Source organism: Dendrobates tinctorius, unplaced genomic scaffold (genome assembly GCF_039654945.1).
Source record: "Dendrobates tinctorius isolate UK_male_01 unplaced genomic scaffold, ASM3965494v1 ptg000103l, whole genome shotgun sequence".
In the NCBI taxonomy this organism is placed as follows: domain Eukaryota; kingdom Metazoa; phylum Chordata; class Amphibia; order Anura; family Dendrobatidae; genus Dendrobates; species Dendrobates tinctorius.
Window position 1 is genome coordinate 39104860 of NW_027361771.1, and position 283574 is coordinate 39388433.

The window sequence follows — 283574 nt, forward strand, 5'->3', positions numbered from 1 at the left end:
TAAAAAGTCTTAAAAATGTAAAAATTATCAAAAACCAGACAAGAAAAAGAAAAGAATAGCACAGTTACTGCAGCGACCAGTCCTTACGATGCTGTCCAGGAATTGTCTTTGTGCTTGTACCTGGAGTTTGGTTGGTGGGAACCGCCTTAACCCACTTTGTGTGTCGTCCCTGGGTGTGGCTACAGGGTGCTCTGTAGATGGGCCTGTTTTTCGGCCACACCGGCGGCTTATTTCAAAGGCCTTTTTGGAGTAACTATTTACAAATACAGTTCTGACCACACATAGTCCTGTGGCCCAATTGTCCTTTAACTGGTTATTATGAATACTTTAAAAAAAAGTTCTTACAGTAAGTCTCTGTAGGCTCTCATGCTTAACGGTTACTAGTAGAGTTGAGCGAAACGGGTCGAACAATTTCAAAAGTCGCCGACTTTTGGCAAAGTCGGGTTTCATGAAAAGAAACCCGACCCTAGGATGAGGTCAGCCATGAGGTCGGCGACTTACGCGCCAAAGTCGCATTTCAAAAGTTTGTTTAGCGCTCTTTTTTAGCCAATCAGGATCCAAGGACACTGTGGGCAACGTGATGACATAGGCAGGGGTCGCCACCATCTTTCAGAAGGGCATGCAAGTGATTGGCTTGCTTTGGTGGGTGTCACAGGGGTTATAAAAGGGCGTGCACGCCGACCGCCATATTACTTCTGCCGATCTTAGCATAGGGAAAGGTTGCTGATTCTGTAGGGAGAGCGTTAGGCAGGGAAGAAGAAAAAAAAACTGCTTCTGCTGCTAGAGATTTTGCCTGTGCAACACACCAGTCACTGTGTGTGCAGTGCAAGGGGAGGCTATATTGTGGTGGATCAGCGGTGTTGGTTGTTAGGCTGCCTTCTAAGGCTTCCTGACAGCTGCATTGCTGTTTCCCCACTGCTCTGCAAACTGCTTTTTTAAAAGCAATCCCAATTTTTTTTTTTGTCCTGCTAAGGTACTGAGCGTGCATTTATTCACACCATACAACGGTGTATGCTCCTCACACAGTACCGTGTAACGGCTGTTATCACAGCCACAGTGAAGCTATCTGTGTGTCACTGTGGAGGGCTTGTTCCGTTCTTACAGACCTACACTCTAGGGAGATTCCTATTCTGCCCAATTCTACAATTCACTTTTTTCACACCTGTGCCATCGAGCCTGTGACATAGCGCTCTGATATTCAGTGGGCCTCACACAATCCAAAAGTGTCCAGTGTCCACAAGTGTCTACAGAAATTCAAAATCTCCCTTATCCTGTAGTCACATTTTTCACACCTGCTGCATCGAGCCTGTGACATAGCGCTCTGATATTCATTGGGCCTCACACAATCCAAAAGTGTCCAGTGTCCACAAGTGTCTGCAGAAATTCAAAATCTCCCTTATCCTGTAGTCACTTTTTTCACACCTGTGCCATCGAGCCTGTGACATAGCGCTGTGATATTCAGTGGGCCTCACACAATCCAAGTGTCCAGTGTCCACAAGTGTCTGCAGAAATTCAAAATCTCCCTTATCCTGTAGTCACTTTTTTCACACCTGTGCCATCGAGCCTGTGACATAGCGCTGTGATATTCAGTGGGCCTCACACAATCCAAGTGTCCAGTGTCCACAAGTGTCTGCAGAAATTCAAAATCTCCCTTATCCTGTAGTCACTTTTTTCACACCTGTGCCATCGAGCCTGTGACATAGCACTGTGATATTCAGTGGGCCTCACACAATCCAAGTGTCCAGTGTCCACAAGTGTCTGCAGAAATTCAAAATCTCACAGAAATTCAAAATCTCCCTTATCCTGTAGTCACTTTTTTCACACCTGTGCCATCGAGCCTGTGACATAGTGCTGTGATATTCAGTGGGCCTCACACAATCCAAGTGTCCAGTGTCCACAAGTGTCTGCAGAAATTCAAAATCTCCCTTATCCTGTAGTCACTTTTTTCACACCTGTGCCATCGAGCCTGTGACATAGCGCTGTGATATTCAGTGGGCCTCACACAATCCAAGAGTCCAGTGTCCACAAGTTTCTGCAGAAATTCAAAATCTCCCTTATCCTGTAGTCACTTTTTTCACACCTGTGCCATCGAGCCTGTGACATAGCGCTGTGATATTCAGTGGGCCTCACACAATCCAAGTGTCCAGTGTCCACAAGTGTCTGCAGAAATTCAAAATCTCACAGAAATTCAAAATCTCCCTTATCCTGTAGTCACTTTTTTCACACCTGTGCCATCGAGCCTGTGACATAGCGCTGTGATATTCAGTGGGCCTCACACAATCCAAGTGTCCAGTGTCCACAAGTGTCTGCAGAAATTCAAAATCTCCCTTATCCTGTAGTCACTTTTTTCACACCTGCTGCATCGAGCCTGTGACATAGCGCTGTGATATTCAGTGGGCCTCACACAATCCAAGTGTCCAGTGTCCACATGTGTCTGCAGAAAATTTAAATCTCCCTTATCCTGTAGTCACTTTTTTCACACCTGTGCCATCGAGCCTGTGACATAGCGCTGTGATATTCAGTGGGCCTCACACAATCCAAGTGTCCAGTGTCCACAAGTGTCTGCAGAAAATCTAAATCTCCCTTATCCTGTAGTCACTTTTTTCACACCTGTGCCATCGAGCCTGTGACATAGCGCTGTGATATTCAGTGGGCCTCACACAATCCAAGTGTCCAGTGTCCACAAGTGTCTGCAGAAATTCAAAATCTCACAGAAATTCAAAATCTCCCTTATCCTGTAGTCACTTTTTTCACACCTGTGCCATCGAGCCTGTGACATAGCGCTCTGATATTCAGTGGGCCTCACACAATTCAAAAGTGTCCAGTGTCCACTAGTGTGTGCAGAAAATCTAAATCTCCCCTGTCCTATAGACACCTTGTACCTTGTTTTACATTACTATATAGTTTGTTGGATTTTGTCTACATTTCTACCAAAAATGAGGAAGGCTGGTGGAAGAGGCCGTGGAATTGGGCGGGGGTTGGCAGCTGGTAATGATGGTGTTGGTGGTGGATCTGATGGTAGTGGCAAAAGCAAAATAGGACCGAATGCAGGAGGTGTTGAGCCTGCGTCATCGTCTGGCTCCATAAGGCTTCGAAGGCTTAGTTTTCTAGGAGTTGGCAAACCGCTTTTAACGCCAGAGCATCAGGAAAAAGTTTTTTCTTACATTGCTGACTCAGCCTCCAGCTCTATCGCCTCCTCTTCTGAAGTTGTAAAAAGTAAAAGCACTGAGTCGTCATTGGAGGCTCATGTTCATGAACCACACCTTTCCTTGTGTCCTTCACCACAACCAAGATTGAAGGATGACGCAGGCCATACTACTGATTACTCCATGGAGCTGTTTTCACATACCATGCCTGGATTATCAAGTGAAATGGTGAATTACCCAGGCCAAGATGAATCTGACATGGAGTGCACTGATGCACAGCCGCTGATAGATGATTCTGCTGGTACATTCACTCAGAGCACTACATTGTCCTCGCAGTGTACAGAGCCAGATTCTGACCCTGATGAGACTCAGGTGCCCCTTCCCGCACACTATACCACCATACACGGTGACACAGAGGAAGGTGCACATGACATTGAAGAGGAGGTGATGGATTACCCAGTTGTTGACCCAGATTGGCATCCATTGGGGGAAGAGGGTGTTGCTTCCAATAGCTCAGATGAGGAGCATCCACAGCAGACATCAACATCGCAACAGCTGTTATCTGGCAGGCCCGGAGCACTCCAAAGACAGGTTCCAAAAATCAAAAGAGTTGCTGGACAGCTTGTCCAGAGGGTCAAAACATCACAGCGTGCTAGGCCGCAAAATGTCTGCCAATTTAGGAAGAGTGCAGTGTGGCACTTTTTTGAACAAAATCCTCATGATCAGGCCAAGGTTATCTGTAAGAAGTGCGCAAAGACCTTTAGCCGAGGGAAAAATCTGAAAAATTTGAATACCAGTTGCATGCTTAGACATTTAACCAGCATGCACTTGCAAGCGTGGACACAACACCAAACCTCAAGTGCCACATGTGCAACTGATCACAAAGAAGGTAGTCAGCAACGCTACATTGTTTCCCCCACTGTAAGCCCACCAGTTAGCACAGCAGCAAATGTTGAGGTGTCATTGCAAGGCCACAGCAGTCAGGGAATCCCACTGTTATATCAACGAAATACTGAATCTAGGCCATCAGAAAGAACACCAACTCCATCACCATCATCAACCCTCTCTCAGTCCGCCCTGTCCACCGCTACTTCTACCATATGCAGCTCTCAAGTCCAGCTCACCCTCCCAGACACTATGAGTAGGTCAAGAAAGTACTCAGTCTCTCATCCGCGTACACTGGGTTTGAACGGCCACATTGCCAAATTAATCTCGTTTGAGATGATGCCCTATCGGTTGGTGGAAAGCGCCACTTTCCGCGAACTCATGGCCTATGCAGTACCACGCTGTGACCTACCCAGTTGCCACTTCTTCTCTCGCAAAGCCATCCCAGCCCTCCACCATCATGTGAAAGACCGCATTGTCCATGCACTCAAGCAGTCAGTGAGTGGAAAGGTGCACCTCACAACTGATGCATGGTCCAGTCGGCATGGCCAGGGCCGTTACGTGTCCATCACTGCGCACTGGGTTAATGTGGTGGATGCAGGGTCCACAGGGGACAGCGGTGGTGGGGCAGTGCTGCCTAGCCCATGGCATAGGAAACAGTTGGCTGTAGGCGTTCCACCCTCCTCCTCCTCCAGAAGCGAAAGCTCGTCCACAGAGCGCAGTCGTACGAGCACTCCATCTGCAGCTGCCACTGTTGCACACGAGGTGTCCCCCTATCGTGCAGCTAGTGGAAAGCATCAGCAGGCTGTGTTGCAGATGATGTGTTTGGGTGACAGACACACCGCCGAGGTGCTGGCCGAGTACTTGAAGCGACAAACTGAGTCATGGCTGGGCAGTGTACATCTTGAGGCAGGCATGGTAGTTAGTGATAACGGCCGTAATTTTGTGGCAGCCATAGCCCTTTCAAAACTCAGCCACATACCTTGCTTGGCTCACACCTTGAACCTGGTGGTGCAGTGCTTCCTCAAAAATTATCCGGAGTTAACAGCCCTGCTCCATAAGGTGCGAAGACTGTGCGCGCACATCCGCCGGTCGCCTGTACACTCCGTTCGTATGCAGAAGCTGCAGCGATTGCTCCACCTTCCCAACCACCGCCTCATTATCGACATTGCAACAAGGTGGAACTCCACCCTGCACATGGTGGAGCGGCTGTGCGAGCAGAGGCAGGCCATAATACATTTGTGGGAGGATACACGGCCAGGCACTTTGAGAGCAGACATGGATTTGACAGGTGTGCAGTGGTCGAAGCTGAAAGACCTCTGTAAAGTCCTTCAGTGTTTTGAGGAATGCACATGGCTGGTAAGCGCAGACGACGCCATCCTAAGCATGAGCATCCCACTTATGCGTCTGCTCATGCAAACTTTGACGCACCTTAAGGAGCAGGCGTCTGCAGCCAATGTTGACGAGGAGGAAGAGGTAGAGGGAATCCTTGATGACATTCAGCCATTGTCTGCTCAGGGACCTCTCCTGGACGAGTTGGAGGAAGAAGAGGAGGAGGAGGATGATGATGGGGATGATTACTTAGGGGAGGAGGATGCATCTCGTGGGGCAAGTGAAAATGTTGGCGTGGCAAGGTCTGGTACAGGGTTTGTGCGTGACTGGAGGGATGTGGATTTGCCAGAAAGTGCTTCTCCAACCAGCACTCGCAGTGCATCATTGACACCGGGAACATTGGCCCACATGTCAGATTATGCCTTGCGGATCCTAAAAAGGGACCCCCGCATTGCCAAAATGATGAACGATGATGACTACTGGTTGGCCAGCATCCTGGATCCACGCTATAAAGGCAAATTACAAAACATCATGCCACAGGAGAACCTTGACCTAATATTGGCTAATAAACAAGCAACTCTGGTAAATCGGTTGCTTGAGGCATTTCCAGAACACAGCAGCGGTGATGGTTCTCACACGAGCCGTACGGGCCGGGGGCAGCTTGGCAGAGGTGTTCATGGTGCACACAGCAGAAGTGGCGTTGGAGACAGGGGTTTCATGACAGTGTTGTGGACTGATTTTTCAAGTACCGCTCACACAACTGGTAATACAGCATCAATGGAAAGTGACAGGAGACAGCAGTTGTCAACTAAGGTTACAAACTACTTTTCCTCCCATATCGATGTTCTCCCACACAGGTCATTCCCCTTTGACTATTGGGCTGCTAAACTGGACACCTGGCCTGAATTGGCACAATATGCCTTACAGGAGCTCGCTTGCCCAGCTGCAAGTGTGCTATCAGAAAGAGTCTTCAGTGCAGCTGGATCAATCCTGACTAGTGTTGAGCATTCCGATACCGCAAGTATCGGGTATCGGCCGATACTTGCTGTATCGGAATTCCGATACCGACTTCCGATATTTTTTCAATATCGGAATTCGGCATCGGAACCGGAAGTTCAAAGTTGATTGACAGACTGACGTCATCATGATGCGCGGTGTGTGCGCATCATGATGCGCCGTCATTTCGGGCCTTCCGGGGGTCTCTGCCGGCCTGCCGGGGGGCTGTGCCGGCCTGCCGGGGGGCTGTGTGGACTGCCCGGGGTCTGTACCGGCCTGCCGGGGGGCTGTGCCGGCCTGCCGGTGGTCTGTGCACCCTGTGGGGGTCTGTACCGGCCTGCCGGGGGGCTGTGCCGGCCTGCCGGTGGTCTGTGCACCCTGTGGGGGTCTGTACCGGCCTGCCGGGGGGCTGTGCCGGCCTGCCGGGGGGCTGTGCTGATGTCCGGGGGTCTGTGCAAGCATCGTCCGATGGGACTACAAGTCCCATCGGGCGATGCCTGCTACCATGACAGTGATTGACACATTAGCCAATGATGGGACAGTAGTAGTCCCATCATCCGGCTAATGTGTTAAATGTTAAAAAAAAAAAAAAAAAAAATACTACATGCATACTACATACATACTACATGCTACATACATGCTACATATATACTACATACATACTACATACATGCTACATACATACTGCATGCTACATACATACTACATACATACTACATACATACTACATGCATGCTACATACATACTACATGCATGCTACATACATACTACATGCATGCTACATGCATGCTACATACATACTACATGCATGCTACATACATACTACATGCTACATACATACCACATACATACTACATACATACTACATACTACATGCATGCTACATACATACTACATGCTACATACATACCACATACATACTACATACATGCTACATACTACATACATACTACATGCATGCTACATACATACTACATACATACTACATGCATGCTACATACATACTACATGCATGCTACATACATACTACATGCTACATACATACCACATACATACTACATACATACTACATATATACTACATGCATGCTACATACATACTACATGCTACATACATACCACATACATACTACATACATGCTACATACATACTACATATATACTACATGCATGCTACATACATACTACATATATACTACATGCATGCTACATACATACTGCATGCTACATACTGTACATACTACATACATACTACATGCTACATACATACCACATATATACTACATACATACAATACATTCATACAATACATACATAGACATACAGTACATATAACATAGAGTAACATACTTACCAATACTTGTCACATTGTTCCCCGAAGCCATTGTCTTTTCCGGAATAAATATTAACATAACAAACCACAAAAATACTCACCCACGATCCGAAGCAGTCCACGAGTGTGTCCCACGACGATCTTGGGTAGAGAACGGCAGCATCAGATGATGCTGCCGTTCTCTACGGGCTGCAGGAATCCAATGACGGAAGGTAGGTATCCTTCCGCACTGTATTCCTCCGCCACTTAAAAAAAAAAAAGTCCCTAGTCTCACTTTATGCCATTGCTGCGTGGGAAATTCCCACACAGCAATGGCATAAAGTGAGACTAGGGACTTTTTTTTTTTTTAAGTGGCGGAGGAATACAGTGCGGAAGGATACCTACCTTCCGTCATTGGATTCCTGCAGCCCGTAGAGAACGGCAGCATCAGCTGATGCTGCCGTTCTCTACCCAAGATCGTCGTGGGACACACTCGTGGACTGCTTCGGATCGTGGGTGAGTATTTTTGTGGTTTGTTATGTTAATATTTATTCCAGAAAAGACAATGGCTTCGGGGAACAATGTGACAAGTATTGGTAAGTATGTTACTCTATGTTATATGTACTGTATGTCTATGTATGTATTGTATGAATGTATTGTATGTATGTAGTATATATGTGGTATGTATGTAGCATGTAGTATGTATGTAGTATGTATGTAGCATGCAGTATGTATGTAGCATGCATGTAGTATATATGTAGTATGTATGTAGCATGTAGTATGTATGTAGCATGTAGTATGTATGTAGCATGCATGTAGTATATATGTAGCATGTATGTAGCATGTAGTATGTATGTAGCATGCATGTAGTATATATGTAGCATGTATGTAGCATGTAGTATGTATGTAGCATGCATGTAGTATATATGTAGTATGTAGCATGTAGTATGTATGTAGCATGCATGTAGTATATATGTAGTATGTAGCATGTAGTATGTATGTAGCATGCATGTAGTATGTATGTAGCATGCATGTAGTATGTATGTGGTATGTATGTAGCATGTAGTATGTATGTAGCATGCATGTAGTATATATGTGTTATGTATGTAGCATGTAGCATGCATGTAGCATGCATGTAGTATGTAGTATGAATGTAGCATGTATGTAGTATGCATGTTGTATGTATGTAGCATGTAATTTATTTTTTTTTTTTTTTACATTTAACACATTAGCCGGATGATGGGACTACTACTGTCCCATCATTGGCTAATGTGTCAATCACTGTCATGGTAGCAGGCATCGCCCGATGGGACTTGTAGTCCCATCGGACGATGCCTGCACAGACCCTCGAAGCCTGCACAGCCCCCCGGCAGGCCGGCACAGCCCCCCGGCAGGCCGGCACAGCCCCCCGGAGCCTGCACAGACCACCGGCAGGCCGGCACAGCCCCCCGGCAGGCCGGCACAGCCCCCCAGAGCCTGCACAGCCCCCCGGCAGGCCGGCACAGCCCCCCGGCAGGCCGGCACAGCCCACCGGAGCCTGCACAGCCCCCCGGCAGGCCGGCACAGCCCCCCGGCAGGCCGGCACAGACCACCGGAGCCTGCACAGACCCCCTGGCAGGCCGGCACAGCCCCCCGAAAGGCTCGTACAGACCCCAGAGAGGCTGTACAAGGGCAGGAAAGGGTTTTTCTTATTCCGATACCGGAAGTCCCATAGACTTGAATGGGACTTCCGGTATCGGAATCGGCGATACCGATACTTTTTTTAAAGATCGGCCGATACCATCTGATACGATACTTTGAAGTATCGGACGGTATCGCTCAACTCTAATCCTGACAGAAAAAAGGACCCGTCTGTCAACCCAAAATGTGGATGATCTAACCTTCATTAAAATGAACCATGCATGGGTTTCCAAGGATTTTGTCCCACCTTCCCCTGATGACACATAGGGTGACAGAAAAATGGCTTGCTTTGGTCCACCTCTTCCTGGGACTTGACCTATTTCGCCTTTTGCATCAGCTGAATGTCTAACATCAGCATATGCCACTTTCTAAAACTCCCTAACTATGCTGCCTCCCCCCCCATGGCCGGGGTCACCACCTAGCGCACGACACCGTGCGAGTGCCGTTGCCCTGGATAGGTGGGTAGGCCGACTCTTGGGCGCGGGCACTGGCACAGGGTCCCTCATAGTGCAATCAAGTGTCCTGTGCTGTGTAGTCTGGGCCGTCAAATCCATACTGTGCCTGACACCGTCTGAGCCTGCCTCCTGGTGTATTGACATATATTTTGAATGTGTACGCTATCCATACATGTTATCCGGGGATACGGTACCCTTTCTCACCTTTGTGCAATCACGTGCAATCCATACTGGGCCTAACACCGTCTGAGCCTGCCTCCTGATGTATAGACATATATTTTGAATGTGTACGCTATCCATACATGTTATCCGGGGATACGGTACCCTTTCTCACCTTTGTGCAATCACGTGCAATCCATACTGGGCCTAACACCGTCTGAGCCTGCCTCCTGATGTATAGACATATATTTTGAATGTGTACGCTATCTATACATGTTATCCGGGGATACGGTACCCTTTCTCACCTTTGTGCAATCACTTGCAAGCCATACTGTGCCTGACACCATCTGAGCCTGCCTCCTAATGTATAGACATATATTTTGAATGTGTACGCTATCCATACATGTTATCCGGGGATACGGTACCCTTTCTCACCTTTGTGCAATCACGTGCAATCCATACTGGGCCTAACACCGTCTGAGCCTGCCTCCTGATGTATAGACATATCTTTTGAATGTGTACGCTATCCATACATGTTATCCGGGGATACGGTACCCTTTCTCACCTTTGTGCAATCACTTGCAAGCCATACTGGGCCTTACACCGTCTGAGCCTGCCTCCTGATGTAGAGACATATCTTTTGAATGTGTACGCTATCCATACATGTTATCCGGGGATACGGTACCCTTTCTCACCTTTGTGCAATCACTTGCAAGCCATACTGGGCCTTACACCGTCTGAGCCTGCCTCCTGATGTATAGACATATCTTTTGAATGTGTACGCTATCCATACATGTTATCCGGGGATACGGTACCCTTTCTCACCTTTGTGCAATCACTTGCAAGCCATACTGTGCCTGACACCATCTGAGCCTGCCTCCTGATGTATAGACATATCTTTTGAATGTGTACGCTAACCATACATGTTATCCGGGGATATGGTACCCTTTCTCACCTTTGTGCAATCACTTGCAAGCCATACTGGGCCTAACACCGTCTGAGCCTGCCTCCTGATGTATAGACATATATTTTGAATGTGTACGCTATCCATACATGTTATCCGGGGATACGGTACCCTTTCTCACCTTTGTGCAATCACGTGCAAGCCATACTGGGCCTAACACCGTCTGAGCCTTCCTCCTGATGTATAGACATATATTTTGAATGTGTACGTGTCACGGGGGCTTAGTTCAACTAAGGCTGAAATACCCGGGGCCCCTGTGGTGTCCCTTTTACTAGGGGAAACCCTGTCTGACCCTCAACCCAGGGTTTTTGCTGAAGGTGCAAATGCCTGAGCCTCCGACCTTTCCTTATCTCCTGCTCAGCCCTGCACTTAACCCTCCACCCTCCACCCAGTGAGGAGTCACACCACCAAAGCTCCCACACAAATAATGACAGACAGGGAGAACTTAAACTGCACTGCGCCGCACACACACAGGAATAAACAGTAATGTGAACAGGGAACAAGTAAACACAAATATGGGAAGGAGAAAGGATAACGACGGATCATACGACACCAGATATGAATCTCTCTCTCTTGAACACCTCCACTCCAGACCGGAACCACTTGGTATGAAACACAAGCTATAATCGGCGACGCCCATATGCCAGTATGACTATTTAAAGACCGTGGGCGTGACTAACCTTCCAACCTGGTCTCCAGCAGGATTAACCCCCGAGAGCCTGAAGATTAAACCGGCGCCACTGAGGCTATAGTGGCTGGAGGTGGAACTACCTCTGCCTGCCGGATGCTGTGGTGTGAACAGCGTCCGACATGACAGTACCCCGTCTTCTACGAGGGACCCCAGGGCCCTCAAGACTCATAGGACCCGGCTTGTCCGGATGACGACGGTGAAAAGAACTGACCAGCCGATCCGCATGTATGTCTGAGGCTGGAACCCAAGACCTCTCCTCTGGACCATACCCCCGCCAGTGCACCAAATACTGAAGAGTACGGCGTACTACTCGAGAGTCCACTACCTTGGCGACCTCGAACTCTAACTCGCCATCCACCATGACTGGAGGTGGCATCGGCGTCGTGTCCACCAAGCCTACCACCTTTTTCAATAAAGCCCTGTGAAAAACGTTATGTATTCTGTACACCGCAGGAAGTTCCAACCGATAAGCCACTGGGTTAATGATGGCAGAAATCCTAAAAGGCCCAATAAACCTTGGACCCAGTTTTAAAGATGGGATTTTGAGTTTTATGTTCTTCGTAGCTAACCACACCCATTCACCCACACACAGGTCCGGACCTGGCACGCGTCTACTAGCAGCCACCCGTTTGTACCTGGCACTCATGCTCAACAAACGCTGTTTCACCCGCCTCCAGACTGATGACAATTGGGCTCCTAGCTGATCCTCCTCCGGGACACCCCCGGAGTCACCCTGACGTAAGGTACAAAACTGAGGATGTTGACCGTACACACAAAAGAATGGAGACTCTCCTGATGACTCTTGGCGGTGATTATTTAATGCGAATTCGGCCAGAGGAAGGAAAGTAGACCACTCCTCCTGGTTGTCGGACACAAAGCATCGTAAATACTGTTCTAGATTTTGGTTCATGCGCTCAGTTTGTCCATTAGACTGTGGATGAAACGCCGATGAATGTGACAACTTGATCCCCAACCTAGAGCAAAAAGCTTTCCAAAACCTCGCCACAAATTGCGTACCCCTATCAGATACTATGTCAGACGGTACTCCGTGGAGTCTGACCACCTCCTTCACAAATACCTGAGCCAACGTCTTAGCATTGGGCAAAGAGGACAACGCCACAAAATGCGCCATCTTTGAAAAACGGTCAACCACCACCAGGATGACCGTGTTCCCTGCCGAGGCTGGCAAGTCAGTGATAAAATCCATGGAGATTTCTGTCCATGGCCTATTGGGTACCCCCAGAGGCTGTAGCGTGCCAGCAGGACGGGTTCGGGGTGACTTAGCCCTAGCGCACGTGATGCAAGCTGCCACGTACGAGACCACGTCCTGCCGGATTTTGGGCCACCAGAAACGACGCGATACCAGCTCTAAGGTGCCCTTCACCCCTGGGTGACCAGCCAGTACCGAATCGTGGTGTTCCTTCAACACCTTAGGCCGAAGATGCAGGGGTACAAATGATTTGTTGGCGGGAAGTCCTGGTGGTACCTCCTCTTGGGCCTCGGCAATCTCCGCCTCTACCTCAGTCGTGAGAGCCGAGACCACTACCCCTTTCTGGAGGATGGGTACCGGCTCTTCCCGAGGTTCTCCCCCCAGAAAACACCTAGACAAAGCATCCGCCTTGGTGTTTTTAGCCCCGGGACGGTACGTCACAAGAAAATTGAAACGAGTAAAAAACAATGCCCAGCGAGCCTGCCTAGGAGACAGACGCTTGGCCGACTCCAGGTAGAGCAGATTCTTATGGTCGGTGATAACTGTGACCTGGTGAGCCGCCCCCTCCAAGAAGTGTCGCCATTCCTCAAAAGCCAGTTTGATGGCCAACAACTCCCTGTTGCCGATATCATAATTCCGTTCGGCCGGCGACAGCTTCTTGGAGAAGTAGGCGCATGGATGCATCTCGCTCAAGGACGAGCCTTGAGACAGTACTGCCCCCACTCCCACCTCCGACGCATCAACCTCTACCACAAAAGGTTTAGACACGTCTGGTTGCACCAGAATGGGGGCTGAAGCAAAACTATTCTTCAGACGCTCAAATGCACGTATAGCTACCTCAGGCCAGTTCGCCAGATCGGCACCCTTCTTTGTCATGTCCATGAGCGGTTTGGCGACAGTCGAAAAGTGTTTTATAAAATTCCTATAATAATTCGCAAACCCAAGGAACCGCTGGAGTGCTTTCAGACTCTCCGGCCTCTACCATTGCAACACCGCTTGCACCTTAGCGGTGTCCATTTTAAAACCGGCTGCGGACACAATATATCCCAAAAAGGGCAATTCCTGGACAAAAAATAAACATTTTTCCAGCTTAGCATAGAGCTGGTTCTCCCGGAGCAACTGTAACACCTGCCTAACATGCTCCAAATGAGTGTCCCGATCGCTAGAATAAATGAGGATATCATCCAGGTATACAATCACAAATCTCCCCAGGACATGAGCAAATACATCATTAATAAAATGTTGGAAAACGGCAGGCGCGGTGGTCAACCCAAACGGCATAACCAGACTCTCAAAATGACCCTCAGGAGTGTTAAACGCCGTCTTCCACTCATCCCCCTGACGGACCCTTATGAGGTTATACGCCCCCCTGAGGTCCAGCTTGGAAAACCTTTTCGCCCCCGCTACCTGGTTGAACAAATCCGGGATCAACGGCATTGGGTAGGGATCATGGATAGTAATCTGGTTTAACTCTCGGAAATCCAGACACGGGCGTAACCCCCCATCTTTCTTCTTAATGAAGAAAAACCCCGCGGCTACAGGCGAGGACGAAGGCCGGATGTGACCTTTGCTCAGACTCTCCGCGATGTAGTCTTTCAGAGCTTGTCTCTCAGGACCAGAAATATTAAACATCCTGGCCTTAGGTAATTTGGCCCCGGGTTTTAACCTAATAGCACAGTCATAGGCTCTATGTGGAGGCAGTTCTGAGCAACCCTTCTCAGAGAAAACATCCGCGAAATCCTGCAAAGCCTCCGGCAGGCTGGGCGTCACGGCGGACACACATGTGGCCAAGCAATTGTCTTGGCAGAAACCACTCCATTGTACTATGTCCTGAGTTTTCCAATCAATTACCGGGTTGTGCCTGGACAGCCATGGAAAACCCAGGACCATTTGAGCTGGGAGATTACGGAGGACCCTACATGTAACCGACTCAGAATGTAGGACCCCAATGTGGAGTTTCACCTCTGCCACAAACTCAGTAATCTCCCCTTGAGGGAGGGGAACAGCATTAATGGTCACCACCTGTATGGGGTGAGGAAGTTTTTCGATCTTAAACCCGGCGGTGTGTGCAAACTCCTCATCTATGAGATTGGTGGCGGAACCGCTATCCACAAACACTGATATAGGTAGCTCTCTGCCGGCGATAATAACCTTGGCAGGGAGCATACATTGAGATACCATCATGGAGGATATGCATACGCTCAGTTGGGTCTCCTCCATACCCTCTGAGCTTAACAGTTTTCCGCCGGTGTGACCCTCTTAGGTAGTACCGGGCAAACGTTAACATAATGACCTCCTTTACCACAGTAGAAACATGCACCAGGGGCTTCCGGAATCCCGGAGCGCGAGGCTGAACCTGTGCCACGCCAGCAATCTGCATAGGTTCAGGGGACTCATCTACTTCAACCACACCTGCACCTCTGTTTTCCCCCAGAGGTAGCGTCTCCTGTGCCCCCTGATGAAAACGGCGATCAATACGTATCACCAAACTCATGGAAGACTCCAATGATGCCGGAGTCTCATACATCAGGAGGGCTTGTTTCACCCTCCCTGATACCCCATGAATAAACTGGCTCCGCAGTGCTGGGTCATTCCACTGTGTGTCTACAGCCCAGCGGCGAAATTCCGAACAATAGTCTTCTGCCAAGCGCTCCCCCTGGCGGAGGGCGCGGATTTTAGATTCCGCTAGAGCCAGTCGGTCAGGGTCATCGTAAATGAGCCCGAGGGCAGAAAAAACATTATCGACCGAATGAAATGTAGCAGAGTCAGCTGGTAAGGAAAATGCCCATGCTTGGGGGTCACCACTCAGTAATGACAACACCAGCCCTACTCGCTGGGCCTCATTACCTGAGGATATTGGCCGCATGCGGAAGTATAATTTGCAGGCCTCCCGAAATACGACAAATTTGCTGCGATCGCCTGAAAATCGTTCTGGCAGCGGAAACTTCGGCTCTGCACCGATACCTGCAGATGCCGTTTGCACCTTTGCTACTACCAGGCCCTGCTGCTGAACTGCCCCTTTCAACTCAGAGACCTGTATGGACAGCGCCGCCAACTGGCGGGTTATGGAATCTAATGGATCCATGGACTCCTGAAAAAATGTGGGCCGATTATAATGTCACGGGGGCTTAGTTCAACTAAGGCTGAAATACCCGGGGAGCCTGTGGTGTCCCTTTTACTAGGGGAAACCCTGTCTGACCCTCAACCCAGGGTTTTTGCTGAAGGTGCAAATGCCTGAGCCTCCGACCTTTCCTTATCTCCTGCTCAGCCCTGCACTTAACCCTCCACCCTCCACCCAGTGAGGAGTCACACCACCAAAGCTCCCAACAAATAATGACAGACAGGGAGAACTTAAACTGCACTGCGCCGCACACACACAGGAATAAACAGTAATGTGAACAGGGAACAAGTAAACACAAATATGGGAAGGAGAAAGGATAACGACGGATCATACGACACCAGATATGAATCTCTCTCTCTTGAACACCTCCACTCCAGACCGGAACCACTTGGTATGAAACACAAGCTATAATCGGCGACGCCCATATGCCAGTATGACTATTTAAAGACCGTGGGCGTGACTAACCTTCCAACCTGGTCTCCAGCAGGATTAACCCCCGAGAGCCTGAAGATTAAACCGGCGCCACTGAGGCTATAGTGGCTGGAGGTGGAACTACCTCTGCCTGCCGGATGCTGTGGTGTGAACAGCGTCCGACATGACAGTACGCTATCCATACATGTTATCCGGGGATACGGTACCCTTTCTCACCTTTGTGCAATCACGTGTAACCCATACTGGGCGTGAGAACGGCTGGCGAGCTGTTAAGCAAGCTACAGCACCTGTGGTTTGCACACGTAAGTTTTTCATTTTTTTCAGGAATGACGGTTAGGCCTAATTCTGGAACTGCGGTTGACCTGCACTTACTGGGAAATCATCGTTCGCGAGTAATAATTGTAATCAGTGATCCCCATCACTAACGTTGTTCAGCGGGTTATCTGCACCTGTAAGCGACAAACGCTGGCCTTTTCAGTGTAGCGCACATGCAGCCACGGACATGTAAGGGCATGACACACCAGTTATTGGCCAATCTCATGTGCCAGAGCCTCACGTGTCCCTCTGGTAAGCCGGACTCGGACCGAGGGGCATGACGGAGTCTCGTTCGTTAACGGAATTAAGCTTGCAATGTGTGCATCTGTTCTGTAGCTGGCATGGTTGAGGTTGCCCGTGTTGAGTCAAATTACGCCGTAGGCTCCACTCCTGGTGGTGCCCTTCTGGACATTCCTTTAAGGTTCAGCTTTGCAACCATACTGCCCACGTAAAACAAACACTTTGACTTCATGAACGCTGTTTGGAGGGTCATGACTCGTGGGAATAACGCCGCCCAATCAGTCAACCTGCTAGAGAGATCCTTCGTTGCTCCCAAGCATGACATCACACTCCCTAGGAGGAAGGTAATGCCACTGTGGCGACCGTACTCCTGGGGGCGACACAAATGCACTGATGCCCAGCCACTGCTCGATGAATCTGCTGGTACATTGACCCAGACCACTACATTCCCCTCGCACGCTACCCGGCCTGAATCTGACCCTGATGAAACTCAGGTTACCCTTCCCATATACAGTTCCATCTTACACTGTGACAAAGAGGAAGCTGCAGATGAAAGTGCAGGTTCGGCCCACCCGCCATCAGACACAACACCGTACTATCAGGGGCCCTGTGCCAGTGCCGTCGCCAACGAGTGGGCCCCCCCTGCTTGCTCAGGATCACAGCACTTGCAAGGTTGAAATACTGTGCAGTGAGATGGAAGATGGGGACGACGAGGAGTCCAGACTAGTACAGGGATTCCCTAGCGAGGAGACTTATTTCATTGTTTTCAATGTTGGGACAGCAATTTTTGGGGAGCACTATACTCTGGAGAATGATAGATGGGGCCCACCATACACTGGAACATTCCAAAGGTGGACATCAGACACTGGAGCAGCATTTACAGGGCCCATTATACACTAGAGCATTAGAAATGGGGCCCATTATGTTTGGAGCATTATTTGGGCCCATAAGACAGTGGAGCTTCATCCATGAGGACCAACATATACTGTAGCATTATGTGGAGCTCATCATATACTGTTTCAAACATTATATGGGACCAATGATTCTGTATGGAGAAATAGATGGGCCTCGTCATGAGATGTAAAAAGTGAAGTATTTTTCATTGTACTATACCGCTATTTCTCTGCCGTATCGGAGCATGATGAGTTGTGGTATTATGTGTTAAAGGGGCGCTCTTTCGCCCAGGGCACATGAAAACCTGGAGCCAGCCCTACCCCCCCACAACTTTAGCCAAATAACCCCCATTTTTCAGTGCGTAACTTGTATTATGAAGTTAATTAAGGTTGACCAGCTTAAGTAAGAGGAATTTATGCTTTTGGCATTCAAATGAGCACTGTAGTTGTGTTTCCTGTCCTCCTCTCACTGCCGACTTTTATTCCCCATTGACTTACATTGGGTTTCGTGTTTTGGGACGACCCCGACTTTTCCCTATAATCGGCCGATCTTGCTCAGTCGGGTTTCACGAAACGAAACTCGACCATAAAAAACCAAAAGTCGCTCAACTCTAGCGATAACCAGCGGGGGAGCCGGTCGTAGGTAAGTATCAGACATAGCGATATCGCTAGCAATATCGCTATAACGTCACTAGTTATAGCGATATTGCTAGCGATATCTCTTAGTGGGACAGGCCCTTAACTCAACAAAATTAGATTGTGTTTACTGCTTGCCATGTTGGCTATTCCCTCAGTCACAGTCGGAAGCACTTGAATACAGAAATCGTGTATTACCTTTTTTTTCCCACGGTCATAAGTTCATTAACAGATCAGCCGGGGACTCCCCGCAGCCTCAGTGATGTCAGCAGGAGTCACCGGCTGATCTGTGAATGAACTAATGACCATGGGAAAAAAGTCAGAAACTTTCCCATGGTGATTAGATCATCTACAGGCAGCCATTGAGGCTGCGCAGAGCTGAATCAATTCATTTTGTAGTAGACTACAGTGAGGCTGATCGCATTAGCACCGGTCCTCATTGTAAACTATTTAACCCCTTCTGATGGATTGCACCCATAGACTTGCATTGGCGCACTACGGTTGTAATACGCTGACAATCGCAGCATGCTGCAATTGGCACGGACCGTAGAAAATACGCGAGAAAAATACGGCTGATGGGAGCTACCCCATAGAGAATCAGGGGAAGAGTCTTGAGGAGATCATTTGCATATTCCCAGTGCCTTCTGGGATAAGTGAAGAGTCTCCGCGAGCTCAACGATCACTGGGTTTTGGCCGTTGCAGCTGAAAAGAGGAAATCGGAAAAACCGCGCGAATTTTGGCTCATCTTTCATCGTTTTTAAGAAATCTCAAGATGGAAGAGGCCAGGAGCCATTTGGTGAGCTGCATTTCTTGCTACATGTTCACAGACTTACCCGTGGAAAAGCCAAACTTCACATGCCACAAATGCAAGCTTGTGACCCTGTTGGAGGAAAAGTTGCAAAATCTCGAAGAGAGGTTAGCTACATTGATGATCATTAAGGAAGGTGAAGAGTTCTTGGACAGAGCAGAATTATCTCTTCATGTTACAGAAAGAGAAGAAATTCGAAGTGCACCTGAAGAAACAGAGGAATGGAGACATGTGACACAGAGAAGCAGGAGGATCAGCAGGCAGTCAGCACCCATACTACTCAGAAACCAGTACCAGGCTCTCACGCAGGAAAACGATGAAGATATACATCAGGATAAGACTTTGCCAACAAACAGCAACCTTGTACGCCTTCAGAGTCCTCCTGGATGGAGAAAGAAAAATGTTGTGAAGAAGAAACGGAGAGTGGTGGTCATGGGGGATTCCCTGTTGAGAGGAACAGAGGCCGCTATCTGCAGACCGGATATAACTTCAAGAGAAATGTGCTGTCTTCCAGGTGCAAAAATTAAAGATGTGTCTGACAGGATATCAGGACTCTTCAGACCTACAGATGACTACCCATTCCTGCTACTACATGTGGGGACAAATGACACCGCAAGAAACGACCTGGAAACCATCTGCAGAGACTTTGAAGACTTAGGCAAGAAAGTGAAAGAACTGGGAGCGCAGGTGGTCTTCTCTTCCATCCTCCCAGTGGATGGCCATGGAACAAGGCGGTGGAATAAGATTCTGCAGGTGAACAACTGGCTACGTCGATGGTGCCGTCAGCAACGATTTGGATTTCTGGATCACGGAGTGAACTACTTATACGATGGACTACTTGCTAGAGATGGGGTGCACCTTACGAAGACTGGAAAGCAGGTATTTGGAAGTCGCCTTGCTACACTTGTAAGGAGAGCTTTAAACTAGAACAACGTGGGAAGGGAAGCAAAACACCAGAAAAAGCCATACACCTGACAAATGCTATTGAGAACTTTGCTATTAGAAGTGGAAAGGAAGAACAAAGACGAAAGAATCTAATTAATAAAAATATTGGAGAAAGAGAAACCAATCACAAACTAAAATGTTTCTATACTAATGCACAAAGCATGGGCAACAAACAAGGAGAATTGGAACTACTAACACAGGAAAAGAAATATGATGTCATTGGAATCACTGAGACTTGGTGGGACAATACACATGATTGGAATACAAGACTAGAAGGATACAACTTATTTGCAAGAAACAGACTTGGTAAACGAGGAGGGGGTGTCGCATTGTATGTTAGAAACGCGTATATCTGCACAGAGATTGAAGCTTCAGAGACTGGGAGTTCTGTGGAAACTGTTTGGGTAAGAATACAAGGACAGAACAATGGAAAGGACACCATTGTAGGCATTTACTACAGGCCGCCTGTGCAAGCTGAAGATATGGATGAACTCTTTATGCATCAAATGGCCAAGTTCTCCAAAAAATATGACATAGTTGTCATGGGAGATTTCAACTATCCAGACATTTGTTGGGAATCTCTCTCAGGCAAAACTAACAGGTCAAGGAAATTCTTATCCTCTCTTGCTGACAACTTTATCTTCCAAAAGGTAAGGGAGAAAACAAGGGGAACTGCTACCTTGGATCTAATTCTTATAAACAGGGAGGAAATGGTTGAGGAGGTAAAAGTGGCTGGGACCCTAGGAGGTAGCGACCATGCTATTTTAGAATTTTGGATAACTAGAGGCGGAAGACCTGTGAAGACTCAGACGTCAAGGTTAGATTTCAGAAAGGCAGATTTTAAGGGATTCAGAAAGAGAATTGGAGGGATCCAATGGCTGGATATCCTTAAAGACAAAAATGTCCAGGAAGGATGGGAAATCTTGAAAAATGAAATTCTCAAAGCACAGTTGTTAACAATTCCGAAAAGAGGGAAGAATATGAAGCATTTAAGGAAACCAGGATGGATGAACACAGAACTTAAGCACATGCTAAAAAGGAAGAAAAAAATGTTTATAAAATGGAAAGAGGGAGGCATATCTAAAGAAGAATATAATGCTGTCTGCAGAACCTGCAGGGCACAAATCAGATTAGCTAAAGCTGAAAATGAATTGAGGCTTGCAAGAGATGTCAAAAGCAATAATAAAGGATTTTGGGGATATGTCAAAAGTAAAAGAAAAGTCAAAGATGCTATAGGATTTTTACAGGATGAAAATGATGAAATGGTAAGACAGGATGTTGAGAAGGCTGAACTTTTAAATTCCTATTTTGCATCTGTTTTCTCTCAGAAAGGAAATGTAACATCAACTGTTATTCACTGTCCTATTAAGGGAATAGAAGAATCCAGGATATCTATAAACAGAAAGATAGTGAGGAAACACTTAGCTAACCTAAATGAATTCAAGTCTCCAGGTCCAGATGAATTGCACCCCAGAGTACTGAAGGAGATAGCAGAAGAAATTTTTGAACCCCTCTCCATAATCTTTGAAAATTCTTGGAGAACAGGAGAAGTCCCAGAAGACTGGAGAAGAGCAAATGTTGTTCCTATCTTCAAAAAGGGGAAGAAGGTGGACCCAGGCAACTATAGGCCGGTGAGTCTGACTTCTATACCAGGAAAGATCTTTGAACAAATTATTAAACAACATGTATGTCAATACCTGGATAAGAATGAAGTGATTAAACAGAGTCAGCATGGGTTTGTAACTAATAAGTCATGTCAGACTAATTTAATTTCCTTCTATGACGGTATTACTGATTGGGTGGATCAAGGAAATGCTGTAGATATAGTATATCTTGACTTCAGCAAAGCATTTGACAAAGTCTCTCATACAATCCTTATTGAAAAAATGACTAAGTATGGAATGGACAAGGCAACTGTTAGATGGATTCATAACTGGCTTAGTGATCGGACCCAAAGAGTGGTCGTAAATGGCTGCACATCCAGTTGGAAGAATGTCTCAAGTGGGGTACCACAGGGCTCTGTCCTAGGCCCTGTATTGTTCAACATCTTTATCAACAATTTAGATGAAGGAATTGAGGGTAAACTGATTAAATTTGCTGATGACACAAAGCTAGGAGGGATAGCTAATACTAGAGAAGAGAGAGAGAGGATTCAAAAAGATTTAAATAAACTGGAGAAGTGGGCAGCAACTAACAGAATGGTTTTTAACAGGGAGAAATGCAAAGTACTACATCTGGGCAATAAAAATGAAAAAAGCATATATAGAATGGGAGGAATAGGGCTAAGTGACAGCACATGTGAAAAAGACTTGGGTATACTAATAGATCACAGACTGAATATGAGTCAACAGTGTGATGCAGCAGCAAAAAAGGCAAATGCAATTCTAGGATGTATTAACAGAAGCATACAGTCTAGATCACGTGATATCATTATTTCCCTCTACTCCTCTTTGGTCAGACCTCATCTGGAATATTGTGTCCAGTTTTGGGCACCACATTTTAAAAAAGACATCAACAAACTGGAGCAAGTTCAGAAAAGAGCGACCAGAATGGTGACCGGTCTGCAAACCCTGTCTTATGAGGAAAGGTTGCAGGATTTGGGAATGTTTAGTTTGCAAAAGAGAAGACTGAGAGGAGACTTAATAGCTGTCTACAAATATCTAAAGGGCTGTCACATTGTAGAAGGATCAACTTTATTCTCATTTGCACAAGGAAAGACTAGAAGCAATGGGATGAAACTGAATGGGAGGAGACACAGATTAGATATTAGAAAAAACTTTTTGACAGTTAGAGTGATCAATGAGTGGAACAGGCTGCCACGAGAAGTGGTGAGTTCTCCTTCAATGGAAGTCTTCAAACAGAGGCTGGACAGACATCTGACTGGGATGATTTAGCGAATCCTGCTTTGAGCAGGGGGTTGGACCAGATGGCCCAGGAGGTCCCTTCCAACTCTACGATTCTATGATTCTATGATTCGTCCGTGGGCAATGCGTTTTTTTATCGCCTCTCACTCATCCGTATTCCTCTTTAGTGTGACACCGGTCTAACACTTGCAACACGTAATCTTGCATTTCGTGGATCTATTGAAAAGTTAGAATATAATGTAGTAACAAAGGAAACTTTCTCTCGATAGTTGAGCTTTTGTCAAAATATGACCCAGTACTACAAGAATTGCTTCAGCGTCCGCAAGGGACTGTGAAATACCTCAGTCCTAAAATTCAGAATGAGCTTATTAATCTATTAGCCTTACAAATCAAAGATGAAATTGTAGTTGAGCTTCAAAATTCCTTGTCGATGGGTAATAAAAAATGAATTTCACCAGAACAGAGTAAGGAAAGTGAAGAAACACTTTGATGAGTTGTGTGAAGACGAGAGATTAGCAGACCCAAAAACTTGTTTCTGAGTTACTGCGTTCTATCCAATGGTAGACACACTTTGGACTCAACTTTGAAGGGATGAAAGCTGTTCTTGACTCTTATGAAGTAATACAACCTGATTTTTTGGCCAGTGCAAGTGAAAGAGATATTCACAAAAAAGCTGTTGATTTTGTTAACCAGTTTGCAGATGATGTAACTCCAGCCTTTCCTTCACAGTTATGTTCCGTAAAAAATTTGTTTCAAAAGCAACTGGAAAGAATGAAAAGTGTTAAGGAATTTGCTGATTTCCTAATAGTCGAGCATTCTTCACTTTCATCAAGCTATCCAGACGTTTGCACAGCGAGCATCATGTATTTGACTGTTCCTGTGACTGTGTCTGAGGCTGAACGATCCTTCTCTAAGCTTAAACTCATAAAACTCACTTGAGAAGTACTATGGCTCAAGAAAGACTCAGCCACTTAGCTTTACTTTCACTTGAGAATGATCGAGCTCAACAGATCAACTTTGACAAAGTAATTGATGAATTCGCTTCTCTGAAAGTTAGGAAACAAATGTTTAAGTAGCTGTTTAAAACTGAACAAATTGGTAATGTTTAAGTAATGTTATGTTTAAGTGAACGAAGTTTAAATATATACTGTTTAAAACTACTTAATATTTAATAAACATATACAGTTATTTGAAAATTGTGCAATATTTGGAATTATTCACCTTATTAATTTTCCAAACATATTCACTGAATATTTAACTTCTAAAACTTGCATCATAAACAAAATCTATTAATGGTCTTGGGGAACGTGGTGAAGCCTGTGTGTTGTATGCAACAATGCGTAGCAAGCTTCACCACGTCCCGCACAACCTCTAGTAATTGAAATGTTGAGGGGCCCCACTATGAAGTTTTGCCCCGGGGCCCCGAAGTTTATAGTTACGGCACTGGGTCTCTGCCAGTCTCAGCACTGGGCTGCAGTGGTCTTGTGGCTCTGGGGGTCTATGCCAGTCTCAGCACTGGGCTGCAGTGATCTTGTGGCTCCAGGGGTCTCTGCCAGTCTCAGCACTGGACTGCAGTGGTCTTGTGGCTCCAAGGGTCTCTGCCAGTCTCAGCACTGGGCTGCAGGGGTCTTGTTGTGGCTCCGGGGGTCTCTGCCAGTCTCAGCACTGGGCTGCAGTGGCCTTGTGGCTCCGGGGGTCTCTGCCAGTCTCAGCACTGGGCTGCAGTGGTCTTGTGGCTCCGGAGGTCTCTGCCAGTCTCAGCACTGGGCTGCAGTGATCTTGTGGCTCCGGGGGTCTCTGCCAGTCTCAGCACTGGGCTGCAGTGATCTTGTGGCTCCAAGGGTCTCTGCCAGTCTCAGCACTGGGCTGCAGGGGTCTTGTTGTGGCTCCGGGGGTCTCTGCCAGTCTCAGCACTGGGCTGCAGTGGCCTTGTGGCTCCGGGGGTCTCTGCCAGTCTCAGCACTGAGCTGCAGGGGTCTTGTGGCTCCGGGGGTCTCTGCCAGTCTCAGCACTGGGCTGCAGTGATCTTGTGGCTCCGGGGGTCTCTGCCAGTCTCAGCACTGGGCTGCAGTGTTCTTGTGGCTCTGGGGGTCTATGCCAGTCTCAGCACTGGGCTGCAGTGATCTTGTGGCTCCGGGGGTCTCTGCCAGTCTCAGCACTGGGCTGCAGTGGTCTTGTGGCTCTGGGGGTCTCTGCCAGTCTCAGCACTGGGCTGCAGGGGTCTTGTTGTGGCTCCGGGGGTCTCTGCCAGTCTCAGCACTGGGCTGCAGTGGCCTTGTGGCTCCGGGGGTCTCTGCCAGTCTCAGCACTGGGCTGCAGGGGTCTTGTGGCTGCACCTTATAGTAGCTGCAAAGTGAATAGTAATAACCATCAGGGACCCCGAACCATCGGCCACGGAGCCAGAGGGGATTTAGCAGAGTAGTTTGGGGTACATGTAGGACTTTTTTTTAATCGCTTTTTACTCTGCCGTTTGTGAGGTAGGATATAGAAAAAGATGACAATTCTGCTAATGTTTTCTGTTATTTGACTGTATGGCCCCCTTCACACCACTGTGTATCATGTTTTTCACGTGTACCCTAGTTAACCTTTGATGCTGCCATCACGTGCATGTTTTTCCAGCAGCAGAGAACACAATGGCCAGTACAAGTCTATGGATCTGTGTGTCGTCCGTGTGCCGTCCATGTGCCATCTGTGTGCGATATCGGTGTAACACGTAGATGTATTATATGGACATGTGAAGGGGGCTTAACAGTGTTGTTGGTGGAATATTTCAGGTTTGGGGGCCCCACTTTTAATTTTGCCATGGGCAGTTGTCTAAAACTGGTTCTGCCTAGAAGATGACAGCCAGGCAGAGTGACCAGGTACAAAAAAAGACTGTGTACAGCACAGAAGGAATCCTGCACCAGGGCCTGCCCCATAAAGAGCACAAGCCGCAGAGCAGGACAAGAGGACAGCATCCTCAGAGGCCATAGTAGCATGAACTGGAGGCCGGAGTCCATCACCTGTGACTGCAAGTATTCAGAGACTGATTGATTATTGCTATTGGGGCCTGTTGCTCCTATTCAGAACCCATCCAATTTAAGAGACTTAAACCTTCCATTTGCTATTTTCCTTATTGCCTATGTTTACTGCAATTTTCCTGATCACAACAAAGTAAAGCGTTGTTGAAATATAATCCAGCCTCAGCACCATTGTTGCCTATCCACCTGCATCTCCCAAAAGCATTTAGCCCACAAACCTGATTTAAGCAATAGTTCATTTTCTGACAACCGCTTCTTTAAAGTCACATTTACATTCTGGCCAAATACAGAAACTTTCTGCTTCCTTGTACCAGGAACCAGCTCACTTTCAAGCTTCAACTCTCGACTTTCTTGCATCCAGTGTGTCAAAATTTCCAATCATCTTTCCAGTGATCCTTCATGGAGTTTGTAGTGGATTTCCTCCAGGTAGTCTGATTTCTTCCCAAACTACAAAGACATACTGATGATATTTATGAAAGCGCCGCAGAATTTAACGGCACTGCAACTGTGTTTTTAGGAAAGATGCAAACAGCCTCTTTTGAGAGAAAGAGGACAGAAACTATGGTGCCACTTAGTGCTGAGCCAAACCATGTCTCCTGCTTTGCACTGATGAGGGGCAAACACCCTGAAACACGTGTTCAAATGTAGTACCTGGTTTGGCTCTTATTCGAAGGCTTCATTCACACGTCAGTTTTTTGTGTATGAGTGCTATCTGTAATTTAACAGATAGCACTTGTACTTATAATAGTGAATTGGGCTGTTCACATTTCCATGATTTTTCCCAGACCGAGGGGTCCGTGCAACATCGTGTATGTCTGTTATTGATCTGAGTGTTGGAACAAAGTCAGCAATTCAAGTTATGTGTCTGTGAAAAAAATTCGACAGCACTCGATGTCCTCTACTGTAAGGTGGAGAAACCTCTTTTTTCACACAAGAGAAAAACTGACAAAAAAGCGACCAAATTCTGATGAAACTCCACACTCTGGCGAAAGTATGAGGAAACTGTTATGACACTCAGATGAAAAACGCAGTCTGTTTTTGTCTTGTACATAAAAAAGCGATGTCTGAACAAGCCCTAAGTCAAGTGACAAGGCCCTTTAAAGGTTTGATATTGACTTTAAGAATTGCTACCCCCAATAGGTGGCACTAGAGTCCCTGTCCTTTCTCTCTCTGAGGAGGATATTTGCATATTTAAGTTCCCGGAGCATCATTGCATGGCCTCCAAGTCTTCATAAGTTAGCTTGGCACTCTCCACAAAGAGAAAAGTTATCCATGGGTGCACCCACCGTGGGGCAGGCCCTCTAGAAGCAGGGGCACACAATTAAAAAAACACCTCCTGGCCGCTGTAGTGGAGAGCGAGTTTACTTTTCCCGTCTGCACGCCCTCCCAGAGTGACACACTGCAGCCCCCCCCCCGGGCCCTCACTGCTAATAAATCCATTATCCCAGCAATGACGCTGGGCCGCTCTATGCGCACAGGACCTGTGATGAGGTCACAGGAGGGGAGGAGTCAGGGGTTACATGATCAGGGGCGTCGATGTATGCAGGACTCTGCCATGCTGTTTGTCATAGTGCTGGATGAGAGGAAGTTTATGTGTGGGGTAAGGAGGGGTTTACAGGATGGATGAGCAGAGCTGTATGTGTACGAGGTGTACGGAGCGGAGCCGTGTGTGTACAAGGTGTGCAGAGCAGAGCTGTGTGTGTACGAGGTGTGCAGAGCAGAGCTGTGTGTGAACGAGGTGTGCAGAGCAGAGCTGTGTGTGCGAGGTGTGCAGAGCAGAGCTGTGTGTGTATGAGGTGTAAGGAGGGGAGCCATTTGTGTACGAGGTGTAAGGAGAGGAGCCGTGTGTGTACGAGGTGTAAGGAGCGGAGCCGTGTGTATACGAGGTGTACGGAGCGGAGCCATGTGTGTACGAGGTGTACAGAGCGGAGCCATGTGTGTACGAGGTATATGGAACGAAGCCGTGTGTGAACGAGGTGTATGGAGCAGAGCCGAATGTGTACAAGGTTTACGGAGTGTAGCCATGTGTGTACGAGGTTTACAGAGCGGAGCCACGTGTGTACGAGGTGTACGGAGGGGAGTCGCGTGTGTACAAGGTGTACAAAAAAGAGACCTGTGTGTACGAGGTGTACGGAGCAGAGCCGTGTGTGTACGAGGTGTAAGGAGCGGAGCCGTGTGTGTACAAGGTGTAAGGAGCCGTGTGTGTACGGAGCGGAGCTGCGTGTATACAGGGTGTACGAAAAAGAGCCCTGTGTGTACGAAGTGTACGGAGCAGAGCCGTGTGTTTATGAGGTATACGGAGCGGAGCCGCGTGTGAACAAGGTGTATGGAGCAGAGCCGCGTGTGAACGAGGTGTATGGAGCAGAGCCACATGTGTACAAGGTTTACAGAGTGGAGCCATGTGTGTGTATGAGGTATACGGAGCGTGGCCGCATGTGAACGAGGTGTATGGAGCAGAGCCACATGTGTACAAGATTTACGGAGTAGAGCCATGTGTGTGTATGAGGTTTACGGAGCGTGGCCACGTGTGAACGAGGTGTATGGAGCAGAGCCACATTTGTACAAGGTTTACGGAGTGGAGCCATGTGTGTGTACAAGGTGTGCGGAGCAGCGTGTGATCGAGATTTATGGAGCAGAGCCGCATGTGTACGAGGGTTACAGAGTGGAGCCATGTTTGTACAAGGTGTACGGAGCATGGCCGCGTGTGAACGAGGTGTATGGAGCAGAGCCGCATTTGTACGAGGTTTACGGAGTGGAGCCATGTGTGTGTACGAGGTTTACGGAACGGAGCCACGTGTGTACGAAGTGTACGAAAAAGAGCCCTGTGTGTACGAGGTGTACGGAGCGGAGCAGTGTGTGTGCAAGGTGTACGGAGCCGTGTGTGTGTACGGAGCGGAGCTGCGTGTATACAGGGTGTACGAAAAAGAGCCCTGTGTGTACAAAGTGTACGGAGCAGAGCCGTGTGTGTATGAGGTATACGGAGCGGAGCCACGTGTGAACAAGGTGTATGGAGCAGATCTGCGTGTGAACAAGGTGTATGGAGCAGAGCCGCATGTGTAGAAGGTTTACAGAGTGGAGCTGTGTGTGTATGAGGTATGCGGAGCGTGGCCGCATGTGAGCGAGGTGTATGGAGCAGAGCCACATGTGTACAAGGCTTACGGAGTAGAGCCATGTGTGTGTATGAGGTTTACGGAGCGTGGCCGCGTATGAACAAGGTGTAGGGAGCAGAGCCACATTTGTACAAGGTTTACGGAGTGGAGCCATGTGTGTGTACAAGGTGTGCGGAGCGGAGCAGCGTGTGAACGAGATGTATGGAGCAGAGCCACATGTGTATGAGGTTTACAGAGTGGAGCCTTGTGTGTACAAGGTGTACGGAGCGTGGCTGCGTGTGAACGAGGTGTATGGAGCAGAGCCGCATTTCTACGAAGTTTACGGAGTGGAGCCATGTGTGTACGGAGTAGAGCCGTGTGTGTGCGATGTGTACAGATTGGAGCCATGTGTGTACGAGGCATATAAAGTGGAACCGTGTGTGCATGGGGTGTGCGGAGCCGTACGTGTACAAGGTGTATGGTGGGGGACAGTCCCGATTTTGAGAGTCGTCCCAGCCGGTAACTTACTTTTCCCACGGACGCAGGAGTACACGGAGGAGCCCCGAGGAGCATTTTAAAACTCGCACGGGACATTCCACCGGAAGTGACGTGCTGAAAGCTGACCGGAAATGAGGTAATTTCTGGAGGAAATTGTGACGGAACCATGGAGGCACTTCAGGGAATGCTTCAGATCCATCACCGTGTCCTCTCTGACAGCGAGGACAGCAGGATCGCCTTGGAATCGGGGATTCCGGCCATGTGAGCGGATCATGATATGTTCTGCATCGGGAGGCTCAGGTGGTCACTATAATGGGAGCCAGCCTGCTATAGTATCTTTATAGAATCTTTCTTTCTCTCTCTGTTTCTTTCTCTCTCTGTTCTTTCCCTTTCTAATCTTTCTTTCTCTCTCTCTGTTTCTTTGTCTCTCTCTGTTCTTTCTTTCCCTCTCTAATCTTTCTTTCTCTGCTTCTTTCTTTCTCGATCTCTGTTCTTTCTTCCTTTCTCTGTTCTTCCTTTCTTTCCCCTCTTTCTTTCTCTCTGTTTTCTTTCTTTCATTGTTCTTTCTTTCTTTCTCTCTCTCTGTTCTTTCTTTCATTCTTTCCCCTTTTTCTGTCTCTCTTTTTTCTTTTTCTATGCTCTTTCTTTCTCTCTCTGTTCTTTCATTCTTTCTTTCATTCATTCTTTCCCCTCTTTCTTTCTTTCTTTCTTTCTCTCTCTGTTCTTTCTTCTTTCTCTGTTCTTTCTTTCACTTTCTCTGTTCTTTCTTTCTCTCTGTTCTTTCTTTCTTTCTCTCTCTGTTCTGTCTTCCTTTCTTTCCCCTCTTTCTCTCTCTCTGTTCTTTCTCTCTCTGTGTGTTCTTTCTTTCCCCTCTTTCTTTCTCTCTCTGTTCTTTCATTCTTTCTTTCATTCATTCTTTCCCCTCTTTCTTTCTCTCTCTCTGTTCTTTCTTCTTTCACTGTTCTTTCTTTCACTCTCTCTGTTCTTTCTTTCTCTCTGTTCTTTCTTCCTTTCTTTCCCCTCTTTCTATCTCTCTCTGTTCTTTCTCTCTCTGTTCTTTCTTTCTCTCTGTGTTCTTTCTCTCTCTCCCTGTTCTTTCTTTCCCCTCTTTCTTTCTTTCATTATTTCCCCTCTTTCTTTCTCTCTCTGTCTCTTCTTTCTTCTTTCTCTCTCTGTTCTTTCTTTCTCTCTCTGCTCTTTCATTCTTTTTCTCTCTCTCCCTGTTCTTTCTTTCCCCTCTTTCTTTCTCTCTCTCTGTTCTTAAATTCCCCTCTTTCTTTCTTTCTCTCTATGTTTTTTCTGTCCTCTCTTTCTTTCTCTCTGTTCTTTCTTTCTTTCTCTCTCTGTTCTTTCTTCCTTTCTTCCCCTTTTTCTTTCTATCTGTTCTTTCTCTCTCTGTTCTTTCTTTCCTTCTTTTTCTCTCTCTCTGTTCTTTCTTTCTTTCCCTTCTTTCTCTCTCTCTGTTTTTCCCACACTATAGTAGCAGTTTCTTCCATCTTTTCCTGCTGGGTAGGAAAGGGTGTTGGGAGGTGAGTGGAGAAGGCAGGAAAAGGGGAGGAGCTAACAGAGCAGGGAAAGAACAGAGCAGAGAAAGTGAGTCAGAAGTGAGGAGTAAGTGAAAGTAAACAGACGTGCTGTGATGCAGCTCCCTGTCAGAAGGGGCTGCAGACAGTACAGTTCAGTGAGTGGAAGGAAAGAGGGCAGATGTGTGGTGAAGCAGCTCCCTGTCAGGAGGAGCTGCAGAAGGAGAGACAGAAGGAAGCTCCCGGGAGGACAGAAGGGGTCCTAGATGCACGGCACAGCGACCATACTGGCCGTGGGGCTCGTTCCACACCAACTAGCGTTGAGTGGAGGGACCAGGTTGCAGTGGGATACCGGCCCCCTAGCCTAGTTGAGAGATCATCAGACTCACCTAGCAAGCTGGAGGCAGGGGCACCTGTAGGTGTCTCGGCACAAACCACAGTTATGTTTGCCAAAAAGGCAGCCATATAGGAGCAAGGGAACGCAGAGAGGACATTACCCAGCAGGGCCCGTGGCTGCTGGCTTGGGATACTGACTGTGAGGTGTTGGGCAGGAGAGGCGGTCAGCCGACACAGTGAGACAGCCAAGAATTGCATATACTGAAGGGAGTCCTGGGAAGGTGAATCCTGATCTACCTGGGAGTTTGCTGGACCCCTCACCTGGAGGACATGGCACCAAGTAGGTATCTGTGTTCACCAGAACTGTGAGTAAAGCTTTGGAAACTGCACCCAGCTGTGTCCTCTAATTATTCCTGCGTCACCTACCCAACTCTGCTACATCTACCATTATCAAATACAGCATCTTCCCTATTACAACTGCCCTGGGACAAAGCTCTGCCTGTGGAGAGCTGTACCAACTCAGCTGCATTACCATCAGTCCCAGAGGATCTGCCGTGCAGCGCTGGTCAACTCTGAACAGAAACCACAGGTGGCGTCACAAACACTTTATTACAAACTTTATAAACTTTATCTATTGTAAGTATCCCCTTCAATTGGACGCCCAGGGCCACAGACCGGGTCACTGCTGCCGTGACACTTCCCCTTTAAATACTGGCCCGGTACCGAGTATCCCCATGGCCCTAGCGGGCGAACCATGGTCTACTAGTAGGACAACCCCTTCTTAAACTAAATGTTCAACCCCGATAATAAAGCCTATACTCATCTCCCATGCTGGCGCCATTCCTGCAGTGTCGTCACTTGCCCTCCCCATTGCCATGATGCGGTTTTGTGACCTGTGACCCAACGCCTGACCAGCACAGGTGTCACTGTCGCTACCTTCGAACAAACTAAAAATGAAGAGGAAGCTAGGGCTGCAGCTCATCCCGAATTTCGTCTTCATGTTCAATTTGTCCACAGGCGGGGACAGTGATGCCAGTGCTGATTCGGTACCAGGGTTACGTGTCATTCCGCCGCATCACAGCCCGAGACTGCAAGTGCCAACACTGCTGGAACGGAGCCGGCATGAGAGGTGAGTAAACGTTTATTGTTTTATCGGGGCCAAACAGATAAGTTTAGGAAGGAGTCCTAGCAGTGGACAATCCCTTTTAAGGATATACAGTACAATACTAATTTGACTTTATTAGATGATAAGAAATGGCAAGTTGCATATGCAGTATTTATGGTCATGTATGTAGCTGAGCCGATACTTTTATGCATAGCTATGTGGAGGTATGTTGGTCCTATCAGTATAGGTAGCTGTACGGATGGACATTTTCTTTATAAATAAAGTGTACTTTATTAAGAAAATTGGAAAGATTGTCTGCAGACTCAGGCAGTACAAATGGAGCTGTCTTACCAATGTAATTAGCAGTCTGCTAACAAGGCTGTAATGATGGTTCATACCATTCCAGAAGTACACCACACTCCCCCATTCCTTCTCGTTAATGGACTTAAATCACAATTATAGAAACTATTTGCAACAAATTAAGAGACATTCAGTGGGAGGCAGTGTGCACTATTAACTCTTATGTAGTCACTGTGATTTACAGGCCTTTTCTGCAGGGAATCCTTCAGCAGTGGCCTAAACCAGCAAGAGACCCCACTCCCACCATATGGACTAGGTATCACCTGTAACCCATTGGTGTCGTAGTTATAGACCTAAATTGGTCACAATTACCAGATTATATATCAACATAATAACTAACATGGAGTGTAACGGAGGAAGCAGGCGATGAGGATATTCAGGGATACTTATATTAGTACCAAGGTCCCTGAAGTTTTAGAGGTAATTTTGATTACAATCCAGTATACTACAATTTATTTTATTTATTTTATGTTATTGGGTTGTACATGCAATTTACCTCCTAATATATGGAAATACATATATACAGATCTGGTGAAAATTAAGAGACCACTGCACAGTTGTATAAAAATCAGCTTCTCTACATGTCTGACAGCCATTCCATTCCAGTGTCAGTTGAATTCCAACCAGAGTACAACTCATTCTACTTCATGTGCTTCTGATTAGGTGATCACCTGAATCAAATCTTATTTAACGAAGGAAAGTATAAAAAAAACCCTGCTGTGGTGTTCACAATCCTCTTACAATAGGACAAGCTGGATGGAAAAACAAGTGCTAATAATCTCCCAAAAGTAATAGGAATGAAAAATAACTATTATCCATGCCAAAGGAGTTGAAAAGTCTTGAGTGAGGAAAAGAAGGTCTCAATTCTGGCTTTACTAGCAGAGGGATACAGTGAGCGTCATGTTGCCTCCATCCTTAAAATTTCTAAGACGGCAGTCCATTACAACAAGGTCAAGTATGTAATAATAGAGACAAGGAGGGCACCACCAAATAGGAATTAGGGATCCTCCTGCAGTCAGTAAGAACATACGCTGAACAAAAGTAGAAAAGCTACTGACCAAAGAAGAGCAGGGATCACCAAAAATATACTAAATTTTATTGGACAACCATAAACAACACCATATAAAAACAAAAGTCATACAACATGACAAAGCTTATACAAGGCTCATAATAAAGCCTACAAGGACAACCCCCATGTACTAAGAGTATGGCTGAAAAGTTCAAAGTGTTATGTAGGCAGGTAATAGGTAATGAACAAAGATTATAAATTCATATGGTGCAATGATAAAAGTGCAGAAATCATAATGTTAATAATATCACCATCCCCTATCTGAAGCAGCAGTGATAATACTTATTTGTCAATAACGGTAGCACATCAAAATAATGTAGCAATATGAGAAAGCATCTGAGATATACACAGAACAGATAGTGGGCAGTGGAGTCTGTAACACACAGTGTACATATGTACCTCTAAATGCCCTAATGAGTGACCAAAGAATTAACTGAAATAATCAAAAAATAGAAACATATCCTATAATTAAGTTCATACCAATAAATGAACCGTAGTTCTAATGGATTCTAGCCATATCCAGCAATGCAGAAAGAGATTGAAGACAGGTTAAGATAAATCACAAATACATGGAGACCATACCCCGCATCGCTAAGAATAAAGAGATGCAATATACACCTGCCCGCACTGTCCTGATAACATACAATTACATTGGGGAGCTTGTGGAGTGCCCACAAGGTCAAGTATCAGACATTGGGGACAACAAAGCTACAGACCGGCAGAGGATGAAAACGACTCTCTATTGACAGGGATGACCGTCATCTTAGTCAAATGTCACTCAGCAACCGCAGCATGACATCAAGTGACCTTCAATAGAAATGGCAGCTGGGGTGAAGTGCACGGCAAGAACAGTTCGTAACAGGCTCCTAGAGACAGGGCTCAAGTCATGTAAAGGTAGCAAAAAGCCTTTCATCGATGAGAAGCAAAGAAGAGCCAGGCTGAAGTTTGCCAAAGACTATAAGGATTGGACCATAGAGGACTGGAGTAAGGTAATCTTCTCTGATGAGTCTAATTTTCAGCTTTTCCCAACACCTGGTTGTCTAATGGTTATCCGAAATCTTGGAGAGGCATGCAAGCCACAGTGTCTTGCACCCACTGTTAAATTTGGTGTAGGATCGGTGATGATCTGGGGATGTACTGTATATATACAGTATATATTTATTTATTTGATACTTCCACCATCTGCATATTTCTAGTTTATTTTCCCTTATTGGTTCATCTAAATGTAATAATTTTATATACCGTATATACTCGAATATAAGCCGAGATTTTCAGCCCATTTTTTTGGGCTGAAAGTCCCCCTCTCGGCTTATATTCGAGTCATATACACCGGGGGGTCAGAGGGGGAGGGGGCGAGGGTGTCAGGTCATACTTACCCGTCCTGACGCTGTGTCTTGAGCCCCCAGCTTCTCCCCGTGCTCTCTCTTCCTGCCTTCAGCGGTCACGTGGTGCCGCTCATTAAAACTCATGAATATGCGCATATCATGAGTTTTAATGAGCGGCACCACGTGACCGCTGAAGGCAGGAAGAGAGAGCGCGGAGAAGCTGGGGGCTCAAGACACAGCGTCAGGACGGGTAAGTATAGCGATACTCACCTGTCCTGCGTCCATGGCTGCTTGCTGCTGTCTGTCATCGGTCAGTGACTTGAGACAGCAGAGGGTGCGGTGACGTGATTAGTGCGCGCCGCGCCCCCTGCAGTCTGGATGTCACTGACTGATGACGTGGCAGATAGCGGTGAGCAGCCATGGACGCAGGACAGGTGAGAATCTGACACCCAGCGACGGAGAGGTGAGTATGTCATTTTTTTTATTTTTACGTGCTGCAGCAGCGGCAGCATATGGGGGAATAATCTTAAGGAGCTTCTAATGGGGGCAGCACATGGGGGAACAATATGGAGCTTCTAATGGGGGCAGTATATGGGGGAACAATATGGAGCTTCTAATGGGGGCAGCATATGGGGGAATAATCTATGGAGCTTCTTATAGGGGCAGTATATGGGGGAATAATCTATGGAGCTTCTAATGGGGGCAGTATATGGGGGAACAATATGGAGCTTCTAATGGGGGCAGTATATGGGGCAACAACATGGAGCTTCTAATGGGGGCAGCATATGGGGGAACAATCTATGGAGCTTCTTATAGGGGCAGTATATGGGGGAATAATCTATGGAGCTTCTTATGGGGGCAGCATATGGGGGAATAATCTATGGAGCATTTCCCACCCTAGGCTTATACTTGAGTCAATAAGTTTTCCCAGTTTTTTGTGGCAAAATTAGGGGGGTCGGCTTATACTCGGGTCGGCGTATACTCGAGTATATACGGTATGTATTATTAATAAAAAATGATATTCTATCTAGAAACTTTTTTTATGTGTCACATTTATAGGTTTAGATATATATATTATAGTGGACACCCAATATCCACATATCTGTCTGTGCCAAGTTGTGGAATATGGCAACACTGGAGGATATTGGGTTCCTGGTTGCTCTTTAATACTTCTGCCATGGTTCCTTCAATTCCTAGACCATTCTTCATTTGTGTAAAATCAGCTTCTCTACGCACACTGGGATATAGTAGCCTCAGACACTCCCCCTTGTTTGGACTGTTCCATTCAAGAGCAAAAGTGAGTATCACTGCCTATCAAAGCACAGTGTGCATAAAGAAGTCTGAGAAACTCCCTCCTACTTGTGTATAGACCAGGTAAAAGCAAGAGGGAATGTCTTAAAGGGGTGGTCCAAAGGCAAATTAATTTTCTATCTAAATCCCTATCTTTTTAATACCATCATCTAAACTCTTTTCTAATTTATTTGCATTAAAATTTCCCTACTGTTCCCTAACTACACTAACTAGTAATCTATTTTTTCCCCTACGTCCTTTTTGATGAATCTTGATTTGAGAATCTCAGTGCATGCTGGGATACCCAAAGCATCCTGAGGGGGCAGAAGCAAAGCATCATAGGCACCCCGTGTTATTTATGTGCGCTATTGCTTTTCACTAAAGGTACTGTCACACTTAGCGATGTACCAGCGATCCCGACCAGTGATATGACGCGGTCAGGATCGCTGGTACATCGCTAGGTGGTCGCTAGTGAGCTGCCACACAGGCAGATCTCACCAGCGACATCGCTGGGGACGGGGGTCGCTACTTACCTGTCAGACGAGGCGATCCTGCGTCCTCCCGCCCGGCTCCACGCTCGTCTCTCCACAGGAAGCTGACGACAAGAAACGGTCCTGGACGTTCTCGCGCAATCAGCAATAACCAGCGGGGGAGCGGGTCGGAGGTAAGTATCAGACACAGAGATATCGCTAGCAATTTCGCTGCTACGTCACAAAAACCAGTGACATTATAGCGATATCGCTATGTGTGACAGGCCCTTTACTTATAGCAGGGTATTTGCTCATTTTGTCTTATCTTAGGTTTTGTCTGTTTAGTGACCAGTGTGAACATGCGCTTACACATTGCATGTATACCAACTCCAGTTCACTGTTTTCAGTTCTGTTTCAGGTTCCTGCATTTAGTGCAGGTAAGGGAGTGGCCTCCCTTTTTTTTGATGGGTGTCCACATTTGGGCCCTTATTCACATTAACCCCTTCATGACAGGAAGTATTTTCATTTTTGCGTTTTCATTTTTTTCTCCCCTTCTTCCCAGAGCCATAACTTTTTTTTATCCATCAATATGGCCATGTGAGGGCTTATTTTTTGCAGGACGAGTTGTTCTTTTGAAAAGACACCATTTTTACCATATCGTGTACTGAAAAACGGGAAAAAATTCCAAGTGCGGTGAAATTGCAAAAAAAAAGTGCAATCCTACACTTGTTTTTTGTTTTGCTTTTTTACTAGGTTCACTAAATGCTAAAACTGACCTGCCATTATGATTCTCCAGGTCATTACAAGTTCATAGACACCAAACATGTCTAGGTTCTCTTTTATCTAAGTGGTGAAAAAAAATTCCAAAGTTTGTTAAACAAAAAAATAATTTGCGCCACTTTCTGATACCTGTAGCGTCTCCATTTTTCGTGATGTCGGGGTGGGTGAGGGCTTATTGGTGCCGGGGCAGTTGTTTTTAATGATACCATTTTGGTGCAGATACAATCTTTTAATTGCCCGTTATTGCATTTTAACCTCTTCATGACATGCGACATACTAGTACTGTGCATGTCGCGTCTCCCCGTTTGATGTGGGCTTCAGCGGTGAGCCCACATCTTTCCCAGCACATAGCAGCTGTTTTGAACAGCTGACATTTGCCCGGAACAGCTGCAGGTGGAATCGCGATCCACCCGCAGCTGTTAACCTGTTAAATGCCGCTGTCAAACTGCATTTAACGTGCGCTTCCAGCAATCGCACTGGAAATCCCGCCCATCGGAGACCCCGTCACGTGATCGATGACGTCTCCTGCAGAGGTCTCCTGCAGTCCTCTATGGCTGTCAATGCCAGATTGTTGGCCGGTGGTCGGCGCTCATAGCAAGTCAGCAATTCTTCTACATACAGGCGATCTGTATCGAAGCATGCCAAAAGTAAAAAAAAGTTTTAAAAAATAGTAAAAAAAAATTTTTTTTAAATATAAAAGTTCAAATCACCCCCTCTCCATTTTTCATGATCTTGGGATGGGTGAGTGCTTATTTTTTGCGTGCCGAGCTTACGGTTTTAATGATACCATTTTGGTGCAATGTTGCCGTGACCAAAAAAACTTAATTTTGGAGTTTTGACTTTTTTCTCGTTACGCCGTTTAGCGATCAGGTTAATTCTTTTTTACATTGATAGATCGGGTGATTCTGAACGTGGCAATACCAAATATGTGTATGTTTGATTTTTTTAAATAATTTTATTTAGAATGGGGCGTAAAGTTGGGTGTTTTAACTTTTATATATTTTTTTATTTTTTAAAAAACATTTTTTTTTCACTTTCGGCATGCTTCAATAGTCTCCATGGGAGACTAGAAGCTGCCATAACCTGATCGCCTCTGCTACATACAAGTGATGATCGGATCACCAGTATATGGCAGAATTACTCACTTGCTATGAGGGCCGACCACCAGGCGGTGCTCATAGCAATCCGACAATGACAACCATAGAGGTCTGCTGGAGACCAATGGTTGTCATGCCAACCCATCGGTGACCCGCGACAGGGGTCACCTATGGGCGGATTTCCGGTGCTCTTACCTGAAGCACGTGTGTGTATCGCGATTCCACCCACAGTTGTTAGAGGCACATGTCAGATTTTCAAAACAGCTGACATGTGCCAGAAAAGATGTGGTCTCACTGCCGGAGCCAACATCATAGGGAGGGTGTCCGACATCGGCGTACTATTATGCCCAATGTTGGAAAGGGGTTAAGGCCATTTTTGACACATGATAAGATTTTAAATAATACTAGAGGTTAGGATGATCCCAACAAGGTGGATGGCTTTCATGCTTTTTTTTTTGTACCTAAAACAGTATTTACTAAGCACCCTATATTATTTATATGCATTATTGCTTTTACTTACTTACAGCACAGTATATGTTCATGTTAGATTTTTTTTTTTTCCAGGTTGCATTGTCCTAAAATATGGTCATCAGAAAATGATGCTGAAACTAGTTGTTACCTGCTATCAACAGTAGATGGCAGTGTCATACAGCATTTTTGCTATGAGTAACCTCAGTACTAGCCATGATTTTACAAATAAGTACCAAAAAAGTGTATTAAGATTTTGATACCTGCTAAGAACTGTGTTTCACGCTTCTAAAATATGGTATCTAAGGAAATATGCCACACTTTTTCACTGCCATATCCTGTAACTATCCAAAAAAACCCTAGTACCTCATTACGAAATCAGGGGGATACAAAGGTAAACGTAAAACACAGTGGGTGATAACAAGAACATGCACTCCTGCAAGAAAATACTTTAGAAAGCTATGTATTATTAATACGAAAGGCTGCCCCAGTGAATAATGCCTCAGGTTTGAATTTGCTCCAGATTGAACTCTGTAAAATATTACATGTATCAACTCGTGGGATCCCGTCCTTCCACGTTTATACATTGCCCATTAGTTATACTTTCTATCATACTATCTTTTTAGTTTTTGCGCATATCTAGTAGAGTAGGACCATATCACGTCGAGCGGGAGGTAAATGAGAAGATTTTTGGGTTCCAAAATAGTTCTTTGTTGCTCCAACGCATTTTTTTTGCCAGATCGCTGACTTTCCCAAGGTAAAGAAACAAATATTTGTGCATATGTGCGTATGTGTATATACATAGTATCAGACACGTCATATGCCTGTATAGGTTTTTTATGTGTGTGTGTATGTATGTGTGTGTGTATGTATGTGTGTGTGTATGTATGTGTGTATATATATATATATATATATACACATATATATGTATATAAATAGTAGAAAAAATGGTGGCAGCCTTCTAGTTTGTAGAGAGTGAAAAAACATGCTGCCAAACAGTGCAAAGGGAGAAAGGTTCTCAGTCAGAACCAAAATGTCTCCATTATTTGCTATTAAATAGCACTTTTTTCACTCTCTACAAACTGATGTGCTGTCTTCATTTTTCTTACTATACATATACACTGCTCAAAAAATAAAGGAACACTCAAATAACACATCCTAGATCTGAATGACTGAAATATTCTCATTGAATACTTTGTTCTGTACAAAGTTGAATGTGCTGACAACAAAATCACACAAAAATCATCAATGGAAATCAAATTTATTAACCAATGGAAGCCTGGATTTGGTGTCACATACAAAATTAAAGTGGAGTGTAATGTCCTTAAAACAAGTCAAAATGAGACTCAGTATTGTGTGTGGCCTCCATGTGCCTGTATGACCTCCATGTGCCTGGGAATGCTCCTGATGAGGTGGCGGATGGTCTCCTGAGGGATCTCCTCCCAGACCTGGACTAAAGCATCCGCCAACTCCTGGACAGTCTGTGGTGCAACATGACGTTGGTGGGTGGAGCGAGACATGATGTCCCAGATGAGCTCAATCATATTCAGGCCTGGGGAATGGGCGGGCCAGTCCATAGCTTCAATGCCTTCATCTTGCAGGAACTGCTGACACACTCCAGCGACATGAGATCTGGCATTGTCCTGCATTAGGAGGAACCCAGGGCCAAGCGCATCAGCATATGGTCTCACAAGGGGTCTGAGGATCTCATGTCAGTACCTAATGGCAGTCAGGCTATCTCTGGTGAGCACATGGAGGGCTGTGCGGCCCTCCAAAGAAATGCCACCCCACACCATTACTGACCCACTGCCAAACTGGTCAAGCTGAAGGATGTTGCAGGCAGCAGATCGCTCTCCATGGCGTCTCCAGACTCTGTCACCTCTGGTACATGTGCTCAGTGTGAACCTGCCTTCATCTGTGAAGAGCACAGGGCGCCAGTGGCAAATTTGCCAATCCTGGTGTTCTGTGGCAAATGCTAAGCATCCTGCACTGTGTTGGACTGTGAGCACAACCTCCATCTGTGGACGTCGGGCACTCAGACCATCCTCATGGAGTCGGTTTCTAACCATTTGTGCAGACACATGCACATATGTGGCCTGCTGGAGGTCATTTTGCAGGGCTCTGGCAGTGCTCCTCCTGTTCCTCCTTGCACAAAGGCTGAGGTAGCGGTCCTGCTGCTGGATTGTTGCCCTCCTACAACCCCCTGCACATCTCCTGGTGTACTGACCTGTCTCCTGGTAGCGCCTCCAGCCTCTTGACACTACGCTGACAGACACAGCAAACTTTCTTGCCACAGCTCGCATTGATGTGCCATCCTGGATGAGCTGTACTACCTGATCCACTTGTGAGTTGTAGAGTCCGTCTCATGCTACCACGAGTGTGAAAGCACAACCAACATTCAAAAGTGACCAAAACATCAGCCAGAAAGCATTAGTTCTGAGATGTGGTCTGTGGTCCCCACCTGCAGAACCACTCCTTTATTGAGGGTGTCTTGATAATTGCCAATAATTTCCATCTGTTGTCTATTCCATTTGCACAACAGCATGTGAAATTAATCGTCAATCAGTCTTGCTTCCTAAGTGAACAGTTTGATTTCACAGAAGTTTGATTTACTTGGAGTTATATTCTGTTGTTTAAGTGCTCCCTTTATTTTTTGAGCAGTGTATATATATATATATATACACTCACTGGCCACTTTATTAGGTACACCTGTCCAACTGTGTGTTAAGACTTAATTTCTAATCAGCCAATCACATTGCGGCAACTCAGTGCATTTAGGCATGTAGACATGGTCAAGACAATCTCCTGCAGTTCAAACCGAGCATCAGTATGGGGAAGAAAGGTGATTTGAGTGCCTTTGAACGTGGCATGATTGTTGGTGCCAGAAGGGCTGGTCTGAGAATTTCAGAAACTGCTGATCTACTGGGATTTTCACGCACAACCATCTCTAGGGTTTACAGAGAATGGTCCGAAAAAGAAAAAAAATCCAGTGAGCGGCAGTTCTGTGGCCGGAAATGCCATGTTGATGCCAGAGGTCAGAGGAGAATGGGCAGACTGGTTCGAGCTGATAGAAAGGCAACAGTGACTCAAATTGCCACCCGTTACAACCAAGGTAGGCAGAAGAGCATCTCTGAACGCACAGTGCGTCGAACTTTGAGGCAGATGGGCTACAGCAGCAGAAGACCACACTGGGTACCACTCCTCTCAGCTAAGAACAGGAAACTGAGGCTACAATTTGCACAAGCTCATCGAAATTGGACAGTAGAAGATTGGAAAAACGTTGCCTGGTCTGATGAGTCTCGATTTCTGCTGCGACATTCGGATGGTAGGGTCAGAATTTGGCGTAAACAACATGAAAGCATGGATCCATCCTGCCTTGTATCAACGGTTCAGGCTGGTGGTGGTGGTGTCATGGTGTGGGGAATTTTTTCTGGGCACTCTTTGGGCCCCTTGGTACCAATTGAGCATCGTTGCAACGCCACAGCCTACCTGAGTATTGTTGCTGACCATGTCCATCCCTTTATGACCACAATGTACCCAACATCTGATGGCTACTTTCAGCAGGATAATGCGCCATGTCATAAAGCTCGAATCATCTCAGATTGGTTTCTTGAACATGACAATGAGTTTACTGTACTCAAATGGCCTCCTCAGTCACCAGATCTCAATCCAATAGAGCATCTTTGGGATGTGGTGGAACGGGAGATTCGCATCAGGGATGTGCAGCCGACAAATCTGCGCCAACTGTGTGATGCCATCATGTCAATATGGTCCAAAATCTCTGAGGAATGCTTCCAGCACCTTGTTGAATCTCTGCCACGAAGAATTGAGGCAGTTCTGAAGGCAAAAGGGGGTCCAACCCCTTACTAGCATGGTGTACCTAATAAAGTGGCCAGTGAGTGTATATATATATATATTTGAAAGATATATAGATAGATTGATAGAATAAAAAGTGGCAAATGATCTGCCATGTACAGTATAATCACAGAGTGACGTTAGAATAGAGTAGATATATTCACTTAGAATAGGCGTGTGTGTGTGTATGTATATATATAGGTCAGGTCAGGCTGTGAGGCAGCGCAGCTTCAGTGACATCACTGCTATTCACTGAAGCTGTGGGCCAAGGCAGCATCTCCTCATTCATCAGTGGTTTACAGCCGGTGCCATCGCATCTTGGCACCATCCTGGTTGTAAACTGTATATCCCCCAGATATGGATTACAGTGTGGGACACAACGACGGTATGGTACATTGTTGCTTTATTATTTTATGTTTATTACAGGAGAATGAGGGTGTCGCAGGAATTAGGAGTACAATAAAGATGGGAAACTTGGTTGTGTTTTATTTCATTAAAATACTTTATTATGTCTGTGTCTTAACCCCTTAAGTATTGGATTAGTAATGGATAGGTGTCTAATTGACACCTCTCCATTACTAAGCAGTGGGCTTGATGTCACCTTACAATACAAGGGTGACATCAACCCCACAACTATTACCACCCAGGGCAAGTGGGAAGAGAGAGGCTAAGTGCCAGAATTGGTGCATCTTAGAGAGGCGCTGTTTCTGGGGTTGCTAGGGGCAGATGTTTTTAGCCAGGGGGAACCAATAACCATGGTCCCTTCCTAGGCTATTAATATCTGCGCCCAGTCGCTGGCTTTCCCTTTTCTGGTGTTAAAAATTGGGCGGGAGCCCACGCCATTTTTTCCACCCAAAATAATTTTTTATTAATTACATACATGTCCCCTAGTTTGCACACACACACTACTAATTGTATTGGTCACTGACATCTATATACAGTGGGGAAAAAAAGTATTTAGTCAGCCACCATGTTGTGCAAGTTCTCCCACTTAAAAAGATGAGAGAGGTCTGTAATTCACATCATAGGTAAACCACAACTATGAGAGTCAAAATGAAAAAACAAATCCAGAAAATCACCTTGTCTGATTTGGCAATTTTTTTTTTGGTAATTATGATGGAAAATAAGTATTTGGTCTTTAACAAAAGTTCATCTCAATACTTTGTTATATATCATTTGTTGGCAAATGACAACACTCAAACGAGAGGAAAAAAAAAAAAAGTTGTCGGATCACACAGCTGAATAATAAAAAACAATTCTTCTTTATTTCACACCATCTACTGTAGCTAGATAGCCAGAAACCCGTAAGAATGTGACTCTGTTTTTCTATTTGTGGATATATCTACACATTTTTATGATGGTGTGAAATAAAGAAGAATTGTTTTTTATTATTCAGCTGCCTGATCCGACAACTTTTTTTTTTCCTCTCATTGCGATCCGACAATCAGACGGAATTTTTTTGATCGTTGCTGGCAAATTCAAGGCTACCAAGCACATTGACATGGTGAGGCATTCCGTTTTTCCCTGCATTTTTTCTGTTGTTGACAACAGTCAAACGTTTTCTGTAAGACTTCACAAGGTTGCCACACTCTGTTGGTGGTATGTTGGTCCATTCCTTCATGCAGATCTCCTCTAGAGCAGTGATGTTTTGGGCCTGTCGCTGGGCAACATGGACATTCAAATCCCTCCAAAGGTTTTCTATGGGGGTGAGATCTAGAGACTGGCTAGGTCACCCCAGGACCTTCATATGCTTCTTGCGAAACCACTCCTTCGTTGCCCTGGCAATGTGCTTGGGATCATTATCATGCTGAAAGACGCATCCACGTTTCATCTTCAATGCCCTTGCTGATGGAAGGAGGTTTGCACTCAAAATCTCACGATACATAGCCCCATTCATTCTTTCATGTACATGGATCAGTCATCCTGATCCCTTTGTAGAGAAACAGACCCAAAGCATGATGTTGCCACCCCCATGCTTCACAGTAGCTGAGTGCTTGACATCCACAGATGGGGGTTGTGCTCACAGCCCAACACCGTGCGACCCTCCAAAGAAATACCACCCCACACCATTACTGACCCACTGCCAAACCGGTCAAGCTGAAGGATGTTGCAGGCAGATCTCTCTCCACGGCGTCTCCAGACTCTGTCACATCTGGCACATGTGCTCAGTGTGAACCTGCTTTCATCTGTGGCGAATTTGCCAATCCTGTGTTCTGTGGCAAATGCCAAGCGTCCTGCACTGTGTTGGGCTGTGAGCACAATCCCCATCTGTGGACGTCGGGTACTCAGACCATCCTCATGGAGTCGGTTTCTAACCGTTTGTGCAGACACATGCACATTTGTGGCCTGCTGGAGGTCATTTTGCAGGGCAGTGCTCCTCCTGTTCCTCCTTGCACAAAGGCTGAGGTAGCAGTCCTGCTGCTGGATTGTTGCCCTCCTACGGCCCTCCTTCACGTCCCCTGGTGTACTGGCCTGCCTCCTGGTAGCACCTCCAGCCTCTGGACACTACGCTGACAGACACAGCAAACCTTCTTGTCACAGCTCGCATTGATGTGTCATCCTGGATGAGCTGCACTACCTGATCCACTTGTGTGAGTTGTAGAGTCCGTTTCATGCTACCACGAGTGTGAAAGCACAACCAACATTCAAAAGTGACCAAAACATCAGCCAGAAAGCATTAGTGCTGAGATGTGGTCTGTGGTCCCCACCTGCAGAACCACCCCTTTTATTGAGTGGGTCTTGATAATTGCCAATAATTTCCATCTGTTGTCTATTCCATTTGCACACCAGCATGTGAAATTGATTGTCAATCAGTGTTGCTTCTTAAGTGGACGGTTTGATTTCACAGAAATTTGATTTACTTGGAGTTAGATTCTGTTAAGTGTTCCCTTTATTTTTTTGAGCAGTGTATATAAAAATATGAAAAAATATGTGAAAAAATGACAGCGCCTGTCCAAATTAGGTTGGCAATAAAAGGGCCCCATTTGCTATTAAAAAAATTGCCCAGGGCGTAAGTCATGGCTTCAGTGTTTGACAGTCTCATTTGTAAAGACCATCATCATTTCTTAGGTCCCAGTTTATATGACTTTGCATGCTTTACAAAATTTTTGCTTTTTGTGTGAATATAGTTTGTGTATGTATGGTGACTGTCCATGTGTCTAGGAGTTACATGAAGCAGCCACATGCGCCGCTCCCAACCTCACCCTTGACTTGAGTTCTTCCATAATGCACTAATGCACTCTGGCTGCAAGTCATCTCTAAGACTGGTTACATGAGGCGTATGAAGCCTTCATAATGACACAGACAGGAGCAGGGCCTCCTCTGACAAATTCTTTGTGGCAGGCAGGTGGCCTGCGGTTACAAGGGTTGGTGAAAAGTCAGCCAGTGTTTGTGTTACTCCACCATGACAGGGGAGCAGTCCGCGTCTCTGTCTTGACATGACGCTTCCAATAAGATGTCACACTAACGATGGTCATTTCTTAGCAGCTGTTCCTCTATTAGGACAATCCTTTGATTTCCCAGGAATGTTTCTATAATGCAGAACATATGAAGCCACTGGCAGCTTATCTCAGGCTTCTGGATATGTGTAGCCGAGTCCTCACCTGGACAACTGATTATCCAGTTTCGACTCTCATTTTATTCCTATAGCTGACTTGAGTATGTCATTATTATTATTATTATTTTTTTAATTCATCATATCATACGGTTCAAGAGATATGGGCCTATTCATTTAGTGATATTTTTTAACAACGGGGCATGGGTGACTCTTTGCATTATTACCCTGCAAGCAGTGACCCATTGGTGAAGACCATAAAAATTAGCATCAAATAAAAAAGCCCATATGTCTAGAACCCTATGGTGGATCTTATATAAAAAAGCAACAAATAACAAAATGCATCCTCAGAGGAGCCACTTTTGACCTGGTGACAGGTCTTTTTTTATATTTTTTATGAATGTTCACCATTGGACACCTTATATTGCACCATATGTATAATTTTTTTGCTGATTTCTAACTCTCAGGGTAAAAGTGTAAACCCTGAGTGCTCTTGAAGTACCATTAAAGGGAATCCGCCCCTAGGTGTTAGCTGGGAGCTACATAATGTAGAGACTGGGATCCTGATTCCAGTGATTTGTCACTTACTGGGCTAGTTTTGATGAAGCCACTGTTTTATCAGCAGAAGAATAATAATGTTGTCATGTTGTATGTTGTCCTTTACATGGCAAGTAGGGGAGGAAATGTGTCTAACCACGCCACTCCTATTATTGGCATCTTTCTGCCTATGCGCAGTGAACACAGAAAGATGTCAGTCAGTGGTATTGGGGGTGAGTTAGAGATCAGCATTCAAAGGAAATGAAGTAAGCAAGCAGACCAGTAAGTGATACATCGCTGCAATCAGGGTGTCTTCTCCTACATGATTCTGTTCTCAGATGGAAGAGCAAAAACTTGGTAACAAATTCCATTTAAGATGCTAAACTTAGATCCTTCTACCTAGACTATAACACATATTGCCCTGAGTGTCAGCCACAGATGGTCCCAGTGCACTACACTGGCCGCCACAGGTACGCCCCTCTCGGTGTTTTTAACAAATGTCCTCCAGATTAGCATGTGAGGTGCAGTTGCTGACTACAGGGGTGTCCATGTACCATGGGTGAGACAATGCTGTGGTTTGCTTATAGGTTAACTAAGTGGGTAGAGATTTCTGCTATAGTAATCAGGCAACATTGTTTGGCCCATGGAGAAAATGACCCATTTTACAGACACATTAAGCACATGTAGAATGAAAGGACACGTTTACTGGAGATGACGTATATGTGTATATTTACTGCATAGAATTTTTGTTGATCAATGAGGAATTGGGCTTTAGTACAAGTTATGCTTATTAATACCGTGAAATGCGTCACTGTGCAGACACAGGTACTTGATAAAGACTACGGGAAGTATCACTCAAGCCATCATTCGCAAACATAAGAATTGTGTAAAAAAAAAAGCCGTTTTTATTGACACCTTTTATTGACTGTAAGATAGGAGAGGATTACAACATGTCTTTATAAAGCTTGAACACACATGTACCTGGATGTGTGTCATCGAGTATGATATAAACATTGACATACTGAAACTAGAACACTCCATATTAATGCTTCCTTCCTTACTGCTACTTCTTCACAACAGTGATTGTACCTTAGAGGCAGCCCATGTGGGTGCTACAGTGCCCTGAAGGACTATTCTAGGTTGGTCTCATCCATAAAACTCATGAAAACAGGATGTGTCACCAGGACCTTCCATTGGATTAGAAATGTGGTCCTTAATATTACCATTGTCCTCTATGTTCATTAGAAGTGTACGTACCAGATAACTTCATAGTTGCGTAGGTTGAAAAAAGACCTAGGTCCATCAAGTTCAACTTTTCTCCCTTACAATTTTTAGGACAGTTTTTTGAGCGTGGGAACCTGAGAAAGAAGAGGAAGCGGGAGAGGATTTGACTTCTGGACACATTTTCTAAGCTATTCTCCATGAAAATGATATTGAAATTTGGGTAAAATTGATCAAGTGTTAAGGAAGAGTGAATTAGGGTAGAGTTATATATTAGGAGGGAGAGGTTATAGTAGGCCTGGTGGTTGATGGGGCCAGTTGTCATCACTGCCAAGTAGGAAACCACCAGTACTTTTAATATATTGTGATGGTAGGTGGTCCCCTTACATATAGAAGTTCAGAAACTACAAGTTACACCTTCAGATAAGAGAGAGGAGCAAACGAGTGGCAAATACAGGTATGGTGGTGGCAGCTTGAACCAGCACAAGAAGTTAATATTTTTTGCTTCCCTAAGTAGCAATTGTACACCACATGTCCTGAAAGACAATAAAGCATCAGAAGAAGTTCTAGAAGAAAGTCTTAAATGTTTGTTAATATCAGAAATCTTATATAAAAAGAGCACTAAAATGACATTGATATAGACCTATGAAGACCAGCTATTTAATCCATCATCACCTGAAAAGAGAAGATGATTAGTAAGAATTTCCATCATAGATGAGTGTAGTGTAGACCATACTGTTGAATTACAGATCCCACAAGACACCACTTTGCTTAAAGTCTATGTCCAGCTTTGGTGCGCCTTCTGTGGTGAACTCCAGCCTTTTCCAATAGTGCACACACCAAAAAAGACAGATCATGAGTTTGTTACTGGGTTCATGGAGAGAAGGGGTGAGTTGTAGCTCCATTATCTTTGGTATTGGGTGGTAATAATTTGGATAGGACTTCCCTTTTAAGAAAAACTGGATTGTTGGCAAACAGAGGTTGGGAGAGAGACGAACACCAGTCACTTCTGTTCTTGGTGATGAGACCCATCACCAAAGTAGGGGTCCATTTTATTTTTTTTGTTATATATCCCCCTCTCTTCTATGTGCCCCATTGTTTTTCTGGAAATCTAGTGATAGACATTATGGTTTCTGAACTTTTGCTGTTATTTTACATCATGTGTGGGATTCTCCAGGAAATCATTAGAAAACTCCGCAAGTAACATCAAAGTATGAAGCTATGATGAAAATACCACTACAGAGATAGAAGATAAAGCTTAGTATTAAAACAAATTGCTTAATTTCTAAATATCAGAAAAAAAAATTGAACGTAAAATATTTACGTTACAGTATAGTATATATACCAGATATATAAAAATCTCTAATGTTGAAAAACCTCCACTAGACAAGATGGCTTCTTTGCCAACTTTGTATCACCAGCATCAGGACTTTTTGTAAAAAATGTAAGGTCTTCTGGTTTAGTTTTTTTCTGGAAATAAAATGTATTAACAGTAAGTAGGTTCCTGATGTGTAATGTGATTCCATATACAGTCTCTAACTAGTCACTTTCAATGAACTTTCATATTAACTTATGTAACCTCTAACGTCTAAGTACCCTCACTTGGTGAAGTCATCACTTAGTGTCTCCCCTTACACTATGCCTCTTAATTAGGAAATTTAAAGTGAAGCTATCATCAGAAGATGATCTATTCTTTAATCAGGTTTTTGAGTTACATGTATTTTTTTAATTCTTGGCAATTTTTCTTTCCTATCACGATCTGTAATTTTACAATTTTCATACTGGCCACCGGAGCTTTTTTCAACTCATACTTTCTGTCCTTACAACAGTTCAGGAAGAGTTTTCAGCAGGATCCTTATCATCAGAGGCAGGAATACAAAGACAGGTAAAATCATCATACACTGGCGATAACACAGGATCCACCAATCACAATAGGCACAGCTGATCCTGCTCCATTTCCCTTCTTAGTGACCTTTGCACACACTCATTACAAAAAGTTGCCTCTGATTCAGTCGATAGCTGTGGATTTCCTGAAAAAATGGAAAGTTAAAGTCTAAAGTTAGCCCCAGTAGCCAGTGTGAAAAGTGCAAGATTTCCAATTTTAATTTTAGGAAATAACATTGACAAAAATTTTAGAAAATAATATTTCATACAAAAAAAAAACAGATTTTCATAAAAGATCATTTTCTGATGACACATTCCCCTTAAGTATAGAATGTAAACTCTAAGATGGGCCACCTTTTAATTACAATGTACGATTCTGAATATGAATCCAACAAGAAAGCATTTTTGGGAAATATAATACTGAAGAACATTACTATTAATCAACTGTATCCTGACCAAAGGCACAACGTGTTCAATAGAAAAGGACCCGCTATAGGACTGCTGGAGAGTTGGGCACATGCCCTGGTAGTTTTATTCCCTTGCAATTCCATGGTGAGGACTAGTGCAGGTCTTCCCTCTAGAGAGGGCACCATAATTGCAATTTCCCATTGTCATGGAACTTTAAAAAGGACACCAACAATGTTAGCATGTTGACTGGCCACATTAGAAATTAGTGGTTGCAGAGCTGAATGAAACATAGTTTTAATTTCTTATTTTTGTGGTTGACATATTAACTTGTAAAGTTTATATGCTCATTTCCTCTTCAACTAAGGGTGCAATGGCAGAGATTCTTCCCCGAGGGTGTTTACTTTTTCCCCTCTATGACATTGATCAATTATATGCAGCAGGTGTCATACAGGGGAAAAAAAAAGAAAACACCCCCAGAGAAGGTCAGACTTGTGTGATATGGCAAGATATATAATGACTCACAGCTCTGCTATTCTCACTGATCTAACTGCCAGAACGTTCTGTGATTAGAAGCAGGGAAGGGGAGTAGACCAGAGCTGTGCGTCAATATAAACACCTCTGCATCTTCAGCTCTCATCTCACAGCGCTGTCATCTCTGCTATATTCCTGCCCACTGACAGTGCAGTGAGATGACAGCTGCACGAAGGAGTGTTTGTAATGAAACACAGTTCTGCTCTTCCCTCCTCCACTTGTAATTACAATAGGTGCTAGAAGTAAGATCATTGAGAAGAGCAGAGCTGTGTGACTGAAGAGAAAATTAGCATATAAACTTTACAGGTTAATATTTCCAAAACCGGTATGAGAAATTAGCAAAATAAAAATATATGCAACTTTGCAGTCACTACTCCATGAAGTGACCAGTGTGACATGCTGAAACAGGTGAACGTCCCTCTAAAAATGAGCCTCGTATCGATTATAGCAGTTTCAGCATTACCTAATGAGAAAAAATATATATAAAGTAGGGGGTTTCAATGGCATCTTAAAGCTTGATTATGCTTTTTACAAAGTATAAACTATAATAAAGTAATATAATGCAAATTATATAAAGTCAATTAAATTAGAGGTGTTGCCCTATAAACAAAATTTCAGGATGATTTTTGGAGACTTGTTAGAGAGGCGCTGAGATAATACAACGTAGTTGTTAACTGCAAAGACCTAAAATGTTGGAAATGTTATCCTTGGTAAAACATTTCATCCAAATATATTCAAATAAATCATATTACCTCTTACAGGAAATGACATATAAGTGGGCCTCATCGAGTTGTGACTTCTGGCTACCAAGGCTATGAAGCTTGTCAGCACTTCTTATAAATTACTTAACTGCCCAGCAGTATCACATGCTATCTTCTGTACACAACTTTCACATACACATTTATACATAGAGATATAATGATTGATGGCCGGCCAGCCCACGCTGCAGATGGCATAAGCCCGGAGAACCTCTACAGGATGAACCACGGCTTCTGCCTTGTTCTTGCCTTGTCTTTGAATCTGACGCAAGGTCTGAAACTATATATTTCTGTATAGGACCTGCTTCTTGTTCAGAAGGGGATGAAGGAACCATTGATCGGGCCAAGGAGACCCATCAGGATCAAGGACGGGATCGTAGCGGACATGCTTGACAGTACAAGCTGGAATCCAGTGCTATTCCTTTAATGGAATTTAGTACATGAAAATGAAGCAGAACATGAAAACCTGATCTGAATAGAGTTTACATGATATGAGATTGGAGAGGAGATGACTGAGGTCAGGCTGTCACCTGAGCACAAATGGGGCACATTTTGCTGGCCAGCAACAAACTCCATTTGTCATTTCTAACATATAATAACACCAGACAGAATAAATAGACTGAGTACATGTGAAACCCTTTGGCTGCCAGTCTAAAATACGAACAGCCAAAGAGTTTACAAGCAGCTGCACGCCACAAAAATGAAGAAGCTCTGGACTATGGAGAGCACCTATATGAGCACCGTAGTGGCCATATATATTTGCCAAATAGAAATAGAGCAATAGCAACCCTTTCTATTAGGGAAGATAGAAATCAGTATTTTTATGCACAATGTGTTCTGAGCACACCGGTCATACTATACATGGGTTTCCAGGATCTACGAATGACCAGAACCGTTCTTTTACTGCTGCCGTGCAACTGCCCTAACAAAGTGAAATTCAGTCCAGAATACAGAAGCCGATGGCACGGGCTCAATGTATAGCCTGAGGAGGAGGACGAGAAGGCGGTGGACCTGGGGGCATTCGGGCAGGTGGTGGACCAGGTGGAGGTTGCCGCTGTGGTGGCTGATTAGGAGGCTGTTTAGGTGGCTGATTTGGTGGTGGCGGACTTGGTGAAGCACTTCTGGCAGGTGGCCTATAGATAGCCTGGCTACCATCAGCTTTAACTCTGGTGAAATTAATACAGCGTCCCTAGAAAAAAAATTGGAGAAAAAACAGAAACATGAAAAGGTAACCAAGATTGTAGGAGGCAGGACAGCAAAATATTCTGCCTCTCCCTCAATCATCTAAATGTTTCCCCGCAGAACTACAGAGAGGCTGCCCTGTACCACACCTCAGGACTGGTAGTCTGGGAAAGACAAAACCTACATTCTTCATTTGACATTTTCTTGATTTTTTTTTTCCACTTGAAATGGAGCAGTATGGACCATACTCATGTGCTGCTCCATTCAAACTCCTGTTCATGGCGTTAGTGGTGGGACAAAGGGATCCCCCATTCTGGTAATCAGTCCCAGTGTTCAGACCCCCATAAATCTCTTTTTCATAATTGAACCAACTGGCTGTCATGTGCACCATGTCCAAGATTCTGCCCTATGTTCTCACCTTGTCCCCTGCTTGCGGCCTCATCAGCGACACTTGGTCGTATCCTCTCCTCAGAAGAGCCCAAATTGCATCTAGCTTACCCTGGAGTGAGACAAGATGTCAGGCGTGAATTCACATGCAGTACGTACGATTGGCAGAAAGGTGTAGATACATAATTCCTTTTTTACCTTAATTGGACTGTACCATTTCCTCTCCTGTGAATTATTACGCCGTGAGTTTTTCTTTGGTTTAGGCTCCCAGGGTTCGAATTCTTCCTCTGGCAGTTTAATGACTGCATTTTTGGGTTTCTCTAGTTTTGCTCCTTCTTCGGTGGAGCCCTTATCACCCCACCTCACCTACAATAAAGTAAATGATACATATACTACATTTTATATATAACATGGACCCGTCATCTGTTCTCATCTGTTTAAGCACTATTTACTGTATATTCTCCATTAAAGGAATATTCTAAAGTGTTGAAGTTATCCCCTAACCATAGGGTAGGGGATAACTTCCCAATCGCTGGGAGTCCAATTGCTGGGGCCTCAAACAAGCCCAATAAATGGAGAGCATGAATGGGGCAGTGGTCGATCGACCATGAGCACATTTGTTCCATTCATTCTAAATAGGACCACTGAAGGTAGCCAAGCACTTCACTTGGCAGGTCTTCGGCACTCCCATTCAGAATGAATTAAGGGAATTGATCACCATTCCATTCCAGTTCTCGGGATCACTTACAAATGAGAATTTAAAATATATCTAATGGATTTGTAAACATCAAAATCTGTCCATTTTACCTCCATCCTCTTGATACCCCCGACTCCTCTTCCTCCATAATAAGATGCATCCACAGTTGGCCACTTTTTCTTTGGTAAGCCATCCTCATCATCAGATTCCTGAATAAGTAAGATTTTGCTCATTAAACATTTCTTTTGAGTATAATCAGTAGGAGAGAATCCAGGTGACCGCCACAAATCCCATTAACCTCAATGCTATGTGTTCATCACAGTGAATGGAGGCTTTCAACCAGAATAAAGGAAAATATGTTTAGTTTATTTTACTCGTTTATAAAGTGCAATTAAATTCCACATCACTTTAAAAACATCATCACTGTCCCCACTGGGGATCACAATCTATATTAATCACTAAACAATATGGCCTAGCTTTCGCATAAGAGATTAATGTTTTATTAGCGATCGGGCCTCTACAAATAAGCAAAAAAGAACAGAAACTTGTCCATCTGAATGAGAATAAACACTGAAGCAGCACAGCCTCTTAGTTCCTTCATGAACGGGATTGGATCCGCACTAATGGTGCATCCTGACAGACCATCAATGAATTAGTCCTAGAAAGTGCCTTTTGGCTTACATAAATTGCAACTATTGACTTAAAGGGAATCTGTCACCAGTTTTGCTACCCCATCTGAGAGCAGCATGATATAAGGGCATAGACCCTGATTCAAGCTATGTGTCATTTCAGGGCTGTTTTCTGTAGTTTTGATAAAATCATAGTTTTCACTGCTGCAGAGCTACCAGTTCTCTGAATGCTCAGCTCTGTATAACCCCACCCACACCACTGATTGGCAGATTTCTGTTTATTATTTATTTATATAGCACCACTGATTCCATGGTGCTGTACATAAGAAGGGGTTACATACAAATTACAGATATCACTTACAGTAAACAAACTTAGAATGACAGAATGGTACAGAGGGGAGAGGACCCTGCCATTTCCAGCTTACATGCTACAGGATGGTGGGGAAGGAGACAGTAGGTTGGTGGGTTGCAGCAGTTCCGGTTTTGGTTGAGGTGATATCTCCAGTAGTGGTGAGGAGGTAGCAGGGTCATTGCAGGCTGTAGGCTTTCTTGAAGAGGTGGGTTTTCAGGTTCCATCTGAAGGATCCAAATGTGGTTGATAGTCGGACATGTTGGGGCAAAGAATTCCAGAGGATGGGGGCTATAAGTCTTGGAGGCGGTTGGGTGAGGAGCAAATAAGTGTGGAGGAGAGAAGGAGGTCTTGGGATGACCGGAGAATTTTGGATAACCAGAGGAGGAAGACCTGGGAAGACTCAGACGTTAAGGTTAGATTTCAGAAAGGCAGATTTTAAGGGATTCAGAAAGAGAATTGGAGGGATACAATGGCTGGATATCCTTAAGGACAAAAATGTCCAGGAAGGATGGAAAATCTTGAAAAATTAAATTCTCGACGCACAATCGTTAACAATTCCGAAAAGAGGGAAGAATAGGAAGTGTTTAAGGAAACCAGGATGGATGAACACAGAACTTAAGCACATGCTGAAAAGGAAGAAAGAAATGTTTATAAAATGGAAAGAGGGAGGCATATTTAAAGAAGAATATAATGCTGTCTGCAGAACCTGCAGGGCACGAATCAGATTATCTAAAGCTGACAATGAATTGAGGCTTGCAAGAGACGTCAAAAGCAATAACAAAGGATTTTTGGGATATGTCAAAAGTAAAAGAAAAGTCAAAGATGCTATAGGATTTTTACAGGATGAAAATGATGAAATGGTAAGACGGGATGTTGAGAAAGCCGAACTTTTAAATTCCTATTTTGCATCTGTTTTCTCTCAGAAAGGAAATGTAACATCAACTATTCTTCACTGTTCTATTAAGGAAATAGAAGAATCCAGGATATCTATAAACAGAAATATAGTGAGGAAACACTTAGCTAACCTAAATGAATTCAAGTCTCCAGGTCCAGATGAATTACACCCAAGAGTATTGAAGGAGATAGCAGAAGAAATTTTTGAACCCCTCTCCATAATCTTTGAAAATTCGTGGAGAACAGGAGAAGCCCCAGAAGACTGGAGAAGAGCAAATGTTGTTCCTATCTTCAACAAGGGGAAGAAGGTGGACCCAAGCAACTATAGGCCGGTGAGTCTGACTTCTTTACCAGGAAAGATCTTTGAACAAATTATTAAACAACATGTATGTCAGTACCTGGATAAGGATGAAGTGATTAAACAGAGTCAGCATGGGTTTGTAACTAATAAGTCATGTCAGACTAACTTAATTTCCTTCTATCACAGAATCACTGATTGGGTGGATCAGTGAAATGCTGTAGATATAGTATATCTTGACTTCAGCAAAGCATTTGACAAAGTATCTCACACAATCCTTATTGAAAAAATGACTAAGTATGGAATGGACAAGGCAACTGTTAGGTGGATTCATAACTGGCTTAGTGATTGGACCCAAAGAGTGGTCGTAAATGGCTGCACATCCAGTTGGAAGAATGTCTCAAGTGGGGTACCACAGGGCTCTGCCCTGGGCCCTGTATTGTTCAACATCCTTATCAATGATTTAGATGAATGAATTGAGGGTAAACTGATTAAATTTGCTGCTGATACAAAGCTAGGAGGGATAGCTAATACTAGAGAAGAGAGTGAGAAGATTCAAAAAGATATAAATAAACTGGAGCAGTGGACAGCAACTAATAGATTGGTTTTTAACAGGGAAAAATGCAAAGTACTACATCTGGGCAATAAAAATGAAAAAAGCATATACAGAATGGGAGGAATAGGGCTAAGCAAGAGCACATGTGAAAAAGACTTGGGTATACTAATAGATCACAGACTCAATATGATTCAACAGTGTGATGCAGCAGCAAAAAAGGCAAATGCAATTCTAGGATGTATTAACAGAAGGATACAGTATAGATCACGTGAAGTCATTATTGCCCTCTACTCCTCTTTGGTCAGAACTCATATGGAATACCGTGTCCAGTTTTGGGCACCACATTTTAAAAAAGACATCAACAAACTGGAGCAAGTTCAGAAAAGAGTGACCAGAATGGTGACCGGTCTGCAAACCTTGTCGTATGAGGAAAGGTTGCAGGATTTGGGAATGTTTAGCTTGCAAAAGAGAAGACTGAGAGGAGTCTTAATAACTGTCTACGAATATCTCAAGGGCTGTCACATTGCAGAAGGATCATGTTTATTCTCATTTGCACAAGGAAAGACTAGAAGCAAAGGGATGAAACTGAATGGGAGGATACACAGATTAGATATTAGAAAAAACTTTTTGACAGTTAGAGTGATCAATGAGTGGAACAGGCTACCACAAGAGGTGGTGAGTTTTCCTTCAATAGAAGTCTTCAAACAGAGGCTGGACAGATATCTGTCTGGGATGATTTAGCGAATCCTGCTTTGAGCGGGGGGTTGGACCTGATGGCCCAGGATGTCCTTTCCAACTCTACGATTCTATGATTCTATGATTAGTTCAGAGACATATGGAGGAGACAGGTTATAGATGGCCTTGTAGGTCAGTATTAGTAATTTGAACTGGATACGCTGAGGGAATGGAAGCCAGTGAAGAGATTTGCAGAGGGGAGAAGCAGAGGAGTAGCGAGGAGAGATGAATTAGTCGGGCAACAGAGTTAAGGATGGACTGGAGAGGTTGCGAGGGTGTTAGCAGGGAGACCACAGAAAAGGATGTTGCAGTAGTCAAGGCGGGAGATGATGAGGGAGTGAACAAGCATTTTAGTAGATTAAGGGTTGAGGAAAGGACGGATTCTGGAAATATTTTTGAGCTGGAGGCGACAGGAGGTAGAAAGAGCTTGGATGTGCAGTTTGAATGACAGGGAAGAATCAAGGGTTACTCCGAGGCAGCGGACTTCCGGTACTGGGGAAAGCGTGATGTCATTAATTGTGATATATACAGTAGGTCAGGTAAGGAAGATCTGTGAGATGGAGGAAAGATGATGAGTTCAGATTTGTCTACATTGAGCTTGAGGAAGCGAGAGGAGAAGAAGGAGGATATGGCTGATAGACACTCTGGGATTCTGGACAGCAGAGAGGTGACGTCTGGGCCAGAGAGGTAGATCTGAGTGTCATCAGCATAAAGATGGTACTGGAATCCATGGGACTTTATGAGTTGACCCAGGCCAAGAGTATAAATTGAGAAGAGTAGGGGTCCTAGAACAGAGTCTTGGGAGACTCCAACAGAGAGCGGGTGGGATGAGGAGGTAGTGTGGGAGTGGGAGACGCTGAATGTGCGGTTTGAAAGGTATGAGGAGATCCAGGATAGGGTGAGGTCTTTGATGCCAAAGGAGGAGAGGATCTGTAGTAGAAGGCAGTGGTCAACTGTGTTGAATGCAGAGAACAGGTCTAGAAGGAAGAGTATAGAGTATAGTCTGTTTGCTTTGGCTGTAAGTAGGTCATTCGTAATTTTGGTCAGGGCTGTCTCAGTGGAGTGATGGGGGCGGAAACCAGATTGTAGATTGTCAAAGTGCAAGTTAGATGAGAGGTGGGATGAAAGTTCAGCGTGTACGAGCAGCTCCAGGAGTTTGGAAGCGAATGGGAGCAGTGATATTGGGCGATAGCTGGACAAAGCCGTTGGGTCGAGGGTTGGCTTTTTAAGGATAGGCGTGATTGTGGCATGTTTAAAAGCAGAAGGGAAGGTACCGGACGTTATCGATAGGTTGAAGAGGTGGGTTAGGGATGGGATAAGTGTGGTGGTGAGGTTGGGGAGGAGGTGGGATGGGATGGGGTCAAGTGCACATGTTGTGAGGTGCGATTTGGAGAAGAGGCGATTAAGCTCCTCTTCAGTGATGTTGGAGGGAGGTTATGGGGTATGTACTCTATATGCACAGTGTACATAAAAAGCTGCCAATCAGTGGTGTTTTCTTGCATCCCAAAAATAAAATAAACAGTCAGAGAAGCGTAAACCACAAACAAGACCAGGACAGTTTCTTACTACTTTGACTTATTTCTATGAGGATGAGGCCACATTTTACATATAAGGTCTATTCTATGCCATCATGATATTGTAAGGCAGCCAGGGTGGTAGTCGTGGCAACGAGCTGTAGTGTTCCCACACCCTGGCGCCCCACAAATGTAGCATAATATCCCTTCTGCTGTATTGGCAATGTGCGCAACAGAACATTCTCATTAATTGTCGGAGTTCCCTCTGCTTCTGTAAACTCTGGCTACAGATCCATGGGTTTCACAAACAACTCCAGATACAATGTCCTTTCTTAGCAGTTCAACTTTACTCATCAGTAGGGTTTTCATTAGATGCGGCACAGTGTGTACAGAGTGACATCCCTAAGACTTTCCCTGTCTTCCTAACAATATATGCTCTTCGTGGACAATCCCTGTCCCATCCTGGCAATCTCTGCTCTTTCTGGGCAATCCCTGTCCCTTCCTGGCAATCACTGCTCTTCCTGGACAATCCCTGTCCCGTCCTGGTAATCACTGCTCTTCCTGGACAATCCCTGGCCTGTCAATCTCTTCTCTTCCTGGGCAATCCCTGTCCCATCCGTGCCTTTAGGCTCACCAGCTTCCTCCCTTTCCCTTTGTCTGGTTTCAGAAGGAAAAAGTAAAAGGCTCGCAGTCTCAGCTTCGCCTAGTCCCAGCTTTAGACCCCGGATCCTCTTTGGAATGGTAAACATTTAAGCTGGTGACTGCCTGCATGCTACTTAGCCTGGGGCCCCTTCTTGCTGAAGCAACCTTATCCCCACGGCTGTCAGACTGTCCCTGTTCACTGCTGCATCTCAACTCCCTCTAATCAGGAAGTCCTAGCACTATACCCTACTGCTCTACACTACACTACTCTGTAACTCCTCCCAGTCTGGAAACCCCTATGCTAACAATATCTACTCTAAGACTCTTATTCCCTACCTCTAGTGTGCCCCACTATTCTAATCCCATTACTATCCTATGCTATCCCTAATCTTATAAACAATACATATCAAATGCATACGTATCACTGCAACATTACATAAACACATGTAATATGAATACTGTGCAAAGAGAGAGGAGGCATATGACGGCCTTGGTCACCTCCTTACAATACAGCAGTTCTTCAGAACATTAGCGCATGATACACAGCTCCAGTGCCCATCTCTGTTCTTTTATTTTGATGGCGCTCTTATGATTTTGGCTGCACGCAGCTGGGAACCTCTGATGAATACCCCCTTGTGTTCACTACACAACAGTGATGTCTGTAGTGTCAATGATTCCTTGGGAATACAGAAAAGTTCCACAGATCATGTATGGAGACGAAAATGCAAAATGAATGTGGGATTCCCAGGCAAAAAATAAAATGACACATGATGATAACACAGAATCAAACTATAGGATAACCATAAAACGCATGGGTCTGCTGATTGCCAGCATGTGCGTTCTTCTGCTCGGAAGCCCCTGTCATGACAACTCTAATTAAAGGGGTTTCTCAAGGGAGAAATTAGTGACATACTGACTGGAGTCTAACTACTAGGAAAAGCCATGTCACTATTCCTACTGCTGGTTCTCCATATGGCAGACAACTTACTAGACCAGAGGCAAAGTGGTACAGCCTGGTGCTGCTGTAAATGCATTCTTCATTGGGGTCACAGCAGTTGGACTCCTGTGAACCAGACATCCATGAATTATCCCTTCAGTGTTTCTCCCTGCCTATTGATTTCAGTAGGTGTCATACTTAGTTTTCCCTGCTGGGGCAGTGCAGATACAGTTCACAGTTACTACGGATGATCAATAACTCTTTGGCACTCTCTTGAAACCAGTGGACCGACTATATCATAATGCAAAATAGTGGCATTCTTGTACCTGGAGTTCTTAGTAATGGTTCACATTTACATAGTGAACTGTGAGGTGTGTAAAGAAAGATTATGCAAAAATTGTTGCATATAAAGAAAAATAAACCCCAAATTATTTGAGAAGGGTTTTTAAAGTTCTGATTTTTTTTCATGGTTGTTAAACATTACTAAATCTATGGTCATACATTAGGACAAAGGGGACATTGTCGAGGCTGTGACGGTAAAGACATATATAGGAATGAATGAAAGGAAGCCTGTGTATATATAGCTGCAGAGTCCAGCTGTATCCTGACAGAAGAGAAGGGGGAAGTTCCAGATAATGTATGGCGCTGTGAATGAGGATTTTGTTGGCTGGTACACATCAGGTTAAATAATGATTAACCTCTTACATTCTAGCAGAGGCATTTTAGTGTTTCAATGGTTTGTGCAGAATTTGTTAGAATATTCATGGATGATATTTTCTTCATACGGTATATTGATTTATCATTGTTATGGGAAGCTATTACTGGAGAAATTATAAATCATGGCAATTCCAGATCATATACTTGTTATATACTGTAAGATAAGGAATGTAATAATAAAAGAACATACAGTATTTTGCGTAAAGGGATTGTCCAGGATCACCTATCTACCAGTTGATCAGTGGAGGTCCAACTGCTGGGATCTGCTCCAATTGGCAGAACAAGGGACTTTTAACCCCATAATGAATGAACTCCATAAGAATGGATCGGCAGTACACATGTTTGTCCAAGGTTCCATTCATTTCCTAAGGGGTTGCCGAGTGCTGCCTTTTGCTGCAGACCCATAGAGAATGAATGGAGAGATGTATTTGTAGGTATTTGTGTGCCCCCAGAGGTGGGAGCCTCTGTCAGGGTCTTTGTCTATATTCTACACATTTCAACACAGCATGCTTTAAGGGTTGGTGACTGATCGCAAATCGATTTGATGCACATCAAATATATGTCACATTTTTAGAAATTCTCTGACCCTGGAAAATTCAAACAATTTGCAACTTGCTTTACATATGGCGCAAGATGGAATCAACCAGAGAGGGAACACGTAAGCTTGGGGTTAGACAGGTGAGTTTTCCCATAATACCTTGCAACTATCATTTAACATTCCACAGGTAATCATGGTAGACTATCAATGCCTATATAAAAACAGTGGCAGGTAATGCACCAGCCATTTTATGGCGACTCTGAATATTGAGAGAACTTCAAAGTATACAGCAAAGACAGATAGATAGATAGAATGTCATAAAACACTGAACAAATAGTGCAGATAGTGTGTGACAGCATTTAAGATCAGGGTATGAGGGACAGAGAACACTACATATTTAACTGACAAGGAGAGAGTAGAAACCTTCTCAACTAATGAATAAACCAAATTAAAGTCCAGATTATAAAGACTTAAAAATATTTTATTAATTACACAATAAAAGAAAAACCAGACAAATAAGACATAATACAATACCATAAGATGTCATAATGTAAGAAGGTAGTTACATAATGAACACATAAGCCATAAGTAAATATAGTGATCATAAAAGTTCCATCCGCAACAATGTGCATATAATTAACAGACAAAGAGTATAAAAACTCAAATAAAGTGCATAGGAAATGTAATAAGATCATAGATACCCGTGATCAATGGCTAAATGCGTCTCCAGCTCCCTCCAACGTACGTTTCGCCTACCATGGCTTTCTCAAGGAAGGCAAAATGTACGTTGGAGGGAGCTGGAGACGCACTATGCACTCTGAGTTTTTATACTCTTTGTCTGTTCATTGTATGCACTTTGTTGCGGATGGAACTTTTATGATCACTATATTTACTTATGGCTTATGTGTTCATTATGTAACTACCTTCTTACATTATGACATCTTATGGTATTGTATTATGTCTTATTTGTCTGGTTTTTCTTTTATTGTGTAATTAATAAAATATTTTTAAGTCTTTATAATCTGGACTTTAATTTGGTTTATTCGTTAGTTGAGAAGGTTTCTGTTGTCTTTCATGAATATCCATACATGCTATATTGGTTGTTGGCTTGACAGGGAGAGAGGTAGAAGAGCCATTGTCTTACTAATTATCATCAATTTACCAAAAGCCATGTATGCTGCAGTCACTTGAACATTACTAAGGGCCCCGTCACACATAGCGACTCACCAGCGATCCCGACAACGATATCAACGTGTCATGATCACTGGTGAGTCGCTACATGATCGCTGGTGAGCTGTCACACAGACAGCTTCACCAGCGATCAGCCCCAGCGACGCCCAGCGCGCGGCGTCGCTGTGTACTTAGTTATCAGCGCGTTGATGCAGGGAGCTAGTAACTAAGGTACACATCGGGTTTCTAAGGGACGTGCGTCACTTAGAAACCCGATGTGTACCTTAGTTACCAGCTCCCTGCATCAGCCCGCTGGTAACTAAGGTACACATCGGGTTTCTAAGCACAGCTCCGTGCTTGGAAACCCTGCGTTTACCTTAGTTACCAGCTGATCGCTGGTCTCCCGCCTGTCACAAGCAGCGATGCGTGCTGGCCAGCGGGAGACCAGCGACCAAAAAAATGTCCAGGGCTTTCCTACAGCGATCAGCGATACCGGCAGGGGGGCCGTTTGCTGATCGCTGTCACACACAGCGATCTCGCTGGTGAGATCGCTGTTGCGTCACAAAAATTGTGACTCAGCAGCGATCTCGCTAGCGTGATCGCTATGTGTGACGGGGCCCTAAGAGTGTGTTTGTATTAATGATCTTGAAAGGAGTTGGATACAGTGCTAAGAAACCTCCGTGTCATACCTGTTTTTTAGGGCAAATGGAGGTTTTGCAAAACTTTTGATTCCCAGAGCATTGATTCACCACAAATTTAATTTCTTTGGAAAATTTGGTGAAGCTGGAGAATTTGAATTTCAAGAAATTCACTCATCTCTAGGTGGTGACAATCGTCTTGTCATAGTCCCACTGGTTTAGAGTGGCTTAGATGTTTATGCCAATTCTCTTTGTTTGTGTGACTCTATTCCAACATTTCTAATACACATTCAATTAAATGTTATCAGGATCTGGATCGGCTAGCCATCTCATGTATAAAGGGGTGTCTGACTCTCCCTCTTCAGTTGCTATCAGGGGAGATAAACATGAAGCAATTTTCCTTTTTTTCACTCCTCCTTTTGTCTTGCAGGCAGATAAACTACTGCTAGATGAGTGTCTAAAGGCCCTGTCTCACATAACGAAATCGTTAGCGAGATCGCTGAAACGTCACAGGTTTTGTGACGCAACAGCGACCTCACCAGCGATCTCGCTACGTGTGACACATAGCGGTGACCGGCCCCCCCGCTGGATATCGCTGATCGTGCTCGAATGTTCTTGGCCATTTTTTGATCGTCGGCGTCCCGCTGGCCAGCATGCATCGCTGTGTTTGACCAAGACAAGCGACCTCGTTGGTGACACAGAACTCAGGGACGCAGGCGTGAGTTGCCAGAGTAGCTGCTGTGTGACAAGGTCCCAACGACCGCCGAGGTCGTTATACAGATCGCCGTATCGTTGCTGCGTCGTTGAATAGATCTGCCTGTTTGACAGCTTACTAGTGACCAAGTAGCGATGCACCAGTGATCCTTACCAGGTCGTATCGTTGCGGGATCGTTGGAGCGTCGCTATGTGAAACGGGACCCTTACTCTGCTCTCCCCATATAGAATACATGACATTCATGATTATGGAGGAGTCAAGAGAAATAACCAAGCAGCTATCTTAAAGTGCATGAGGGCCTTTAAGCAAGTAATCCTTAACTAAAAAAATGGAATTAAAGTACCCCAAAGACTTTGAGCCTATGCTTTGCTGCACAATAAAACATAACAATCAGACGCTGTAATATGGACACATGTTGTGAACCTAGGGTGTAAGGGGTTAATATTGTTATACATTATACATGATGATTTAGGATAGTTTAGCAGTCAATAACTAATATCTCTCTAGGTATATAGTAATTAAATGATTAATATAATTGTGGCCATTGTTGTATTGTTTAGGACATACAGGTGCTTCTCACAAAATTAGAATATCATCAAAAAGTTAATTTATTTCAGTTCTTCATTACAAAAAGTGAATCTCATATATTATATAGAGTCATTGCAGACACAATGATCTAGTTCAAGTGTTTATTTCTGTTAATGTTGATGATTATGGCTTACAGCCAATGAAAACCCAAAAGTTATTATCTCAGTAAATTAGAAAAAATAACAAATAACACCTGCAAAGGCTTTGTAAGCATTTAAAATGGTCCCTTAGTCTTTATCAGTAGGATCCACAATCATGAGGAAGACTGCTGATTTGTAGTACTATGTGGGGGCCCATTATTGTGAAGGAGGACTGGGTAGGGCTCATTATACTGTATGGAGGACTACGTGGGGCCAATTATGCTGTGTACTGGTTGGCCAGTACATTTTCTTTTTGGCCCTCTGCGTGTTTGAGTTTGATATCCCAGGTTTAGGATAATGAAGGGGTTAATGGTGGTCTATAGCATAAAAATACTTATTTTAACTGTAACTAATCAAAATAGGTCTATATATATTTTTTAGAGGATTTGGAACTCTGGCTTTTTGATATATACCCCTATGATCAGAAAGGACACACAGAGTTCATTTTTCTAGTTAAGGAATATGCTTGGAAATATTCTTTTATAAGTGGCTACATCACGCAAATATAATAGACAAACAACCATGTTTAAGAATGACGGTTCCTTTAAGGCAGGGTTCCCCAACTCCAGTCCTCAAGGCCCACCAACAGATCATGTTTTCAGGATTTCCTTAGTATTGCTCAGGTGATAATTGCATCACTTGTGCAATACAAAGAAAATCCTGAAAACATGATCTGTTGGTGGGCCTTGAGGACTGGAGTTGGGGATCCCTGCTTTAAGGTACATGGTACAAAATACAAGAATATAGAGCTCAATACTCACTGGTGCAGGAGGAGGAGGTGGTGGTGGCTCTTTAATCACCTGTCATATAAACCAGACACATATATCAGTAAAATATCAGTGCAGGAGGATGGAGTTTATAGATTTGTGTAGATTATCAAATCATCCCCTTATTACAGAAATTTAGTTTACATGGGGAATAACAGCATTTGATATTATCTATACCAAGAACACTGTGAGAAAATAAATAATGTAGTAATGCTTATCTCTGATGAAGAAAGTACTCCTAAGTTTCACACTTCCGTTTTTGACCATCAGTCAAAATCTGCCGTTTTTGCAAAAAAACGGATCCGCCATTTTTTTTGGCGGATCCGTTTTTTTCCCCATTGATTTGCATTACTGGCGGATCTTGAAGGATGGCCATCCGTCGGATCCGTTTTTTTGCGGATCAGTCAATTCTTTTGCGTCCGCCGAGACGCCTGGATGGTCCATGTAACGTTTTTTGTGCTGCAGGATCCACATTTTTCTAGTGCGCATGCCTGGAGGAATGAAGTCAGGCTGAAATTTAACCCTGAAATCATTTCTGGCGGACAGAAAAAAAAATCTCTCTCTCTCTTTTCCAGTGGGAAAATGTTAGTGCCTATCCATTTGATTGGTGGGGGTCTGATCTGATCAGTAGAAGAGGGGATTTTCATCCCAGACAGGACACTTTTTTGGAGCGGCAGTGCGCTTGCTCCATTCATTCTCTATGGGGCAGTTGCAAAAAGTGATGCGCAGGGCTGAGCAGCCCCATAAGGAATAAATGAAGCAGCGGTTGCGCACTGCCGCTCCATTCTAACAGGATATTGTCTCGTTCTGCCAATCGATGCAGGTCCCACCAACTGGATCCCCCCCAATCACATATTCAATGCATCCATGATAATGTGTTTTCACCTGACAACCCCTTTAAATGTTCCAATACAAGGACCACAAGCAGAGATCTTCAATAGCAAGAAGAATATTGTAAACTTGCAGAGCATTTCATCATACATTCAATATGCTTTACTTGCTGAAAAAAGAATACTTTTAAGTTGCTTCCATGTAAACAACTAATGACTTCATTACCAATACTTACCACGGTGCAGCAAAGTGGCCAGAACCACCAAAGCAGAGCCAAGAAAAGTAGGAGGAAGAGTATCAGGAGGGCAATGAACAGGATGATTCCGGTGCGCTGCGGAAGAGGAAATGTGCATGGGGTGATCACATGATGACTGGAGGGTTCTGGGCAATATTTTAATTAAATGGAATAGGGCACTTTTCTGAAAGGCTAAAGAAACAATCGAGATACATAAGAGTAATACTCGTATATAATGTCCACATACTGTATATATAGAATCCACATAATACTACCATATAGTGGCCAAATATACTGTATATATAGTGGCCAAATATACTGTATATATATACTGTATATATAGAATCCACATAATACTACCATATAGTGGCCAAATATACTGTATATATAGTGGCCAAATATACTGTATATATATACTGTATATATAGAATCCACATAATACTACCATATAGTGGCCAAATAATATATAGGATCCAGAATATATAACTCACAGAGCACATATACAACCACCATCTAGCACCCACAACACAATAATACATAGTGCAAACATAATACCATACACTGCTAAATAATATCAAGAGATCTGTGGGTTCATAGATATCAGGGATGGTAAAAGGCTTAGAGGTGCTAATGCCTGGTGGTCCAGAGTCGTGAGGTTTTAAATGGTCACAACTTTGGCTGCCTTGCACAGAGAAATATTTAAATAGGTTATCCAGGACTATTTTTTTCACTATGGGAACAAAAACTTACAGGATGGTAGTTGCTACCTACTTTCTTTTTGTGCGTTGTGCCGATTTCTGTTGACACAGAATAATCACAGACCGCTCCTGCCAGCAATTTAGCAGCTTCTGCTGACGTCATGTCAACAGAGCAGCAGTTTCTCTTTCACTCTGCTCTGTCAATGGGGAAGGACTGCCAATGTCACACTGCCTAACTGCAGAGAGCCAGCTGTCAATCAGCATATTGGCGGCAGCCACATTCCATCAACAGAGCAACCTGGAAGAGGAAGAGTTACTCTGTTGCAATGGAGCAGCTGAATGGCCAGCAGGAGCGATCAATGACTGCTCTGTGCCAGCGCCGGGTACAAAAGGCAGGAAGTAGGCAACTACCTGCCTCTTAGTTTTTAGGTCCATACTAAAGAAAAAACCCTTGGATAAGCCATTAAAATAGAGACATCGTTATCAGTTCTGGGAATAAAAGTGTTTACTGATGGTCCAGAGTAGTGGAAGGTTTAATGTTAGCCTCCATAGAGGGTTTAATTATATTCCTGGTGGTCAAGATCAGCCTAGAAAATGGGGATTACAGTATAACACCCCTGCATAACCATATATGTTTGAAAAGAGAGGAACAAAATGAAGTTTGCGATTAATGTGCACACAGTTAGTGTATATGCTATAGGTGCACCTGTGATACTTACACAATGTGTACTAGTGATGCTCACAGAACTGGAGATAAAGTTGAGGCCCATGTTCATACTGACCTGGAGATACATCACCCTTAAAAAGAAGATGAAGAAATATAAAAAACTTTATTTTTCATGTATAAAAATTATTTAGCACCATTGTGACTAAATTAGCCATCTTCCTTGCCCACCCTTTGTACCCAGTCTGTGGTAACATATACAACCCTAATGTGTATAACCCATGGTTATCTAGCCTGATCATTTTTTTTGGGCCCTGGAATCGGAACATTAATAAAAGGCATCATAGCAGGAATTACATGCATGTTTTTCTCTCCTTATGAATTTCAACCATCTTGTTTTTGCCGTTCATATTTGCCTATGGTCCATTGTATTTTTGGATTAGTTATTAGACAATCATATTTCAATGTTGGATCTTCCAATATATGACTGTTAAATATCAGGCGATGTATTGGCTCAGACCATGACAGACAGTAGTGTACAAAATGTCTACATATCTGCATGTGTAAACAGGATATTAAATTTCTCATACGTACTGTCCAACTTCATGAATAACCGGAGCAGGACATAGCAGGTAGGTGTCTTGTATAACGGTCGGCTTCTCATCTGGAAGACACATAGGAAATTGACTTTTCCCAGGTAATTTACAGTACTGTGTAGAAATTTTACTCAGGTATGGAAAAATGCTGCAAAGTACGAATACTTTCCAAACTAGAAGTGTTAGGCCGGTTTCACATTAGCGCTTTTTCAGCGCGCGCACGGCCGGGGGTAGCTCCGCCCCCGAGCCGGCTCTCTGCCCGGCGTGCCCGCCCCTTGCTTGTAGCGCCGCCTACTAGCGGACAGCGGCGCCTGCGATCGGCGCACCCTATCTTTAGCATAGGGTGCGCAGATCGTGCGCAGGCCGTGCGCTAGTTGCGCTTTGACCTGCGCTGCGCACTTTTGACGGTGCGCCGTGCGCGCCAAAATCAAACTTTTCGGATTTTGGCGCGCACGGCGCACCGTCAAAAGTGCGCAGCGCAGGTCAAAGCGCAACTAGCGCACGGCCTGCGCACGATCTGCGCACCCTATGCTAAAGATAGGGTGCGCCGATCGCAGGCGCCGCTGTCCGCTAGTAGGCGGCGCTACAGGCAAGGGGCGGGCACGCCGGGCAGAGAGCCGGCTCGGGGGCGGAGCTACCCCCGGCCGTGCGCGCGCTGAAAAAGCGCTAATGTGAAACCGGCCTTAGTAGTTTAGTTTTACCAATTAATAAAATAAAAAGTGAATGAACAAAAGAGAAATCTAAATCACCTCAACACTTGGTGTGACTGTCCTTTGCCTTCAAAACAGCATCAATTCCTCTAAGTTCTCTTGTACACAATTTTTCAAGGAACTCGGCAAGGAGGTAGCTTCAAACATCTTGAACTTTCAAATGGATTTGAGGATTTGCTCAGGATTAATGGTGTCCTCAATGCAGAAAAATACCAGCAGATACTAGTCCATCATGGCATTCCATCTGGGAGGTGGCCAATTGGTTCCAAATTCTTTCAGTAGCAGGACAACCACCCCAACCATACAGCTAATGCCATTAAGAACTATCCTTGGCGTAAAGAAGGATTTGTGCAAACCTACATCTGCAGGAGATCTGTGGTTAGTTCTCCAAGATCTTTTAACAACCTCTCTGCCAAGTTCCTTCTGAAACTGTGGGAAAGTGTACCTAGAGGAATTGATGCTTTGATGCTATTCTGAAGGCAAAAGGTGGTCACACCAAACAAGTTTTTACACACCTGCATTAAACTTTTGTACAGTGCTGTGCATTTCCATAGAACTTGAATTTTACAATGAATTAATTTATTAGGACTACAGTTCTGCAACAGAAGGTCCAACCTTCTCTTCTGTCTGGTGTTGTCACTCACATGGAAGCTAGTGAGCAGGCCTTTCTCGTTAATGAAATGTTGCCATACAAGAGCCTGATACATTTTGCCATCTAGATTTTAGTATTATCCACTGTTCACATAAACAGTTTCATACAGTATCCAGATAAGTATTGCATCCTGAAACCAGATAAATCCCTGGTGCTTTATGGGTCACAAGGTCAATTTCCTGGTGGGCTAGGATCAGAAAGTTTGAAGCTTGAGGCAGTGGTCCTGGCCTTCAGCTTCAAATTATATGTCAGGATGAGCATAACGGCCATATGTAACACCGCGCCAATGCGGTGGGCTGTGATTGGCCAGCTGTGATACACAATGTCACCAAGACTAACACATCATTATAACAGTGGGAAAACAGAAGACTGGCGTGGCACCCGGGTGACAGAAAAGGCAACTACACCAGGAGGAAATGTACATGATACATTCCAAAGTTAGGCCAATCTTCTGAAACTTTGTGGATGATTTATCAAAATCAGTGCACTAAGGCCGGTTTCACATTTGCGGTTGTGTCCACAGCATTTCGTCCGCATCCATCCGCATGCGTCATGCGTACCTATCTTTAACATGGTGTACGCATGGACATGCGTTTGCATGCGTTCGTCTGCGGATGTGTACGCATGCGTCGTTTCCAGGGGTGAGACGTGGCTTGGAAAACGCAATATGTTGCAATTTTGGGGGCGTCAAATATCTGCTGCCATACGCATGCGGACGCATGCGGACAGAGTGCGTCAAAACAACGCGTTACAGTCTATGGGAACGCAGGCGTACACAAGCACATGCATACGCTTTGTGTTTGCATACGCAAGAATTTACCTAGACATGCCCATTGGGGGTGGCTTGTGTACATTCAAAAATTCGCCGGGAAAATAGTACTTGATAATTGTCCGCAACTGCATGCGTGCGTTTGCATGCCTTTTTTGCATGCGTTTGCGGTTGCGGATGATACGCTGCATACTCAACCACAAATGTGAACCTAGCCTAATACAGTCTGCCTGTTCCCATAATTAGCCAATTGGTTGCTACGGCATTGCTCTCCTTTTACCCCATAATTGTTAGATTTTGCCACAGTGTTCTCACTTATAGTTAAGCTGTCATTGAGCCTAAAGCTGCACAGAACTTGACTGATATCACGGGCACTGTGGAAACCATTTCCTCGGACCACCACCTGGAAGGACTCTGAAATGAGAAGACACAAAGCAAACATTCATTAGCTGGTTATAGAAAAAGGGCTTTTCATGGGGCAGCCAGCAATGATAGAATAAATGCCAACATCCTATGACCTACAGCTGAATCATGGCATACTCAGTATCTCATCAGCTGAAATCAAACTCAAGGAAATGCCAGCAATCTGACTTGTAAATGGGGGATTTAATGCAGAGCTGTCACCAAATTTCAAAATATAAACTGCGTACATCACATTACGATTTTTACAATTCTGACCACCAGTGTGTCTTTATGAGGTAATAACTGGAATGCTTCAAGGGATCCCACTGATTATGAGAATGTTTTTTTCATGACAAATTGTACTACCTGTTAGTGGTGGAAAAAAATCGGAAACTTAGCAAAAATTTATAAAATTTCATAATTTTCAAACTTTTAATTTTTATGCCCTAAAACAAGAGTTATGTCACACAAAATAGTTGATAAATAACAATTCCCACATGTCTACTTTACATCAGCACAACATTATAAAAACTGTCACTGTCACAGCACATGCAAGGAGAGCCCAACAAACAGGACCCCAAAATTTGTTGTGCAATTTCTCCTGAATGCACCGATACCCCATATGTGGTCAAAGACTACTTTTGAGGCACAGCGCAAAACTCAGAAGGGAAGAAGCACCATATTGGAGTTCAGATTTTGCTGGAATGATTTGGAGGGTGCCATGTCACATTGGAAGAGCCTCTGAGGTGCCAGAACAACTGAACCCCCCCATAAGTGACCTCATTCTACAAACTACACTCCCAATGAATTCATATAGGGGTGCAGTGATCATATCCACACTGTCACTGAATTTTATACCATTGGGCAGTGAAGAAAAAATAATTACCCTACATTTTTACCACCAAAATTTTGTTTTAGTCCAAGATTTTACATTTTCACATGGGGAAATGGGGAAAAATAGCACCACAATGTCTGCTTGATATAGAAATACCCTATATGTGGCTGTACACTACTGCTACAGCATGTTCCCACCACCTACCTAGATTTAAATGATTGCTCAGAATTTTTACTTGATAATGTCTTTGTTACCAGGATAGTCTCAGATTAAGCTATTGTACTTAGAGATATATTAACTACATGAGACTACTATTTATACTTCAATGTTTTATCTATGTATTTATTCTTGTACATCACTTAAATTTTGTATGTTAATTTTTTGTACATATTTATTTTACAGTGAGGTTTGAAAAAGACCCAGGACAGGGTCGAAACGTCACCTTGTTTTCACTGATACTGCTTTTGTGGTGAACCTTTTTTTGTTAATGAAACAAAACACAAAAATTTCTTTGCAATCAAATTAAATTTTGAGTGCGGCTGTTTTACCTTCTGATTACTGTTACTGGACGAAGTCCACGTTTAGCCTGCACCTACATTGTAGCATGAGTGCGCGTCATTTATCTTTCTATCTAGCCATACAGAGAGATGGAGTTTCCATCTAACTCTCCGAGTGACTTGATTCAGATGAAATCCCAAGGAATCCATTCACTATAATGAGGTATCAGAGGTACTCTGAACTCCATCCGGTCTCTGTTAAATGGTGTCCATCTTTTCAGAAGTGCACAAAACTGTGGTTGTGCATGTCTAAAAAGAAGAACACTGCCAAATCATAGGCCAGATAGCATCCACAGTGACTCCATCTACCTCTTTATAGGGAATCTTCCTCCGGGTTTCTGTCTGAATCACGTATTTCAGATATTTACACAGAAAACCCTAGTGTAAGCGCTCAGCGTAGAGCACAGGATAAATGTGAGCTAAGCCTTACTGCACTCTTTGGGAGACAGAATGAAAAAATCAACAGCAGGTGAAGAATTGTTTTTATTTATTTTTTAGACCATTCATCATGTGGTGATTAAAAGACTTTATTTGTTGTGTCCCATGAATGGTTATGGGTGTGTTGGTGTTAGGTTTGTGGTTAGGGTTATGGTTAGGGCTGAGATTAGGGTTAGGGGTGTGTTGGGGTTAGGGTTGGAATTAGAATTGGGGGTTTCCACTGTTTAGGTACATCAGGGGCTCTGTAAATGCAACATGACGCCCGCAGACCATTCCATCAAAGTCTGCATTTCAGAACGTCACTACTTCCCTTCCGAGCCCCACCGTGTGCCCAAACAGTAGTTTTCTCCCACATATGGGGTACCAGCGTACTCAGGACAAATTGACAACAACTCTTAGGGTCCAATTTCTCCTGTTACCCTTGTGAAAATAAAAATTGGGGGCTAAAAGATCATTTTTGTGGAAAAAAATGATTTTTTTATTTTCACGCCTCTACATTATAAACTTTACTGAAACACTTGGGGGTTCAGAGTGCTCACCACACATCTAGATAAGTTCCTTGGGCGGTCTAGTTTCCAAAATGGGGTCACTTGTGGGGGATTTCCACTGTTTAGGTACATCAGGGGCTCTGCAAACGCGACATGACACCCGCAGACCATTCCATCAAAGTCTGCATTTCAGAACGTCACTACTTCCCTTCCGAGCCCCACCGTGTGCCCAAACAGTAGTTTTCTCCCACATATAGGGTACCAACGTACTCAGGACAAATTGGACAACAACTTTTGGGGTCCAATTTCTCCTGTTACCCTTAGGAAAATAAAAATCGGAGGCTAAAAGATCATTTTTGTGGAAAAAAAATGATTTTTTTTATTTTCACGGCTCTACATTATAAACTTTAGTGAAACACTTGGGGGTTCAAAGTGCTCACCACACATCTAGATAAGTCCCTTGGGGGGGTCTAATTTCCAAAATGGGGTCACTTGTGGGGAGTTTCCACTGTTTAGGGACATCAGGGGCTCTCCAAATGCGACATGGCATCCGATCTCATTTCCAGCCAATTGTGCATTGAAAAAGTCAAACGGCACTCCTTCCGTTCTGAGCTCTGCCATGTGCTCAAACAGTGGTTTAGCCCCACATACGGGGTATTGGCGTATTCGGGAGAAATTGCACAAAAAATTTTGTGGTTCATTTTCTATTTTTACACTTGTGAAAATAAAGAAAAATGGTTTTGAAGTAAAATGTTTGTGAAAAAAAGTTAAATGTTTATTTTTTCCTTCCATATTCCATTCATTCATGTGAAGCACCTGAAGGGTTAATAAACTTCTTGAATGTGGTTTTGAGTACATTGAGAGGTGCAGTTTTTAGAATGGTAGAATGGTGTCACTTTTGGGTATTTTCTGTCATATTGACCCCCTAAACTCACTTCAAATGTGAGGTGGTCCCTAAAAAAATGGTGTTGCAAATTTTGTTGTAAAAATGAGAAATCGCTGGTCAACTTTTAACCCTTATAACTTCCTAAAAAAAAATTATGTTTCCAAAATTGTGCAGATGTAAAGTAGATATGTGGGAAATGTTATTTATTAACTATTTTGTGCGATGTCACTCTCTGATTTAAGGGCATAAATTTTCTAAATTTTCGCCAAATTTTGATTTTTTTAACAAATAAGCGCAGATCATACCTAAAAAATTTTACCACCATCATGAAGTACAATATGTCATGAGAAAACAATGTCAGAATGAGTAAGAACCGTTGAAGCGTTCTGGAGTTATGACCTCATAAAGTGACACTGGTCAGAATTGAAAAAATTGGCCTGGTCACGAAGGCAAAAACAGGCTCGGGTGCGAAGGGGTTAAGGGAGCATAGTCTCCAGAAACGCGTCGAGATTCATACCCAATTGGTATTGTGCTAAAGATTGTGTCCTCCATGTTACAAGTTTTGTGAATAAAGAAATTTTATCTTCACGGAATCGGTTGAGCTGGACATCTTTTTTCTTTTGGTCATTACATGCTTGGACACAGCGGGTCGTGCTCCTGAGGCTTATGAAATTCACTGATTGGTGAACTGGCAACATTTTTTTCTTCTACTATCCGAGGACGCCTAGCATGTGAGTACAACAGTCATACAGTTATCTAAGCAATTGATGGCTAAGGATTTAGAGACTCATACTGCCTTGAAGAGTCAGAATATTATTCTTTGGGTCGGTGCAAGTATAGTGATACCAGATTTATATAGTGTTTTTTATGTTTGACTGCTGTCACACACTAAAAAAATGCCATATTTTGGCCGACAGTCATGTGAAGGCTTGCTTTTTGCAGGACGAGTGACGTTTTTATTGGTACCATGTTCGAGCACATAAAGTTTTTTGATTGCTTTCTATTCTCATTTTTAGGAGGCAGAATGAACAAAAAACAGCAATTCAGGATCTGGTTTTTTTTTTGTTTGTTTGTTTTTTACGCTGTTCCGGGTGTGATAAAATTGATAAGGCAGCTTTATTCTTCGGGTCAGTAGTACTATTATAAATCCAAAATCCTAATAGGTATACTGTAACCTCCACTATTGATAATAAATCATAAGTTCCAACAATAAACCATTCAGAAGGGTTAAAGAGGCATGAAGAGAAAAAGTTAAAATACAATTACACAATAAAAACTATTTTATACAAAAAATAATTATTTTTCCATAGCTTTATTTGGAGAGCTATAACTTTTATGTTTCCAGTGATTGAGCTGTATCATGACTTGCAGATGATGATTTGATGATGTTTTCAGCTATACCATGTTTATTAAGGCTGGTTTCACATTAGCGCTTTTTAAGCGCACGCACGGCCGGGGGTAGCTCCGCCCCCGAGTCGGCTCTCTGCCCGGCGTGCCCGCCCCTTGCTTGTAGCGCCGCCTCCTAGCGCACAGCGGCGCCTGCGATCGGCGCACCCTATCTTTAGCATAGGGTGCGCAGATCGTGCGCAGGCCGTGAGCTAGTTGCGTTTTGACCTGCGCTGCGCACTTTTGACGGTGCGCCGTGCGCGCCAAAATCAAACTTTTCGGATTTTGGCGCGCACGGCGCACCGTCAAAAGTGCGCAGCGCAGGTCAAAGCGCAACTAGCGCACGGCCTGCGCACGATCTGCGCACCCTATGCTAAAGATAGGGTGCGCCGATCGCAGGGGCCGCTGTGCGCTAGGAGGCGGCGCTACAAGCAAGGGGCGGGCACGCCGGGCAGAGAGCCGGCTCGGAGGCGGAGCTACCCCCGGCCGTGCGTGCGCTTAAAAAGCGCTAATGTGAAACCAGCCTTAGATGTGTTTTTTTACTGCATTTTACTACACTTTTTGTTTGGCGCTATGATGAAAAATAACTGTTTTTTTTATGTTCATTGAGGGGGTTTACTAGTGGGATGGGTCATTCCGGAAGATGCGATTGTAAGCACATGTACTTTTTTTGTTTATATTTTTTTTTTACATAGAAATACAAGTTTATGGATACAATATATTTCTATTTTCTTTAATTATTTTGTGATTTTTTAAATTTATTTATATTTTTACATGTATGGGTGTCCTGAGTCATATGGACTCTTAACCGAGTCGATATTAAACCACTATGTTTTGGATAGTGTCTAAATCAGCAGCTTACATCAAAAAATCCACTCTACCTTGGTATCTCTTTGCATATATATTTGAAATATAAATATATATACCGTATTAAAGAAACCTAAGAAGTCAGGTTTTGTTTGCACCCGGAGGGGATCCACACATTTGTTTGCCAATGGGCCTCCACCAATGTTGAACTGGTCCTGTTTAAACGGTCAAGGGTCAAAATTCAGGAGAAAGGGGTGAGGGCCCTTTCTGAGTTTAGCTTTTTGTGTAATCCTTCTTGGACGTTTAACTCAATATCCGCCCACTTAGCTGAATTGGCAGCTGCTCAGTGCCTGAGGAGCAGTTCATGAACCAGTCCTAATCTAAAGTTCTGGAAAGGATCCCAAAGACATGGCTGCTTTCGTCAAAAAAATAGTGCCATATCTGTCCAGGGGTTGTGTATGATATTGCAGCTCAGATCTCTTAAAGTGAATGGACCTAGGCTGCAATACTATGCACAACCTAAAGACAGGTGTGGCGCTGTTTTTCAAAGTAAGCGGCCATGTTTTTCTACTCTTGGACAACAAATATAACTTGCAGGATTGAAGCTTTCTTTGTCCGTACTGGGCGCAGCAGCAGATGATGTACGTGCTATTTACTAACACCACATACTCACTGTAGGAATGTATCCCTCACCACAACTTCCTCCATATAATACAAAGATGCAGATCTGGCATAACAGTAAAATAGTGCAGTCAGCACCAAGAAAAGCAGCCGCTTCTACAAGAGGATGCTGACCATACCTTTCTTCTGATGGTCTGACCACAGGGTATCCAGAAGTCATTGCCGAGATTAGGAAAACATACTTCCCTGGCCCCTGTCCTTGTCGAAAGTACTGTTGCCATCAACTACGGATTGCTGCTGTACAGCCTATAACGTCAGCTTCATATTTTCCACATGACATATTGTAGAGGGAAATGCCCCAAAATGGATATACGGTATATATATATATATATATATATATATATATACTGTATATATACAGTTGAAACCAGATGTTTACATACACTATATAAAATGACATATATGCGTGTTTTTCTCAATACTTGACATGAAATCAGAATAAGCCTTTCCTGTTTTAGGTCAATTATGATTACCATAATTATTATTTGCCAAATGCCAGAATATGTTTTAAGGCATTTTTATTACTTACTGCAAATTGTCTCTACCAAAATGGCGCCGGTGGTGATAAATGTTATTTCCTCTAACAAAATGGCGCCAGTGGCATCTGCGCCGTAGTATCTATCGGATATCAAAAAGTAACTACTGTGTGCACAAGCACCGCCGGCGCCAGCTTGGTGGAGACAATTTTTTCCCCCTAGTAAAATGGCTCCGCTTTTAATGCACATTATACATCTGCCGCCTACCTGCTGAAGGTGATTTTTTTTTCAATATCTATAATAATCAGTATGTAAACAAGGGAGCAGATCAGTGACCTGTCATAAGCCATAAAGATGAATATGTAAGCAGAGCACCACATGAAGACTGCCCCACAGCACCCCCCACTGACCGCCTCAGAGCACAAGCATTTCATTAACTCAAAACTGAAAATAAAGATTAAACATCAACCACAAGACAGATTTCATCATCCAGGTATCATTTTAATCAGTATACCGGCACCAACCTGACACTGTCTGTAGGTTACTGTGCACAATCATGCTGACAGGTTCCCTTTAAAAAAGATGGAATGCAAGAATAGGAGGTGTCAGGTCACAACTGCCTACTGAAGTCTATGAAGAGGGAAGAGGAAAGAGCCCAGTGAGAAAAAGAAAGGCAGAGGGACACACAGACTGCACTGCTGCTTTCTAGTAAATGTTTTACCTCACCTGCGTGCTGGATTCCCAGCTACACTGCTAATTAGGGCTGTACATTGTCCTCCATGCTGCTGCTTCTCAAAGTGTGCTACAGAAAAATGGGAGAGCAAGAAGGCCTCGTGTCTCTGTGCACACTAGGTCAGAGGTGGTTGAGGCTGCAGGAGGAAAACCATAGAATATAAGTAATCTAATTACCAGAAATTGTGTGATTACAAATGTACGCACACAACAGCTTCTTTTGAAAAGTCAGCTGAAATGACAGGTACACTTTAAATACATTTTTAGTCTTTGCGCCCCAAGATTCTGGCAGTTCCAATATTAAATTGAAAAAGAATTTGCTTTCTGCCATTACAATTTTGGAAAGTTAAGCGTCACTTCAAAAGTGAGATACTAGATTATTACAAGGGATGGAAGGCCTCTCATATGATGAGATGATGGAAAAGTCGGGCTTGTTTAGCTTAGAAAAAAAGACGCCTCAGAGGAGTTCTCATTTACATGTATAAATATACAGTGGGGAAAAAAAGTATTTAGTCAGTCAGCAATAGTGCAAGTTCCACCACTTAAAAAGATGAGAGGCGTCTGTAATTTTCATCATAGGTAGACCTCAACTATGGGAGACAAACTGAGAAAAAAAAATCCAGAAAATCACATTGTCTGTTTTTTTTTCATTTTATTTGCATATTATGGTGGAAAATAAGTATTTGGTCAGAAACAAAATTTCATCTCAATACTTTGTGATATATCCTTTGTTGGCAATGACAGAGGTCAAGCGTTTTATGTAAGTCTTCACAAGGTTGCCACACACTGTTGTTGGTATGTTGGCCCATTCCTCCATGCAGATCTCCTCTAGAGCAGTGATGTTTTTGGCTTTTCGCTTGGCAACACGGACTTTCAACTCCCTCCAAAGGTTTTCTATAGGGTTGAGATCTGGAGACTGGCTAGGCCACTCCAGGACCTTGAAATGCTTCTTACGAAGCCACTCCTTCGTTGCCCTGGCGGTGTGCTTTGGATCATTGTCAAGTTGAAAGACCCAGCCACGTTTCATCTTCAATGCCCTTGCTGATGGAAGGAGGTTTGCACTCAAAATCTCACGATACATGGCCCCATTCATTCTTTCATGTACCTGGATCAGTCGTCCTGGCCCCTTTGCAGAGAAACAGCCCCAAAGCATGATGTTTCCACCACCATGCTTTACAGTAGGTATGGTGTTTGATGGATGCAACTCAGTATTCTTTTTCCTCCAAACACGACAAGTTGTGTTTCTACCAAACAGTTCCAGTTTGGTTTCATCAGACCATAGGACATTCTCCCAAAACTCCTCTGGATCATCCAAATGCTCTCTAGCAAACTTCAGACGGGCCCGGACATGTACAGGCTTAAGCAGTGGGACACGTCTGGCACTGCAGGATCTGAGTCCATGGTGGCGTAGTGTGTTACTTATGGTAGGCCTTGTTACATTGGTCCCAGCTCTCTGCAGTTCATTCACTAGGTCCCCCCGCGTGGTTCTGGGATTTTTGCTCACCGTTCTTGTGATCATTCTGACCCCACGGGGTGGGATTTTGCGTGGAGCACCAGATCGAGGGAGATTATCAGTGGTCTTGTATGCCTTCCATTTTCTAATTATTGCTCCCACAGTTGATTTCTTCACTCCAAGCTGGTTGGCTATTGCAGATTCAGTCTTCCCAGCCTGGTGCAGGGCTACAATTTTGTTTCTGGTGTCCTTTGACAGCTCTTTGGTCTTCACCATAGTGGAGTTTGGAGTCAGACTGTTTGAGGGTGTGCACAGGTGTCTTTTTATACTGATAACAAGTTTAAACAGGTGCCATTACTACAGGTAATGAGTGGAGGAAAGAGGAGACTCTTAAAGAAGAAGTTACAGGTCTGTGAGAGCCAGAAATCTTGATTGCTTGTTTCTGACCAAATACTTATTTTCCACCATAATATGCAAATAAAATGAAAAAAAAACAGACAATGTGATTTTCTGGATTTTTTTTTCTCAGTTTGTCTCCCATAGTTGAGGTCTACCTATGATGTAAATTACAGACGCCTCTCATCTTTTTAAGTGGTGGAACTTGCACTATTGCTGACTGACTAAATACTTTTTTTCCCCACTGTATGTGTGGTCAGTACAAAGGACTGACGCGTGACTTATTCCTTCCAAGGACCATACTAAGGACCAGGGGGCACTCATTACGAGTGGAAGAAAGGCGATTCCAACAGCTAAGTAGGAAAGGGTTCTGTACAGTTAGAGCAGTCAGACTGTGGAATGCCCGACCACAAGAGGTAGTAATGGCAGACTTTATATCAGCATAACAAAGTGGACTTTACTTAGCCACATGTCTTCTGTTTTTTGGAATGCTGCATCTTTGTAATCTTTTATATTGCAATAATTCTATTTTTTGGATGTTATTCTATCATTTTTTCTATTTTATAGTAGCTATCTATCCATCTCCTATCTTCTCCTAACAAATTCTCAAAATGAGCAGCTAATGACAGTTCTTTGGATCTGTGAATGTCTTTTGCAGGAAGCAGCAATACTCTTGAGCATGGCAGTACTACTGTTGCTGTTGAGTTAAGTCATAAAACATCTTCTTTGTCTGGCAAGACCTGACATATAAGGCGAAATGGGACTAAAAATCAACCCTAGCGGGCAGGGCCCATCACTCCGCATTTGTTTTAGCATCCGAAGTGAAAAAAAAATGTTAGCCTAACTGCACTGTGGATTCCTCATTCTGGGGGGACCGACTACTGCGTTAATTAGGACTATTGTCAGTAATACAAGCATGAAGTAGAAGTGGCCTCTGGCCATAAGGAGACTGAAGGATTAGAGAGTTATGTATTACCACACTATGGTAGCCAAGAGCAAACCTCTAATACCTCATTGTGGCCATCATAAAAATACCAGACTCGCCATGTTCATATGTACTATGCTAAAGAGGCTGAAGAATGGCAGGTATGACAGGTATGACATCTGAGTCTTGGGCTCGGGCTACTCGGAACTTTCTAATAAAATACTTAGATAAAAATGCAACAAAGGGTGGAGGGTAAAGAAATCCAAAGAGGACAACCTTCAGGATGAGCACATCCCAACTACATTAATCCCAAATAACCCCAGTGAAAAGGAGTGGGCTCCTATATCTCCTTGATTAACCCTTGCTCACAGCCTCCCTTTCCCAAAGTCAAATGTGCCATCCATATTCAGTGTGGCACCCAACGGACTGCTGTTTGGCACAAAATCTCTATGTCGGTGTCACTCAGATTGAGGGGCTTGTTGCTTGTTGGTCCGGAAAACAAAGAGGTAACTTAAACTATATGGCAGTACTTTGAGCACTGTATTATGTGGGCCTTATACTTCCGGAATATGGAAGTATTATTTAGACATTATCAAACTTCAAGGGATTGTCCAGTTTATTTTTCTTTAACTTCTTAAGTTCTTTAACTGTACTCTTCAGCAACCATTCCCACACCCGTTCCCCGCTGTAGACATTTGTGTCTGTTGACATGACTTCAGCGGGGACATCATGCTGATAACATGTGACCGCTGCAGTCAATCACTTAGCTCAACAGTCATAGGAGGCAGAAAACCAATAAGCTGACTAATTGGCTGAAAACTGTCAACAAAGGAAGCAATGGGGAGTGGCATTGGGTAAGTACAGCTGACTTGCTATTTTTAAGTACAGGGAGCCAATGGAATAATTAAAAAAAAAATTAATCCGGACAACCCCTTTAATGCATAATTTGTAATAGACCACATATCTGTAACCTCCTATGTGCCATTTGTAATTCATATTTAAAAAAATGCATACATTTGTGGGGAATTCTAAGAAAACAACTTTTGGCAGCCCTTTTACATGTCGGTATTTAGAGATGAAGTCCAGGTTCTCTAACGAGGAACACTCCTAAATCTATGCAAGATTTGACGACTTTGACATAATGAACTCATCGTGACCGAGTAAACCTTGTGTGGCCAGACCCACCTAATGGATCGGAGAAATCCCAGAAGACTGGCTCAACTACAGAACAAAATGCCTTACACGTAATCCTACTGGCACGTCTCACACTAATCTCTGCACTCAGCCAGCTCCACAGACACACCGGGCACCCATGGGAGCAAGTTTGCTAGACTTTATTTGTTTTTTTTTAAAAACGTCCAGTTCAAATATTGTTGTAGCATTATCTTCAGTAGTAGATAGGGGTCCATATGGCAGTATTTGTGTGCCAGGCAGGGCTATTTAAAATACAGAATGAATACAGGAAAGCCAGCTCACCAATTTAGTTTGGAACACGAAGCAGCAACGATCATCAAACTGTTGTGAAGGATCCAGCTTCATGATCATAAAATGTTCATTTTTCGTGAAAAATAATTTTTACATCCAAGCGATAATTCATGTGTCGAGATGACACGTTTTGGAAGCACGCTAATGGTGGACCTTTTCTATTGTTTGACTAAAATACATTATATGGAGAAAAGTATTGGGACATCTCCACATTACCCCTACAGGAGCTCTTATGACCTCCCATTCTACATCCACAGACATTACTATAGAGATGGTCCCCTTCCCGCAGCTAGAACAGTCTCCCTTCCACAAGAATTTGTTGTCTGTCTGTGGGAATTTTTGCTCATTCTTCCAGATGAGCATTTCTGATGTTGGATGAGGGGGCCAGGCTCACAATCTCCATTCTCATTGATCCCAAATGTATTCAATGGGGATGAGGTCTGAATTCGGTGTGGATCGTCAAGTTCTTCCACACTAATTGCCCACAACCATACCTTTATGGACTTTGAATTCTGCACTGAGGCACAGTCATGATGCAGGGTTGCCAACTTGACATTTCATTTTTCCTGAACAGCTTATCAGAAAATCACGAACAGACAATATTTTTTACGGAATGACACATTGGAAAAACCATAATAACTCAATAAGATTGAGTGTTATGGGTCGCCCTCACAACCAGGGCTGTGGGGTACTCGGTACCGGGCCGGTGTCAGGGGGATGTGTCACAGCAGCAGTGACCCAGTCCGTGGCCCTGGGCACCCAATATCAATGGTGGTGATGTTAATAGTATAGTTTATATGGATAGTTCGTGACGCCACCTGTGGTGTTCGGCAAGGGAGATGTTAAGCCGACGCTGCAGACAGATCCTCTGGGACAGATGGTGGGATGCAGCAATGGTGGTATAGCCCTCCACAGGCAGGGCTGTTGTCCCAGGACAGTGTAGATGTGGGGACACCTTGATGGTGTAGTGTCCAGCGCAGGGAATGTAGCAGTGCTGGCGGACGCAAGAAGGAATGGAGGACACCAGGGCTTGCAGCTTCAACGCTTTACTCACAGTTCTTGGTAACCACTGGTGCCCGCTTCCATGCCGTGTCCTCCGGGCCAGAGACTCAAACAACCTCCCGGGCAAGTTAGGCTTCTCCTCTCCGACACCTACCTTTCCTGAATGACTCCTCCATTGCGCCTTTTAGTATTAAGAGCTCCAGTACCATGGTTACTCTGAAGTTTCTCCTGTCAGATGTTCCTAACAACTCTACTTGTATGATAGACAGCTGTAGCCTGATCAGGGACCTCCTGGATCCCGGCTCTCTATCCGTGTTGCTGTTGTGTCCCAAGTCTTAGATGGGAGTAGTGCATTTACAGCCAACTACTCCACCGGTGTCTGCTGCAGAACCATAAGTGTCCATACAACCTCAGGGACCAGGCCCCGGCCTTGCGCTGAGAACCTATAGGCAGGGTTCCTCTTCCAACCCACAACTCGTCTCAGTTCTCCTACTCCTTCGTTCCGCGCTGTTCCTTCTCTCTCTTATGGAAGCTTAGGTTGCAGTTCTACGTCTCTCTCCTTCTGTTCCTTTCCTAGGGAGCTCGTTCCACTAAGACCAGTCCTCAGCCTCTCCTGACTGACTGCCTTCCTCCGCCTTGAGCTCCCCACAGGCTGACTTCTTGTCAGCCTGCTCTCAGCCTCTCCTCCAGACTGAAATGGACTGACTTCTAATTCTAAACTTTCCCACTCTTTTTATACCTAACTCCACCCACCTCCCAGCACATCTCGTGTTACGAAGCAAGGACCCACGAAAAGTGCTCTGCTATCCTCTAAGCATGGAGCCGCAATCTGGTCCATTGCTGAACTATCCTGTGTGTGGGTGCAGGTGTTGGAGTGTGGAAAGGAGTTCCCAACTTACCTAGATGGTGGGGTACTACACCTTAGGAGAAGGTGCAGTACCTCTGTGGCGACTGAGCCTCAGGGGCGCCACAGTTACATGTATAGCGTCCATAAATCTGACATGGAAGCATGAACAGCATTCACTGTAAACTATAATTACAGTCAAAATAATCTGTGTATACGTTTCTTCTGCTTCAAAAATTCATGGACCCCTCAATTTTTTTTTTACGGACTAGGCAAAAAAGTGCCCTACTTTAATGGACTGTCAGGGAATGTCCAAGCCCCCCTTTAGAGCAAATAGTGTGGGGGCTTCATGGGACTGCGGCACCAACTCCCCCTGTTTACTAAAAGCCTAGTCTAGTTAGGGTTTACTTGGTATGTCCCGTTAGTCCTCTCAGTAGTGGGCTTCTATTCCTCCCCCCCTTCCTTTGTTATGTAATGACTAATGGTACTTACCTTTCGTTGATTGGTTTCTTAGTCTTCAGGTGCCAGGCAGAAATGAGCGACAGGAGTCTGATTGGTGGACAGATTTCGGCGAGAAGCAGAAGAGCCTTTTTAAGCCCTGCATTCCTGTCAGGGGACACACAGCAGCCGGGATTTTGAAGAATCACCCTCCCTTAAGTTATAATGTCGTTGTGGTATTTATTAGATGTTGCTCGCCCAGCTATGATGGGTGGAGACTGGATAGTTTTTAGTGGCTATGGAGTAATGAATGTTATTGTTTATTGGTTTAATATATTTAATATTTGAGGAACCATTAAGGCCTGGTTCACATAGCGTTATGGCAGTCCATTTAACGGATTGCGTTACAAAGCGGAATTAACACGATGTAACGCATCCATTAACGCTACTATACACTGCCATAACATAGCACATGTCTTAATCGGCATGCGTTAGTGATGTGCCGTCATGTTGTGACGGACCCTCGGACGCGGTCTGCAGCATTCGAGGGTCTGTCACTGCTAGCTCAGATGAAGGATCTGCGTTAGCGCGATCGCATAACGCGATCAACATAAGGACTAGCGATAGCATTAGAACATAGTCTAATAAATACTGCGGCCTTTTATCTGCACACTATGTGTCGTGTTTTCATTTTAGTTGGTTAGTTGGGAAGGTGGTGAAGGTGGGGGGGTTTGGTGCCTGCCATCCCATGTCTGGAGGGCTAGCAACCCAGGGGCTGGCATATCATCGGTGAAACTTGTGCAGGTGCACATGGACCCATGAGGTGAGGGGGCCCACTTCCACCTCCAAAGCATTTGAAACTGTACATTATGATGAGCTTTTGGACTCTAAAGCGCCCATATCTTGTTCTTGCCAGGGGACGGTTTAGCGTGGTGTCTCTCAGATGCTGGAGCAGAAAAGGTTCTTCCCCCAAACTCTTCCTTTAAAGTTAGAAGCTACAATTGTCCAAAATGTCTAGTCGTGTTGAAGTGTTAAGATTTCCCTTCACTGGAACTATGGAGCCTGTGGTCCCTGGACGCTTTCACTTTTCAATAATACCTCTTACAATTTATTCTGGCATATTTAGGAGGGGAGAAATGTCATGAACTGACTTGTTACCCAGGTGATATCTCATTACAGTGAGACAGTGATTAGTTCCATGAACTCTTTAAGTTGAACCTTTTTTTAAGTCTATTTTATGTTTTCTCTTTCCTTTAATTTCATCATTTTAGGCGGGAATTGGGATTTCCAGATGCTTTCAGCTGATTCCTCATTTGCGACTTTTTTAAAAGCCACATTTTTGCACAAATGTGCTCCAGTCCCTCCTTTGAGTGATTTTATGTACGTTTAAAATGTTTGCATACATTTTGAGATCCCTTTAGCGTAACATTTTGGGTGGGACACTTCAAAATGACTTCTCAGCTCCTATGTGCTTATTTGAAAAGATTTTTAATCATCCGCCGATGTTCCAGTTTTCAAGAGCCGCTCATTGCACTCTCTGCCAACTGGTTAATCTGATTTCCCTCAGTCACCGAGTCCTTTTCTTCCCCAGTTATTGTCACTCTGACCATCGCTGAATGTGACAGGACAGCACGGAGGACTGGAAAAGGTCATTGTGAGGATTAAATTTGGGTAGTGTTAGCAACGTGGAGAGGAGGACTGCATGGGCTTAGTGCGGGTGATGGCGATGCTTCGGGCCCTCCTCCCCCACATAATAATGAATTCATCACCACTCGACAGCAGGGTGGGTTGCCCGTGTGTTCGCTCACATTGTAGAAATAGACGAGTGATGGAGACATTGGGTTGTCACACATGCCAGCAACAAGCTGCCATCCCACTGGAGCGGAAACACATTGCTAATGTACACTTCAATCTGAGCCTTGTTCTTAGCAACAGGACATTTATTGTCCCTGTTCCTACAAATCTTGGCTGCTGCCCCTACATCGGTCGTCATATAGTCGACATCTGAAGAACAGCAGGAAAAGGTCTTCCTCTAGTATTATATACACGATTAGAATTTGCAGATTTTTCAGCAGCAAAAACCAGAGTGTTAGCAAGAAAACTCCGTTTATCTAAATGGGCGAAAAACTATGAAAAAAATTGACATGCTGCAGATTTGATAAAAAAAGCTTAGATGGTTTAAATTTGCAAGGAAATGAAGCAGCATGTGAATGAGATCTCAGAAATCTTATTCAGTTTGCTAGTATTGTAAAACAGAAAAAAAGGGTAAAAAAAAATGGCAAAAATGAACAGTGTGAACAAGTCCTAACTTTGCTTTTGACATAACAATAACTTACTATACACCCGGATGCTAGGGTGTCAAATTCTCCTCATGGCTATTCTGGTGGGAATAGGCTACACTTCGTCCTGTCACCTTTGCAATGGGGTGACAAGAACTTGTGTAGGACTCGCAACTTCAGGAGTACTGTATTAGCTAACAACTTGGTGGGAGATTGACCCAAGGATCATGGAAGTTTGAGCAGTGTGGGATCTTCATATCGTGAAGGGGCATCAAACTCTGTGGTGGGGACGTTGAAGGCATCATACAGTGTAGCGGTATCAGCCTATATGTGGCACTGTGATGGCATCAACGAGTGGGTGACTATGTGGGCATCATACTGTGTGGAGGAGGAACTTGAGGGCATCAAAGTAGAGGTATCATCCTATATGTGGCACTGTGATGGCATCAACGAGTAGATGACTATGTGGGCATCAGACTGTGTGAAGGGGCACTGAGAATTATAATGTGTCTGGGGACATTATGGGGAGCGTTGTGAGGATATTATAGTGTGTGAGGGGCATCTTTTGGTTGTCACACTGAGTAGAGGCCATAAAAGGTATACAAAACAGTGTGGTAAGATAAAGGTGCTTCATTAGGGGCACTGTTTTGTGGGAGATGGTGCCGTCTACCCTGATTACAGCAATGAGCCGTAAGAATTACACAGTCCTCTGTATGGCCCCACTTACAGCCCTTTTGTCCTCTGGCTCTGGTACAATGAAAGTCTTTGGAACTGAAGTCATCATGATGACATCCTTACTGCAGAATGTAGATTAATGCTGAATTGCTGAAATGAAAGCCCTACTATATAATAAGTCATTTCATTCTAATATGATATGCATTATTCCCAATAGGAGACATACACCCTTTTAATAGCTTCAATTCCAAAAGTACATCTGCTTCTTACGCCTCCTGTCCCAAAAGTCTATTATAAGTCAAAGCCTAAGAGATCACGCAATGGGATGCAAAGGAAAATGCCAGAGATGCTCACAATATTTCTCTGTATAGGCCTGCTAAGCCCAGCTGACCCTATGACTTCTTATGCTATACAGCTGTAAGGTAGAATCTAATATACAGCTCCGGCAAAAATTAAGAGACCACTTTCAAATGTTCAGTTTGTCTGATTTTTCTCTTTATAGGTATATTTTTTAGTAAAATGTAAACTGTTCTTTTAGTCTATAAACTTCTGACAACATGTCTCCGAATTTCCAAGCAATAAATTTTGCATTTTTTTCTGAAAATGAGAAATGGTTAAAAGAACAAAAAAAATGCAGTGCTTGCAGAACTCAAATAATGCTAAGAAAACAAGTTCATAATCATTTAGAAACAACAATACTAATGTTTTAACTCAGGAAGAGTTCAGAAATCAATATTTTGTGGAATAATCATGATTTTTAATCCCAGCTTTCATGTGTCTTGGCATGCTTTCCACCAGTCTTTCACACTGCTTCTGACGCAAAAATATAAGCAGTTCTTATTTGTTTGATGGCTTGTGACTATCCATCATCTTCTTGATTACATTCCAGAGGTTTTCAATGGGGTTCAGGTCTGGAGAATGGGCTGCCCATGACAGGGATTTGATGTGGTGGTCTCTTAATTTTTGCCAGAGCTGTGTACTTACCTTGTAATGTCTTCACATCCTGTTCCGTCCAGATGTGTCCGGATCCCAGAATTTCAAGCTGCGGAAGTTCACCGACCACCATATTGGGACACCCAAGTGATGGGTGTCTCAATATGGAAACTGCTGTTGGTACCAACATCTTGCGCGGTACCACCAGCGCAACACCGTCACACCACCCATCCACACACACACACTGTATATGCCGTACACACCACACACACACAAACACACACTGTATACGCACTACACACACACACTGTACACACCGTACGCACCACACACTGTATACGCCGTACGCACCATACACACACACTGTATACGCCGTACGCACCACACACTGTATACACCGTACGCACCATACACACACACTGTATACGCCATACGCACCACACACACACACACACTGTATACGCCATACACACACTGTATACGCCGTACACACACACTGTATATGTTATACGCACCATACACAAAGGTGAGAGCATATGGGGTACACAGGTCAAAGAAGAGATGACATGAGAGGATAAGACAGCAGATGGGGGAGAGAGAAAGAGCACAGGGGTGAGACAGACAGAGCACAGGGGGGAGACGGCTAAAACGAGACAGCACATGAGGGGAGAACACAGCACAGAAAGGAGAGAGACATTACAGCATTCAACTGGAAGTTCAGGGAGTTTTGTGAGTAGTGGTCATTCTGCAGAGAGGGAGGAGGAGCCCAGTTGTCCTCATCACGTAGAGTCATCATCAGGGAGGTGCATCTGTTAGTTGTCCAGCTTTAATAAAGCCGACCAAATGCAAAACCCAACAGAGCATAATGTTACTGTCACACAATAATACTACTGCCACATTAGGGTCCAGATTACAGCCATATAAAATCCAAATGCAGAAAGTAAGGGTATTATGGATGTACCACCAATACAAATCTCAAACTGTATTGAAACCATCCTTAAAGACAATTTTTCAGTAAGATTAACCCTAAAATTACAAATAAGGGCCTGAATGTCTTTGAAAGCTAAATCCATTGACATTTTCATATCTGCTGTTTGTTGCTTCATTCCTGAAAAATCAGAATTTTCATTCATATCCAAATGAGGAGTTACAATGGGGAGAAAAGCATTTAGTCAGCCACCAATTGTGCAAGTTCTCCCACTTAAAAGATGAGAGGCCTGTAATTGACATCATATGTAGACCACAACTATGAGAGTCAAAATGAGAAAACAAATCCAGAAAATCACCTTGTCTGATTTGGTAAGATTTATTTTGCAAATTATGGTGGAAAATAAGCATTTGGTCATTAACAAAAGTTCATCTCAATATTTTGTCATATATCCTTTGTTGGCAATGACTTAGGTCAAACGTTTTCTGTAAGTCTTCACATGGTTGGCACACACTGTTGGTGGTATGTTGGCCCATTCCTCCATGCAGATCTCCTCTAGAGCAGTGATGTTTTGGGCCTGTTGCTGGGCAACACTGATTTTCATATCCTGCCAAAGGTTTTCTTTGGGGTTGAGATCTGGAGACTGGCTAGGCCACTCCAGGACCTTCATATGCTTCTTACGAAGCCACTCCTTCGTTGCCCTGGCAGTGTGCTTGGGATCATTATCATGCTTAAAGACCCATCCATGTTTCATCTTCAATGCCCTTGCTGATGGAAGGAGGTTTGCACTCAAAATCTCACAATGCATGCCCCATTCATTCTTTCATGTACACAGATCAGTCGTCCTGGTGCCCATGCAGAGAAACAGCCCCAAAGCATGATGATGCCACCCCCATGCTTCACAGTAGGTATGGTGTTCTTTGGATGCAACTCAGCATCCTGTCTCCTCCAAACACGACGAGTTTTGTTTCTACCAAACAGTTCTACTTTTGTTTCATCAGACCATATGACATTCTCCCAGTACTCTTCTGGCTAATCCAAATGCTCTCTAGCAAACTTCAGATGGGCCCGGACATGTAGTGGCTTAAGCAGGGGGACACGTCTGGCACTCTAGGATCTGAGTCCCTGGCGGCGTAGTGTGTTACTGATTGTAGCCTTTGCTACGGTGGTCCCAGCTCTATGCAGGACATTCACTAGGTCCCCCCGTGTGGTTCTGGGATTTTTGCTCACCGTTCTTGTGATCATTTTGACCCCATGGGTTGAAATCTTGCGTGGAGCCCCAGATCGAGGGAGATTATCAGTGGTCTTGTATGATTCCATTTTCTTTTTATTGCTCCCACAGTTGATTTTATCACACCAAGCTGCTTGCCTATTGCAGATTCAGTCTTCCCAGCCTGGTGCAGGGCTACAGTTTTGTCTCTGGTGTCCTTCGACAGTTCTTTGGTCTTCACCACAGTGGAGTTTGGAGTGTGATTGTTTGAGGTTGTGGACAGGTGTCTTTATGCTGATAACAAGTTCAAACATGTGAGTGGAGGACAGAGGAGTCTCTTACAGAAGAAGTTACTGGTTTGTGAGAGCCAGAAATCTAGCATGTTTTTAGGTGACCAAATACTTATTTTCCACCATAATTTGAAAAATAAATCTTGTCAAATCAGACAAGGTGATTTTCTGGATTTGTTTTCTCATTTTGACTCTCATAGTTGTGGCCTATCTATGATGTCAATTACAGGCCTCTCTAATTTTTTTTAAGTGGGCAAACTTGCACAATTGGTGGCTGTAAGTGCTCTGGGCGTGACAGAGTACTTCCTGATCCCCTCCCTCCCAAGGTTGTTTCCCGGATAAGCACCAGCCTCTTTAGCTCACTGTCTGATTTCCTTTTCTGGTGCTTGAAGCTAAAGCTACTGATGCTGGGTGGGAAAACAACATCTGGACGCATGGCCTCCATAAGAAGTCTGCCTTGCCCACAGGGCTGTGGAGTCGGTAAGCCAAACCTGCGACTCCGACTCCGACTCCTCAATTTCCCTTACACCGACTCCGACTCCGACTCCACGACTCCGACTCCGACTCCCACACATATTGCTTATATTTAAGTGAAAAATTTATTGTAGTACAATGTGAACCTCAGACATTTAATCATTTTTATGATCCCATAAACAAGATATTTAGATAGAACAGAATATATATTGGTGTACTACCCGGTTTTCATTCTTTTTGGTACAGATACGATATGGATAGACAGATATGGATAAATGGATAGATAGAGCAGATTTCTAATCTGCTTTTGCTATTGAAAACATTATCTATGAGCTCAAAAACCTTTCAGGTGATGCGGTTTTTTAAAAAGATGATCAGCTTTTGCAGCTGAAAAACGTATCCTCAAAAAACACAGGAAAAACGCTGTGTGTGAATGTAGCCTTAGATCAGGAATAGAACAGCCATTTATAGGACATTTCATAACTTTCCCAAATTCCTATGAAAAAATATTCAGCACATCCTGCATTGAACTACTGTACCCAATTTATTATATATTTTAGGAGTCGGAGTCGGTCCATTTTATACCGACTCCAACTCCGACTCCGACTCCACCAAAATGAGCACCGACTCCGACTCCACGACTCCGACTCCGACTCCACAGCCCTGCTTGCCCAGAACACTTAACACCTCATTTGGATATGAATGAAAGTTCTGATTTCTCAGGAATTCAGCAACAGATAAACAATATAAAAGTTTGGATGGATTTATCTTTCAAAGACCTGTATGCTCATGTAACAACACAGCATTTTTTCTTAATTATGCCAGACATATTATTCAGTAGTATAGAGAAAGAAACGTGGCACAACCGTTGCGGTGCTCAGGTAGGATCCCAAACCAATAGTGCAAATAAGTAAAACCTGGCACTCAACTTATTTAGCTGATATAGTAGAAATTTTATTGAATAGTCAGCTGACTATTCAATAAAATTTCTACTATATCAGCTAAACAAGTTGAGTGCCAGGTTTTACTTATTTATATTATTCAGTAGGTCGCATGAGCCATTGTTCATATGAGTCTGCACGTTGACTTTTGTTGTATGTTGATTTGTAGAATGTCTGCTGATTACCTATTGTATCAGCCCTGCAGTTTACTATTCCGATAAAGCTTGGAGGACAAAGATGCAGGTTGATTGAAAATCAATGTTTGCTAACATGTGAATGTCTGCTGATTACTAGAGTTGAGCGATACCATCCGATACTTCAAAGTATCGTATCGGATGGTATCGGCCGATCTTTAAAAAAAGTATCGGTATCGCCGATTCCGATACCGGAAGTCCCATTCAAGTCTATGGGACTTCCGGTATCGGAATAAGAAAAACCCTTTCCTGCCCTTGTACAGCCTCTCTGGGGTCTGTACGGGCCTTTCGGGGGGCTGTGCCGGCCTGCCAGGGGGTCTGTGCAGGCTCCGGTGGTCTGTGCAGGCTCCGGGGGGCTGTGCCGGCCTGCCGGGGGGCTGTGCCGGCCTGCCGGGGGGCTGTGCCGGCCTGCCGGGGGGCTGTGCCGGCCTGCCAGGGGGTCTGTGCAGGCTCCGGTGGTCTGTGCCGGCCTGCCGGTGGTCTGTGCAGGCTCCGGGGGGCTGTGCCGGCCTGCCGGGGGGCTGTGCCGGCCTGCCGGGGGGCTGTGCCGGCCTGCCGGTGGTCTGTGCAGGCTCCGGGGGTCTGTGCAGGCATCGTCCGATGGGACTACAAGTCCCATCGGGCGATGCCTGCTACCATGACAGTGATTGACACATTAGCCAATGATGGGACAGTAGTAGTCCCATCATCCGGCTAATGTGTTAAATGTAAAAAAAAAAAAAAAAAAAAAAAATTACATGCTACATTCATACTACATACTACATACATGCTACATTCATACTACATACTACATACATGCTACATTCATACTACATGCAACATACATACTACATATATACTACATGCATGCTACATACATACTACATGATACATACTACATATATACTACATGCATGCTACATACATACTACATATATACTACATGCATGCTACATACATACTACATGCTACATGCATGCTACATACATACTACATGCTACATGCATGCTACATACATACTACATACATGCTACATATATACTACATACATACTACATATATACTACATGCATGCTACATACATACTACATATATACTACATGCATGCTACATACATACTACATGCTACATGCATGCTACATATATACTACATACATGCTACATATATACTACATACATACTACATATATACTACATGCATGCTACATACATACTACATATATACTACATGCATGCTACATACATACTACATGCTACATGCATGCTACATACATACTACATACATGCTACATATATACTACATACATACTACATATATACTACATACATACCACATACATACTACATGCATGCTACATATATACTACATGCATGCTACATACATACTACATATATACTACATGCATGCTACATACATACTACATGCTACATGCATGCTACATACATACTACATGCTACATACATACCACATATATACTACATACATACAATACATTCATACAATACATACATAGACATACAGTACATATAACATAGAGTAACATACTTACCAATACTTGTCACATTGTTCCCCGAAGCCATTGTCGTCTACGGAATAAATATTAACATAACAAACCACAAAAATACTCACCCACGATCCGAAGCAGTCCACGAGTGTGTCCCACGACGATCTTGGGTAGAGAACTGCAGCATCAGCTGATGCTGCCGTTCTCTACGGGCTGCAGGAATCCAATGACGGAAGGTAGGTATCCTTCCGCACTGTATTCCTCCGCCACTTAAAAAAAAAAAAAGTCCCTAGTCTCACTTTATGCCATTGCTGTGTGGGAATTTCCCACACAGCAATGGCATAAAGTGAGACTAGGGACTTTTTTTTTTTTTAAGTGGCGGAGGAATACAGTGCGGAAGGATACCTACCTTCCGTCATTGGATTCCTGCAGCCCGTAGAGAACGGCAGCATCATCTGATGCTGCAGTTCTCTACCCAAGATCGTCGTGGGACACACTCGTGGACTGCTTCGGATCGTGGGTGAGTATTTTTGTGGTTTGTTATGTTAATATTTATTCCGGAAAGACAATGGCTTCGGGGAACAATGTGACAAGTATTGGTAAGTATGTTACTCTATGTTATATGTACTGTATGTCTATGTATGTATTGTATGAATGTATTGTATGTATGTAGTATATATGTGGTATGTATGTAGCATGTAGTATGTATGTAGTATGTATGTAGCATGTATGTAGTATATATGTAGTATGTATGTAGTATATATGTAGCATGTATGTAGTATATATGTAGTATGTATGTAGTATATATGTAGCATGCATGTAGTATATATGTAGTATGTATGTAGTATATATGTAGCATGCATGTAGTATATATGTAGTATGTATGTAGTATATATGTAGCATGTATGTAGTATGTATGTAGCATGCATGTAGCATGTAGTATGTATGTAGCATGCATGTAGCATGTAGTATGTATGTAGCATGCATGTAGTATATATGTAGTATGTATGTAGCATGCATGTAGTATATATGTAGCATGCATGTAGTATGTATGTGGTATGTATGTAGCATGTAGTATATATGTAGCATGCATGTAGTATGTATGTAGTATGTATGTAGTATGTATGTAGCATGCAGTATGTATGTAGTATGTATGTAGTATATATGTAGTATGTATGTAGCATGCATGTAGTATGTATGTAGTATGTATGTAGTATGTATGTAGTATATATGTAGTATGTATGTAGCATGTAGTATGTATGTAGTATTTTTTTTTTTTTTTTTTTTTTTTTTTTAACATTTAACACATTAGCCGGATGATGGGACTACTACTGTCCCATCATTGGCTAATGTGTCAATCACTGTCATGGTAGCAGGCATCGCCCGATGGGACTTGTAGTCCCATCGGACGATGCTTGCACAGACCCCCGGACATCAGCACAGCCCCCCGGCAGGCCGGCACAGCCCCCCGGCAGGCCGGTACAGACCCCCACAGGGTGCACAGCCCCCCGGCAGGCCGGCACAGCCCCCCGGCAGGCCGGCAGAGACCCCGGGCAGTCCACACAGCCCCCCGGCAGGCCGGCAGAGACCCCCGGAAGGCCCGAAATGACGGCGCATCATGATGCGCACACACCGCGCATCATGATGACGTCAAGCCGTCAATCAACTGAACTTCCGATTCCGATGCCGAATTCCGATATTGAAAAAATATCGGAAGTCGGTATCGGAATTCCGATACAGCAAGTATCGGCCGATACCCGATACTTGCGGTATCGGAATGCTCAACACTACTGATTACCCTTTGTTCCAGCCCTGCAGGTTAATTGAACACTTGAACAATGAGGGATTACCTACTACCACCTTCCAACAATCCCGTGAAAGAATGCACTGTGATTTAAATGTGGGATTTGCCTCTGTTTCCAGTGAAACTCTACAAGATAGCAGCCAAGAAAGCATGGCACCAGTTGGAGGAATGCAGATTTGCTCCACTGACCATCACTGCACCCTGATAAACATTTGGAGAACCCAGTTTGCGACAATCAGGTCACCTGACCACACACCTCAATGTATTCTCTCAGCTTCCTAAACTTGCTTGCTGCTACCTTCTCTCTGTGGATGCCTACAAAAGTGGGGTGCCACTGGTTGGGATAGTTGGCCCTGCAAGCCCCAAAGTCACAGATGTTCTAATTCCCGTGAGCCAGTGGAAAAGTGAGACTCTGTTATTTGTAGCATCTTGTGAACTTGCTGGGACTGTACTGTATGTTATTGACTTTTGGTGATCCAATAAAGTATTACCACAGTGTGTTACCCTCACCCTGTGTCGTCTGAGTAGTATCTGCCCACAGAAAAGAAGTACTAGATTTCAGTGGGGTGAGCTCTGGTCGACATGGTCTTTCTAAAGACAGACAGGCCAGCGGACCAGAGCACCCACTGATCCTCGTGTCTCCACAGCTCACATATGCAGATGGAGCGCAAAGTGGTACAAAAAATGAAGTGGTAGTTTTGAGAGCCCAGAAATTTCTAAAGACAGCACTGCCATTTCCTATATCTTGTCATATCTCCCAAGTGGTATAATAGTGGTATTACATTTTATTGTAACACAGCCCTCTGATGATCTGATATGATGACTGAACCTGAAATTATGTACACTGCTTAAACTAAGAATAGATCTCTACAAAGTATCAGTCTATTGTAAGGGCTAAAGGAAATTTTTCATTAGGTTTTTGCTATGTAATCTGACAGCAGCATGATGTAAGGGCGGAGACCCTGATTCCAGCAATTAATCACTTAGTTTACTACAGCAGTCATGATATAGTCACAGTTTTCTTTGCAGCAGATCTATCAGAGCTCAGCTGTTGATCTGTGTATGACCTCACCCACACCACAGGTTTCTGTGTGCATTGTATAGTGCCAGAAAGCTGCAAGTCAGTGGTGGAGGAATGAGTGGACTAGGATGCATGAGGGCAGTTGTCCTCTATTAATAATTTCTTGCTGATAAAACAATGATTGTATTGAAACAGCAAAACAAAGCCCAGCAAGTGACACATCCCTGTAATAAGGCTCTCTTCACACACTTTATAGTGCACTCAGATTACGTAGAAAAAAAAACCTGCTGATAGATTCCCTTTAATTGAGAATGAGAAACATGGAGTTATTTTTTTTTAACAGTGACATAAAAAAGGAAACCAGGGCAAATTCCCCACCTCCTTATTTGCTAAGAATATAGCTCCTCTGCAGAGTTTTTACATGTCGTCGCCACCCAGATGCCCCACTCCAGTTATATGCTCTGCTTCTACTGTAGAGCATATAACGCTGTTACAGAGCTGTTATAGAGCTGTACAGGGCAGCACGGTGGCTCAGTGGTTAGCGCTGCAGCCTTGCAGTGCTGGGGTCCTGGGTTTGAATCCCACCAAGGACAACATCTGCAAGGAGTTTGTATGTTCTCCCCGTGTTTGCGTGGGTTTCCTCCGGGTACTCCGGCTTCCTCCCACACTTCAAAGACATACTGATAGGGAATTTAGATTGTGAGCCCCATCGGGGACAGTGATGAAAATGTGTGCAAACTGTAAAGCGCTGCGCTATATAAAGATTATTATTATTAGAGCGACATAAGGTGGGGGACATAGCACTTAGTGATCTAGTTAAGGAAGCGATCTTTCTTGGTCATGCTTGAAGATAATCAGAAAGCCTCCTGACTGACTAATACACTCTGCAAGTAAGTAGCATTGACCTGGCAAGGCCACGGTAAAATATTTTAATTTCTTTTTTTTCCAAGGCTTTCCATTCCTGTGGTAATGATACACTCACCCCCAGCGCAGACACTGGACGGCTCAGCAGCCAGGATTTCAATGCAGAATTTCTTCAAGATCTGAAAGAAGAAGCAGTTCTCTGTTTAGCCCCTTCTGGAGGCTAAGATTAAGTTGTAGAAAAATATTGCATGGCCATTACTGCTTATACTAGCCAACAATTCAGACCTCTGTCCCTCTCAGGGGCTGAAGACAAAGCAATGAATATGGTCACGAATATTTAATATCCTACATAACACACCACGATGACTGTGGTACAGTATACGAGACAGAACCACAGTTCAGATTACTTCTATCTCAGACCATGTGTCTCTCATGAAACCAGTAGCATCTCATGAAACCAGTAGCATCTCAATACCCGGCACTCCCGCCGGCACTCGGGACGGAGTCTGCGGCTGCATGTATTTCTATGCAGCTCAGCGCTCCGGTCCGAGTGCCAGCGGGAGTGTCGGGTATTGAGATGTGAGACTCGTGCAAGTTTCTCGAAAGTGACCCCGGCCTAACTGGGTTTTCTGGTTTTGAAAAACCCTTATTCCCCAACAGCAGTTTCTTTAAAAAAAAAAAAAAAAAAAAAAAGACAACCTAGCTTTACTCACCCTCCCCAGGTCGAGCCCTCAGACTGCTGCTCCTAATGTCTGCCGACAGTGAGCTCAGCGGCTGTGAGCGGCTTGTGCCGTCTACTCAGGCAGGCATAAACGCTAAATTCACTTATTGGCTGCAGCGCTGCCGACCTGACGTCAACGTTGCAGACACTTGGAGCAGCTATGGACCTGGTGAGGGTGAATAAAATCATTTTATTTTGTTTTTTTTCTTTTTAAACAAACTGCACCTGTTTGAAAAAAGGTTATTATAAAATCAGAAAACCACTTTAAGGCAGGCCATGTGCTGCTATAGGGCCTCTGTTAAAAGAAGATCTTTCTGGATTGTTCTCCTTTCCATTAAAGATGGGTGGTGAGAACATCGTTGGGGATGTGGTCTCCAAAAGTCCTGAAAATGGATCTCCTGCTGTGTGTTATTGTGAATCAGCACTTAAATTGTGACATGGTGCAACCTTTGGACTAACCTTTTCAATCCTATAATAACGCACAATTTTGTATACAGGTGCACCTCACAAAATTAGAATATCATCAAAAAGTGAATTTATTTCAGTTGAATACAAACAGTGAAACTCATATATTATATAGAGTCATTACACACAGTGATCTATTTCACGTGTTTATTTCTGTTCATGTTGAGGATTATGGCTTACAGCCAATGAAAACCCATAAGTCATTATCTCAGTAAATTAGAATACTGTATAACAGCAGCTTGAAAATTGATTTCAAAATCCAAAATGTTGGCCTAGTGAAATGTATGTTCAGTAAAACACCTCAATACTTGGTCGGGGCTCCTTTTACATCAATTCCTGCATCAATGCGGCGTGGCATGGAGGCGATCAGCCTGTGGCACTGCTGAGGTGTTATGGAAGCCCAGGTTGCTCTGATAGCAGCCTTCAGCTCGTCTGCATTGTTGGGTCTGGTGTCTCTCATCTTCCTCTTGACAATACCCCATAGATTCTCTATGGGGTTAAGGTCAGGCGAGTTAGCTGGCCAATCAACCACAGTGATACTGTTGTTTTTAAACCAGGTATTGGTACTTTTGGCAGGGTGGACAGGCGCCAAGTCCTGCTGGAGAATGAAATTTCCATCTTCAATAAGCTTGTCGGCAGAGGGAAGCATGAAGTGCTCTGAAATTTCCTGGTAGACGGCTGTGCTGACTTTGGTCTTGATAAAACACAGTGGACCTACACCAGCAGATGATATCGCTCCCCTAACCATCATCAATTGTGGAAACTTCACCTCAAGCAGCTTGGATTGTGTGCCTCTCCACTCTTCCTCCAGACTCTGTGACCTTGATTTCCAAGGTCTGGTGTGAAGTATCCACAATCAGTGATAATTTAGGGAGCTATGTCATCTGCTGGTGTAGGTCCACTGTGTTTTATCAAGACCAAAGTCAGCGCAGCCGTCTACCAATAAATTTTAGAGCACTTCATGCTTCCCTCTGCTGACAAGCTTTTTGGAGATGGAAATTTCATTCTCCAGGAGGACTTGGCTAAAAACAACAGTACCACTGTGCTTGATTGGCCAGCAGAATCGCCTGACCTTAACCCTATAGAGAGTCTATGGGATATTGTCAAGCGGAAGATGAGAGACACCAGACCCAACAATGCCGACGAGCTGAAGGCTGCTATCAAAGCAACCTGGGCTTCCATAACGCCTCAGCAGTGCCACAGGCTGATCGCCTCCATGCCACGCAGCATTGATGCACTAATTGATGCTAAAGAAGCCCCGAACAGGTACTGAGTGCATTTACTGAGCATACATTTCAGTAGGCACTGACCCATTCAGTCCCACCATTCAACATCAGAGACGCTCTCACAAATCACTTAACCATCTGCTCCCTCTTTCTATCCTTCTTCTCCTAGTCGCAGGAGACATTGCTCCCAACCCTGGTCCCCCATGTTATAGAAAGTCAAACCCCCCAACTGCTACACTCAGAAACCCCTCTAATCTTATTAATATTCCCTGCTTGCCATCTGTCTCTCTTAATTGTGCCCTTTGGAATTCTCGCTCAGTGTGTAACAAACTCTCCTTCATTCATGACGTTTTCCTTTCTAATTCTCTTAACCTTCTGGCTCTTACTGAAACCTGGATCCAGCAGTCAGACACTACCGCTGCTGCTGCTCTTTCATATGGTGGACTACACTTCTCTCATACCTCAAGATTAGACAATAGAGCAGGTGGAAGCGTTGGTCTGCTCCTATCACCAAAATGTACCTTTCAGGTTATCCCTCATGTACCCTCATTTGTCTTTCCTTCTTTTGAGGTCCATGCCGTCAGACTCTACACCCCCTTCTCCATGCGAGTGGCGGTAGTATATCATCCTCCCGGCCCCTCCCATCAGTTCCTGGATCATTTTGCCACTTGGCTTCCACGTTTTCTCTCCTGTGACATCCCTACCCTCATCATGGGCGATTTCAACATCCCCATTGCTCTTCCCCTCTCCCCATCTGCTACTCACCTTTTATCTCTAACCTCCTCGTTTGGCCTTTTGCAGCTTACTAATTCTCCAACGAATGAAGACGGAAACTCCCTCGACTTGGTCTTCTCTCGGCTTTGTGCAGTGGATGATTTTGCAAACTCCCCTCTCCCGCTCTCTGACCACAACCTTCTTTCATTCTCTATCAAGAACTGCCAGGCTGGTCAGGTCACCCCCACTGTCCATAGTTATAGAAACATACAAGCCATTAACACCCAGAAACTTATTAAGAACTTGCAGTCTTCATTGGCCCCTCTCTACTCCCTCTCATGTCCTGATTCTGCATTGAAGCATTACAATGAAACACTTCAAAGTGCCCTGTATGAATTTGCATCTCCTATACATAGAACACCACAACACAGACGGCGACAACCCTGGCACACCCTGCAAACACGTTTCCTGCAGCGGTGCTCCAGGTGCGCCGAACGTCTGTGGAGAAAATCCAACCTACCCGAAGATTTCATCCATTATAAGTTTATGCTTCGAACATACAACACTGCCTTTCACCTCTCAAAACAAACCTATTTCAACACCCTCATCACCTCACTGTCCAATAACCCTAAACGTCTCTTTGACACTTTTCATCTCTACTCAACCCAAGAGTACAGACCCCAACCACGCAGCTTCGAGCTGACGATCTGGCCAATTACTTCAAAGAAAAAATTGACCAGATCCGACAGGAAATTATGTCCCAATCACCTCATACCATGCACTGTCCTCCCTCCCTCACTGCATCTAGCTCACTCTCTGATTTTGAACCAGTCACAGAAGAAGTAAGCAGGCTCCTCGCATCTTCTCGCCCAACCACTTGCACCAGTGACCCATTTCCGTCACATCTACTCCAGCCCCTTTCTTCTGCTGTCACCCCTCACCTAACTAAAATATTTAACCTCTCTCTCTCTTCTGTTATCTTTCCCTCCTCATTTAAGCATGCCGTCATACATCCACTACTTAAAAAAACATCCCTCGACCAAAACTATGCCGCTAACTATAGACCTGTCTCTAATCTTCCCTTCATCTTTAAACTCCTGGAACGCCTGTTCCACGTCCGTCTGATCCGCTATCTCTTTGATAACTCTCTTCTCGACCCTCTCCAATCCGGCTTCCGCTCTTTACACTCTACTGAGACTGCCCTCACTAAAGTCTCTAATGATCTACTAACAGCTAAATCAAATGGTCACTACTCCATGCTAATTCTCTTGGATCTCTCTGCAGCATTCGACACTGTGGATCATCAGCTCCTCCTCACTATGCTCCATTCCATTGGCCTCAAGGACACCTTTCTCTCCTGGTTCTCTTCCTATCTCTGACCGCTCCTTTACTGTATCTTTGCTGGCTCCTCCTCCTCTCACCTTCCCCTTACTGTTGGGGTTCCTCAAGGATCAGTCCTAGGCCCCCTCCTCTTCTCTTTGAACACTGCCCCTATTGGTCAAACAATCAGTAGATTTGGTTTCCAGTACCAACTCTATGCTGATGACACCCAATTATATGCTTCTTCTCTTGACATCACACTTGCCTTTCTAGAAAACACCAGCGATTGTCTAAACGCTGTGTCTAACATCATGTCCTCACTATATCTGAAACTGAACCTGTCAAAGACTGAACTCCTTGTGTTTCCTCCCGCTACTAATGTACCTATACCCGACATTGACATTTCCGTGTGTGGTTCCACTATTAATCCCCAGCAACATGCCCGCTGTCTTAGGGTCATGCTTGACTCCGAACTTTCCTTTGTCCCCCACATACGATCACTGGCTCGCTCTTGTTATCTGCACCTCAAAAACATTTCTAGAATTCGACCTTTTCTTAGGCTAGTTTCACACTTGCTTTTTTTGGCAGCGCGTTTTTCCCGCAAAAAAACGCATTGAAAAAACGCATACATAAGCATACAACTGCTGCGCTTTTTTCAAGCATTTTTATGAGCATGCATGAAAAAAACGCAGCGTTTTTATGCGTTTGTATGCGTTTTTAGTGCGTTTTTACCGCGTTTGCGTTTTTTTCCAACATTTTTAGGTGGCCCCTCACACTACCCAAACCATGACTTTACTAACCCTAACCCTGACCCTAACCCTAACCCTAACCCTGACCCTAACCCTAACCCTGACCCTAACCCTTAACCAAATCATACTTAACCCTAACCCAAACCCTAAACCCTAACTAACCCTAACCCTAACCCTAACCCTGACCCTAACCCTAACCCTGACCCTAACCCTGACCCTAACCCTTAACAAAACCATACTTAACCCTAACCCTGACCCTAACCCTAACCCTAACCCTAACCCTGACCCTAACCCTAACCCTAACCCTGACCCTAACCCTGACCCTAACCCTTAACAAAACCATACTTAACCCTAATCCTGACCCTAACCCTAACACTGACCCTAACCCTAACCCTAACCCTGACCCTAACCCTTAACAAAACCATACTTAACCCTAACCCTGACCCTAACCCTAACCCTGACCCTAACCCTAACCCTAACCCTGACCCTAACCCTTAACAAAACCATACTTAACCCTAATCCTGACCCTAACCCTGACCCTAACCCTTAACCAAACCATACTTAACCCTAACCCTGACCCAAACCCCAACCCTAACCCTGACCCTGACCCTAACCCTAAACCCCCTTAACTAACCCTAACTCTAACCCAAACCCCTAAATTCCATGGTTAAAAAAAAAAAACGCATATGCAAAAAAACGCATACATGAGCATGCCAGTGCGCACATATGCGCATCCATAGGCTATAATGGCCATTTTTAGCGCAAAACGTGCGCATATGTGCGCATGCGCTTTTTTGCAGGGCCAAAAAATGCAACATGCTGCGTCTGGAAAATACCAACGCACACCCCAAAAAAACGCAGCGCATGAAAATCGCATACATGCGCTTACCAGCGCGCAGGTATGCGCACCCATGTTAAATATAGGGGTAAAAACGCATGCGCAGGTATGCGTTTTTTTCCAGCGCTAAAAAACGCAAATGTGAAACCAGCCTTACTTTTGACTCTGCAAAAACTCTTACTGTTTCTCTTATTCATTCTCGCCTCGACTATTGTAACTCTCTTCTAATCAGTCTCCCTCTTACCAAACTCTCCCCCCTCCAATCTGTCTTGAATGCTGCTGCCAGGATCATATTCCTCGCCAATCGTTACACCGATGCCTCTACCTTGTGCCAGTCATTACACTGGCTACCCATCCACTCCAGAATCCAGTACAAACTTATTACCCTCACCCACAAAGTTCTTTATGGCTCAGCACCACCCTACATCTCCTCCCTTGTTTCAGTATACCATCCTACCTGCGCCCTCCGTTCTGCTGATGACCTGAGGTTAGCATCCTCAATAATCAGAACCTCCCACTCCCGTCTCCAAGACTTTACACGTGCTGCGCCAATTCTTTGGAATGCACTTCCCAGGTCAATACGATTAGTCCCCAATCCCCACAATTTTAAGCGTGCCCTGAAAACTCATTTATTCAGACTGGCCTACCGCCTCAACACATTAACCTAATCTATCCCTATGTGGCACAGCCAAAAGTTTTTATCATAACCAGGTTCCCCGCATCATGTTCCCACATGCTTTATGCATCCATTAGCCCTCCGAGTCTGTACTGTTACACACTTAACATTATGGCTGGTCCATACAATCAGGGCAATTATTACCACCCACCTATCGTGTCTCCCTTTTTTCCTCATATATTGTAAGCTTGCGAGTAGGGCCCTCATTCCTCTTGGTATCTGTTATGATCTATGTCATTATTGTTATGCTGTAATGTCTATCGTCTGTACAAGTCCCCTCTGAAATGTAAAGTGCTGCAGAATATGTCGGCGCTATAGAAATAAAATTTATTATTATTATTATTATTATTATTATAGGCCAACATTTCGGATTTCAAAATCATTTTCAAGCTGGTGTTATAAAGTATTCTAATTTACTGAGATAATGTCTTTTGGGTTTTCATTGCCTGTAAGCCATAATCTTCAACATTAGCAGAAATAAACACATGAAATAGATCACTCTGTGTGTAATGATTCTCTATAATATATGAGTTTCACTTTTTGTATTGAAGAACTGAAATATATTAAATTTTTGATGATATTCTAACATGATATGCACCTGTATATATACAGTATATAACACTAAAACTCAGATTCAATTTATGATACGTTCCTTTTAAATGACAGATGGACATTATTTCCGCAATGTCAGGTTCTTTTCCTACACAGTGGCATAGCTATGAGATTAGTGGTCAGTGGGTCATGCCAGAACTATTAGGGTCTTACAGTATTTTTATAAAGTCCTACTAATTATGCCATCACAGATATCACAATGTGTATACATGTACACTTCTAGGAAAAGTCCGTATATATAAAGTATCTGCCAACTCGCCCAGAAAGGGAAACATAAGAAAAAACAAGTTAGATTATAAAAGCTTAGTAGAAGAAGATTTCCCAGGAACTTTCCTACGTGTTTCAAACAATGATGATCTTACTTACAGTATAGACTCAGACCATCATGGTGCGAAACGCGTAGGAAAGTTGTCGGTAAATCTTTTCTAATGATCCAATAAATTGCTGTTTTTCCTTATTTTTCCCTTTCTGGACTTTTCCTTGATAATGACATATAGCTTTGATCCGTGCATTCTCCATTGGATAAGTTTTCTATGTATACTTCCAGGTATATTTCTACTTATCATGATAACACACTACCTTGGTGGTTCCTATCATTATTTGAGTTTTTAGATCATTTGCTTTGGGGGTCAGCCATTTCTAGTTCTGTTACAGACAGCCAATAGAAAGGTATACTCACTGAGTCAATAACTCCATGTAAAGCCTGGAATCCACCAGTCACTGGGAACACATGGTCGAGGGTGTCCGCAATGGTAGAGAGCTGGGGGACAGATGGAGACCTCATTAAGAACTTGTTAATGAAAATTACAATTTTTTTTTCTACATATTCTACCAGTTTCTCGATCTTGGTAATTCAGCGTCACTAAAAAAAAAGAACATGGAATATGCGAAACGTTCTGCTTCTATACAGTCCAGCGGTGTCCCGTTATTCCTGATTATGGTGGTCTTAGATCATGGCAAACTAGACAGTTGCTTAGGGATCAGTTTCCTAGGGACCCCAAAGATTCAAATTCACCTTCATATCTAAACATAGGTAACATCTAACGCAGTATGGTGGTAATATCTGGGAAATTAATTGCAGTCTTATATGTTTTTATATTATTTGAATTTTTGATTATTATTTTCTGCACCATATGGCAGTATTTTGTGGAGTATGAGTAATGCTCATATATGGACACCTTTTGTGAGAAGTAATAGATATTATATGGCATAATTATTTGGATATTGTATGGGTGTATTATGTTTGCATTATATGGCAGCAATATTCAGACACAGTGTGGACATATTATTACGGCATAGTATAGCAGTATTATTTGGACAATAAGCTTCCTACAGGCACTGGATAGCAGTATTGCATGGGCATTCCGTATGTTATGTGAGCACTATTCGGTAGTATCATTTGCAGGTGTAACTGGTAATATTATTTTACATAAGCAGCTTGTAAGTAAATCTGTTGGGTTCACATATCAGCTCCGAGCACATTGACACAGCAGGCATCCATATTTAGATAGAAAAACGCTGCATGCAACTGACACCACTGGGCACCGTACTATACCAATAGGAGGCCATCGGATCAATTTTCTCATTTGTATTAAGAAGCAGACGAAAGTTATGGTGGGAACAGTGGCCATGTTTAAAGGGGGCTTGATATGTTGGACAGGATGTTGGGCCTATTTTGCTTATTGAGCTGGAAATATGAAGACTTCTGCCATGTAAGGTAGATATATCAGTACATAACGGAAGGTGAGGTCATGACCACAGATATAGAATCAGATTTATGGAATATATAATCAATATTTCATTGAAGATCTATCAATTGCTATAAATATTATTTTTTTTACTCGCTGTTTTCCTGAATCTGGCATAGCTCACCTTTCGTTCTTGCTGCTCTCCATTTCTGAGATATGGACCTTTTTCCCTGTATATATATCTAGCCTTTTGAGTCAAATGGGCATGATACTCAAATCTCTATGGCAGTCTTCTTGAGGACCACACCCCCATAGCTCTAAAGGTTAGACTTAAAGGGAATCTGTCACCTATTTTTCTGCCTATAAGCTGGCACCGCCATCAGGGGCTTCTCTACAGCATTCTGTAATTCTGTAGATAAGCCCCCAATGTACCCAGAGAAGAAAAAGGAATTATATTATACTCACCCAGGGGCAGTCCGGTCCGTCGCCTCCCATCTTCTAGCGGTGACGTCTTCTCTCCTGCCCGTCGTGGCTACGGCGCAGGCGCACTGTTGAGGGCAGAGCAGAGTCCTGGAGTGCGCAGGCGCCGGTAGAGGTCAGCGACTCCCTCCGGACCCGAACCGCCCCTGGGTGAGTATAATATAACTCCTTTTTCTTCTCTTTCAGGGTAAAAAGGGGTTGTCTGGTCTAAATAGATAAGTCTGCAGTCACTCTGTGTGACTCCAGACTTGTGAATCCCCCCAGAGCACGCACTGTGGGCCACAAGGATTTGTTGGTTTCAGAGCCGGGAACAGCGGTGGTATATGTATTATACATACTCCAGGCCAAGAGCTAGGCCGAACCTTCTAGTTGGACACGCAGACTAGGTGGCCTCATCTCTATTCGGGGAACAAGTGTATGGAGGGAGGCCACACCCATTTGAAGGGCTCAGGCCGGGAGTATGTATACTGTAACTTATATATACTCTCCGGTCCCAGCTCTGAAACCAGTGAACCCCTGTAGCACACAGAGCGTGCATTGGGGGATTCATAAGTCTGCAGTCACACAGAGAGACTGCAGACTTATCAATTTTTACTGGACAACCCCTTTAAATAGAGGGAAGAGAAAGCCGTATCTCAAGAATGGAGATGTGCAGCAGAAATAACAACAAAAAACAGCATCATTTACATCAGATAAAAAAGGCGTATTTAAAGGGAATCTATCATCAGATTTTTGCCACTTAATATGAGAACAGCATAATGTAGAGACTGAGACTCTGTTTCCAGTGATATATAACTTAGTGGACCGCTGGTTGTAGTTTTGATAAAATCACTTTTTTATCAGTAGGATATTATCATCACTAGACGACTAGTAAACCCACTGCCATGTAGTCCTCTATGTAAAACAGCTCTGTATAACCCCGCTCCCTCCACTGATTGGCACCTTTCTGCTGATGCACAGTGTACGCAGAAAGCAGCCAATCAGAGGTGTGAACAGGGTTATATAGAGCTCAGCACTTGGAGAACTGGTAGATCTGAGTAGGATAAAACTGTGGTTTTATCAAAACTGCAGCAAGCAGCCCAGAAAGTGATACATCACTGGAATCAGGGTCTCTGCTCCAGCATTATGCAGTTCTCAGATGGGGTAGCAAAAACCTGGTGAGAGATTCTCTTTAAAAGATCTTTTGGGAAAATCCAATGAATGGAGAAAATAAAGCTTTTACAGCAAAAACAATCTTGATCTACTTTGGTTTTAGTTTAAAGTGACCATGTAGTGTTTCCGCACAGGTGTAATAATAATTGTGGATAATGTGGCGGTAGTGACATTAGCGCTATAGTCCATTCGTATGTATAATCAGATCCTGCCCTCAGTGTCCCTGCTGCACATATTGGCTTATGACAGCCTGGCTGCTTCCATCCTGTCTGTGTCCATGTAAATCTGCCTCACTGCCCTCGGCCGTCTGTCCCTCTGCTTCAGATCATGGATTCAGACTTGAGGATCTATTTAATGTAACGTGGAATGAAAGCACATCATACAAGATGGGAACAAATGAGCAGCAAGGGGACTCCTGCAGCGGAATCCAAAGGGAGTCGAAATGTGCAACAAATTGTATATGGAAGCATGGTCGTAGGGATTTTGTGGCGTAGAGAAGCTAGCACCCTGTCACTTCTATAAATGTTACATCTAATTTAAGAAAGGGCACAGTGCCAGCTCTTACAATTGCTGCATATAAAGTGCGTAGCGTAAACAGACTGCAGTACATTGTCTGAATATTACCTTTATACTGCCATACATCGCCCACATCACAGTGTCATACATTGCCCTTATAACACTACCGTGCATTGCCCACAAAATAGTGCCATTCCTGTTGTGAAAGAAAAAGCGCTACTCAATGTTCAGATGATACTGACTGCCATACAATGCCTTGTAATACTCTCATATAGTGTTATAATAATACCAGCAGAAACCAGAATCCTTTTCACAATGCACTTCAATGGCAACAGACCGTCAGAGGCTATTGGTCATTAATTACAGAGATAGAAATCCAGGTACTGAAGGGTTAAGACGGTAGAGTCATAATGAAAATGAATGGGCAAACAGGGTAATAACAGGTACAGTCACAAAGGGTATAACGTAACCACATGGCCATGGTAGTAGTACTAGTGGTAGTAACAGCAGTAACGGTAATAGTAGAAGCAGTAGTAGTTGTAGCAGTAGTAGGAGTAGCTGCAGTAGTAGTAGTTGTAGCAGTAGTAGTAGTTGTAGCAGTAGTAGTAGTTGCAGCAGTAGTAGGAATAGCTGCAGTAGTAGTTGTAGCAGTAGTAGGAGTAGCTGCAGTAGTAGTAGTTGTAGCAGTAGTAGTAGTTGTAGCAGTAGTAGGAATAGCTGCAGTAGTAGTTGTAGTAGTAGTTGTAGCAGTTGTAGCTGTAGCAGTAGTAGTTGTAGCAGTAGTAGTAGTTGTAGCAGTAGTAGTTGTAGCAGTAGTAGTAGTTGTAGCAGTAGTAGCAGCAGCAGTAGTAGTTGTAGCAGTAGTAGTAGTTGTAGCAGTAGTAGCAGCTGCAGTAGCAGTTGTAGCAGTTGTAGTAGTTGTAGTAGTAGTAGCAGCAGCAGTAGTAGTAGCAGCAGCAGTAGTAGTAGCAGCAGCAACATTAGTAGTAGTGGTAGTAGAAGTAGTATTGTTAGTACCAGTTATAGCAGCATTAATAGTAGTAGGAGTAGTAGTGGTGGTGGCAGTAGTAGCTGTAGCAGTAGCAGTAGTAGTGGTGGTAGTAGTAGTCAACAGTACCAGTGAGAGTAGTAGTAGCAACAGCAATAGTAGCTGTACTTACCTGTGTTTCATTAAAGTCTTTTACTCCCACGCAGTAAACAATAGCACCCAAACTGCGCGCTCTGTCCGCCTATAAAATACAATATCCACAGATAGTGTGACTGATCTCAGCTACTCCATATTATATCTTATACAGAATTATCTAAATAAACACCGGTCTTTTAAGATGACCTAGAGTAGACCAGTCTTTATCAGTAGAGGTGGCCCATTTTGATAGGTGCTGCTAACGATCTCATGCCTGTTTGGATATTCCATCTGTTCGCTGTTCCTACCCTACTATGAGAATCTGCAATCTCGTTATTTATCAATAGTAACCAAAAATGAAAACTGCTTCCTGCATAAGCCTTCAAGCCCTGTGCTTCAAAGGCTTTATCTAGGAAAAAATAACCTAATATGTAAAGACATAGTAGTATATCCATTTATGGGAAAAGCTACAAAATAATATCCAACTGTTTCAATAGCTTGATGATCAACGTTGGGTCAATGGTATGCACATTCTGTAAAAGCTGCATCACACACCCAAACATGACATAGACAAGGCCGACCCTCAAAACGTAACATCACAGCAAAATGGAGACTTGTAAGAGAAGCCTCTGTCACCTACAGAGGAGCTACAGAGTTCTGCGGCTGAAAATAAGCAGGGCACACCTCAGCCATAATTTTGTATACCATTGGCCTCTATGGGAAGGTGGCAAGAAAGAAGCCATTACTGAAGAAAAGAAGCGTCCAAGAGATCCTGCTTATGGGAAAACATTTTGTGCTCAGTAGAGACAGGAAGGAGGTCAAAATTCCCAGTGGCATCACTATGTTCAGGTAAAGTGCCACATGCCACGCTTCTCCTCAGTATCCACTGGGCAATATATTAGAATTGATGGACAAATTATAAGTATATTTGGAGATAGTAGAAAAAAGCTAAACTGAAGATTCAGAGAAAGTGAGAGAAGACGAGAGAGAGAGAGAGTGAGAAGACAAAGAGCGTACAGTGGCGAAAAAAAAGTATTTAGTCAGCCACCAATGGTGCAAGTTCTCCCACTTAAAAAGCTGAGAGAGGCCTGTAATTGACATCATAGGCAGACCACAACTATGAGAGTCAAAATGAGAAAACAAATCCAGAAAATCACCTTGTCTGATTTAGCAAGATTTATGGTGGAAAATAAGTATTTGGTCACCTAAAAACATGCAAGATTTCTGGTTCTCACAGACCTGTAACTTCTTTAAGAGGCTCCTCTGTCCTCCACTCATTACCTGTAGTAATGGCACCTGTATGAATTTGTTATCAGTATAAAGACATCTGTCCACAACCTCAGTCACACTCCAAACTCCACTATGGTGAAGACCAAAGAGCTGTCGATGGACACCAGAAACAAAATTGTAGCCCTGCACAAGGCTGGGAAGACTGAATCTGCAGAATGAGAAAAAAAATCCAGAAAATCACCTTGTCTGATTTGGCAAAATTTATTTAGCACCTTATGGTGGAAAATAAGTATTTGGTCATTAACAAAAGTTCATCTCAATATTTTGTCATATATCCTTTGTTGGCAATGACAGAGGTCAAACGTTTTCAGTAAGGCTATGTGCACACGTTGCGTATTCCGCTGCGTTTTTTTCAGCGCGGAAACGCAGGTAAAACCGCAGGTAAAGTGACCTGCGGTTTGGTCTGCGGTTTTGCCCTGCGGTTTCACACCTCTACTATGGTAGAGGTATGAAACCGCTGCGGAAAACGCACAAACAATTGACATGCTGCGGTTTGTAAACTGCAGCAAAACCGCGCGGAAAAAACCGCCCCGTCAGCACAGCATTTTTGAAACCCCATAGGGTTTCATTGTACTGTAATTGGTCTGCGGAACTGCTGCGTTTCCGCAGGGGCAAAACCGCTGCGGAAACGCAGCAGAAACCGCACCGTGTGCACACAGCCTAAGTCTTCACAAGGTCGGCACACACTGTTGGTGGTATGTTGGCCCATTCCTCCATGCAGATCTCCTCTAGAACAGTGATGTTTTGGGCCTGTCGCCGGGCAACACGGACTTTCAAATCCCTCCAAAGGTTTTCTATGGGGTTGAGATCTGGAGACTGGCTAGGCCACTCCAGGACCTTCATATGCTTCTTACAAAGCCCTTCATTGCCCTGGCAGTGTGCTTGGGATCATTATCATGCTGAAAGACCTATCCACATTTCATCTTCAATGCCCTTGCTGGTGGAAGGAGGTTTGCACTCAAAATCTCACAATACACGGCCGATTCATTTTTTCATGTACACGGATCAGTCATCCTGGTCCATTTGCAGAGAAACAGCCCCAAAGCATGATGTTGTCACCCCCTTGATTCACAGTAGGTATGGTGTTCTTTGGATGCAACTCACCATTCTGTCTCCTCCCAACACGACGACTTTTGTTTTTTCCAAACAGATCGACTCTGGTTTCATCAGACCAAAATCCTCACGATACTCTTCTGGATAATCCAAATGATTTTTAGCAAACTTCAGAAGGGCCTGGACATGTACTGCACTGCAGGATCTGAGTCCCTGGCAACGTAGTGTGTTACTGATGGTAGCCTTTGTTACGGTGGTCCCAGCTCCATGCAGGTCATTCACTAGGTCCCCAGTGTTGTTTTGGGATTTTTTGCTCACCGTTCTTGTGATCATTTTGACTTCACAGGGTGAGATCTTGTGTGGAGCCCCAGATCGAGAGAGATTATCAGTGGTCTTGTATGTCTTCCATTTTCTTATTATTGCTCCCACAGTTGATTTCATCACACCAAGCTGCTTGCCTATTGCAGATTCAGTCTTCCCCGCCTGGTGCAGGGCTACAATTTTGTTTCTGGTGTCCTTCGACAGCTCTTTGGTATTCACCATAGTGGAGTTTGGAGTGTGACTGTTTGAGGTTGTGGACAGGTGTCTTTTATACTGATAAGAAGTTCACAGGTGCCATTACTACAGGTAATGAGTGGAGGACAGAGGAGCCTCTTAAAGAAGAAGTTACAGAAGTCTGTGAGAGCCAGAAATCTTGCATGTTTTTAGGTGACCAAATACTTATTTTCCACCATAATTTGAAAAATAATTCTTGCCAAATCAGACAAGGTGATTTTCAGGATTTGTTTTCTCATTTTGACTCTCATAGTTGTGGCCTACCTATGATGCCAATCACGGGCCTCTCTCATCTTTTTAAGTGGGAGAACTTGCACAATTGGTGGATGACTAAATACTTTTTTTCCCCACTGTAAGGGTGAGTGCACACAGTGCGGATTCACCTGCGGATTTTTCTGCGCGGATTTGCGTGTAAAGCCGCAGGTAAAGTGACCTACGGTTTTCCTGCGGAGGTACCAGCGGTTTTCCCCTGCGGATTGACACCGGACAATGGAACAGGTGTCAAACCATTGCGGAAACCGCAGAAAGAATTGACATGCTGCAGATTTAAAACCGCAGCAAATCCGAACGGAAAAATCCGCAGCATGTGCACTGCGGATTTGAAATCACATTGGCTAACATTGTACTGTACAATGCCTGCAGTACTGCTGCAGATCGGCCAAAAATGCTGCGGATCCGTAGCAGAATCCGCAGCGTGTGGGTATCCACATACCCTAATATTGGTGGGATCGGCCATCTAACATGTATGGGGTCTTGTGACTCTCCAGGGACAGGTAATATCAGGGAAGGGAAGATAAGGATAAGGCCTATTTTCTCCGGAAGGCAAACACTGGTGTGTAGCAGGGACTTTCACCGCTCTGCCCATCATTGACAACACATGAACACTTCCATGTGTATGGAGGAGTCATAAGAAGTAGCTGTCAGTTATCTCATGGAAACGGACAGCTAAAATGAGAGCGTGTGAGGGTGAGGGTCTCTGATGTACCTCTTTTTCTGCATAGTAGAACTGGTTTTGCTGCAGTTCTCCATCAGTAAGCGCTATGATAACACTCGCCGCCCTGTTACCTGAGGGTAAAAATGCAAGTATCAGTCACGACAATGACATTTCCTATCCATTATATGTTTGTTTTGTCTTATCATACAGTGGTTCATTATATATCTGCACCTCACAAGGTCTACAAGTATTAACGCATAGAAGTCCATGTTTCATGATAGTGAGCGGGATTTCCCATCTATGAGCTACAAATTAGGAGCAGACCTACGTCCGTGCAGTCCATTCATTGAACAGGGGCCGCGGGGGAGAGGGGGCCCCTCCAGCACTGCATGGCTAATTATTTCAAATTAGCCATGTGGAGCGCCACGGAGCCGAGGCGCAAGAAGGAGAGCAGCGCTGCGGGTCCTGAGGAGAGCCATGAGGTGAGATCAGCGTCAGTGCTGTGCTGCGCTGCCGCTGTGGGGTAGGAGAGGACGAGACAGACTGACTGTCACTCAATGTGCGTGTGGCGCCGGCTGGATGGTGGCTGCAGCCACAGGTCAGTGTGTGTCTGTCTGTGAAGTCACTGTGTGCCATGCCCCTGCCCATAACTAAATGCTGCAGCTCAGGAATGTGCGGACAGTGTGGATGGATCCTCTTGGTCAGGCCTGCCCTGCCTGCTCCAGGTAAGAGTACCAGAGCTGAGCGGGACTGAGGGACTGGGACCAAGGCAGACATGATTTTGGGGGGCTCCTGGGGGAGAACTGAAGCATGGCAGGCATGATTTTAGGGGGCTCCGTCCTGGGGGAGAACTGAAGCATGGCCTGGATGCTCATGAATGGGGGGCCCCTGGCCTGGGGAGAAGCATGGCCTGGCTGCTCATGAATGGGGGGCCCTGGCCTGGGGAGAACTTGAAGCATGGCCTGGCTGCTCATGAATGGGGGGGCCCCTGGCATGGGGAGAAGCATGGCCTGGCTGCTCATGAATGGGGGGGCCCCTGGCCTGGGGAGTAGCATGGCCTTGGCTGCTCATGAATGAGGGGGCCCCTGGGGAGAAGCATGGTTGCTCATGAATGGGGGGGCCCTGGGGGAGATGCTTGGCTGTTCATGAATGGGGCGGCTCATGGGGGGAAAAGAAACATGAATCGGGCGGCCCACATAGGGGGAGAAGCAGCATAAACTGGGGGGGCCACATGGGGAGAAGCAGCATAACCTGGGGGGGGCACATAGGGCGGGAAGCACTATGCCAAAAGTAGACCGCATATGGGGGAGAGCATTATGAAACAAAGGGAAATGGGGGTGCCTATATATATTACCTGGAGGCTGTCTTGGGCTATATATGTTATTTAGAGGCTATGCTGGGCTGTATATATTACCTGGACGCTGTTTTGGGCTGTATATATAACCTGAAGGCTATGCTGGACTGTATCTATTACCTTAAAGCTATGCTGGACTGTATATATTCCCTGGAGTGGAGGCTATGCTTGGCTATATATATCACCTGGAGGCTATGCTGGGCTGTATATATTACCTGAAGGCTGTGCTGGGCTATATATATTAACTGGAGGCTGTGCTGTGCTGTATATATTACCTGGAGTCTGTGCTGGGCACTGTATATATTACCTGAAGGCTGTTGCTGGACTGTATATATTAACTGGAGGCTATGCTGGGCTGTATATGTTATTTGGATGCTGTGCTGGGCTGTATATATTAACTGAAGGCTATCCTGGGCTGTATACCATATTTTATTTGGAGGCTGTGCTGGGCTGTATATATTAACAACTAGAGGCAATGCTGGGCTAGTGGGATATATATGTTATTTGGAGGCTGTGCTGGCCTGTATATATAATTTGGAGGCTGCAACTGGCAAATAATTAATACAGCCCAGCAGCACCCTACAGATATTATATCCAGCCCTGCATAGCCTCAATATTAGATATACAGTATATTTACAGTGGGGAAAATCTGCAGCAAAAATTGACATGGTGTAGATTTTCCCACTCTAAAAAATGCAGCATATCCACTGTATATTTTAGTGGCACCATGTAACGCGGATTTAGCACAACTGCACTTGCCGCTGCCGGCCTCAAGCCCGATAAAGAATGAATGGGGCTTGCCGGATCGGTGCCACAAGTCGCCCGTTAGGTGGCAGAGGTGCGGAAGTTACATAACTTTGTTGCCCTATGAAGGGCGGGGGGGAGGCCTGAAAGATTTCTTGCACAGGGGCCCACTACAGTCTGTGTCCGCCCCTGCTACAAATACATATAAATAATGGGTGTCCAATGACATAAACAGCTCCAATACATCCATATTGTAGTGTATAGATCAGTTTGATCTACATATTATGATATACCATATATTATATATCTATACTGATAGTGCATGCAACCCTGAAGTGGTCATCTAAAGGTGGAGTGCACCTTTAAATCTGTACTTTACATGTATTTTGGATTGATAATGGCGGAGGACGTCCTATATGACAGTGCTTCCACTGTTCCCCTAGAACCATCATTTCACAGATCGATTAATTTAATTTCCTTTTGGATTTCTATGTTTCTAGCATAATTCATGATTACTGATATGGCTCACACTATTTTCCTCTGAGTACACCGTTATCATCTTAAGTATCTGTGATTAGTGAAATGTTCATGCTGTATGTTTAGTTTGAGTATTCTAAGTATAGTTATATTTTTATATTGTCTTTATTGTATGTGCACAATATTATATTTGAAGATAAAAACTGGAAACAAATGGGTTAATCTGCGCTGCCGTTGAAGAAAAATGAAGATACATTACTTCTTCATTGGGATAAACCACGATATCATGATGAAGAAGTTGGAAAACCTTGAAACGCGTTGACAAACCACTTACATTTGGATAATACGGCTCTTCATTCTTCTTCAATGGCAGCACAGATTAATCCAATTGTTTCCAGTTTTTACCTTATGTATCTCTTTGTGTGTCTGCAGCAGCCTTAAAGGGGTATTCCCATCTCCAAGATCCTATCCCAGTATGTAGTAGGTGAAGCAATAATATTAGGAAATACCTCCAATTAGAGAAGTAGTATAGTTCTTCTGATTCGCTATGTCGCTCACCCCATGTGCAGGGCATTGCAGTAGCTTAGGTATCCATGGTTATGACCACACATGTAGTGGCAGTTAGTTGCTTGTTGTCGTAACCATGGATATCTAAACTACTGCAATGCCATGCAACAAAGTAAATCAGAAGAACTATACTACATTTCTAATTGGAGATATTTGATAATATTATTATTATTACACCTACTACATATTAGGATAGGACTTTGGAGATGGGAATACCCTTTTAAACACAACCATACCAGGTGAGCACCACTGTGCATGTTCTCTTAACAACTTTAACCCAGATAAGACCCTATTTGCGCTCCAGTGTTCATCATTTAAAAATGATATTGCACAGAGTTGTTATTATTATTATTATTTGATTTATTATTATTATTTGATAATTATGTAAAGCTTAATTAAATGGGGTTGTACATGTATGATTTTTTTTATGCTGATGTGCTATGTGAAAATAAACATAGCTGTAACATGTCTTCAATAAAGCACATGTGTAATCAAAAGAGTCTAGTCAGCACTTATTGCTCATGTCTAGGGATGGCGACCCATGTGCATATAGGAAATGAAGACTAGCATTCACTTTTCACAAGAATACAGCCCATGTGACCGCTGCTGCCAATTACTGGGCTCAGCAGTTTTGACCAAACTACCCTGGCATCACCAGAGAAACAAGCAATTGGCTGCAGCGGTCATGTATGGTATATCTGCAACATCACCACTGTCAAGAAAGACTGGAGTCACGGGGAAGTGTCGCTGGAGCAATGGGAGGTGAGTAACAGCTACGTTTCTTTTCTTTAACATACAAGAAGCACCTAAGAATACAAAAAAATCAAACATGGAAAACCCCTTTAGTTCTTTTGGTTATTAAGTTCTATTAAAATAATCACCAACTAGCCTACATTTCCAAGTGTGCTACAGTATTATTGTATACTAATAGTGTTTATTGAGCACCTCATTGCTTTTAATTTACAATTCACCCCAGAGGAAGCCACAGCCTGCGGCGAAACACATGGGGATCCTACCTACCACATCCCTGTCAGTCCTTCTTGTGTGTATTAGGTATAATTTTATGTGTCTGTGTCATCTTATGGTGTACTAATATTAATTATTGAGTACTTCACTGTCTGAAGTTTACAATTGATCAGTGAGGAAACCACAGGAAGCAGCAAAATGTGTGACATTCTCATAGAAACACATTAAGCTGTCACACTTCGGTCAGGAGACCATTGTCTGTCACTGCATTGGGGTTCGTTCTCAGACTGATTTGTACAGACATCTGAAAGCTCCCTGAAATTACTACTTTTGTCTCATAAGTTGCATAAATACATTTTTCTTCTACATATGCACTGTTTATTTTGTCTTTTTAGTGCTAGACATTAGCAATTGTGGTTCTTTTTTTCTTGATTGTATGTATTTTTGTATAACCATTTATAGTAAATAGGGCATAATAGATACCAATAACTTACTTCCACCATTCTCCAGGTTGATCTGCTCGTTCGCCTGTGAAAAATACTCAGTATCAGCCGTGATGTCAAAATACATGAGTGAACAACTAGAAACATTTTTTTAATTAGTACTGTTCATGCCTTCTTGACGATTATGGCGTGAAAATAGGAGTGAATTCTAGGAGACGTTGAGACTTTATTTGTAGCAAATATAAACTAACCAGTTTATATTTCATCTGTCAGTCCTAAGCTGTCTACAATATCTATATATAAAGTATATTCATGCTGAGTAGAGTGATACCTTGATAGTTGTGATCTGATGTTTTATTCCAGAGAAATCCACATACACAGAACAGTAGAACTGTCACAATTGTCACAAAACAAACAGATTTTCTGCAGCTCTCACAGCTTCGCTGTATTGTAACACTATTGCAAACCTGTCTGCCTGTGAGATAGAAGCTGAAGCTGAGAGGAACCTACAGATGTGTCAGTTGTACCCACACACAGCTCTGCAGTGAGATCAGGAGAGCAGAGACCATTCATTACATATCATACCACAAGCACTGTGAGAAAATTCAGTGCTTGCGATGATCTCCTAAAGGTCACCGCAGTTCATCGGGCCACTAACAGTGAAGTGTGGGAACGCAGCTTCAATGACCGGCGGTGACCTCTATAACAACACTGCCCATCACTGAATCTGTGCTCACAACACCTCATTGAATCCTGCTCTTCAGCCTGGATGGTCGCATCTTGGCACCGTCTAGGTTATAAAGCAGTTATCGCTGAGATGGATTACAGAATGAGGGACATGGTTGTTTATTATTTTTCTATTTTTACAGGGGGACAAGGGCTTCAATGGAATGGGTGTAAGTTGAGAATAGGGTTGTTTATTTTTTCCTGTTTTACAGGGGACAAGAGCTTCAATGGAAAAGGCGTAAGGTGAGTATAACTGTGTTTTTTATTTTTAGATAAATGTGTTAAACCAGGTGTTTTGTATTATTTAAAGTAAAGGACTTTATTCTTGCTGTGTTTATATTTACAATATGACTATGGGGTTAGTAATAGATAGGCATCCTATAGACGCCTGTCCATTACTAACTTCTGGGCTTGATGCAACCTGACAATACAAAGGTGACATCAACCCCCTCAGCCCTATTACCCCACTTGCCACCGCCAAAGGGTAAGTGGGAAGGGCGATGCTAAGAGACATATTTGGCACATCTTATGGATGCACCATTTTGGGAAGGTTGACAGTTGATGTTGGTAACCTGGTGGGGGGGGATATCTCTGACCCCTTCCCAGGCTATTAATATCAAACCACAGCAGTCTGTTTAGTCTTCGCTGGTTTGAATTTATAGGGAGACCCTATGTTATTGTTTTTTCTGGGGTTCCCGGTAAATTCACCAGGAAAGGCTAAGCCAACAGCTGTCAGCTGTTATGAATAGCCTGGGAACCTTATGGGGTATTGTCCCTTGTCCTTCATTAACATCAGCCCACAGCCGTGGGCTTTCCTTCTGCTGGTTATCAAAATTGGTGAGAGCCCACATGTTTTTTTCCCATTTAATTATTTATTTTCACAGGAGGTACACACCATGGATTGAATACAACTCTTATCGTAATGATGAGAGCTGTCATCAGCAGTCAGGCGGAGCCTGGGAACAGTGCAAACTGTATCGTTAGTTCCCAGGCGCCGGTACGTGTCACGTGTATGGCACACAAATGTAACACACAGACATATGGTCAGCAAACATGGACACACGGACTGCACAAGGATGTCACATACATATACACGGACATGGATCTCACCAGAACTGGTTTTCCCTGTACAGAAATCACCAGGTCGTGTGAAGGAGACCTTAAAGGGAATCTGTTACCCCTTTTTTCGAATATGAGCTGCCGACACCAACATCAGGGGCTTATCTACAGCATTCTGTAATGCTGTTGAAAAGCCCCCGATGTAACCTGAAAGAGAAGAAAAAGGAGTTATATTATACTCACCCAGGGGCGTTCCGGGTCTGGTTTTGGTCTGATGGGTGTAGCAGTCTGCTCCGGAGCCTACCATCTTCTAACGATGACAGGGCAGAGCAGTGCGCCTGTGCCAGAGCCACGACAGGAAGGAAAGAAGAGGACGGCATTGTATGAAGACGGGAGGTGCTGGACCGGACGGCAACACCCATCGGACTGGCCCGGACGCAGGGGTGAGTATAATCTAACTCTTTTTCTTATCTTTCAGGTTACATCGGGGGCTTATCTACAGCATTACAGAATGCTGTAGATAAGCCCCTGATGTTGGTGCCGGCAGCTCATATTTGAAAAAAGGGGAGACAGATTCCCTTTAACCAACTTTGTTATATGTGCATTAGATCTTATTATGAGCCAAATTGTACCAATTTGACAAAGTTTAAGTTTAAAAAACAGCTTAAGTTACCATTTTGAAACCTTCATGCATAAAAGTGTCACCTCCAGGTGCCTCGTTATAAAGCTTCTGGAGACCTTTACGTATAAGATCTCTGTGAAGGACATAAAAACAACCACAATGAATGGTAACAATCAGCACAAGGTGCATTTTTATTGATTTTTTTTTAAAACGGAACCCACCAATAATCATTTAGTAAACACAAAACAGAATTATGGCAGGAAAGAACATTTTGTATCCCACATCATTTCACCACGTGGAAGTCTTTGACCCAATGTTTCCCCCCCTTGCAGAACTTCTGCTAAGACATATTGACCCATAAACAAAGTCTGAAGTGCATAGCTCCTACTTTGTGAAATAAAACATCAATCAAAGCAAATTTCAGTTTTTAGGTTCCACAGAACCGAAGGATAACATTAAACCCATTTTAGTAGTAAATCTCACACCGCCAACCAAAAATTCTGTAAAATCAGTGTCTATGAATGGATGTATTGCTCCGCAATCACAGCAGTGCTTTACCTTTTCTCAGTCAACTTCATGATTGTTGTAGCCCGGGAGGAGAAGACAATGAACGACATCCTTAGCATTGGACTGTATCAAACACAAAGATTCATAAAATCAGGGAAATCCAGTGAATGCATGAATTATGCACAATATCTACAATACACAATAATATGCAAAGTACTGTATTAACAGAGAATTGACAATATACTATCACAGCCTCTTTCTGAGAAAGTGAGGAGAGATGAATACAGAGCCTTATTTATGAGGATAGTGACTGTTGTTATCATATAGCTTTATATATTTGTCCGTCAGTACAAAACAACTGCCATTAACTCGCACTCTGCTGATCTGACTCAGTCTACACAGCAAAGCTGACAAGTGAGATCTGAGAGACAGGAAATGTCTGCCTATAATATTGGCTATAGTTTAAAAAACAAGCAAAAAAATTTCAACAAATATAGTTATAATAAAAACATGATCATATTATTATATGTATGCATCCTAAGAGTTAAACATGTCTTCCTTCCACAGTGATGTCAGATGAGAATTTCTGAAAAAAGTGCTCTTCCAGCTGGAATAGCTCTGTCGTTCTCACAGATTAATTGATCCCATGTGGATATATTGTGGTAAATGGAAAACATTCTACCTTTGTCACACAGAAGTTACTATATACTGGACCTTTTTATGGCCAGGGGAGTTGGACAAAGCGTTAACGGACACGATATGATACTTGGGAACAGCATTGAGCACGATAAACCTGCTGTCTATACAAGTAGGAATATCTATCGGCCTTATCTTTTTACAACAGTTAGCTCAAGAAGTATGTTTGAATGTTAGCCCTAGGGTAACAATTATTGGAGAAGAATCATATGGAAAGCCTAATTAAAAAGATACACCTTTATTTAATATCTAAAACCCACCAGTGTGTTTCTCTTTGTGGAGAGCACGTACCACCTCTTGGTGGGTTTTAGATAATAAATAAAGATTGATCTTTTTAAATTAGGGTTTGCAACAGTTAAATCCCATAGAAACAAAAACAAGTGGCAGACCAATGCATAAGAAATTGTAAAACCTTTAATTTTTCCATACAAATTGTCAGAATTTCATCTAAGGCTAGAGCTATGCATAGCAAGTATAGTACAAGTACAAAGTAAACTAAGTAAAAGTGCAAGCACAGCAATACCAAAAGGGAGCGCTGGGCCGAATGTCCACATGGGCGTCAGGACTTAACTTTTAAGTGCTCTTAGCACGCTCCTGCAAGGGAACATAGGGGCAAATGTAACAGGATCAGATGTTTATTTTCATCAGCTAGGTTGCAAACAAGGTGTTAGGACTATGTTCATATTACATTTTGACCATAAGTCAGTGGCTCTGTGGTGGTTTCTGTTTGAAACCCTGAAAAACAGCATTAGGGAGGAACCCCCAACATGGCCATTTACTTTATTGAGGCAGAGTCTAGCCTCCATTTCAGCAGTGTCCGAAAGTGTTGGGGGTTAGGCCTAAATCTTAGCCACATACCCACTAACCCGTGTCAAAAGTGCAATATTAACATAACCTAAAGCCCATTTGCTATAGTTCCATCTCCAAAGGAAACCCGACATGCCCAACATTGTCCTACATTTTCTTATTTCTCCACATTACAGTAGAAATATGGACTGAGATTATGAAAAATTCTAGCTTGGAGGATGAGAAAGGTGAGTGGATCACTAGTAGACACTGTATGTATGATCGCAGGTTATTCATACATACCTTGTGAATTTTTCAGTAAGACTTTCAACAAAGTGGTAAATTTCATGCCAGTGGTTCTTCACACTCCCGGACCTGTGGAAAATACCATAAGAAGATCAATCAATGGTCATTAGGCTAGGGCCACACTACTGATTTTCTCTCATCCAAGAAAATTGGGCCGAGTATGCTAATCACACTCTGATCAAACTCTGATCAGATTTTGATCACAGCGTGATCCAAGTTTCTCGGATGTGGAGTATAAGAAAAAAAATCTCCATGCACTCCATTCTGTCATCCAAGTGTGGTCCAGATGTTCCATGGACCAATAGAAATGAATGGCTGAGTAAAATCCTGCAATCGATGCTGCAATTTTTACCTTTACATGGAGGTTTGTAATACTACAGTGAGTAGTGAGGGGCTCATACATATGGATGGTTGTAATACTACAGTGAGTAGTGAGGGGCTCATACATATGGATGGTTGTAATACTACAGTGAGTAGTGAGGGGCTCATACATATGGATGGTTGTAATACTACAGTGAGTAGTGAGGGGCTCATACATATGGATGGTTGTAATACTACAGTGAGTAGTGAGGGGCTCATACATATGGATGGTTGTAATACTACAGTGAGTAGTGAGGGGCTCAAACATATGGATGGTTGCAATACTACAGTGAGTAGTGAGGGGCTCATACATATGGATGGTTGTAATACTGCTGTGAGTAGTGAGGGGCTCATACATATGGATGGTTGTAATACTACAGTGAGTAGTGAGGGGCTCATACATATGGATGGTTGTAATACTACAGTGAGTAGTGAGGGGCTCATACATATGGATGGTTGCAATACTACAGTGAGTAGTGAGGGGCTCATACATATGGATGGTTGTAATACTACAGTGAGTAGTGAGGGGCTCATACATATGGATGGTTGCAATACTACAGTGAGTAGTGAGGGGCTCATACATATGGATGGTTGTAATAGTGCTGTGAGTAGTGAGGGGCTCATACATATGGATGGTTGTAATACTACAGTGAGTAGTGAGGGGCTCATACATATGGATGGTTGTAATACTACAGTGAGTAGTGAGGGGGTCATACATATGGATGGTTGCAATACAACAGTGAGTAGTGAGGGGCTCATACATATGGATGGTTGTAATACTACAGTGAGTAGTGAGGGGCTCATACATATGGATGGTTGTAATACTGCTGTGAGTAGTGAGGGGCTCATACATATGGATGGTTGTAATACTACAGTGAGTAGTGAGGGGCTCATACATATGGATGGTTGTAATACTACAGTGAGTAGTGAGGGGCTCATACATATGGATGGTTGCAATACTACAGTGAGTAGTGAGGGGCTCATACATATGGATGGTTGTAATACTACAGTGAGTAGTGAGGGGCTCATACATATGGATGGTTGCAATACTACAGTGAGTAGTGAGGGGCTCATACATATGGATGGTTGTAATACTGCTGTGAGTAGTGAGGGGCTCATACATATGGATGGTTGTAATACTACAGTGAGTAGTGAGGGGCTCATACATATGGATGGTTGTAATACTACAGTGAGTAGTGAGGGGCTCATACATATGGATGGTTGTAATACTACAGTGAGTAGTGAGGGGCTCATACATATGGATGGTTGCAATACTACAGTGAGTAGTGAGGGGCTCATACATATGGATAATTGTAATACTGCTGTGAGTAGTGGGGTGCTCATACATATGGATGGTTGTAATACTACAGTGAGTAGTAAGGGGCTCATACATATGGTTGGTTGTAATACTGCTGTGAGTAGTGAGGGGCTCATACATATGGATGGTTGTAATACTACAGTGAGTAGTGAGGGGCTCATACATATGGATAGTTGTAATACTACAGTGAGTAGTGAGGGGCTCATACATATGGAAGGTTGTAATACTACAGTGAGTAGTGAGGGGCTCATACATATGGATAATTGTAATACTGCTGTGAGTAGTGGGGTGCTCATACATATGGATAATTGTAATACTACAGTGAGTAGTGAGGGGCTCATACATATGGATGGTTGTAATACTGCTGTGAGTAGTGAGGGGCTCATACATATGGATGGTTGTAATACTACAGTGAGTAGTGAGGGCTCATACATATGGATGGTTGTAATACTACAGTGAGTAGTGAGGGGCTCATACATATGGATGGTTGTAATACTACAGTGAGTAGTGAGGGGCTCATACATATGGATGGTTGTAATACTACAGTGAGTAGTGAGGGGATCATACATATGGATGGTTGCAATACAACAGTGAGTAGTGAGGGGCTCATACATATGGATGGTTGCAATACAACAGTGAGTAGTGAGGGGCTCATACATATGGATGGTTGTAATACTACAGTGAGTAGTGAGGGGCTCATACATATGGATGGTTGTAATACTGCTGTGAGTAGTGAGGGGCTCATACATATGGATGGTTGTAATACTACAGTGAGTAGTGAGGGGCTCATACATATGGATGGTTGTAATACTACAGTGAGTAGTGAGGGGCTCATACATATGGATGGTTGTAATACTACAGTGAGTAGTGAGGGGCTCATACATATGGATGGTTGCAATACAACAGTGAGTAGTGAGGGGCTCATACATATGGATGGTTGCAATACAACAGTGAGTAGTGAGGGGCTCATACATATGGATGGTTGTAATACTACAGTGAGTAGTGAGGGGCTCATACATATGGATGGTTGTAATACTACAGTGAGTAGTGAGGGGCTCATACATATGGATGGTTGTAATACTACAGTGAGTAGTGAGGGGCTCATACATATGGATGGTTGTAATACTACAGTGAGTAGTGAGGGGCTCATACATATGGATGGTTGCAATACAACAGTGAGTAGTGAGGGGCTCATACATATCGATGGTTGTAATACTACAGTGAGTAGTGAGGGGCTCATACATATGGATGGTTGTAATACTACAGTGAGTAGTGAGGGGCTCATACATATGGATGGTTGTAATACTACAGTGAGTAGTGAGGGGCTCATACATATGGATGGTTGTAATACTACAGTGAGTCATGAGGGGCTCATACATATGGATGGTTGTAATACTGCTGTGAGTAGTGAGGGGCTCATACATATGGATGGTTGTAATACTACAGTGAGTAGTGAGGGGCTCATACATATGGATGGTTGCAATACTACAGTGAGTAGTGAGGGGCTCATACATATGGATAATTGTAATACTGCTGTGAGTAGTGGGGTGCTCATACATATGGATGGTTGCAATACTACAGTGAGTAGTGAGGGGCTCATACATATGGATAATTGTAATACTGCTGTGAGTAGTGGGGTGCTCATACATATGGATGGTTGTAATACTACAGTGAGTAGTAAGGGGCTCATACATATGGATGGTTGTAATACTGCTGTGAGAAGTGAGGGGCTCATACATATGGATGGTTGTAATACTACAGTGAGTAGTGAGGGGCTCATACATATGGATGGTTGTAACACTACAGTGAGTAGTGAGGGGCTCATACATATGGATGGTTGTAATACTACAGTGAGTAGTGAGGGGCTCATACATATGGATGGTTGTAATACTACAGAGAGTAGTGAGGGGCTCATACATATGGATGGTTGTAATACTACAGTGAGTAGTGAGGGGCTCATACATATGGATGGTTGTAATACTACAGTGAGTAGTGAGGGGCTCATACATATGGATGGTTGCAATACTACAGTGAGTAGTGAGGGGCTCATACATATGGATGGTTGTAATACTGCTGTGAGTAGTGAGGGGCTCATACATATGGATGGTTGTAATACTACAGTGAGTAGTGAGGGGCTCATACATATGGATGGTTGTAATACTACAGTGAGTAGTGAGGGGCTCATACATATGGATGGTTGCAATACTACAGTGAGTAGTGAGGGGCTCATACATATGGATGGTTGTAATACTACAGTGAGTAGTGAGGGGCTCATACATATGGATGGTTGCAATACTACAGTGAGTAGTGAGGGGCTCATACATATGGATGGTTGTAATACTGCTGTGAGTAGTGAGGGGCTCATACATATGGATGATTGTAATACTACAGTGAGTAGTGAGGGGCTCATACATATGGATGGTTGTAATACTACAGTGAGTAGTGAGGGGGTCATACATATGGATGGTTGCAATACAACAGTGAGTAGTGAGGGGCTCATACATATGGATGGTTGTAATACTGCTGTGAGTAGTGAGGGGCTCATACATATGGATGGTTGTAATACTACAGTGAGTAGTGAGGGGCTCATACATATGGATGGTTGCAATACTACAGTGAGTAGTGAGGGGCTCATACATATGGATGGTTGTAATACTACAGTGAGTAGTGAGGGGCTCATACATATGGATGGTTGCAATACTACAGTGAGTAGTGAGGGGCTCATACATATGGATGGTTGTAATACTGCTGTGAGTAGTGAGGGGCTCATACATATGGATGGTTGTAATACTACAGTGAGTAGTGAGGGGCTCATACATATGGATGGTTGTAATACTACAGTGAGTAGTGAGGGGCTCATACATATGGATGGTTGCAATACTACAGTGAGTAGTGAGGGGCTCATACATATGGATAATTGTAATACTGCTGTGAGTAGTGGGGTGCTCATACATATGGATAATTGTAATACTACAGTGAGTAGTGAGGGGCTCATACATATGGATGGTTGTAATACTACAGTGAGTAGTGAGGGGCTCATACATATGGATAGTTGTAATACTACAGTGAGTAGTGAGGGGCTCATACATATGGATGGTTGCAATACTACAGTGAGTAGTGAGGGGCTCATACATATGGATAATTGTAATACTGCTGTGAGTAGTGGGGTGCTCATACATATGGATAATTGTAATACTACAGTGAGTAGTGAGGGGCTCATACATATGGATGGTTGTAATACTACAGTGAGTAGTGAGGGGCTCATACATATGGATGGTTGTAATACTGCTGTGAGTAGTGAGGGGCTCATACATATGGATGGTTGCAATACTACAGTGAGTAGTGAGGGGCTCATACATATGGATAATTGTAATACTGCTGTGAGTAGTGGGGTGCTCATACATATGGATAATTGTAATACTACAGTGAGTAGTGAGGGGCTCATACATATGGATGGTTGTAATACTACAGTGAGTAGTGAGGGGCTCATACATATGGATGGTTGTAATACTACAGTGAGTAGTGAGGGGCTCATACATATGGATAATTGTAATACTGCTGTGAGTAGTGGGGTGCTCATACATATGGATAATTGTAATACTACAGTGAGTAGTGAGGGGCTCATACATATGGATGGTTGTAATACTGCTGTGAGTAGTGAGGGGCTCATACATATGGATGGTTGTAATACTACAGTGAGTAGTGAGGTGCTCATACATATGGATGGTTGTAATACTACAGTGAGTAGTGAGGGGCTCATACATATGGATGGTTGCAATACTACAGTGAGTAGTGAGGGGCTCATACATATGGATGGTTGTAATACTACAGTGAGTAGTGAGGGGCTCATACATATGAATAGTTGTAATACTACAGTGAGTAGTGAGGGGCTCATACATATGGATGGTTGCAATACTACAGTGAGTAGTGAGGGGCTCATACATATGGATAATTGTAATACTGCTGTGAGTAGTGGGGTGCTCATACATATGGATAATTGTAATACTACAGTGAGTAGTGAGGGGCTCATACATATGGATGGTTGTAATACTACAGTGAGTAGTGAGGGGCTCATACATATGGATGGTTGTAATACTACAGTGAGTAGTGAGGGGCTCATACATATGGATGGTTGCAATACTACAGTGAGTAGTGAGGGGCTCATACATATGGATAATTGTAATACTGCTGTGAGTAGTGGGGTGCTCATACATATGGATAATTGTAATACTACAGTGAGTAGTGAGGGGCTCATACATATGGATGGTTGTAATACTACAGTGAGTAGTGAGGGGCTCATACATATGGATGGTTGTAATACTACAGTGAGTAGTGTGGGGCTCATACATATGGATAATTGTAATACTGCTGTGAGTAGTGGGGTGCTCATACATATGGATAATTGTAATACTACAGTGAGTAGTGAGGGGCTCATACATATGGATGGTTGTAATACTGCTGTGAGTAGTGAGGGGCTCATACATATGGATGGTTGTAATACTACAGTGAGTAGTGAGGGGCTCATACATATGGATGGTTGTAATACTGCTGTGAGTAGTGGGGTGCTCATACATATGGATAATTGTAATACTACAGTGAGTAGTGAGGGGCTCATACATATGGATGGTTGTAATACTGCTGTGAGTAGTGGGGTGCTCATACATATGGATAATTGTAATACTACAGTGAGTAGTGAGGGGCTCATACATATGGATGGTTGTAATACTGCTGTGAGTAGTGAGGGGCTCATACATATGGATGGTTGTAATACTACAGTGAGTAGTGAGGGCTCATACATATGGATGGTTGTAATACTACAGTGAGTAGTGAGGGGCTCATACATATGGATGGTTGTAATACTACAGTGAGTAGTGAGGGGCTCATACATATGGATGGTTGTAATACTACAGTGAGTAGTGAGGGGCTCATACATATGGATGGTTGCAATACAACAGTGAGTAGTGAGGGGCTCATACATATGGATGGTTGCAATACAACAGTGAGTAGTGAGGGGCTCATACATATGGATGGTTGTAATACTACAGTGAGTAGTGAGGGGCTCATACATATGGATGGTTGTAAAACTGCTGTGAGTAGTGAGGGGCTCATACATATGGATGGTTGTAATACTACAGTGAGTAGTGAGGGGCTCATACATATGGATGGTTGTAATACTACAGTGAGTAGTGAGGGGCTCATACATATGGATGGTTGTAATACTACAGTGAGTAGTGAGGGGCTCATACATATGGATGGTTGCAATACAACAGTGAGTAGTGAGGGGCTCATACATATGGATGGTTGTAATACTACAGTGAGTAGTGAGGGGCTCATACATATGGATGGTTGCAATACAACAGTGAGTAGTGAGGGGCTCATACATATGGATGGTTGTAATACTGCTGTGAGTAGTGAGGGGCTCATACATATGGATGGTTGTAATACTACAGTGAGTAGTGAGGGGCTCATACATATGGATGGTTGTAATACTACAGTGAGTAGTGAGGGGGTCATACATATGGATGGTTGCAATACAACAGTGAGTAGTGAGGGGCTCATACATATGGATGGTTGTAATACTACAGTGAGTAGTGAGGGGCTCATACATATGGATGGTTGTAATACTGCTGTGAGTAGTGAGGGGCTCATACATATGGATGGTTGTAATACTACAGTGAGTAGTGAGGGGCTCATACATATGGATGGTTGTAATACTACAGTGAGTAGTGAGGGGCTCATACATATGGATGGTTGCAATACTACAGTGAGTAGTGAGGGGCTCATACATATGGATGGTTGTAATACTACAGTGAGTAGTGAGGGGCTCATACATATGGATGGTTGCAATACTACAGTGAGTAGTGAGGGGCTCATACATATGGATGGTTGTAATACTGCTGTGAGTAGTGAGGGGCTCATACATATGGATGGTTGTAATACTACAGTGAGTAGTGAGGGGCTCATACATATGGATGGTTGTAATACTACAGTGAGTAGTGAGGGGCTCATACATATGGATGGTTGTAATACTACAGTGAGTAGTGAGGGGCTCATACATATGGATGGTTGTAATACTACAGTGAGTAGTGAGGGGCTCATACATATGGATGGTTGCAATACTACAGTGAGTAGTGAGAGGCTCATACATATGGATAATTGTAATACTGCTGTGAGTAGTGGGGTGCTCATACATATGGATGGTTGTAATACTACAGTGAGTAGTAAGGGGCTCATACATATGGTTGGTTGTAATACTGCTGTGAGTAGTGAGGGGCTCATACATATGGATGGTTGTAATACTACAGTGAGTAGTGAGGGGCTCATACATATGGATAGTTGTAATACTACAGTGAGTAGTGAGGGGCTCATACATATGGATGGTTGTAATACTACAGTGAGTAGTAAGGGGCTCATACATATGGTTGGTTGTAATACTGCTGTGAGTAGTGAGGGGCTCATACATATGGATGGTTGTAATACTACAGTGAGTAGTGAGGGGCTCATACATATGGATGGTTGTAATACTACAGTGAGTAGTGAGGGGCTCATACATATGGATGGTTGTAATACTACAGTGAGTAGTGAGGGGCTCATACATATGGATGGTTGTAATACTACAGTGAGTAGTGAGGGGCTCATACATATGGATGGTTGCAATACTACAGTGAGTAGTGAGGGGCTCATACATATGGATAATTGTAATACTGCTGTGAGTAGTGGGGTGCTCATACATATGGATGGTTGTAATACTACAGTGAGTAGTAAGGGGCTCATACATATGGTTGGTTGTAATACTGCTGTGAGTAGTGAGGGGCTCATACATATGGATGGTTGTAATACTACAGTGAGTAGTGAGGGGCTCATACATATGGATAGTTGTAATACTACAGTGAGTAGTGAGGGGCTCATACATATGGATGGTTGTAATACTACAGTGAGTAGTGAGGGGCTCATACATATGGATGGTTGTAATACTACAGTGAGTAGTGAGGGGCTCATACATATGGATGGTTGTAATACTACAGTGAGTAGTGAGGGGCTCATACATATGGATGGTTGCAATACAACAGTGAGTAGTGAGGGGCTCATACATATGGATGGTTGTAATACTACAGTGAGTAGTGAGGGGCTCATACATATGGATGGTTGTAATACTACAGTGAGTAGTGAGGGGCTCATACATATGGATGGTTGCAATACAACAGTGAGTAGTGAGGGGCTCATACATATGGATGGTTGTAATACTACAGTGAGTAGTGAGGGGCTCATACATATGGATGGTTGTAATACTACAGTGAGTAGTGAGGGGCTCATACATATGGATGGTTGTAATACTACAGTGAGTAGTGAGGGGCTCATACATATGGATGGTTGTAATACTACAGTGAGTCATGAGGGGATCATACATATGGATGGTTGTAATACTGCTGTGAGTAGTGAGGGGCTCATACATATGGATGGTTGTAATACTGTAGTGAGCAGTGGGGTGCTCATACATATGGATGTTTGTAATATTCCAAAGAGTAGTGGGGTGCTCACACATATGGATGTTTGTAAAATTGTAATACTACAGTGAGTAGTGAGGGGCTCATACATATGGATGGTTGTAATACTGCTGTGAGTAGTGGGGTGCTCATGTAGGGAAGGTGACCTGACGGACGGACGGACCTGTCAGTATAGAGAAGGAAAGGTTTGCACAGTGCAGATAGTTGTCAGTTACTACAGGGGGAAACAGCTAGAAAAGTGTAGTGGACGTGCAGTACCTGGGTTGACCATTAGAGGGCAGGGAGGAGTGTGAGCAAAGGACTTGACATCAGCTTAGGGCTTAGGAAGCCGTTGGTCATGAGGGGCGGAGTTACAGGGAACCAGGAAGGGTATATATACTGAGGGAGGGTTCCAGAAAGTTCCAGTCCCCAGGGGGAGCTCAGGTGACAGGAGGACTACGACAGTTTGTGCACTCTGAGGAGAATTGAACCAGAGGGACTGAGGAGAGAGAACGTCAGGGGGGTGGTCCTAACAGGAAAGTACCGCAGAAGAGACGACACACCGGGTGTGGGACACCGTATTTGACACGACGCCTGACCAGTAAAATTGCTGTTGGTTTACGGGCCTAAGTCGGCCACAGTGACGGACCTGTCAAGAGCTTCAGTGAAGAAGGGACGGTACGTGCATGTACGTCCCTAGTGTGAAGGTACGGTGTGTAAACGGGCCCTAGAAACGAAGGGCCGAGAGGTGAAGAGAAATGCGGTGTACTGCAGAGGCCGTCAGGCTGACGGCGAGTGAAATAAACTTGGACCTGTTGCACCCAGAACCTGCCTCCATCTTGTCTCTGTTTTGTCTCTGCGCGGTAAGAGAGGGACCACCCCCCCAGTCCTCCCCACGGCCCTACACTCACACATATGGATGTTTGTAATACTGTAGAGAGCACTGGGGTGCTCATACATATGGATAATTGTAATACTGCTGTGAGTAGTGGGGTGCTCATACATATGGATGTTGATAATACTACACTGAGTAGTGGGGTGATGGGTGGTGGTAGATGTGGCTAGTAGTACATAACACACATTACATGTGTTATAATGTCATGAGCAAATGAGGCTCATTAGAACTCATGACGATCATCTGTTATCTCAGGGGGAAGTTTCAATTGGCCAAATAATTTCCTTGCAGTGACCACAAACGGAGACCTCTTTTAAATAAATGTCTGACATTGCAAACTATTAGTGTGTTGGAGAAGCTAGAGTCTAGCCACTAGTCTACTCCTTCTTTGCAGCTCCCCATAATCACTCTTCCTACTCTTTGCATTTTAATAGGATATATAGACAGAGAAAGTTTTTAAAAACTTACAGAAAGACACAAGAAAAGGTACAAAAAATTACAGAAACTTAAACATCATGCTGTTGTAGTTTATATTTGGGGCAGTTAACTCAACAATAATTTTGAAGCACCAGAGATGACAATGATCCATGTTGTTGCTTGACAGCGCTATCAAAACTGCATGTCTCAGTGGTGTGAATATGGAAAGAATTCGGTAATTATCACTCCAGACTGTCTGCAGACAGTAACAATATATTAGACACTTACTAAATATAGTATTTACAGCGTTCATCACATTGCTAAGTATTTCATACCTAGTACTTTCTTGTCTAAATTACATCTATGAAAATTTTAGGCACAAAGTATTGAACGTGACCAGCGGAGGCTCTGCGGTCTGTAGTTAGGTACCAACAGGGCCGGAATAGCCATCTGGCAATTCTGGCAAATGTGAGAAGGGCCTGTCTTGTCGTGGGCTGCCTTGTCTGCTACATTGTTATCAGAATCTGCATCCTCAAGAAACCCATACTGTTAACAGTTGTGAAAGAGCACAAAATCGCTGGCTCCATCATTTACCCTAGCAAGCCTCAGGATCATCTGTCTGTGATCAGAACCAACAGGGGATGTCGGTGGTGTAATGACGTTACTGCATCAAGCCGTTAGCATCCATTTTTCTTTTTGGGTGGGTTGTGGGTGACCATCACACTAGATTGGGTGCTGTTAGTTGGACCATCATAGTGTATAAGAGGCTGTGGGGTGAACCACCACACTATATATTGTTCAGTTGGGGGGACCATCATACTACATAGGGGGCTGTTGGGAGGACTGTCATACTATATGGCTGACTGTGAGGTGGAACGTCATACTATATAGGGGGCTATGAGATGAACCATCATACTATATGGAGGGCTGTTGGGGGTACCATCATACTTCACAGGAGCTGTGTGTTGTACCATCATAATATATAAGGAGTTGTGGAGCGTTGGAGGGACCACCATACTATATGGGGGACTGTGAGGTGGACCATCATACTATATAGGGGGCTGCAATGTTGAACATCATACTATATAGGAGGCTATGAGGTGAGTCATCATACTATATGGGAGTTGTTGGGGGTATCATCATACTATATAGGGGCTGTGAGGTGTAACATCATAATATATAAGGAGCTCTGATGTGAGCCATCATACTATACAGGGGCAGCGTGGGGACTGTCATACATTATCGGGGCTATGAGGGATCTATCATACTGTGTGGTGTGGCTGTGGGGGCACCATTTTACTGTGTAAGGTGGTTGTGGAGGACATCATACAGTGTGGGGAGGCTGTAGTGGAAATTATACTGTCTGGAGGTCTATGGGGTACATTATACTATGTTGGGGCTGTGGTGACCATCATAGTGTATGGGATGGTTATGAGGGCCATCATACTGTATGGTGGCTGTGGGGTCCTCACATTGTACGGGGGGCTTTGGTATACATCACCCTTTATATAGGAGCCTGTGCTGGACATAGTAACATAGTTAGCAAGGCTGAAAAAAGACATTTGTCCATCCAGTTCAGCCTATATTCCGTCAGAACAAATCCCCAGATCTACGTCCTTCTAAAGAACCTGATCACTGTAAGATACAATATAGTTATTCTCCAGGAAGACATCCAGGCCTCTCTTGAACCCCTCAACTGAGTTCGCCATCACCACCTTCTCAGGCAAGGAATTCCTGATTCTCACTGCCCTAACTGTAAAGAACCCTCTTCTATGTTGGTGGAAAAACCGTCTCTCCTCCAGATGCAGAGAATGCCCCCTTGTGACCGTCATCTTCCTTGGTATAAGCAGATCCTCGGAGAGATATTTGTATTGTCCCCTTATATACTTATACATGGTTATTAGATCGCCCCTCAGTGGTCTTTTTTCTAGACTAAATAATCCTAGTTTTTCTAGTCTCTCTGGGTATTGTAGTTCCCTCATCCCCTTTATTAATTTTGTTGCCCTCCTTTGTACCCGCTCTAGTTCCATTAGATCCTTCCTGAGCACCGGGCCAAAACTGTACACAATACTCCATGTGCGGTCTAACCAAAGATTTGTACAGAGGCAGTATAATTCTCTCATCATGTGTATCCAGACCTCTTAATGCACCCCATGATCCTGTTTGCCTTGGCAGACGCTGCCTGGCACTGGCTGCTCCAGGTAAGTTTATCATTAACTAGGATCCCCAAGTCCTTCTCCATGTCAGATTTACCCAATGGTTCCCCGTTCAGTGTGTAATGATGATACTGATTCCTGCTACCCATGTGTATAACCTTACATTTATCATTGTTTAACTGCATCTGCCACCTTTTGGCCCAAATTTCCAACTTATCCAGATCCATCTGTAGCAGAATACTATCTTCTCTTGTATTGATTGCTTTACATAGTTTTGTATCATCTAAAAGAATATCGATACTTTACTGTGTAAACCTTCTACTAGATTGTTAATAAATATGTTGAAGAGCATAGGTCCCAACACCGACCCCTGTGGTACCCCACTGGTCACAGCGACCCAGTTAGAGAACATACCATTTATAACCACCCTCTGCTTTCTATCACTAAGCCAGTTACTTAACCATTGACACACATTTTCCCCCAGACCGAGAGGTGCGGCTCAGGATGGACTGGAGTAGGAGTGCCGGACTGAAGTGTAGACTGTGAGGCTGGAACGTGGAGAGATGGCTGGAGCGGAACACCGGAGACAGGACTGGAGTAGGACTGTAGGAGTGTGGATAGCTGGATGGAGCAGGAACACCGGAGGCAGGACTGGAGTAGAATGGAACAGGAACACAGGAACAGGACCGGAGTAGGATGGAACAGGAACAGGACTGGAGTAGGATGGAACAGAAATGCTAGAGCAGAGCAGGAGCAGGAGGGAACAGGACTGGAGTAGGATGGAACAGGAACACAGGAACAGGACTGGAGTATACCGCAGGGAACACGGATGACAGGGTTGCGAGGCTGCTGCAGGAAACACCGAGGACGGCACCAAGAGGCTGCAGAGAGCACAGGAGGAAGCAGGGTCCAGTGTGCAAGGTAACACAACGATCAGGCACCTCCCTCAGGGGGAAACGGCCTGATGTGGCCCCGTCTGGTCTGCCATTGGTCCGAAGGTGCTTCCGGGTCAGGGCACAGCCGGAGCACAAGAAGCAGAAGGGAGGTGCGGCCGCGGCCTATGGCGCATGCACATTGCATGCAGAGATGGCGTAGGCCGCGAGCCCATCACGGGTGACCGCCGTGGCCGTCGGGTGGCGAGAGGCTGCGGCGTGGGGGCGGAGGCCGGGTGAGTATGCATAGACGGTGTGGGATCAGAGGCCGGGTGAGTATGTCGGAGCGGTGTAACACGTATTAAGTGCGGGAACGCAGTTTACTACGTTTGTGTACTAATTTACATAATGGTGAATCTTGTGACACAGCCAGAAGTACATGACACAGAAAGTGGAGGAAAACACAGAAAGAGGTTCCCTCCTATTTAATAAATTAATATTAATTTAAAAAAAAATAATGAGGGGTTCCCCTATAATTGTTAACCAGCCAGAGTAAAGCTGACTAATGGGACTGGTATTTCAGGCTGGTAAGGATCCAATATCCATGAACCTTACCAGCCTGATAATACCAGGCCGCAGCAGTCTGCTTACCTTGGATAGTTAACAAAAATAGTGGGATCCCCTCCAACACAGTGTGGGGTCCCTCTATTTTTGTTAACCAGCCAAGGAAAAAGCAGACAGCTGCAGCCTGATATTATCAGGCTGGTGAGGCCCATGGATTTTGGCCCTCACCAGCCTAAAAATAGCAGTCAGCAGCTACCCCACAATTGGCGCATCCAAAGATGCACCAATTGTGGCACTTTACCCGGCTCTCTCCAGTTGCCCTGTAGCGTGGGCAAGTGGGGTAATATTTGTGGGGTTGATGTCACCTTTGTATTGTCCAGTGACATCAAGCCCATGGACTAGTAATGGAGAAGCGTCTATAATACACCTATCCATTACTATATCCTATAGTTACATGGTAAATAAAGCCAGAATAAAGTCCTTTGATTGAAATAATGACAGACTCCTTTAATAATCTTAATTAAACCATACTTACTGCATTGCCTATTCCACCGAAGCCCTCATCTCCTGTAAGAGAAATAAAATAAAAAAGCAACAGTACACCATACCTGTCCGCCAAGAAGATATACATACTGTCCCACGACGAGTCCATCTCCGCTACATCTGGATGCCTTTGGCTGAATGGTGGCATTATGCCACCACTCAGCCTGACATCCAGACACAGCGGAGCTTGTAAATGACCACCGAAGATAACTCGGTCTCCGGCGGTCACATGCAGCAGTTCTCACGGTCAGCTGACTGGAGATAACCCTGGTGGTCACGTGCATGGCAGTTCTCGCGGCCAGCTGAGCTCATCGCGAGAACAGCAGTGGACGCGAATTTTCAGCTGTGTCACAAGGTAAGACATTATTTAAATTAGTTCACATGAGCAGTAAGCTGCATTCCCGCACTTAATACGCATGTGACTATAAAGATAATGCAGTTTTACCACATCTAATGATAGTGAATAGGTAATTTACGCAGCGGAGACTGAGTGTCTCCACAACATAAGTAGCCATGCTGCGGTCTGGAAAGATGAGCTGCATGTCCGTTTACGCAGGGAAGCCGTAGGTGTCTCTGAACACATAACGGAGTTGGAATTTCATGAAATCCCATCCACTATGCTGTAACATCTGGCTGCTGCGGGTTAGACGCTGCGGATGTACCCAGCGTCCAACCCACGGCGTTTACTGACCGTGGGAACATACCCTTAGTGTTAAATCGCATTTGTTAATTCCTCGAAATCCTATAAATTTGTTGAGGTAGATCCGTCTCATTGGTTTGTTTGGTAACAAATTGAAGGAGGTGCAGAGCCTGTTAAACTTACACTGGCCAGTTTTGAAACTGGATAGGTATATTGGAAGTTTGTACGCGTCAGTAAAATATCAAAAGAAAAGGAAACGAAAGGAAGGAACTTAAATGACTATCTGGTGCATAGTCATCTACCACTACAAGCACCAAGTACAACATGGATAAACAGAAGCAACTTTAAGGCTGTGTGCCCACGTTGCTTTTTTTTAAGCGTTTTTGATGCGTTTTTCGGGGTCAAACCGCATCAAAAACGCTTAAAAGAAGCATCCCATTCATTTTAATGCATTTTGGCCTTTTTGTGCCAATGGATGCGGTTTTTACCGCTAAGGAAATGCTTAGCGGAAAAAAAACGCATCAAAAATGCATGTTTTTTCCACAAAAAACGCACAAAAATTGCGGCAAAAAACGCGCGTTTTTTTCCGCGCGTTTTCTGGGAAGGAGACCCGTTTCCTGAGCGTTTAAAAACGATACTGTGGGCACATAGCTTAAAGTGGCATTCTCATCTCCAAGATCCTATCTCAATATGTAATAGGAGTAATAATAATAATATTAGCAAATACCTCCAAGTAGAAATGTAGTATAGGTTTTCTAATTCACTCTTTCCTCATGTGCAGGCATTACAGGACCTTAGAAGTTTATGAGTGCTATATCACAACTTATAGGCTGGTCAGAGCCGTAATATGGTTAAGGACAAGATGATCTAAACAACCCATGGCTTCGATTTATATTTTACTCAAAAAACTCAAACAATTCTCTACTTACTATTCAGACAAAAATTTGCAGAGATGAACTCTTTTTGGCAACGTAAACAAAACTTTGAGGTTTTTCAAACCAAGAAACTATGTGCAAAATTGCTTATCGGAAGAATCTGGGCTGGAGAGAAACAAGCAAACAGTAAAGCAAGTCTATCAAAAGCGGAGTTGTCAGCACTTCAATGTGGGGCTACAATGTTTGTGAAGGCCAACTCAGAAGGTGGTCCTAAAACTCCAAAGGTGACCAACAGCCATTTCTGGAAACCACCGCTTTTCAATACTAAGCCGACTACCCTATACTCAAACAATGTTCATCCACGCACAATTTACAATTAATATAAAAGACAATGCGCAACAACACTATTTTGTGCTCGATTAATGCCACCACTCACTGTTTAATAGTGTAGTTCACGACTAGATTAATACTGTAGTTTAGTGCTAAATTAATACTGTGATCCAGTACTTAATCTATAGTCTTACTAAAGCCATCATTCAGTCGTCCATTAGTCCCTTTATTCAATGCTCTAATACTTCTACAATTCATTGCATATTTAATACAGCCATTCAGTGCTCAATTAATAGCGCTATTGGGTCGTCAATTAATATGGTCAGCTAATAACTCCATTCATTTTTCAATTCATGTTTTCTATGAATGTTTCACATAAAGTTATTTCTTCGTTCATTAAGTACCTTCCAGAGAACATAAATTATAGTGTAGGCACGTTATTGATCACGTTGACCATGATGACCAGAATGAATTACAGTGTACAGATACTACGCAATGCTATCATTCTGCACTGAAAGTATGACCATTAGGTAATGAAGACATGGTCTTTGAAATTAATTGCAAATGTATTATATGGTAACAGAAAACCTTTGGGTAGAAGGTTTCGGAGTCTTATCTTCTGTTGATTCCACCACGATATAATGTGTTCTTCAGCAGTGTACAGTAACCATGGCAGCATACAGGGCTTAAAGAGGATGTCCACTACTTTTATATTGATGGCCTTCCTTTAGGATAGGTCATCAATGTCTGATCAGCCGGGGGTTTGGCACCCGGCCCATTAGCCGTTATCGGTGACGGCAGCTGCAGGCCGGAAGTACTTACTCTACTTGTAGTGGCTGCCGGAGGGTACTACATGTCCACCTCCTATACAAACCAATAGGAGGCGGATGTGCAGTAACAAACCCTGGCCACTACAAGTAGACGGCCAGCTCCGCAAGTAAGAACTTGCGCCCGGTGGCTACCACCACAGATAACAGCTGATTGGCGGGGGTACCAGGTGTCAGAACCCTGGCTGATCAGATGTTGATTACCTATCCTAAGGATAGGCTATCAGTGTAAAAGTAGTGGACATCCTCTTTAATAATACATGTACAGTGCCTAAGACCTGTGTGATATATTCAGGACTGGCTGAATACAAAGTGGGGCCCCAAATGCTAATATAATTGTACCACAGACAAGCTTACCGTATATCAGACCAAGTGTGATCTACTATATTGAAGTGGCTTGTTGGCTTATTTACTGGCCACTTGGATGGAGAATAAGGCTATGTGCACACGTAGCGGAACTCTCGCGGAAGTTACCGCGAGAATTCCGGAATTCCATTCCGCGGGAAAATCGCATTTTAAATTCCCGCGATTTTCCCACGGAAAAACTAGCGATTTGCAAGCGTAATTAGCTTGCAGAATGCTAGCGTTTTCCAAGCGATCTGGAGCATCGCTTGGAGAACTGATTGACAGGTTAGTCACACTCGTCAAACATAGTGTTTGACAAGTGTGACCAACTTTTTACTACTAAGGCTGCCTATGTGGCATCAGTAGCAAAAGATAGGATGTAAAAAATAATTAAAAAAATAAAAAATATTGTTATTCTCACCTTCTGGAGTCCTGCGCAGCCTTCCCGCCTCTCTCCACGCTCCCGCTACCAGAAATCCTTTGCAAGAATGACAGCGAGACGTTGCGCTCCCGCCCTGTTTTCCCGCTGCAGTTTTCCATGCAGTGTACAGTACCATGTTATCCTATGGAAAACAAAAACCACTGTGCACATGCTGCGGAAAATTCCGCGTGGAAACACTGCAGCTATTCCATTATAGGAATCCGCAGGTGTAAAAACGCAGGCCAAATCCACAGGAAATCCGCAGGCATTTTGACCTGCGGATTCTGCAGATTCCGCGTGGAAAAATCCGCACACGAATCTGCAATGTGTGCACATACCCTTAAGCTTGGAGGCCCTTTTGCAGATGGAGGACTAGTCTTTCCCTTCCCAAGGCCCAGCATAACAGTGTTATATAATGCTGCCATCATGTGTCACTGCAAACATGTATACTGTATGGACCAGACAATGCCTGCCTCATTCAATACCATAAGATATGTGCCAACTTATTTCTGCCCAAATAATATGATCATACAGTGAAAAACATCTAAAACACTTTTTCATTGAAATCAATGGTGGTCACAAGCCTCAGGTGCAGGTTATCTGTGGCTCTAACTTTTCCAACCACATAGGACGTGTGCCCTAGGCCTGCACATTATTTACCAAGTCACAAAAGTCAGATGAAAGGGTCTTCTAATTATTGACAAATGACTGTGTGACATCAGCAGAGGAAATGGAAGCGAGATAGTATCATCGGCATGACATGGGAATCTGTGAATGTCCCAACAAACACACTAAATATCTCCTTAACGATCTTCCTGAAATGCACCAGCAGAAGTCCAGCTCTTTGTGGTAAGAGTGGGCCGACCCAAGGCTTCGACATCCATTACCGGAAGCCTGGATCGTAACCCTTTCATGAATGGCTCCGACTCGGATCACTAGTAGGAAAGCTACGGTATATGCTTAGTTACCAGAAGATGAGGAGCAAGCTTTGAGGGGAGGGTGGAGAATAAAGCGAATGTCCACTTTTTAGCACCACATAATTCACGGGACTGAAATTCCGTAGAGTATTTCTACATTCAAACCACAGTACAAATGCAATAGAACCAACATATCGCTCCCTGCCACACATAGCACATATGTATCTATATTAACAGGTATACTTAGACATACAGCTATTTGACCAGGCATACCGGAAATATACATTATAGTACTAGATATATATTTACTGATACTCTGCTAGGCAAAGAACACGTTCATTGTAACCTACTAGATTTAGCATGTTAATAGTACCATATATAACACAGGTAAAATACTGGGATTTACAGAACCCCAATATATAGCACAAACTGTATATACTGTACATTCATATTATAGGATATACTGTTATGTACAATTCTACTGCCCAGCATACCAAATATACATTACTCAACATTGAAACTGCAGCAGCTAGAAGGAAACGTCATAGAATTATGGACATCTCAGGATGGAAAGTCATTTTAATGATATGCAAATGATGAAAAAATGGGAACAAAATGTTCAAAACATCCCGATTTACTAAGTATTGAGTATTAGTACCACGCACAGAAATACACACACTTACATGACTTGGCTGCTATCAATAAGGATATTAATGGTTGTCAGAGGAACGTTCTCCATGCTGAGTGCACTTGGGGAAATCATCAAGATCCGCTGCTGGCAGCTCAATTTGCAATTGATGATGACTGATATCCCAGATGTGCTATATGGGACACAAGTCCAAAGATGCTGCAGTGCATGGTAGCACATTTAGACCATGCAGGCTGCTCATAGTAGAATGAGCAATATGTTGCCTAGGGTTATCTTGTTAGAAAACTGTTCCTGTGACTCTTTAGAGAAATGGGCGTATCACTGATTCCACAACCAAATGAATGTAACGCCATACTTGGAATGAAAACTAGAAGGTTCCAGCTACCTTACATTATGCCACAACACACCATAATTCCAGGAGTAGGATCAGTCTGACATTCCCTTATGAAGGCCTCACCATGGCGTTGCCCACCTGGTCTCCATACCAATCTTCGCCTGTAATTGCAGCCAAGACAAAAGCGAACTCATCGCTGAAAAGGATACACCTTCATTCTAGCCTCCATTCCCACCTCGATGAGCACCATTATAGTCGTTGAGAGTGGTGGCGTGAGGTCATTTTGAACACCTGTTGCTGGACATCTAACTTGTAGCCCAATGTCGTTCCAGCGCATTTTGATGATTTAAGTAGAGTAGACAACTTAAGCTTAGTATTTGATGCTAAATTTTACCTGCATTACAGAGTGGATCAATCGCGGAACCAGTTATACGTCAATTTCTCAAAAGTGTCCTAAGAGGTGGTTTTTCATGTTGTTCTTGGTCCTTTCAGCATGGCTGAAACATTCTACAATGGCCTACAGCATCTTCAATCTTTTCTTCCATTGAGCACATCTGGGACGTCATTGATCGAATTGGTATACACACAGACATGCAAAAGGTACTCTTCGAATAGGAAAATACCTAGAGCAGTTTGCAAAAGAAGAGCGGTCCAAAATTCCATTTGAAAGGTTTAAGAAGCTTTTTCATGATTACAGGAAGCGATTGATTGCAGTTATTTATTCCAAAGAATATGCAACCAATATGTAACCAATTTATTAAGTTGAGGGTGTCAACACTGTCTGTCCCATTTTTTGGAGTTTCATGTGAAATTATGTCCAATTTGCCTTTTTTCATTTTTTTGTGTTGTTCCAATACACACAAAGGGAATAAACAGATGTATAACAAAACATGTGTAACTGCAATAATTTTCTGAGAGAAATACTTAATTTTCTTGAACAATGACAAGGGTGTCAACACTTTCAACCATGACTGTATATATAAAGGAGGAAGCAAAGCAACACCAGTCCTTCGAGATGTGGGTTCAATCCTCAAAATCCATCAGCCAGTGGAAAAATTATAATGAATAAAAGAAAAAGACGTCACACTCCATTCCAAGCAAAACACAGGTGAAAAAACGTTATTCCACGCCCAAAGTACACAATGTTGTGGCTCAGGGTATGAGGCTTTCTCAAGTCACTTGGACATAGTTCTTTCACCTGTTTTCTGTTTATATATATATATATATATATATATATATATATATACACACTGTATATATTGTGGTGCAGTGACCCCTGTGACAGATAGAAGGCGCTGTATGGGCTTCCCAGGACATGCATGCAGGCGTTTCCTTTATTGTGATGGGGAAATGGTGAGTGGCAGGATTGTAAATGGCCAATATGTCTCACAAGGGTGGGTGCCTTGTGATGGAATCTGGAATGTGTATTGATCAGCAGAGGTGCTGCTGAGGGTTTGTTACTGTGTATAAGGGAAGCTTCAAGGTGACTTGGTGAGATGGGTGGAACCAGTCACCTACAAACCCACCCAGGGGTGTGTGTCTGAATGCCCAAAGTAAAGCCTGTATGTGTATGGCTGGGTGTGTGTAATAGGACCTGTAGTGAGGTCATAACCATGTGATCCATACCTCACCTGTGAGTGTGGTTATGTACCATATAATGTGCCTGAGGTCTGGACACATGAGAGAGAGTGTGTGCCTGAATGGTTCAGGGTGCAAGGTCCTGGAGGGTCAGTATTTGGAGATTCTGGGAGAAGAATCGGATCCCTGGAGCACGTGCTGCGACCTTGGACCTGGTGAGGCATGAGTCTTAGACGGTCTCAGGAGGGGACGGACATCCTGAATAGCACCCGCTGAGGCCCTGGACCTGGTGGCCGGTGTGTTGGGAGACCCTGGGAGGAAAATTGGATCCCTGAATAGCACCCGGTGAGGCCTGTGTGTTGGACGGTTCCAAAGTGGGGACGAACGTCCTGAATAGCACACAGACAGGCCACGTGTGTTTGCAGAGTCAGTGACGGCACTGCATTGGGGGAGCTACTGTCCGTCTGTGGATCTGGACTGTCAGGTGGCCTGGTGAGCAAGGCGTTGTCCGGGACGGTGACCCCAGTTTGGCAGCTTCCCTGAGAGAGAGTACTGACAGGAGTCAGCGTGCGAAGCAGGAGCTCCTAAGAGGTAACCCCGGACAGGGGGAAATAACTGTTGGTGCTTGTGAGGTTCTATTAACTTTAATGAACTGTTTAGCGTGCGGTCGCCCACAGTCACTGGACAGAGAGGTCCAGCATGTTTAGGGGCTGCAAGGAAAAGCCATAACCTGTAAATGTTCTGGACTATGTGTTAAGCCTGTGAAGTGTAACATGGCCTACAGTGGTTTATGATGCTTGAATAAACCAAAATGGACTGTTTATGTGAAAAAACCTGTACATGACCCTATTAATCTGCTGCCAAGTGAGTGTCTCCCAAAACTAACAATAAGCGCTACCTTACTATATATATATATATATAGACACACACACACACACACACACACACACACACACACTAGAAATAGGCCCGATGCTATTGCATCGGGAGTGCGGTGAAATGAGCATCCGCCGGTGGGTGGCTCAGCCAATAAGCGGTGCCGCGAGGCTTTGGCAGGAGATTTGAATTCCCCCGCCCTGCCAGCTGAGCCAATGAGTGGTGCAACGTGAAATTTGAATCCCCTGCCAAAACCGCGAGGCATGGTCCCCTCACCCCCCCTTTCCTGGTATGCATGGCCCTCTCACCCTCCTTTCCTGATATGCATGGTCCCCTCACCCCCTATCCTGGTATGCATGCTACTTCTCACCCCCTTATCCTGACATGTAGGGTTCTCTCACCCTATTAAACTGCACACATACAAAAAAAAACATTTATACTTACCATTCTTCCCTGTGCTCCAGCGCCGTCAAGTTCTGCAGGAGGGCGGGGGAAGAGCGCCGGAGTATGCGCATGCCCATACCGCGCTGTCCAGCGACATATTGCTAGAGGCACACTGCAAATGTGTCTTCAGTAAAATGGCACCGAATAATATGCGCATGCGCGATTCCGACACCGCACTCCTACCCCGGTCTCCGGTGAGAAGAGAAGCACCGCGCGGTCAAGTAAGTATGTAAGTAATTAATCCCCCGCCCCGCCAATGAGCGGAGCCGCGCGGCTTTGGCGGGGCATTTGAATCCCGCTCCGCTCATTGGCTGAGGCCAGGGGTACGGCTTGGCGGGGGATTCAAATCCCGCACGGCAACGCTCATTGGCTCAGCCGGCGGGGGATATGAATCCCAGCCGCTCCGCTCCGTACACCTCGTAAACACACGGCTCCCCTCCGTACACCTCGTACACACGCGGCTCCACTCCGTACACATGTGGCTCCATACCGTACACCTTGTACACACACAGCTCTGCTACATCCACCCTGTAAACCCCTCCTGACCCCACACATAAACTTCCCCTCATCCAGCACCATGACAACCAGCACAGCAAAGTCCGGCACATACCGAGACCCCGATCATATGACCCTTGACTCCTCCTCTCCTGTGACCTCATCACAGGTCCTGTGCGCACAGATCAGCCAGCGTCAGGCCAATTGCAGCCTTGCAGCCAAGGAGCTGCACAGCCAATGAGCGGCTGCAGCTCCGCGATCGGACCCTTAACACTCCGGGCCCCTACGACAGCTGCGACCACGGTAGATAGCCCTTGCTTGGGTGTTCCAATAAGGCGGTCAGCTTGATTGGCAATTATATAGTAGATACTGTGACAAAATAAATTTGGAGCCATTCAGACAGCTTCCTTTGGCACCAGCCAAGTTCATTCAAAATCTGTGTGCGCAAGTTTGCCTAGGAGAATTAATGCTTACATTCTGCTTTGAATGCAATGGGCGGTCACACCAAATATTGATTTGATTTCTCTTTTGTTCAATCACTTTGCATTTTGTTAATTGATAAAAATAAACTATTATCACTTCTATTTTTGAAACCATTCTTACTTTGCAGCATTTTATTCCACATCTGCCTAAAAGTTTTTATATATACTTTATATTTGTGGTTGATCGGCTCACTCGGCTGCACACGGAGGTAGACACGGGTACACCTCGGTTTTAAGAACTTCCTTGGGTTTATTGTAGGTAGCATAAACCCATAAAGAAGAATACAGTCCACTGGGCAAAACAGAAAAACAAAACAAAATGGTGGCAGAACAGCCCTTCTGTGAGCGGAGTCCCTCCCACTCACGGCTGGCAGAACACACACTGTTCAGTTTCTCACGTCCATGCAGCACTTTCATGGAGTGCTCCTTCTCCAGGCAAACGCACTGAACACTGAGAGTTTTTCCCTTCAGCCATTTAAGCCCAGACCAAGTGACTGATCACATGACTGTGACCTCACCAAGGTCCTGTCAGCACACAGTGCTGCTAGCTCTGTAGGGGGTGATATGGGGGGCCACTCTCCCACCCGCTCTATGAAGGTCCCCCTAAAAACCAGCCTATAACATAACTTAACCCTCGCAACACTTACTGTGCTGGAGGAAATACAACTCTGGATTTTATATCACTGAACGCCATTAGGCGTAGTGAAACAAATCTCCCCTCTATTACATCACCAGGTACTCTGTCACAAGATATATATACACTCACTGGCCACTTTATTAGGTACACCATGCTAGTAAGGGGTTGGACCCCCTTTTGCCTTCAGAACGGCCTCAATTCTTCGTGGCAGAGATTCAACAAGGTGCTGGAAGCATTCCTCAGAGATTTTGGACCATATTGACATGATGGCATCACACAGTTGGCGCAGATTTGTCGGCTGCACATCCCTGATGCGAATCTCCCGTTCCACCACATCCCAAAGATGCTCTATTGGATTGAGATCTGGTGACTGAGGAGGCCATTTGAGTACAGTGAACTCATTGTCATGTTCAAGAAACCAATCTGAGATGATTCGAGCTTTATGACATGGCGCATTATCCTGCTGAAAGTAGCCATCAGATGTTGGGTACATTGTGGTCATAAAGGGATGGACATGGTCAGCAACAATACTCAGGTAGGCTGTGGCGTTGCAACGATGCTCAATTGGTACCAAGGGGCCCAAAGAGTGCCCAGAAAAAATTCCCCACACCATGACACCACCACCACCAGCCTGAACCGTTGATACAAGGCAGGATGGATCCATGCTTTCATGTTGTTTATGCCAAATTCTGACCCTACCATCCGAATGTCGCAGCAGAAATCGAGACTCATCAGACCAGGCAACGTTTTTCCAATCTTCTACTGTCCAATTTCGATGAGCTTGTGCAAATTGTAGCCTCAGTTTCCTGTTCTTAGCTGAGAGGAGTGGTACCCAGTGTGGTCTTCTGCTGCTGTAGCCCATCTGCCTCAAAGTTCGACGCACTGTGCGTTCAGAGATGCTCTTCTGCCTACCTTGGTTGTAACGGGTGGCAATTTGAGTCACTGTTGCCTTTCTATCAGCTCGAACCAGTCTGCCCATTCTCCTCTGACCTCTGGCATCAACAAGGCATTTCCGGCCACAGAACTGCCGCTCACTGGATTTTTTTTCTTTTTCGGACCATTCTCTGTAAACCCTAGAGATGGTTGTGCGTGAAAATCCCAGTAGATCAGCAGTTTCTGAAATACTCAGACCAGCCCTTCTGGCACCAACAATCATGCCACGTTCAAAGGCACTCAAATCACCTTTCTTCCCCATACTGATGCTCGGTTTGAACTGCAGGAGATTGTCTTGACCATGTCTACATGCCTAAATGCACTGAGTTGCCGCCATGTGATTGGCTGATTAGAAATTAAGTCTTAACACACAGTTGGACAGGTGTACCTAATAAAGTGGCCAGTGAGTGTATATATTATATTCATAATAGCTGCAGAAGATGACCGAAGTGGCACCGATAACAGACGATAACAGAAGACAGCAGCTGATACCACTCCGGCAGTAAAGCAGTAAAGTAAAAACAAACACTGGAGTGGTGCTTTAAAACAACACCAGATTTTCACACAAGTCCTACAAGTAAATAAAAAGAACAAAATGAGTCAAAATTTCAAAAACTATAGACTTTTTTTAAATGAGGAAAATTATTCCATATCCCATGTCTATGGCAAAAGTATTTGAACCTTTATGATTGGCACATAATTTAAAGGTGAAATTAGAGTCTAGTGTAGACCTTTCAATTAATAGGATGACACTCAGGTGTGACTCAGCAATCTGTTATATGTAAAGAAGATGGATCTATCAAAGTCTTATCTTTACAACACGTTTGTGGAAGTGTATCATGTCCCAAACAAAGGAGGTTTCTGAAGACCTCAAAAGTAGAGTTGTTGGCATTCATCAGGCTGGAAGCGGTTACAAAATAATTTCTAAAGAGTTTGGACTTAAGCAATCCAGTCAGACAGATCAGCTCCAATTCATCAAGACCACTGATTTGCTCACCAGTCTTTAAGAGAGGGCATGGTGAAGTTAGAGGCTCCTGATTCATGAAGAGGCACACCACTCTTAATGAATCAGGAGAGTCTGACGAGTCGCATGTGCCTTGACGCAAATCTTACTCCAGTCCATGATTTCAGCAATATATCTGACATAAAAAACGTCACAGATTGTCATGAATTAGAGGAACTGTGGCTTCACTCCACCACCTATTTTGGTGGAGCTGGGAGAAACTGGTGTGAAAACATCAAAAGTTGCAGAATGTTTTCAGAATTCTGAGCTGTACAAAATGTTGCCACTTTTCAAAGAATTTACGCCAGTTTTCTGGTAAAATTGCTTTGATGAATTTGGTCCATTGCGTATTAATGGAGGGAATTCAGAACCAATATTACCCTCCCAAGGAATGGTCAACCACCTACAATAACTCTAGAGCAAGGTGTATCATAGTCCACTAAGTGACAAAAGAATCGAAGGTCACCTCTAAACAGCTAAAGCCTTCACTAGCATTAGCTAATGTTAATGCTCATCAATCCACCATCAGAAGAATACAATGATATGAACGTAGCACAAAGTCACTCACAGTTAACGGAAAAAGGGAAGACCTGCTACAGAGAGACACAGCACCCACATACAACTGGTCCCTAAACAGACTAGAAAGACCCAAACAACACAACTCAATAACACCACCTTAGACCTGGCTCCCTAAAAAGCAAACAAGGGTTTCTCATGCCCTCTTAGGAACTAGAGGGGAGGCCGCAACACACTGCCAACAAGAGAAGAGGAAAGTGTGCAAGAAGATACAAAACCCAGGGTAAGAAAATTAAAACACGGTCATATATGGTATAAGGGGAAAGCTAAGGAGAGCCAAAGGAACTGGAACAAGTATAGCCTCCCAGAAACCTAAACAGGTGAAAGGAATAGGAACTGGGAAGAAAAACAAACAGACACACTGTAGGAATTCGTATTGTGCTTACCATAGCAAGCTAAAACCCTTAGCTGAAGGGCTGGATCTCCTAATCCCAAGTCCACCTAAAAGTATAGCCAGCAATGAAGTGCAGTGAAGGCTGAATATATAAAACCCAACCCAGAATGTGATAGGGCAGACCAAAATGGGACTCACCTGGAGAGAAGCAAACCAAGAAGGGGGAACATAGACAATTGGAACCATCAGCATTTGGACAGGGAAGAAAAGGCAATAGCTCAGTAGACAGGGAAACCAACCACATAGCAACAGGTCAGCAGATCGCAGGATTGCAAGGAGAAAACAACTGCTCTCGAAAAAGAACTTTACTTCACATCTGCTGTTGCTAAAGATCACCTGGATAAATCAGAAGGCTATTAGGACAATTTTTTATCTGCACATACTTTTGCCACTGACAGACATTTCATATTGGATTATTTTCCTTCTTTAAAAAACTATAAAGTCTAATATTTTTACTTATTTGCTTGACTTGTTTTTCTTTATCTACTTTTCGGACTTGTGTGAAAACGTAAAGTTATTTTAGGTCAAATTTATGAACAAATGTGGTAAATGCTGAAGGATTCACAAACTTTCAATCACCACTGTAACCAAGCTGTAATAAGCCATAGTTGTCCATATCATTAAAGAATTTTACACAACAAAGCAGGTTATCTTTTATCAAATAGATGCTGAATAACTTGCTGGTCCCATCGTTTAGTTCCCCAGCGATCCCAAGATCGAGGCTCAGGAATCTCAAAAAAGTGGCTCTCTTGCTGCAAATTGAATATAGCAAAGGTGCACATGCTCAGCCTCCACTCCTTGCTTTGTCAATAAAAATGCTGGAGAAAGCCATGCAAACGTTCCGCTTTTCAGTGGCTGGACTCCCAGCGATTAGCAAGTTACCCCCATACCCTGTTTTATTTGCAGATAAAACTAGGCAGGAATTATATTAAATTAAAAATACCTGTGATAAGGGTTTTCCAAGACTGTATAATTAATGGCCTATTTTCAGAACAGGCCATCATTATTGAATTGATGCGAGTTTGATTTTGGCGCCCACGGCGCACCGTCAAAAGTGCGCAGCGCAGGTCAAAGCGCAACTAGCGCACGGCCTGCGCACGATCGGCGCACCCTATGCTAAAGATAGGGTGCGCCGATCGCAGGCGCCGCTGTGCGCAAGGAGGCGGCGCTACAAGCAAGGGACGGGCACGCCGGGCAGAGAGCCGGCTCGGGGGCGGAGCTACCCCCGGTCGTGCGTGCGCTTAAAAAGCGCTAATGTGAAACCAGCCTTAACTAGACACTGCACAATCAGAAGGCTGCATATAACCCTTTAGGAAAAAAACTCTTCCAAACCACTTTAAGAAACTCTTCAGAAAAAAATGCTTCCAAAACCTCCCAAAAAAGTTTCCTCAAGTGGGTTCTGCTTGAAAATGTGTGGTTTATGGATTGCTAAGGCTGGTTTCACATTAGCGTTGTTGTGCGCAGCGCATCGTGCACATTCATGCGCATGTGTCATGCGTACCTATGTTTAACCTGGCGTACGCATGGTCTTGCGTTTGCATGCATTCGCGTGTGTTTTTGTGCGCATGCGTTTTTCGAGGTGTGCGCCTAGACGCGCCGGACTCAATATGTTGCATTTTTGGGTACGCCCAGAGGCATCAAAAAATGTATGTGTACGCTTACGCACGGAATGCGTCAAAACAACGCATTACAGTCTATGGGAACACAGGCGTGCGCATGGACATGCGTACGCCTGCGTTTGCGTACGCATGCGTGTTAAGAGTAAACATGTCTAGACACTGGTTTAAACCACCCCCTTCCCATGACACACGCCCACTGGTGTCCCACTGGTGGAGTCTGTTTCAAGGATTTTTCAAGGATTTTCCTCCTGTGAAATGTGACACCTAGAAAACGCATGCGCATAAAAAAACAAACGCATGCAAAAACGCATGTGCATTTTTCCATGTAATTATACTTGCGCACAATGCACTGCGCACAAAGACGCAAATGTGAAACTAGCCTAAGAAAAAAAGAAACTCAGTGTGAACGGAGCCTAAAGCATGATTGAGTACTCGAGTGCTTGGTGTTTGGTGACCTCAGCAATGGATTTTTCATTCTACAGTACAGTATACTGAGGGTGTTGCCTTTTTAATCTCAAATTTTACAGTGATCTAGTACAAGTGCCAAATGTAGTTGCAATCTGCAAGGATAGGCTCATTTTCATGGAAGGCAGCCACAGCACTGGGGTCGTCCAAAGTGGACAATCTCTTTAAGTGGACAGTGCTCCATTTAATTTGGGTATATTAGTTAGTTCAGGAATGCATGGGATTTAGCAGGAATCTAATACTAGGGCTTTGTGTTGTAGTTTGTTGTCATGAATATACAAGGCAGTCCATACAGAATAATGGAAGGAAGATTTAGTATCAGGATGTATACAAAGACAATATATCTACATTCTGAGATTTGTACCGGATGTTCGTCTAGTAACATCGTGTACAGGCAAAACCAATCATTTCTCCTAATTCCTTGGAGGTGATAAACTTCAGCGGTGCTCAGTATATGAGCTGTTTACAGCCTGCCAAGTATGTGTGAGTGCATGTGTCTGCACCTCGCTTTGTTTGGGTGTGTGGTGTGGCTCGGGGTATCCGCAGCTCTAGCTGTCTGGTGTTTGGATTTCTGTGACATGCAATTATGTGTGGTTTTATATCTGCAGGGTTTTTTTTCCAGGTATATAGAAGTGTGTATGTTGTATGTGTGCGGGTGTATCTGAAATTCTATTTGTACGTATCTGTGTGATGTGTTGTATGTGTGCTTGCCTGTACATTTCTGCATGTATCTGTGGGTCTATGCGTGTCTGTGTGTGGGTGTATGTAGCTACAGTTCTGGTTGTTTGTGTGTGCAGGTATGAACTGGGACTGAAATTCAGCCCTGGCATTTGCAATCACACAGGCCCATGTTGTCTTCATCCCCAAGCACCAGATGGGATGTATTACTAATAATACCCTGGATGGAGGAAATCAAGATTTACTACAAGACCAATATTTCTAATAATACCTGTGGCCTGCTGGGGTAAGTGACCGAGTCAGCTACTTTGAGCTCCGTCACAACTCTTAACAGTATGGCTGTCTTGAGAACACTGATTCTGTTAACAACGTAGCAGACAAGGCGGCCCATGACCAGACAGGCCCTTCTGGCATTTGCTAGAATTGCCAGATGGCCAGTCCAGCCCTGTATGTGTGTGTGTTTGTGTGGTGTAGGCGTGTTTATGTGGTGTATGTATGTGTGGTGTATGTGTGTGTGTCTGCTTGTGTGTCTGTGTGCTGTATGTGTGTATCTGTATGCTGCGGATTTGTGTGTCTGTATTTGTGCAATTAAGTCTGTTTCTATCTGTGTTAGGCTAGTTTCAGACTAACATTCTTGGGCGCAGCGCAGGGCCACCGCTAAGCCCCGCCCCAGGCTGCGCCCCCTCCGGTCAGTTCCTCCTCTGATCGCATGAGGCTGCATGCGATCAGCGTATCCTATATTTAGCGTTGGATACACTGATCGTGCGCTGGTCTGATTTTGCTGGCGCTGCGCACTTGCTTTTGACACTGCGCCCAGAGCACAAAAATGCAACACAGTGTTTTTTTGCGCTGGGTGCAGTGCCAGCAAAATCAGACCAGCGCACGGTCAGCGCACGATCAGCGTAATATAGGATACCCTGATCGCATGCAGCCTCATGCGAACAGAGGAGGAACTGACCAGAGGGGGCGCGGCCTGGGGCAGGGCTTAGCGGCGGCCCTGCGCTGCGCCCAAGAACGCTAGTCTGAAGCTAGCCTTATATGTGTATATCTGACTGTGTGTGGTGTGGCTTTGTGTGTCTGTATTTGTGCAGTTTAGTCTGTTTGTATCTGTGTTATATGTGCGTATCTGACTGTGTATGATGCAGCTTTGTGTATCTGTATTTGTGCCGTTCAGACTGTTTCTACCTGTGTTATCTGTGTGTCTGTGTGTGGTGCGGCTTGGTGTGCCTGTATTTGTGTAGTTTAGTGTTACGTGTGTGTCTGTTTGTGGTGCGGCTTTGTGTGTCTGTATTTGTGTAGTTTAGTCTCTTTCTATCTGTGTTATGTGTTTATCTGACTGTGTGTGTGTGTGTGTGTGGTGCGGCTTTGTGTTTGCATTTGTGTAGTTTAGTCTCTATCTGTGTTATGTGTGTCTGTGTGTGGTGCAGCTTTGTGTTTGCATTTGTGTAGTTTAGTCGCTATCTGTGTTATGTGTGTCTGTGTGTGGTGCAGCTTTGTGTTTGCATTTGTGTAGTTTAGTCGCTATCTGTGGTATGTGTGTGTCTGTGTGTTAGCGGTTTCTGAAGTTGTCCGTAAACACACATACACCGCAGCTCAGTCGCTGACGCAGCATCAGGTCACTGCTTCAGAAACCTAACAAAGAGAGTTTTATGCAGTCTTTCCCGAGCCCACCTCAGCATGGATCCTCCAGCCAGCCTCACTACAAAGCCCACTGTCACCAAATGGTCAGCAGTGTGCAATGCTGTACACGTCAATGCGCCACAACAAGTAACCATGTGCACAGTGTAGTCATGTAACACCTCAGACCATCATGGCAAGTCTTACCAAGTGATGTGTCCATCTGTCACATGCTCTGTACAAAAACTAGGTCCCAGCTCATGCGCTTCTTATGCCCTGTCTGAATTATCCCCAGGGAAGGCCGCAGTATTGATCGACCATAGGCCTGACCAGCAGCAGGAAAGCCACCGAAAATGCTTCACATAATGGAACCTCCAGAGACCTTCACGGGTTATTCCATTATTCTTAAGTACACAGAAAGGAAAGCTTCTTGAAATATTCAATGCAAACCTGTACGTCAATTTAGGCTGAGGATCAGGGGGGCAAATACTTTTGTTCTCAGCCAGACATTAATCCCATTGATGAAGGAATGTACATAGCGTACTACATGTTACATGCTAGTGCAAGGAATTATTGAGAGCCCTCAATTATAGAGGTGTGGGAACTGGTGGGACATTTTCCCCCAGTGTGGGTGCCAACAGCTTGGGCAGCAATGCCCCCGAACAGTAGGATTGATGGAAGTAATGGCACATAAGAGTCAGGATTTTCCAGAACGTGAATACACAAGTCAAAAGACTCAGGACATTTATATGTTACCATCTTTTCAGTTAGCCATTAAAAGGTATCAACCACTGAGGACTCTCAATTCTAAATATTCTTCAGGACATTTAAGAATGTAGAGCGGTGAAGTAAGCGGATAGAGTAGTGAGGGTCTACCAGGTCCTGGGGCAGGTTGGCGGCCTTAATCTATGGCGGGGCTCTTCACCTTGTATGCACTCTGCTCCACTCTCTTAAGACAAAACTTAGCCCATTTCTTGAAAACTCTGCCTTTGTGGCGTCCTACATGCCTGCCTTCCCCTCACATTCCCCCTCTAGACACTCACTTGTCAAGAATGAAGTACAAATCAAATGCCCCATCACAGGACCGCTGTTCTTCAGTCTCTTGAGCCTGGCACCACAGGGGGAGTAGGGCAACAAGGGCTAGTAGGATCCCACTCTTCATGGCCCAGTGTTTCCCTGCGTCTCCTCACCCAGGACTGAGGGAGAAAGGAGGAGGCAAGGGGGGCAGCAGCCAGGGGTGGGAGAAAGGGATGGAGGAGGAAGAGGATGTTAGGGAGGAGGAGAGGAATGTCTGTCTATGCTGCTGAAACCCCAGGGGGAGAGGCTATTAACCCATTCAGTACACAGGCAACTGAGGCAAGCACATGAGGGTTTTGCACGTGGAAAGAAACTTTATGGCAGGCGTGGGACCTTGCACTAGAAAGGACCCACAGGACAAAATGCAATAAGATGGTATTCTTGCAATTACAAAAATGCTCAGATATAGCAGAGCTTAGTGTGTCATCCAACTATTAGTGTTCACAGAACCCTGGTATCTGAGGATAGATAATTCAATAGACAAACACTACGTCATACAGGCACTGTATATTAGTTCTACTAGTGTATGTATGGAGGTGCTATATAGGCATCTTATGGTGGATAGATAGATCGATAGATAGATAGAGAGATAGATAGAGAGATAGAGAGATAGATAGAATGTAGACAGAGGGTTTTCAGTTTTGAGAACAACCCTGTTCTCCAACTGCAGTTCAGTTTTAACAGCAAAGCTGCGCCTTACTCACCAATGCTGGGTCCAGTGCTAATACATCATTGCCGCTCACAGTGTCAGTTGTTTACAGTGCTGACATCACTTTGACAACGCTGCGGGCAATCAATGGCTCATGTCGTCTACTCGGGCAGAGCTGCTCATCTCACTGATTGTCTGCAGCGCCATTGACTTTACGTCAGCGCACTAAACAATAACAGACCCCAGGACTTGTGGCGTAAACTCATCAGTGGACCCAGAGATGTGAGTAAAACACAGTTTGCATGTTTTTTTAAACAAACCGCGCCTTGGGGAGTGGACGTCTCAGAAAACAGACAAACCCTCTAACTTAACATTCTCAATGGCTTGTGCTTATTGCTTATTTTCCCTACATAGTGCACCCCAAAAATATTAACAGACAATGCTCATACAATACCGACCTACACTGCCTAAATAAAGCTCCCATTCATTGCCTAAAAATAGTGCCATACAATGCCTGAAATAATACCATCATACTGGGTCCATACCACCATACATCAAACAGGTTACTGCCTTGAGCAATTTTCCAACCTCTAAAACTGACCCTGCTTGATTTGTCTTCTTCGTAATATCCACATAGGAAAATCTGTGATAGGACATATTGCTACATTTGCCGAACTTGGCTTTGGTACACATGTAGCAGCGGCTGGTAATGATTGGTTGTGGAGGCAGAGATGAAAAGTTGAAGGGTATGAGGCTATAGAAGGGCTGAGGTCAGTGCTTAGAGAGCAAAGGAAGAGACCACATTTCTTCTGGGTGAGGAACAGAGGAGTGCAGCCTAGTGGTTCACCACCGATGGTCAGGAGACTCATTTTGGTGGCATTAATGTGATTAGTCTTTTTGAAAATACTTTTGTTCCCCAACATCCACAAATTTTGGCAAAGCAAATTCTGTGTATGAAGTGGGCAAATGGCTATTAAAAACCTGGAGAAAACAGTTGCTGAGGCTTCTTAGACCTGATCCAAGATGTAGCCGAAAGCCACCGTGTAGGACTGCAAAATCTCTATCGAAATCCCATTAGCCTGGGAGACGGGTCACGCGACAACAATTCCTAGATAGTCAGACTAGAAAAACATCTGTGCAGCTTCTCTGATTTTGGAGTAAATAAGTTGCACGGGAGTCACATGCATTGAAGTCTATGGCAAGTGTGTCACGTGTGAATTGTGACCAGTGATAGGAAACATTTAGAAACATTTGCAACTTTGTGTATGTTCTAGGTCACAGCGCGGCACCGTGCCACCATATTCAGTGTTGCAATGTGTCACACAACATGTCGTAGTGTAGCCCTAACTTTAAAGGGAATCTGTCATATCCAGAAATGGATATAATGGTAATCTGCAGGTAAATAGAGTTAAAACCCTGTGTAACCGACTTACTGGAGCAGCAGCTGTAGGGAGAAAGTGAAGTTATATTCTCCCTGTGGCCACTCACTTCCAGTGATCAGGGTGGTGCAGTCAACACTCACTACATAGTGAGTGGAGGTATAAGCATCTGGCACTTTGACTGGCAGTCTGCTCTGTAATCGCTATCACAGGCTGCTGGGCTGGCTGTCAATCACTGTGCCGGGGAGGAATTACAGAGACTCACTGTGTAGTGAGCAGTGACCGTTACCGCTCCAATGACTCGAAGCGAGAGGCTGCGGTTAGCGTAAAACTTAATTTTCTCCCTGTAGGCGCTGATCCAGTAAGCCATCTCAATAGGAATGAAATGCTATTTATCAGCTACTATGCCTATATCTGCGGGTATTAAGAATTTCTGGGTATCACAGTTTCCCTTTCATAGCTAGACCATAACGGGAGACTTTAGCTCAACTCTCTACAGTATCTAGAGAGGTCACATAGACTTCATCTCAGGTTGGCTGCTGGCTTTTGCCTAAAATCAATTGGCTCCCATCATTTGCACACTAAAGTCAGCTGCCGGCTTAAGAAGAGGACGCCGGGCGACTGTTGAGCGAAGGAAAGGTAAGTACAATGGTTTATTTTTTTTCTATGTATTAAAGAACAGCGGCAGAATGGGAGACATATAACAGCATGAGGCCCAGGATCAAGGACATATACCAGGATAAGGGACATATTACCAGACTGGGGGATTTATATAGGATGGGGCCAAGGATAAAGGATACCTATCAGGAGGGGGAAATATATAGCAGGAAGTTGGATCTATATATACCACGATGGAGAACATATATATATCAGGTTGTGGGGGCCGGGACCAAATCTTGCTTTGGGGCCCATCAGACTCTAGTTAAGCCACTGTGGATACGGACCTTAAAGCCACTTTATGCAGTAGTAGTGCAGTTCAAAATTCATGTACTCAAAAATCACAAAACTGTTGCATATGTTTGTGTATTACTGAAGTCCTAGCAGATTGTATCTGTTCACATTTGACATATTTTGTATGGTAGTGCTGTTTGGATTTTTTTTGTAGCATATATTTGGGGGTAGTGACTGTTTCCATGTTTGGCTGAGCACTCCTCCCATCTAAGCTGTTTTTCATTTTAGCTGGACCCTACTTGGCCTTTAATTTTGTAGGCTTTAGCAAAGGAGAAGTAAGGTAACATTTTTAAATTTAGGATCTGATTAATGGTTTTTTGCCTTGTAGTGGCATACAGAAACACCCAAATTTGCCAATCTCAATTTTTGAATATAATCCATATAGCAGAAATTCAGTTGAAAAATTCATATATTCAGATTGTGTAAAAACTGAAACCTATACGACTGGAGTAACCAGATTTCGGCAGGCTCCTTATCATCAGAGGCAGGATTATAATGATAGGTAACACCTCTATATACAGCTGATAACACAGAATACACCAATAGGAGATGTCACATCTGGCCCTGCTCTTTCTCCCTTCACAAAGACCTTTACTCCTTCATTAGATGTTTCCCAAAAGATAGCCTAGCCTATTGCTAGTAATGTACATGTCAATCTCCTGAAACAACCGATAGATTTGGACTAAAATATTCCCAGTGGTAAAAGTGCAAGATTTCTAATTTTCATATTTCATACAGATTGTGAAAAATATTGCAAAAAAATACATTTAACACAAAAAAAGCTGATTAAAACCAAAAAAAAAAAAATTTTCAGATGGCACATTCCCTTTATATCACTTGTCCCTGAAACAGTAAAGATTTAGAGTCATTTTTACATAATCCTTGAGAAAACATAAAATAACCTTGGTGACCAAATGAGTCAGAAAGACAACACCAAAGAAGTTAAGTATCAGGTGGAATTATTGTGAAAATGTATGGCAAATATTGGCCAACATACATTTTAGAATCTCTCTTAAGAGGTCCCCTAGCTCAGTTGTCCGAGAAACCTTTTATTTATCCATGGGAACCTCTGGATAGTCTTACTGACTACACAGAGCCTCTATATGTATAGTTGATCCATTTCATGTGTAATGCCTTGAGTATTGCAGTTGAGTTCCACTGAAGTAAGTTATTTTAAAGGTATTGACCGTTACTTTTCATTGACAGTCTATTATTAGGATAGGCCATCAATATCTGAATGGTGAGGGTGCAACAATGGGCACCCATATGGATAGAATGTTAGTGGCACTGGATGCATCCAAAAGTTCTTGGATGCCACCAGAAGACAGGAGTTCCATAATTTTCATAGTGGCAATGGCTGGGTACTGCAGATCCACCCCCTATTATGATTATTAGAGAGTCGATATGTAGCACCCAGACACAGCAACCACAGCTTCTGTGTTCCAGCAGCACCCAAAAGCTCCGTGTGAAGTGTGGAGGCACTGTGTAAGCACTACGCTGGATAAGGTCGAATCCCAGAGTGGACCCTCTGGACCGTGGCACCGAGGGACCCCGGACGAGCAACCAGGTGGACACGACCCCTATACAGGGACCGTTAGGAGCAGGTCCAGGGGTTCGAATGCCACGGCAGCCGGAACCAAGAGGGGCGGCTCTGAATGGAGTACAGGAGCTAACACAGGAAGACGGGACTGGAGTCAAATAGCAGATGTGGACACGGGAGGACTGGATCGGAGTCAGACAGCTGGTACGGACACAGGCAGGCAGAACTGGAGTCGGGTAGCGGATACGGACACAGGCAGGCAGGACTGGATTCGGGTAGCGGGTACGGACACAGGCAGGCAGGGCTGGAGTCGGGTAGCTGGTACGGACACAGCGCAGGCAGGGCTGGAGTCAGGTAGCGGGTACGGACACAGGCAGGCAGGGCTGGAGTCAGGTAGCGGGTACGGACACAGGCAGGGCTGGAGTCAGGTAGAGAGGCTGCAAGGAAACACAGAACCGTCAGTGGGAAGCAGGCTCAGTGCAAGACAGGATCGGGACCTAGAGCTGCTGTATCACAACAACGATCAGGCGCCTCCATTATGGGAGGGCGGCCTGATATACATGTAGCTGTGCCCCCATTGGTCCGGCGGTGCTACCGGGTCAGGGCACCGCCGGTGATGCCATCAGAGATGGAGGCTCAGGCGCGACCTACTGCGCAGGCGCAGAGCCCATAATGACGTCACCGGCCGGGGGCCGGACAGAGGAGGACGCCGGCGCCAGAGCAGAGGGAGGAGAGGCTGCAGCGTGGTGTCAGCACGAGCACGCGCGGAGGAAGGCCCGGGAAGGTGAGCGTCTGGATGCTCGGGGACCGTGACACACTGTTTGCTGTCTCTATTTAGCCTGCCACAAGCCATTGATGTTATCTCAGACAAGTTCGATCCTAGTATGTCCAAATTGAACAGTATGGTATTTGGGTTTTATATTTTTTATCTGAAGAACACTTTAAATATAAATTATGAGTACTTTAGAAAGAAAAATGTTTTGTCTTTTCTGTTTTTTTTAGCATCACTCACCATTGTCTCTATACCTGTTACGGGTTTACCGCGAAAGAGAGGAACCTGAAGACAGCAGCGTCTGATTCCTCCTACTCCTGCACTGTTTAGAAGCACTTCAACTTAAAATTAAACTGTGCAGGTTTCTTTTAGCAGTGCAGGGGATAATCTCCTCAGTTGAGAGCTCTTGGAAGCTTTCCTTCATTAAGGCCCTCAGCTGTTCACTGTTAGCCACTCCCATCTCCTATATAATCTGTGCCCTGGTTAGCACTCCCATCTCTAGCTTTATGCTGCATGGTTAGGAGATGGTGATTTGTGATTATTGTTTGAGAAAACGTTTGGTGGATTTATCTGAGACTGTTGCTAGGTTTTGTGTGTGTGCTAATTCCTCTCCTTTTCCAACTTTGGTTTTACCCCATCCTCAACCTCTGTTTGTGTGAGTATATTTGTATGACTGGTATTTTCCTTTATTCCTGTTTGTATTACCTTGTTAGTCTGGTTGGTGTATTACTGTACATTACTACTCCCCTCTTCCCTGAGTGGGGGAAGGGTACAGATGGCGGGCGGATTTCAGAAGCTAAGACAAGGTACGTGGCCCCAACATTTTCACCATCAGAAGTTATCTGGAGAACAGGGCGAACTAGGGCACCCCTAGCATTAGGCACAGGAAAGGAGCCCCTGGTCCCAGGACACCTGACAACAGAGTCGTGACAGTACCCATCTCAGCTTCATATATACGGTACCTGGGAGTGTGAATTATACCTGGGATTTTGATGAGCTATTGCTCTTCCAATGGCTCAGGTTCAGATAAAAAGAACCAGAGGTGGAGCTCAAAGGAAGAAGAATGATCTTTTGGTGCATTTTCTAGTTGTATGTCAATACCAGAGCTGGTCTAGAAATTATTAGTGGATTTAGAAAGGTGCTTAAAAATAATTGACAATGGATGGCAATTATTGGATGATCAGGATCTCATGGGGAAGTTCTACTGTAAGGGTACTGTTACACTTAGCGATGCACCAGCGATCCCAACCACGATATGACACGGTCAGGATCGCTGGTGCATCGCTAAGTGGTCGCTAGTGAGCTGCCAAACAGGCAGATCTCACCAGCGACATAGCAGCGGTCTGGGGTCGCTACTTACCTGTCAGATGAGGCGATCTTGATGTCCTCCCGCCCGCGTCCACGCGTCGCTCGTCGCCACAGCAGGAAGCCCATCAGGAAGTGGCCTTCGAGAAACGGCCCAGGACGTTCTCGCGCGATCAGCGATAACCAGCGGGGGAGCCGGTCGGAGGTAAGTATCACACATAGCAATATCACTAGCAACATCGCTGCAGCATCACAAAACTAGTGACGTTATAGCGATATTGCTAGCGATATCGCTTAGTATAACAGGCCCTTTAGATAGCCCTGATATTACTAAGTCTTTAGCATTCTACAGAACATGAATGTTAGGTGTTGGGTTCCTGCAGCTGCACAGTGGGAATCCAGAGTCTTGCATTCAGCGTCTCCCATTCTCCATCGACCGCAGAGGACCCTGCTCAGCAGTCCCGTCGTTCCGAACCCTCTGCTCAGACCAACTCTGTGGGTCTGGCTGTTGCTGCCACCTCTGGGCCAGAAATAGCAACGCAGACTGCTCAGCAGCAAGCCACTCCAGAGGCTAAGTCCTTCTGTCGCTCCACTGAGCATGCTCACGAGACGATCTCCCATTGGAGATCGGGAGTCACATGCACAGGTCCTTCTCCAGATCTGATTGGTCCATCTCAGGGATCTGGAGACTTCCGGAAGGTCCCGGCTATAAAAGGTTTGCATGGCCGCTCGGCAGGATGGCACATCAATGCGAGCTGTGGCAAAAAGGTTTGCTGTGTCTGTCAGCGTAGTGTCCAGAGGCTGGAGGCGCTACCAGGAGACAGGCCAGTACACCAGGAGATGTGGAGGGGGCCATAGGAGGGTAACAACCCAGCAGCAGGATCGCTACCTCCACCTTTGTGCAAGGAGGAACAGGAGGCGCATAAATGTGCATGTGTCTGCACAAACGGTTTGAAACCGACTCAATGAGGATGGTCTGAGGGCTCGACATCCACAGATGGGGGTTGTGCTCACAGCCCAACACCATGCAGGATGCTTGGCATTTGCCACAGAACACCAGGATTGGCAAATTCGCCACTGGCGCCCTGTGCTCTTCACAGATGAAAGCAGGTTCACACTGAGCACATGTGACAGATGTGACAAAGTATGGAGACACCATGGAGAGTGATCTGCTGCCTGCAACATCCTTCAGCATGACCGGTTTGGCAGTGGGTCAGTATTGGTGTGGGGTGGCATTTCTTTGGAGGGCCGCACAGCCCTCCATGTGCTCGCCAGTGGTAGCCTGATTGCCATTAGGTACCGAGATGAGATCCTCAGACCCCTTATGAGACCATATGCTGGTGCAGTTGGCCCAGGCAGGGCTGGCATTAGGGACAGGCAGACCAGGCAGCTGCCTAGTGCCCCCGCTCCCCCAGGGGCCCCCAGCTAGCAGCACATCACGCAGCCGCTATGGGGCCCCTGTGAGGCAGGGGGGCCCGCCTGCCACCAGCACCAACTCCCCCGCCACATTGAACTATACCAGCGTCATAGACGCCGGTACAGTTCACAGCAATGATGGAGGAGAGTGTCAGTTGATGCTCCTTCTCCCATCATTCCCCGCTCTGCTTCTGACACAGCGGGTGCACGATGACATCATCGCACTCACTGTGTGCCAGGCAGAGCAGGAGACAGCCAGAAGCAGAGCGGGCATGAGGAGAAGGTGAGGAGTGTTTTTTTTTTTTCTTCTAATGTAACAGTGACTGTGGGATCATTCTCGGGGGGGGGGGAGATGCAAGCAGTGCTGTATACCATGGGGCTGTGCTGACTGCATTCCATGGGGCAGTGCTGTCTGTATACAATGGGACTGTGCTGTCTGTATACCATGGGGCTGTGCTGTCTGTATACCATGGGGCTGTGCTGTCTGTATACCATGGGGCAGTGCTGTCTCTATACCATGGGGCTGTGCTGTCTGTATACCATGGGGCTGTGCTGTCTGTATACCATGGGGCAGTGCTGTCTGTATACCATGGGGCAGTGCTGTCTGTATATAATGGGGCAGTGCTGTTGTGAAGGGTTAAAACTAAAATCAAAGCTGAAGTTTCGTTTTATCCATTCTCTGAAGGTTTCGTTTCTCCATTTCTGTTGCTGTAAGATAAATTTTTGTAATTGGGATGAAAAGTTTAGGCTGTCGTGAAACCAGACTGTTCCCATCAGGTACAAGATAGGGGAGGCGGGGGTGTAGAAATCTGAAGAATATGTCATTATACTACTTTCTGTTTGGATACGGACATATATGCAGTTTCCGGTTATTTTCTTGCAATATTATTGGCTTATAAAGTGAAATGATGCTATTGGTAGTTGAGAACTTTGCATAATTAAGCAAAAGATTATAAAAGAAGTGACTAAAATAAAGGGGACTAGTGATCTGTCTCGATCCTCCCGTACAGAGACCCCCGTCTCCGTGTGGTCATTTGAGTTGCTAGCAACACTCTGTGGAATAATTTGGACATCACTGGCTCAACCGTGAAGGGTTAATTTAGCCCTCCCTAAATAGCTACCTCGACAGCTGGCCGCCCAACGTGGGGCCCCCAAATAGGGATGCCTCTGCCCCCGGAGGACAACAAGACAAATGACCCTCGGAGCGGACACAGGTGCTGGAAAATTGGGACTGATCATCCCCCACAACAACCACGGTAAGTTGGCAGTTATACTGTTCAGACTGACCATTGGTGTGGTTTTCCTGTGCTTGTTGCTGCAAAGAGGATCTGAGGTTTGTCCCCGTGGTGGGGTTATTCATGGGTGGAATCGTATAGAGATGTAGTCCCGTTAGGGGCCCAGTGCTCGAACCGTACCTCATAAGGGACGGACACCCCGGATTGACCAGTGATTGTGGCTCTCTTTATAGTCAAAATATCCTGAAGTCCTGATCACTGTTAGATTGGGCGTGGTGAAATGATCGAAGACTGGGTAGGATACGTAACTCAGGTATATATAGATAGATATATATATAACCAGAGGTGTCCGGAGGGATAGTCTGAGACGCCCTCCTCCTTTCACTGAGTACCGCGTTGCATTTTGAGCATCCCAGAGGGGGATTATTGACCCAGTGGAACAGAGACTGAAACGGCCGCCAGTACTGTGCACAACTGAAGTAAGGATATTTAGCTCTAAATGAGAGAATCCGTGGAAGGAAAAGAAGAATTTTGTGGCTTGGCACATTAATTGTGTGACAAAGGTGTTAGGAAGAACAGAGGAAGTGAATTCTGATTCCCACACAGCAATGGCATAAAGTGAGACTAGGGACTTTTTTTTTTTTTAAGTGGCGGAGGAATACAGTGCGGAAGGATACCTACCTTCCGTCATTGGATTCCTGCAGCCCATAGAGAACGGCAGCAACAGCTGATGCTGCAGTTCTCTACCCAAGATCGTCGTGGGACACACTCGTGGACTGCTTCGGATCGTGGGTGAGTATTTTTGTGGTTTGTTATGTTAATATTTATTCCGTAAAAGACAATGGCTTCGGGGAACAATGTGACAAGTATTGGTAAGTATGTTACTCTATGTTATATGTACTGTATGTCTATGTATATATTGTATGAATGTATTGTATGTAGTATGTATGTAGTATATATGTGGTATGTATGTAGCATGTAGTATGTATGTAGTATGTATGTAGCATGCATGTAGCATGCAGTATGTATGTAGCATGCATGTAGTATATATGTAGTATGTATGTAGCATGTAGTATGTATGTAGTATGTATGTGGTATGTATGTAGCATGTAGTATGTATGTAGTATGTATGTATGTAGTATGTATGTAGTATATATGTAGTATGTATGTAGCATGTAGTATGTATGTAGCATGCATGTAGTATATATGTAGTATGTATGTAGCATGTAGTATGTATGTAGCATGCATGTGGTATGTATGTAGCATGTATGTATGTAGCATGCAGTATGTATGTAGTATATATGTAGTATGTATGTAGCATGTAGTATATATGTAGTATGCATGTTGCATGCATGTAGTATATACACTCACTGGCCACTTTATTAGGTACACCATGCTAGTAACGGGTTGGACCCCCTTTTGCCTTCAGAACTGCCTCAATTCTTCGTGGCAGAGATTCAACAAGGTGCTGGAAGCATTCCTCAGAGATTTTGGACCATATTGACATGATGGCATCACACAGTTGGCGCAGATTTGTCGGCTGCACATCCCTGATGCGAATCTCCCGTTCCACCACATCCCAAAGATGCTCTATTGGATTGAGATCTGGTGACTGAGGAGGCCATTTGAGTACAGTGAACTCATTGTCATGTTCAAGAAACCAATCTGAGATGATTCGAGCTTTATGACATGGCGCATTATCCTGCTGAAAGTAGCCATCAGATGCCTGTTCTTAGCTGAGAGGAGTGGTACCCAGTGTGGTCTTCTGCTGCTGTAGCCCATCTGCCTCAAAGTTCGACGCACTGTGCGTTCAGAGATGCTCTTCTGCCTACCTTGGTTGTAACGGGTGGCAATTTGAGTCACTGTTGCCTTTCTATCAGCTCGAACCAGTATGCCCATTCTCCTCTGACCTCTGGCATCAACAAGGCATTTCCGGCCACAGAACTGCCGCTCACTGGATTTTTTTTCTTTTTCGGACCATTCTCTGTAAACCCTAGAGATGGTTGTGCGTGAAAATCCCAGTAGATCAGCAGTTTCTGAAATACTCAGACCAGCCCTTCTGGCACCAACAATCATGCCACGTTCAAAGGCACTCAAATCACCTTTCTTCCCCATACTGATGCTCGGTTTGAACTGCAGGAGATTGTCTTGACCATGTCTACATGCCTAAATGCACTGAGTTGCCGCCATGTGATTGGCTGATTAGAAATTAAGTCTTAACACACAGTTGGACAGGTGTACCTAATAAAGTGGCCAGTGAGTGTATGTAGTATGTATGTGGTATGTATGTAGCATGTAGTATGTATGTAGCATGCATGTAGTATGTATGTAGTATGCATGTAGTATATATGTAGTATGTATGTAGCATGTAGTATGTATGTAGCATGCATGTAGTATATATGTAGTATGTATGTATGTAGTATGTATGTAGTATATATGTAGCATGTAGTATGTATGTAGCATGCATGTAGTATACACTCACTGGCCACTTTATTAGGTACACCATGCTAGTAAGGGGTTGGACCCCCTTTTGCCTTCAGAACTGCCTCAATTCTTCGTGGCAGAGATTCAACAAGGTGCTGGAAGCATTCCTCAGAGATTTTGGACCATATTGACATGATGGCATCACACAGTTGGCGCAGATTTGCCGGCTGCACATCCCTGATGCGAATCTCCCGTTCCACCACATCCCAAAGATGCTCTATTGGATTGAGATCTGGTGACTGAGGAGGCCATTTGAGTACAGTAAACTCATTGTCATGTTCAAGAAACCAATCTGAGATGATTCGAGCTTTATGACATGGCGCATTATCCTGCTGAAAGTAGTCATCAGATGTTGGGTACATTGTGGTCATAAAGGGATGGACATGGTCAGCAACAATACTCAGGTAGGCTGTGGCGTTGCAACGATGCTCAATTGGTACCAAGGGGCCCAAAGAGTGCCCAGAAAAAATTCCCCACACCATGACACCACCACCACCAGCCTGAACCGTTGATACAAGGCAGGATGGATCCATGCTTTCATGTTGTTTACGCCAAATTCTGACCCTACCATCCGAATGTCGCAGCAGAAATCATGACTCATCAGACCAGGCAACGTTTTTCCAATCTTCTACTGTCCAATTTCGATGAGCTTGTGCAAATTTTAGCCTCAGTTTCCTGTTCTTAGCTGAGAGGAGTGGTACCCATTGTGGTCTTCTGCTGCTGTAGCCCATCTGCCTCAAAGTTCGACGCACTGTGCGTTCAGAGATGCTCTTCTGCCTACCTTGGTTGTAACGGGTGGCAATTTGAGTCACTGTTGCCTTTCTATCAGCTCGAACCAGTCTGCCCATTCTCCTCTGACCTCTGGCATCAACATGGCATTTCCGGCCACAGAACTGCCGCTCACTGGATTTTTTTTCTTTTTCGGACCATTCTCTGTAAACCCTAGAGATGGTTGTGCGTGAAAATCCCAGTAGATCAGCAGTTTCTGAAATTCTCAGACCAGCCCTTCTGGCACCAACAATCATGCCACGTTCAAAGGCACTCAAATCACCTTTCTTCCCCATACTGATGCTCGGTTTGAACTGCAGGAGATTGTCTTGACCATGTCTACATGCCTAAATGCACTGAGTTGCCGCCATGTGATTGGCTGATTAGAAATTAAGTCTTAACACACAGTTGGACAGGTGTACCTAATAAAGTGGCCAGTGAGTGTATATGTGTTATGTATGTAGTATGTATGTAGTATGTATGTGGTATGTATGTAGTATGTATGTAGTATGTATGTGGTATGTATGTAGTATGTATGTAGCATGTAGTATGTATGTAGCATGCATGTAGTATGTATGTAGTATTTTTTTTTTTTTTTTTTAACATTTAACACATTAGCCGGATGATGGGACTACTACTGTCCCATCATTGGCTAATGTGTCAATCACTGTCATGGTAGCAGGCATCGCCAGATGGGACTTGTAGTCCCATCGGACGATGCTTGCACAGACCCCCGGACATCAGCACAGCCCCCCGGCAGGCCGGCACAGCCCCCCGGCAGGCCGGTACAGACCCCCACAGGGTGCACAGACCACCGGCAGGCCGGCACAGCCCCCCGGCAGGCCGGTACAGACCCCGGGCAGTCCACACAGCCCCCCGGCAGGCCGGCAGAGACCCCCGGAAGGCCCGAAATGACGGCGCATCATGATGCGCACACACCGCGCATCATGATGACGTCAGGCTGTCAATCAACTTTGAACTTCCGATTCCGATGCCGACTTCCGATATTGAAAAAATATCGGAAGTCGGTATCGGAATTCCGATACAGCAAGTATCGGGCGATACCCGATACTTGCGGTATCGGAATGCTCAACACTAATTATCACAGTTCCGCTCCAGAATACAATTCCAAGATGATGGTCAGATGGTTCTTACGTTATATAATCCCTATGTAGATGAAGACAGTGAGGAAATCTGTATTTTGTATGCCCTTCTTACGGTTATGATGGCCCTGATAGGCTCAGATACACCCCCCAATATTGCCTGAGGATCAACGACTCACCCCATACCTCTCAGAGATACCATCTAAACTCTGTTCAAAAGGGCCAAATGATATAGGGAAAATGCCAGTAGAACCAGTAAAAGTGTTTCTCAAACTTGGTGCCTAATCCACATACTCTTTTGTCCCAAATACCCCAGGATGCTGCTTGGTTTACAGTCATTGATCTTACCAATGCCTTCTTTAGCATTCCGTTACACCCAGACTGCCAGTTTCTATTTGCATTCACTTATCAGGAACAACAGTTAATATGGACAGTTATGCCACAAGGGGCCCAAAACAGTCCCAACCAGTTTGCAAAAAATATGAGCAGGTGTCTTTTGCCATTGCTGCCACTGTTAGCCTCCTCAAGTATCTGGCAGCACTGAACTGTCGGGTTTTGGCCTCGAAACTTCAGTTCTGCCTTGGTCAATTGATATTCTTAGGTCACTGTCTCCTACAGGGTGCCAGACACCTCGCAGAAGAAAGAAAAATAGCTGTCAGCTCCCTTCCTTTCCCAAAAGATGAAACTGAACTCCAGCGTTTTCTTGGACTATGCACTTATTTTTGTCAGTGGATACCGGATACATCCCGCATAATGCAACCCCTTTACAATGCCTTGAAAGACGGTATAATGAACTATAAGGAAAGATGGCAGTGATGAGGATTACCTCCAACATGACTGTTCCCAATTTCTGATAGAAGAAACAGCTACTCCACCAAATGTCAGTGAGAATCCACTTCCAAATCCTGATTTGTTGTTACACACGGATGGTTGAAAATATGCTGATGAGTTTGGTAGATTCCACACGGGATACGCTGTTACCACAGAGGACACTGTAGTGCATGCAGCTGCGCTCACTATCAGCACAAGAAGCAGAACTCCAGGCTCTGTCTACTGCATGTACTTTGGCCAAGAACAGACGGGCTAATAGATACATGGACTCACGGTATGCATTTGGTATTGCTCACGATTTTGGGGCTCTATGGGCCAATCGAGGGTTTATTACTACTGCCGGAACCCCAGTGAAAAATGCTGAAGCTGTTAAAACCCTCATGGACTCAATCAAATTACCTACTCATGTGGCCATTATCAAAGTTAAGGCGCACGGTCCTAGGACCAGTCCACAGACTGTTGGCAATGCATTTGCGGATATGCAAGCAAAAGCCGCCTCTCTTTGAACCAACCATACCAACTATGGTGACCACACGCTCTCAGCATAAACAGTTACAAGAAGCACTGACCCTACAAGAACCTGATGATCTACAACAGACTGAAGTTTTCTGTCGGACCCCGCGAGATCGCTTAATGACGATGCAGAGAATGTCTCCAAAGGAAGAGGTGAAGCAAAGGAAGACTGATGGGACACGTATGGATAATGGTCTCTGGAAAAAAGGACGAACTCGTGTGTCTCCCTAAGCGGATGTACCCTGCTATTGCCACATGGGCACATGGACCTATATATCGAGGAAAGAATCAGGCCCTCGCACTGGTGCAAAAATTCTACTGGGCCCCGGTTCTCCAGTTGGCCTGAAGCATTCCCTGTTACCAACATGACTGCAAAGACCACATCGAAGAAACTGGTGATGGAAGTTATATGCAGATATGGGTTTCCTGAAGTTGTTGAAAGTGATCAAGGTCTGGCCTTTTCTTCTCATGTGTACCAAAAAGTTCTGACAATGCTTGGATCCACTGTAGCCCTCCATACTCCGTACCACCCACAATCCAGTGGGAAAGTTGAGAGGCTGAACGGCACACTGAGGGAATAATTGACCAAAATGATGCAGGAGACTACGGCTCCATGGCCAGAGCTCCTACCCATTGTACTATACCACATCCGTACTACCCCTATTTCAAAACATGGCTTGTCCCCATATGAGATATTGTTTGGTGCTAGGCCCCCAGTGGCAAATTTACAGCCTCAGCAGTTATCAGAAGAAACTGACCGTGCTGTTCAATATGTTATTCGGCTTAGTAAAAATCTTGCTAACACCCATGCTCTAGTTTCTTCTTCTTTTCCAGATTCAGCAGAAACCGACACCTGTCATAACCTGAAGCCTGGTGATTTGGTAGTCGTGAAAAGGCATGTCAGGAAGCACAGACTAGAACCCTTGTATGACGGTCCCTATCAAGTTCTCCTCATCACCCAACAAGCCAATAGCAAATGAAGGGGACATAATGTTTTAGTTTTTCGCATTTTCCATATTATTATTGGTAGAAGTTAAAAGTTAAAGTTAGAAGATATTCAAAGACTCAGAGATCAATATAAAGACAATGATCGTAATAAGGACAGTTGGTGGTCAGACACCTTCTCCTTTCTCAATCCAGCCAATTGGTTTAAGGGAATTGGGGGCTGGATAGCTGGGATCTTACAAAGCTTGCTACACATTGCTGCCTGTATCCTTGTTGTATATGTGATGCTAAAACTTGTTTTTTGGTGTATTCCTGTATGTATTAGGAAATTCTGCACTAAGACAGCTAATGATGATACCAAAGGTGTCTTTGCCCCTGCTCTTCTCTGCACCGATCTCAAAAGGCTACCTGATGAAGATGTTGAAGCCAAGTGCATGGCCATCTTCAAAAGATCTCCACCACTGTCATCAAAAATTGTTATTCATAAATTGTAGCATACAGGGGGGACGGGTGCGCCGCGACAGCTATGACTGGTAACACAGCATCAGTCATGTGAAGACCAGTACCACTCAAGCTGTTAGCTTGGGATAGCACCTCTGATGCTGCATATGTGTTAAAAACAAATTATCTAGGGGGAATGTGAAGGGTTAAAACTTCTCTGAATGTTTCATTTCTCCATTTTTGTTGCTGTAAGATAAATTTTTGTAATTGGGATGAAAAGTTTAGGCTGTCGTGAAACCAGACTGTTCCCATCAGGTACAAGATAAGGGAGGCGGGGTGTAGAAATCTGAAGAATATGTCATTATACTACTTTCTGTTTGGATACGGACATATATGCAGTTTCCGGTTTTCTTGCAATATTATTGGCTTATAAAGTGAAATGATGCTATTGGTAGTTGAGAACATTGCATTTTTTAAGCAAAAGAGTATAAAAGAAGTGACTAAAATAAAGGGTGATCTGTCTCGATCCTCCCATATAGAGATCCCCGTCTCCATGTGGTTATTTGAGTTGCTAGCAACACTCTGTGGAATAATTTGGATATCACTGGCTGAACCGTGAAGGGTTAATTTAGCCCTCCCTAAATAGCTACCTCGACACTGTCTGTATGCAATGGGGCAGTGCTGTCTGTATACAATGGGGTAGTGCTGTCTGCATACAATGGGGCAGTGCTGTATACAATGGGGCTGTGATGTCTGTATACCATGGGGCAGTACTGTATACAATGGGGATGTGCTGTCTGTATACCATGGGGCTGTGCTGTCTGTATACAATGGGGCAGTGCTGTCTGTATACAATGGGGCAGTGCTGTATACCATGGGGCTGTGCTCTCTGTATGCCATGGGGCTGTGCTGTCTGTATACCATGGGGCTGTGCTGTCTGTATACCATGGGGCCGTGCTGTCTGTATACCATGGGGATGTGCTGTCTGTAAGGGGCTGCATTATATTCTGTGGGGGGTTACATTATATTCTGTGCAGTGGCTGTATTATGCTCTAAGGGGTGGCTTAATTATACTATAAGAGGGGGGCTGCATTATATTCTATGGGGGTTACATTATATTGTATGGGGTGTCTGCATTATGCTCTATGGGGTGGCTGCATTATACTATATGTGGGTTGCATTTTACTGTATCAAGGACTATGGGGAATACATTATACTATATGAAGAACTATGGGGTGCATTATACTATGGAAAGTGAATTGTACTACATGGATGACTGGTGGTGTATTATATTATATGGAGCACTATGAGGAGTGTATTATACTATATGGAGGACTGAGCAGTGTATTTTAATATATGTGGAGTGTATTATACTATATGGAGGACTATGGGGCACATTATATTAAATGGAGGAATATGGGGTGTAAACTGTAGATGTGCTGCTGATAACATACTGTATGGGGACTGATTGATCCATTAGTGATCGTTCTGTCCCCATCATTCTTTCCCAGCCAGTGGAAAGAGACCGGGAAACAAGTGCTGAATGATTTCAATATTGTTGATCACTCATTTAGCGGCCTGAACTCAGCGCATGTAAATACCTCCAAAATGCTTCTGTGTGATGTGCAATATGTCAGCATGTGGGGCCCTATTTTAAACTTTGCCTAGGGCCCCACTTTGCCTAAAACCGGCCCTGGCCCTGGGTTCCTCCTAATGCCAGACCTCATGTGGCTGGAGTTTGTCAGCAGTTCGTGCAAGATGAAGGCATTAAAGCTATGGACTGGCCCGCCCGTTCCCCATACCTGAATCCGATTGAGCACATCTGGGACATCATGTCTCGCTCCATCCACCAACGTCACGTTGCACCACAGACTGTCCAGGAGTTGGCGGATGCTTTAGTCCAGGTCTGGGAGGAGATCCCTCGGGAGACCATCTGCCACCTCATGAGGAGCATGCCCAGGTGTTGAACAGTAGGGAGGTCATACAGGCACATGGAGGCCACTCACAATACTGAGCATCTTTTCCTTGTTATGAGGCATTTCCACTGAAGTTGGATCAGCCTGGAATTTGATTTTCCACTTTGATTTTGAGTATCATTCCAAATCCAGACCTCCATGGGATATTAATTTTGATTTACATTGATAATTGTTATGTTTTATTGTTCTGAACACATTCCACTATGCAATGAATAAAAAATTGCAACTGGAATATTTCATTCAGAGATATCTAGGATGTGGTATTTTAGTGTTCCCTTTATTTTTTTGAGCAGTGTATCTTGGCTCCTATAGAGTGCTGCTGTGTTTCCTTTTTCTATATAATGCAGCTATCACAGCTGGCACCAGTTCACACCTAGGAGGTGCTGGTCAGGTTTTTTCTTTATAGATAGATGGATAGAGAGATAGATAGATATGGGATATCTAGATAGATAGATATGGGATAGATAGATAGATACAGTTGTGGCCAAAAGTATTGACACCCCTGCAATTCTGTCAGATAATACTCAGTTTCTTCCTGAAAATGATTGCAAACACAAATTCTTTGGTATTATTATATTCATTTAATTTGTCTTAAATGAAAAAACACAAAAAGAATCATCCTAAAGTCAAATTGGATATAATTCCACACCAAACATAAAAAAGAGGGTGGACAAAAGTATTGGCACTGTTCGAAAAATCATGTGATGCTTCTCTAATTTGTGTAATTAACAGCACCTGTAACTTACCTGTGGTACCTAACAGGTGTTGGCAATAACTAAATCACACTTGCAGCCAGTTGACATGGATTAAAGTTGACTCAACCTCTGTCCTGTGTCCTTGTGTGTTCCACATTGAGCATGGAGAAAAGAAAGAAGACCAAAGAACTGTCTGAGGACTTGAGAAATCAAATTGTGAGGAAGCATGAGCAATCTCAAGGCTACAAGTCCATCTCCAAAGACCTGAATGTTCCTGTGTCTACCGTGCGCAGTGTCATCAAGAAGTTTAAAGCCCATGGCACTGTGGCTAACCTCCCTAGATGTGGACGGAAAAGAAAAATTGACAAGAGATTTCAACGCAAGATTGTGCGGATGTTGGATAAAGAACCTCGACTAACATCCAAACAAGTTCAAGCTGCCCTGCAGTCCGAGGGTACAACAGTGTCAACCCGTACTATCCGTCGGCGTCTGAATGAAAAGGGACTGTATGGTAGGAAGACCACACTTCTTACCCTGACACATAAAAAAGCCATGCTGGAGTTTGCCAAAACTTACCTGAAAAAGCCTAAAACGTTTTGGAAGAATGTTCTCTGGTCAGATGAGACAAAAGTAGAGCTTTTTGGGCAAAGGCATTAACATAGAGTTTACAGGAGAAAAAAAGAGGCATTCAAAGAAAAGAACACGGTCCCTACAGTCAAACATGGTGGAGGTTCCCTGATGTTTTGGGGTTGCTTTGCTGCCTCTGGCACTGGACTGCTTGACCGTGTGCATGGCATTAGGAAGTCAGAAGACTACCAACAAATTTTGCAGCATAATGTAGGGCCCAGTGTGAGAAAGCTGGGTCTCCCTCAGAGGTCATGGGTCTTCCAGCAGGACAACGACCCAAAACACACTTTAAAAAGCACTAGAAAATGGTTTGAGAGAAAGCACTGGAGACTTCTAAGGTGGCCAGCAATGAGTCCCAGACCTGAATCCCATAGAACACCTGTGGAGAGATCTAAAAATGGCAGTTTGGAGAAGGCACCCTTCAAATATCAGGGACCTGGAGCAGTTTGTCAAAGAAGAATGGTCTAAAATTCCAGCAGAGCTTTGTAAGAAACTCATTAATGGTTACCGGAAGCGGTTGGTCGCAGTTATTTTGGCTAAAGGTTGTGCAACCAAGTATTAGGCTGAGGGTACCAATACTTTTGTCTGGCCCATTTTTGGAGTTTTGTGTGAAATGATCAATGTTTTGCTTTTTGCTTCATTCTCTTTTCTGTTTTTTCATTTAAGACAAATTAAATGAAGATAATAATACCAAAGAATTTGTGTTTGCAATCATTTTCAGGAAGAAACTGAGTATTATCTGACAGAATTGCAGGGGTGTCAATACTTTTGGCCACAACTGTAGATAGATAGATAGATAGATAGATAGATAGATGGATGGATAGAAGGTGTAACACAGCTACACCTCCCATCAGTCTGCATGCTTAGCTAGCTCAAATAATCCTTTTGGATTTTCAGTGTTTCTGACTAAGGGAGCCTGAAAGATGAGAGTAGGGAATGGGAGGAGGGAGCCTCTCTGCCACGTATATAAGATCTGGAATCTGCATATCCAGAAGTCCCTTTTGCCCAAGCGCAGATGGTATGATCCAGGGAGCTGCAATCTGATTATTATTATGAGCCTGTAGTTGTCCTGGCATGTTCCTCCAGCCCACATTTGTCAGTGGTAGAAGATGTCTTTGCATTTTACATCTCCTATGATTTCTTCTACTTTTATGCTACATAATTTAACCCTTTGTACCACAAGAAATTGAAAACAGGTTTGTGCTTAAATCCTTTTATTTAATTCAGAAATCATAATATAGTTTTGGGCTTGTGCTTTATATCTTCATCAAGACAGGATCTCAGGAGAATCGTCCGCCTTTGGGAAGCTAATGCCTTCACTGTTTGAGCACTTGGATGCTTTTCTTCATATGGGTGTAGCACTGATGGAAGTCTGAGGTGGTGTGAGCTGCATGTCTAGTCTGATCAGAGGTCATGGAGCGCCTTGGTCTCTTCTCTGGACTTTACAATGCAGCTCTGCTTCAGGTTATCGATAGGGTAAAAGCACAAACTATTAGGGTATGTGCACACGTAGTTTTTAGTCTCTGCGGATTTTGTAGAGAAAACCGCAGGAAATCCGCAGGACAAAGTGCTGCGGTTTTTCTGCGGTTTATCTGCGGATTATCTGCGTTTTTTCTGCGGTTTTGCCCTGCGGTTTTACACCTCATAATGGATGAGGTGTAAAACCGCAGCGTTTCTGCACCAATTGACATGCTGCGGATTGTAAACCGCAGCAAAACCGCGCGGAAAAAAACGCAGCATGTGCACAGCTTTTTTTTATTTCCATAGGAAATAAAGGTACTGTACAACGCAGCAAAATCTGCTGCGTTTCTGCAGAGCCAAAAACGCTGCAGAAACGCAGCAGAATCCGCAGCGTGTGCACATACCCTTAAGGAATAAGTGCACTGCACACACGTGATTTTTACCGTTAAAACAAAAAATGAATCACATAAACTAAAAGCAAGGAAACCATCACATATCTACAAAATCCTTAGAGGGCTTTCTAGTTTTTTTTGTAAAACACCTGTCTTTGGCCGCATTTTGTTTTGGAAAAAAACAAACTGTACTTGTAGCGTGGAATCTCCACAACTGCTCCCAGTGTCTGTTATTGTCTGCAGCGCTGATGCCATGTTGTCAGCACTGCAGCCAAACAGTGAGCTCAGCGTCTCTGAGTGGTTTGTGCCACCTTCTCCAGCAGAATGGTAGCTTAAGTGACCCACAGGTTTTTTATAAACAACTGCAGCCGGGAAACAGAGGTTTTCTGCAACCGGAAAACCATTTTATAGGCGCGCATTTAGAAGTCATTGCAAATTGGTCCAAGATCTGACTGGCTTCGGCTCTTCCGACCCGAACCTGACAGCTTCAGAGAGATATATGAAGCTGTCACTCTCGAGTCTGGAGGCCCTCAACCAGTCTGTGTATTGAGATCCAATCTCGGACTGATTTGCACGGAGTTAATGAACCCTTAGACTCAACCGGTGAAGTTCTTCACACTTTATATATTGTCCATGTATTTTATTGTTCATAGGGAAGTCCTAATTCTGCATAGTACTAGTCCTATGCAATTCGAAGTTTTTCAGTCTTCCCATTAAGGCTTCTTTTACATTTACCGTGTTTTTGCTGGCCGTTTTTGCGGTCCCAATAGATTTCTATGAGCTTGCAAACTTGGCCCGCAAAAATTCCACGGTGTGCCATATGGCCATGAGGGCCGTATTTGCGGCTGTGAAAAAAGATCGAGTCTGCTCGGTCTTTTTCACGGTTTACGGTTTTTGAGGTGCACCGTCACTTCCGGTTATGCAGAACGCCATTTTTTCCATTACTTCCATAGTACTGGAAACCTGAAAAACAGCGATCCGCAAGTTTTTTGGGGTCCATTATTGCAGCAGACCATGAAAATTGCTGCAATACGGCCCGCAAAAACAGGCTGCAAAAATCCTGGTAAGTGTAAAAGAACCCTAAAGGATAGACAGCTGCCCAGGTAAGGTCTGCTATCATCTTGTTCCACTATTCAACGGGGTTCTCTGCATTGGGCAGTCCCTGCTATGAAAGATGCCTTGACTATACACATCACAAAGAGTCAACTCTCAGCGTTCAGCTGTAATCTGTGAGGAAAGCTTGAATTAAGTGTTAAATTTCCCTGCAGCACCAGCTCAGGTGATATAAGGTATTACACTATGCCTTTTCAAATTGACGAGTTGTTTGTGTTATGTTAGACAGAATAAGTCCTCTGGGCTCTTTGTAGCTGCCCTCCACTATGGTCAATAGATGAGGAATCTAAAAGACTCCCTTCTATTAACTCATAATTCCATATAGGGTTTAAAATGTTTTTCTAAACTGGATCAGCACTTTTAACCACCAAGCGAAGTATGCACAAAAAATCCATTTACAAATTTGTGTTTACAGGTTTCATTTCCAGATATGCCAATGAATGCGTGAAGCAAATTTGTTCAAAAGTTTAACGATGCCTCTCACTTCCCCTTGTTTTCTTCTCATTGTGTTGCTTTGCTTTCTTCTTTCCACAAGGATCTTACTACTACAGACATTTATGACATATTCACTTGTCCATTATGCCATGCCTGATATATCAGTTTCCTTCTCTCCACCTATTTTGTTATGCAGTTTGACAAATTTACTCTAATTTACATGAGAACTGGATATAAAATATTACACAAATCCACACCAACTCATAGCTGCTGTACTACATTTGTTCTGCTGCAGACTGTGTATCGACTTCATTCGCCTCTGGGAAGGGGAGAGAAGGACCCAGCAGGGATCGGCTCTCTGGCGCCACCACTTGCCCTAGGTCAGTCAGGGAACTGCGCCGAGGGCAAATAGTCACCAGAAAGACTTTCCTTATAGGTACGAGTTATTGAGGTGCTCCCAGTGAGGGTGGATATACTGTATATCACCAGTCCAGCCTGGGGATATATATATATACCTCCTTGCCGTCACTGTCAGAGTGCCTCACTAGCACAGTGCGGTATGCTGCCACTAGTTCCTTGTTCAGAATACAAGCCCCATCCGAAAACAGGCTTAGATCGGGTCAGAAAGAAACCCTGGGGGTTAGTGTATAATATAACTAACTGAGCGTGGGGATTGTGATAAAAAAGCAGCCCAAGATTAATTTTATACTTAATTGCCGAAATTCGCACTAGATAAGTACAGGTATATATATATATATATATATATATATATATATATATATATATATATACAGAACATTATACAAGTATACAGATAAGAGTGTAGTACAAGGTTAGGGTACAGATAGGTTACAATTACCGTGTTATGTAGCATGTGACCACAGGGAGGCGCTGATGGATCACAGGTCCAAATCTTAATTACATGATTCAGTCTGGCCACATCAGGTAACGGTCTTCCTGCCAGTAGAAAAACAGAGCTCAAAATGAGGAGCTGCCTCATCTCCTAGGCTGCTCCCTCCCACACTCTGCTCCCACCCCTGAGCTGGCCCGCCTCCCTCCTCCCATATCTGAGAATATCGTTTTCCAGGCCAGAACCATGAGTGTCCATAACTTTCTGCCCGAAGCTCTAAATAAGCCGGCACCGGAGCCACTGGTTTCTGCTGGATTTTATCGGTGCATAGAGACTAAATACAGCTACAGTATTTAATTCCTGGCAACTATGCTTTGTAACTCAATAACATAGAGTGCTAGGAGTGGCTGGATGGGCTCGAGGGGGAAGGAATGCAGATTCTGATAATGCGCTCGGCTAGGCTCAGAGATATTGCATTCTGTTACTATAGGACAATTTTTAGATTCCATATCTCAGAGCCTTGCACTGGTTAACCTGGCATCTGTTGTGCCACAATGGCAGTCTGAATTAAATAAAGGAAGCCAGTTGGCTTGTAGTTGCACAAGAGTTCACACTCTGTGCTAATTGCTGAGGACACATTGTCTATGCCTTTTGGGCCCCCCTGGAGAGGGGCTTCAAAAGACTTCTTGCTAGAGTTAATTAAAAAAAAACATTGTTTCTGGGGAATCCCAAGGGTGGGGGCCTGAGTTTGGGAGCAAGTATTTTGGCCCACAGCATCTGATAGAGAATTCCATCAGATAGAAAAATGATATCAAGTAGATATCATTTACCCATATCTCACAGAGGCCTATGTCCATTTTACGCTGGTCTTAAGTGACTGAGTCCTTGTGTGTCTATTCCTCTAATAAAGTCTGTAAGAGTTAAGGTTACCATACCATTACTGACGAAGCGGCAGCAAAACATGCGTGCGTTGGAGTGGTGTGTGCAGGGGGGCGAGGAAGAGCCTTTTGGTTAGTATTATATTTTTACATACTATCACTAATGCACCTTATTATTATTGTCTGTGGCTGTTCACATTGAGAGGTGAATGATACCTCTGGCACATGCACTTTTCCTTTTCTTATGCACAATTGCTCAGAGATTAACTACTCTATTGCATATTTCAACTACTTTGGCACTTGCAATAATTATGCCCTGCACTTTAATTTGATGAGTAGGAAATCCCTCATATATAGTAGATTTAATCACTTGATAATCATGTATATATATTTTGGTTACATTTATTAATTGATGTTTATATAAAGATAAATATTATTAATTAATTCTATTTATATTTTGTGGTTGCGTATTTTTTTCTTGTCAGCCATTGAGGTCTTTTCCATGCCCCCTGCATACATTGGTGTTTTTATATATTTTTAATTTTTTTTATTTCATATCATTATATATGATTTTTGTGTGAGAATAAGAATGAAATCTCTTTTTTGAAACATCTTGTCTTTGTTATTAATATTTTATGCTAGTATCCCTTTGTGGGATTTTTAAAAAAATGATTCATTTATGGTTAGTGCTTTGAATATCTTTTGTTTGGGCTATATACCATACCATTTAAACCTACATCAACAGAACCTGATGATTTGGGTGAGATTGGGTGATAGTCTATCATGCATAACACATTCGCCTGATGTTCCTTCATCATAATTCAGTGAAAACAAAAGATTGGACATTTTCCGTTTAACCAAGTCTAATCTCCTGCTATACAAATTAACTCTTCATCAAAGGCCTTGACCTCTCTGAAGAGTCAGTTTGCATATATAATTTCCCAGAGGAGCATTGCAAGGCTTATTAGCCTCCTCACATTGGCATGCCAGTGTAAGGGGAGGCCAGGACAGTAGTCGTGACCAGAGGTACTGCAGCATCGGTGTCCCGACCTTCCCCTACAGAAAATTGTATTCTTCTTCTCAGCATACCTTATCTTCAAATTCCGGTTCCCCCAGGCACTTCCCAGGTGATGACGATCCCTCTTTCAGGCGACCCCCAATAATGGAGACACAGTCTAGGATAACTTGAAAATTCTCTTTTCTTAATTCTTCGCACGTTGCATCCACAGTTGGCACATCATGGGATTCACTTGTTTCCTTATCTTTCCCTGCTTTGCTGTCACTTCTGTGCAGTACACGCCCGGACAGGACCATCTTAGACTGCTCCCCAGTTACTTCCTGGCCATGATGACAATTCCTTCTGTCTGTTTCACCCCAGACTCTAAACCATCAGTCACCAGGTTTGGTTGCCTCTGGTAAGGCATCCAGCCCTTCTGTACCGATCTCGTCAAAGCTCCAACTTCCCTTATCTCCACAGTCCAACCGATTCCTGCCCTAAAGGCATCTGCCCAGGTGATAAGTCGCCACATCTTTCCTTCCCGGTTCTGGCCCACTGCTATTTTGCGCAGTGGCCGTGGATAATGTGGGCTGCAGAGATTAACATTACATTGCTGCCGAGCTGTCTGGGCCTATAGCCCATGTGGACACTTGGGCACCCTGTCCCCGTCTGACTTAACTTTCTAGAAACTCCTATCTTACCACCCGGCAGCCCCTCCTATACTTAACCCCCTATAACCATACTATAAACTATACCTACAGTGCACACTAGTATGCCCCATCTAAGGGCCCACAAAGGAACTACACCTACCTTTGACTATAAGAACTATAATACTAAGGTGCCCTCCTCTAATGTCCCAAAAGGATGCACTTTCCCTGAACTGTATATGAGCATTGGTACACATCATCACATTATGTAATATTATTTACAGCATTACACTAAAGGAACACAACATGCTATAATACAGTTCTTCAAAGAATGGTAACACATGACTGAATGTGGCAGTACCGTAAGTGTGAGCGATAATACATTAATATGTAGCAGTAATCATAGACATTACCAACATCAGAATAAGTAAACATTAACAGATGGAAGACAATTAGAGGAAGGGGAGCAAGGAGGTAACTCCATCTCACCCCCTTACACCAGGCATGTCACTCTCCACAAGGGGAAATGTTACCCCTTTGATATCCTGCTCTCACACAGAGGCCTTAACTGAACCAAGCATTCATCTACAGGATGAGTTGGATTTGATAAAAATAGCTGTTGACTGACCAAGTGTTTGGCTAGCAGCTTTAAGGAAATAGCAGAGCAAGTTCACATCTCCATCTGGTCTCTTCCCATATGCTTCTACCAAAAACTGAGAGATCTCCATTTTACATATCGATTGGCATGGTGCTCTTACTTTACCATATTAAAATTGTCTTTTCCATAGACTGAGCATTATCTGTGTATAAATAAATAAATCAACATTATATTCCCTCTGCAACTCCAGTGCAACCTCACCATGGTTGTTCCCTGTCTTTGTTGACACGGTTGCAGTGGTAATGTCACGGTTGCAGTGGTGATGTCACTACTACAGTAAGTAACAAATGTCTCATAGTTATGTATGGTTCTTGGAAGCAATAACTCATGTCACGTGCCATTTCTTTGTGTTGATCATCAATGTGTTACATCTGTGTTTGAACCCTCTCCTATAACCTCTGCCTATCTAGCTGGGGAGCTGCACATTTGCAATGTGGATGGCACTCGGTCGTATTTAACATTAGCGTGGCATGGACTTGTGGTGCCTCTCAGCCAGTAAATCCATGTCTTATTGTTGAGAGATGGTTATTAGTTGTAATCAGCTCTCTGTTGTGAGCCTTGGGTGGAACCACATCCTATTTATCCCCCCAGCAGCTCGCTGCAATCTGCCAGTTATAGATTTATTTGTACGCTGGTTGCTACCCTGTATTTCTGCTATCTGATCTCATATGCTATCTTCCATTGCTGATAGCGGATTGACTTGAACCTTTCTCTGCCTTACTATTCTACCTCCTACCTTGTCCTCCTTTATTTGACATTTCCTACCTCCTGATTTTGTCTCTGTGTCTTGTTTTGTCCTGTTAGTGCTCTCTGTTTTGACATGGCTACTATGAACCTCCTCCTTCGCCAGCTTGCTCCAATCCCCATGAATGTAACCCAGGGGTCTTGTTCAGATCCATGTATAGGGGCTAAAAGGTAAAAGGCCAGAATTTCCTTGGGATCTACTGTGCAGAGCAACTTTTGCAAAATCTATCCGTGGAAGTCCTATTAAGAACTGCCATGCCTCCATATACAGTACTTACCATATTTTTTGGACTACAAGATGCACCGGACCATAAGACGCACCCAAATTTTCAGAAGGAAGATAGGGGAAAAAAAATAATGTGCCAAATGGGGGTCCATCTTACAGTCCGAATTCAGCTTACTCAGTAGTAATCAGCAGTGCTGGTGGAGCGGGGTCACAGGAGATGTTCGGTAGTCCGGCGATATGACTCCCATCCCAGGCTGGTGCGGCAAGTGCGGTGACCTCCGGGAAATCCCATCCCAGGCTGGTGCAGCAGGTTCAACAGTGGTGCTCGGAGCTCCGCCGGCATATCCATTGCTGCGAGGCGGTAGCCTCCAGGAAATTCCATCCCAGGCAGGTGGGTGGGATTGGATTGACATCATTGCGTCTTATGGTCCAGTGCGTCTTAAAGTCCGAACAATACGGTATATAAATATGTGAGTGAGATATTGTTGGTAGTGGATTATTCAGGATACTCTCCAAGCATGTGACAACAAAGCTTCTTTATTCAGGAACAAACAGTAACAATATATGATAAGCTTAATAGATCAGGAATAAATCATTTGTGTGTCTCTATCTGTGTCATCTGTTAGGAGTCAGATTTCTGCCCTGGCTATGCAGAGATCTAGACCCTTACATCCTGCAGTCTCCTGCTATCCGTCCACTGCAGGAGAGTTTGCAGAAGAGGTTGCTTTTCAGCAACTCTCTCCGGAGGCTAAGTCCTTCACCCCATACTCTGAGCATGCTCCTGGGACAACCTCCCATTGGAGCTCAGGAGTCAGGTGCTCAGGTTCTGCTCCTGATTCCATTGGTCCAGCTCAGGGTTATGGAGACTTCCGGAAGGTCCCGTACACTATAAAAAGTGCGCATGGCTGTTCCGCCATGCGCTAGTATTTTCATACTGCTGCTGTGTGTATGGTATTGTATGCTTGGACTGGTGGATTACTTATTATGAAACCCCTTCCCTCTGATATTACGATTGTGTGGGCAGCCGCCAGTAGCAGCGCTAGCGCGCTCCAGCCATACCTTGTGCAGCAGCTAAGCGTCCTGCATTGCGCCAGCGTCCTTGCAGCGCCTTGCTTGCGGCTCTGTTCACGCCGCTCTGCAGTTGCAGCTTATTTCTGCGTCCGCGGTTGCGACGCCAGCACACTTGTTACTACGGTAGGTGTCGGAAGTAGTGACGTTTTAACTACTCCGGTTTTTGCCTACCGCATGTGTGTCGCTGAGGCCCTGTGTTACTAACAGGCTCAGCGTTACTTTTCTATTTTTCCTGTAGCAGCTCTGTGCACTTAACAGAGACTGCTTGATTGCACCTGGGTGATATAGAACCCCGTGCACATTACCGCCACAGTGCTCTGTGTCTTCTAGCTGCGGTTTTTGCATCTGCCGCACGGTGGACCCCGGGCGGCGAACACGTTTATTTATATTTTTTAAGCGTGTTCTGACGCCGTAACATCATCTTCCATACACAGGCACAGGAAAAACAGGAAATACAGTCACATGCTCTCCCTGTGTGAGCCTCTGGGAGTTTTTTTTTTTGTTCTAACTTTATGAACAGCATACAAATCTAGTAACTAAACACTCAAAGACAGTAATAGAGTTGTTGCACCAAACATATTCCAACAAACATATAATCAGTGCTTTGTGCGTGTAGTTTACTGTATATGTTTTTTTAATAATTAATTTCCTTTTAGAAATAAAAAGGACCGGAATCCCTATGTCCTTTGAAAAGCCAGCAATTTATCTGTCACTTACAGTAAAATCACAGCGTGACCCGACAAAATAAAATAGATATAAACACATAGAATAAATAGATATAAGGATATCAGTGACATATATAATTAGAACAGTGCTTGTGCAACTTACTGTATATTTTTTTTAATACTAAATTATTTTCTGAAAAAATGGGCTTGGGATTCCCAACATTTTATTACCCAGCAGAAGGAAAGCTGGGGGCACATGTGTATAGTGTCACGGGTATGTCACGGGAAAACGGGAGATGAGGAATCTGGGCTCCTGCACTGCCCCTAGATCTAAAGGGGGACTCTATCTGTCCTTAACTTGGGGGTACCATTGAAGGTAGAGAGGCCCAAGCCCAAGTTACCACCTTGTCCCTATCTCCTGTTTAACCCTGAGATAAACCCCCAAACTCCACCCCAGGAGGAGTACAGCAAAGGATATAATAAAATAGAAAACAACAAGGGTTAAAGTATACAACTGCACACAGCTAACTTAATAGGCAATGCAATATACGTGTGGTATAAACACGACACTAATAACGAAGTAAACAACATACTTCACCAAACTCGTAGGTGAAGTCATGAGTAACAACAACAGAAACTTCAATAGTGGACCGGTTTGCAAGGAATGTTCTTGGCCATACTAAAAGGAATAAGTTGTTCTCAGCAACCTCAGCCAGAATTCAAAAAGTTTACTCCTGCCAAGCTGGACATCAGTGAATTAACCAACATCTATGCCCAACCTCAGCAACAGAAAATGCCAAACGCATCCGGACACTTGCGGACAGAATGCGTCTAAACAACGCATTACAGTTTATGGGAACGCATGCGTACACAAGCACATGCGTACGCTTTGCGTTTGCATATGTAAGAATTTACATAAGACACGCCCATTGGGAGTGGCTTGTGTACACTCAAAAATTCACCGGGAAAATAGCATTTCCAATCATCCGCAACCACAAACGCATGCATGCATGCGTTTTTGCATGCATTTGCGGACGATACGCTGCATACTCAACCGCAAAAGTGAACCTAGCCTAAAGGTACTGTCACACTTAGCGATGTACCAGCGATCCCGACCAGCGATATGACGCGGTCAGGATCGCTGGTGCATCGCTAGGTGGTCGCTAGTGAGCTGCCACACAGGCAGATCTCACTAGCAACATCGCTGGGGACGGGGATTGCTACTTACCTGTCACACCAGGCGAACCTGCGTCCTCCCGCCCGGCTCCACGTGTCGCTCGTCCTCACAGCAGGAAGCGCCGCAGGAAGCTGACGACGAGAAACAGTCCTGAACGTTCTCGCGCGATCAGCGATAACCAGCGGGGGAGCCGGTCGCTGGTAAGTATCAGACACAGAGATATCGCTGGCAATATCGCTATAACGTCACTAGTTATAGCGATATTGCTAGCGATATCTCTTAGTGTGACATGCCCTTAAGACTGCACAACAGACTCCCCAGTGTGAACAGAGTCTGAAGCCAGCATGACATATAGCCTGCGAAGGAGGTAATATCCATGGAGCTTCCCAGGCTATTAATATCAGCTCACAGCTGTATACTTAGCCTTTCCTGGTTATTAAAATGTGTGACCCTCCCAAAAAAAGGACATAAGGTCCCCCCTATATTTAATAACCAGCAAAGGCTAGGTAGACAGCTGTGAGCTGATATTATTAGCCTTGGAAGGGGCCATGGATATTGGCCCCTCCCAGAATAAAAACATTAGATCTGAGCCACCCCAGAAATGGCGCATGCATAAGATGCACCAAATCTGGCACTTAGCCTCACTCTACTGACTTGCCTTGGTGCTGTGGTAAGTAGGGTGATAGTTAGGGAGGTTGATGTCACCTTTGTTATGTCAGATGACATCAAGCCCAGAGGTTAGTAATGGAGAGGCGTCTATAAGACACCCCCATTACTAATGCCATAGTGATATTGTATTAAAAAACACACACCCAGAATAAAGTTCTTTAATTGAAATATTGACACAGACTCCTTTAAAGAATCTAAATTAAACCAAACAAGCTATACTTACATCAGTGCCCAGTGCACTGAAGCCAATGTCCCCATAACAGAACTAAAATTATAAACAACATTCTTCACCTATCCGCCGATAAAATAATCCTGCCATCCAGCAGAGACACTGAGCTGTGTGTGCTTGCCCAGCTCAGTGCCTCGCAATGAACATTCACCTCACTAATGTCAACGCAAGCATGAGAAAGTTCTTACGCTTGCTGTGCCATCAGAAAGTCCTGCGAATTCACAGCTAATGAATTGAGCTGAGGCTATAAAGAAGTGAACAGTAAGCTGCAAAAGCACTGTACTAATTATATATGTAACTGGTATCTTTATAGCTATCAATTCTATACAAAAATAGAAAACTTATGGAGGGAGTTGAAGCTCTGAGTTGCCAAGCGACAGCCTCACAATCTTAATTATTTACAGATGATCTGCAAAGTGGAGTGGACCAAAATTCCTCTTGACTAGAGTTGAGCGAAACGGGTCGAACAATTTCAAAAGTCGCCGACTTTTGGCAAAGTCGGGTTTCATGAAACGAAACCCGACCCTAGGATGAGGTCGGCCACGAGGTCGGCGACTTACGCGTCAAAGTCGCGTTTCAAAAGTTTGTTTAGCGCTCTTTTTCAGCCAATCAGGATCCATGGACACTGTGGGCAACGTGATGACATAGGCAGGGGTCACCACCATCTTTCAGAAGGGCATGCAAGTGATTGGCTTGCTTTGGTGGGCGTCACAGGGGTTATAAAAGGGCGTGCATGCCGACCGCCATCTTACTTCTGCCGATCTTAGCATAGGGAGAGGTTGCTGATTCTGTAGGGAGAGCGTTAGGCAGGGAAGAAGACAAAAAAACTGCTTCTGCTGCTAGCGATTTTGCCTGTGCAACACACCAGTCACTGTGTGTGCAGTGCAAGGGGAGGCTATATTGTGGTGGATCAGCGGTGTTGGTTGTTAGGCTGCCTTCTAAGGCTTCCTGACAGCTGCATTGCTGTTTCCCCACTGCTCTGCAAACTGATTTTTTAAAAGCAATCCCAATTTTTTTTCTGTCCTGCTAAGGTACTGAGCGTGCATTTATTCACACCATACAGCGGTGTACTCTCCTCACACAGTACCGTGTAACGGCTGTTATCACAGCCACAGTGAAGCTATCTGTGTGTCACTGTGGAAGGATAAGTGGAGGACTTGTTCCGTTCTTACAGACCTACACTCTAGGGAGATTCCTATTCTGCCCAATTCTACAATTCACTTTTTTCACACCTGTGCCATCGAGCCTGTGACATAGCGCTCTGATATTCAGTGGGCCTCACACAATCCAAGTGTCCAGTGTCCACAAGTGTCTGCAGAAATTCAAAATCTCCCTTATCCTGTAGTCACTTTTTTCACACCTGTGCCATCGAGCCTGTGACATAGCGCTCTGATATTCCGTGGGCCTCACACAATCCAAAAGTGTCCAGTGTCCACAAGTGTCTGCAGAAATTCAAAATCTCCCTTATTCTGTAGTCACTTTTTTCACACCTGTGCCATCGAGCCTGTGACATAGCGCTGTGATATTCAGTGGGCCTCACACAATCCAAAAGTGTCCAGTGTCCACAAGTGTCTGCAGAATTTAAAAATCTCCCTTATCCTGTAGTCACTTTTTTCACACCTGTGCCATCGAGCCTGTGACATAGCACTGTGATATTCAGTGGGCCTCACACAATCCAAAAGTGTCCAGTGTCCACAAGTGTCTGCAGAAATTCAAAATCTCCCTTATCCTGTAGTCACTTTTTTCACACCTGTGCCATCGAGCCTGTGACATAGCGCTCTGATATTCAGTGGGCTTCACACAATCCAAAAGTGTCCAGTGTCCACAAGTGTCTGCAGAAATTCAAAATCTCCCTTATTCTGTAGTCACTTTTTTCACACCTGTGCCATCGAGCCTGTGACATAGCGCTGTGATATTCAGTGGGCCTCACACAATCCAAAAGTGTCCAGTGTCCACAAGTGTCTGCAGAATTTAAAAATCTCCCTTATCCTGTAGTCACTTTTTTCACACCTGTGCCATCGAGCCTGTGACATAGCACTGTGATATTCAGTGGGCCTCACACAATCCAAAAGTGTCCAGTGTCCACAAGTGTCTGCAGAAATTCAAAATCTCCCTTATCCTGTAGTCACTTTTTTCACACCTGTGCTATCGAGCCTGTGACATAGCACTGTGATATTCAGTGGGCCTCACACAATCCAAAAGTGTCCAGTGTCCACAAGTGTCTGCAGAAATTCAAAATCTCCCTTATCCTGTAGTCACTTTTTTCACACCTGTGCCATCGAGCCTGTGACATAGCGCTGTGATATTCAGTGGGCCTCACACAATCCAAAAGTGTCCAGTGTCCACAAGTGTCTGCAGAAATTCAAAATCTCCCTTATCCTGTAGTCACTTTTTTCACACCTGTGCCATCGAGCCTGTGACATAGTGCTGTGATATTCAGTGGGCCTCACACAATCCAAAAGTGTCCAGTGTCCACAAGTGTCTGCAGAAATTCAAAATCTCCCTTATCCTGTAGTCACTTTTTTCACACCTGTGCCATCGAGCCTGTGACATAGCGCTGTGATATTCAGTGGGCCTCACACAATCCAAAAGTGTCCAGTGTCCACAAGTGTCTGCAGAAATTCAAAAATCTCCCTTATCCTGTAGTCACTTTTTTCACACCTGTGCCATCGAGCCTGTGACATAGCGCTCTGATATTCAGTGGGCCTCACACAATCCAAAAGTGTCCAGTGTCCACAAGTGTCTGCAGAAATTCAAAATCTCCCTTATCCTGTAGTCACTTTTTCACACCTGTGCCATCGAGCCTGTGACATAGCGCTCTGATATTCAGTGGGCCTCACACAATCCAAGTATCCAGTGTCCACAAGTGTCTGCAGAAAATCTAAATCTCCCCTGTCCTATAGACACCTTGTACCTTGTTTTACATTACTATATAGTTTGTTGGATTTTGTCTATATTTCTACCAAAAATGAGGAAGGCTGGTGGAAGAGGCCGTGGAATTGGGCGGGGGTTGGCAGCTGGTAATGATGGTGTTGGATCTGATGGTAGTGGCAAAAGCAAAATAGGACCGAATGCAGGAGGTGTTGAGCCTGCGTCATCGTCTGGCTCCATAAGGCTTCGAAGGCGTAGTTTTCAAGGAGTTGGCAAACCGCTTTTAACGCCAGAGCATCAGGAAAAAGTTTTGTCTTACATTGCTGACTCAGCCTCCAGCTCTATCGCCTCCTCTTCTGAAGTTGTAAAAAGTAAAAGCACTGAGTCATCATTGGAGGCTCATGTTCATGAACCACACCTTTCCTTGTGTCCTTCACCCCAACCAAGATTGAAGGATGACGCAGGCCATACTACTGATTACTCCATGGAGCTGTTTTCACATACCATGCCTGGATTATCAAGTGAAATGGTTAATTACCCAGGCCAAGATGAATCTGACATGGAGTGCACTGATGCACAGCCGCTGATAGATTATTCTGCTGGTGCATTCACTCAGAGCACTACATTGTCCTCGCAGTGTACAGAGCCAGATTCTGACCCTGATGAGACTCAGGTGCCCCTTCCCGCACACTATACCACCATACACGGTGACACAGAGGAAGGTGCACATGAGATTGAAGAGGAGGTGATGGATGACCCAGTTGTTGACCCAGATTGGCATCCATTGGGGGAAGAGGGTGCTGCTTCCAATAGCTCAGATGAGGAGCATCCACAGCAGACATCGACATCGCAACAGCTGTTATCTGGCAGGCCCGGAGCACTCCAAAGACAGGTTCCAAAAATCAAAAGAGTTGCTGGACAGCTTGTCCAGAGGGTCAAAAGATCACAGCGTGCTAGGCCGCAAAATGTCTGCCAAAGTAGGAAGAGTGCAGTGTGGCACTTTTTTTAACAAAATCCTCATGATCAGGCCAAGGTTATCTGTAAGAAGTGCACAAAGACCTTTAGCCGAGCGAAAAATCTGAAAAATTTGAATACCAGTTGCATGCTTAGACATTTAACCAGCATGCACTTGCAAGCGTGGACACAACACCAAACCTCAAGTGCCACATGTGCAACTGATCACAAAGAAGGTAGTCAGCAACGCTACATTGTTTCCCCCACTGTAAGCCCACCGGTTAGCACAGCAGCAAATGTTAAGGTGTCGTTGCAAGGCCACAGCAGTCAGGGAATTCCACTGTTATATCAACGAAATACTGAATCTAGGCCATCAGAAAGAACACCAACTCCATCACCATCATCAACCCTCTCTCAGTCCGCCCTGTCCACCGCTACTTCCACCATATGCAGCTTTCAAGTCCAGCTCACCCTCCCAGACACTATGAGTAGGTCAAGAAAGTACTCAGTCACTCATCCGCGTACACTGGGTTGGAACGCCCACATTGCCAAACTAATCTCGTTTGAGATGATGCCCTATCGGTTGGTGGAAAGCCTCCTCCTCCTCCTCCTCCAGAAGGGAAAGCTCGTCCACAGAGCGCAGTCGTACGAGCACTCCATCTGCAGCTGCCACTGTTGCACACGAGGTGTCCCCCTATCGAGCAGCTAGTGGAAAGCGTCAGCAGGCTGTGTTGAAGATGATGTGTTTGGGCGACAGACACACCGCCGAGGTGCTGGCCGAGTACTTGAAGCGACAAACTGAGTCATGGCTGGGCAGTGTACATCTTGAGGCAGGCAAGGTAGTTAGTGATAACGGCCGTAATTTTGTGGCAGCCATAGCCCTTTCAAAACTCAGCCACATACCTTGCTTGGCTCACACCTTGAACCTGGTGGTGCAGTGCTTCCTCAAAAATTATCCGGAGTTAACAGCCCTGTTCCATAAGGTGCGAAGACTGTGCGCGCACATCCGCCGGTCGCCTGTACACTCCGTTTGTATGCAGAAGCTGCAGCGATTGCTCCACCTTCCCAACCACCGCCTCATTATCGACATTGCAACAAGGTGGAACTCCACCCTGCACATGGCGGAGCGGCTGTGCGAGCAGAGGCAGGCCATAATGCATTTGTGGGAGGATACACGGCCAGGCACTTTGAGAGCAGACATGGAGTTGACAGGTGTGCATTGGTCGAAGCTGAAAGACCTCTGTAAAGTCCTTCAGTGTTTTGAGGAATGCACACGGCTGGTAAGCGCAGACGACGCCATCCTAAGCATGAGCATCCCACTTATGCGTCTGCTCATGCAAACTTTGACGCACCTTAAGGAGCAGGCATCTGCAGCCAATGTTGACGAGGAGGAAGAGGTGGAGGGAATCCTTGATGACATTCAGCCATTGTCTGCTCAGGGACCTCTCCTGGACGAGTTGGAGGAAAAAAGGAGGAGGAGGATGATGATGGGGATGATTACTTAGGGGAGGAGGATGCATCTCGTGGGGCAAGTGAAAATGTTGGCGTGGCAAGGTCTGGTACAGGGTTTGTGCGTGACTGGAGGGATGTGGATTTGCCAGAAAGTGCTCCTCCAACCAGCACTCGCAGTGCATCATTGACACCGGGAACATTGGCCCACATGTCAGATTATGCCTTGCGGATCCTAAAAAGGGACCCCCGCATTGCCAAAATGATGAACGATGACGACTACTGGTTGGCCAGCATCCTGGATCCACGCTATAAAGGCAAATTACAAAACATCATGCCACAGGAGAACCTTGACCCAATATTGGCTAATAAACAAGCAACTTATCCCAGTGCCTTCTGGGATAAGTGAAGAGTCTCCGCGAGCTCAACGATCACTGGGTTTTGGCCGTTGCAGCTGAAAAGAGGAAATCGGAGAAACCAGGGGAAGAGTCTTGAGGAGATCATTTGCATATTCCCAGTGCCTTCTGGGATAAGTGAAGAGTCTCCGCGAGCTCAACGATCACTGGGTTTTGGCCGTTGCAGCTGAAAAGAGGAAATCGGAGAAACCAGGGGAAGAGTCTTGAGGAGATCATTTGCATATTCCCAGTGCCTTCTGGGATAAGTGAAGAGTCTCCGCGAGCTCAACGATCACTGGGTTTTGGCCGTTGCAGCTGAAAAGAGGAAATCGGAGAAACCAGGGGAAGAGTCTTGAGGAGATCATTTGCATATTCCCAGTGCCTTCTGGGATAAGTGAAGAGTCTCCGCGAGCTCAACGATCACTGGGTTTTGGCCGTTGCAGCTGAAAAGAGGAAATCGGAGAAACCAGGGGAAAAGTCTTGAGGAGATCATTTGCATATTCCCAGTGCCTTCTGGGATAAGTGAAGAGTCTCCGCGAGCTCAACGATCACTGGGTTTTGGCCGTTGCAGCTGAAAAGAGGAAATCGGAGAAACCAGGGGAAGAGTCTTGAGGAGATCATTTGCATATTCCCAGTGCCTTCTGGGATAAGTGAAGAGTCTCCGCGAGCTCAACGATCACTGGGTTTTGGCCGTTGCAGCTGAAAAGAGGAAATCGGAGAAACCAGGGGAAGAGTCTTGAGGAGATCATTTGCATATTCCCAGTGCCTTCTGGGATAAGTGAAGAGTCTCCGCGAGCTCAACGATCACTGGGTTTTGGCCGTTGCAGCTGAAAAGAGGAAATCGGAGAAACCAGGGGAAAAGTCTTGAGGAGATCATTTGCATATTCCCAGTGCCTTCTGGGATAAGTGAAGAGTCTCCGCGAGCTCAACGATCACTGGGTTTTGGCCGTTGCAGCTGAAAAGAGGAAATCGGAGAAACCAGGGGAAGAGTCTTGAGGAGATCATTTGCATATTCCCAGTGCCTTCTGGGATAAGTGAAGAGTCTCCGCGAGCTCAACGATCACTGGGTTTTGGCCGTTGCAGCTGAAAAGAGGAAATCGGAGAAACCAGGGGAAGAGTCTTGAGGAGATCATTTGCATATTCCCAGTGCCTTCTGGGATAAGTGAAGAGTCTCCGCGAGCTCAACGATCACTGGGTTTTGGCCGTTGCAGCTGAAAAGAGGAAATCGGAGAAACCGCGCGCCTGTCAGCGCGCGAATTTTGGCTCATCTTTCATCTTTTTAAGAAATCTCAAGATGGAAGAGGCCAGGAGCCATTTGGTGAGCTGCATTTCTTGCTACATGTTCACAGATTTACCAGTGGAAAAGCCAAACTTCACATGCCACAAATGCAAGCTTGTGACCCTGTTGGAGGAAAAGTTGCAAAATCTCGAAGAGAGGTTAGCTACATTGATGATCATTAAGGAAGGTGAAGAGTTCTTGGACAGAGCAGAATTATCTGTTCATGTTACAGAAAGAGAAGAAATTCGAAGTGCACCTGAAGAAACAGAGGAATGGAGACATGTGACCCAGAGAAGCAGGAGGATCAGGAGGCAGTCAGCACCCATACTGCTCAGAAACCAGTTCCAGGCTCTCACGCAGGAAAACGATGAAGAAATACATCAGGATAAGACTTTGCCAACAAACAGCAACCTTGTACGCCTTCAGAGTCCTCCTGGATGGAGAAAGAAAAATGTTGTGAAGAAGAAACGGAGAGTGGTGGTCATGGGGGATTCCCTGTTGAGAGGAACAGAGGCCGCTATCTGCAGACCGGATATAACTTCAAGAGAAATGTGCTGTCTTCCAGGTGCAAAAATTAAAGATGTGTCTGACAGGATATCAGGACTCTTCAGACCTACAGATGACTACCCATTCCTGCTACTACATGTGGGGACAAATGACACCGCAAGAAACGACCTGGAAACCATCTGCAGAGACTTTGAAGACTTAGGCAAGAAAGTGAAAGAACTGGGAGCGCAGGTGGTCTTCTCTTCCATCCTCCCAGTGGATGGCCATGGAACAAGGAGGTGGAATAAGATTCTGCAGGTGAACAACTGGCTACGTCGATGGTGCCGTCAGCAACGATTTGGATTTCTGGATCACGGAGTGAACTACTTATACGATGGACTACTTGCTAGAGATGGGGTGCACCTTACGAAGACTGGAAAGCAGGTATTTGGAAGTCGCCTTGCTACACTTGTAAGGAGAGCTTTAAACTAGAACAACATGGGAAGGGAAGCAAAAGACCAGAAAAAGCCTTACACCTGACAAATGCTACTGAGAACTCTGCTATTAGAAGTGGAAAGGAAGAACAAAGACGAAAGAATCTAATTAAAAAAAATATTGGAGAAAGAGAAACCAATCACAAACTAAAATGTTTCTATACTAATGCACAAAGCATGGGCAACAAACAAGGAGAATTGGAACTACTAACACAGGAAAAGAAATATGATGTCATTGGAATCACTGAAACTTGGTGGGACGATACACATGATTGGAATACAAGACTAGAAGGATACAACTTATTTGCAAGAAACAGACTTGATAAACGAGGAGGGGGTGTCGCATTGTATGTTAGAAATGCGTATATCTGCACAGAGATTGAAGCTTCAGAGACTGGGAGTTCTGTGGAAACTGTTTGGGTAAGAATACAAGGACAGAACAATGGAAAGGACACCATTGTAGGCATTTACTACAGGCCGCCTGTGCAAGCTGAAGATATGGATGAACTCTTTATGCATCAAATGGCCAAGTTCTCCAAAAAATATGACATAGTTGTCATGGGAGATTTCAACTATCCAGACATTTGTTGGGAATCTCTCTCAGGTAAAACTAACAGGTCAAGGAAATTCTTATCCTCTCTTGCTGACAACTTTATCTTCCAAAAGGTAAAGGAGAAAACAAGGGGAACTGCTACCTTGGATCTAATCCTTATAAACAGGGAGGAAATGGTTGAGGAGGTAAAAGTGGCTGGGACCCTAGGAGGTAGCGACCATGCTATTTTAGAATTTTGGATAACTAGAGGCGGAAGACCTGTGAAGACTCAGACGTCAAGGTTAGATTTCAGAAAGGCAGATTTTAAGGGATTCAGAAAGAGAATTGGAGGGATCCAATGGCTGGATATCCTTAAAGACAAAAATGTCCAGGAAGGATGGGAAATCTTGAAAAATGAAATTCTCAAAGCACAGTTGTTAACAATTCCGAAAAGAGGGAAGAATAGGAAGCATTTAAGGAAACCAGGATGGATGAACACAGAACTTAAGCACATGCTAAAAAGGAAGCAAAAAATGTTTATAAAATGGAAAGAAGGAGGCATATCTAAAGAAGAATATAATGCTGTCTGCAGAACCTGCAAGGCACAAATCAGATTATCTAAAGCTGAAAATGAATTGAGGCTTGCAAGAGATGTCAAAAGCAATAATAAAGGATTTTGGGGATATGTCAAAAGTAAAAGAAAAGTCAAAGATGCTATAGGATTTTTACAGGATGAAAATGATGAAATGGTAAGACAGGATGTTGAGAAGGCTGAACTTTTAAATTCCTATTTTGCATCTGTTTTCTCTCAGAAAGGAAATGTAACATCAACTGTTATTCACTGTCCTATTAAGGGAATAGAAGAATCCAGGATATCTATAAACAGAAAGATAGTGAGGAAACACTTAGCTAACCTAAATGTATTCAAGTCTCCAGGTCCAGATGAATTACACCCCAGAGTACTGAAGGAGATAGCAGAAGAAATTTTTGAACCCCTCTCCATAATCTTTGAAAATTCTTGGAGAACAGGAGAAGTGCCAGAAGACTGGAGAAGAGCAAATGTTGTTCCTATCTTCAAAAAGGGGAAGAAGGTGGACCCAGGCAACTATAGGCCGGTGAGTCTGACTTCTATACCAGGAAAGATCTTTGAACAAATTATTAAACAACATGTATGTCAATACCTGGATAAGAATGAAGTGATTAAACAGAGTCAGCATGGGTTTGTAACTAATAAGTCATGTCAGACTAATTTAATTTCCTTCTATGATGGTATTACTGATTGGGTGGATCAAGGAAATGCTGTAGATATAGTATATCTTGACTTCAGCAAAGCATTTGACAAAGTCTCTCATACAATCCTTATTGAAAAAATGACTAAGTATGGAATGGACAAGGCAACTGTTAGGTGGATTCATAACTGGCTTAGTGATCGGACCCAAAGAGTGGTCGTAAATGGCTGCACATCCAGTTGGAAGAATGTCTCAAGTGGGGTACCACAGGGCTCTGTCCTGGGCCCTGTATTGTTCAACATCTTTATCAACGATTTAGATGAAGGAATTGAGGGTAAACTGATTAAATTTGCTGATGACACAAAGCTAGGAGGGATAGCTAATACTAGAAAAGAGAGAGAGAGGATTCAAAAAGATTTAAATAAACTGGAGAAGTGGGCAGCAACTAACAGAATGGTTTTTAACAGGGAGAAATGCAAAGTACTACATCTGGGCAATAAAAATGAAAAAAGCATATATAGAATGGGAGGAATAGGGCTAAGTGACAGCACATGTGAAAAAGACTTAGGTATACTAATAGATCACAGACTGAATATGAGTCAACAGTGTGATGCAGCAGCAAAAAAGGCAAATGCAATTCTAGGATGTATTAACAGAAGCATACAGTCTAGATCACGTGAAGTAATTATTTCCCTCTACTCCTCTTTGGTCAGACCTCATCTGGAATATTGTGTCCAATTTTGGGCACCACATTTTAAAAAAGACATCAACAAACTGGAGCAAGTTCAGAAAAGAGCGACCAGAATGGTGACCGGTCTGCAAACCCTGTCTTATGAGGAAAGGTTGCAGGATTTGGGAATGTTTAGTTTGCAAAAGAGAAGTCTGAGAGGAGACTTAATAGCTGTCTACAAATATCTAAAGGGCTGTCACATTGTAGAAGGATCAACTTTATTCTCATTTGCACAAGGAAAGACTAGAAGCAATGGGATGAAGCTGAATGGGAGGAGACACAGATTAGATATTAGAAAAAACTTTTTGACAGTTAGAGTGATCAATGAGTGGAACAGGCTGCCACGAGAAGTGGTGAGTTCTCCTTCAATGGAAGTCTTCAAACAGAGGCTGGACAGACATCTAACTGGGATGATTTAGCGAATCCTGCTTTGAGCAGGGGGTTGGACCAGATGGCCCAGGAGGTCCCTTCCAACTCTACGATTCTATGATAACTCTGGTAAATCGGTTGCTTGAGGCATTCCCAGCACACAGCAGTGGTGATGGTTCTCACACGAGCCGTACGGGCCGGGGGCAGCTTGGCAGAGGTGTTCATGGTGCACACAGCAGAAGTGGCGTTGGAGACAGAGGTTTCATGACAATGTTGTGGACTGATTTTTCAAGTACCGCTCACACAACTGGTAATACAGCATCAATGGAAAGTGACAGGAGACAGCAGTTGTCAACTATGGTTACAAACTACTTTTCCTCCCATATCGATGTTCTCCCACACAGGTCATTCCCCTTTGACTATTGGGCCGCTAAACTGGACACCTGGCCTGAATTGGCACAATATGCCTTACAGGAGCTCGCTTGCCCAGCTGCAAGTGTGCTATCGGAAAGAGTCTTCAGTGCAGCTGGATCAATCCTGACAGAAAAAAGGACCCGTCTGTCAACCGAAAATGTGGATGATCTAACCTTCATTAAAATGAACCATGCATGGGTTTCCAAGGATTTTGTCCCACCTTCCCCTGATGACACATAGGGTGACAGAAAAATGGCTTGCTTTGGTCCACCTCTTCCTGGGACTTGACCTATTTCACCTTTTGCATCAGCTGAATGTCCAACATCAACATATGCCATTTCTAAAACTCCCTAACTGTGCAGCCTCCCCCCCCATGGCCGGGGTCACCACCTAGCGCACGACACCGTGCGAGTGCCGTTGCCCTGGACAGGTGGGTAGGCCGATTCTTGGGCGCGGGCACTGGCACAGGGTCCCTCATAGTGCAATCAAGTGTCTCTGACGGTGGTGGTGCACACCCGCCGTCAGACACACCGCTGTACTATGAGGGGCCCAGTGCCAGTACCGACGCCCACGAGGGGACCCCCCTTGCTTGGGCAGGGCCCCAGCATTTGCAATCTTTACCTCTCCCTGCTCCTCCGCTGTGTAGTCTGGGCCGTCAAATCCATACTGGGCCTAACACCGTCTGAGCCTGCCTCCTGATGTATAGACATATCTTTTGAATGTGTACGCTATCCATACATGTTATCCGGGGATACGGTACCCTTTCTCACCTTTGTGCAATCACGTGCAAGCCATACTGGGCCTAACACCGTCTGAGCCTGCCTCCTGATGTATAGACATATCTTTTGAATGTGTACGCTATCCATACATGTTATCCGGGGATACGGTACCCTTTCTCACCTTTGTGCAATCACGTGCAAGCCATACTGGGCCTAACACCGTCTGAGCCTGCCTACTGATGTATAGACATATCTTTTGAATGTGTACGCTATCCATACATGTTATCCGGGGATACGGTACCCTTTCTCACCTTTGTGCAATCACGTGTAATCCATACTGGGCGTGAGAACGGCTGGCGAGCTGTTAAGCAAGCTACAGCACCTGTGGTTTGCACACGTAAGTTTTTCATTTTTTCAGGAATGTCGGTTAGGCCTAATTCCGGAACTGCGGTTGACCTGCACTTACTGGAAAATCATCGTTCGCAAGTAATAATTGTAATCAGTGATCCCCATCACTAACGTTGTTCAGCGGGTTATCTGCACCTGTAAGCGACAAACGCTGGCCTTTTCAGTGTAGCGCACATGCAGCCACGGACATGTAAGGGCATGACACACCAGTTATTGGCCAATCTCATGTGCCAGAGCCTCACGTGTCCCTCTGGTAAGCCGGACTCGGACCGCGGGGCATGACGGAGTCTCGTTCGTTAACGGAATTAAGCTTGCAATGTGTGCATCTGTTCTGTAGCTGGCATGGTTGAGGTTGCCCGTGTTGAGTCAAATTACGCCGTAGGCTCCACTCCTGGTGGTGCCCTTCTGGACATTCCTTTAAGGTTCAGCTTTGCAACCATACTGCCCACGTAAAACAAACACTTTGCCCTCATGAACGCTGTTTGGAGGATCATGACTCGTGGGAATAACGCCGCCCAATCAGTTAACCTGCTAGAGAGATCCTTCGTTGCTCCCAAGCATGACATCACACTCCCTAGGAGGATGGTAATGCCACTGTGGCGACCGTACTCCTGGGGGCGACACAAGTGCACTGATGCCCAGCCACTGCTCGATGAATCTGCTGGTACATTGACCCAGACCACTACATTCCCCTCGCACGCTACACGGCCTGAATCTGACCCTGATGAAACTCAGGTTACCCTTCCCATATACAGTTCCATCTTACACGGTGACAAAGAGGAAGCTGCAGATGAAAGTGCATGTCCGGCCCACCCGCCATCAGACACACCACCGTACTATCAGGGGCCCTGTGCCAGTGCTGTCGCCAACGAGTGGGCCCCCCCCTGCTTGCTCAGGATCACAGCACTTGCAAGGTTGAAATACTGTGCAGTGAGATGGAAGATGGGGACGACGAGGAGTCCAGACTAGTACAGGGATTCCCTAGCGAGGAGACTTATTTCATTGTTTTCAATGTTGGGACAGCAATTTTTGGGGAGCACTATACTCTGGAGAATGATAGATGGGGCCCACCATACACTAGAACATTCCAAAGGTGGACATCAGACACTGGAGCAGCATTTACAGGGCCCATTATACACTAGAGCATTAGAAATGGGGCCCATTATGTTTGGAGCATTATTTGGGCCCATAAGACAGTGGAGCTTCATCCATGGGGACCAACATATACTGTAGCATTATGTGGAGCGCATCATATACTGTTTCAAACATTATATGGGACCAATGATTCTGTATGGAGAAATAGATGGGCCTCGTCATGATATGTAAAAAGTGTAGTATTTTTCATTGTACTATACCGCTATTTCTCTGCCGTATCGGAGCATGATGAGTTGTGGTATGTGTTAAAGGGGCGCTCTTTCACCCAGGGCACATGAAAACCTGGAGCCAGCCCAACCCCCCCCCACAACTTTAGCCAAATAACCCCCATTTTTCAGTGCGTAACTTGTATTATGAAGTTAATTAAGGTTGACCAGCTTAAGTAAAAAGAATTGATGCTTTTGGCATTCAAATGAGCACTGTAGGTGTGTTTCCTGTCCTCCTCTCACTGCCGACTTTTATTCCCCATTGACTTACATTGGGTTTCGTGTTTCGGGACGACCCCGACTTTTCCCTATAATCGGCCGATCTTGCTCGACCCGACTTTTGGAAAAGTCGGGTTTCACGAAACGAAACTCGACCATAAAAAAACAAAAGTCGCTCAACTCTACTCTTGACAAGTTCGCAAACCTCATCATCAACTACAAAAAACGTCTGACTGCTGTGCTTGCCAACAAGGGTTTTGCCACCAAGTATTAAGTCATGTTTACCAGAGGGATCAAATACTTATTTCTCACTGCAAAATGCAAATAAATTTATATAATTTATACAATGTGATTTTCTGGATTTTATTTTTGATATTCTATCTCTCAATGTTAAAATTAATCTACCCTTAAAATTATAGACTGTCCATGACTTTGTCAGTGGGGAACCCACAAAATCACCAAGGGATCAAATACTTATTTCCCCCACTGTATATACTAGGACTGGGTAGGATATATACACTCTCGTTCCATGTGTACCCAAAATCAGCCTCATCTATGTTGTCTTGCTATATACATATGCTTTTGATATTTTTTATGTTTACTTGTATAAATATATATATATATTTTATTTGGCCTATGAAATATTTTAAAATTTCTATTGAGATTATATATAGTTATTGTTTTTGACCCAGATATATGGATTGTGGCTTTAGAAGTTTCTTTATGTTTAGAATTAGGAAAAAAATCCCAATTAATATTTCAGAACGGGTCCAGAATTAAGCATTAGGTTTGCATTTCAGTATATATTTTTTAGCCTTTTATGAAGCAATTTGCTTAAATTGTCATTTATTCCCAATGCAGCAATCAAATCCAATCACCTGTGCACAATTCTGCTCCGTCCCAGTGAACATTTAGCTTCTGGGCACATTGAGGAGGAACATGAATGTTCTGCGTGTGCAGAATGGAGATGTCGTGACTGCATTATGCTTCTTTTTGCATTGATGTGGAAAACAGGTCGCCTGGACTGTTGGTGGGTAGAGATTATGTCCAACGATAGCTCTGCATTCTAGTTTATGTGCACATCATTTTATTACATGCATATGGTAAAAGTCTTTTAGTCCAATTTTTTAAAGTCTGGAAGTCCTAATAATATGGTAATCAATAAACTAAATCTGGTCATACACAATAGATAGCTGCTGGACTAACTATCCTTGGCTTGACCACTACCTGTCACTGTAGGAGCATAATGGAGGTCCCTTACACATTAGATGGTCGGTCACCTTTATTCAATGTGCAAGAGGGCCTTTAGTCCAATAACAGGTTGACAAAAATTAACTTAAAATGGAACTGTACTTTTAACAAACTTTTCATAAGTAAATAGAACAGGAGAACTTCCACGTCTACCTACCAGTTCTGATGAAGTTCCATAAAAGCGAAACATTATGCATATTCTGTGAGAGGATCTTTTGTTAAATAAATCACCAGTTTTCTTAATTTACTACGAGTGCCAAGTTCTAAGTCTATCGCATACAAGGAAAACTGACAATTAGGAGAATAGAACTGCCCATTAGACTTGTATGCATACTGCTCTGCCTTCTTCCACGTATGACGCTGTGTGGATTCCAGCATATGGCTAAACCCTTAATCCACTCCCAGAAACAAGACTGTATGGGTGCTTAAGTCTATATTTATTGGGATGATATGGACAACAATGGGAGATAACAGATGGTATAGTAGAACATAGTAGTAGATGAGATCGGGGGTTGTTGTACAAAGTTGTAGATGATATCAGAGATTGTTGAACACAGTTATCGATGATTCAGGTAAAAACTATAAGAAACAGATAATGCAGTATGTCAGTACTGGTATATAATATACAATACACAAATGCTGGCAGGTAATCACAGCAATACAAGGTACTATCACAACAGTAGCAATGATACAGGATGCTGTTATATCGGTAGCATGCATTATAGAAGCTGAGCAATACAACATACACAGCAGTAAAAGGGAAAGATATCTTAAACAACTAATGGCTGCCAGCTTTGCACTCACTGAACCGAGGATGCATACAACTATCATGCAGTGTACTAGCAGGAGCTGAACATGCATTGCAAATATCATGAGGCATGCATTATGGCCAGCTAACACAGATGCATAGCACAGTTTACATAAATGCATTTAACCTTACCGGAATCCACTTGTTATAAGCAGTGGTTTTGCAAGGAGTTGAGCACATGTGAGCTACTCAGGAGTTCGGCAGGAACGGTTATATGATGCAAACCCGAGTAAGGAGCGGTTCTGAACAGTTAGCCATTTGGGGGAACAGAAGATTCCAAACACATGAATAAAGGCCCCGTCTCACACAGCGATCTTGCCTGTGATCTCGCTACATGTGACTCGCAGCAGCGATCGGTCCCCCTGCTGGATATCGCTGATCATGCAGGAATGTCCTGGGCCATTTTTTCATCATCAACGTCCCACTGGCCAGCATGCATCGCTGTGTTTGATCGCTGGATCGTTGCTGCTTCGCTGAAGAGATCTGCCTGTTTGGCAGCTTACTAGCGATCATTTAGCAACGCACCAGCGATCCCTACAAGGTCGCATAGTTGTCGGGATCGCTGGTGCGCCGCTAAGTGAAACGGGACCCTAGGAGAGAGAGAAAGGCAACTATGACACCTAATGGCCATAGCTGGAACAGCACTTAAAACATCTTGCTGCACAGAATGGGCAGAACACATACAGTCACGTGGGATTTCAAGGTGACTGTATGCATAATGTATAGCAATCTGATCAGCTCCTCCTGCTCTACAATATGCTGCCTGCAGATCAGATGCAATTGTCAACATGACAGGTTTGCCTTAAAACAGATCATCTGACGCTTTCAACTGAATCCACATCCCTCCTACGCAGATATACTTGAATACAATGACTGCGCAAAGAACCGTTGTCTTTCTTCCCCACCATTTGCACTTGTAGAACACTTGACACTGGTATTGTCGATCTTTCGGTGAAATAACCGCATAGCTGGCCATTAACTTCCCCTACCTCATGACCACCCAAAATGTAATTTTTCAATGAAAACTATGACACTGTAGTTTGGATAATTTTGGGCTTAGTAGCCTTTGTTTTAATAAACTGATAATAAATTCAAGTTTTATACAGTGGGTCCGGAAAGTATTCAGACCCCTTTACATTTTTCACTTTTTGTTTTATTACAGCCATTTGGTAAATTCAAAAAAGTTCATTTTTTTCTCATTAATGAATACTCTGCACCCCATCTTGACTGAAAAAAACAGAAATGTAGAAATTTTTGCAAATTTATTAAAAAGAAAAGACAATATATCACATGGTCATAAGTATTCAGACCCTTTGCTCAGACACTCATATTTAAGTCACTTGCTGTCCATTTCCTTGTGATCCTCCTTGAGATGGTTCTATTCCTTTATTGGAGTCCAGCTGTGTTTAATTTAACTGATAGGACTTGACTTGGAAAGGCACACACCTGTCTATATACGACCTCACAGCTCACAGTGCATGTCAGACCAAATGAGAATTATGCGGTCAAAGGAACTGGCCAAGTTGCTCAGAGACAGAATTGTGGCAAGGCACACATCTGGCCAAGATTACAAAAAAATTTCTGCAGTACTCAAGGTTTCTAAGAGCACAGTGGCCTCATAATCCTTAAATGGAAGAAGTTTGGGACCACCAGAAGTTTTCCTAGACCTGGCCGTCCAGCCAAACAGAGCAATTGTGAGAGAAGAGCATTGGTGAAAGAGGTAAGGAAGAACCCCAAGATCACTATGGCTGAGCTCCACAGATGCAGTAGGGAGATGGGAGAAAGTTCCACAAAGTCAACTATCATTGCAGTCCTGCACCATTCAGGCTTTCATGGCAGAGTGGCCTGATATAAGCCTCTCCTTAGTGCAAGACATATGAAAGCCCGCATAGAGTATGCTAAAAATACACATGAAGGACTCCCAGACTATGAGAAATAAGATTCTCTGGTCTGATGAGATGAAGATAGACCTTTTTGGTGATAATTCTAAGCGGTATGTGTGCAGAAAACCATGCACTGCTCATCACCTGCCCAATACAATCCCAACAGTGAAACGTGGTGGCAGCATCATGCTATGGGAGTGTTCTTCAGCTGCAGGGACAGGATGACTGGTTGACATTGAAGGAAACATAAATGCGGCCAAGTACAGAGATATCCTAGATGAAAACCTCTTCCAGAGTGCTCTGGACCTCAGACTTGGCCAAAGGTTCACCTCCAACAAGACAATGACCCTAAGCATACAGCTAAAATAACAAAGGAGTGGCTTCAGAACGACTCTATGACCATTCTTGACTGGCCCAGCCAGCGCCCTGACCTAAACCCAATTGAGCATCTCTGGAGAGACCTGAAAATGACTGTCCACCAATGTTCACCAGCCAACCTGACTGAGCTGGAGAGGATCTGCAAGGAAGAATGGCAGAGGATCCCCAAATCCAGGTGTGAAAAACTTGTTTCATCATTCCCAAGAAGACTCATCGCTGTACTAGCTCAAAAGGGTGCTTCTACTCAAAGCCAAGCATAGGGTCTGAATACTTATGACCATGTAATATTTCAGTTTTTCTTTTTTAATAAATTTGCAAAAATTTCTACATTTGTTCTTTTTCAATCAATCGGTGCAGAGTGTACATTAATGAGAGAAAAATTAACTTTTTTGAATTTACCAAATGGCTGCAATGAAACAAAGAGTGAAAAATTTAAAGGAGTCTGAATACTTTCCATACCCACTGTACCTTCAACTTGCTGGCGTCTGAGTCGAAGTGATAGGCCGGGGTCAGACTTGCAAGTACAATGCGAGAAACTCTTGCGAGTCTCTCACATCAATACTTCCGCCAGCTGGGCTTCCACTAGGAATTTCGGGACCCCATACTGGCAAAATTTTCGGGCCCCCTTGAGACTCCGCCCAGGCTCCACCCCAGCTCCTCCACACCTCGAACCTTCCACAGTCCCACCGCCCGCTCTTGGAAAAATTCATCTTCTACACCTCATCCTCACCAATCTTATATTAACAATTCCTAGCAAACACCAGATCACATACATAGAAAGCAACTTTTGTTTTTGCCAAAAGAATTTTTAGGCCACCACCACGACAAGGTAGACTCTTCTGGCCGGGCCCTACTCTACGCTTACTTTTTAAACATTTCCTAAAATATCAAATACTTTTTTTAGGTATATTTTCATTTATTTTTCTTTAAGGGAATGAGTCACATATATTTTAGAATGACCATTAATACCACATACAAGGGACAAAAACTGTCACACCATGACCAGACCATATATTACCACCTCATTGTGACCGAATAATACCACATACAAGGAACAAATACCTCCATAGCGTGACCAGATCACATATTACCAACACATAGCGACCAAATAATACCACATACAGGGAAAAATACTGCCACACCATAACCAGATCACATACTAGCACCACAGAGTGACCGAATACTACAATACTGACCATTAATAAAAAAACACAACACTAATGCCTCTGTATTTAGTGTCAGTGTACAGGTAATACTGTGATCATCAGTGACATTATACACAGGAGCTCTGTATGTAGTGTATAGTGTACAGGTAATACAATGATCACCGGTGATATTATGCACAGAAGCTCTGTATATAGTGTATAGTGTACTGGTAATACAGAGATCACCAGTGGTATTATACACAGGAGCTCTGTGTATAGTGTACAGGTAATACAGTGATCACCAGTGACATTATGCACAGGAGCTCTGTATATAGTATACAGTGTATAGTGTCATTGTACAGGTAACACACTGCCTCACCAGTGACATCTCTAGCTGAAATCCCTCATCTTTGCTTTTCTTTTTCATGCAGCACAGACCACCATCATTTCTTCCAGCTAAGACTCGTCTCTGCATAAAATAACACATAGTTACCTAGAGCCCTGCTTCCAGAGCACATTGCCCACTTTTTCCCTTTCTTCTACGCTAGACATCTGAATACAGATGTGCACCCGCCATCAATATATAACTAGTTATTATGCAATCCACCATTCTAAATATAAATTATAATCCAACACTGTGCCCCCACCAACTATAAATAGCCATTTTCCCCACCTAATAAATATATACATTAATCAGCCCCTGTACTATTTCCCCCAATTCATTACCAGTCACTGCATCCTCAATGCCCCCACTGTATGCCTCCCTCTCCCCCGATTCATTATATTTACACACACCTTCCGCCCCAATTCATTATCATGTCTTCTCTCTCTCCCACCCCCACCCTCTATTCATTATCAACTGCTGTCCCCCCACATTCAATACATCTTTTACTCCCACCACCCTCAAAATTCATCATTATTTGCTCTCCCTAGATCTTCATTTGCTCTCCCCATCCCCCACCTTCAATTCAATTGCTGTCCCCTATCCCTCATTTCATCATTTGCAGTCCCCCTCACTTCATCATTTGCTGTCCCCTTCATCATTTGCAGTCCCCCTTCCCCCATTCTTCATCATTTGCAGTCCCCCTTCCCCCCTCACTTCATCATGTGTAGTCCCCTTACATTCATGTACAGTCCCCCTCCCCCATTTCATCAAATGCAGTCCCCTTCTGCTCATGTGCATTACCCCATCTCCTCCCTTACATCATCATTTGCAGCCCCTCCATCATTTGCAGCCCCCTCCATCATTATTTGCAAATTGCAGCCCCCTCCACCATTTGCAGCTCCCCTTTCATCCTTTGCAGAACCCCTCCATCATTTGCAGAACCCCCTCCATAATTTGCAGCCCCCCTCTATCATTTGCAGCCCCCCTCCATCATTGGCAGCCCCCGCTCCATAATTTACAGGACCCCCTCCATCATTTGCAGCACCCCTACATCATTCGCAGCAACCCCCTCCATCATTTGCAGCACCCCTCTATCATTGTCAGCCCCATCTCCTTCATTGGCAGCCCCCTTTTATCATTTGCAGCCCTCTCTATCATTGACAGCCCCCCTTTAATAATTTGCTGCCCCCCTCCATCATTGGCAGCCCGCTTTCATCATTTGCAGCCCCCTCCATCATTTGCAACCCCCCTCCATCATTGGCAGCCCCCCCTCCATCATTGGCAGCCCCCCCTCCATCATTGGCAGCCCCCCCTCCATCATTTTCAGCACCCCCTCCATCATTTTCAGCACCCCCTCCATCATTTTCAGCACCCCCTCCATCATTTGCAGTACCCTTCTCCATCATTTGCAGCACCCCTCCATCATTTGCAGCCCTCCTCCATCATTTGCAGCAACCCCCTCCATCATTTGCAGCACCCCTCCATCATTGGCAGCCCTCCTCCATCATTGGCAGCCCCCCTTTCATCATTCGTAGCCCCCCTCCATCATTATCAGCCCCATCTCCATCACTGGCAGCCCCCCTTTATCATTTGCAGTCCCCTCTATCATTGACAGCCCCCTTTAATCATTTGCAGCCCCCCTTCATCATTGGCAGCCCCCTTTCATTTGTAGCCCCCCTCCATCATCAGCCCCATCTCCATCATTGGCAGCCCCCCTTTCATCATTTGCAGTCCCCTCTATCATTGACAGCCCCCCTTTAATCATTTGCAGCCCCCCTTCATCATTGGCAGCCCCCCTTTCATCATTCGTAGCCCCCCTCCATCATTATCAGCCCCATCTCCATCATTGGCAGCCCCCCTTTCATCATTTGCAGTCCCTGCTATCATTGACAGCCCCCCTTTAATCATTTGCAGCCCCCCTCCATCATTGGCAGCCCCCCTTTCATCATTTGTAGCCCCCCTCCATCATCAGCCCCATCTCCATCATTGGCAGCCCCCCTTTCATCATTTGCAGTCCCCTCTATCATTGACAGCCCCCTTTTCATCATTTGCAGCACCCGCTCCATAATTTACAGGACCCCCCTCCATCATTGGCAGCCCCCCTTCCATCATTGGCAGCACCCCTTCCATCATTGGCAGCACCCCCTCCATCATTTGCAGCACCCCCTCCATCATTTGCAGCACCCCCTCCATCATTTGCAATACCCTTCTCCAACATTTGCAGCACCCCTTCATCATTTGCAGCCCCCCTCCATCATTTGCAGCCCCCCTCCATCATTTGCAGCAACCCCTCCATCATTTGCAGCAACCCCCTCCATCATTTGCAGCCCCCCCTTTCATCATTTGCAGCCCTCCTCCATCATTGGCAGCCCCCCTCCAGCATTTGCAGCCCCCCTTTCATCATTGGCAGCCCCCCTTTCATCATTGGCAGCCCCATCTCCTTCATTGGCAGCCACCTTTTATCATTTGCAGCCCCCTCTATCATTGACAGCCCCCCTTTAATCATTTGCTGCCCCCCTACATCATTGGCAGCCCGCCTTTCATAACTTGCAGCCTCCCCTCCATCATTTGCAGCCCCCCTTCCATCCTTGGCAGCCCCCTTTCATCATTTGCAGCCCCCTCCATCATTGGCAGACCCCCTTTCATCATTTTCAGCACCCCCCTCCATCATTTGCAGCACCCCTCCATCATTTGCAGCCCCCCTCCATCATTTGCAGTACCCTTCTCCATCATTTGCAGCACCCCTACATCATTTGCAGCACCCCTACATCATTTGCAGCACCCCTACATCATTTGCAGCACCCCTACAACATTTGCAGCACCCCTACATCAATGGCAGCCCCCGTTTCATCATTTGTAGCCCCCCTCCATCATTATCAGCCCCATCTCCATCATTGGCAGCCCCCCTTTCATCATTTGCAGTCCCCTCTATCATTGACAGCCCCCCTTTAATCATTTGCAGCCCCCTCCATCATTGAAAGGGGGGCTGCCATCATTTGCAGCCTCCCCTCCATCATTTGCAGCCCCCCCTCCATCATTGGCAGCCCCCCCTCCATCATTGGCAGCCCCCCTCCATCATTGGCAGAACCCTCACCCATTTAATTAATTTTATAAAGAAAAAAAAATTTTTCATACTCACCTCACAAGCAATCCCCAGCAGGCACATATCCTCACGGTAGATGCTATACCTGGAAGAAGCCCATACATACTATCATTTTCAGCAGTGAATCAGGACTTGGAAGGAGCCCATACAGTCTAGTGCATTCACTACTGAGACAGCTAGAATGTATGGGCTGTAGTCAGGACCTGGAGGGAGCCCATACATTCTAGCTACAACCATGTCCAACACCTGACCAGAAGTCCAGGGGGGGGCAGAGGGAGTCGGAGCTGCACAGCCGTCAAGGAAAGATGGCTGTGTACAGCTCCGAGAATGCTCCCGGGCCCCGGTGCCGACGTGTGCGCCATAGGCACGCAGCTCACAGCAGAACATTAGTGCACGATGGGACCCCAGCCCGATGAGCAGAAGCACAAGAGGTGGGGTATTACACGTCTGCCCTGGGCCAACATGTCTGGGCTACTGACTGGGGACAGCAGCTTCCTCCCATCTTTCTGCTGCTGCTGGCCCAGCACCCCAAATTAACTGTTCACTGTCCCTAACTGTACACAGCCCTTAAAGAGGAACATCCACAATACAATACAAGGCATAACAAATACAGCACATACATAATACATTTATGTAAGGTGCACGGGGGCCACACAGAATGAGAGGGCGCAACTGAGGGAACCTGCCACCTCCTTAAACCTGCCCCCCATCTGATGATGCCAGCCAACTGCGCCTCCAGGCAGTCGGGTGGTTGAGACTCCACTGCGGCCCTCAAACTTTCCAGGACTTGGGCTGTGGAAGCTATCCTGAGGTAAACTCCTATACTCTGCAGGGGATCTGTTCTTGATCCCTGAGAGCGTGATAAAGCAGGACCACTCCCCTTCTTGTCCCTATAAGTCCTCCAAATTTGGGTCCTCCCTCTAAGCACCCCCACTCCCTCCAACCCATTATCATGCCGGCCTCCGCCAACACTGGAGGGGGGTTCGACTGTACTCAGGCCTCTTTTACTGTGTAGTACGTGTGCCGACTAGGGGGTGGACCCTTTTTACCGCGAACAGACTGGAGACAGAGACTGACGTGCGTTCAAACAGGTTCCTCTTTATTGGCCGTCCTCCCAATGACCACAGCAACACGACAGCAACACGACAGCTCCTACGCACAGGCCCGGGTACCTTTCACCTCCTGCTTTCCCTGAAAGCAACATCCCTTGCGGTTCTTCCACTATGGCTGCCTTAGGCCCAAAGCCACAGTGCTTCCCTTGACCGAGTCCATCTGTCTGGTACCCCCGGTCGTCCTCTTTCCTGCGGCTATCCTGTCAGGGCCACCCCCTGTCTCTCCTTCCAGTCCCTTCCGAAGCTCGTCCTTCTTCTGTCTCTTCCTATGTTGAACTCCTCCTCCTGGACTGGCTTCCCTGGGGCTCTCTCCCTTTTTATTCCCCTGCCTGGGAATTCCCCTCTTTAGCCCCCGTAACTCCGCCCACCATGACTATGCGGTTTCTTAAGCATTAGCAGCTGTTAAGTCCTTTTTCTGCTTTCTTTTGTCTCCCTCTAGTGGCCAAACCTCAGTACTGCACCGTCTCCTCCTGCTTTTCTTTGTCTCCCCCTAGTGGCCAAAACCCGATCCTGCACCATCTCTTCCAAACTCCAGCTGTTTCCCCATACGTATACACCAGTTCACGTCAAGTATACCTACTGCACATCTTACATTTGCTGTTCCTCTTCAGACAGGCCCATAGGTCAGTCCACTTCCCTACAACTGTGTTAAGGTTTACTTAGGAGACATTCAAATAGCACTTTTACAGTATTAGGATTTGCTTAAGGGACAAAATTTCTATTGAAAAATGTTAAAATACACTTTTATTATGTAGGTAGTGCATTGGGAAATGTTTTTCCAAGTGGCAGCCATAAAAATGCACTATTAGGCTATGTGCCCACGTATGCAGAATATTTCTGAATGAAAACCGGACTCCTTTCCAGAAAACGCGTGTTTTTTTTCTGTGCGTTTTCCGTGCATTTTTGCCCAAAAACGCGCGATTTTGATGCGTTTTTTCCACGCGTCCTCAGTCTCATACAAAATAGCTAAAAACGCTGCATTTTCCTCAAAATTATTGAGCATGCTGCGTTTTTTACCGTTTGCGTTTTCTTGGGAAAGTGATCGAAGAATTGCACCGCCTGTAACAGATTGAAAAATCTCGGATAACGCCTTACCAGGGAAATGGGGCCTGTGAACGATTCAACCGCACTCTGATTCAGATAGATGATGTGAAACATGTTGTACTAAAATAGTGGCATGAAGATGAAACATAAAACATAACAAAAAAAGAAAGATGAAACATAAAAAGTAAATGTCACCTAAAGTACCATAAGGACATATAATATAGACCAACTGCAAAATAGTATATATCTATAAGGAAAACGAGAAAAACAGTCATATAGGCCAAATGATAGAAAAATATCACAAATCTTTATTTAGCACACAGGAATCAGGAACAGACATAAACAGGGTTAAAATGTGCAATTCACACAAGCACCCTTACAAGGGCCAGTCAAACCACCAAAAGAGAACAATATTGGTACCATAATGCAGTGATCCACAAATTCATGGTCTCACAGCCAGCCTGCTGCTTAGTATAGGGAGCAAAAAGTATAGCTTGCACAAACTATAGGGCATAGTCACAGAATAAATAATTATAGTAAAATAGTAGTAATCAATTACCTATATGGAGTGCAGCACCAAAACTGTAAACGGGTGGTGGGTACACCGGCCCACCCCGACGCGCGTTTCAGAGATTATCTCCTCCCCCTGTGTCCACCTGGGTCCAAGAACATCATCATCGTCTGCAGCCTCTATATCATCTGATGCAGACCAGATTTCAGGAACTAGAGCATCCAGAAGCAACTCCTCTTCGAGGGACAGCTCTCCAAGCTGGGGACCGGGTGTTGGTTCGAAATAAACGTTCGAGATAAACTGGAGTATCGGTGGGAGAAGAACCCATATTGGGTGAAGCAAAGAATCAACTCTGAAGGGCCCATCTACGAAATTCAACCAGAAGGGGAAGAAAACGCTTCTACACGAATAGTTCACAGGAATATGCTATGACCCTGTTTGTCAAGAGATCCTGACCAGATAGAGGAAGTGCAAAATGCTCCTGTAATACCCCCCAATTGTCACTGATTGTGAAGAAGAAGACGGTCCTGAACAACCGCCTGTAGATCTAAGAGAAGGACGAGAGCTTGAAGTCCGTGAAGTAGCTGTCCCATTGGAAATGGGTGCTTCCTAGCCTTAACCTGTACAACCTGACTTGAATACCCAATTTGACACAGCTACTCCTTCTGAGTTACGGCGCGCCAAACGGACAACAGCTGGCATACTCCTTAACCGATACAATCAAGGCCAATTTATTTAGCAACAAATCGTTCAAGGAATAGAATGTCAACACGTATTACAAGAGCTCTTGCCCATGGAATGGCGAGCAAATGGAGAGGGGGAGTGTAGGAAGATGGACCGGACCGGGGGTACCTCTCTTGCGCCGGTTCCAGAACTGTCAGGTCTGTCACCGTTGTTGCCCAAGGGAAAGCTTTCCGACCTGGGCTGACCTTTGCACTCTACAGCAGGGGGTGTGTCTTTAATAAAAGGCGCTGTGCCCAGGAAAAAGGGCAGAGACTTGGCGGGAAGACAGAGCGAGCAACAGGGGAAGGTTGGTGCTCTGTCCCTCGAGCCTCATGATAGCGCAGGCCCACGCTGTAGATTCCCTGCGTCCAGTGTACCCATTGCCTCCTATGACCGAAAGATGCAGACTCTACGGGCCGGTGGTTGCTGCACGCCTAAGACAGACCAGGTGACTTAGTTAGAACTGTGTAATTCCTCACCTGCATATTACAGCCGAGCTGAGTCATGCTCCGGCAGTAACACAGACTGCTCTGCATCCCGTATGATGAACCTTGGATCAAGAACCCCGCTTAGGACAATGAGGGATCACTGCCATCACCGGGAATCGGACCCCCAGCTTCTTCAGGACTACATCGGAGACATCACACGCCACTTGCGTGGGCGCCATCATTGGAACCTACAGCTCTGGAAGCCGGCGGATTGATAAGTTAACACAAGCCTAAACAGCAACATTTCCAGGGCAAGCAGTCTGGGCCTGTGGGTGCGTGGCTGGGTATTTTCTTTTGTGTTCCAAGGGCTGGGGTAGGGACATCTGAACGCTGCACTGAGACAAGGAATTGGATGTGGTTGATGATGGTGATTACAAATTTGCAACAACAGGTGCAGGGGAAGGCATCTGAGCCTGCGTCATGGACAGGGGATTGGAAAGCATGCAGCACAGGGGAAGAGGCAGTGGTGTCACCTGCAAACACTGATTGTGGACCCAAGCATTCAGCCCACCTGGGTGCTTTGATGACATGTGTCAGTGCTGGTTATGATCTATGATCTGGCCCTCGCTGATCTTGGTGCAATAGGTTTCAAATTATCGTTCTTGTCTTGTCCACACTTTCTTTAAAAAAGTGTGAGTCTAAGTAACACCTAATTCTTGGCCTGGGAACTCGATGCATCTGGGTGCTCTGGGGAACAGTTGCCTACTCTTTCCCTCTGGCCATGCAACTGCCTCTTCCTGCCTGTTGCAGTGCTGCGGATTACACCTTCTCTGCGTGTTAGGCATCAGATTCCTGGCACTGCAGAGCGGGAGTCCAGAGCCAGACATCCTGCAGTCTCCCATGCTTCCTCGACCACTCCAGGTGTTGCTCAGCAAACACAGCAAGCCAGGCTTGCTGCTCAGACTCACTCTGACAGCCTGGATGTTGCTGCCACCTCTGGTGCAGCAATAGCAGTGCAACCTGCTCTGCAGGTAACTGCTCCTGAGGCTAAGTCCTCATGCCGTGCTACTGGGCATGCCCGCAACTTGACTTCTCACTGGAGAGCAGGGGTCACATGCTCAGGTCCTACGTCGGATCTGATTGGTTCTTCCCAAGCTAATGGAAGGTCCCGGAAGCGCATCGCTATAAAAAGCCCGCTTGGCGGCTCGGCGATGCGCTAGTGTAGCATATTATGCTGTGTGTATGGTGACGGATGTGTGGACTGATGACTGACGCATTATGAAACCCCCTCCCTCGGATATTACGAATGGTGACAGAGAGTTGGATAGTCAGTCTCAGCTTGTGGCAAGCTACACGCCACGTGATCCTCGCCTACACTAGCGTCCGTCGGCACCCGTGTCTCAGCGCCGACGTCTGCGGCTTTACCTGCCGCTGCGCTGCACTAACCGCAGCTACTCTTGGTCGCTGTTGCGACGCCACACGCAGGCCTCTGTGACATTAACAGAGCCGCGTCTCGGCATCACATTGCCTCTAGCGACTCTGTGCCAGAACAGAGCCGTCCTTAGCGTTCGGGTGACGTTAACCCGAGCGCAGTACCTCATTGATTAGGTGCATCTGCCATTGTTCAGCAGCGGTCTTGTCACCTACCGCACGGTGGACTCCGGGCGGCGAACGCACCTCCTGTTATTTTATATTTGGTGCGTTCCGCCGTCCTAACATTACACTAGCGCCAGGGTCTGGGTGACAATGGCAGACGTGCAGCAGCTGCAGCGCTACATTCGGCAGCTGGAGAGCAGGTTGGCGGCTATCGAGAGCACCAACTCAGCTGCGAATGCTGCGCTAGCTGCCGCCCATACGGTCGCTGAGGCCGTCTCACGTGTGCCCACACTTTTGCCCTCGCCAACAATCTCTTCCCTCCCGCTCCCCGATAAGTTTTCGGGTGAGAGCGCCACCTGTAGGGGATTCGTCAGTCAGTGCTCCATTCACCTGGAGTTGCTGGCTGCACGGTTTCCTACAGAGCGGGCCAAGGTGGGCTTTATTGTCTCCTTGTTAGCTGGCCGGGCATTGCAGTGGGCCACACCGTTGAGGGAACGTGATGATCCCGTGGTTCAGGGGCCTGCTCAGTTCCTCGCGGCTCTGAAGCAGGTCTTCTTGGGACCATGGGTCACGCACGATACGGCTCTCCAACTGTTAGCGTTAACACAAGGGTCACTCTCGGTTAGCCATTATGCTGTCCGGTTTCGGACATTGGCTTCCGAACTGGAGTGGCCGGACAAAGTGTTAGTCCCAGTGTTCTGGAGAAGCCTAGCTGAGCACGTCAAGGATGCTCTAGCCACCCGAGATATTCCCACAACTCTGGAGGAATTGACCTCCGTCTCCACCCGTATTGATCTCCGGTTCACGGAGCGCAGGCTGGAGAGGACTCAATCCAGACATAAGATTAACCTGGCTCCCACCTTTACCGAACCGCTGAGCCATTCCGCTCAGGAGCCTCCCTCCATCGAGCCCATGGAGGTATCTCGCACCAGTACTAAACCACGTCAGGTGCGGGGCTCTGTGCGCTGTTATTACTGCCGACACTTTGGCTACTCGGCTGGCACATGTCCTCAGCGGCTAAAGGGATGACCCTGTTCCATGGTGGTAGGTGGTGGCCAGTCCCAGATGGGGCCCTTTTCGCCTAAGCCAGTATTCCAGGGTACTCTGGATAATGGTTCCTCCACCTGGGAGGCAGAGGTTACTCTGGACTCCGGGGCCGAGGGGAACTTTATGTCCTCGAGTTTTGCCCAGAGTCACTCTATTCCCCTGGTATTACTCCCACAACCTCTGACCATCAGGGTGGTGGATGGGGCACCATTGCCGTCTCAAGTGACCCATCAGACAGTCCCACTCGGTTTCGCCATGTCCCCCTCACATCGGGAGACCCTGTCCTTGCTTATTATGCCTCATGGCATCGATCAGGTACTCCTCAGGGTTCCCTGGCTTCGTTGTCACTCCCCTCACATTGATTGGGCGTCGGGGAGAATACTGGGCTGGAGCAAGGACTGCGAGGGAAGGTGTCTAAGGGACAGTCTTCAGGTAGCGTCTACAGAGCTGCCTACAGATCTCTCCACGCTTCCTGAACCTTACCATCAGTATGCGGACGTCTTCTCTAAGAAGTCTGCTGAGACACTCCCGCCGCACCGTCCCTATGATTGCCCGATTGACCTCCTGCCGGGCACAGAACTTCCTCGAGGTTGTGTCTACCCATTGAAAATGGGGGAAGCCAGCACTGCTTAAGGTTAGGACGCATAAATTGGAGTGCATATGCACATAATGTCTAGCTGTATTCAAAAATGAGATATTTAGCAAAAAAATTGATCAATTCAATTGAGCCACCCCGCCGCGCCAAGGCAATCTCATATGGGGGGTCCTACTCTATATATTTTTAATAAATGCTGTGCCATTACGGCCTCCTAAATACATTTAGAGCATGACCACATCAAGTGCAATCTGTACCTGAACATTACTGGATCGCTCCCATGAAGCCAGATGAAGCAAGGCCGCAATGGCACAGTGAATAATAAAAATGTAGAGTAGGACCCCCCATATGAGATTGCCTTGGCGTGGCGGGGTGGCTCAATATATTGATCAATATTTTGCTAAATGTCTCATTTTGAATGCAGTAAGATATGTCATGATCACGTGTGTCAGGACGCAGATGTTACCGCAAGGCGGACCCATAACACACGTGGCCCTGGATACACCGCCTCCAGTGGGGCGAATTTAAATAATAAAGCGTGCAGGTGGATACGCCGCCTCCACCTGGCGAATTTGGGTATTACACGTTATATACATAAAATCTGGAAACCCCGCCTCCAGTACGGCGAATTTAAATAATAAAGGGAGAAACCTGGGAAACTTTAACAATGGTGGGCCCTTTAATAGGGAAAAGGGAATTGGAGACCTCCTGAGCTCCCCTGAGCCAGTGTCCCTGCACTCCTAACGCTCCCTATGCCGGTTTCGCACCGGGCGCCGCACGCGTACCTCAACGCCCTTGCTCACCCTGAACCTAAACCCTCACTAGGGAATGGGTCGGTGCGGAGACTAATCCCACCACTGCACTAATAACACACATGAGGAAAGAGACAATACAGGGGAAACACCACTTAGCTTTGCTCTGTTGCGTGCGCTCCTAGCAACAGAGCCCTCCACCTGAGTGCATCTTCTCCTCCACCCGGATCCATCACCATAACAGGATCCTTCACCTTAGTGCAGCCTCGGAGCAGAGTCCAACACCAGTTGCAGCTGCTTAGTACCAGAGTCCCAAGGATGAGTTCAGCTGCTGACACGAAGTCGAGCATGCTTGAGTCCAGCTCAGCGGCCAAGTCCCACATGGTGAGTGCCACTCTCCATAGTCGCCACTCCACCAGCCCATGCAGACACTTCCCGCTGACACCATCACTGCGACCCCACCACGCCATGCCAGCCCTTCGTCCAGACACCATAGCTGAAACACATCCCCCCTGGCTAAGCTGCGCAGGACTCCTCACCACCTCCATCCTTCATCCAGGCTCTCCAAAAACAGAGTGAACACAAACTCACAATATCACAGGCAGTGAGTGAACCCCCTGAGCACACCTTTATAGGGTGTCACACCTGATCCATAATTAAGTGCAAAAAACCCTAAAGTGCAATACCACTCACCACCACCGGGGACAGTCAAGACACCTTGGAACTTTCCAAAGTAAAAAAAGTTCACTTTGTGCTTTTAATACCGCCAGATCCAACACTGGATCATGACAAGATATGTGCATATGCACCTCATGTTATGCGTTCTGACCACTAGCAGTGCTGGCTCTTCTCTTTTTTTATTGCAAATTGGTTTTGTGGCTGACCACCACTGTTGCCGTGCACGCTGGGTCATGTTCGCCATCTTTTCTGTGTTTATTGTGATTGATCTAGGCTGCTGTGCACACTCACGGCAGCCCCGCCCTGCCCCAGGCTTTATTTATTTTTGCATCCATGTCTGAGCCTGCATTGCCCTTCATCTGTGTTTGCTGGTCAGGCAGTGTGTGGAGGTCAAACCTGAGATGTCTGTGTTCAGACCTGGTTGGCCTTCAGCTGCACCTGCTCCATCTGGCTGCACGGGAGTGATGCAGATATGCTTCAGGTATGGATTGCATTTGATATGGTCTTGCTTTTAAAACATTTAGGAGGCCGCAATGGCACAGTGAATAATAAAAATGTAGAGTAGGACCCCCCATATGAGATTGCTTTGGCGTGGCGGGGTGGCTCAATATATTGATCAATATTTTGCTAAATGTCTCATTTTGAATGCAGTAAGATATGTGCATATGCACCTCATGTTATGCGTTCTGACCACTAGCAGTGCTGGCTCTTCTCTTTTTTTATTGTGTCTACCCATTGTCTCTTCCGGAGACAGAGGCAATGTCCCAATATATCCGGGAGAACCTGGCACGGGGCTTTATCAGGAAGTCGGTGTCACCGGCTGGGGCAGGCTTCCTCTTCGTTCAAAAGAAGAGCGGAGACTTACGTCCCTGTATCGACTACCGGGGTCTCAATGCCATCACGGTAAAGAATAAGTACCCTCTCCCGTTGATCTCCGAGTTGTTCGACAGGTTGCGTGGGGCGCGGCTATTCACAAAGCTAGACCTACGAGGGGCATACAACCTGATCCGTATTCGCGAGGGAGACGAATGGAAGACAGCTTTTAATACTCGGGATGGCCATTATGAATATCTGGTCATGCCCTTCGGCCTTTGTAATGCGCCCGCTGTCTTCCAGGACTTCGTCAATGACGTCTTCCGTGACATTCTTTCTACCTCAGTGGTGGTCTATCTGGACGACATCCTCATCTTTTCGCCGATTTGCCCACCCACCGGAAAGATGTCTGCAGGGTATTCGACAGCCTGTGGGCGAATTCCCTGTTCGCCAAGCTGGAGAAGTGTCAGTTTGAGCAGGAGTCCTTGCCATTTCTGGGCTACGTCATCTCGGCCCAGGGGTTGGCTATGGATCTGGCCAAACTGCAAGCGGTTATGGACTGGCAGGAACCCCATTCTCTTAAAGCGGTGCAGCGCTTTTTGGGGTTCGTTAATTATTACCGTCAGTTTATACCTCACTTCTCCACTCTGGTAGCTCCTTTGGTTGCTCTCACGAAAAAAGGAGCTAATCCTAAGGCGTGGACCGAACAGGTTTCTAAGGCTTTTTCCTCCATAAAGTCCCACTTTGCAGGCGCTCCCATTTTACACCGTCCCGATGTGGATAAGCCATTTATCCTTGAGGTAGACGCTTCTTCCGTCGGTGCAGGAGCAGTCCTTTACCAAAAGGATGCTCAAGGTCGGAAGCATCCCTGATTCTTCTATTCTAAGACCTTTTCACCGGCGGAGAAAAATTACTCCATCGGCGACAGGAGCTGCTGGCCATGAATTTGGCTTTCTCCGAGTGGAGACATCTCCTGGAGGGAGCCCGGTTCCCCTTTCAGGTGTTCACGGACCATAAAAACCTGGTCTATCTTCAGACGGCCCAACGCCTGAATTCCTGTCAGGCCAGGTGGTCGCTCTTCTTCTCTCGCTTCCGCTTCACCCTGCACTACCTCTCCGGGGAGAAGAACATCCGAGCAGATGCCCTCTCGCGCTCGGTGGTCTCAGCGGAAGAAGGAGAAGCTGAGCCCCGGTTAATTCTCCCTCCGGAGAGTTTTACGACCGTGGCTCATATCGCTCTCGAGTCGGTACCGCCAGGCAAGACCTTGGTGCCCCCTCGGCTACGGCCGGAGGTTCTTGCCTGGGCACATGCCTCCAGGCTAGGTGGCCATTTTGGTAATAAACGGACCACCGAACTCCTGGCAAGGTCATATTGGTGGCCACATATGGCTCGAGACGTCAAGGCATACGTGAAAGCATGCGTCTCGTGTGCCCGGAACAGGCCTTCTAGACAGAGGCCGGCGGGGCTCTTGTTTCCCCTGCCAGTAGCGGATAGACCATGGGAAATGGTGGGCATGGACTTTATAGTTGGCCTGCCCAAGTCCAGGGGCAGTACGGTCATCTGGGTGGTTACCGACCATTTTTCCAAAATGGTACATCTGGTGCCACTCGCACGCCTACCTTCCGCCCGAGGTCTGGCCGTCCTGTTCATTAAGCATGTATTCCGTTTACATGGTATGCCGGACAAAATCGTAAGTGACTGAGGTCCCCAGTTTGCGTCTCGTTTTTGGAGTGAGCTCTGCAGCTTACTCAGCATCGAGCTAAATCTGTCCTCCGCCTACCATCCCAAGACGAATGGCTTGGTCGAAAGGGCCAATCAGACCTTGGCCACCTATCTACGACATTTTGTCTCTGCCAGGCAGGATGACTGGGCATCCTTGCTGCCTTGGGCTGAATTTGCCCTAAACAATGCGGTGGCCGATTCCACTGGTCAGACGCCTTTTCTCCTAAATTATGGTCAACACCCACGCGTCCCTGTCCCAATGCCGGTGTCCTCCACTGACTCCAGGGTGGCAGACTGGGCAGTGGAGGCCCGGGACATTTGGGATCACACTCAGGATGCTATCCGGGCATCTAAAGAAAGGATGAGGGCGTCCGCCGACACGCACTGGCGACCCGCGCCAAGCTTCTCCCCTGGCGACATGGTGTGGCTCTCCACCCGGAACATTAAATTGCGGGTCGAGTCTCCCAAGTTCGCACCACAATACATTGGACCGTTCAAGGTCCTCGAGCGACTTAGCTCAGTGGTCTACCGCCTGGCTCTTCCTCCACATTTGGCCATATCGGACGTGTTTCATGTGTCCCTCCTCAAACCAGTTCACATGGTCCGGTTTTCTGAGCCATCCACCGGGTCATCAGACTTATCGTCTGACGAGTATGAGGTTAACGCCATCGTGGGGCGCAGGTTAGTCCGTGGCAAAAAGTTCTACTTGGTGGACTGGAAGGGTCATGGTCCCGAGGCTCGGACCTGGTGGAGAATATTCATGCACCGCTCCTGGTCGCTGCTTTTGAGCGCAGTGAGGAGGGGACCCTAGGGGGGGTAATGTTAGGCGTCGGATTCCTGGCACTGCACAGCGGGAGTCCAGAGCCAGACATCCTGCGGTCTCCCATTCTTCCTCGACCGCTCCGGGTGTTGCTCAGCAAACACGGCGAGCCAGGCTTGCTGCTCAGACTCGCTCTGACAGCCTGGATATTGCTGCCACCTCTAGTGACTCTGTGCCAGAGCAGAACCATCCTTAGCGTTCAGCACATCTGCCATTGTTCAGCAGCGGTCTTGTCGCCTACCGCACGGTGGACTCCTGGCGGCGAACGCACCTCCTGTTATTTTATATTTGGTGTGTTCCGCCGTCCTAACACTGCGCTGCTATCCTCACTATGCATGGCACCTTCCCAGGGTTGGGTCAGTCAATTCATTGCCCACCACCTTGTCTTCCACTTCCGTACTGGTCCTCCTGACTTGTTGACTTAATAACATCACTTGTTGGCAACTGTATCTCATCATCATCTACCACTTGAGATACTAATTTCCATTCCCCACTTTTGTCGCCATCTGACAGTGGCTGTTCAAATATTTGGGCATCACTACACAATAGCTCCTCATGTTCCTCTTGAAACATGCAGGGTAAGAGGCCAGAATCAATAAATGTAAAGAGATCCTCGGACAGTCCAAGTGTGGTGTCACTGTTCTTCTGGGACTCACCATGGTGTGAAGAAAGAGGATCAGTATGAGAATTATGTAGTCCAGACTCTTGGCTAGTGAGATTGGACCATGTTTGCACTGTTTTGGCTTCAAGAGTGGTGGCCTGTGCCCTAATGCAAAGTGAGACAGGAAGCTAGGTTTCGTGGATGAGCATGTTTGTCATGCTCCCAAAGCAGACATAATTTCACCTGGCCCACAGCCTCGGCCTCTGCGTGCACCATCAGCAGTACGCCCACTTCACTGTCCTTTACCGTACGCCTTGCGCATTTTAAATTGGGTTTATATTTATATGCCTGCAAACATTCCAATATAGGTAGCCCTGAAAAAGACTTTTCTTTTAACGGCGCAGCAGTAGCTGTATACAAGTTCTGCAATAGCAATATTAATCCCTGCCTAGATGCCTCTAGTCCAAAAATATTCCTCCACTGAATACAGGTAACAGTGGTTTTTCTAGAGAAAGGACAGTATGTAGATGTGAAAAGGACTTTTCTTTTTGATACAGTAGTGGTATACAAGTTCTGAAGTCAATGGACTTTTCTTTTTTGATGCAGCAGTGGTATACAAGTTCTGAAATCAATGGAATCAATGGTGTTATATAAATAAATAATTTCATTAATTAATAGTAATAATAATAGCAATATTAAACACAACTTTTTGAATACTCTAAAATAAGCTTTCCCTTCTATGTCAAATCTCCCTGAACTGCTTCCTGAGGTCATGATGGCGAGCATCGCATCACCGGGTCTTATATTAGACCCCAAGATGCGATTCTGCCGGCCAATCACAGTAGTGCCAGTATCCAACATTATTATTGTGTATGTCTGGCAATCCCTGCATGTGAATTGGCTGTCTAACAGGCACCAATCATGCAGGGAGGGGACTCGAATATGGCGCTGGAGCACCCGCGATACTTCATCAAGTAACAACCACTGCTGAGCACACTCACTCAACACTAAAGTCTACAGTTACAGTTTTGAAGCCCCCACAGCAGTAATTTTCATTATAATGTCATAAGTAATATCCTGGGATAATGTACTGGTCAGCTTGTGTATTATAGCATATCATGTTTTATAAAAGCATAACATATTATTTTTAGCTTTTTTCAGTTGGGGATGAGCAGCTACGTGATTAGTTCAATGGCTTTGCAGCACTGGCATCCTGAGAATGGCATCCCTGGTACATGCCCTTATAGAATACATTCAGAAAACATGACATTTCAATAACAATTATTAGTGCATATAACCCTCCAGTTCTCTTCTAAATATGAAAAAAAGACAAAAATCAGAACCCCTTCTGTAAATACGGAACCAAAACCATTAAACAAATACCGATCCCAAGGCAGACACCCCAAACAATATCAGATCCCAGACAAACACAGAGGCAGGGCCAACCCTCTAAATAAATACTGAGCTCCTATAAAGAAACCTCCAGATAAGATTCCCAAATAAATACAGAAGCCAGATCAGACGCCCTAAACTATTACAGACTGCAGACCAGAAAAGAACCCTTAGTGGCTGTGTGGTCTTTCAGATCGAAACAGAACCTTTACCCACAAAACCACACAGTATTGCGACCCACCATTTGGCTAATCTATAAAGAATCAGCATTATGTACACAGCATAACATAACATGAATTACATACATTACAGACTGGCAGGAACAAATAACCGATCAGTGTCATAGAAAAATCAATGAGTATGTTTACTCTACAGTAAAAAGATAAACTGCAATAGTGCATGAACATAATATAGGGTGCTCAGTTAAAATAATTTTGATAAAAAAATGTAAAAGTCATGCCACCACATCATGGTGACCCAATTTAGGATGGTCCTAATCTCCAATATTAAAACCTTGCCATTTGTCAAGTGACGTGCATGTAGATATGGGCTGAGAAGAACTGAAACCTGACTAGTGGACTCACAGCTATGGAGAACCACATGATTGTAATGTCCAGCTCAAAGAAAAGGCTGGCCACTACTATTTTATATATAGAATGTGAACAAGAAGACACTGGTGGCAAACATGCGGCAAAAGACACTTCGGGAAATACTGTGCCGACGTCGAAGTGTCTTATTCCAAATCAGTGCAGGCATGCCTATGTCTTAGATGTATTAAATGTCAAGTGCACATAACCTAATAGTGTTGATCAGGTTTTTAAATCTAAAATTAGCGCCAGTCTGCACTACGCTTTATCATAGGGCAGAGGTAGCAAACCTTTTTTATAGTGTCTAATTCACATATCAAACAGAAATTAAGGTAAACTATCATAAATCGTTTTTAACTGAAAAGAAATCCAATGTAATTTTATTTTCATTTTTCTCTAATTTACCAATATTTTTGGTCCTGATATAGATGGAGTAACAAAGGCCCTACAAACCAGTGATTGTAAAACAAAACCTGCAAATGCAATGTTACTCTCTGGGCTCAAGGACCCAATAAAGGGAGTCTGCAATCTCTAAAATGCTAATTACTTAAATTACGTAAACATTTATATAGAGAACTTTGACCCTGTAAAAATCAAGCCAGCAGTATAGCTTTTGCGGTATTAGCGGCTGAGAAATTGACTTAATCCATATACATATGAGGTGGCCTCAGTGGACCCTTGGGTTGGCAAGAGCTCAATGCACTGTAATCCCCAATTTTGCATCTCTAGAACTCCCCTCTGATCCTGATTGATAGCACTGCGCAACAAATTTCAGGGAAGTTCTTCTCCCCTGAGAAAATTTTATTGTATCTTATAGATTTTGATATGCTGAACATGAATATGTGCTCCAAAAGTCTGTATCACGTAAGGTTTTTAACACCTTCATGACCGGAGCTTTTTTCGAATTTTTGTTTTCGTTTTTCACTCCCATTCTTTCCAGAGCCATAACTTTTTTATTTTTCCGTCAATATGGCCGTGTGAGAGCTTATTTTTTGCAGAACGAGTTGTACTTTTGAACGACACCATTGGGTTTACCATGTCGTGTACTCAAAAACGGGAAAAAAATTCCAAGTGCGGTGAAATTGCAAAATAAGTGCAATCCCATACTTGTTTTTTGTTTGGCTTTTTTACTAGGTTCACTAATTGCTAAATCTGACCTGCCAATATGACTCTCCAGGTCATTAAGAGTTCATAGACACCAAACATGTCTACGTTCTTTTTTATCTAAGTTGTGAAAAAAAATTCCAATGTTTGCTAAAAAAATTTGAGCCATTTTCCGACACCCGTAGCGTCTCCATTTTTCCTGATTTCGGGTTGGGTGAGGTCTTGTTATTTGCGTGCCGAGCTGACGTTTTTAACGATACTACTTTTGTGCAGATGCGTTCTTTTGATCGCCCGTTATGGCATTCTGGCATTTTGATTTTTTTTTCTCACTACGCCGTTTAGCCATCAGGTTAATCCTTTTTTTATTGATAGATCGGGCGATTCTTAACGCGGCGATACCAAATATATTTGACAGCAGCATTTAGCTACTTAATAGGTGCAGGCAGATCGCGATTCCGCTCACGCCTATTGCGGGCACATGTCAGCTGTTAAAAACAGCTGACATGTTGCTGCTTTGAGGTGGGCTCACCGCCGGAGCCCACCTCGAAGTGGGAGATACTGCCAGCTGGCGTACTATTTTGTCAGCTGGCAGTAAGGGGTTAAGAAGCAACAGTTTATAGTCTACATTATGACGTCCGAGACGCTACATACATGTGCATCGATGCCAGTAGCAAAAGCAATTGTTCAAAAGTGTTTTGCAGACGACTTTCGTTTATAATCTGTGTCAGATGCTTCTCGAATAAGATTCCAGCAATATTCAGCCAGCATTGACGTACTCCACTTTCCCTGGTACTTTTTCTCCATCAGCACAATGTCTTGGTGAAATCTTTCACTGTGTTCATCGCTAACAGCTCCAAGATTGGCTGGAAAAAAGTCCAAGTGAGAATGTAGAAAATGCATTTTTAGTGACATATTGCATTTCATCAAATCATATGCTGTGAGCATGTTGTCAAAGTTCGATGCCCTGCTGTTGCCAAGGAAGTTGAAGGTCACATCTTTAAAGGCTCTCCATGCCACTTGTTCAGCACCTTGTAAAAGACCATCAAAGCTATCGTCATTCATTATATCTCTGATCTGTGGGTCAATAAAAATACCTTCTTTAATCTTTGCAACACTTATTCAAGGAAATTTCTGTTGCAAGTAAGAAAAGGCTTCCGATTCTTTGTTCATTGCTTTGACAAAATTCTTCATAAGCCCAAGTTTAATATGCAATGGAGGGAGAAATATCTTTGCTGGATCAACGAGAGGATTATGTTTAACATTCTTCTGTCCAGCAACCAGGTTTTCGCGGAGTGGCCAGTCCTTTTTGAAATAGTGCATTTCTCGTGCACGACTGCCCCACTCACAAATAAAATAACAATACTTGGTATATCCAAGCTCCAGTCCAAGGAGAAGTTGCAACAACTTTTAGATCACCACATATGTTCCAGTTATAATTTCTATAATTGTTGTGGGTCAACAGTAACTCCATATTCTCATACGTTTCTTTCATATGTACAGCATGTCCAATAGGTATCGAAGGATAGATATTTCCATTGTGTAGTAAAACAGCCTTCAGGCTTAAAACTGACGAGTCAATGAACAGTCTCCATTCCTTCGGGTCATGTTCGCATCCAAGAGCACCAAACAACCCCAAGACGTCGTTGCAAAAGGTTAAACTGTTGACATGGTTGAATAATTGACTAAGGTCTTCTTGACGACTGCAAAAAACAGAAACTCTTATTCCTGGTAATAAGAGATTCTGTTCCCAATAATTATGCCTGCCTCTTTGACAATTTCAAATCTCTGACCAAGTCACTCAGATCAGCTTGACTGAACAGATGTGGATTAGTTGTAGAAGTCTGGGTCTGCAGCAGTTTCATTTTCCACTGACATTGTTAGTTCATCTTCGTCATCCTCCATTGTCCATACTTTGGGCGGCTTTGGAACATGAAGACTTTCATCGTGTGGCACTGGTCTTATGGCTGAAGGAAGATTAGGATATTCTATTGATTTCTTGTTCTTTGCTGAATATCCTGTTACATTTGTAAGGCAGAAGTAGCAATCTGTTACATGAGCTCTCTGCTCTGCTCTCCATATCATTGGGACAGCGAACAGCATAGAAGGTCGTGATCCATTAAGTCATGCTCTAAGTATGTCAGTATTGTCTGTTGATTCCTCCCCTGCCCAGGAGATGTGGTATGCTCCATACCTTCAAAGGGAATCTGTCACAAGGTTTTTGGCACCTAATCTGTGAGCAGCAAGATAACTTAGAGACAGAGAACCCTGATTCCAGCAATGTATTACTTACTGGGCTGCTTGCTGCGGTTTTCATAAAATCACTGTTTTATGAACAGGAGATTATTACTAGAGGAGAGGACTAGTAAACCTGCTGCCATGTAGTCCTTTATATTCATAAGCTCTGTATAACCCCACACTTTCCACCGATTGGCAGCTTTCTGCCTATACACAGTATACTTCAGGGGTGGACACACAACATGTGAAGCCTGTGTGGCTGCATCGGGGCCCAGAGGTGGAGGGGGGACCATGCTGAGTGACAAATAATGAGGGCAATTTGGCATGTTTCGCCGGCCCCGAGGCTCCTGGAGGCTCCTAGCCAGATTGTCCTCATGTGCCACAGGCAGGGAGCGATCCCTGCAGCTCTGCTGCCTACAGGAGATAATGGCAGTGGAGTGGGATCCGTCCTGTGCTTATTGCCCACGCTTCCCATCTGACACGGCAGCGTGGCTGGATGACAACATTATTCAGCACGCATCTGTGTCAAATAGAATGCTGCCGGTGATGGTGTTGCTGTGGCTGCCGGTGATACTGCGGCTGCCAGGTAATGTTCGGAGAGGCGAGTGGTACTATGTGTTGTGTGTGTGGCTGCAGGGGAACCTGCAGAGAGTTGAGTGATGCTGTGTGTGTGTGTCTTTGTGTGTGTGTGTGTTGGTGGTGAAGAGGGCAATGATGAGGGTGGTGGGGAGAAAGCAATAATGAAGGCAGTGGAAAGGGCATTGATGGGGTGGTGGGAGAGAAGGCAATGATGGTGGTGGTAGCAAGGGCAATAATGATGGCGGTGGAAAGGGCACTGATGGGGTCATGGAGGAGAAGGCAATGTGGAGGTGGTGGAAAGGACAATGATGGGGGAGTGGGGGAGAACAATGATGGGTTGGGGGATTGGACAATTATGGGAGTGGTGGGAGAGAACAATGATTGGGGTGTTGGAGATGGCAATGATGTGGTGGGAGAGAAAAATGATTGGGATGGGGAGAAGGCAATGAAGCAGATGGTGGAAAGGGCAATGATCAATGATGGGGTGGTGGGGGAGAAGACAATGATGGAGGTGATGGAAAGGGCAATGATGGGGGTGGTGGGGGAGAAGGCAATGATAGGGTGGTGGAAAGGACAATGATGGGGTGGTGGGGAGAACAATGACTGGGGAATTGGAGAGGGCAATGATGGAGGTGGTGGAGTAGAGCAATGATTGGGGTGGTGGAGAGGAAAATGATGGAGGTGGTAGGGGAGGACAATGATTGGGGTGGTGAAAAGGACAATGATGGAGGTGTTGGAGAGGGCAATAATGGGGTGGTGAGGGAGAACAATGATTGGGGTGGTGGAGAGGGCAATGATGGAGGTGGTTGAGAGGGCAATGATGGGGGTGGTGGAGAGGGCAATGATGGAGGTGGTGGGGGAGAACTGATTGGGGTGGTAGAGAGGGCAATGATGGAGGTGGTGGGGAGAACAATGATTGGGGTGGTGAAGAGGGCAATAATGGGGGTGGTGGAGAGGACAATGATGGATGTGGGGGAGAGGACAATGAGGGATGTGGGGGATTGGGATGGGAGTAAGGGGGACTTATAATGGACTTATGAACAGGAGGACGCGGAAGAGGACATTAGATATGGATGTGAAATGAATTGAGTGGTGGAGGATGGTACTAAAGCCCTGATAGCGTCCTCCCCCCATCTCACAATTCATTGTGATGTTATTGGGGACTTAAAATTTATTAGGGAGTGGAAGAGGAGGGGGTAAGGTGCCTAGGACTCTTTATAATGAGGTGAAAGGTGGGAGAAGACGCTATCAAGGACTTGTAATGAATTGGGAGGTGGCGGAGGATGCTCAGTACCTGATGGCATCTTCTCCCACCCCAAAATTCATTATGATGGCTATCAAGGACTTATAGTGAATGATGGGGACACAGGACAGGGACTAAAGCTATGTGCACATGTTCTGGATTTGCAGGAGAAAATTATGCTACATATCCTAATGTGTTGGCAGGAAGGACACTGCGTAAAACACATTTATTTTTTTGCAACGTTTTTGCGTTGCTTGTGTTACATATTTTCCCTCACTAGTACAGGTGAAATACTCTGCAAGAATTGACATTATGCAGATTCGAATTTGCAGCAAATCTGCAAGGAAAAAATAAGCAAAGTGTGCATGAGACTTCAGGGATCTCATTAACTTTGCTTGTACTGTAAAACCTTGCATATATTCCGTGTGCACATAGCATTAATTGGGGAGAGTTACAGACTGAATAATTTATATTAGTGGGAGGCAGAAATTATAGTTAATGGGGGGCGCAGCGCTGCTTATCACTTTATAGTTTTAATGGTGGGGTACATATCTGTATTGAGAGGGGAGACACAAGTATGTATACAATGTATGTGATCCTGTTATTTTCAGGGCTGCGATGATCATCATGACAAGCTGAGTCGTGGCTGTGAGATGTCGACATGAAGGTCTGACCAGATGGAGAAGAAACAGCTGAAAACGGCTCTAATTAGGTGAGACATCAGCAGTAAGTGCCTGGATGTAAATATTATTCTGTATCTGTTCTGTGTGACTTGGAGTAATAATGTTATCTGTGAAATCCCTTATTCTACATTCTCACATTTGTGTGAAATGTCCGTGTGCTTCCAGGTTTTTTTATCGGATGGCACACGGACTCATAGAATTTTATAGGTCCATTCACACGTACATGAAAATCACGGATCTGAGAATGAGATCTGTGAGGATTAGAGAATGTCCCCTTCTGATTCGATTTTGAGGATCAGAATAGGACATGCTCAATGTGTCTGTAAAAGTGGGCAGCACGCCGACCCTGCACACAAATTCAGGAATGTAGCATTATTATGCATAGCACAGTCTCTTAGTATAAAGTGTATTCGCTTATATATAACACAGTCCCTTAGTATATAGTGTACTCACTTATTATGTATAGCACAGTCCCTTAGCATATGGTATACTCACTTATTATGTATAGCGCCGTCCTTAGTTACATAGTATTCTCTTTTATTATGTATAACACCATCCCTTATTACGTACCATCCTCTCTTGTTATATATGGTGCTGTCCGTTATTATATAGCTTCCTCTGCTGTAATGTACAGAACTGTCTCCTACATAGTGTATTCTTGTTACTTTTGTTTTTTACATGAAACTTGGATAATATTTCATAAGCTCTTTTAAACCTGATCTAATTTTGACCAAAAGAACTCAAGGATTTGTAAACAATATTGAAAAACATTATCTCAACTTCCCCTATTATTGAAGATGATAATACGGTTAAATGTGTCCCCACTCAGATGCCCTCCAGGGCTTTCAGGTCTGTAACCTCATTGTCTTGTCATCATCCCTTCTTCATGACTGGCTGTTCCTAACATCCCCCTCCCGCTCCGTCTCTCTTTTATTCCTTCTATCTGTGTCAGTGTCACAGTCTTGTCTGTTGCCTCCTGTAAGCAGATGAAGGTCAGGATCACAGGAATCTTCTGCTTTTGAAGACCAGCAGATGAGCAGAACCTTCTGGTTGGGTGAGGAAATGTTGTGATTTTTAACATCCTAAAATGTAGAGGGCTACATTATCCCCAAAAAGGGCATGGTTACATTTAGTGATGGCACAGGTCAGTGGTTAAATAATTTGGAAGCAACATCTCACCATTGACCTTTGTAGAAGATTTTGAGTTGTATATAGGTCCTTCTTCCCCTGGGGCAAAGATTCCATTTAGTGTCATAACCTTAAATCTTAATACCTTGGCCAAGGCAGATTGGCTTGTTGGCACTCTCTTTGTGTCTTGCACCACATGGCACATATCCCTCTAAACTTTGATCAAAGGACAAGTGCTTGTTGTTTATACTGCCTACCTGCCAGCCGTAAGGAGTATTTGCTCTGTATGGGTTTAGGACCTCTGAGTGTTCGCAAGAAGTTTTCCGTTCAATAACAGCAAGCATGGATATGAAACGTGAAGAATTTATCAAAAAATTGTATAATTTATGGCAAATTTTTAGTGTTCTCACTTCAACTCCGCCGCCTTACATGGTTCAAATAATGCACTTTAATAATAATTTTGACGTAAATTATGCCAGTGTAACTTTTTAAGCATGACGGTAAAATATTAGGAGTGGGAGACCAATGTGTCAAATTTTGCATGTAAATGGTGAATTTTTACAACATTTTAAATATGTTAATCAGCAGAAGAAAATGTTGCACCAAAATATAGTTTTGCACAAACTTACCTTTTTTAAGGCATATTAAAAATGATTGCAACATAAATGTATTTGTTCCATGTATTTTTAAGACAATTAAAACTTATCTATAATAGCTTTGAAACTTTTAAGTAGAAATGCATTTATAAATATGTTGAACCAAAAGATTAACGATACCAATTTGTTTGTCATTTTTAAGTTTCACTGTAGTTACTAAAAATGACATAATAAATGTAAAACCGTAATAAATTGATGACAATCTTTTTTATTGTAGCATAATTGCATCTTATTTACAAAAGATAAACTTTTCCATAGACTGAGGTGGACCCTTTAGAGGACCAGAGGTCTGCTGCTGGATCCTGGCTCTGCCACAAATATGGACCCTCCAACAAAAGACAGTTTAACAGGAGATGTTTTTAGAGCCAATCGCTTACCACTGGGGTCTGTTTTTATATGATGATGAATAATTCACCAGATCCTATTGATGATATGTCCTAGGTGTACAATGATATTATAGAATCGTGGAATGTTAGGGTTGGAAGTGATCTCAAGGGTCATCGTGTCGAACCCCCTGCTCAGGGCCGTATTTCCCATTAGGCACTCGTGGGCCTGGGCCTGGGGCGGGACTCTGCGGAGGGGCGGCACCTCAGCAATGTTTTTTTTTCCCTCCGGTAAGTCCATCCCTCCACCCCCTCCGTCGATGACATCATACTCACCTCCTGGCTCCTCCAGTAGTGCCTGCAGCTCTGATGATCTCCGGCGCCGCTATGCTTCCTGACTGTGTGCGCGGTCACGTGGTACCGCTCATTACAGTAATGAATATGGACGCCACTCCACTCTCATAGGCGTGGTGCCCATATTCATGAGCTTAATGAGCGGTACCATGTGACCGCGCACTCACACAAACAGGAAGAACAGATACCGGCGCCTGGCTAGAGGAGTCATGCAGCAGCAGCAGCAGCCAGGTGAGCCAGATGGAGAGTGAGCGGCGTGGGGGGGTAGTGAGCGGCTGGGGGGGAAGAGGGAGCGGCGGTGGAGCGGCAGTGGAGGAAGAGGGAGCGACTGGGGGGGAAGAGTGAGTGGCTGGGGGAGAAGAGTGAGCGGCTTGGGGAATAGTGAGCGGCTGGGGGGGAAGAGTGAGCGACAGGGGAGGAAGAGGGAGCGGCGGGGAAGGAAGAGGGAGCGGCTGGGGGAAGAGTGAGCTGGGGGAAGAGTGAGCTGGGGGAAGAGTGAGCGACTGGGGGGAAGAGTGAGCGGCGGGGGAAGAGGGAGCGGCGGTGGAGGAAGAGGGAGCGACTGGGGGGAAGAGTGAGTGGCTGTGGGGAAGAGTGAGCGGTTGGGGGGAAGAGTGAGCGGCTGGGGGGTAAGAGGGAGCGGCGGGGAAGGAAGAGGGAGCGGCTGGGAGGGGAAGAGTGAGCTGGGGGAAGAGTGAGCTGGGGGAAGAGTGAGCGGCTGGGGGGGAAGAGTGGGCTGCGGGGGGGAAGAGTGAGCGGCGGGGGGAGAGTGAGCGGTGGGGGAAGAGTGAGCGGCTGGGGGGAAGAGTGAGCAGCATGGGGGAAGAGTGAACTGGGGGGGAGAATGAGCGGAGGCTGCATTCAGTGCGCTGGGGAGATGGCTGCACTAGGGAGACGGGTGCACAGAGGAGATGTCTGCACTGGGGAGATGGCTGCACTGGGGAGACGGCTGCACTAAGGAAATGGGTGCACTGAGGAGATGGCTCCACTGGGGAGATGGCTGCACTAAGGAAATGGGTGCACTGGGGAGATGGGTGCACTGGGGAGACGGCTGCACTGGGGAGACGGCTGCACTGGGGAGACGGCTGCACTGGGGAGACGGCTGCACTGGGGAGACGGCTGCACTGGCGAGACGGGTGCACTGGGGAGACGGGTGCATTAGGGAGATGGCTGCACTGAGGAGATGGCTGCACTGAGGAAATGGGTGCACTGAGGAAATGGGTGCACTGGGGAGATGGCTGCACTAGGGAGATGGGTGCACTGGGGAGACGGCTGCACTGGGGAGACGGCTGCACTGGGGAGACGGCTGCACTGGGGAGACGGCTGCACTGGGGAGACGGCTGCACTGGGGAGACGGCTGCACTGGGGAAGACGGCTGCACTGGGGAGACGGCTGCACTGGGGAGACGGCTGCACTAGGGAGAAAGGCTACTTTCACATCAGCGATTTTTGCCAAAGTGTCTGCATTAGTCATACTCACCAATGGGTGAAGCAGCACTAAAAGTGCCTAGGGCAGCATAAACTCTAAATACGGCCCTGCCCCTGCTCAATGCAGGATTCACTGAACCATCTCGGACAGATGTCTGTCCAGCCTCTGTTTGTAGAGGCTCAAAAAGATATCAAACAATATCAACAAAGATGTTTATACAGAAAGATGGTGGATAGAGATGAGCGACTTTGCCTTTTTTCGGGTCGAGTCGGGTTTCATGAAACCCGACTTTTGCAAAAGTCGGGTCGAACGTAATCGGCCGATTATCGTGAAAAGTCGAAGGCCGACTGAAACACGAAACCCAATCCAAGTCAATGGGGAAGAAAAGTCGGCAGTGAGTGGAGGACAGGAAACACACTTACAGTGCCCATTTTAATGCCAAAAACATCAATTCTTATTACTTAACCTTGTCAACCTTAATTTACTTTATAATAATAGTTAGGCATTAAAAACTGGGGGTTATTTGGCTAAAGTTGTGGGGGGGTAGGGCTGGCTCCAGATTTTCGTGGGCCCAGGGCCAAAGAGTGTCACTGGGCTCCATTAACACATGCCACAATTCAGGATCCTCTGATACGGCAGAGAAATAGCGGTATAGTACAATGAAAAATACTTCACTTCTTACATCACATGACTGATATCCATTTTAAGTTCTCCAATAGCTCCAAAAACGGACAGTATATTACTCCATACAGTATTATGGCCACCGCATAGTGCGCCATACAGAGTAATGAGGCTCATATATTTCTCCATAGAGAATCATTGGTCCCATATAATGTTCGATACAGTATATGATGAGCTCCACATAATGCTACAGTATATGTTGGTCCCCATGGATGAAGCTCCACTGTCTTATGGGCCCAAATAAAGCTCCATATATAATGGGCCCCATTTCTAATGCTCCAGTGTATAATGGGCCCTGTAAATGCTGCTCCAGTGTCTGATGTCCACCTTTGGAATGCTCCAGTGTATAGTGGGCCCCATATATCATTCTCCAGAGTATAGTGCTCCCCAAAAATTGCTCCCAACCTTTAAAACAATTAGATAAATCACCTCGCTAGGGAATCCCTGTACTCTGAACTCCACGTCGTCGCCATCTTCCAACTCTCTGCACTTGGACTGTTTAGGCAGAGGGCGTACAGACGTGATGTCATCGTGCTCTCTGACCAGAATGTCACTGTCAGGAAACGCGGAAGACGTCACGGCGGTGGAGCAGGGAGAGGTAAGTATTTCAACTTTGCAAGTGCTGTGATCCTGAGCAAGCAGGGGGGGCCCACTCGTTGGTGACGGCACTGGCACAGGGCCCCTCATAGTACGGCGGTGTGTCTGACGGCGGGTGGGCACCGGCAGAGACACTTTTGCGTACTATGAGGGGCCCTGTGCCAGTGCTGTCGCCCATGAGTATGCCCCCCCACCTGCTCAAGGAACCTGGATTTTCATCTACACCTTCCTCTTTGTCACCGTGTAAGGTGGTATAGTATGCGGGAAGGGGCACCTGAGTTTCATCAGGGTCAGATTCTGGCTCAGTACACTGCGAGGACAATGTAGCGCTCTGACTGAATGTACCAGCAGAAAAATCTAGCAGTCGCTGTGCATCAGTGCACTCCATGTCAGATTCATCTTGGACTGGGGAATTCATGATTTGACTTGATAACCCAGGCATGGTATGTGAAAAGAGCTCCATGGAGTAATCTGTAGTGTGGCCTGCCGCATCCTTCACTTTTGGTAGGGGTGAAGGACACAAGGAAAGGTGTTGTTCCTGACCAGGAACCTCCACTGACGACTCAGTGCTTTTATTTTTTTAAACTTCAGAAGAGGAGGCGATAGAGCTGGAGGCTGTGTCAGCAATGTAAGCCAAAACTTGTACCTGAAGCTCCGGCTTTAAAAGCGGGTTACCTACTCCCAGAAAAGGGAGCCTTCGAGGCCTTGTGGAGCCAGATGATGAAGCAGGCTCAACACCTCCTGCCTTAGGTGCTATTGCGCTTTTGCCACTACCAGCAGATGCACCACCACCACCATCAGTACCAGCTGGCAACCCCCGCCCACGTTCACGGCCTCTTCCACCATACTTCCTCATTTTTGGGAAAATGTACCCAAAATACCACTAGCTATATGGTACTGTAAAACAAGGTACAAGGTGTATATAGTATTGTGGAGAATTTGAATCTCCCTAGAGATTTTAGGAGGCTGAACAATTATCTCAGGCCCACTATAGATTACACCTCAATTTAACAGGCTGAAATTGGCTGGTGTATGACAAAGTACAAGGTGTATATAGTATTGTGGAGAATTTGAATCTCCCTAGAGATTTTAGGAGGCTGAACTATTATCTCAGGCCCACTATAGATTACACCTCAATTTAACAGGCTGAAATTGGCTGGTGTATGACAAAGTACAAGGTGTATATAGTATTGGGGAGAATTTGAATCTCCCTAGAGATTTTAGAAGGCTGACAATGATGCTCTCAGTCCAAGTATGGCAGCAGGCAGCCTAATAAGCAGGACTGCTGCACATAAAAGTGTGGAAAAATGAACGCTTGGTAACTGTGCAGAAAAGAGGAAGAAAAGTATTTTTGCTTTTAAAAAAGCAGTTTGCACAGCAGTGTGCAAACAGCAATGCAGCTATCAGGGAGCCTTATAAGGCAGCCTAATAACCAACAGAGCTGATGCACAAAGATAGAGCCTCCCCTGTCACTGCACACAAACTGTTGTGTTGTACAGTGGAAATCGCTATCAGCAGAAGCAGTTTTTTTGGTTCTTCTTCCCTGCCTAACGCTCTCCCTTATTCAGAATCAGCAGCAGCAACCTCTCTCTATGCTAAGATCGGCAGAAGTAAGATGGCGGTCGGCGTGCACGCCCTTTTATAGCCCCTGTGACGCCACACAAAGCAAGCCAATCACTTGCATGCCCTTCTCAAAGGTGGTGGTGACCGCTGCCCATGTCATCGCGTTGCCCGCAGTGTGCGTCCTCCATCATTGGCTGAAAAAGGGCACTGGAAGCATCTTTTGAAACGCGACTTTGGCGCTCTGGTAGCCGACCTTATGGCCGACCTCACGCTATGGTCGGGTTTCGTTTCATGAAACCCGACTTTAGTGAAAGTCGGCGACTTATGAATTTGACCGACCCGTTTCGCTCAACTCTAATGGTGGATGCTCAGAATTATTTCTTCTGGTGTCCCAGAAAAGCCCAGTCTGATATTGATGATCCTATGGCTTAGCCAAGATAGAGTTAGCTGACATCAACCTTACAGAACAACAGAGCCAGCTCTTGAGGCTGAAATGGGGTCAATAAGTTAGGGAAGCTAGGTCACGGTGGCACTGTCCTATCCCATGGGTGAGCTGGACTTGACCCAAGTAGGACTTTATTTTTACTAAGTAACCAGTACACTGGTGCACGGTATAAAGCCTGCCTGATAATTGTAGGTGTAAGCACTTGAAGACATAGGAGAAACAGGCTGGAGTCGTACAGAGAAGCTGGTGACATGACAGGGCAGATACAGTATATCGCTATACAAAGTCTGTGCATGTTAGAACGCTAGCTGTGGCTCAGCTATACTTGAGCTCCTGCTTTGGAAATTAAAACAATGTCTGGAAGTCATCTATCGTTTCAGGAAGTAACTAAGATTTCTAACTACAAGGCATCGGAAATTATTAACACTTGATGCAATATTTCAGTTTTTAAAGGGGTATTATTGAAATTTTGCAGACAAACATACTGTATATCTCCGGGTGCAACTGCACTTTCTGTCTTAGTCGCAAATGGACTCTCTCTGGGTTTAATGCATTTAGTGGATGTAATCTAATGTGGTGTACTTAATTATTTGTACTAAATGTCCAAATGGGGGTCTGTATGTGGGGGAGACAGGGCAAAAGCTTAGAACAAGGAAGAATGCTCATCGTCACACAATAAGAGAAAAAAGAATGGATCTACCGGTGGCAAAACATTTTTGTATGATGGACCACGGCATCAGGGATATGAAATTACTGGTATTGAAAGGTAACTTCACATCTCAGAGAGACAGGAGGGTCTGAGAGTATAAATGTATGGCGACCTTTGACACTCTCAATGCTGGAACGAATGTGTCGCATGGATTTATGTCTTTTTACATCAATTAAGGAATTTGCTCCTAAGACCTTGTGGGGGCATCACAACACATTAGGAGACCCCAATCAGAGGACAATAAAACATCCGGACTCCTTATCTATGAACTGGTCCAATATTTATGTTTCTCCCTCTCCCATAATTATGATTCTGCTTCACGTCACTTGTCTCATCTATTGCATTTTTTCTGTACTGTGTTGTGCATAAATATGTGACTTCAGATTTTGTATTAGTCCAGCCTGATGAAGAAACCTGAGTAGTCTCGAAAGCTTGCAATGTGTTACCATCTTTTCAGTTAGCCATTAAAAGGTATCAACCACTAAGGACTCTCAATTCTGAATATTTTTCTATCTACTGGCTAACATGGTACAAAGATATACATCTTTCCTGTATCATCTTTCCTAGTGATTTTTGTTTTGGAGGTTCCTTGAAAGTTTGGGGCTGCATTTCACCAAATAGAGCTGGGAAATTGGTCAACAGGGGGTCAGTTAATGAACTGTGCCGTCCACCCATGGTAACTGGACGGAGTAAGGTCCAGCATGTTTAGAGACTGCAACCTAATGTCGTGTTTTGGTGCCTGTTTTGTTCCATGGACATTAATGAACTGTTCGGTGTGCGGTCGCCCACGGAAACTAGACAAAGGTGTCCAGCATGTTTAGTGACTGTATTAAAGCCGTGTACTAAGAAATGTTATGGACTATGTGTTAAGCCTGTGAAGTGTAACATGGCCTACGGTGCGGTTTATGAAGGAAATAAACCACATAGACTGTTGTTTAAGCTAAAGTGTTCCTGTGTGCCTTAAATCTCGCAGCCAAGTGAGTGTCCCCCAACACACACAGTGCGCGCTATCTTACAAACTATATGGTGTTGCTGTATGTAACACAAGCGATCAGATGTAGATACTTGTCCATCAGTAAATCATCTGAGTGGGTTCAAATTTATTCTGCAGCAGTTCAACGACCCCCAACATGCAGCCAATGTCATTCACAACTATCTGCAGTGCAAATAACAAGGAGTCCTGGAAGTGATAATATGGCTACACAGAACCCAACATTATGAAGGGAATTTGCACAAGTCTACATCCACAAAAGGTCTGTGGTTAGTTCACTAAGATGTTTGGAACAATCTTCCTGCCAAGTTCCATCTAAAACTGTGTGCCAGTATAGCTAGAAGAAATGATGCTGTTTTGAAGGCAACAAGCAGTCACATCAAATATTGATTTGATTTAGATTTCTCTTTAGTTCATTCATTTTGCCTTCTTTTCTTGTGACCGCAAGTATGTGATTTGCATACTTCCAGCTACATCCCATTAAACTGTGACCGGCCTCATTGAATTCACTTGTATTGAGTGAGGCAGCGCACTTCTAGTCAGCACATGATGGCATGTAAGCAAATCACATACTTGCAGTTGCACACCCGCTGGCTCCCAGCGCAAGCACTTGAGAATCCTGACAGTGCGAGCACTGTACACTGTGATGACTCACAAGCCTGACGTAACCCCAAGCCTGGACTCCTTTGAAGCTCCAATTTTTTGCTTTGCATCCTTTCTTCCACACCTGTTTCTAACTTTTCCACAATATTGTAAATGGTGGGCAATGGGCATGTAAAAAAAAAATGACACAATAACTCATTCATAGATCACGAGTAATACTTTCTCCACTTCTCAAATAATAACATCTACCAGTGGGTTAAATAAGTAAAAGAAATAATTTTAGAGCAGTGAATTAGGAATATAAGTAAATCGTATGTCATTTAGCAGTTTGTTTGACTACATTGTTCTTGTCTTGGATGTCATTATTTATCTGTCTTGTATATACCAACCTCAGGGCACTGCCAGCATCAACCGGCCTCTTCTGCAACTGACAGGAAGCTCAAGAATTCTTGGAATCAGGTTGACAGAAAAAATACCAACATGTATTGTAAAAATAGAAATAACTGCTACTCAAACAGAGCAACAGCTGGGAGTGGATGTGTTGGATGAAATATCTTGTGATTTTTCTTTCGTACACTACTCAAAAAACAAAAATTCAAAATATTCAAAATATTTTGTTTCTCTTTTACTTCTGCTATTATAACAATAACAGATGTGACTTTTTAGGTAGGGTTGTAGGGTTTTGTGGGATATACATTTGTTTTCCATGATACAGTGCAGTTTAAGGAGTTTTCCTGGATTTAGGACCACTCCACTAATCAGTAGAACAAGGACAAAGGCACCAAAGACTATAGTGGCCCTTTAACACTCATACGAGTCAATGTTATTCAAGTAGATCAGACCTCTTATCGATCAAATATTGAGTTCTATGAATAGGTCCTTAATATTTCAGTCCCTGAATTGGATTATAATTTAATAAATTCAACTTTTTCTAATGACAAGTGTCAATATAGTTAAAGTGGTGGTCCAAAACTAACATTGATTTAATCCTAATTGTCTATTTAATGTAATAATTAAATCATTTTTCTAATACACTTTAATTAAAAAGTCCCTATCATTCCCTCTCTACTCTATGCATTCCTCACTCTACTCTCTACTCTTTATAACTGCTTTTATTTGCCTACTTCTCGATTGATGACATTTTGTTTGAGAATTAAATGAGAAGTTATCAGTGGGCAGAGGCTGTGGTAATTTAAGGGATTCTTTCAAGACAGAGAGTGGCATGTACAGAGTGTGCCACCTAAAAGACAACCGCTTGTGTGGTTTGTAATGCTCATAGACCTCATTGATAAAAACTATGAAAAACTGTCTGTTGCCCATAGCATACCAATGAGAGCTCAGCATTCATTTTAACTGGCAGTGTAAGAAATGTATGAGATGAAAGTCTGACACGAACATGTGTGTAGATGAGGTAGATTGAGAGTGGGCTTGGTCTTTTATCTCTTCCTGTTCCATCAAGAAGCTAACAATAGAATCCGCCTGTTAATTTGTTGTTTCATGGTCCCAGCACGGATTGTTAAAGCTATTTCAGGATATTCTCCTTATTTGCTTCCTCGAATGTGGGCAACTGGGAGATACTATATGTTACATATCTAGTGTTCAAGTCCTAGGTTGTACCAGGTGTGATCCAGAGTGCGAAAATTAATCTCTTCAAACTCAGCTCAGGGCAAGTAATTGGGAGACCCACCGCCATTGTAACATGCATCAGTTTACTCATTCCAATTTAAACAATTGTTTTAATGTTTTGTGTCTGTTTTAATAGGTACTCATTAAAAGTTAATTTTTATCAGATATACCATTGGTACATAAGGTTATTTTTTTGTTGGTTTTCGAGTCAATAAGCTTACCCAGTTTTCCGTGGCAAAATTAGGTGCCTCGGCTTATACTCGTGTCAGCTTATACTCGAGTATATACAGTAGTCAAAATCTGCACCCCCTGGATCACAATCAATTGCCTAGGGCACCCATACACACCTGTCAATATTGATATGTTCGCCTGACATTAGTGATGTGTTTTGGGGGGGCTTAAAAGCCCACTCAATTCTCCTAAATATATCTGCATCCTAAAACACTTTTTTGGTTCTTATATTGTGAGTGTATGTTTTAATTCCATTACAGTGTACCTTGCCAATTCCTCTTATTTTACTGCTGTCTTAGGCAGTGACTTATTGCATGAAGTATAAAATTAGCTGCCACCAGCAACTATGTGAAGTACACAGTGCCAAATCTGACTAATCAGAGCTACCAATCCTGGAAATTCAAGGTAAAGATACTGCCATAAAGAGAAATTATGTGGAAATAGACACAGGAGTCCAGGCCTGACCCACTACCAGAAGACTGTGTAAAAAAGGATCAATTGGCACAAAGCACCATCTTCAGATTGGTTGATGATCAGATTGCACATGTATGTAAATGTGAAACTGCAAAAGAACTGTGAGAACAGATGCAGAAAGTGCATGAAAGGGTAAAGCTCAGCAAGAAGCTCTGTTTAATGAGAAAGCTTTATCAGTCGAAACTAAATAAGAGCCAAGATATGCAGGATTACATAAGAAATACTCTAAAAATTGTGGAATGTCTGCGGGGATTTGGGGAAGATCTAAAGGATTTCCATGTTGCTGCACTACAACTAGTCATATGACTAATAACAGAAGCTTCTTCTCTAATCTTGACTAAAGTAAAGGCCCCATCACACACAGTGGTCTCGCTAGCGAGATCGCTGATTTTGTGACGCCACAGCGATCTTGCCAGCAAGATCGCTGTGTGTGACGGGGATCAGCGACCGGCCCCCCCGCCGAGTATCGCTGATTGCGCTTGATCGGCCTGGGCCATTTTTCGATCGCTGGTCTCCCGCTAGCCAGCACGCATCGCTGCGTGTGGCAGCGAGAGACCAGGAAAAGGAAAAATCAAAGATGAGTTGTACTAGCCAAAATGAAAGAAAAAGGTATACACTACTAAAAATCAACAGCACACGAATTGTATCCATGTATAGCACAGGCGTCTTTCACATAGAGACCTAGAAGCAATAAGAAAGTTAGTTCAAAAACAACTTGCTGATGGTAATACAGTCAATCTGTCTAATCAGGCAATGAAATGTACTATCTGTTTTAAAGGGAAAAATATAAAAAAAATCCTTTCCTAAGCATAGTACTAAGAAATCAGAACAGTTTTTGAACTTAATACAGATTTTTGTGGTCCAATGAGTATTTATACTCCTGGATAGAAGAGATATTTTCTCACATTTATCAATGATTATTCAAGATAAACAATTGTCTATCTGCTTCACAGCAAATATGAAGTTCCAGAGAAACTTGACATATATCTCGATGAAGTGTATAACAAATTTAAGAAAATGACAAAAATTTTGCCTGCAGTTAATGGAGCTGAATATACAAGTTAAGAGACGCAAAACATTTTAAGGAAAAATTGAATTGTGTTTCATACCACTGTAACATACAACCCTGAGCAAACTGGTGTAGCGGAAAGAAGGAACCAAACACTTTGTCAACGTGGAAGAAGTATGCTATTTGATTCTGATTTGCCAACAACATATTGGGGTGAAGCAATCATGACAACTTGCAGTCTTCAAAACAGACTACCAGATAAAGCTACTGAGAAAACTCTATTTAAGCAATGCAACTGCAAAAAGCCTGAAATACAACACATAAGGAAATTTGGAAGTAATGTATTTGTACACATTCTCAAAGAAAAACATATCAAGTGGGAATCTCATGCAAAAGAGGGTATCCTGGTGGGCTACAGTGAAACCTAGAAAAGATACAGAATCCTGCATCCAGAAACAAACAAGGTCACAATAAGCAGAGACATTATGATTGATAAGAACTTTGTGTCGCTCAAGTTTCATCACATCATACCAGTAGTCCAGCTGAAGCAACAATCTCAGTTACAATATCAAAATAACAAGGAAAAGGATGTTGGTTAGGTTCTTCAACCACTGAAAAAGCAACAGAAAAATCGGGTAAACTTGAAATCGGGAAATCATCGAGATTAAACAAGGGTATACCAGCTAAACGTCTATCCTACTTTGTCAAAACACTACCTGAGTCAGAGCCACAGTCATAGAAAAAAGAAACTTGGCACTCAACTTATGATAAGGAAATCCAGATTTTTTATTTAGGCAGTCACAAAAGCAGAGGACGTTTTGGTCCCAGTTGGACCTTCATCAGTCCGACTGCTGTAGGAATGAGTAAGTATAGATACAGGGCTATATGTGCCTGTAGGTGAAGATGGCGTAGCAGCAACCGTAATTAGAGTTTAGTCCTGCAATTATGAGAAGGGATGTATAGGTCAAAGCTGACCAAAAGCAGGGATTTGAAAAGCAGGCGCTGTGCTTAGCTTCTCCTACACTGACCCGGAATCCACCCCTTCTCATAAGGGGCCCATCACATCCCTATCTGCAGTCCTTTGGTACTCTTTGTGGAGGGTATTAGTGTTATGCATGAGTGTGTTAATTTTATTCCACCAAGAGTAGCCATAGTGTAGCTTCCCATATACACAAGCTCATTTATAGAAGCCAGGACTGTTTTGTTGGTCAGTTTCTGGATCTTCCAATTATAGTAAAAAACAGCACATGGCTTAGTGCAGATGTGGGATAACATTATCACATACAGTGCTGAGGATTGCTCCATGTAAATGAAGCAAAACAAACCCCTATTGACTCACAATATTATTTATTGATGCTCATTTTGGGAAGAAAGTCTGAATATGTACTGTAAAATGACAAAGGGAAGAAAGGTTCTATGCCAATTGACTACTAGCCTCTTAGCCCAGCTTTTTGCTATGAGCAAAATGTCGGGTTATTGACCAACCATGGAGCCTCGTGCGGAACCAAGTATAGAAAGTAGCGCTTTTACTTTGTTGGAAATTGGCTGGATTCGCAGCTTTAGGACTCCTCCATCATACATTAGTGCCCTTTCCCAGGGTTTAGGCTGTCTTCACTTGTTGCCATGCTGCATTTTGTGTAATGGAATTTTCAAAAATCTATTTTTCAAAGCTTTGTGGTTCTTTTGCCTTTTCCACAAAAAAGCAATGTGTCCACAAGGGTCATTCTCCTGCAACCAAGTCAAGGGAAATGTCTGGCTGGCCATAGCTCCTTCTACAAAGCATACACATCCTCAAAACAATTATGTTTAAAAGACACTTTTATTATTTTATTTAATTTATACTTATTAAGAAATTAATTTCCATGTGGGCCATGATTTGCAGTTTTTGTTTTGGAGTGATAGATTTCAAAGTTTGCTTTACAATGCTGCCAGGGTACCATAGGAAAGAATAAAATAAGGTCTACTGGTGCAAATACCAACACACCCAAAACTAAATTCTTTGGCAATAATCCTTGCTGTTTCTTCGCCATATCTACGTTCATGAGTGGATCTCAACTCTTCCCTTTAAATGTCCTTAAAATATGTAAAAAAAAAAGTTTGGATCTGCAAGTGTATCATCTTATTCTGTGACAACACATTTTTGGGTGTGGAATTTTTTTTCTAGTAATAGAAAAATGTGGAAATTCCTCCTGTTGCCACTAGGGGGAGCTCACAGCATTTAAACTTAATATTTCGCTCTAGGTCAGCAGCATACATGACTGTGCAGCGAGCTACCTCCTGTGGCCACTGGAGGCACACCCATGCTTCATCCAAACAAAATAATAATTTACTCTATGAATATAAAAGGTTAAATGGGTTAATTTTTTTCTTAGGCATAGGTTGTCATAAAATAACAAACAGAGGCATACTTATCTGTTATTCGCTGCATCAAACCAGGGAAGGTGGCTCTGATCTTGTCAGCTTCGGACTGCTCCATGAGGCTGTCAAAGAACTGCTGAATCTTGTGATTGGCTGCACTGGTCAGGTGACTGAAACGGTGTGTCATTGGATATTGCTCTGGTGGGTAAGATGGACGTCGTTGTCAGCACTTCCAGAGCCAATGCCAGCTAGTAGAGTGGTCTGTGCTGGGTGACAGAGGTAGCTTCCATTTGTTATTTTATAACAGTCCATGCCTAAAAAAATAGATGTATGCAGGACAACCCATTTAAAGGGGATACTGAGAACATAATAACAAAAAAAATGAGCAATGTGCGTAAGCACTAGCAGGCAGATAGTTGCTACCTACCTGCCTGTTGTGCCTGGCGCCATTCTCCAACAGCACAAAGCGGTCATAGGCTTCCGCTGATGTCACGTCAACTCAGCGGCAGTATGTCTTCCTTTTCACAGGGTGGGACTACTGGTGTCACCACCATGAGCATGTTTACCACCATGAGGTTTTACATCCTCTATTAGTTAAAATGAGTCCACCTTAACTTGCCTGCAACTTACACCTGACTCCTAAACCGCAAAGCTGTGACGGGTTATAAATTCCAAGTCACGTCACTTTTTTTTTTTTTTTTTTTTACATAAATCACTTTGGTAAACTTATAAACTAGAAGTCCCTGCAAAAGCATTAAAGGGACTAGATTTGGCAAACCTCCAACTCACAAAGAGTCATCCTACAGCACTCAGGAGAGGAAAAAACCCCTGTGGAGGAAACCTCTAGGGAACCATGGCTGAAGGGTGGCCCTTCCCTTGGGCTTAGAAGGTTAATGCTGTTAACTCTTTATAGCCATGATAAAATTGAACCTGGTAAAAGATATACAATGGCAAATTTTAAAAAATACAATAGAGCATTCATCATAATACAAGTAATAATTAAAATGTTTTAGGACAGTGATTATAAACAGTGCGGGAGGGCGGGTAATGTATCCTCCAGTTCATCCTGTGAAAGAAAGAGGGGGAGAGAGAGAGCCAGAGTTACCTCCTCTATATAAGCCCCACCCTCCTCACAGTAACACACCAGGCACAGACATACTGAGCTCCTTCCTCTTAAAGCAACATCATTCTTGATTAAAATCTACACCGCTATGCAAACAAAGCAGGAGTTAAAGGTCCTCCGAAAGTCATGTCCTCCTCCACCTAGTGCTTCGATGGATTCTTGTTCCTCCTTGAGCACCCACTGGACTAAATCTATTGTTAAGCATGTTCTATCCTATAGACTAAACCTATTGTACTTATCCTATGTCCTATACCATTGCTAAACCACTTGCTAAATAAACAGTACTTATATTATCCCTAGTCTAATCCTCTGCTTACCCTGCACTACTCACATTATACATTAACACTTTACATTACTTACATGCTGTACATTGCCATAACATTATATAAGATGCATATCACTATTCACATTATATGCAAAACTACATAACACTATACATATTGTGCAATTGTTGTCTTTTGGGACAGGAACAGGGTAAGACAGTCCACATCTCTACAGCTCTCCATACCCAGTTCTATTCTGAGAGTTTTCTTTGAGATTACTAATACACTTCCCTACTGTCCACCAAATAACAGTACTGAGCCATCCAGTCCACTACATATGACTGTTCTGCCCTCACTAATTGAAGCAGACTTCATGTAGCTTAACAGGCAGCTAAACTGCTATACTGGGGTCCAATAAGGGAGACTGTAGTTGAATCTGTATTTTATTGAACGTAGGGTATATTGGTGCGGTGAAACTACAATAGAAAATATATACTCAGAATCAGTACTGGGTTCATAGAAATACATAATATACATAATAGCTAACCAGGGGAGAGCTAACTAAGCAGGGTGATCTAAGACAGGAATTAGATGTGGGAAGCGTGATTACCTACCACAGATGTTGACACAAGGGGAGTAGAGGAATGAGATGTTCACAGGAAGCAGGCTTGAGAGAAAATGGCGAACTGGAGGGAAGAATAGGGCTGGACTGAACCATAATGCTTTGCAAATTTACCCAGAATACATTGAGAATTGGAGGGAAAGAGAAATTAGAAAGTGAAACTAAGACACACAATAACAATGCAGTTATGACTTTGGTCAGTAGATAGAGCCAAAGATACAGAAAACATTAAACCTATGGCTGAAACTGAATATTCTGGATATTCACAGCAAATCATTGTATATATACAAACAGACAGTCAAGGATCATGAATTATGTCAGAGACAGAACAATGTAACAAACCATTCAAGTTCTTGAAATACATTAGTCACTAATTGCTCCAAAGCTGAAGTTCATCTCAACCCTTTAATGATAAAGCAATTTCCTAGACTTAACATTTGACATTACAAAGCCTCATGTATAATATACTAGTTGAATTACCCGGGTTCACAGAGGTCTGCTTGGTTTAACTGTTTGTTTTTTGTGTATGTTTAAAAACTTTGTTTGCTACTGATATGAAGCCAAAGTTATTATCCACTTTGCTGGAACCGTGAGACGCTTCATTTTTTAAGCAGATAAAACATGCAACATCAAAAAGTTGATTAAAGCTCATCATGGGAACGTAGCCCTAGAGGACTGAAACATGGTGTAAAGCTTTCCAAACCACCTGATTTGCCTATAACCCAAATTTGCAGCAGATTAGTCTGGTGTAAGCAGAATCCTTAGAACAGAAAACATATTAATAATCCATCAAACCCTATACCTAGTGGTGAGGGGGGCTATAGTAGCGAGGGACAATCCAATAATTCATGAAAACACAAGAAAAAATAGAGCACAAAAAGTCCCAAATAAAGAATAAATCAAAGTTTATTCAAAAACATATTGGACATAAAAGATAGGGGGTAGCAAATTTCAGACAATGTGGATAGTTGAATACACAGGTGTAACGCACAAGGTCCACATTTATTTTAGTGGATGGGAAGACCAAAAAATAGCAGCAAAATACATAAAGTGCCAGTGCCTATAAAGTTAAGGCACCCATGCATGTACATGTCTCCATGAAGATAACAAGACTAAATATCTCAAAATACAGATGAGTTAATGAAATAGTACAGAGAAATAACTAGTCTACAGAGACAAAAAGTGAAGGGTCCACACTGGAGACATGTACACATGTGGTCAAAATTGTTGATACCCCTCATTTAATGACAGAAAAACCCACAATGGTCACAGAGATAACTTGAATCTGACAAAGGTAATAATAAATTAAAAATATATGAAAATGAACAAATGAAAGTCAGACATTGCTTTTCAACCATGCTTTCACAGAATTTTTTAAAAAATGAAACTCATGAAATAGGCCTGGACAGAAATGATGGTACCCCTGAAACTAATGTGACAAAAGGGACATGTTAAATCAAGGTGTGTCCACTAATTAGCATCACAGGTGTTTACAATTTTGGAATCATTGAGTGGGCCTGTATAGAGGGCTACAGATACTCACTGTGCTGTTTGGTGACATGGTGTGTATCACACACAACGTGGACCAGAGGAAGCGAAGGAAAGAGTTGTCTCAGGAGATTAGAAAGAAAATTATAGACAAACATGTTAAAGGTAAAAGTTATAAGACCATCTCCAAGCAGCTTGATGTTCCTGTGACTAAAGTTGCACATATTATTCAGAAATTTAAGCTCCATGGGACTGTAGCCAACCTCCCCGGACGTGGCCGCAGGAGGAAAATTGATGACAAATCAAAGAGACTTATAATACGAATGGTAACAAAAGAGTCCAGAAAAGCTTCTAAACAGACTAAAGGTGAATTTCAAGCTCAAGGAACATCAGTGTCAGAAGTGGACTTCATGGGAGACGACCAATGAGGACACCATTGTTGAAAAAAAATCATAAAAAAGCCAGACTAGAATTTGCCAAACTACATGTTGACAAGCCACAAAGCTTCTGGGAGAATGTCCTATGGACATATGAGACTAAAATGGAACTTTTTGGCAATGCACATCAGCTCTATGTTCACAGACAGAAAAATGAAGCATATCAGGAAAATAACACTGTCCCTACTGCGAAACATAGAGGAGGCTCTATTACGTTCTGGGACTGCTTTGCTGCATCTGGCACAGGGTGTCTAGAATCTGTGCAGGGTACAATGAAATATCAAGACTATAATGGGATTCTAGAGAGAAATGTGCTGCCCAGTGGCAGAAAGCTTGGTCTCAATCGCAGGTCATGGGTCTTGCAACAGGATAATGACTCAGAACACACAGCTAAAACACCCAAAAATGGCTAAGAGGAAAACATTGGACTATTCTGAAGTGGACTTCTATGAGCCCTGATCTAAATCCTATTGAGCATTTTTGGAAAGAGCTGAAATATGCCGTCTGGAAAACGCAACCTTAAAACACTAGACAACTGGAGCAGTTTGCTCTTGAGGAGTGGGCCAAAATACAGAAGTCTCATTGACAGTTACAGGAATCACTTGATTGCAGTAAATAACTATTTGCTTTTGTGTTCCATTTTCTTGGCAAACATTTAGAGAAGCTTTTGTATTTTTTTGGCAAATATGTCAATAACGTTAGGTCCTACTGAGCTGCAATCCTGTGTAAATTCTTCCAAAGTTCTTGGTTTACCTATGTGGCAAATTTGGGACAGATTGGTCCATTTAATTGATTGTAAATTAACATTTGCTTTTGGTTTTGTTTACTTGTCTTCCTTTTTGTCTAAAACCTTGAAATGCCTGATTTATCTATATGCCAAGTTTGGTGCAAATTGGTCCAGTCGCTTTACAGTACATAAAGAATAGACAAAAGATTTTATATATATTAGCTATGAACCCGTTCTACGCCCGGGTGGTGGGCATTTTTATTGGTATATGGTCTGCCATCCTGATATGTGCTGCACCCCTCATTCCTATCCTGGTATGTATGGTATCCTCACCCCCCAATCCTGGTATGCATGGTACCCCTTATCCATATTCTGGTATTCAGGGTTCCCTCACCCCCCAATCCTGGTATGCATGGCACCCCCTCATCCCTATCGTGGTATGCATGGTACCCCCTCATCCCTATCGTGATATGCATGGTCCTCTCACCCCCCTATCCTGGTATGCATGGTGCCCTCACCCCCCAATCCTGGTATGCATGTTCCCCTCACCCACCTATCCTGGTATGCATGGTCCCCTCACCCCCACTATCCTGGTATGCATGGTCCTCTCACCCCCCAATCCTGGTATGCATGATCCCCTCACCCCCTTATCCTGGTATGCATGGCCCTCTCACCCCCCTATCCTGGTATGCATGGTCCCTTCACCCCCCAATCCTGATATGCATGGTCCCCTCACCCCCCATCCTGGTATGCATGGCCCCCTCACCCCCCCAATCCTGGTATGCATGGTCTCCTCACCCCCTATCCTGGTATGCATGGTCCTATCACCCCCCTATCCTGGTATGCATGGTCCTCTCACCCCCCAATCCTGGTATGCATGGTCCCCTCATCCTAATATCCTGGTATGCATGGCCCTCTCACCCCCTATCCTGGTATGCATGGTCCTCTCACCACCCAATCCTGGTATGCATGGTCCTCTCACCCCCCTATCCTGGTATGCATGGCCCTCTCACCCCCCTATCCTGGTATGCATGGTCCCCTCACCATCCTATCCTGGTATGCATGGCCCTCTCAACCCCCTATCCTGGTATGCATGGTCCTCTCACCCCCCAATCCTGGTATGCATGGTCCTCTCACCCCCCTATCCTTGTATGCATGGCCCTCTCACCCCCCTGTCCTGGTATGCATGGTCCCCCTCACCCCCCTATCCTGGTATGCATGGCCCTCTCACCCCCCTATCCTGGTATGCATAGTCCCCTCACCCCCCTTTCCTGGTATGCATGGTCCACTCACCCCCCTTTCATGGTATGCATGGTCCCCTCACCCCTCTTTCGTGTTTCGTGGTATACATGGTCCCCTCAGCCCCCAATCCTGATATGAATGGTCCCCCTCACCCCTGTTAAACTGCACACATTAACAAAAACCCATTTATACTCACCTTTCTTCCCTGTGTCCAGCTCTGTCCTGTTCTGGGCATGTTGTGGTGCCGGACTCGGCGCCTGCGCAGTCCTCGCTTTCCGCTGCCATGTTCTTGAAGACACACTGCAGTGTGTCTTCAAGAAAATGGCGGTGGTAAGCGCAGGCGCTGATTCATGTCTGGAGTGGGCGTGTTGTGGTGCTGGACTCGGGGCCTGCACAGTTCTCGCTTTCCGCCGCCATGTTCTTGAAGACACACTGCAGTATGTGTTCAACAAAATGGCGGCGGTAAGCATGGACTGCGCAGGGGCCTATTCCGGCACTACAACACCCCCACTCCAGACACCTGAAGACGCAAGACCCCGCCGGCAACAGCCACACCGGGTTCGGTAAGGTGTTGCGGAGATCGCGGTAAGCGTTCAGTGCTTACGCATTACTGTGATCTCCTGGGGGTCTGCGTCACTCTGTGGGGGATGCGTCACTCTGGATCCAGACTGCGCAGGCGCGCCGCTCTTGCCCAGTCTATAGAGGCTTCAGACAGAGTGACGCTTAGCCCATTGTATTATAGATAAACAGTGTATATATATTATTATACATAAACTATGTATATACAGTACAGTATATATTTAAAATGTATAATAGAATCATGATACCATCAGCTAACCCACTTTAGACCACCACCAGTATTACATGTTATTACCATCTCTGTAAGGCAGCATTCACACATTCAGCATTTGGTCAGTATTTTATAGACATGGTGAGGTGTTTCTACTATACTTTTCCTCTGATTTGTTCCACTCTTGGTTTTAACTTTTGAGGTAAAATACTGACCAAATACTGAATGTGTGACCATGGCCTAAAGAGCAGTAATTCAATTGGAAACCCTCATATAAAAGCTCTGAGTTTGTATAGGTAGATTTGACTTGTCAAAGCATACTTGTTCTTTAACCATATATTTCCCCAGTAGACATACCAGAGGATCCGGATGTCACGTTATTACACCTACTCCCGGTCTTACCTGGTGGTTCCATGGACAATAGACTGGAAGACTTTACTCAAGAAGGTGTGAGTTCACCTAGAGCCTCCCATCACTTCCACAGCGGGGAACCACGATTAGTTCTTTATTATGGACAATTCTCCAGGATGCTAGGTCTACAAGAGCTGCGGTCTCTTCATAATGGTAAGAAAATGCTTCATTTTAATGAGTACATATCAATAGGTAGCAAATTCAAATTTCAAATGACATCTCATTGTATGTTCTAGGGTGCTACAGTCATGTGAAGAAGTAAGCAGTAAGCATATGCAGTTCTTCTTATTTTTTACCTTGTGGCATAATGACATTTGATGTTTATTCAAACACGATATGTAGATGTGTCACTAAACAAAAAGAAGAGAATTGACTTCACAATATTTATTAACCCTTTCACGACATCCACCGCACATGTACAGCATTGCGGGAGGTCAGTCCAAGCACCGGCGTGATCAAAAGCGGATGTCAGCGCTATATGACAGCTGACACCCTGCAGCATCAGTGCTAGTGCCGATTAAGGGTGTTTAACCCTTGTGATGCCGCTGTCAATAGAGACAGTAACATTGATAGGCTTAGCGCAGGAAGGATTGTGATCGCGTTGTGCCGATGGTTTCCATGTTGACCCCGGGCCGAAAGATGGCTGTGGGGTCACCCAGGTATGTTGGTGTGTAAGCTCATGCTCAGAGAAGGAGCTGACAATCCTCCTCCCTATGGGAGATGCACTTACCTAATGCCTGCAATGCAAAAGCATTGCAGAGTATTACATCAGTGATCAGGGTCGGGAAAATTGATGTCCCATCCTTGGACAAGGTAAAAAGTTTAAAAAAAAAGTTTTAAAAATTGTAAAAATAATTTTTTTAAAAAACCCAGAAAATACAGAACAAAAAATGTAAAAATATTAATTCAATAAATACTTATATTTATGTAAAAACAAAAATAAACAAATACAGTACGCATATTTGGTATTGCTGCATCTAGAAAGACAAGATCAATAAAACTGTCCCACTAGTTAACCCCTTTAGTGAACACCGTAAAAAAAAAGTAGCAAAAAACAATGCTTTTTCATCACACTGATGAACAAAAAATGGAATAAAACAAGATAAAAAAAGTCAAATGTAAATAAAAATGGTATCTCTGCTAACATCATCTTGTGCTGTGAAAAACAAGCCACCATACAGCTCCATCAGCGGTAAAATATAAAAACAATAGCTTTCAGAATAAAGCGAGAGCTTTTTTTTATTAAAGGAATCTGTGACCTATGTTTTCGTACATAAGATGCGGCCACTACCATCAGGGGCTTATCTACAGCATTCTGTAATGCTGTAGATAAGCCCCCGATGTAACCTGAAAGATAAGAAAAAGGAGTTAGATTATACTCACCCATGGGCAGAGTACTGCAGTGCGCAGGTGCCGGACCTCTCTGACCTTTCATGACACCTGCGCACTGCAGTACTCTGCTTTGCCCTCAACAGGGCAGAGCAGTGTGCCTGCGCCAGAGCTGCAACGGGAAGCAAAGAAGAGGATGTCATCGCTAGAAGATGGGAGGCACCGGACCGCGACACCCATCGGACCCGGACCGGACCGCCCCTGGGTGAGTATAATATAACTCGATTTTCTTCTCTTTCAGTTTACATCGGGGGCTTATCTACAGCATTACAGAATGTTGTAGATAAGCCCCTGATGGCGGTGGCCGCATCATATATACGAAAAAATAGGTGACAGATTCCCTTTAAATTGTTTCTGTTGCGTAAAAGCTGTGGACAGGGGGTGTCTGTGTACAACTGAGCCAAGCTGGCCTTACGTGTCCCCAGGGGGTGCAAGCGGGGGGTCACACTATGTGATCCTTCTGATGTAATAGTGACGTCAGGCGGGGTGGCGCGGTGCGGTTTCATCACACAAGCACTTTGCAATTTACTTATTAAAAATCCTCTCCAAAAATGGAGAATTTTTTACATGTTATAGTGTACAGTTCGATGCCTAGGTTGCTGGCAATCCTGCTGTGCCCACCTGGTCACTTACCTAGAGATGTAGTGCAAAAATGAGCAGGCGCCACGCTTTAGGTTCTTGCTTCGCTCTGAACCTAACAGGATTGCAAGATCCAGCCAGCTTCAGTCCCCCTGTGCGTTTCCCATGCACCAGAGGCAAAGCTAGCAAAGAGCACAGTTGGGACCAGCAGCACAATCATGTCGCTGGTTCAAACTGTCAGTTTTCAGATTTACCCCACTTCCAGCAAAGCATGAAGTCTGGAGCAGTGAGCTCCTGAAGCTGCATTCTGAAACAACGCCAAGTCTATTCAAATTATATACTGTATTTGTGGGAGGTATAGAAGCAGGAGGGAAGGAAGGAAGGAAGTTTTCCATGCATAAAAAACTTGATGGCATAGATGGAAAAAAAATTTCATGGAGGAGTGGAAAAATATTTCCATTCGGTGTCTGGGATAAAAAATAGCAATATGTGATAGATTGATAATAGTTTTAAGCCGTAGACACTTATATGAAGCGCACGCTGAAGGCTGTATCTGCTTGAGGAGGTAGAAACAGCGAAATGTGAAAAAAGGTTCTAGACATTGAAGGTGCAATTTTTTTATCAAGATCCTGCTGTTTTGGTGCCTCGGCTTTGCTGAACTTTTGGTACCCAGCTCTACTGAACACTACACAGTAGCTGCTCAGATCAGGGCAGAGAGCTTGGCTATCATTACAAATAGCAGAAAAAAAGTATAAAGTTCTAACATTCTAGGAATGTGTTCATTTTTCCCTACCTTCCTCTTTTTTGACACCTCCAGCTTATGATTGGTCAACATCATGCAGGGGGAAAAGTACACACCCCCAGAAACAAATCTCTTGTAATGCTCCGATAAGCTAATCATAAATTATAACCTAAACTTTACAAGCTAATATCCCCACAGCAGAGAGGAGAAATGGAAAAATAATATATATATATACATATATATATATATATATTACTCAGCTCTGCAGCCACTCCTCCATGATGTGGCCAGTTTATTATGCTAAAACCAGTTAAAGGTCATCTCTAATGTGATATTTTTAATTTATAATTTTGTTTTCTATTGTCTGTTTTTGACAGAACAGGACGGAGTGCCAAGTAAACGGATAAAACATGGCACCAATTTTCATAGCTTGGCAAGGGATTTAGAGGAAGGGGGTACCAGACTTTCAGAAGAAGAAAAGTCAAGACTCCTTGACAAAACTGACAATGAAGCTGATAAGAAAGATTTCTTGTTGGGAATGGCCTCTGGATTTAGCAATGTGGTATGGAAAAGGGTAAAGGCTGAACTACAAGAGGCCAAAAGGAGCGCCTTTACAGAAGTGAACAGAATGAGGAGTGCCGGAGATCAAAGGGGTAGTGCCTTCTCACCTGTGCCTAGTAGAATGGGAAGTAAAATAAACACCATGTTCAGGTCTGGAAAGAGTTTTAGAATCAATGATTTGAGAAATTCTGTGGATATACCAGTGGACCATGGATATAATAACTATTTAACACAACATGAATGCGTGGCATTTCCTAATTCTTTGGCCATCGTCCCTCTTTCAGAGTTGTGGCCTAAATGTGAAACACCGTCATCACCACAGGTCCTGCCACCAACATTCACAACCCTAGGATCTACAGCACAGATCTGGTGTGCCAAATGCAGACTTTCTTTCCACATGACTTCAGACTTGGTCCTACACATGAGATTGCGACATAAGAAAGAGGCAGGATTTGAAATCCAAAGCAAAAGACCAAGAGAACTACAATTATCGTGTCCCATATGTTATGCCTATTTCAGGGAGCGCCATCACTTGTCCCGTCACATGACTTCCCATTGTTAATGACTAACTAGCATAATAAGAGGGACCTCCTTAAATGGCCTATTTAGGGTCCTCAGGATACAGCTTTTTTGTATTATTTTGCATGAACATACCACCTGATCCCAGCAGTAAAATGGCCGACTGATTGGCTGTATACAAGCCGATTGGTGGTTGTTTCTTGGTCTGTTTAAATAGTCTGACCAGACTTTTATGTGCACAGAGCATCATGTTATCGCCACCAGGACAATATGATGCTGACAACAATGATTTCACGCTTGCACAAAATTTGTATTCCTTAATCCGTCCAAATTATGTCAGTGTTTTAAATTACTTGCCAATTGCAGTCTAACCCAATTTCCAGGGCTGCTCCTGTCCTCTTCTGGTCCTAGTCTGAAGTCAGACTAGCCGGGTCACACAAAAGATCGTGTGGACCAAAGTTGCTTTCTCAGTATAGCTCTAAGGAGTCTCAACCTGAGTCTCATAGATTTAGCGCTCTTGCAGATGATTGTGCAAAACGGTTCGACCTCGGACTGGCCGTAGATCTCCCAACCTGAGCATGACAGTCTCATAGAAATACGTAAAGCAGTCATGTTCAAGTCGGAAGACTACCGGGCAGTCTGTGAATTGGGGTTCAATGTTGGACCAATTTGCCTGGAAGTCTCCATGAGCTCATACACTGGGAAAGCAGTTATCGCTCCACACAGTAGACTCTATATGAACTATCAAAACTACAGAATGGTCACAAAGGACCAGAACAGGAAGCTGGAAAGGATGATCATTGGTAAGTTTCAATAGACTTACACACCATTACATAGATAATTTCCCCATGGTGGGATGATTAAAAGATTATCTTATTATCTTATCTTATAATTAGGATGAATTGCAAAATAAAAATTTGATTGATGAGCCTGTTTTAATGGGCTAATACTCAGGAATCAGGAATGAATGTTCATATCAACACTAGTTTCCCAATTATTGGCCCATCTAAACAGACCCTCCCTCCCACTATATTTTAAAGAGGTTTTCTCGTGTTACATGTTTTACTTTATTCGAATCTATCTAAAAATTAGAAAATGAGCTTCACTAACCTCTCTGCTGCTACCCCTTGTCTTTGTTTATATGGCAGCAACCAATGGAAGGGGATAAACCTATATACACTAAGGTGCTACTATTGTTTATTGGGGGTAATCCTCTGGGTGTACTGTGAGGATTTAAAAGTCTACAGTCACATAGAGTTCAAAACGGTTTCAAAATGACAAACCTTGATTACTTCTTTAAGGCCGCAATGTTAGTAGTGCTGACAATAGAAACACTTTAAAGGAGTTGTCCACTTTCAGTAAATCTTATTTCCCATGTGCAGTTTGTTAAAAGAAATTCTTTACTCATCACCCCCAGGTCCACTGATGAGTCTTTGGCAGTTTTCTCATTGTCTGGTAGTGGCTGTGCTGCTGATGTCCCGTTGACAGCACAGCAACTAACAGTCAGCTGCTCTGCCCATGTAGACCGAATGCCCCACTCAGAGCCGCTGATCTCAGTGACTAGCTCCCGCACTGTCAATATGCTGTCAGTGACACAGCCAATACCAGACAGCTGGACCCAGGGACGGTGAGTAAACATAGAGGGAATGTCCCACCCAGAGCTCCTGAACTCAGTAGTTAGCTACTACACTGTCTGCCTGATGTCAGCAATGCAGGCAATACCGGACACCAGTAGCAGCTCCAGAGCCGGACCTGGGGACAGTGAGTAAACATAGATGGAATGCCCCACTCTGAGCCGCTGAGCTTAGTGATTAGCTGCCATGTTGTCAATGTGATGTCTGTACCACAGCCAACGCCAGATAACAGAAGCTGCTCCAAAGATGAACCTGAGGATGGTTAGTAAAGCTCATTTCTTTATAACTAAGGTTGAGCGAATAACTTCGGATAAGCACTTATCCAAATAGCTATAGCACTTACCGAATAGCTGAATACCTGGAGCACTCCCGAAAATCAGCAGTTCAGCGCTGCAGTTGCATGTGTCGCGGCTGTTGTGCTCTCCATGAATGTGTTGTGACTGTCAAACAGCCGTGACACATGCAGCTGCAGCGCTGAACAGCTGATTATCGGGAGCGCTCCAGGTATTCAGCCATTCGGTAAGTGCTATAGCTGTTTGGATAAGCACTTATCCAAAGCTATTCGCTCATCCCTAGTTGTAACCATAGGCATGTAGTTATAAACATATTGTGGGCCAGTTAAGGTGCACACTGTCTGAGACATGTTATAGTGCCCAAAAACAACAGTGAAACCATAATTTGGTAATCTTGAACTGTATTGCTGGCATTAAACCCAGAAGCAGATGATGCAGGTACATAGAGATATATCTGTACTTAGCAGTTTATTTCAATGTATCTGTATTCTAGATGTGAAGAAAAAGTCAGATTTTGTTGTTCCTATATAACTACTAAAAAACAATAAAGAAACTGTTACAAAAATGTAATTTTCTCTTTTTTTGTGAGTCTCCCAGGGAGTTAAACTCAAAACCTCTATAATTCAAGACAACTGGTAAAGCTTTGAGCCACAAGCTCAAGTGATGTCACTGTGAGACGTTTGTATACATGAAGCTACAATGCAGCCCCTGAGCCCACAGGTAGATGATACAGGTACATAGAGATACATCTATTCAGAGCAATGTATTTCTATGTCTCTGTACTATAGAGGGACAATAAAGGAAAGATATTTTTTTTCTTCATATAAATTACTAAAAAATTGTAAAAAAAAATCATATTTACTGCGCTTTTAAAAAAAAAAAAAAAATATGACAAACAAAACACAAAAAAACTAGATGTCCCTGTAATTGTAATGACCCGCAAAACACAGCAATCTGATTATTTATGCTGATTGGTAAATGGCATGAAAAAAGGAGTGATTGATTTTTTTTCTCTATTAAACCCATGAGGTACATGTTCACATGTAACGTATATGCAGCATTTTCTTCTGCTACTTTTATTCTGCATGTGTCCACACCACATGACACAATAACAATCGCCTTTGATTATTGCATGTTTCTTTAATGCGTTTTCCCTCTTATTTTATGTGTTTTTGCTGCAAATGTGAATCTGTGTTTTCTATGCTTTTTAATACTTAAAGCTTTTAAAGCTGTGATTCTGCGCTTAAAAAATGTGACAGCTTTTTTTTTTATATACCTGTATTTCTTTCAGGCTCTCCATAGAAGTTTATTCTCTTAGTGACAGAGCCAATATGCAGCTTAATGACCAGGCAAATTTTTACAATACTGACCACTGTCACTTTATGAGGTTATTAATCTGGAAAGCTTTAATGGATCCCGCTGATTCTGAGATTATTTTTTCGTGACATATTTTACATATTTTACTTCATGTTAGTGGTAAAATTTATTCGATATGACTTGTGTTTATTTATGAAAAAAACGGATATATAGTGAAAATTTTTAAAATTTTGCAATTTTCAAACTTTTAATTTTTATACACTTAAATCAGAGAGATACTGTATGTCACCAAAATACTTAATAAATAACATTTCCCACATGTCAGCTTTACATCAGCACAATTTTGGAACCAAAATTTTTGTTTGTTAGGAAGTTATAAGGGTTAAAAGTTGACCAGCGATTTCTAATTTTTACAACAAAATTTACAAAACCATTTTTTTAGGGACCACATCACATTTGAAGTCACTTTGAGGGGTCAGTATGACAGAACCCAAGTGACACCATTCTAAAAACTGCACCCCTCAAGGTGCTCAAAACCACATTCAAGAAGTTTATTAACTCCTTTACGTGCTTCACAGGAACTGAAGCAATGTGGAAGGAAAAAATTAACATTTAACTTTTTTTTTACAAGCATTTTATTTCAGAACCAATTTTTTTTATTTTCACAAGTGTAAAAAGAGAAAATGAACAACAAAATTTGTTGTGCAATTTCTCCTGAATATGACGATACCCCATATGTGGGGGTAAACCACTGTTTGGGCGCACAGCAGGGCTTGGAACAGGAGGAGCGCCGTTTGACTTTTTCAAAGCAGAATTGGCTGGAATTGAGATTGGATGGCATGTCACATTTGGAGAGCCCCTGATGTGCCTAAACAGTGGAAACCTCCCACAAGTGACCCCATTTTGGAAACTAGATCCCTTAACGAACTTATCCAGATGTGTGGTGAATACTTTGAACCTCCAAGTGCTTCACAGAAGTTTAGAACGTAGAGCTGTGAAAATAAAAAATCATTTTATTTTCTACAAAAATGATTTTCTGGAGTCAAAATTGTCACTACAGCTGTAGATAAATTCCCAAAGGGGTATAATTTCCAAAATGGGGGTCACTTGATTGGATATTTTGCTCTTCTAGCTCTTAAGGGCTCTGTATATGGAGTTTGCAAACTACTCTAGGAAAATCTGTGCTCCAGGAGGCAAATAGCGCTCCGTCCTTCCCCAATTGCAGTACAGTAGCAAAGTCCCTCACCGACCTTACCACCAAACGATATGCCCGCAATCTCATCTGGACCCCAGAGTGCGAGTCCACATTACTCCAGTTGAAAACCCAGCTAGCCCAAAGCCCAGTCCTGACTGCTCCTGACTTCCACTGTTGGTTCATAGTCCAAACAGACACATCGGACACCAGATTGGGAGTCGTACTCAGTCAAGTGGGGGACGATGGTCAGGAACACCCGGTAGCCTGTTTCCCAGAAGCTGTTGGACCGGGAGAGGAAAAAAAATGATTGGCAGGCCCTAAAGAAATTGCAGACCTACCTCTACAGCAAGGAATTCACAGTCTTAACTGACCATAATCCATTAAATTGGCTAAATCGGACTGTTGGCGACAACGGACGTTTACTTAGATGGTGTCTGGCCTTACAGTCCTATAATTTTCCTATCTCCCATAAAAAGGGCAAAGATCATGGAAATGTCAATGGACTGTCCCGACAAGTTTGATTATTGTATTTTTTCAAAAATTTTTTATGGTGAGTGCATTATACTGTATAGAGGCCTATTGAGAGCATATTATAGTATAATGCCTATTGGGGTGCATTATACTATTTAGAGTCTGCCTATGGGGACTGCATTATACTGTATAGCGGCCTATGGGGAGTGCAAAATACTATAGAGGCCTATTGCGGTGCATTATACTATACAGAGTCTGCCAATGGTGTGCATTATGCTACATAGAGTCTGCCAATGAGGAGTATATTATACTATAAAGAGTCTGCCAATGGGGACTGCATTATCCTATACAGAGTATACTTATGGGGAATGCTTTATACTATATAGAGTCTACCTATGGGGAGGGCTTTATACTATATAGAGGCATATGGAGAGTGTATTATACTATAGAGGCATATGGGGGAGTGCATTATACTATATGTAGGCATAGTTGGAGGGCATTATACTTTATAGAGGTCTATGGGGAGTTCATTATACTATATGGAGGCATATGGAGAGTGTATTATACTATATGTAGGCATTTGTGGAGGGCATTATACTATATACAGACTTATGGGGAGTGAATTATACTATATGTAGGCATATGTGGAGTACATTATACTATATAGAGGCCTATCTGGAGTGCATTATACTGTATGTAGGCATATGTGGAGTGCATTATACTATATAGAGGCCTATGGGGAATGCATTATACTATATGGAAGCTATGGGGCGTACATTTTACTGTATAGATGACTATGGGGAGTGCATTATACTATATTGAGGACTATCTGGTGCATTATACTATAGGAGGCTATTTAGAGGGTCATCATACAGTGTGGGGATTACAGTGAAGTGGCCATGATACAAAGTGGGAGATAATGTGGGGTCTTTGTACAGTGTGGGGGCCATCACACAGTATTGGAGCCATCAAACAGTTTTGGGGCTACGAAGGGGTCAGTATACTGTGTGGGGGGTACTATACAGTGAGAGAGAGCATTATACTGTGTATAAGAGAGCATCATACTGTGTACAGAGGAGCTGTAGGGGGAGACTCAGGACATTATTAAATGTAAAGTGGGCATTTATTGTTATAGGTGAACTCAGGTTATTGTGACTGTGAAAGAGGCACACAGGGCATTATTACTTTCTAGTATGCAAAATGTAGGCACTGTTTTCTAGTATACTTACACACGGTATTAGTATATTCAAGAGAGTTGTTTTACCATCTAGAGGGCACACAGTGCCACACAGTAGATGCAGTTATAAGGACACACACAGCAGCGGCTCAATACTGGGATATCAGCAGGATGAGGAGATTGTGCTGGTTGGGAATAGATGGGGACAGTGCAGGAAATGTGAGAAGTCATATCTGTCTATGTTGTAATCTCTGCAGACGAGTCCTGGCTGGAGAAGTTGTCTTGGCGTTCTGGGCCAGGTGGAAAAAACATGAAAAGTGAACGATTTCATCAGAAAGAACATCAGTCACCATCTGTAACAGCTGTAATCTCTTATATGTTCTGAAGGACTGGTATCTACCACTGACCATATGGTTGTAATATCAGTGTTGATCTTTGTATAGAGATTATATTCAGCAACAGCACGGTCATCTGCTGAGGTTCTCCTACATTCACTATTAGAGTGCACCACCATAGTTGTAATCAGGGATTAGTGGTTAGGAGCTGTAAGGTAGCGCTGTTATTCAAGTAGGGGATACTCGCTTAGCCACCACAAAACCAGATCCGGCACGGGTTTTCCATAAAACAATTATAGTCCATGCGGTTTATTCAGCATCATAAACCCACAGCAGTGATATAAAGTTCATCACATCAGCATAGCGTCCATGACAGAGTTCAGCTCTGTAACCCCTGTGGTCACACAGGTAAGGCATACACAGGCTCTTCAGCCTCAGTTATCTCATCCACGTCAGGGTTTCCTCATGAATGCTTCACCTCATCATGCTGCAGACGTGCATTCCCTCCAGGGAATCATCAGGCACGTGCAGCCATTCAACACAGCATTCTTTGCTGTCAGGAAGACAGCCCTCATCTCTCCCAGACGGGGCCTTCCAAAACGGACCAACCAGGGACCTGCATTCACTCCATGTGACCTACCCTGGCCACCTTATATGGTCCGTAGCCACGCTCACCAGGTCACATGGCTATGACCTCACCATAGGTCCTTGAACCATTCTCACACACTTTACAATATCGTTCTCAACCACTCCCCTGGGTGGATTTGTAGGTAACTAGTCCGCCCGTCTCCCCAGCTACCTGGAGACTTCTCCCGTACACATTGAAACAGCACCTCAGCAGTATCACTGCTGATCAACACCCACATAAGTCTCCATCTCAAGGCCACCCACCTTGAGATACACATCGGTCATTCCGTATTCTGCCATTCATCCTCTCTCCTAGGACATCCACACAGCGCCCCCTAGCGGACACAGTGGTCACTATACCACAGGGCCCACTCAGAAGTTCCTATCCCCCCGAACCATGCTCCTTTCCTGAGTGCCGGCGGCAGTGCCGGGTATTAAGATGCGAGACTAGTCCGAGTTTCTCGCATGTGTGATCCTGGCCTAATTTGTGATCTCTGTGAAGTTAACATTGATCAGTCTGAATTGAACGTTGATATATGTAATTGACTGTTCAGACTGAAATCTAGAATGATTTGGTGGTCTATCCCCTGATTGTGATCAGCAATCAACAAGGGTTATTGGCCAGTGTATTGCAACCAATAAAAAGAGTCTCTCAGCAGATTTTTGCTATGTAATCTGAGAGCACCATGATGTAGTGGAAGAGACCCTGATTTCAGCATATATCACTTACTGGGCTTTGTTTTGCTGTTTGAATACAATCAGCGTTTTATTAGCAGGAGGATATCACTCGAGGACAAGCTGTCCTCATACCTCCTAATCCAACCACGCCCCAACCACTGGTTAGCAGCTTTCTGTCACTATACACTGGACAGAAAGCTGTGGAGGTTATGCATAGCATAGCTTGGAATGTTCAGCTAACACTACAACAAAGAAACTTGCTGCACCCAGTAAACTAAGTAAAATATTGCTGGAATCAGGGTCTCTGTCGCTACATCATGCTGCTGTCAGGTTACATATCAAAACCTGCTGTCAGATTCTCCCAAACTGTGGACAGCATGTATCAGGCACTGGCTGTACGATCACAGCCACATATGTTTGCCTCTGAAATGCTGCATCATTTCAGAGAAAAACATGCTTTTAAGAGCAACCCGGGATGGAGCCATGCTGTGTACCAGTTACACAGGCGCGTCCACAGTGGCTTCTCTCCATCTGCTGACAGTGACTGACAAATCTCTGCCTTTATGGGCACATATTAACATATTAAAAGTATGGCAGCCTTTAACCCCTTAAGCCCCAAGGGTGGTTTGCACGTTAGTGACCAGGCCAATTTTTACAATTCTGACCACTGTCCCTTTATGAGGTAATAACTCTGAAACGCTTAGATGGATCCTGGTGATTCTGACATTGTTTTCTCGTGACATATTGTACTTCATGTTAGTGGTAAAATTTCATTCAAATAACTTGCGTTTATATGTGAAAAAAACAGAAATCTGGTGAAAATTTTGAAAATTTTGCAATTTTCCAACTTTGAATTTTTATGCCCTTAAATCATAGAGATACGGCACACAAAAAACTTGATAAGTAACATTTCCCACATGTTTACTTTACATCAGCACAATTTTGAAAACAAATTTTTTTTTTCTTAGGAAGTTATAAGGGTTAAAAATTGACCAGCGATTTCTCATTTTTGCAACACCATTTTATTTTTACGGACCACATCACATTTGAAGCCACTTTGAGGGGTCTATATGATAGAAAATACTCAAAAGTGACACCATTCTAAAAACTGCACCCCTTAAGGTGCTCAAAACCACATTCAAGAAGTTTATTAACCCTTTAGGTGCGTCACAGGAATTTTTTGAATATTTACAAAAAAAAAAAAAATGAACATTTAACTTTTTTTCACTAAAAAAATACTTCAGGTTCAATTTTTTTTATTTTACCAAGGGTAACAGGAGAAATTGGACTGCAAAAGTTATTGTGCAGTTTGTCCTGAGTACGCTGATACCTGATATGTGGGGGGGAACCACTGTTTTTGCGCATGGCAGACCTCAGCAGGGAAGGAGCACCGTTTGACGTGGTCAGAACTTTGAACCCACAAGGGCTTCACAGAAGTTTATAACGTACAGCGGTACAATTAAAAAATCATATTTTTTCCACAAAAATGATCTTTTCACCCCCAATTTTTATTTTTCCAAGGGTAACAGGACCCTAAAAGGTATTGTTCATTTTGTCCTGAGTACGCTGATACCCCATATGTGGGTGTAAACGACTATTTGGGCACATGGCAGAGCTCGGAAGGGAAGCAGCGCCATTTGACGTTTTTGGCTGGATTTGAGATCGGACACCATGTTGCGATTGGAAAACCCCTGATGTACCAAAACAGTGGAAACCCCCCACAAATGACACTATTTTGGAAACTAGACCCCCCAAGGAACTTATCTAGATGTGTGGTGAGAACTTTGAACCCCCAAGGGCTTCACAGAAGTTTATAACATACAGCCGTACAATTAAAAAATCATATTTTTTCCACAAAAATGATCTTTTCACCCTCAATTCTTATTTTTCCAAGGGTAACAGGACCCTAAAAGATATTGTGCAATTTGTCCTGAGTGCGCTGACACCCCACATGTGGGGGTAAACCACTATTTGGGCGCATGGCAGAGCTCAGAAGGGAAGCAGCGCCATTTGACGTTTTTGGCTGGAATTGAGATCGGACACCATGTCGCGTTTGGAAAGCAGCTGATGTACCAAAACAGTAGAAACCCCCCACAAATGACACCATTTTGGAAACTAGACCCCCAAGGAACTTATCTAGATGTGTGGTGAGCACTTTGAACCCCCCAGTGCTTTACAGAAGTTTATAACGCCCGGGCGTGAAAATAAAAAAATCGTATTTTTTCCACAAACATGATCTTTTAGTCACCAATTTTTTCATTTTCCCAAGGGTACAAGGAGAAATTGGACCCCAAAAGTTGTTGTGCAATTTGTCCTGAGTACGCTGATACCTCATATGTGGGAGAAAACTACTGTATGGGCACACGTCGGGGCTCGGAAGGGAAGTAGTGACGTTTTGGAATGTAGACTTTGATGGAATGGTCTGCGGGTGTCATGTTGCTTTTGGAGAGCCCCTGATGTACCTAAACAGTGGAAACCCCCAACAAGTGACCCCATTTTGGAAACTAGACCCCCTAAGGAACTTATCTAGATGTGTGGTGAGCACTTTGAACCCCCCAGTGCTTCACAGAAGTTTATAATGACCGGGCATGAAAATAAAAATATCGTATTTTTTCAACAAACATCATCTTTTAGTCCCCATTTTTTTTATTTTCCCAAGGGTAACAGGAGAAATTGGACCGCAAAAGTTGTTGTCCAATTTGTCCTGAGTACGCTGATACCTCATATGTGGGAGAAAACTACTGTATGGGCACACGTCGGGGCTCAGAAGGGAAGTAGTGACGTTTTGGAATGCAAACTTTGATGGATTGGTCTGCGGGTGTCATGTGCGTTTGGAGAGCCCCTGATGTACATAAACTATTGAAACTCCCCACAAGTGACCCCATTTTGGAAACTAAACCCCCCACGGAACTTATCTAGATGTGTGATGAGCACTTTGAACCTCCAAGTGCTTCACAGAAGTTTATAACGCCTGGGCGTGAAAATAAAAAAATCATTTTTTTCCACAAAAATGATATTTTTGCCCCCAATTTTTTATTTTCCCAAGGGTAACAGGAGAAATTGGACCCCAAAAGCTGTTTTGCAGTTTATCCTGAGTATACTGATACCCTATATGTGGGGGTAAAACACTGTTTGGGCGCATGGCAGAGCTTGGAAGGGAAGGAGCACCATTTGACTTTTTCAACACAGAATTGGCTGGAATTGAGATCAGACGCCATTTTGCATTTGGAGAGCACCTGATGTGCCCAAACAGTGGAAACCCCCCAATTCTAACTCCAGCCCTAACCCCAACACACCCCTAACCCTAATCTGAGCCCTAACCCTAACCCTAATGGGAAAATGGAAATAAATACTTTTTTTTAATTTTATTATTTTTCCCTAACTAAGGGGGTGATGACGGGGGGTTTGATTTACTATATATGGCGGTTTTTATTTTTGGCAGCTGTCGCACGCTAAAAGACGCTTTTTATTGTAAAAATAGTTTTTGCATCACCACATATTGAGAGCTATAATTTTTCCGTATTTTGACCCACCGAGTCATGTGAGGTCTTATTCTTTGCGGGACGAGTTGACGTTTTTATTGGTACCATTTTTGGACACCTGACATTTTTTTATCGCTTTTTATTCCGATTTTTGGGACGCAGAATGAACAAAAACCAGCGTTTCATGAATTTCTTTTGGGGGGGTGCGTTTACACCGTTCCGCGTGCGGTAAAATTGATAAGGCGGTTTTATTCTTTGGGTCAGTACGGTTACAGCGATACCTCATTTAGGTCGTTTTTTTATGTTTTGTCGTTTTTTTGCAATGAAAACTATTTTATATAAAAAATAATTATTTTTGCATCGCTTTATTCTGTGAGCTATAACTTTTTTATTTTTTGCGGATGATGCTGTATGGTGGCTCGTTTTTTGCGGGACAAGATGACGTTTTCAGCGGTATCATAGATATTTATATGCGTCTTTTTGATCGCGCGTTATTGCACTTTTTGTTCGGTGGTATGATAATAAATCATTATTTTTTGCTTCGTATTTTATTTTTATTTTTTAAGTGGTTTGCTAAAGGGGTTAACTAATGGGACAGTTTTATAGGGCGGGTCGCTACGGACGCGGCGATACCAAATATGTGTACTTTTATTGCTTTTTTTTTATTTTCAAAAAATGAATTTATTGGGGAATATTTTTTTTTTTTTACTAATTTATTTAGCGATTTTTAAAAAATTATTTTTACACTTTTTTTTTACTTTATTACATAGTCTCAGGTGGTTTAACATAGTCCAACATAGCAATGAACATAGTACTTTTTCCTATCTAGAAAAAAGGACGTTCATAATGGAATGAACAAAAAGGCAACTCCCTTAGAAATATATAGACCTACATAGAAGACGGAGTATGACGCCATGGAGTCAATAACAATAATTGGTTATGATGTCAGAAATTATTCGCTCTTTATTAATACAGGTGCATAAAAAGTGTACATTACAGAATACAATTATATGATCAGATGTCGGATATGACACTACAAAGAGAAGGGGATGGATGCACCGCACATGTATGGTAAATGCAATAGTACAAAAAATAAGTTTTCAAAGCCCCAAGAAAATGCATGAAAACTAGTGCCCACGCAAAAAAGTCTCACACTTAAACATCTAGTGTTGCTATCGGAATAAAGTGCATGGCACAAAGCATGGGGAATTCATGCAAATACTTTGCAATAAAGTGCTGTGTGCAAAAAAAGCATGGGGGATTTTGCAGAAAAGTGATCATGCTTACCCATAAAGAAAATGCATGTGTGTGGCGTCCAGTCCCAAAGCCCCTACGCACGTTTCGCGCTAGGCTTCATCGGGGGGCATGTGTGGTACTGCTAGAGGTGCGGGGTATAAATGACTAAAGACCAGGTGTCCGAAATTAGCATCACTGCGGGAGGAAGTGAGCGCATGAGAGGCGGGCCCCGATCGCGGCGCGTCACATCCGGCCATCATTGCCTGTGGGAGGGACAGGGAGAGATACAGCTCTCCTGACGTCATTGTCCCGCCCCAGGTGGAGCTGACGCCTTCAGAGACGCCCACTGACCATGGGACCAGCCGCGCATGCGCAACCACGCAGCGGCCATTTTAAGTACTGGCCAGAAGAGAGGGCAGGTGGAAATAAAAGCGCGGAACAAGCGCAATATAAAGAAATGAAATCACAAAAATATCTAAGCAAATCTTCTGTATAGATGATGTCTGATAGTGATTATAGCACCCTCTTATTCTTTCAATGTAATGTCATCATTAAACTGGGACACAGCCCACTTAAGATTAAACATAATAGTCAGTCTATCATAGATCATAGTATCTAAGGGGTGCAATATATCCTGCTATCAAAAATCTAGCTTAGTGTATTATAAAACTAAACAGAAGATTACAGAACTAAGATACTTTGTAAAATCAAGGAGATACAATATTGAAATATAATTCCAAAATTTATATAAAAAGCAAGGAAAATAACAATAACATATCCTTCTGCGCAAGAAAATGAGGTTCCACGCAATTGAATATCCACAATTTCCTCCAACATTCCAGATAAGCTTGATAAGGACATATGGTCAAGAGTAACCCCGCATAAAGCATCCAATAGCTCAAACTGACTGTACACTGAGGAAGGATGAATAAAAACAACAATTAAAAACAAGAACAAAAGCAATTTATACACGAAAGTGTATATAACAGTCAGAAGGACATAATGAGACTAAAGAAAGGGGGCAAAAGATAGCTTTTCATTGAGTCCATGAGGTGTCATGGAACCCAAAGTGACTATCCATCGGCACTCAAGTTGGGCTAAGATCTTCTTATAATCTCCACCCCTAGTCCCCAAGTGTACTCGATCGATCCCCTTGACTTTAAATGACCGTGGGTCACAATTATGGACTTGCTTGAAGTGCCGAGGGATAGTCTTCAATGTTGTAACATCCAAAGTCTCCTTAGCCACCCTTATATCCCTAACATGTTCCCTAACTCTAGTACGAAGCTCCCTGGAGGTGAGGCCCACGTAGATCAGGTTACATCCACATACAGCATAGTACACCACATATGTGGTGCTGCAGGAGATATAATTTGTAATGTGGTATTCCATGCTACCATCAGCCGCCTTAAAGGTGGTTGCCCTAATGATGTTTTGGCAAGCCACACATGAGCCACATGGGTAACACCCCCACCTCTGGGGCCTAGCACCGAAAGGGTTAGTGGGTTTAGCCACATAATGACTTCTCACAAGAAAGTCTTTCAAATTCCTGCCCCTTCTAGCAGTCAAAAGGGGTCTATCAGGTAGAATTCCCTTTAATGTCATGTCTGTTTGTAAGACAGACCAGTGTTTACCCATGATCTCTCTAATCCTGTGCCACTGATTATTGTAAGTCATGATGCACGTAAGTGGTTGTACTCTAGATGTACTGGCACGCTGTTTAGAATCAAGGAGTTGTTGGCGGGGGGTCCTCCTGGCACGAGAATAGCCCGACTTAATGTTTCTCATACTATATCCACGATCTCTGAATCGCTGGGCAAGGTCCCGAGCCTGATCCTCAAAGATCCCATCAGTGGAGCATATTCGCTTCATTCTCAAAAACTGACCCACAGGAATGGCTCGAATGGTTGAAATATCATGGGCAGATGATGCATGTAGTAAGGAATTGACAGACGTGTCCTTCCGAAATACATCAGTTTGAATTGCACCATCCCCACATAATTTGATCTTAACATCCAAAAAATCAATCTCACCCGCCGCCACCCTGTGGGTCAGTTTAATATTACGACAATTTTGGTTTAAACCACCGATGAAATCGAGGAGGCCAGACTCGGTTCCCTGCCAGATTATGAAGACATCGTCGATGTAGCGATACCAGCACTGCACATGGGACGCGGCACATGCACCATCTCCGAAAACCTCCCGCTCCCAGTGTCCCAGGAAGAGGTTAGCGTAAGATGGCGCACAGGCCGCGCCCATTGCAGTGCCGCGTCGCTGTAGATAGAATTTGTCTTTAAAGGTGAAATAGTTGTGAGTTAAAATAAACTCAAGCAATTCTAGGATCAATGATCGTAGGGCCAGGTCTAAATTACTCATGCCAAGGAAGAACCCCACAGCTTCCAATCCATCTTTATGTCCAATACATGTATACAGAGATTCTACATCAATCGTAGCAAACAGCATATCTGATTCAAGATGGAGACCATCTAATTTCTTCAGGACGTCCGTAGTGTCTCTGACATAGGAGGGCAGCGTCTCCACTAAAGGGTGAAGATAATATTCAATGAACTTACAAATGGGATCGCAAAGCCCTCCCATGCCAGAGACAATCGGACGTCCAGGGGGATCCACTGGATCCTTATGTATCTTCGGCAGAAGATAGAAGGTGGGGACCACCGGATTCTTGACTAACAATCCGTCAAAAATTTTTTTAGGAATAATACCCTGGTGAAGTGCAAGATCCAAAATATCATAAATGGCTGCACTGAATGAACTAGTGGGATTATGCGGAAGAATGGCATACGACTCTCGATCTCTCAACTGCCGAAAGGCTTCTTTTTCGTACTTTAATGTTGGCCAAATGACCACATTCCCCCCTTTATCTGCTGATTTTATAACAATATCCTTTAAGGATTTAAGCTCTTTTAGGGCAACTCTATGGGCCCTTGTCAAATTATCCCCCTTATGTGTCCTTGTCAAAGCTTTTATATCCTCAACTACCAATTTATTGAAGATCTCGATCGATGGACAGAGGGAAAAAGGGGGGAATGTGGTGGACTTTGGCACAACAGAAGTAGGAAAAATACCTGAAGGGTTGAGTGATCCCTCCTGTTCTAATTCCTCCAATATGCCCAATGCTTCCTGTTCTGCCGACGAACATAAGGTGGTACTATCAACCGATTTCGTGTGAAGTTTGCGTAGTAAGACTTTTCTTAGGAATAATTGTACGTCCTTCATGGCTGAAAAAAAGTTAAAATCATTAGTAGGAACAAAATTCAGACCCAGACTCAAAACCTCAAGTTGATTTTTAGTCAAAGAATGGGTGGAAAGGTTAATTACCTCTAAGGCATTCCCAGATTTAGTTTTTCTCTCCAGTGATTGTGGTGGAGTCATTTTACGTTTATTAGAGGATTTACCCCTAAAATGCCCTTGTCTTCCCATAGCAAATCTTTCTTGATGAATATTAACACGATGGCCACTACTTTGTGGCTCCTCGTCCATAGACGAGGCTGACGAGAATGAATTGTGATGAGTTCTGGGCATGGATTGAACTGGCATTTGTTTCTTTCTCCATCGATATACCTGATTGTTCTTATAATCTAACTGATCCCGCTGATACTTTTTAGTTTTTGAAGCCACAATCTCCTTCTCCCACTTCGAAAAATCATTTTCGAGCTGTTTTAATAATTGTGAAGATTCTTCTGTGGAAAGTGTGCTATTAAGGGATTCCTGCAGATTATTAATCTCCAATTCAATTTCTTGAAGGGAGGTTGTATTGGATTTTATGAGTAACCCCATATATCCCTGTGAACAGCCCGAGGACAATTCCTCCCACTGTTTTTTCAATGCTTCATCTTCAATAGAAAAAGAAGGAAAAACTTGTACACGGAGGCCTCTTGGAATCAGGCCCTTATCCAGGTATCTTTCAAGGAATGCCTTATTCCACCACAAACGTATTTTCTTATTACATAGGTATTTGAGTCTAGATACTGATTCATCCGTTACTCTTGTATTTAAAACCACACTAGTGTCATCACCAAAAACCTGATCAAGTTTAGAAAGCCACGTCTTTTCACGTGCCTTGTAATCCATGCTGCTGGATGAAGCTGTGAATACACACAGAAAAATAGACAGTTTAACATAGTCCAACATAGCAATGAACATAGTACTTTTTCCTATCTAGAAAAAAGGACGTTCATAATGGAATGAACAAAAAGGCAACTCCCTTAGAAATATATAGACCTACATAGAAGACGGAGTATGACGCCATGGAGTCAATAACAATAATTGGTTATGATGTCAGAAATTATTCGCTCTTTATTAATACAGGTGCATAAAAAGTGTACATTACAGAATACAATTATATGATCAGATGTCGGATATGACACTACAAAGAGAAGGGGATGGATGCACCGCACATGTATGGTAAATGCAATAGTACAAAAAATAAGTTTTCAAAGCCCCAAGAAAATGCATGAAAACTAGTGCCCACGCAAAAAAGTCTCACACTTAAACATCTAGTGTTGCTATGGGAATAAAGTGCATGGCACAAAGCATGGGGAATTCATGCAAATACTTTGCAATAAAGTGCTGTGTGCAAAAAAAGCATGGGGGATTTTGCAGATGCTAATTTCGGACACCTGGTCTTTAGTCATTTATACCCCGCACCTCTAGCAGTACCACACATGCCCCCCGATGAAGCCTAGCGCGAAACGTGCGTAGGGGCTTTGGGACTGGACGCCACGCACATGCATTTTCTTTATGGGTAAGCATGATTACTTTTCTGCAAAATCCCCCATGCTTTTTTTGCTGCTTTTTTTGCACACAGCACTTTATTGCAAAGTATTTGCATGAATTCCCCATGCTTTGTGCCATGCACTTTATTCCGATAGCAACACTAGATGTTTAAGTGTGAGACTTTTTTGCGTGGGCACTAGTTTTCATGCATTTTCTTGGGGCTTTGAAAACTTATTTTTTGTACTATTGCATTTACCATACATGTGCGGTGCATCCATCCCCTTCTCTTTGTAGTGTCATATCCGACATCTGATCATATAATTGTATTCTGTAATGTACACTTTTTATGCACCTGTATTAATAAAGAGCGAATAATTTCTGACATCATAACCAATTATTGTTATTGACTCCATGGCGTCATACTCCGTCTTCTATGTAGGTCTATATAGTCTCAGGTGGGACATCACTGTCCTGTGACAGATCGCTGATCTGTCACATCACAGATCACTGTGACAGATCAGCAATCTGTCACAGGCAGTTCTGCAGGCAGTGAGGAAGTCAGCTCCCTACAGGCCCCCGTCGCCATCTTGGATCCGAGGGCCTGTAGGAAAGGAGTCCCCCGCAGCAGTGCTGCACATTGCGCTGCCGTGTGGGGCTCAGGGAAGCACGGAGGGAGCCCCCTTCCCTGCCGATGCTTCCCTTTAACCCCTGGTACACCGCGATCGTGTTTGATCGCAGTGCACAAGGGGTTAACGTGTCGAGGGCGGTCCATGACCGCCCCTGACACATTGTGCTGGGTGTCAGCTGTGATAATCAGCTGACACCCGGCCGTGATCAGCGGCGCTCACCACGTGGGCGCCGCTGATCGCATTAGACGTACTATCCCGTCCTTGGGAGTTAAGTCCCAGGGCACATGGATGGGATAGTACGTCTAATGGCAGAAAGGGGTTAATAGTATGTCTTCTCTGAAACGCAGCAGTTTCAGAGAAAAACATACATGGCTGTGATTGTACATGCAGTGCTTGATACTGTACATGCATCCCACGCTTTGAGTATTATGTATCATCTGTCAGGTTCCCTTTAGGCAATTAATGTTGTGTACTCTGATTGGTTCACTTGTGTGTGAAGAAACACCCATGGGCGGAGATACCGCCAGTTCACCAGGTGCGACTGCACCGGCGCCCAGAGCCTCCAGGGGGCCCTTCAAGGTGGCTAATGATGAGGGCAATCTGGAGGCTTTCTCTGGGCCCGAGGCTCCGGGGGCCCCTGGCCAGATTGCCCTCATGTGTATCTGCGGGCAGGGAGCGATCCAAGCAGCATCGCTGCCTACAAGAGAAAATTACAGTAGCGGAGCTGCAAGGATCATCCTGCTCCCTGCCCACTGCCCACGCTTCATGTCTCTGACACAGAGAGGAGCTCTGCTGAATGACATCATCATTTAGCGGCCGCTGCTGTGTCAGAGCGAGGAAGCACGGGTGATGCTGCAGACAGGTGAGAGGAGAGAGGTGGTGTGTGTGTATGTCTGTGTGTATGACTGTGTGTGTATGTGTATGTCTGTGTATGTATGTGTGTATGTCTGTGTGTGTCTGTGTGTGTAGGTGGAGCCTGGCCCTGAAGGAGATGGGGACATGAGGAGAAGACTGTGATGGTGAGAGAAGGCCATGATGGGGGTGATGGAGAGAAGGCATTGATGGGATCATGGGAGTGATGGTGAGAAGGCAATGATGGGAGTGATGGAGAGAAGGCAGTGATGAGGTGATGGAGAAGGCAATGATGGGAATGATGGGGAGAAGGGAGTGATGGGGAGAAGGCAATGATGGGAGTGATGGGGTGATGGAGCAGGCAATGATGGGAGTGATGGGGAGAAGGGAGTGATGGGAGAAGGCAATGATGGGAGTGAAGGGGTGAAGGAGCAGGCAATGATGGGAGTGATGGGGAGAAGGCAGTGATGGGGTAATGGAGAAGGCAATGATGGGAGTGATGGGGAGAAGGCAGTGATGGGGGTGATGGGGAGAAGGCAATGATGGGGGTGATGGGGAGGGGAATAATGGGGTGGTGGAGGAGGAGGAAATGATGGAGGAAGTGGAATGGGCAATGATGGGAGTAGTGGGGGAGAAAGCAAAGATAGTGGTGGGGGAGAAGAAAAGGATGGAGGTGGTGAAGAGGGCAATGATGGGGTGGAGGAGAGGACAATAATGGGATGCGAGGGGAGGAGGACAATGAGGGTTGTGGGGAATTGGGATGGGAGGAAGGGGGACTTATAATGGCCTTAGGAACAGGGGGAGGTGGAGGAAGACATTGTTATCGCTTATTATGTCTGACACAGTCCCTTAGTATATAGTGTACTCTCTATGTCTAACACAGTCTCTTAGTATATAGTGTATTCACTAATTCTGTATAACACCATCTTTAGTTATATAGTTTCCTCTTTTATTATGTATAACACGTCCCTTATTCCGTACCATCCTCTCTAGTTATATATGGTGCCGTTCCTTATTATATAGCTTCCTCTGCTGTTATGTATAGTGCTGTCTCTTACATAGTGTATTCTTGTTAATTTTGTTATTTACAGTGCCCTCTTTTATTACACAGTCCCTCTTTTTAGATATAAAATGACTGCTGATCGAGGAGCCGGTGACCAAACTACCAGTCCATCAGCTCCTCCATTAGAAAGGAAGCTTTCCCATGCTCCATCAGCCATCATTGCATTATACAGCTAACAAGACAGGACGGTATGCAATAAAAAACAGGGCTCTATATAATTCAATATGTAAGGGACGGTACTGTACATAACAAGAGAGGGCACTGTGTAAGGGACAGCAGTATACATAAAAAAGGAGACTATGTAATATATATATACATGTATGTGTGTGCGGCTATATAATATATATATATATATATATATATATATACACACACACACACATGTAGCTTTGACGCCATAAAAGGAGGGGGGCCCAGACACATCTCTTGCACAGGGGCCCCAAGCTATCAGTGTCCACCCCTGGAAACACCATACTTATTTCAACAAATCAAAAGCTAATTCTCATTGCTTGCTATGTGACATAATTTACCACTTTCAAGTTCTTTCCTGAGGACAATATCACTTTGCAAAATTGCTTGAAAACCCTTCTACTTTTACTGCTGGCACCAGAGAATCCTGACAGCGTGCAGTGCGCATTTTGAGAAGTCTGCAGTCACATGCAGTCTTAATGCTTCTAGGATAAATTAAAACAATATTGGGTTACCCCATCAGTACAGAAACACATCTGTATAACCCCCATCAGAACAGAAACACAGCATCAAAATCCTCATCAGGACAAGAATACATCACAAGAACCACCATCAGTACAAGAATACATCACTAAGCCCAGCATCAGTACATGGTACATCAATTGTAATGTCAGGTGAGACCCATATAACATTTGTATTGCATGAACCTACAACTCCCAGTACGTTCTTAACAATGGTAAGGAGATACTGGGAGATGTTGATATCACTTATCATTAGACTGCGGACCATACACTAACTACAGTACTGATGAGAATTAGTCAGCATCACAAATTTTTTTTTACATCCAAGTACCTTATAGATGACGTCTCTGATTGGAGCCACTCTTTCTTTTCTTCATCTTGTCTAGATGCCATGATGGCTTTTCACAGTCACAGCCCGTTTCTGCAGACTTCCATCTTTTACATTCTTGTGCAGCACATCCCCACACAATATTCTTAAAAATAGCAGTGTCATTATAATGCACTTGGATAAAAATATCTTCCCTATGCTGAGCCTCTGAATAGATAATTGCCCCTCACTATATTCATGCACAAAATATGACCCACAAACTGTCCCTCTTATGATATATGCCCTTCACACTGCCCTCTTATTTCCTTACTAGGCCTCCTCTTCACACTGTCCTCTCACACTGTGTCCATCCCTATAGGGCCCATTTTTTTGTACTGTGCCCTGAAATCACACTCCCCTTCCTTGATATACTGTAACCATCTGGTTATGCCCTTATACTGTCCCCCGATGCCATCCCCCCACACTACTCAGTCTCTATTTTGTGGCCATTCACACTTTTCTCTCCTATACTGTTTCCTCACCCAATTCCCCTCAATAGTCTCCTTACATATATCCCTCTCCCTCCTCATACTGTCTCCTCACATATTTGCCCCCTTGCTCTCCATACTGCCTCCTCACACATCCCTCTGAATCCCCATACTGTGTCTGCCCCCATCCCATTACTCTCGCTCCTGATGCAATGTCCACATACATCCCCCTCTCTCCTCATTCTGTATCCACACACATCCCCCCACTCATCATACTGTGTTTGCACCCATCCCCTCCCTCGCTCCCTATTCTGTGTCCACACCCATCCTCCCACTCACTGCACTACCATACTGTGTCTGCATCCATCCCCTCCCTTGTTCCTCATTCTGTGTCCGCATATATTTCCCCCTTGCTCCTCATGCCGTGTCTGCACCCGACCCCCAATTTACCGTACTGCGTCTGCACCGATGACCCTTATATTGTCTCCTCACACATGCCCCCATATATCCCCTTGCTTTTCATACCGTTTCCTCAAATTTATTCCACTTTCCATCCTCCCCCTCCCCATATTGTGTCCGCACCCATCTCTTCCTCAAACTGTGTCCTCGAATCTTAGTGTTTTCCCCTATTGTAATAAATACCTGGTGTTTTCAGCTCAACTGAAGCACTTACCACCAATGTTGCTCACACTTCTGCAGCGCCAGGAGTGACGCTAGCATCATGATCACATGAGCTGATCACTTTGCTGATGTCACCCTGACCCGACAGCCAGGGCTTCAATTTTACTTGCACCTTACAGTTGTGACTACAATTGATCACTGGGAGCCGTTGGACTGCAGCTTTTCTGAGCCAGCTGTCAGTTTGACAACCAGCTTAGAGAACAACCTACTCCCGGTCCAGGGGGCCACAAAATGTAAAAAAGCAGCCACTAGGTAGACACCTCCGACCGCCGCATCGGTGGCCCGATGGCAGCCCCATTGCCAGCTGCACCCGGGAGAGATGCCCCCCTAGATATGCCTCTGCATGTATTACTGGTGATAGGTGATGGAAAGTGATTAGTATAAATATAAAAAATACAGGTATTTACTTGAAACAATATTTTATTTGAAAAATGTTACTGCAGAAAAGACTTGTGAACGATGTAAAGCAATTGATCAGCCTTAAAGACCATCCTTTATGAATATAAATGGAACCAAAAGTGAATATAATATACCTTCATTCTGGTACAGAGCTCTAAATCCCCTACACTGACATAAAGCTGAATGATACAACCAGGCCCGGATTGGCAATATAACCAACCGGGCATTTTCCCGCAGGGCCGCTGTCACGTGGGCCGCGGGCGGCAGGGCCGCTTGCCAGCTGCTGCGGCCACTGTTGCTCCTGGCGCCGGCCCTCTGCGGGCACGGCGGTGATAGTTTCCAAGTTCCTCCCGCACTGCAGGGAGATAAGCCGCCACGCCCCCCATCCTCGCCTTAGCATGAGACCCCCTCCCCCCCGCAGCCACTCACAGCGTCGCACTCGCTTGCCTGCTCGCTCTGTTCGCAGGACCTGTGATGAGGTCACAGGAGGGGAGGAGTCAGGGGGTCACATGATCAGGAGCCTTTGTCCAGACCCCCGATTATGTCACCCCTGACACCGCCCCTCCTGTTACCTCATCACAGGTCCTGTGCGCTCAGCCTTGCCTCTACAGTCTGCAAGACTCTGCTTTGCTGTTGTCATGGTGCTGGTTGAGGTAAGTATGTGTGGGGTCAGGATTTACAGTGTGGATGTAGCAGAGCTGTGTGTGTATGAGGTGTACGGAGCGGAGCCGTGTGTGTACGAGGTGTACGGAGCAGAGCCGTGTGTACGAGGTGTACGGAGCGGAGCTGTGTGTGTACGAGGTGTACGGAGCGGAGCCGCGTGTGTGCGAGGTGTACGGAGCAGAGCCGTGTGTGTACGAGGTGTACGGAGCGGAGCCGCGTGTGTGCGAGGTGTACGGAGCGGAGCCGCGTGTGTACGAGGTGTACGGAGCGGAGTCGTGTGTACGAGGTGTACGGAGCGGAGCCGCGGGTGTACGAGGTGTAAGGAGCGGAGCCGCGTGTGTGCGAGGTGTACAGAGAGGAGCCGCGTGTGTGCGAGGTGTACAGAGCGGAGCCGTGTGTGCGAGGTGTACGGAGCGGAGCCGCGTGTGTGCGAGGTGTACGGAGAGGAGCCGCGTGTGTGCGAGGTGTACGGAGCGGAGCCGCGTGTGTACGAGGTGTACGGAGCGGAGCCGCGTGTGTGCGAGGTGTACGGAGCGGAGCCGCGTGTGTGCGAGGTGTACGGAGCGGAGCCGCGTGTGTGCGAGGTGTACGGAGCGGAGCCGCGTGTGTGCGAGGTGTACGGAGCGGAGCCGCGTGTGTGCGAGGTGTACGGAGAGGAGCCGCGTGTGTGCGAGGTGTACGGAGCGGAGCCGCGTGTGTACGAGGTGTACGGAGCGGAGCCGCGTGTGTGCGAGGTGTACGGAGCGGAGCCGCGTGTGTGCGAGGTGTACGGAGCGGAGCCGCGTGTGTACGAGGTGTACGGAGCGGAGCCGCGTGTGTACGAGGTGTACGGAGCGGAGCCGCGTGTGTGCGAGGTGTACGGAGCGGAGCCGCGTGTGTACGAGGTGTACGGAGCGGAGCCGTGTGTACGAGGTGTACGGAGCGGAGCCGCGGGTGTGCGAGGTGTACGGAGCGGAGCCGCGTGTGTGCGAGGTGTACAGAGAGGAGCCGCGTGTGTGCGAGGTGTACGGAGCGGAGCCGCGTGTGTGCGAGGTGTACGGAGAGGAGCCGCGTGTGTGCGAGGTGTACGGAGAGGAGCCGCGTGTGTGCGAGGTGTACGGAGAGGAGCCGCGTGTGTACGAGGTGTACGGAGAGGAGCCGCGTGTGTGCGAGGTGTACGGAGCGGAGCCGCGTGTGTACGAGGTGTACGGAGAGGAGCCGCGTGTGTACGAGGTGTACGGAGAGGAGCCGCGTGTGTGTGAGGTGTACGGAGCGGAGCCGCGTGTGTGTGTACGAGGTGGAGCCGCACGTGTACGAGTTGTACGGAGAGGAGCCGCGTGTGTGCGAGGTGTACGGAGCGGAGCCGCGTGTGTGCGAGGTGTACTGAGAGGAGCCGTGTGTGTGTGTACGAGGTGGAGCCGCACGTGTACGAGTTGTACGGAGAGGAGCCGTGTGTACGAGGTGTACGGAGAGGAGCCACACGTGTACGAGGTGGACAGAGCGGAGCCGTGTGTGTATGGAGTGGAGCCATATGTGTACGGGATGTACGGAGCGGAGCCAAGTGTGTACAAAGCATACAAAGCGTGCTTTTCCCACGGACACAGGAGTACACGGCGGAGCCCCGAGGAGCATTTTAAAACACACACATGACGTTCCACCTGAAGTGATGTGCTGGAAGCTGACCGGAAATGAGATAATTTCTTGAGGAGATTGTGACGGAACCAGGAATGCTTCAGATCCATCACCGTGTCCTCCTCCGACAGCGCGGACAGCAGGATCGCCTTGGAATCGGGGATGCCGGCCATGTGAGCGGATCATGATAGGTCCTGCACCGGGAGGCTCAGGTGGGCACTACAATGGGAGCCGGGCTGCTATAGTATCTTTGTAGAATCTTTCTTTATTTCTTTCTCTCTTTTTCTTTCTCTCTCTGTTCTTTCTTTCTCTCTCTGTTCTTTCTTCCCCTCTTTCTTTCTTTTTCTTTCCTCTCTTTCTCTCTGTTCTTTCTTTCTTTTCTTTACTTCTTTCTTTCTCTCTCTGTTCTTTCTCTGTCTCTCTCTGTTCTTTCTTTCTTTCCCCTCTTTCTTTCTCTCTCTGTTCTTTCTCTGTCTCTCACTGTTCTTTCTTTGTCTCTCACTGTTCTTTCTTTCTTTCCCCTTTCTTTCTCGCTCTCTCTGTTTTCTTTTTTCTCTCTCTCTCTGTTTTCTCTCTTCCTTAGTGCCAGTCAGTGTGCCCATAATGCCAGCCACTGTGCCCTCAGTACAAGTCAGTGTGATCAGCAGTGCTAAATGGGTGCGATTAGATGTGGACATGGGTGTGACTAGTTGTGAAATGGATGTGGCTGGGCGTGGCCAAAATTTGCAGCTGCGCGCGCCGCAGTCTTTGTCCATCTTTCCCTTCTTCAAAAGTTGGGGGGTATGATAGGGGCAGCTATGACCAGGGGGTCTGGTTGCCCAATAGAGAGCAGTTCTGCCAGGAATTCTGTCACCATGCATACAAAAGGGGACAGAGATTTGGGAGGAGTACTATACCTAAAAGCAATAAATAGGACTGAGCTGAA

At 44.4% G+C, this 283574-nt stretch overlaps 1 protein-coding gene and 1 long non-coding RNA gene across 2 annotated transcripts; one reads left to right on the forward strand and one right to left on the reverse strand.

Moving 5' to 3' along the window:
* Window positions 1–48358: 48358 nt before the first annotated feature.
* LOC141100063 (anthrax toxin receptor 1-like) lies at window positions 48359–157167 on the reverse strand. The gene is made up of 18 exons (XM_073588257.1): window positions 156993–157167; window positions 124203–124274; window positions 122469–122540; window positions 121962–122043; window positions 119555–119588; window positions 115004–115083; window positions 111158–111226; window positions 106841–106921; window positions 98959–99019; window positions 71828–71926; window positions 69380–69449; window positions 68841–68919; window positions 67424–67519; window positions 66352–66390; window positions 54638–54736; window positions 54029–54196; window positions 53862–53942; window positions 48359–53450 (listed from the first exon to the last, which is right to left on the reverse strand). The coding sequence occupies exons 1-18, from the start codon at window positions 157109–157111 to the stop codon at window positions 53232–53234; spliced, it is 1620 nt and encodes a 539-aa protein (XP_073444358.1). The 5' UTR covers window positions 157112–157167; the 3' UTR covers window positions 48359–53231.
* A 63412-nt stretch (window positions 157168–220579) lies between these two features.
* Window positions 220580–259992, forward strand: LOC141100230 (uncharacterized). The gene is made up of 4 exons (XR_012234653.1): window positions 220580–220697; window positions 231924–232024; window positions 254215–254427; window positions 257362–259992. It is a non-coding gene; the product is annotated as an uncharacterized lncRNA (long non-coding RNA).
* Window positions 259993–283574: the final 23582 nt, after the last annotated feature.

Excerpts from the sequence above, each read along its gene's own strand:
- LOC141100063 (XM_073588257.1), bottom strand. The coding sequence starts at position 157,111 with ATGAAGAGTGGGATCCTACTAGCCCTTGTTGCCCTACTCCCCCTGTGG. Across the intron at positions 71,927-98,958 it reads GTCCAGTGTCTGCGCTGGGG|AGTCCTTCCAGGTGGTGGTC; the intron begins GTGAGTGTATCA and ends TTCTCATTTCAG. Across the intron at positions 68,920-69,379 it reads GTTATTCATGAAGTTGGACA|GGTGATGTATCTCCAGGTCA; the intron begins GTACGTATGAGA and ends CTTCTTTTTAAG.